At 43.2% G+C, this 262,534-nt stretch overlaps 9 protein-coding genes across 9 annotated transcripts; 7 read left to right on the forward strand and 2 right to left on the reverse strand.

Annotated features, from left to right (window-relative positions):
* Positions 1–1,258: 1,258 nt before the first annotated feature.
* LOC128331001 (vomeronasal type-2 receptor 26-like) lies at positions 1,259–13,255 on the forward strand. The gene is made up of 5 exons (XM_053264368.1): positions 1,259–1,294; positions 2,643–2,963; positions 6,263–6,490; positions 9,705–9,831; positions 12,354–13,255. The coding sequence occupies exons 1-5, from the start codon at positions 1,259–1,261 to the stop codon at positions 13,253–13,255; spliced, it is 1,614 nt and encodes a 537-aa protein (XP_053120343.1).
* Positions 13,256–23,843: 10,588 nt separating this feature from the next.
* On the forward strand, positions 23,844–40,677 carry LOC128331002 (vomeronasal type-2 receptor 26-like). The gene is made up of 5 exons (XM_053264369.1): positions 23,844–24,131; positions 25,903–26,601; positions 29,033–29,260; positions 33,552–33,678; positions 39,776–40,677. The coding sequence occupies exons 1-5, from the start codon at positions 23,844–23,846 to the stop codon at positions 40,675–40,677; spliced, it is 2,244 nt and encodes a 747-aa protein (XP_053120344.1).
* Positions 40,678–51,277: 10,600 nt separating this feature from the next.
* LOC128331003 (vomeronasal type-2 receptor 26-like) lies at positions 51,278–65,229 on the forward strand. Its single transcript, XM_053264370.1, has 5 exons — positions 51,278–51,565; positions 54,211–55,065; positions 58,089–58,316; positions 60,860–60,986; positions 64,280–65,229. Exons 1-5 carry the CDS (start codon positions 51,278–51,280, stop codon positions 65,227–65,229), a joined length of 2,448 nt encoding a protein of 815 aa, XP_053120345.1.
* An 11,797-nt stretch (positions 65,230–77,026) lies between these two features.
* On the forward strand, positions 77,027–93,815 carry LOC128331004 (vomeronasal type-2 receptor 26-like). The gene is made up of 5 exons (XM_053264371.1): positions 77,027–77,314; positions 80,816–81,556; positions 87,664–87,891; positions 89,793–89,919; positions 92,914–93,815. The coding sequence occupies exons 1-5, from the start codon at positions 77,027–77,029 to the stop codon at positions 93,813–93,815; spliced, it is 2,286 nt and encodes a 761-aa protein (XP_053120346.1).
* Positions 93,816–106,988: 13,173 nt separating this feature from the next.
* Positions 106,989–130,531, forward strand: LOC128331005 (vomeronasal type-2 receptor 26-like). The gene is made up of 5 exons (XM_053264372.1): positions 106,989–107,276; positions 109,922–110,767; positions 117,794–118,021; positions 125,117–125,243; positions 129,612–130,531. The coding sequence occupies exons 1-5, from the start codon at positions 106,989–106,991 to the stop codon at positions 130,529–130,531; spliced, it is 2,409 nt and encodes an 802-aa protein (XP_053120347.1).
* A 4,057-nt stretch (positions 130,532–134,588) lies between these two features.
* LOC128331007 (vomeronasal type-2 receptor 26-like) lies at positions 134,589–165,427 on the forward strand. Its single transcript, XM_053264373.1, has 6 exons — positions 134,589–134,628; positions 139,436–139,673; positions 148,396–148,687; positions 157,349–157,576; positions 159,326–159,452; positions 164,526–165,427. Exons 1-6 carry the CDS (start codon positions 134,589–134,591, stop codon positions 165,425–165,427), a joined length of 1,827 nt encoding a protein of 608 aa, XP_053120348.1.
* A 5,583-nt stretch (positions 165,428–171,010) lies between these two features.
* LOC128331008 (vomeronasal type-2 receptor 26-like) lies at positions 171,011–198,989 on the reverse strand. The gene is made up of 7 exons (XM_053264374.1): positions 198,814–198,989; positions 193,793–194,084; positions 191,085–191,933; positions 189,831–190,058; positions 180,217–180,343; positions 176,284–177,242; positions 171,011–171,061 (listed from the first exon to the last, which is right to left on the reverse strand). Exons 1-7 carry the CDS (start codon positions 198,987–198,989, stop codon positions 171,011–171,013), a joined length of 2,682 nt encoding a protein of 893 aa, XP_053120349.1.
* Positions 198,990–206,176: 7,187 nt separating this feature from the next.
* LOC128331009 (vomeronasal type-2 receptor 26-like) lies at positions 206,177–237,712 on the reverse strand. Its single transcript, XM_053264375.1, has 8 exons — positions 237,674–237,712; positions 236,823–236,943; positions 225,625–225,796; positions 223,008–223,299; positions 219,080–219,949; positions 217,085–217,312; positions 215,960–216,086; positions 206,177–207,099 (listed from the first exon to the last, which is right to left on the reverse strand). Exons 1-8 carry the CDS (start codon positions 237,710–237,712, stop codon positions 206,177–206,179), a joined length of 2,772 nt encoding a protein of 923 aa, XP_053120350.1.
* Positions 237,713–242,664: 4,952 nt separating this feature from the next.
* LOC128331010 (vomeronasal type-2 receptor 26-like) lies at positions 242,665–259,350 on the forward strand. The gene is made up of 5 exons (XM_053264376.1): positions 242,665–242,967; positions 243,844–244,704; positions 245,585–245,812; positions 253,081–253,207; positions 258,440–259,350. The coding sequence occupies exons 1-5, from the start codon at positions 242,665–242,667 to the stop codon at positions 259,348–259,350; spliced, it is 2,430 nt and encodes an 809-aa protein (XP_053120351.1).
* The last annotated feature ends 3,184 nt before the right edge of the window (positions 259,351–262,534 follow it).

Here is a 262,534-nt window from a genome sequence, read left to right on the forward strand (position 1 = left end):
TCTTCATAGGGAATAATGAGGATTGCAGCAAATGTACAGCTTCACGTCAGGGGAAAAAGGGTGTCCTCGAGCGGAATGTGGTGAGTGGTAGTTCCCAAGGTGGGTAAGGAAGCTATCAGAATTATTTGAAAGGAATTGGGCAAAGGGCTGGTTTTTAAGTGATTTTTGAAGCTTATGTGTCTTTAAGGTTAGCTTAAGAGAGTGGATTCATGGTTTGTCATTGAACATCTTATATGCTACCAAAGAATCTACACTCAGAACACCTCAGAAACAACAAAACCTAGTACCCCATGGGTTAGCAACAGCAGCCCCATAATTTCACTTGTGCCCCTTGGTGCTCCCCACCTTTCTGCCCCTAAGTGCTCCACAGTAGGGGATAATGGGCTCGTTCGGGTCCCATTATACAATATGAGAAAAATAATTAAAAATATTTCAAATATTCATAAAAAATCATAGGTGTGTCCGATTGCTTCAGAGTTTGGGTGGTTGTTGGCATCCATGGGTGCTCCATAATAGGGAATAATGGACTGGTTCGAGTCCCATTATACCCTATGAGAGAAAAATAAAAATAAATTTCAAAAATTCATTAAAAATTGTACGAGTGTCTGGTTGCTTTGGGGTTTGGGTGATAGGTACCCATGGGTGCCAGATACCAAACTACCCACTTTTGGAGGTTCAAACTGGTTCTAACCAGTTCAAACTGATTTGAATTGAACCACCCCAAGTTTGGTCCTAATTCAAACCTGCAGCTCGAACCTGATGGCTGGTTTGGTTCGAATTCGAACCATCGAACCACCCTGGTTCAAATTCGAACTGGTTTGAGTTTGAACCGGTTTGTACATCCCTAATGTACATACACTTCTGATTATTGATGCATTCTACATAATAATAATGTTTCTGTGAGGGAAAATACATTTCCTACTGCTTCTGCATTTCCCCCAAGCTATTATCCAATTTCTTCTGGAACTCTTCTTCTAGAATAGTGACCAAGAATTACCAGCATATCCTTGCATTAGCGTTTGCAATAAAGGAGATCAATGAAAACCCTCAGCTCTTGCCCAATGTGACCCTGGGCTTCCACATCTATGAAAGCTATTTCAGTCCAAAGTGGGTCTATTATGGCACAATGCATATGTTATCCACACCAAACCATATGTTATCCACACCCATATTGACTTGTCCCCAACTACAAGTGTGACCTCAGGAATAAGCTGTTAGCAGTCATGGGAGGGGAGCGGATGCCCAAACCTACGTCCACATGGCAGCCATCTTGGATATCTATAAGATTCCAGGGGTAAGTTGTATGTGACTTTTGCTTGCGGAAGGCCATTTTGCATGCAAGGTCTGCTAGGTTTGGAGCTGGCATTACAAACCACTATTGCTCTAGACTAATGTGTGATTATCAGGAACATAATTATGCATGTGAGAAGGGCTTTTTGAGGGAGGGGAGTTATTCAAGTATCACTCCCTCTCCCTAGGAATGATCTTCAGATCTCAGAGGATGTCCAAAAGACATAAGGCGTTAATTTAGGGAGGAACTAGCAATATAAATAAATAGTCTGGAATTTAAAATAAATAAATAAATAAACCTTTACTATCATTATTATTTTTTGAATGTTAATGGTTTAAACATAAAAACAAAATGCTAAAAAAATAGTTAATGGTCTGAGAAAAAGGAAACTCGATTTGAATTGCCGATAGGAATGTATATATAAGAGTGGAAAGATAGAAAGTTTTTATAAAACAAATTATTAGGTTAATAATTTGAAACGTTATGATATTAAGGGGGAAAAAGGGGCACAGTCTCTTACACAAAAGAATTTTTAGAGTTAAAATTGTCATTTCAAGATGATTATGGAAGAGTATTGGTGGTAGTAATTAAGGTTGGCAATTCAAAGTATATAGCAGTGGGCATATATCCCTCTATTGAGGCAAAAGTAGAATTTTGTTGAAAATTGGAAAAACAAACAACAGAAATAGATAGGCATCAGACTATATCAATGGGACTTTTTTGGCACTTCTTTTTGTAATGTAGGCTGTAGGGATATAACAGATTTGAGGAAAAACTGTGGGGAAATTACCAAGATGATTGAGCACTATGGTTTATATGATATTTGGTAAATCATACAGATGCGAGGGAGTAGACCTTTTATTTCTTATTTTTATTTTTTAGATAGACATAATTCGTATATGAGAATAGAAGATACGGGCCAATGTAGATGCGTTGATAATAATTAACGTTACATGAACTACGGGGGAGAGAATGTTTAACCTCTAGGCAAGATCTTGATTATTGATAATAACACTTGTTCCAAGGATGAGATGGAAGTCCTTATAGTTTGTGTTTGTGAGTGTTTGTATTATTTGTGTTTGTCTTTGATGTTGTCATAATTCAATAAAAAGTATGTGTAAAAAAAAAAAAGAATCACTCCCTCTCCCCACCATGCCCAGGCTACTGCTTGAGAAGCCTTTAGTGCAGGGACAATGGAGGCTTTTTGTGGACCAAAAGCACTCCTTCTGTCTTCAGAAGCTGCTCTTCATGTGCACGAATGTATTTGAAGTGCTTTGAACAATTATATTAAAATACAATGTAAATGTATTACTATTTCTTTCTTTATTCTCCCTTGTATTTCTCTCTGTAGCTCATCTATGGCTCTGCTCCAGTGTTGAATGACAAGCCCCCAGGTCTTTCTGCTTACCAAATGGCCCCAAGTGAAACCCTTCAGTATGAGGGGATTTACTCCTTACTTCTGCATTTCAGGTGGACATGGATTGGGGTCATTACCGTAGATAACGACTATGGAGAACAATTTGTGCAAACTGTGTCTCCATCATTTTCCCAGCATGGAATCTGTTTTGCCCTCATAGAGAGAATCAAAATATCAAATAAAGCCAGTGAATTTTTTGAGTTGCTGGAACAGGGGGCAAAAATACATGACAAAATCATGGGCAGCAAAGCCAACGTATTAGTGGCCTATGGGGAGTCTTATTTCTTTTCATCTTTGAGATGGTTGCCAATTCTTTCAGAACAAGGAGACAAGATACATGGCACTATGGGAAAAGTGTGGATAATGACAGCCCAGATGGAACTCACTTCATTTGTGTTTCAAAGAGATTGGGAAATACACATGTTCCATGGTGCCCTGTCCTTTACATTCCAATGATCCACCAGGATTTCACCAATTTGTGGAAAGCATAAGTCCTTCCAGCATGACAGAAGATGGATTTATCAGCCACTTCTGGCAAAATGCCTTCAATTGTACATTACCAGATACAGTCATGGGTGAGGTGGAAGGAGATATTTGTGCAGGGGAGGAGAAGCTGAAGAGCCTTCCTGAGACCTTTTTTGAAATGAGAATGACTGCCCACAGCTACGGTATATACAATGCTGTCCATGCTGTGGCCCATGCTTTACATGCCTTTACATGTCATTCTCTAGACTCATACACAATAAATTATTGGGCAGAGAGGAATTGAAGCTTCAGAATCAACATTTGTGGCAGGTAATGAGCTTCATAATTATCTCTGTGAAAACAATGCTCCTGTCTGTTCTTCCTTAGTTTGGAGCCATAAGAATCCTCTTGGAGATAATGGTCTACCTTTGTTTTCTCCCCTGAAGTCCACCACCTAACTCCTCCTCCACCCAAGTCAGTCCCTCAAGCCTCCTCCAGCCAAGTCAGCCTGTAGGGGTGGAGATTCCTGTAGGGGCAGTGAGGATGTGCCCAGGGTGTTCAGGGCTATTTAGAAAGGCCAAGTCAATGATGATGGCAACCTCTGGCAGAGATGGGTAAGATGGATTATTGAGCCCCTCCCCGGAGGATCTTATCCATCTCACCCATCTCTGCCAGAGGCTGCTGTCATCATTGACTTGGCCTTTCTAAATAGCCCTGAACACCCTGGGCACATCCTCACTGCCCCTACAGGAATCCCCACTCCTACAGGCTCTTCTGGTCCCATCAGGCCCACTTTCTCATACTGTGCCCTGATGACCAGGCCCATCCTGGAGCCACACAGAGGCCTGATGCCCCCCAAATGCATGGCTGCCCATTCCTGGGCATCAAGTTCCTCCTTCACCACACTGCTCTTCTCTCTGGGATTGTCAGACTCTGCCACCACCACTGCCGACCCCAAGGGAGTGCCAGGGAAATAATGGGATCCTGCTGCAGCAGGAGAAAGCCCAGTAGGGGTGTGCATGAAGCATTCAATTTAGAACTGGTTCACATTGAAATTGGTTGGTTTGGAAGTTTGATCATGAAATAATCCTGGACTACTTCTGTTTGCAATCTAACTGAACCAAGGCCAGTTCAATGTGAATTGGTTCTACATCGAGGGGGTGTGGGGGAGTCACAAGAAGAGTTCTTAAAGTCTCTAACCCAGCTCAGTGCTCCTCAGTGGTGTAGCTATAATTGAGTGGATGGGTTCAAAGAACACTGGGACTCCAGCTCCAGAGGGCCCCCCAGCTCCCTCCCTCCCTATTTTCTTTATTATCTCCCTCACTTTAAGGGGCCAATGGGAAGAGGGACAAGGATGAACCCCCTCTCCCTTAGCTATGCCCCGGTGCTGCTCCCTGCTGCTCACCACCCCCATCCTCAGCCGAATTTCCAGCCAGATCACTCTTAAAACACAGGTTGCCTGCATGGCAGTGGTTCAGCTCCAGCCTCCGTCATGCATGGAGTCCGGACCGTACCACTCCCACATAGACAACCTATCTTTTGAATAATCTGGCTGGTGATTCAGTGGTGAGAGGTGAGCAGGGAGTGGCGGTGAACCAGGTATGCGATATTAACAATATTTCGCATAGCTACCCCACCCCTTTACTTTTATTTAATTTACAGTTGCTGCCTAAACCAGAGAACTGGTTTGGTTGAACATACTGGATAGGCCATTCAGATCTACCAAACCGGTTTGGCACAATGCAGTTTGGTTCAAATTGATTCATATTCAAACCAAATTGTTTTTTATTTGCACACATCCATATGGTAAGCCCATGGTGCCGTACACCATGATATTTCTTTGACTCCCAACTTCTAGAGATTAGGAGCTAATCTGCTTTAGTCGGGTTTCCTGTTTTAGTCAGGATTTCCTATATTTTCCTCATGGTACTTGCAAGTCATAGAGAGTAGGTTCCCTCACACTCCTCTCACTATCCCACCTCACAGCCATTCATCACATCATTATGCTGTTGCCATTGCAATATATCATCATCATCATCATCATCATCAGTATATAGAGCTATTAAACAACAACAAAAATCCCTTCTTATAGCAGTTTGCATACAGAAGAAATTAGAAGGTGGCACCCTGTTCCAAAATGGTTCACAGGCTGGCTGTTGTAAAAACATACCTCTGCATAAATACTTTGTTCATATGATTCATTACAATCTCATGCATTTAAACACAATTTTTTGTTATCAAATTTTTAATTTTTAATTGTCAAATTGGTTACAAAAATGAAAAAATAGTGTTTCAGATCTAGGTAGAAGATGAAGAAAAATGTATCATGGGAATGATATTGTCTCTTAGTAAAGTAAAAATCACACCCCTTCTATTTTAAGAATATGTCTAACAAGAGTTCAAATATACAGCCTTTATAAGCAGTTACTTTCATGCTTGCTTTAGTTCACCAAAAATGCCTTATATGGCTTCTTTTTAATACCCCCTGCTAACTGCATAAAAGGTACTTTTTAAAGTGCTGGAACACTTATATTTGACAGGGAGAGAGGGCACAATACCATATCTCTCCAGCATACACTTTCCTTCCCTACAGCTTGGTACACCTGCCAAATGAACAGCCTACTCATGTCAAGTTAAAGCTGGGGTGAGAAGGGAAATGGAAGAGGCAGCTAGAACAAAGTGAGGGAGTGAAGAAGGAAGGAAGAGAGAGAGAGAGAGAGAGAGAGAGAGCAGTCACTGGTTCTGCACTTGCCTGTCCTGCCCTCTGCCTCCTGCTTATCCTACTCCCCCACCGCACCGCACCCCACCCTCGCAGCACCGGACACACCTGCAGGGGGTCTGTATTGTTAAGCATAATATTTAAATCAGCCACTAGAATGATTGTAAATTCAACCAACATTTCTCTAAGAGATCTTAATTATTCAAACAGGTACTTCTCATATTTAAAGTGTAACTTTGTCAAAACAGGAATATAAACCAAAGTTAAGCAGGACAGACATTTCTATATATTTTTTTTCCTGTATGATTCAGCTATTGCTGTCTAACTGCAGCTTTTCTGGCAAAGTCTTGCCTTTTCTTTTTCCATCTAGCTCCATCGCTTTCTGAAAGCTGCCTCATTTAACAACAGTGCTGAGGACACCATTTCCTTTGACCAGGATGGGAACTTAGAAGCTGAATTTGATATTATGAACTGGATTTTTTACTCCAACCAATCCTTTCAAAGAGTTAAAGTTGGGAGGATGGATCCCAAGGCTCCTCCAAACCAAGCGCTCACCATCAATGATGCTACTATAACGTGGCACAGCTGGTTTAACCAGGTTGGATCCAAATTTGGATTGGCATGTCTTCCTATTTTCAGTGAATATTGATAAACGTGATTAAAATATTGGGTATTTTTTATATTAAATAGTGCAAAACATATGGATTACAGTAATAAATAAGTCTCTAAATGCTTGTGCCGTCTTCAGGAATAATAAGAAAGTAAACCAATAACTGAAGAGAAAACCTAAGTGTTGTTGGAATACACCAAAGGGTCAACATCCTGCTTCCCACAATGGCTAATCAGTTGCCTCTGGAGCCTTGAAGTCAATAGCCACCTTCTTCATCTGCCCATGGCAACTACTACTACACATGGAAATGTCATATAGCCTTCATGCACTGTGTGGAAAAGTATTTCCTTTGGGCTATCCACAATCTACTGTTGATCAATTTCAATGGTTAACCTCATGTTGGTATAATAAGAGAGGCAGAAAAACATCTCTTTACTCATACGCTCTACACTGTACATAATTTTGTATGACTCTGCCATATATCACTTAAGCTCTATTCAGACATTTCGTTGTAAGTGTATAGCAGTTTCAGTACATATGTGATAACAGGGGCCTGGGGATTCATTTTAAAAGTGAGCTTGAGTACAGGACTCCTCAAAGGGAGGGTACAGAGAGGAACTATACAACCAAACATGCATTGAACTTAATGAGGTGATTCTCACGATCAGTGGAAAGTGGGCTAAGGGAGATTAGCCTGCTGTCCATGGATTGTGGGAATCACTGGGCTCGCAGGCAAGCCCGGTTCCCCCAAACAACTCACCCACTTACCTACCCCTCGCGTTAGCCCAGGTTAGCAGAGCGAGCACTGCGCTAACCCAGGTTTTGTGGTCATGTACTGCCGTGGTGCGATTCCATGCCACAGCAACACATGAGGAGACCCCCAGCCGGGAGGCTGCAAGCAGCCTTCCGGGCTCAGGGGTCTTTCCAGGATGTCCCCCACGCTTACATCCTGGAACTTCTTAAGTCCACGCGGCCCTCGATCCCCTCAGCTCCCGCCGGCTCCATGACAGAGGGCTGCAGCAGTGCTTGTCTGTGGGGAGAGCGGGCTGAGCCCGCTCACCCCGCAAACCTCATTTTGGTGAGTCACACCAATCATGAGACTCGCCTCAATATTATATTATTATTATTATTATTATTATTATTATTATTATTATTATTAATTCGATTTCTATACCGCCCTTCCAAAAATGGCTCAGGGCGGTTTACAAAGAGAGATAACAAACAAATAAGATGGCTCCCTGTCCCCAAAGGGCTCACATTCTAAAAAGAAACATAAGAAACATATGTCGATGACTTTTATATAAACACATTTAGCATACATTGAACACAACATGTAAATAGGGCATCATTTTATCTTTAAAAAGCAGCATTTTTGTTGCAATTTTCTGTACATTTTCCAGGTCTACAATGCTCATTCTGAGATGTGGTGCCAAGAAGTGTCGATGATATTCTGACCAAAAAACACCAGTGTTTTGCTAGTTGTGCTGGTGCTGTGGATGACTAATGCAGTGCTGGTGCTTGTTGGGGGAGGGGGCATTTTAATGATGTCCCCTTCCCATGGAAATGCTCTGTGCTATGTGAAAATATGTCCTGTAGATTTCAGGAGGCATGGATGAAGCCACGGAAAGTGGTTCCTGTGCCTCTTCAGTTAAATGACCTCAGAAATGTCAGTGGTCTTGTTCCTTCTATTGAAATCTGGGTAGAAGGAGTGCCCAGCCAGGGTAGGAGAGCTGGGTGCATTCCTGATGAGGACAAAATGTGTGTTGGTGGTATTGGTCCTACCTAGCTCCTGCCTCCTGAAAAATCAGTTCTTTTAGTGCCTCAGTAGGCTTTTATACAATCATAAACAAAACTTAATGACCACACCTTTTTAAAGCTTAAAAGTTTTATTCCAAGGCTTAAGGCATATAGAATGGCAAATGTGTGGTAAAAGATGCATCAAAATACAAGCATGAGCAAACTATAATATTCCAAAAAGCATAACATGTGTGGCATTTGAAGCTACTATTAAGAGTGATGTGAATAATAGAATCCACCCCAATGTCCCTTTTCTCTACTAAATGGATATAAATCCCTTAACCTATACCCCTAAAGTTAAAGTTATATTGACCTTTCTGGCAGCTTGGGTGTTTTCAGATTTCTCCAAAAGGAATCAGAACAAACTAAGCAAATAATTAGCTACTCAGTGGATACACGAGTATATCAGAATATAAATTGCATGCATGAAGCATATATATGCAGAAGAGAATAAAATGTTTGAAATTTAATAAGAATAATTGTTGTGAAGGAGAGATGGGAAGAGAGAGAAAATAGTTCCTGAGAGAGAAAGTATCTTGGCAAGTCAGAGCCAAGAGGAGGGATATAAAAGAGAAATGTGCAAGAAAGGAAAGGTAGAATATAAGGGAACAAAGGGAGAAAAATCTGCTGCTTTCCTGCTGACTCTACACTTTATACCCCCAAACCAAACTCTCCTTTGTCTTCTTAGGCCCTGATTGGTTTCCACTGGTTACGCCCAAGATTCTCATTGGTTCTTTTGGGTTCCCCCTTTCCATAGATATTAACATTTAACACTCTGTTTTGATTATGGCCACCTGGACCCGCCAATAATCTAATCCTCCAAATTTTGACAGGCCATGCTGATGCTTAATTTTCCAATTCACTGCCTCCTCCCAGCCTGTTGGGCCTCCTTTTTCATCACTCTAGATAAGGTATTGGATGCCATACGCCATCTTGACAAGACACAAATAAAGTGTGTCTTTCAGTCTGCTCCTTACACACATTTCAAGACCTGTGACCCCAAAATCCATCAGTTGCCTTATCTTCAATGATTCTCTGACTAAATGGTATCCTTGCTCAGAGGCCCCATTCCAGTGGCTAGCCTACATTTGGCTATGGATATGGTATACAGCAAAATTATCTTCAGTTGGTTCAGGTTCAGATTCCACTCTCCCTTTAGAGTATGAGCTTTCAGAGTCAAGCATAGTCTAGAGAATAGGGTCTTCATCAGCACCTCCCACACAATCCTTCTCCCCTCCCTCCTCCTACATTGATCTTGGAGTTCACATGGCTGTTAATTGGGAGCATACTAGGCTCCCCTAACCTGGCTGGGCACCTATCCAGATTTTTTATTGTAAGAACCAGTCTACTATTTGAAGCAGAATACTCTCAAGCCTAACAGTCTCTGCTTTCCTTTATGGAATAGGTCCTTCCCCTTTCAGTATGTAATGACAATTGCTATCCTGGTTACAGCAAGAAAATTAAGGATGGAGAGCCATTTTGTTGTTATGCTTGCAATCCGTGCCCAGAAGGGAAGATTTCAAACCAGAAAGGTAAGACTTATAACATATAGTGTCCTCATATAGGCTGGCTGTAACTAAGAGATACCTGTAATCCTGCATAGACCACATTGACCTTTCTTTAGTTTGCAAAACATGACTGAAAGTTTTAACAGGGTGGGAAGAGCTGGAATGAAGCTGCTGAAAGAGATGAGCTAGGAATACCACTCAAAACATCTGATCTCATTTAAGGTAGACGCAATCCCTCCTCAATCTGAAATAAGGTTTGCCCACAATTTTACTTCAACCCAGCTCTTTCTGTGAATCTCTTCTATGAGCACACACACAAAAAGAGTCTTACTTTCAGGTATTGGAAGGATGCAATTTCCTTCTTGGACAACACTGGACTTTAAGAATTATGAGGTGAAGGCTTCAGGAAAGACAGGGACTGTGGGAGTAAACTAATATGCTTTTTGTTAGAGGTTGTACAACCCACCCCCAAAAGAAACAGTAACAAAATGTGCCTTTCAAGTGAACCCATTAAAAATAGAAAATAATCTTTCAAGGTTTTGAAAAGTAGAACCATAAAAGGCCACAAAAGCTGAAATGGTTTCCAGCGGAAAGCAGGAGAGGTCTGTATACTTCTACAGGCTACATGAGTCTGTTTTATTGTTTGTCCTTATTGTATTGCCTAATTTCAGTCAATACATATTACAAATTATTATGATTTGACAGAGGTAAGAGTGGTGTGTGGTTCTGATTCTAATAGTCTAACATATTCAATTGCACTTATTGGTTGTTTGCATCTCCTCACTGTAATTCTCTTGTGTTGGTTATGACCACAAATGTGTATGACTTGAGAGGAAAATAATTGATCAAGTATGATAGAGCCGTTGCCCCCCACACTTGATAAAGAGTGCAAGAAAAATGCTGGACTACTGCACGACAACTGCAGTCATGCATCTTGACTGAAAAAATTAACAACTGAGAGCAACACAACTCCACCCCACCCACCCCCAAGCAGTGCATGCCAAACTTAGATTTGGAGTTGGACTACAGTGTCCTCCCACAAAAACCCATTGATGACAACCCGGGCTCAGAATATCAAATCATATCAATGCTGATCCCTCTTTTTCCCAAGGCAAGTCCTATAGTGGTCAGGGCCTTATCGCCTCCCCAGCCAGTCAGCCTTTGGGGTTTATGGAGCCCCTGAAGCAGTTAGGAGTGCCAATCATAACCCCTGAACAGCAAAGCCTCTAAGGGCCCATGAACTACTCCCCCTTTTCTGAGGTCAAGGCTGATCTCCAGTCAAACCCTTTTACATCTACTCCCAGCCCACAATGCACCTTCCAAGCTGCAACCTATTGTATTAGCTAACTAAGGAATGGAAGGACACACAATGGAATGGTGAAAAACTCTCCAAATGTGGCCAATCTGCTGGGAAGAAGAAGAAAAATCCCTGTATGGTTCCCAAAGAGATGACCAGCAAAGCCCATTCTGCTTGGCTAGGAGGAAGGAGAATCCTGGCTGGGTGAAGAGTCTAGCAGGGAAGAGGAAGGAATGCTGAAAACAACTTACCAAGCTCTGCCACCACCACCACCCCACACACTAGGCTCTGCCAATAGGTGAGCAGCCTCTTGCCTTCTTGAAAGAAGGATGAGGTAGTAACCACCACCAGCAAAAGACAGAGGAGTGGTAGCATTTCTTTCTGATTCAGCAACTATCATTCATTCTTCTTTGTACAATAGGAGGAGCTCCTACAATAGGAGGAGCTTGTAGGGGTGTGTGAGCTGGCTCGGTTAGGGTTAGACATGTTTGGGCCCAGTTCAGCTCAGTGGGTTCGGGCCTGGTTTGAACTGATCTGGCTTGAAGCTACAAGGCTTCAATGCCTCTATGCATTCATGCCTCTATGCATGTGGGGGCCATTTTACTGACCTCCACACAAACTGTGTGGTTATGCAATGGCCTCTGTACATGTATGGAGGTCAGTAAAATGGCCCCCACATGCATAGAGGCATGAACTGGGGCAGAGAAGGCCTGAACCAGGCTGCCACTGGACCAGACTACTCAAGGGGAGGCTGATGGGGGTGGGATGGATCTGCTGCCACCCCCACAACCTTCCCCCACTGCTGCAGCCACAGCTCATAACTGTAAATACATATTTACTGCCCCTGATGCCCCCTCTATACTTAGTAAAGCTCCCCTGCCCCTGTACTGGTAAAGGGGAGAATCTGGCAAATCTGGTTTTATGCACACCCCTAGTGTGTTGTTCCTTCACAAGAGTAAGATACATGGCACAGGCAGAAAAGTTCCTGTTTGTCTACCCACAGACTTCTAGGTACATACTAAAATGCACTTTCAAAACTACCAAGTTCTTAACCACTGTGGATCTTTACACATCAAAAGAGACTTAAGATGTAATGACTGCTAATCCTGCCCATCATCTGCTATCACATTTTCTAGGATCAGCATTTCACAGGATTTTCTATTCAAAATGAGAAAACAGGTTAGCTGTGTAAGAGGGAACATGTACATATTTATGGCATGTCTGTGAGACTGAGATCATTTTTTTCCAGACATGAATGACTGCTTTAAATGCACCGATGAAAAATATCCAAACAAAAAACAGAATGTATGTATTTCCAAGGATATAAGCTTCTTGTCTTATGAAGAGCCTCTGGGGATGAGTTTAGCCTGTTCTGCTCTTTTCTTTTCTGTGGTAGCTGGCATTGTGCTAGGAATTTTTATAAAGCATCACAACACACCCATCGTTAAAGCCAACAACTGGAACCTCACCTATACTCTCCTGATCTCTCTCCTGCTTTGCTTCCTCTGTGCATTGCTCTTCATTGGCCAACCTAAAGAAGTGATGTGTCTTCTCCGACAGACTACCTTTGGCATTATCTTCTCTATGGCTGTTTCTTGTGTGCTGGCAAAAACTATCACTGTGGTTCTGGCTTTCATGGCTACTAAACCAGGATCCAGAATGAGAAAATGGGTAGGGAAAGGACTGACCAACTCCATTGTTCTTTCCTGTTCTCTTATTCAAGTAGGCATTTGTTCAGTGTGGCTGGCAACCTCTCCACCATTTCCAGATGTTGACAAGCATGCAGTGATTGAAGAAATTGTGATTGAGTGCAATGAAGGCTCCATAATTATGTTTTATTGTGCACTGGGCTATATGGGCTTCCTGGCCATGGTAAGCTTCATTATTGCCTTCCTTGCCAGGAAGTTACCAGACAGTTTTAATGAAGCCAAGTTCATTACATTCAGCATGTTGGTATTTTGCAGTGTTTGGCTATCCTTTGTTCCAACCTACTTAAGCACAAAAGGGAAATACATGGTGGCTGTGGAGATCTTCTCTATCATAGCCTCTAGGGCTGGGTTGTTGGGATGCATCTTTTCCCCAAAATGTTACATTATTGTGTTAAAGTCTGAGTTGAACAACAAGGAACTCCTAATGAGAAGGAAATGTTAACTGAGGTCCATGTATTCCCCATTGAGCCTCCAAGACAAGCAAGAGGTGCACTCACCACTGCTGACTCATCCTGACATCCTATGCCCCTCCTTCCCTTGTACACGAAGACAGAGTGCTCCATGGCTATGAAGCACTGTATAATCAGACTGGTGATGCTACTCTCATCATTCTTAATGGGAGTAGCACTGCAAGTGCAATGGTGTGCAGTTTAGCTGGATTGTAAGAGTCCCACTTTCACAAACAGTAGGGTGAAGTGCAGAGTAGCTCAGAAGCAGCAAGTGTCCTTCAGTTGCTGCAAAGAAGGGAAATCTTAGATGAATCCTGATGTACATGTGAATGGCAATAGATTACATCCAGGATTACAGCAGGAAACATTTATGTAAGTAATTATGATGCCTGGATTTATAGTAAAAATTTCCCATGTTGAGGATTCCTATATTTTTAAAGATATATAATATGATATATGCAGATGAAATTGAGAATTATTGTACATAAGAACATAAAAGTTCAAATAAATTAATTAGGCTATGCAACATAATTATGCACATGAGCAGCCCAACCCAAGCTAGGACAGCCCTCACCCTGAATAGAACAATATCGGACCTCTGAAAAGTATAAGCATGCATATGTATTCAGTACTTGGTTTGGGCCCCTTTTGCAGCAATTACTGCCTCAATGCGGCGTGGCATGGATGCTATCAGCCTGTGGCACTGATGAGGTGTTATGGAAGACCAGGATGCTTCATTAGCGGCCTTCAGCTCTTCTGCATTGTTTGGTCTCATGTCTCTCATCCTTCTCTTGGCAATGCCCCATAGACTCTCTATGGGGTCAGGTCAGGCGAGTTTGCTGGCCAGTCAAGCACAGTACACTGTATACTTTTCAGAGGTCCGATATTGTTCTATTCTACAATCCTTATCTTCTTGGTTCCATGCAATATTCTAATTTTCTGGGAATGTGGATTTGGGGTTTTCATGAGCTGTACGCCATGATCATCACAATTATAACAAATTAAGGCTTGACTTATCTTGCTTTGCATGTAATGCGTCTGTCTCATATATCAGTTTCACCTATTAATTTGCATTACTGAAATTAATGGACTTTTGCACGATATTCTAATTTTCTGAGTTTCACCTGTAAATGTGGTTCTAAAACTAGTAGCCAGGCTAACAAACAGCTGCAAATGTTTCAATCTGTTGAGGCCCAGGCTTGATGCATTGGAGAAGGGGCCAGTTGAAGAAGTTGCAGCTGTTGAAACCGCTCAATATAACACCGTGAATTCAGATGTGGGTCCAGCAGAGTTTGAATCTTATCTCCCTTGGGCAGGGCAGTTATCTCAGGTATGGGGGTAATGCCTTTTTGGTCTCCTGGCGTGGGCTTTCCCCCAGCTGCTTGGATGGGTTTTACTTCAACCCCACTAGCAAACAACCTTCTGAGTCTCCAAGGCAAGGCTCTAGTGAAATGCCATCATTGTGGGAGGAACAAAGGAGTTAAAAATCAGTTAAATCAGGATCTTGTACAAGGAGTTCTGACACAAGAGAGGAGAAGATACAATTCTATCCTATCCTCACGGTGATGTTTACTGTTTATTTGTTTATTTTGGCCCAAGGCCAGCATATTAAAAAATGTGATGTGTCCTTGCCATTGGGTGATCCCAATTCCATGCTAGGTATCATTAGGAGGGGGACTGAAAATAAAAATGCTAATATTATAATGCCCTTATACAAAACTATGGTGTGGCCACACCTGGAGTAATGTGTACCATTCTGGTCACCATATCTAAAAAAGAACATTGTAAAACTGGAAAAGGTGCAGAAGAGGGAAACCAAGATGATCAGGGGCCTAGAGCACCTTTCTTATGAGGCAAGGCTACAACACCTGGGGCTATTCAGTTTAGAATAAAGATGACTGCGAGGAGACATGATAGAAGTCTATAAAATCATTCATGGTGTGGAAAAAGTGGATAGAGAGAAATTCTTCTCCCTCTCATATAACACTAGAACCAGAGGTCAACCTATGAAATTGATATCTAGGAAATTTAGGACCAGCAAACGAAGGTACTTTTTCACACAACACATAATCAACTTGTGGAACTCTCTGCCACAAGATGTGGTGACAGTCAACAACATGGATGGCTTTAAGAGGAGTTTGGAGAACTTCATGGAGGAGAGGTCTATCAATGGCTACTAGTCAGAGGGCTATAGGCCAGCTCCAGCCTCAAAGGCAGGATGCCTCTGAGTACCAATTGCAGGGGAGTAATAGCAGGAGAGAAGGCATGCCCGCAACTCCTGCCAGTAGGCTTCCACTGGCAACTGGTGGGCTACTGTGTGAAAAAGTATGCTGGACTAGATGGGCCTTGGGCCTGATCCAGCAGGGCTGTTCTTATGTTCTTACCTTTTAATGTCCATTAAAGAAAAAAAATTGGAAAAATGAGTTTCTGAACATTTTCTCTTTATTATATCGTGAAACAGAACCTCAGGATAAAGATCGGTCTGATCCAAAGGAGTGGAGGGAAATTAAGGTCAAATTAGTAGATCGTAATTGGTTAAATTGGTTGGTGGGCTTCATGGTTTACATAGGTGAAGTGTTACAAAAACAATTGTCACAAGCACCATCAATGATTAAATACTTTGATATAATTTATTGTGCATTTACTGGATTTAGTGGGCCTGCTTGGGTGAGGTACGATGAAATGTTTCACCAGTGCTCAGCCCTGGATCCTTCCCTTCCGTGTGACATTCCCCAGCCTACCTTGTGGCTACAGATTATGACCCTCAATCATTCTGTAATTGGGGAGTAGTCTAATAGTGGGCAGTTGGTTGTGCAGTTTGCACCTAAAAGGTAGTTGTCTCAGGGTTCAGGCCTGGAGCCATGCTGGGAGTTTGGTTTTACGGGATCTTGTTCCCAGCAACAATTCCCTCTTTGTCACAACTGCTCAGTCTGCTGAGGTCCCCATTCCTTTCTTAACTGTCCCCGATGAAAGTGGTGGTGGGGTCAGAAAGACTTACCTGGATCTAGGAGACTCCCTGATCCCCGCCTGCCTAAGGGACCTAGTCCCATAAAATTGTACACCCTTTGGTCTTTACTCCAACATTACCCTAATTCTTGTGATAGATTTTATTTATGGGATAGACTTAAATTTGGTTTTAGGATACCTTATCAGGGTCCTCGTATGGCATTTAAGTCAAAGAATTTGAAATCAATAGTGGGGATGGAACACATTGTGCATGAGAAGATTAATAAGGAGTTGAAGGAAGGGTGGGTTTTGGGCCCCTTTAAGGATCCCCCAATACCTGACCTGAGGGTTTCCCCTTTGGGGGTGATTCCTAAAAAAGCAGCAGGGAATTCCATTTAATACACAGTTCATCATTTCCCACTTGTAGCTTGGTTAATGATGCAGTTCCACCAAACTTATGTTCAGTTCAAGATTCCTCATTTGAATCTGCCATTAATATGGTACGAGCCCAAGGGAAGGGTGCCCTTATGGTATGATGTGACATTAAATCAGCTTTTTGCTTGTTACCTATTAACCCTGATGATTTTGACTTGTGGGTTTTGTGTTTGATGTTACTTACTATGTGGATCACACCCTTCAGATGGCTTGTTTGAGCTCTTGCTTGGCCTTTGAGCATTTTAGTTCCATTTCGGACTGGACCTTGTAGGAACGCAGCCGCATCCATTTAGTTGTGCACTATCAAGATGGTTTCCTTTTTTTCAGGGCCAGAAGCGACCATAACCAACCTATAGACATCTCATGGATACATTTTATGAAATGTCTCGTGAGCTGGAGGTACCCCTTGCCGTCAAAAAAATGGAGGGGTCAGCTACCTGCCTAACTTTTTGGGACATAAAAATTGATACCATAGCACAGTGTTGCCGTTTACCTGTGGACAAGATGGCAGCTTTGGAACAGGTCTTGAAACAATTACTGACATTTTAAAAGATTACACATAAAAATGTGCAGAGCATAATAGGCCATATGAATTTTGCATGTCACATTATAGCTTAAGGCAGAGCCTTTATTAGGTTTCTTTGTGATGCTACTAAAGGAATTATAGCTCCCCATCAACACATTAGGATAAATTGATATATTAAGGAGGATGTTGTTGCCTGGATGGAGTCCCTTTCCAGATTTAATGGTATTTCCCTCTGGTGGTCTACAGTACTGTTGGAGGCAGAGCTACAGGTGCATTCGAATGCTGGTGGTGGTCAGGGATTTGGCATCTATTTTCAGAACAGCTGATGTTTCACAAGATGGCCCTTGTTTTGGGTTGAGAAGAGTGAAACGCGCTACCTGATATTTTTAGATTTTTTCCCAATCATCGCCGCTGCCCACATATGGGTTCTTCAATTTGGGGACCATATGATACAATTTTGGTGCGGCAACCAGGCTACCATGCATGTAAGCCACACAGGGACTTCACGGATACCTCCTATGAGATTGACCCACATAGGGGATACCCACACTTTAGTTCAATTCCTCATTGCAGGTTTGTAATTATTTCATAAAGTGGCCCTAGTTTCTTCCAACTACACGTGGCGAGTCATTATTTGGTTCTGGGTTCACAAATAATGTGTATGTGCTTTGCTGCTCAATAATGTGTGAATTTGTCATTTAGGGCTTGGCAACACTGGGCTACAGTGCTACCAAGCAATCAAGTAGGCAACACACAGACACAAAAACTGCTACACAGAAAATCACAGAAAGAAAGAGGGGAGATGGCAGATATTACAAGGGTGTTTTGAGGTTTGTGTGTGTTTGTGTTTGGAGAGGGAGAGAGTAAGGTATATGGAATATGTTATCTGGGAGTAAGGTATGGGAATAGAAATGCAGACAGACTTACAGCTAATGCTAACGCTAAGGAGGTGCACACAAAAGCACACAGAACAAATGAAACAAAGCAGAAATAAAGAAAGCAATGCACTCTAATGAGTTCTAGTAAGAACTAAACTGGCAGTTCACAAGTTAGCCCACTTGGGCCCCAAATATTCATGTAGCCACCATCTTGAAGCAGGGTGGATGACATGATGACAAACTATGCCACTGAATTGTCCTCATTAGAGATGTGCACATATTCAATTCAAAGGCAAATCTGCAAACTCGAACGTGATGCATTTCATTTTGAGTTGGATTAGATTCAATTGAGATTCAAATTGATTCAATCCACTTTTAATGATTCAGGGGGCTCCAATGTGAGTTGGTGGGTAGGGCCCCATGGGTGTCACCTACCACCCAAATTTCAAGGTGGTGGGGCATTGGGTTGATGTTTAATGAATATTTTGTTTTTGAGTGATTTTGTATATTTCAGCTATAGGAAATAATGGGGATTGGAAGCATCCCTATTACTCCCGTGGGTTGCACCAAGGTAGTCAAAAGTGCGTTGGGCAGTAGGGCACATTGGGTGCTAACTACCTCCCCCACCAACCAGCAAGGCAATTTTTAATTTTTAGCTTCTTTGGTGTTAATTGATATTTTCTCATTATGAAATGCATGATTCTTGGTTGCCATATAGGTTTTTCCTAGGGATTCGTTTTGAGAAAAAGTAAGTTCACACTAAAGAAGCCCCAAACTAAAAAATAACTAAAAACATAAAACAAACTTGCTTGAAGGTTGGGTGGTATCTAGTGGCACCCTATGTTTATGTCAAATCAATTTGAATCAAATCTGGGGAGATTTGATTTTAGCTCGAATTTGGCCAGGGGTGAGTGGGCATATTTGCTTTGAGGTTGAATCAGTTGAATCAACTGGATGTGAGTTGATTCAATTTGACCTTGAAACAATCAGCACATCCCTAGTCCCTTGTCTGGATTCCTAGCTTTCGTTTTGCTCCATAAGTCCACTTGTACAAGGGCTAGAGCTTAGGGTGTTTTTTGTTGTTGTTGTTGTTGTTTTAAGAAAGCTGGTAATCTGGGTGAATGACTAAGGGAACCTCAAATCTCAATTCGAATTGAATCAATTTGAACTAGATAAGATTTGAACTAGAATCTGGCCAGGGATGACCTGGGCAGATTTGTTTTGAGGCAGATTTGTAGCAAATTTGCACCTCTAACATTTATGTGTCTGCCCTCTTGAATCGGGGTGGATGACATGATCACAAACTATGCCACTGAGGTGTCCCTTTGAGTCACTCATGACAACTGTACCAAATTTGGCACAGATCAGTTAAACAGTCCACAAGACTCCCCACATGAGCTTCAAACATTCATATGTCCACCATCTTGATTATGGGTGGGTGATATCATCAGAAGCTACGCCCTAAGTGTCCCTATGTGTACCTACAACTGTACATGATTTGGTTCACATTGATCAAGACATTATAATGTTTATTGGGAGTGGGCGGCAGATACATGGATGGACACATAGATGGAATGCTGGGTGATCTTATAAGCCTACTGGAAAGTAAGGTAAAAAGATCCAAAGATAAAGCTCCTGAATCAACACCTCAAGCTGTTTTAATCACTTCTCACAAAGGTTAGGGAAATTCAGTGGAGCAAAGAGAATAGAGGGATCTGTTTCTCTCCCGTGAAGCAATTGGATTTGGGAGCAAGCATGAGACCATTTAATGAATGCATTGAAACTGCTCGGCTTGGTCTGCCACTCAAGCATCCTTCCCCCACCTTCTCTCCAAAATCTGTCCCAGATCAGGAAAATCACTAGGGCACCTTGTTTCCCTGATCAGAACAAAGGTTTACTTAACTAAACATCAGTCAGGTAAACACAGCTCCTCCCCCACCCACGCCCTCTCAGCCACTTCAAGGTCAGATTGCTATGATTTTCAACTCAGGCCTTCTCTCCATCTCAAAGCAGGCCCAAAGCAGGCCATGGATGATGATCTTGGAATCTGACAAGAATTTCAACGAGAATTCTGACAGAAAGTAAACAGAAAGTAAATTCTGATAATTACAACACAATACAAGTCAATGGAAGTCATGTCGGAATTAATCTGGCAGGAATGTCGGCTATCCCTGATTGCACAGGACTATTGTTCTGTGACTGCACCAGTGCATCCTTGCTCTAGGTGTCAGCCAGCACTTTTGGAGGGAGGTGAGATCAGCAACAATTACTCCTGACAACCCTTCTGCAAGTGTTTCTACAGCAGCCTTTCTGTGGGGGCACAATTTTTGTCCTACCCTGGTTATGCTGTCATGATGCCCTGTGATGGTTGCTTGCTGGTGATCTTCCCATAGGCAATGGGGAGTGGCTGGTGATGTCCTGGGCCTATTTACTCCTCTCTCTCTTTTCCAGCTCCCAAACTTGTGCTGAGCAAAGTACAGGATCTCAGAATCAATACACAGATGCTATTCTGGTGATTCTGTATTTCTAGTATAACTACGCAAAGGGATTGTTTTGTAAGTTCTGAAAAAAAGTTATATTTCCCTCCGGATGGCATCTAATGGGGAAATACTGCTTCTGATAATAAATCACAAGTATATGTCACTCAGCAGTGCCACAGATAACAGTCAACTTGCATCCTCTATTATTATCAAAAGGACTGTAATTAATTGTACTGCCTGTTGACTGCCCTGTGGGATTCCAGAGGCCAATTACAAAACTAATAACAAAGACTGTGGGAAATGGTATAAATATTCCCCTCTGTTTTCCAGAAAAAAGGGTAAGGGATTAGAGAGAAACGGCCTTCCTGAAGATGCATTTCAAATAAGGTAAAGATAAAGTGTGCCGACAAGTCGATTTCGACTCCTAGCGCTCACAGAGCCCTGTGGTTTTCTTTGGTAGAATACAGGAGAGGTTTACCATTGCCTCCTCCTGCACACATTATGAGATGACGCCTTTCAGTATTTTCAAATATCGCTGCTGCCCAATATAGTACCAGCGGGGATTTGAACCAGCAACCTTCTGCTTGTTAGTCAAGCATTTCCCTGCTCTGCAACTTAAGGTGACATATTTCTAATACTGGGTGTTTTATATTCGACTTTGCTCTTTTAGACCCTGTTGAAGACCTTTTTGTTTACTCTGGCCTTTTAAATTCAGGTTTTTCAAATTTGATTCTGATTTTTAACTAATTTTAAAATGAGTTTTTAAGCTGCTTTGTATTGTATTTTCTTTTCACCTTTTTTGGTCTGTTATGATTTGATGTGTTATGTGTTTAATTGTATGTTTTAATCCTCTGTTGTAAACTGCCCAGAGAACAATTTGTTATGGGGCGACTAACAAATTTAATTGGGTTTTATTAGTATCAGTATTAGTGTTAGTATTATTGTTATCATTTTTATTGTTGTTATTTTTATTCCAGGTTCTGATTCTATCAGGAGACAGAAGAAGGTTCTTTCTAATCATGGGAACCCTGATGGCTGTGCTATAGGCACAAAGTGGGGGATGCTTGTTCAGAGCTGAGATATCCATAAAGGATGATGGTATTACTAGTTTTGCTGCTATTGCGCCTGCCTCTCATGGTATGCCAGGCTCACAATGCTAATTGCCTGATTTTGGATTATTATCCAATATATCAGAAGTATCTTCAGCAAGGAGAAATCCTCGTTGGTGCCCTTGTTTACCACACTTTCTTTGCTTCCTTTCCAAAACTGTTCAAGGAACGACCTCTTCCAATATACACTGAACCATATGTGTAAGGAATTCATTTTTGCCTAGGATATCTCTGTTCAAATTATATTCTCTATTTGATGGTAAACAAGCCTGTTAATTTAAAACCAAAGTTAAGGCTATCTCATTTTGGCTCAAGCTCCACAAAGGCAGGAATTTGGAACATAAGGCTGATGTGCAACATGATCAAGAATGATGTTACCAATTGTGGTTTCCTACAGCTTGCCTTCCACATACCTAGACTTTTCTTTGGTCTTTTAGGCCCAAATCAAGATGCATAGAATGGAGTGCCTGGAACCAGCAAAGATGCCTCTTTACGATTGGATGCATGGAAGCCAAGCTGTAAGTGATGACCGTTTGTGGCATTGCACATCATCAATAATGAACACATGCCACATCAGTTCAGGCATCAGCCTTAGGTTCCTGTTTCCTGGCTTTGCTAAGTTCGAACTTAATTCTATATGTAGTTTTATTAGACAAGCCTGAGAGAGTACATTAAGTTGTTTCTTCCCAAATATGAAAGCAACAAATGAGATGCCAAATACACTACATATCTGCATACATTTAGTCTGAAAAGCATAATCAGTCTCCCAAATTAAATCCAGGAAGAGCACATATGATCAGCTCTTATGTAGACTGATTTGATGTATGTGCACCCTGATTTAATGGTCTGATCATATGTGGATTTCCAGTGGCTCCAGTGTTGGACAGGAATCCATGGTCGGCGGGGTAGTCCCCTCCAATTTGCACAGATCAGAGATCAATATAGTTGTTTTGCCACGACCTTCTTCATGTCACCAGTATGTTATCTTGCATGACTGGTAGTCTACAAGTATAAAATAAATTGAGACTCTGATGGGCATGTATAAGCTAGACAAGCCAAGATAAATATAATTGATTTCTAACTAGGATATACATTCCTAAATAATATAAGCAAATGTCTCCTGTCAATTTCCAAGGCCATTTTAAAAAGATCCCTAATCACAATCAATTAATTTTTTACACAGCCATGATTCATATATGTTCCTGCAAATGTACTGTATATGGTAGCTCCTAATATCTCATGTTTATATGCTTTTCCTTAGCTTCAATTTAACGCAAACTCCTTATTAGCTCTTTCAAAATTCTTCTAAGGCTTATCCTTTCCCTCTTTCTCAGATCTCATGTCTTGAGCTGATCTGTCCCCATTTTGGCTTCAGGTGAAATGGTTGAATTCTCTAAATCCTTAGTGGATGAGCGCTTTCCCCAACATTGGCATAGACATGGGGGGCGGGATCCTTCCGACTTGCTTTGTTTTGGAGTCTTGCCCAACCCCATTGTATGCATTTTGAGAATGGCTGTCCATAAAGAGTCATAGAGATATCTCATCCTTAAACTTTGGTCCTGTAAACTTTGTTGCCCTGAGTTGCCATTTCCTTGGGTTTTGTTTTGTTTTTGTTTTTTTGCAGAAAAGCTTTTTTTAAAAACTTATGCCCACCCACTGCTCTCCTGGCAGGACTGGTGGCCTCTTTCTCGCTAGAAATACTTAATCAGATGTCAACTGTTGTCAGCCTCTAGCTCTGAATTTCCTGTAGTGAGAACAAGGTTGGATTAGATGACAAGGTCCTCTTCAGCGCATGCATTGCAATCAGAAGATGTGGAGGGTTCAAACAAATGTGTCTCCTGGTCATTTTCTTCTGTATTTCTTGCTTGGTTTGTGGGGCCCTATCAAAGGAGACCAAGCACTAAGTTTGGAGTGTTCACCACAGCATAAGACTCAGATGCACACTGAAGCTGTCGCATAGAAGCTCCATCCCTGAATGTATTCCTTTTTCAAAGGATAAAGCAAATGTCACATTCGGTAAACTGTTCTAGCCCAAAACATTTATACAAGTGGAATGTTTTGTGAAATGAATTAAGTATTGACACACACAATATGTAAATGCAGAATGCATTGGTTTAATAATGAAACGGATTCACAATCCGGTTGCAATGCTTTTACAAAATGCAGAAGGAGCTTTTGACATTAAATGCAAATCTCATTGTAGGAGAATGACTCAGAACTACCAGCACGTCCTTGCCTTGGAATTTGCTGTCAATGAAATAAATAAAAATCCCCAGATCTTACTCAATGTCACCTTGGGATTCCAGATCTATGATAGCTATATGAATTCTAGGTGGGCCTTTTGCTCTGCAATGCATCTGATTTCCCCCCCAAATTCATTTCTTCCAAACTACAAATGTGACACTCAGGACAATCTAATTGCAATCATCGAAGGACTTGACTCTGAAAATTGCCAGGATATACCAGATGCTTTGAACATCTACAAATTTCCACAGGTAGGATGTGTGCACATGTTGAGTAAAAGCCATTTGAAAGCTATTTAAACATCTCTTTTCTTTGCAGATATGAATTTGTGGCATTGAGTCTAACAATTTTTAAGACAATATTTTTATTTATACAGAATTCAGAACTGATAAACTACTGTAATGATTTTTTCATTCTTTACCCTTGTTCAAAAACATTGGACCTAGGCAGGATAGTGTCCTATATAACTTGCAGCATGCTGCTGATGGGAGAATAATCCTACAGCGCAGATGCAATCCTTAAGATGCTTTTTGCATTTGCTAGTATCATGCATGGGCTTTGCAAACTCAAGTAATCAGCATGAGTGACACACCATCTACTTAGGTAGATTGAGCAGCAATAATTTAAGAATTTCTTTGGTATTTCAAATGTGTTTAATGTTATTCATGACCTTCAATTCACACATCAGCAGCCTTCCAGCCAGTGCTGGGAGATTCTCCATAATGTACAGAACACATGTGGTGTATTATGGCAATTCCCTGCACTGGGATGACACCCCCAAGCCTCCACGCTGCTGGTGGTTGCTGCCTATCATCTGGGCAGTTGATCCACTCACACAGGAAGAGCAGAGGGATTGTCTGCAGGGAGGTAAATGCAAGCAGCCATCCTCCCTCCTCTCCCTCAATCACTTTATCCCTGATTGTGAAAAAAGGCTGAGAGAATGCTCTGCAGGGGCACTAACTTTTCATATACTTTGGAGCAATATTATTGAATTCTTCCCCCATACCGTAATCAAATCATGTATTCTTCTCAGAACAATTCAGTTGTCCATTAAGTACAATCTTGGCATTCTTACAATAATGTCAAGTGATATGACCAGCACTGCTGTAATACATACGTACATCTATTGTAATCGATACGTAGATCTGCTGTAGTAGATATGTATATCTGGTCACATGCTGAATTCCAGTTTTGTTTGCAGCAAATGTGAATACAAAACAGTTATTTTTCATAGTTCCTTCCCCTCCCAAGAGAACAAATAGGGTTATTCTCATGATCAGCTTGACTGTAGGAGAAGCCTCCGACCTTCATTCAGGAACTGGGCATGCTCCTGATTGGCCATCATGAGAATTCCACAAGCAAAGTAGGAGGAGGGGGAAATAATGGTCGGAAAGCTTGGTATGGAGGCAGGCAGTAGCAACAAGCCCAGAATATATACTCACTTCCAGAGTGATGGTGGTGGGAAAGCTTTCCCTGCACTGCCTGCTCAGCTCAGTGATGATTATCTCTCCTTCTTTCAACCTTCTTTTCAGAGTGCCCTCAAGTCCCAAATTAGTGTGGAGGATTTTATGGTCCCCTCGCCACCCCTTCCCTTGCTGCAGAAGTGGGGGCAGAAAACGCTTGGCTTCCTATGGGCAGCAAAGGGCTTAATACTCCCCTGTTCAGTGTGGGTGGGCAGTGAGCAAGCTCACATACCACACAGCAAGCTATGCATCCCACTAGGATACATGCTCACCAACCACACAGCTCCTGAAGGACAGGGGAAACTACAAAACAAAGTAGAACTGTATCGCTGCATGCTCACATGTGCTCATACCCAAACCATGATCTTATTGTAAAAATATTTCTAACAACAGACTCTCATCTATTTAGCTCTTGTACAATTCTGCTCCATTGGAGATGGATAACACTCAAAGCTTTTTCTTCTATCAAATGGTTCCAAATGAAGCTCATCAGTTCAAGGGGATTCTCCAGTTACTTCTTTTCTTTAGGTGGATGTGGGTTGGATTATTAACTTCACAGGGTATCAGTTCAGAATGGATCGAACAAGCTGTGGTTCCAGAATTTGCCAAGAGTGGCATCTGTTTCGCCTTCACAGAAAAAATCTACACTGATGGAATTGGTGATGGTAATATTCACATATGGGCAAGGACCATGTATCACAAAATTATGAGCAGCACAGCCAATGTAATTCTCTTCTTTGGAGATTCTCGTTACATGCTGGTTTTGACTGGGGTGCTTAACTTGGGAATTAGGAAAGATGCAAATGAAAATCCCAAGGGGAAAGTGTGGATTTTTACAGCCCAAACAGAATTAAAATCATATAGCAACATCTGGGAAACACATTTAGAAGACTTCCATGGAGCTATAGGGATTACAGCTCACTCCAAGGAAGTTCCGGGATTCCAAGAATTTATTAGAAGCAAAAGTCCTCTCAGCACTGAAGGAGATTTTTTCATCACAGACTTCTGGGTGTCTGCATTCCATTGTGTTTTCCCAAACTCTAATCTGCATAAGCTTTCTGGAGATAACTGTACTGGTGAGGAGAAACTGGAGGACCTTCCTGAGGAGCTTTTTGAAAAACAGATTACTGGGCACAGCTACAGCATCTACAATGCTGTCCATGCTGTGGCCCATGCTTTACATGCTGCATATTTACACAAATCAAAACATAGAAGAACAATGGAGGGGGGAAGGGAGAGGTCTGAGCAGCCATGGCAGGTAAGAGCCTCATCTTTGGAATAGAGGGTATATTATTAGCCACTCTATGTGTGGGACTGTGAAGCAAGATCTGATTGGGAAGGATAGGGATATGGTTATTGCATGCTCATATCTCTGGTATTCAGAGCAATGTATATGTCTAAAAAACCCAGCTCTGGGCGATGCCACCCTAGTGTAAAAACAAGATCAGCCCATCTGTGTTGAAAACCAAGTCCCTACCAACTTTCCATGCCCTCTGTTTCTTTGCAATGATTCGACTATTCTACCCTTTCTCTTCTGTACTTGGCCAATAACCTTCCTAAGGAAGCACCAAGAAGATCAAAACAGGATCGTCCTGCTGGATCAAGTCAAAGGCCCATCTAGACTATCATTGGGCTTCACCCAGTGGCCAACAAGGTGCTCCTGGAAAAGAGTGACTGCCCCTCCTGTTTCTGTTCCCTGGCGCCTGATTTTCAGAGGCATGCTCCCTCTGTTCCTGATGGAAATATACAGTTAAAAGCTCTAGTAATAATTGATATCCCTATCCTCTAAGACTTTGTCTAATACCATTTTTTAAACTGTCTTGATTGGTGGCCATCACCACATCCAGTGGCCTTGAATTCCATAGTTTAACTACATGTTGTGTAAGCAAGTTGGACAGCATTTATTGTCAATGGATGAGTCTGGGTTCTAATATTATGAGAGAAAGAAATGCTTGTCTCACTCCACTTGGTCCACAACTTACATAATTTTTACCCCTCATTCATGTCGTAAGAATATAACAACATAAGAACAGCCCTGCTGGATCAGGCCCAAGGCCAATCTCATCCAGCAGCTGTTTCACAGGATGACCTTCCTTGCCCACCTTCCACCTAAATAAAAAGGGACAAAACATTGTAGTCCAACTTCATGGTGGAGTCACTCCAACCCCCTGATGCTTTTGGTTGCTCCTTTTCCTGCAATTTCTCTTGTTCTGCAAAACCCTTTTTAAGGTGCTATAACTATTTCAAGTGTGGTCAATGATTTTTTAAAAAAGGTGTCACCATATTTTAGGTCTCTACCGTCCTATCCGATATGCATGTGGTCAGACACTTCTGAAACAAATTCCCTCAAGGTAGCAGGGACCTCATATGGTCATAAGCCCAATTAACCTCCTCTTCCTGGCAGAACTTTACTGGGGGTCTGACATGTGTTTTTGTTCTTTCCACACAGATCCATCCACATTTCATTCCCCTCCCTTCCACTGTACTTTCCCTGCCTCCCCCTACCCTCTTTCTCTCGCCCTCCCTTACATGGGAATCAGTGGGGTCTAGGGACAGGATCCCACTGAGTGGAATCTGCGTGACCGGAGGTGCAATGTCCTCTTGACTCCCTCTAAGGCACTGTCAGCCTGTCACAACTGCACAGCCATATTATTTATCACCCTAAAGGAAAGGTTTTCAATGAAAATGCAAATACTCAGTTGTTGATTCATTTCAGAAAGAATTTGCATAGTGACATTATATAGCAGTTTGTGACTCGCATAATGAAATATGGATGAATGCATTGTCATCAAAGCTTAAATGCCCCCCAGAGACTGGTGTTTTAAATAGATCAATCAATCAATCAGTCATTCAGATTATTCCAAATATTCATTAGTAAGCTCATGCTATGAATATCTAATAACAAACATTACAATTATATATACATTTTAAGCAAAACAGATAATAAAACAAACCAACAATTTTTCTCTTTTTGAATGAAAGAGAGAAAACAAAAAAGAGGGGGGGAAATGTTCTCGGGGTTTTGTTGGTTTGGTTTTTTTTTTAAACCACTTTCTTAGCTTAATATAAAATTGGTGGGGATTAAAAATATAAATGTTTACCTAATGGAGGCAGTATTTTAATATTGCAAGTAGTCTTTTCTCAAATTACTCCTAATAAAAGAAGTATTATTAATAGGCAAATTTATTGACAAATTTGCACTGTTTATTCATCTGGAAGTAGAGTTACAATTGCAATCTCTCTCTTGTTCTCTCTCTCTCTCTCTCTCTCTCTCACACACACACACACACACACACACACACAGACACACATTACAAAAAACAATGGATAAAACTCAGCTCAGGAACTGGCAATTTATAACAATACAATTGAGTTCCAAGACTGTTATTCTCTAATTCCCTTTGCAATCATTCTTTATTGTAAACTTTCTACAGTTTGTAAGATGTCTCATTCCATATGCTTCCCAATGGGAGAGTATTTCCACATTTTCCAAAGCATCAATCAAATTTTTCTGGGTTTCAATAGTTTTGGTAATCTGGAAGAGGCCTGGAACCTACATAAGACAATGGCACATCTCTATGTTTCCTGGTTCGACCTGGGAGTCTCATGTCAGTCAGTGAGTCAGTAAGTCCTATGAACAATTCTACTCCCTATTCTGATCCCTATTCTCTTTTCTTTTTAAAATCTAGCTCCATCGCTTTCTAAAGAAGCTATCATTTAACAACAGTGCTGGGGACACAGTTTCCTTGGATCAGAATGGGGTAATAGAAGCAAGATTTGATGTTATAAACTGGATCACATTTACAAACCAGTCCTTTTTCAGAGTGAAAGTTGGAAGGATGAATCCCCAGGCTCCAACAGAAGAAATCCTCATGATTAATAAAGATGCCGTTGTATGGCACAGGGGCTTTCACCAGGTAGGACTTGAATGCAATTACTATGGAAAGTGTGCTGATATTGAAAAAGAGAGATGTGTTTGATGAGGTTAGGGATGTACACAAAATGGGCTTGCCTGGTTTGGTTTCAATCCAAATCAGATTCTAACTGGACTGGGCATGTTCAGCTCAACTCATATTCTAACCAAACCAAAGTGGCCATAGTCAAATGATGACTTATTGCCGCTGAGGGCTGTAGCAGCCTTATTGGGGTGCTGCAGCGACCGTGAGTGTGTGTGTTTGTGTGGTGACTTCCCCTCCCCTGCCCCCCCAGTCTCTCTAGGTTGGTTCAGCCCATTTCCTGGCTGTTTCAGCCCTCTGTGTGTGCAGTGGCCATTTTTTGGACATTTGTGCAGCACTCACAAAAATTGGATACCGCACTTGCACAGAAGACTGAAATGGCCCTGAACTGGGCTGAACCAGCCTAAGGAGATTCAGAGGGGAGGCTGGCAGGGGAAAGGGAAGCCACAGTAGCTCTCTTGCGTCAGGACCCACCGTGGCCACCACAGCACTTGGTGGTGATAAGTCAAACTTTTATAAAACTAATTTTAACGACAATTAAGTGTTTTCTCTTTGTGCCCAATTTCTCTCTCTTCTCTCACTCCTTTCAAGAGGGGGAAGCAAAGCCCCTCAGCAAAGCTTGGAGTAAGTTATTTAAAAGTCAGTCCATTGATTTCACTGGAACTCTCTTATGAGCAAGCACACACAGGAATCGGAAACAGCAGAGATCCTAGACAAGAAAGGGGGCTATCTTTCCCTTTCTTCCAAGCTTCTCAGCTAAACAATCTGGGGATATGTGCAAAGTAAATATGTATAGGCTTTGGAACAGGGACCCAATGGTAGGAAGCTCAAAAGACATACAGCAAGGAAACCTCAAAAACTATTCACACCTAGTCCCAATAAAATATCATTCTCCAGAGACATGGAGGTTCTACATCACAGCTTAACTGTTTGTGAAAATGGAAGGTTCACTTTACCATGCTGAGCAAACGAATTGCATCTGTATTCCCAGGAAGTTTTGCTCTCGCATAGAACCACCATGTTCAAGGGCAGTCTACACCAGAAGAGTAGTTTGTTGGTGCTGAGTGGGAATGGTTGCAGTTCTGTATACACATTTACAAGGAGTAAGCTCCAGTGAACACAGTGGGCCATGTCTCAACACCAAAAATGAACCGTTAAAAAACTCTGAGAAAATGGAGTTGGGAGGGCAAGAATGGAAAGCTCCGTTTAAGAAGGTAGGTGGGAAATAATATAAATATCCTGAAAGAAAACTTATCACCACCTTACACAGCACATGGACTGTTCTCACAGAATCTGACATTATCCACAGCATGCCACAGGCCAGAGGCTCCATTTGTATAAGAAAAAGAAGAATGCCAGTAAACCCTCCTTTTCCCCTTTGCACAGAATACAGCAAGAAAGAGATAGTTGCTGACATGATGAGGAAAATTCTTCAGAGTAATACTGAAATCGAAATGGCATGTTACCCAATGCCCTACTTCGTCTTTGATTAGTTTTCCTTATTCTGTCAACCTTTAAATGGAAGCCTGTGGCATTTTGGTGCTGGGAGAGCCTCTTGTGCAGTAATGAGAGCGCATAGAGCTAGCTGGGAAGACAGGCACTGCCACTGGAAATTACATCAGGGAAGTGTAGTTCCTCCCTGCACTATATCCCTGTTAGTGGCAGAGAGGTGCATCAGCTTGCAAAGGAATTCATGGAGGTGGTGAGCGACTGGCAGAGAAACTCAATGTGTGGCAAATGGGCTGATGGGAGAGTTTTCACAATGGAGGGAAGTAAGAAGTGGGGTCCCCCAGGGATCTGTACTGGGACCGGTGCTTTTTAATTTATTCATAAATGAGCTAAAAGCAGGGGTAAGCAGCGATGTGGCCAAATTTGCAGATGATACCAAACTCTTCCGGGTAGTGAAATCCAAAAAGTATTCTGAGCAGCTCCAAAAGGATCTCTCCAAACTGGGGGAGTGGGCGACAAAATGGCAAATGCGGTTCAATGTTAGCAAGTGTAAAGTGATGCACATTGGGACGAAAAACCCCAACTTCAAGTATATGCTGATGGGATCTGAGCTGTCGGTGATGGACCAGGAGAGGGATCTTGGGGTCGTGGTGGACAGTTCATTGAAAGTGTCTATTCAATGTGCGGCAGCTGTGAAAAAGGCCAATTCCATGCTAGGGATCATTAGGAAGGGGATTGAAAATAAAACGGCTAACATTATAATGCCCTTATACAAAACTATGGTGCGACCACACTTGGAGTACTGCATACAATTCTGGTCACCACATCTTAAAAAGGACATTGTTGAACTGGAGAAGGTACAGAAGAGGGCAACCAAGATGATCAGGGGCCTAGAGCACCTTTCATACGAGGCAAGACTACAACACCTGGGGCTTTTTAGTTTAGAAAAAAGACGACTGCAGGGAGAAATGATAGAGGTATATAAAATTATGCATGGTGTGGAGAAAGTGGAGAGAGAGAGATTCTTTTCCCTCTCATATAACACTAGAACCAGGGGTCACTCCATGAAATTGATTGCCAGGAGGTCTAGGACCAACAAACGGAAGTACTTTTTCACACAACGCGTGATCCACTTGTGGAACTCTCTGCCACAGGATGTGGTGACGGCCAACAACCTGGATGGCTTTAAGAGGGGTTTGGATAACTTCATGGAGGAGAGGTCTATCAATGGCTACTAGTCAGAGGGCTGTGGGCCACCTCCAGCCTCAAGGGTGTGCCTCTGAGTATCAGTTGCAGGGGAGCAATGGCAGGAGAGAGGGCACGCCCTCAACTCCTGCCTGTGGCTTCCAGCGGCATCTGGTGGGCCACTGTGCGAAACAGGATGCTGGACTAGATGGGCCTTGAGCCTGATCCAGCAGGGCTGTTCTTATGTTCTTATGGGGAAGAAAGAGGTGGTGTCCAGGTCACAGGGGACCTTGGGAAGACACACAAGGCATGAGGGATTGTGTGGTGAATGAAATTTTGAAGGCATTCATCTCCAGTGTAGAATGCAGAGGTTCTACACCAGAGGTCTACTGCCTATGAAGATGGATACTCCACTTTGCCAGCATTTGTAAGTGACATGTTGAATTTCTCTAACTCACAGTGCCTCATCAGACTTTTTTTTTTTAAGCCTTCAAATCCAGTGTTCTAGAAAAGTTTGGTTTAAGATGCCTTACATTTTCACTTGTGCTTCAAGAAAGTTACTGTGCTCATCTTAAAAGAGTTTTACCATAGATTTTCTGATTGTTCTTTTAGGGAAGGAAACATGTCAGCATGTCCTAAGACCAACACACAATGCTTCAAATCTTTTGTTCTGAATTGGCATGAAGTGAAATGTCCTTAAACAGGGACACAAAGTCAGTTAGAGTGCCATCTTATCAACCTTGCCACCACCCTCCATACAGATTGAGGGCCAACCAAACATTTATACTGCTAGAAGCCTGGAGCTAGGAGAAAGATAGCCTTCCTGAAGGAATTATAAGCAAAACTGCTATGCATCTTGAATTTGTACCAGGACATTTACTGTAGTACCAGGCATTTTGGGGAAGAACTGTTCCCCCTAGAGATACGTCAGACAGAAATTGCCTTCTAGAGATACATCAGACAGAAATCCATCAGGTGTATCTGTAGAAAGGTTTGCAGCTGGATTGGGGACCTCTAAATGTGCAGACTCCAGAATTACTATATAGGTGACATTTTGTGGAAGCATTGTGCCTTATAGAGATGCACCAGGCAGAAATTAATCAGGTGAATCCCTAGGAAGTGATTGGTGAAGCTGCACCTGCTGAATGTCTGCCTGGATGCATCCCTCCCCAGCCCTTTGTCCAGCTGAAAAACCCAGGTGAAATGTGGCTGCATGGAGTCTCATTCTTAAAGCCAGCATAATACACCAGAGTGTACAAAGTTGTTTCAACTTATATGCTTAAGAAGTTAAAATGGGTACCTTTTATTTCCAGGCCTTTTGTTAGAGCATGAGTGATAATGTAAAGCATCAACTCTCATCTTAAATTAAAGGTTTGTGAATTGCTCAATAGCATACAAAGAATAAGAAGCCTGCAGCATCACTTATTTTATAAGATACCCTCTAGACAATGGACAACTTTGCTTTAGACTTCTGTCACACAAGTGAAAGTTCCAACGCTACCATTTTCACCTAAGAAAACTGGAACAGATCATTGCCCACCATGCTGTCCCCTCAATGTTAAGGATTCCAAGTCCATTCTTCCAAAGTTAACATAATATTCATTCATTGCTGCATTAGGAACAGCCTGTTTCGCTGTGCAATGAACCCTGCCATCCTGGTTTTAGCAAGAAGAAGAAAGAGGGGGAGCCATTCTGCTGCTATGACTGCATTCCATGTCTACAAGGGAAAATCTCTGACCAAGATGGTGAGACTTGAATTTATAGTAGAATCATTTTCATAATAGCTTGACTTCCATCTGACCATTCTTCATATATACAACAACAAATATGTATATACCACTTTTTAACAAAAGTGTCCAAAGCGGTTTACATAGAGAAGTAATAAACAAACAAATAAGAGGGCTCCCTGTCCCCAAAGGGCTCGCAATGTAAAATGAAACATAAGATAGACGCCAGCAATAGTCACTGGAGGGGTACTGTGCTGGGGGTGGATAGGGCCAGTTGCTCTCCCCCTGCTAAATAAAGAGAACCACTATGTTTTAAAAGGTGCATTTTTGCCTCATTAGCAGCCATCCTTCAGAGATCTTTCACTGATTTTATTGAAGATATATAGTTCAAACTTTCATAGTTTTTATATGAATCCTTGGACAAGAAATATTACAAAATTTGATGAGTAAGTCAGGGATGGTTAACCTTCCTGACTGCTGATTTCGAATTATCTCAGCCATTGCGAGAATTCTTTGAAAACCTTCTGGGTGAGGTTTCGCTATTTCTGAGACTTGTTCTGCAACATGCACATTTTGTGTGTGAAGGTGATGCATTGCACATTCTTGTCCTACTACTTTGTAACCACAATTCAGGGGTGGGGAAGGGAGTACGCTGACTAATCAACTGTGAAATACACCTAGACCTTCCATGTACACAACATCTATCTGGCACATCATACTGAGAAACATATTGTGGAGGTAGTGGTTTCAGATGCAGCATTGATGCTGACCATCACATCAATAAAGAAGCATCTGTGACCACATCGCGACTGCTTCTCCTTCCCAGAAGCAAGTGAACCTAGTTCCTAGTAAGTATTATTTTCAATCAGAATTGATTGAATTGATTACGATAGGAAGAGAACTGGGACTGGAAAAGCTGTCGGGTGTGGAGTGTCTATCTTTTTCTATCTATCTATCTATCTATCTATCTATCTATCTATCTATCTATCTAATAATAATTAATATTCCTAATGTTTTCCCCAGGAATTGTATATAATATTTACTGTGAAACTTCTGCCATAATGAGGTCTCATTGGCTTCAATGGGCAGGACTACTTTACCTGCACCTATTTTATTTATTTATTTTAAAAACTATTCACAAACACACACATGTACTTAAGTACACACAAATGAATGCTGCAAGTTAAATGTGTTAAGCTGGACATCTTCTCCCACACTCTGAAGACCTGTTTCATAGAACTGAGATATTATTCCCCCTGCTAACCCCTGCTAACTGGGCAGAGAGGCACCTTTTACCGTGGTGATTCTCTTTATTTAGCAGGGGGAGAGTAACTGGCCCTATCCACAGCCAGCACAGTACTTCCAGTGACTGTTGCTGGTGTGTGTCTTATGTTTCTTTTTAGAGTGTGAGCCCTTTGGGGACAGGGAACCATCTCATTTTTATTTATTTATTTATTTTGTTATTTCTCTTTGTAAACCACCCTGAGCCATTTTTGGAGGGACGGTATAGAAATTGAATTAATAATAATAATAATAATAATAATAATAATAATAATAATTATTATTATTATTATTATTCATTGCTGGTTGTTAATTTGTATGCCCCGTTCGTTCTATAGAGAGGTAACAGCTGGCTGAAAGGATGCATCAAAGGTAAATGACTCTGTGAGGGGATCCTCCCACCCAGGAGAGAGCAGATGGAGTGCCCTGCCTGAGGAGCACAAAAACGGCAATATCCCAGCTCATTAAAGTTAATGAATTGGTTAGCGAAGACCAGGGAAGAGCATATATAACCAAACAATAAGCATGTATCTTTGTACTTCCAGACACCACATTCTTGAGATAGTAAACAAGCCTAGACCCATCTTCCTCGCATACGTATACTATTGTATAGCTTGCTTTTGCTTATGTCTGGAAGGACCCACGTGATATGACTAAGTGCATCTAGCAAAGGACACTTTTGCATTGCAAGAATCTCCTTACACTCCAGGGAGAGATTGCCCCCCTGGTTGTGTCAGAAACTGCCTCAGGGCATGTTTCAAGGTATAACGAAGCAAGCCAGATGGCTTGGGGATCTCTTTGGATCACACTGTCCTACAGATTCTCATATACCTGAGCTGCCCCTTGCTCTGTAAGTCTCAGAGACTCAGAAGGGGCAGCAGAAGTGGTGTGGCCTACATGCCAGGAAGCATGTCTTTTAATCAGGAGAATAGGTGTTGGTCCACAGGCCAGCCAGGACAAACAAACCCAATGAGGGGATGTGGGGGAGTGAGGGTCAAACTGCTTGTGAGGCTTTGAAAGCAGACTTCAATAAAAAATCCCATTCTCCAAGCCCCAGACTTTAAAAGAATGGGCACTCTGACCACTGGTGCTTCTGAGAGGGGCATTGGAACAGAGAGGATGCTATTGGTCAGGTCCCTCTTATGGGTATGGTCCTTGTCCCAGAATCAGTTGGTGGGAGAGAGTCACTGGCTACAGGGGGCGCAATCACGATTTTAAAGGGTGCCATCTCAATATCACCTGCGGGTGCTTTTTGAAGTATTCTTGCAGCTACTGAGTGTTTCCTTTACCTGTAACTAAAAGCTGAGAAAGCAGTCTGTAGTATTTTGAATAAAATTTAAATTTCTTTTTTTGTTCTTTACTATTTCAATAAGCCTCTTCAATGGATGTTTAACTTTTTTGTTTCTGGTGCAGAACACATCTCAATTTGACCATTCATCAGCTACTAAGTTTTCTCACCACATGTATGCAGCACATGAAGGGTTTTTGTACTTGTCTAATAGGAAGAGAAAGAGAGTCTCCCTGGCCATTCACCCAAGCCGGGGTGGGGGTGGGGAATAAACTCTGTTTAAAATAGGGTGTGGTGGCAGTTAATCAGCTACTGGGGATACAGGAACAACCTTTTTGGGTGAAAGCATGGAGACAGGATGAGTCAGCATTTTTCTTCCCCTCAGGTGGGCTTGCCCTAAGAAAAAAGGCTGGATTAAATTTGCTACAGGTATATAGGTTAAAACCTTTCAGAGGCAGGCGAATGCACATGCAGGTGACTCTGTGTGTGTGTGTGTGTGTGTGTGTGTGTGTGTGTGTGTTTGTGAATGTGTATTATTATTTGTGTAGGAGTAAGAGGAAAGGAATGCTGATATATTTTGATTTCATCATGGTTTTCTTTACAGTTTTTCTTCAACAAAGAACAAAGGGGAGGAGAATGTGTGTGGTGGTGGGGGGCACAGCCAGGGCTCTCCTTCATATCTTGTCCCAGGTCCAGTCAAACCTTGCTACACCCCTGACAAAAGATAAACAGATTTCTCAACATGGAGTCCAGGAGACTGTTGGCCAGTTAAAGAATGTCTTCTTCTGCAACCTTCAACTGCCTTCTTGTTTAGAAATGGATAGTATGTACCCCCTCTCCCTTGAATTTAAATTTGGAACCATCGGTCACTCGCTGTGCCATTTTTCATGACTTTTTTGCGGATAAAATCTCTAAGATTTGGGCTAAGCTGGATTCCACGGTTAGTGCAGAGTCTAATGTGGAGGTGTCCAGCAACTCCTCTCATGGGGTTAGATTGGATCATTTTCAGTTTGTGTCTCCTGAGGAAGTGGACAAACTGCTTCGGGCTGTGCATCCTACAGCCTGTTTTCTTGACCCTTGCCTAACTTGGCCTATCTCATCTGATAATCATATTATCAGAGATGGCCTAGTAAATATTATAATACTTCTTTGAGGGAGGGCAGGATGTGTCCTTGTCTTAAGGAGGCTATTATTAAACTACTTTTGAAAAAAACTACACTGGATCTCTCAGAGTTAGCTAATTACAGACCTGTTTCTAATCTTCCATGGTTGGGCAAGGTGGTTGTGGCGGGTGGTGGTGGCCTCTCAGCTCCAGGCAGTTTTGGATGACGAAGATTATCTAGACTCATTTCAAACTGCCTTTCGTATGGGATATGATGTTGAGGCTGCTTTGGTCAGCCTGATGGATGATCTGGAACTGGCTATCGACAGAGGGCATGTGAGTCTGCTGATCCTTTTGGATCTCTCTGCAGCTTTTGATACCATCGACTATGGTATCATTCTGGATCATCTGGGGGAGGTGAGATTGGGTGGCACTGTTTTACAGTGGTTCTGCTTCTACCTCTCTGGGAGATTCCAAATGGTGTCACTTGGAGACTGCTGTTCCACTAAGTGAGAGCTGAAAAGTGGAGTATCACAAGGCTCCATACTGTCTCCAATGCTCTTTAACATCTACATGAAATGCCTGGGAGAGATCATCAGGAGGTTTGGTACTGGCTGTTATCAATATGCTGATGACAACCAGATCTACGTAGTTCTCCATGCTGACTTCATCAGGAAATGGCATATTTTCCCTTAATGCCTGCCTGGAGACAGTAATGGACTGGATGTGGGATAACAAACTGAGGTTTAATCCAAATAAGACGGAGGCACCTAATGGTGCAGCGGGGAAGCAAGCTGCTACAGAGCAGGAGGCTGTTTGTTTGAATCCCCGCTGGTGTGTTCCCACAACATGGGGAACTCCTATACTGGGCAGCAGCGATATAGGAAGGTGCTGAAAGGCATCATCCTACTGCATGGGAGAAGGTAATGGTAAACCACTCCTGTACACTATCAAGAAAACCACATGCCTCTGTGGTTGCCAGGAGTCAACACCGATTTGATGGCACAACCAACTGACTGTGGGGGGACAGGACATGAGAGATTTAGATTTAAGGTTTAGATCTTCCTGTTCTGAATGGGGTTTCACTCCCTCTGAAGGATCAGGTACATACCTTGGGACTGCTCCTGGACCCAAAGCTCTCCCTGGTTTCTCAGGCTGAGGTGGTGGCCAAGAGTGCCTTTTATCAGCTTTGGCTGATACGTCAGTCATGTCCATTTCTAGAGGCAAATGATGTTAAAACAGTGGTACATATGCTGGTAACCTCCAGCCTTGACAACTGCAATGTGCTCTACATGGGGCTGCCTTTTTATGTAGTCCAGAATTACTTGTTTTAATATTAATTTTATTCTATTGTTTTTATTACATATTTTAATTTGTAATTTAAATTTTTATTTTATTTTGCACACTGCCTAGAGATATAAGTATCAGATGGTATAGAAATATGATAGATAGATAGATAGATAGATAGATAGATAGATAGATAGATAGATAGATAGGCAAGCAAGCAAGCTGGAGGATAGTGAACAAGGCAGAGTCCAATAAGATGATTTCTAATTAATATTTTGGCCAGATACTAACTCTTGCTGCTGTCTGCATGCAGACCAGACATGTAAATTTATCATGGGAGCTCAAAGTGAATGGAACATTCCTTGATCCTAAAGCCAGGGCATGTGAGAGAGGAAAAGGTACCTTATTCAAGGCCATGGTGAAGACAGTGGAGACATAGGTGGAAGCAAAGTGCAGTGGCTGGGCCTTGTAAATCCTCGCCAGATTACAACCATGCCTCAAATCTGAAATGGCGAGTCCCATTATTATGTCATATATTTGACCATATAAATTGCATGGGTAATATATCATCAGGATGGAACCAAAGCATAATTATTCCTTTACATAAAACGAGAGATAATACACTACCTTCTAATTACAGGCCAATTAGCTTGATTGACATAGTAGGGATATAAACCCAGATATGGTGTCTTAGAAAAAGACTGTACATGGTTTAAGTAGAATTGGCTAAAGTACTCAAAATACTATATGATGACTGCATGCTTCCAGTCATAACACACTGCTGAATTGTGGCAGTTTCTTCTCCTGTTTATAGCAGAAATTCTTTTTAAGGCAGAAATGGAAATTCTAGCTTTTGTGGAAAAAATGAAAGTGAGGGCATAAAAGGCTGATGTTTAAAATGCCAGATCATTATGCTTTGTAAAATGTAAGTCTTCCCTGATTTAATCACCAAATGTGATCGCCATTACCATTGCCTACACAGACTGCTGTGTCATTATATTAACATGCAATAGCTTAACTATGAAAAAGACATAGTTTTACGTATGTATGTCAGATCTATTCATTATTGTATTCACTTTGCCAAAACAGCAGATTCTGGAAGTCAAGGACACTGTGGCCCTTTTGCATTACTGAATCTATGATTTGTCTTTTTTCAGACAGGGCTGACTGCTCTCAGTGCAAAGTTGATCATTATCCAAACAAGGCTCAGAATTCATGCATACCCAAAGTTAGAACCTTCTTATCTTACAATGAACCGTTGGGGATGGGTTTAACCGTTGCTGCCCTTTCAATTTTTTTAGTCACTCTTCTTGTGCTCGGGACATTTATTAAGCACCATGATACTCCCATCGTCAAAGCCAATAACCGGAATCTCACTTATACTCTTCTCCTCTCCCTCCTGCTCTGCTTCCTTTGCCCATTGCTTTTTATTGGCCGACCTCAGAAGGTGACATGTCTCCTCCGACAAACCACTTTTGGCATCATCTTCTCAATGGCTGTTTCTTCTGTGTTGGCAAAAACCATCACTGTTGTTCTAGCTTTTGTTGCCACCCAGCCAGGCTCCAGAATAAGGAAGTGGGTGGGGAAAAAACTGGCTAATTCCATTGTTCTTTCCTGCTCCATTGTGCAAGCAGCCATTTGTTTCATCTGGCTGCTAACATCTCCTCCATTCCCTGATGCTGACATGCATTCAGTAACTGGTGAAATTGTACTGCAATGTAATGAGACATCATCTATCATGTTTTACTGTGTCCTGGGCTACATGGGCTTCCTGGCCATTGCCAGCTTCACTGTGGCTTTCTTCTCCAGGAAGTTACCAGACAGCTTCAATGAAGCCAAGTTTATCACTTTCAGCATGTTGGTCTTCTGCAGTGTGTGGCTATCATTTGTTCCAACCTACCTGAGCGCCAAGGGGAGATACGTGGTGGCTGTGGAGATCTTCTCCATTTTAGCTTCCAGTGCTGGGTTGTTGGGCTTCATCTTTATTCCCAAATACTATATTATTGTTCTGAGGCCTGAGCTGAACAAAAGGGAACACCTCATGAGGAAAAACGACTGAAGAAGTATATCCATACATAGATTCCTGCTTCCCAATCCCATTAAGAAAACAAAGCTGGACCTTTTAATGTGGCAATTTTCTTATACTGAGCAATCAATCAATCAATTTTATTATTACAGCCTTAAGCCAGCCAAGAAGAAAAACAATAGGAAAAACATACAGAGGTGCAATAAATATAAAAAAGAATATCAAAACTGTAAAAACAAGCATGAAAATAAAGCTAAAAATACATTATAGAAAACCATGGCATGATGTCTTTCTCATAGCCCCATAAATGAATTTAGCTACTATTTTGGTGACTTCATCATTAGTGTCAGTCAAGCGGTAGTTAAGTTAAAAGGAGTCAGGCCTGCCAGGGAACTGCTCTAAAACTGGAGACAATAATTCTCTCCTAGAATCACAATATAGTGGACAATATAGCACGATGTGAATGACTGTTTCAAGGCTACCCTCTTCACACGAACACAACCCCAAAGCAGTAGGATCTTTAGAAAACCTGCTTAGGAGTATAGCAGAAGGTAATACATTCAACCTGGCCTTAGCAAAGCTGAACTGAATTTAACAAAGTGAAGGGAAGATAAATATCTGGCAGCCTGGTTTCCAGCTGGGAGGGAGACACCAATATATAAGGGGGAACAACATCTATTTCCAAGGGCAACAAGACGTTGATGTTCAATATCCTTTAGGCGCTGAATGACAATGGCCGTCGCCTTTACATAGCCCATGGCGAGAATGTGAGAGGGATAAAGCCCCTGGTGGCGCAGTGGCACACCTGGTGGCGCAGGGATAGAGCCCCTGGTGGCGCAGTGGTAAAACTGCCGCCCTGTATCCAGAAGGTTACAAGTTTGATCCTGACCAGGGGCTCAAGGTTGACTCAGCCTTCCATCCTTCCGAGGTCGGTAAAATGAGTACCCAGAATGTTGGGGGCAATATGCTAAATCATTGTAAACCACTTAGAGAGCCCCAGCTATAAAGTGGTATATAAATGTAAGTGCTATTGCTATAAAGCCCCATGCCCAGCATTTTGTTGGGAACTACAGACAACCATGGATTAGGAAAAGAATCCCTCCACATATATTGAACATAAAGAGAAAACATAAACAACAAAGTTTGAGCCAGCGTGTGAGTGTAGCCTCCCAAGCTAGACAGGAGATCGAGCAAGAACGAGTCTCGCGACAAAGAGTAGCATAAGATACGCATTTAGGGGACTAAGAAAATAGCTCTAAGGAAATGATTCGAACTGGATCGATTCGATGTCTGAACAGACCCCATGAGTCCATATGGAGACACCAGAGCAACTGAGCCGCAATTTTAGCGCAGAACACTCGCAAGGCCATAGGTATAAATTGGGCACCTTTTCTAAAAAAAGAAGCACAAAAAGGCAAATAATGTGTTGCGTGCCAAAGCAATAGCATATAGGTGCTGGGATTTCCAATTTAGATTGGCTTGAAAATAAATCCCAAGATATTGAACTTGGTGACCTGTTCTATACATATCTGATTAATCCTCCAGTTATAGACTTCCCTAGAGCTCGAAAATACCAAAACCTTTGATTTATCGAAATTAATGGAAAGTTTATTTGAGTTACAATAGTGGGGAAATGCTTTGAGAAGTCTCGTTAAACCAAGCCAAGACTGAGATAAGAGCACCATGTCAGCATATAATATTGCCAGTACTTGTGTAGAATTATACTAGCCTTGTGATAGTAGTGATATATAATGTACTTGGCTAACTTGCAAGTTATAAAGCTGTAGGAATATATATTAACAAGAAACAGTGTATTAATGTTTAACATAGAAATAATTGGCTGGACAGCAAGCTCCTAATCTAGAGATAAGAAGCAATGTATCAATTGTACTCGCTCACTTCTGTAACCCAATGAGCCATGTGATCTTGACAAATGGGAATGCTTAGGTAGTACTTACGAATGGTATGTATGGAGGAATGCATGAGTGAGCAACATGAAGAGCGCCCCTAGCCCCCACTCCCTCTCTAACACAGACAATGTTTGGGAAGACGCCAAGGCCCGAAGAATCGGTGAGAACCAGGGAAGACTGCCAGTGACTGCCAGTGACATTGCAAGGGAAGAAAGAGCTGAAGGAGACAGGATGAGTACATCTTGTAATCACAGAGATGAAAGTGGACTGCAAATGTACCAACCAGAACTGGACTGGAAACTTCCCTTTATAAGTCAGGCAGGAAACCAGAAGACCCCTGAGAAGCATTAACATCCCACGTGAGGCCTCTACGCTTCTTCCAACACCCCTTTCAAAGACTGATCACCTTTGGAGTGGGGCTAGGTGAGTATGTGTGTGTGTGTATGTATGAGTTAGAAGCTAGCTTGCTGTTTAATTGGCTATAATAAACATGGATCCTTGATTGAGTAAAACCAGCTGGTGTCTGTGTCCGTTTTCCTGGGGCTACTTTGTTGTTGTTGGTGCAGTGCTAAAAGGACTTAGAGTAAATAAAGGTCCCACACTTGTACGTCTGCCAATTTAGGGGAATGGGCATCCACCTTTCCCAAAACCTGGGCCAGGTCAGTTATAAATAGGTTAAACAATGTAGGCGCCAGCAAGCAACCTTGCCTGACTCTGTGAGTGGTAGCAATATGACCAGTTAGGGCCCCTGAGGGATCATATCTAACTTGAATGGAGGAATTAGCATAGAAACATCTGATTAGAAATAAAAGCCTTTTATCAATGGATGTTTCGCTAAGTTTGGCCCATAACAACTCTCTTGGTATGGAATGAAAAGCGACTCGCAAGTCCATAAATGCGACATAGAGTTTACCTTTAGAGGCAACTGTGTATTTACATGACAGATGGTATAATACCATACAATGATCCAACATCGAGTGACCAGCCCTAAATCCCGCTTGCTCAGGGCCCAAAATATGGTGCTCGGACACCCAACCCTCCAGCTTATACAAAAGATAGTGGGCATAAAGCTTGTCTATCACCAATAGCAAACTAATAGGTCGGTAGTCGGAGGGAGCAGAACAGGAGCCACATTTATAAATTGGGACCACAATGATCTCACTCCAAGAAGAGGGGATAACACCCGTGTTATTAATTGAGGTAAACAAACTGGCTAGGACATGAGCCCACCAATCAAGGTTCCCTAATACTGTTTCAGAAAGAATATGATCACTTTGTTTTTCTTTAAGCATTTAACTAAATTTACTATATCATCTGGGGTGAGAGCGGGCCACAAAGGGAGCCTCTCAGAGGTGAGGGAATCATTGCCTGGTGAAACCGCAACTTCATTAAAAAGAGCATTAAAATGAGCTTCCCAAGCCTGAGCTGGAACCATAGAAACCAAACTGGAGTTAGTAGAACCTGAGATAGTATGCCAAAAGGCACCACTGTCATTATGGGTAGCCTGAATTAATCTCCTCCATATGTTATTCTGTGCCTGGGACTTAGTGGACCTCACACATTTTTTTATAAGCCTTCTTGATAGTAAAGTATTCTGAAGGAAGCTCTTGGTTGGAACCGGCTCTATATTCACTATATATACCTTATATAGTGAATAAATCCCTGCACTTGGGTTATACCGAGCAGAAAGAGAGCAATTGTCCCTATTTAGCCCTGCACAGCATCCCTCCTGTATTTGTTGCCAATGTCTACAGTGCTAGAGCAGCTGCTTTGCTTGCAGAAGGTCTCTGATTCAATCTCTAGCATCTCCAGGTTGAGCAAGAAAAGACTGCTGCCTGAAACCTTGAAGAAGCCACTGTCAGTCATAGTAGAGCGGGGTTTTTTGTTTTTCCATTGGTAAATGAGAAAGAGAGAGTTCCCTGGACATTTACCGAAATCCAGAGAAGGGTGGGGGCAACGCTGTAATAATTTGGGTGTGGTGGCAGAGATTACAAAAGGTTTTTTTTTAAAGTTTCAAAGGAATAGCCTTTGTTGAGCAAACATGGAAGGAATGGATCAGCATTTTTCTTTCCCCACCTCAACCACCTCAAGGACCCCTTCTCAGTAGGACTCATATCACCCCGGAACCCAGTACCCTATCCAGCACCTTCACCCCCAACAGATGCCACCATTCTCATGAGATCCTCAGAAGTTCCTATAATCCCATCAGATGATCAGGTGCACCCTGAAAGCCCAAGACCCCTCCAACCTGCAGGGAATCTCAATTAATCTTGCTCATGCAGTGGCAGAGTAGGGCCTGGAAAGCCCTCTAAAGTTGGCATAGCAACATATGCTGGGCAGCCTGGAACTTAGTTGCGGATGGGCTGCTTTGACAGGGAGTTGCTCTGAGCACCAGCCCAGGCCCAGAAGATTGTACACAGCAGCAACCAAATTCAGCCCAGGCCCAGAAGATTGTACACAGCAGCAACCAAATACTTTGTTGCTGTGCTCCATGGAAGCAGCTGCTAACCTCCAAGTGTAACTCCCCTGTTCTGTGCTGCAAGCCTCTGCCTACTGGGATCCTCCTGCTGCAGACTCAGGCTAACCTGTCATTTGCCTCTCCTGGCGAGTGCTGACCTTGTCTCCCTATACAGATATCTGGCAGCTCACTCAAGGTTAAAGTGCTTGACAGAATCCCATCTTCCAGGCACAACATCTGCCTCTGCAGATTTTTGGTGGCTCAGGATCTCTTGTGGCCTCAAAGACAGAGTTGAGAACTGCCACCAGCTGGGAAATAGTATCCAACTTCAGGTTGCTGAGTGGTCTACTCAACCTAATTTAGCAAACGGTGGTACTTTTTCACGCAACACATAAGCCGCTTGTGGAATTCTCTGCCACAAGATGTGGTGACAGTCATCAACCTTGATGGCTTTCAGAGGGGTTTGGATAACTTCATGGAGGAGAGGTCTATCAATGGCTACTAGTCGGAGGTCTATAGGCCACCTCCAGCCTTAAATGCAGGATGCCTCTGAGTACTAGTTGCAGGTACTCAGGCATGCCCTGAACTCTTACCTGTAGGCTTCCAGCAGCATCTGGTGGGGCACTGTGGGAAACAGATGCTGAACTATATTGGCCTTGGGTCTGATTCAGCAGGGCTGTTTTTATGTTCTTATGTTCTTATCTTGCACCAGGTGCTGCTCTTCCATGCTAGCCTCTACTGTTTCTCCCTTAATGCTTCCCTTAATGCTTTGGTTCCCTTATTGCTTCCTTTATGGCTGCTCAGTCTCAATAAGATCGCAGGTGGCACTGGAGTGGCCGGAGGAGGAAGGCTTCAACCCAGTGGCATTAGTGACAACTGGACTCAGTGCATGAACTGTGTACTGGATGCCAACAAATCCAGCATCACACAGCACCTTCACAATATTGCCCCACCAATTGTTTGTGTTGGGGGGCAATTGTGCTACAATTGTAGTCATGATCACCTTGATCTTGGCATCTGAGGGGACATTGTTGAATAATTCAGCATGCGGGAAAGCCCTTCTGTGCCTGTCCAATGTCAGAAGCAGCAGAAGCAGGAATATCCCCACTTCCCCCAAACAATGGGTGTTATGGGAGAAATAGGCCTGCTCTCCTCCCCAACCACAAGGTAGTAGGTATATTTTATAGGGATTTTTGAGATTTTAGCTTCTTTGGTGTGAACTGACTTTTTCTCATAAAGAATCCATAAGAAGAAATTGTAAAGCTTCCAAGATTTCAAAAAGAACAAGGAATCTGAGAACTCAAATATCACTTGAATTGACCAGATTAGAGTTGAATCAATGCAACCTCTATAACAATCTGCACAGCCCTAGTACCTATGTGTCCCTACAGCTATAGCAAATTTGGTTTAAATTGTTTAGGTAGTTCAGAAGTTCGCCCAATTGCCCCTCAAACGTTTACATGTCCATCATCTTGAATTGGGGTGGATGGCATCATCACAAACTATGCAGTTGAAGTGTCCCTGTGTGTCACTCACTACATCTGTACCAAATTTGGTTCAAATCAGTTAGACCCAACAAAACGTAGCCCACTTGTGAAACCAATATGCACTTGTCCATCATCTCGAATTGGGGTCATTGACAACATCACAAATGTTGCCATTGATGCATCCCTATGTGTTGCTGCAGCTGTAGCAAATTCAGTTTAACAGTTAGGCAGTTCACAAGTTAGACCACTTCTTCCTCAAATGTTGGTGCATGTAACAACTTGAATTGGGATGGATGCCATCATCACAAATCATGCCATTGAGGTGTCCCTATGTGTAGTCACAACTGTACCCAATTTGGTTCATATTGGTCCAGGCCTTGTGGCCAAACTGACAGTAGTGTTGGTTATCAAGGATTGCACAGGCCTATTGCTCTCTCACTGCATCAGTGCATCCTTGCTCTGGGTGTCAGCCACCATCTTTGGAGGGAGGGGAAATCAGCCAAAATTACCACCTCCCCTATCCCTAATGCAAGTCTTTCCATAGCAGCCTTTTTATGGAGGCAAACATTTGTTCCACCCTTGTTATGCTAGCCATTGTTGTGATGTCCTGTGATGGTTGCTTGCTGGTGATCTTTCCATAGGCATTAGTGAGTAGCTGGTGACTTTCTGGCCCTATTTGCTGCTCTTGTTTTCAGCTCCAATCTGTGCTGAGCAAAGTACAGGATCACAGCTACATTACACAGAAGCTACTCTGCTGTTTCTGCATTGTCAGTAAAACTGTACAAAAGGATTGTTTTGTAAGTTCTGGGGGGAAAGTTGTATTTCCCTCAGATTGCATCTAATGGGGAAATAATGCTTCTGACATTAAATCACAAGTATGTGCCACAGAAAATAATCAACTTGCATCCCCTATGATTATCCAAAGGACTATACTTAATTCTGCTTCCTGTTGACTGCCCTGCGGGATTCCAGTGGTCAGTAACAAAATTACTAACAAAGAAATTGGGGAATGGTATAAATAATCCCTTCTGTTGTTCAGGAACAGGGTTAGGGACTGGGGGAAGTGGCACACACAAAGAAGTCTTTCTAAAACTGGGTGTTTTATATTCCAGGTTCTGAGTCTATCAGGAGACACAACAATGTTCATTCTAATCATGGGAACCCTGATGACAATGTTATAGAATCAATTGGTGAATCCTTGTTTACAGCTTCGATTTCTACTCAGGATGATGGTATTATTAGTGTTGCTACTACTGCTACTATCACTCATGGTATGCCAGGCTCACATTGCTAATTGCCCAATTTTGGATTATCACCCAATATATAACAAGTATCTTCAGCCAGGAGAAATCATCATTGGTGCCCTTGTTTACCACACTTTCTTTTCTTCCTTTCCAAAACCGTTCAAGGAACGACCTCTTCCAATATTCTCTGAACCATACCGGTAAAGAATTCACCTTTGCCTTTCATATCTCTGTTCAGATTATATTCTATATTTAATGGTTAAAAGCCTCTTAAATTAAAACCACAGTTAAGGATGTATCATTTTGTCTGAAGCCTCACAAAGCCAGAAATTTGGAACCCAAGGCTGATATGGAACATGATCAGGAATGCTGCTGTGCAATATTGCCACTTGTGCTTACAGCTTGCCTTCTCCACACCTATACCTTTTCTTGGTCTTCAAGGCCCAAATAAAGATACAGAAGGTGGCGTGCCAGGCAGCAGCAAAGATGCCCTGTGTGTTGTCCAAATGGCTGCATAGAGGACAGGATATAAGCTATCATCTGTAGCACTGCACAACATCAGAAGTGAACACTTGAAACATTGGTCCAGGCATCAACTTTATGTTCCAGTTTCCTGGCTTTGTGGAGTCTGAACCTGACCCTAAATGTCCCCTTCCTAGAAAAGCCTGACAGAGTACATCAGTCATTTCCCCCAAGAAAATGGGGAAGTTGGAAGAAATGAATGGCATGGCTAGATAAAATTTGAAGGGTCAATGTTGTTAATTACCACCACTTGTTAACTTGCAGTACCTGTGACAATTTTTCTCAGATCACTTTGTTGTATGGACATGCTGAAGAGCATTAATCAACGCAGTAATTTTCATTGCTCCAGTTCTTGAATCTAGATCCAATGTCCACACTTCCACCATTCCCCTTTCCTTAAGACATCTCTCATATGCACTGATCGACTTTTACCATCTTGACTCTAAGCAACATAGTTGCTCTGAACAAGTTCAAGTGTTATGAGAAGAGTAGAAAGGAGGGACTTCAAAGGGATCGCAAGCCTTATTGGGGATCAAAAGTAAGTGTAGTAAGTCTCCAAAACACTGCTGAAGGGTATGTGAATTGGCGAAACTGGACTATCTGTAAGTAGGACCACTCATGCTATCAAATTAGCCCTGTAGAATGCCTCTAGATTGCTTTGAAACATCCCTTCACTGATCTCTATGACACTGTTCTGTTTATTTCCATCTCTTTTTTCTTTTGCTGTTTTTCATTCTCTTTTCTTGTTGTTCCATTTTTAGCATTTCCTCCAAGATATTTTCTCACATACCACGCTTATCATATTTTAAACCACTCAACCTCCACCTAAGGTTTGCTTTCTGGGTTTTATGAACAATGCAATATCCTCATATAAGTTGGAGGATAGAGATAGTGCCTCCCATCTACATGCCTGTCCCACTTCAGGGATTGAAGGTATAATACTTGATTATTATACCTTCATCTGAATTATAATATTGAGGGTAACTCCACATCTGAAGGTTATTGGATTAGGAATGCACACTTTGAATCCAGGATAAGTTAGTCTGAAAAGCATAATCAGTCTCCCGAATAACACCAAGGAACAGAACACGCAATCAGCTCTTATGTAGACTAATTTGATATATGTACACCCTGATTTAATTGTCTGATCATGTGTGCATATCCAATGGCTCCAATGTTGGACAGCCATCCATGGTAATTGAGGGGGTTATTCATCATCTCATTGTCCCAATTTGCACAGAAGAGAGATCAATATAGAGAGATCAATATGATAAATAAATATAGTTGTTGTCAGGGTTCCACCCCAATGACCCTCTCAGTTCCAGGGAGTTGATTTGATTTTATTGTTCTATGACAGTTTAGACCTCAGATTCAGGGGACTCAATTTTTTTTTTTTAACTTTCCCTCGCTGCCACCATATAAATACTTGTTACCCTGCACTCATTACTCAACACCTTTGGTTATGTTCAGGATATAAAATGAAACAAAACAATGAAAAACAAGAATAAGTTGATTATTTACGGAGTAGAATAAAGATCTCTGCAAAGCAAAGCACACAGACTTCTTTACCAAGCTACTAGGTACCTCAGCTGTTCTGGATAAAATGTAACATATAAGGAAGTGAGATAACTGGGAGAGGTAATTAAACTTGGGCTTGTAAACTTACTGAATTCCGCCAGACCTTCCTGTCTGTTATTAGGAGCTGCCCAGAACCCTGCGGGTTCTCCAGCCTCCACATCTTCACCCTTCAAGTTCCACACAACCACCCTACCCCTGCAAACAAGCTTTCCTTTCAGATCACACCAACTGATCTCTCAACCCTCAACCCAACACTCCTACTCCCACACAACTAAAATCCATCTCTCTCTCCTCTCAGTCTCAATTGCCTTTCTTAAATCCCTCTGCACCTTCTGTGCCTGGTTACTAGGGTAAGCCACACACACTCACTCACCAGCTCCTATATACATTCCACCACATTATCCCACCTCCCGCACCATTCTTGCTTTGCAGTGTCATTCCCTATCAGCATGCCCTGTCTAAGCTGACAACAATTATGGTGGTTACATATAAGTGGTGTTTGATTCTTTACCACTTTATGAAACACAAATCATTACTACATTTTCTTTACACAATTTAAAAAAACCCTTACATTAAACTTTTTGCCATCTTGACAAGCCATCGGCAATTATATTTTGTTTTCCCACATCATCAATGTACCAACATGGAAATTCAGACATGTTTTGTAATTTTAAAAAAAGTCTCTGAAAGGACGCTGGAGACTGAGCTCCTCAGTCCGAATGGCAATACTAAAAATACATATAGTCCATCAGGAGTGGCAAATGCAGTTTTTGGAATAGAGTCCTTCTCCATTTCCTTTTGTCAAAACCCCTTACATAAGTCCAGCATTGTGATGATGTTTGCCGCTCCCAATGTCTCTATCAAGGTGTCTACTCTGGGCATTGGATATGCATCTGGCTGTGTGATCTCATTCAGATGACAATAGTCTACACAAAACCTAACAGTATTGTCAGGCTTGTTGACCAACACAACAGGTGATGCCCATGGACTTAGAGATGGTGTGCATCAGCTCAGTGTGCTGCCATCAAAAGATGTGAAGAGTTCAAATAAATGTGTGACACAGTCATTTTCTTCTGCACTTCTTGCTGGGTTTATGGGGCCCTATCCAAGTAGACAGACCAAACACTTAGGCTGAACTCTTCTCCACAGCATAAGACTCAGAAGAGCACTGGAACTGTGGCACAGAAGCTCCATCCCTAAATGTATTCCTTGTGGAAATATTAAAGCAATGTCACCTTCTGTAAACTGTTCTAGCCCAAAATATGTGTACAAGTAGAATGTCTTCTGAAATGAATTAAGTATTAACACACCAAATACATGTATGCAGAATGTATTGGCATAGTAATGAAAGGGATTCACAATCCAGTTGCGATGCTTTTACAACATGCAGAATTAGCTCTTGACAACAAATGCAAATCTTATTTCAGGGTAATGATGACTCAGAACTACCAGCACATCCTTGCCTTGGAATTTGCTGTCAACGAAATAAATAAGAATCCCCAGATCTTACCCAATGTCACCTTGGGATTCCAGATCTATGACAGCTATATGAATCCAAGGTGGGCCTTTTGCTCTGCAATGCATCTGGTTTCCCCAAAGAATATATTTATTCCAAACTATAAGTGTGAAATGCAGGAAGATCTAATTGCAATCATCGAAGGACTTGACTCAGTAAGCTGCCAGAGGATACCAAATACTTTGAACATCTACAAATTTCCACAGGTAGGATGTGTGCACATGTGGAGTAAACACCATTTACCGGGTCACCCGGTCATGCAGGGTCCCACCGTGCAGGCATGGCGGCCTCCAAAATGGCCACTGTGCCAGGGAATAGGCCCAGAAAGGGCCGAAGACACCCAAACCAGACTAGTTTTAAAGTCCAGAAGGCCGGCAGAGGAGGGATGACCTCCACAGACCCCCACCACCTTGGAGAAGCCCCCCAGAGGGGATAATCTAAAAATATTTTTAAAGGCTCCTCAACCACTCCCCAAATGAAGTGAACTGGAGGGGGAGTTGGGAGGCAGCCAGAACCGTACTGGCCCACTGTGGTTCGAGTTCAGTTCAAACTCAAACCAAAATGGGCCAGGTGGTTTTGTGTACAACGGGGGCTGGGGTTCAGCTTGAGATCAAGTTAAACTGGGCCCAGTTGGACTCAATAGCGAACCAGGTCAACCTCAAACCAGTTCGCATTACCCTACTTAGAAAAGGACTTTACTTTAGAATTGTATACATTGTAATTCAAGTTCAGTTTGGACTCTTGTTTAAAATGTAGTAATACCTGATAGTCTGCCTGATTTTGTGTGTGTAATCCCTACAACAGGATGTGATCATTTTACCACCAGGATGCCTCTGTATAAAATGAGTAAGGATATGGCATTGTCAGAAGTGCATATTTTTTGGGGAAAAGTTCTTATTCAGTGTTTACAACTGTCACAGAGGCCTCAGATATGTCTCCTTAGTGGTGATGGTGAGTTCTATTTCTGTAAAAACAAACAAACAAAAACTTCTGAACCCCCCAAACCTGAACAGAAGTGGAGAGGAGTGGTTCGATGTGCACAAAACTGCACATGCCTGGTCCATTTGAGTCCAATCCAGACTCATACCAAACTGGATCACCCGGTATTGTGCACACCCCTAAGCCATACACAGAGGCTGTTCACATGCACAGCCAAGAGCTGCCTAAGGTAGTGAAGCCCATTTCTGTTTGCAAGTGTGTACTGATGGGTGGTGATCAGCTTCCAGAGGCCACATGGTGGCAAACTCATTTAGGGAGTTGGCTGCTTAGTCAGAGTTAAGGGTGCAAGTGTGCCATTACCGTAGGCTATGTGCTCGCATGTCTGTGCTGTGCATCTCCAAGCAGCACCCACACACCAGCATCCTCCCAGCCCATGCTAGGAAATCCCCATCAAGCACAGTGTACTCACAAGGTGCATTAGGGGAATTCTGAGGACTGATACAATGTCTCCGACCTGTTTGCCAGCAATCATCTGGGCAGACGATCCATCCACCCAGGGAGAGCGGAGGGATTGTCTGCAGGGAGGTAAGTGCAAGCAGCCTTCCTCCCTGCTCTCCCTCGAGCACTTTCTCACTGATTGTGGAAAAGGGCTCAGAGAATGCTCTGCCGAGTCACTAACCTTTCAAATATTTCGGTGCAATATTATTGCTTCCCACCCCCTTCCCTAATCAAATCCTGGATCTATTAAGTTATTCATTCAGTACAAGCTTGGCATTCTCACAATAATGTCAACAATGACCAGCACTGCTGTAATAGATATGTGTATGCATATCCAGATACATGCTGAACTTCAATTTATCTGCAGCAAAAGTATTCACAGAGCAGTTTCTTTTCATACTTCCTTTCCCTCCCAAGAGAACAAACAGGGCTTTTTTCATAATTGGCTTTATGGTTATGGAAGCCTCTGGCACTAATTCAGGCTAATGCCAACTGGAGGAGAGCCCATGTGAGTTCTTATTAGTGTTCTCCTAAATTTATTTATTTAACATATGTTTATACCACCCAAAACTTACGTCTCTTATGTTATTTACATCTAAATAACATCTTTTTTTCCCCTGCACATTTTCACAGGCACTGAAAATGTGGGTAGAGTCAGACATTTGGATGGCACCCAACTACATTGAATATTTTGGTTTTTAGAGGGGTGGCTTACCAATATTTATTCTTTAAATGGAAAATGCTGTGCCTCTGCAAGCAACAGACTGTTGAAGGCAGCACTTGAAGCACGAATGTTGTTCCTTGTAGTCAGATCCTACCTATCACCTTTTAAAATAACAAGAATGAACCAGGAAACCATGGGGTGTGCATTCAGTTGAGTACTAGTGCTTATAAAATGCTTTTGGTATCCAATGAAATATATATAAAAGGAAGAGTTCATCAAAATTAATGCAAATCAAAAATATGAAGAAAGAGCAAAAAAATCTCATATGAAGTAATACAGGATACACTAATACAGTAATACAGGATGTATTAAATAGCAAAATGTCCAGAATAATTCAATGATAATTGTGAACAGTAGGTTACATATAGTAGGTTACATATGAAGCAGGCATCCAAGGAAGGTGTGAGATATTAGGATGCATGGATAACCCTGTCCTACAGCAGCTGTGTGAGTGTGCAGTGTGTGAGTGTGCAGTGAGCAAGCTCATATACCACAGAGGAAGCTGTGCATCCTAAAAGGGAACAAACTCGTTCACTGCACAGTTCTCAAATGTTTCCCACAGAGTTCCCGAAGGACAGGGAAAACTACAGAACAAAGCAGAACTGTATCACTCCGTGCTCACATGTGCTCATGCCCACACCATGATCTTATTGTAAAAATCTTTCTAACCACTGTCTCTCATCTATTTAGCTCTTGTACAATTCTGCCCCATTGAGAATGGATGACACTCAAACTTTTCCCTTCTACCAAATGGTTCCAAATGAAGCTCATCAGTTCAGGGGGATTCAACAGTTACTTCTCGCCTTTAACTGGATGTGGGTTGGATTATTAACTGCAGAGGATATCAGTTTAGAGTGGATCGAACAAGTTGTGGTTCCAGAATTTGCCCAGAATGGCATCTGTTTTGCCTTCACAGAAATAATCTACACTGCAGGAATTGGTGATGGTGCGATCCAGATATGGACAAGAATAATGTATTGCAAAATTATGAGCAGCACAGCCAATGTAATTCTCTTCTTTGGAGATTCTCGTTACATGCTGTTTTTGACTGGGGTGCTAAGCATGGGAATTAGCAAAGATGCAAATGAAAATTCCAAGGGGAAAGTGTGGATTTTTACAGCCCAGACAGAGTTAAAGTCATATGGCAACACACTTTACATGGAGTCACATTTAGAAGGCTTCCATGGTTCTATAGGGACTGCAGCTCACTCCAAGGAATTTACAGGATTCCAAGAATTTATTAGAAGCAAAAGTCCTCTCAGCACTGAAGGAGATTTTTTCATCAGAGACTTCTGGGCATCTGCATTCCATTGTGTTTTCCCAAACTCTGCTCTGCTGAAACTTTCTGGAGATAACTGTACCGGTGAGGAGAAACTGGAGGACCTTCCTGAGGAACTTTTTGAAAAACACATTACAGGGCACAGCTACAGCATCTACAATGCTGTGCATGCTGTGGCCCATGCTTTATATGATACATATTTATTCAAATCAAAACACAGAAGAAGAATGGAGGGGGAAAGGGAGAGGTCTGTGCAGCCATGGCACGTAAGATTCATCTTTGGAATGGTGGATATATTATTAGCCACTCTGGGTGAGGTACTGTAAAGTGACATGTAGGAAGAGCTTCTTGGGAAGGATAGGGATGTGGTTACTGCATGCTCATATCTCTGGCATCCAGAGCAATGTATACACCGAAAAACCCAGCTCTGGGAGATGCCACCCTGGTGGAAATCAAGATCTACCCATCTGTGTAGAAAACCGAGTCCGTATTATCTTTTCATGAACTCAGCATCTTTGCATTTACATTGCATTGACCATTTCACCCCCGCCCTTCTCTTCTGTAAATCATTACAGAACTACAGAACTATTATTATAGAAAAGACCTATATCTAACAGCTGGCTACATGTTGGTCATAGAAAGACCTATAGAAGCATGGTGCTCAGATAGAGAGCTAGAAGCATTCTGGGAAGAAGAAGAAGGAAGTTTCTCCCAAGCTGTTCCTGAGTACACTCTATCAGTAGAAGAGTCATAGAGGCAGAGATAAATAGGAAAGAGGAGACACTAGCAGATTGTATTAGTCATGAAGGGCAAGGGTCTGGAACACATGATGTTGCCCACAACCTGCTCAGGAACCTGTCCACATCCTCAGACTGCACCAAGTGAAAATAATCCAACACAATAGGACCAAATGGTACCTGAGGGATGTCTGCCGGAGCTGCCAAAAACTTAGAGTCCAAATCGGCATGGATGCAAGCAACTTTATCTGCAAAGTAGCATGCCAACTGGTCTCAGCAAGCTATAGATGGTTGTTCTCCCATTATCCAGGGAGATGTGTGGAGCAATGCCTTTGCTACACAAAAAAGCTCCGCGGGCCTGCAGTAAACAGATGCAATAGAGGCAGAGAGAAAACGTTTCTAGACAGGCCCAACCACCAAAGAGTAGTCCCAAAAATGGGCTCCCTCAAAGGACAGGGGAGATACTTTGAATAAGTCTTCCTGGATGAGGCAAGCCCCAAGTGAGAACCCCACTTGCCAGTCTTCACCCTGCCCTCTCTCCACACCTGAAGCAATCATAAACCCCCACCACTGACAACAGCCCAGATGAGATGGCCCCATGGACATCAAACCACTCACAACAATCCTGACTCTAATTTGCAAACAGCCAGCCCCAAGTCTAAAGGCACTCTGGGTGGCTGGTCTTAAATCCCTTCCACAGTGTGCTCTGTCTTAGCCCATGTTGTTAAACTTGCAGGGATTATCCCAATGATATTCCTGATGGTGAGGCCTCAGTCTACCCACCTCAATGCTGAGAGGCACAAGGACAAGAGCCCTTGTGCACTAGCCCTTAGGCTTGCACTAAGAGGCTTGTGCCCCTGTCTCTGAGGGAACTTATATAGATGTTTTTGCCTACAAAGCGGGTCAAGAAAAACAAACACACACTTCACAGACACTGTCTATCTTGAATCACAAAGCATTTAGCTGTGGAAGAGCTAGATCTGTTTGAGTGGATGAGCCAGGATTCTAGTATTATAAGAGAAATCAATAATTCTCTCTCCCCCCACCCCTCCTTGGTCTACAACCTGCATAATTTTTAACCCTCATTCATTTCATAAGAATATAACAACATAAGAACAGCCCTACTGGATTTGGCCAAGGGCCCATCTAGTCCATCAGCATCCTGATTCATTGGATGTCCTTCCTTGACCACCTAAATTAAAAAGGACAAAACATTGTAGTCTTTCATCCTAGTGGAGTCACTCCAACGCCTGATTGTTTTCGTTGCTCCTTTTTCTTTGGTTCCTCTAGTTCTGCTTAAACCTTTTAAGGTGCTATAACTATTTCAAATGATTTTTAAAAGGGACTTACTATATTTTAGGGCTCTACAGTCATGTCCGATATGTGTATTGTCAGACACTTCTGAATAGAATTCCCTCAAGATAGTTGGAATGTCATACACTCAGAAGCCAAATTAACCCCCTCTTCCTGGCACAATTTTATCGCTGTCTGACGTCTTTTTTGGTTCTTTCCCAGTGGACTTGTCCACACCACATTCCCCTCCCTTCCACCACTCTTTCCGTGCCTCCTCCCCACCCTCTTTCCCTCTCCCTCCATTACGTGGGTCTCTGTGGGATCTGGGGACAGGAGGTGAGATGTCCTCTTGACTCCCTCTAAAACATTGACACAACATCACAGCCTTCTAACTTAGTGTCCTAGAGGAAATATTTTGAATTCAAACTGAAATAAACAGTGCTGATTCACTTCAAGAAGAATTTGCATAAGAATATGTATCTATAATTTGCCATTATAGATATCAGCATAGTTGTTTTTGATTGGCATAACAAAATATGGATGAATGCATTGTGATCAAACCTTAAATGCCCCCCCCCCGCCCAAGATGGGTGTTTTAAATCAATCAAACAGAATATTCCAAATGTTTCATAGTAAGCTAATGTTGCAAATGTCTAATAGCAAACAATAGTATTATATGTACACTTTAAGCAAACCAGATAATTACCACTCAGCTGGAATGTGTACATGTGTAGAAATTAGAATGGTAAGCACACATGTTGAGTGCCATGTTGCATACACAAACGGCTGCTGGACACTGGCAGAGGGAAGCTGAGCTGTGAGGACAGGACAGCCTCCCTGTGGAATCTGTCAGCATCTCAGGCTTCCTATAGACTCTGGGGTGACGGTGACAGTGAAGTTCATCTTCCACCTAAATTTTCCACCATCCTTGATATCGTCTTAAAAGCACCATCATTATTTGGCTCTGCTCTGCTCCTATATCTAAGAGGTTTCATCTCCCTTGCATCCCAGTGGGAGAGTTTTTCCATATTTTGCAAAGAATTAATGAAATTGGGGGGTGGGTGGGGGTGGATTGTTTTGGTAGTCTATGTGAAGTCTGGAACCTACCTGCGAACATGGCCTGGGATTCCTCTATCTTTCATTGTTTGGCCTGGGAGTTTCATATCAGTTTCTGAGTCACTCAGTCCTATGAAATATTCCACTCCCTATTGCCCAGTATTATATTTTCTTATGGACTTTTATTTTCTTTTTCAATCTAGCTTCATCACTTTCTGAAGCAGCTGTCATTTAACAATAGTGCTGGGGACACAGTTTCCTTGGATCAGAATGGGGTAATAGTTGCAGGATTTGATGTTATAAACTGGAATGCATTTCCAAACCAGTCTTTCTTCAGAGTGAAAGTTGGAAAGATTGAACCCCAGGCTCCAACAGAAGAAATCCTCACTTTGAATGAGGATGCCCTTGTATGGCCCAGGGGCTTTCACCAGGTAGGATTTGAATTCAGTTACTATGGAAAGTGTCTTGGTATTGAAAAAGAGAGAACTGTTAGATAAGAACATAAGAAAAGCCCTGCTGGATCAGGCCCAAGGCCCATCTAGTCCAGCATCCTGGTCCACCAGATGCCGCTGGAAGTCCACAGGTGGGAGTTGAGGGAATGCCCTCTCTCCTGCTGTTACTCTCCTGCAACTGGTACTCAGAGGCATCCTGCCTTTGAGGCTGGAGGTGGCCTACAGCCCTCCGATTAGTAGCAGTTGATAGACCTCTCCTCCATTGAGTTATCCAAACCCCTCTTAAAGACATCCAGTTTGTTAGCTGTCAACACACCTTGTGGCAGAGAATTCCACAAGTTGATTATGCATTGTGTGAAAAGGTACTTCCATTTGTTGGTCCAATTCCATGGGATGACCCCTGGTTCTAGTGTTATGTGAGAGGAAGAAGAATTGCTCTCTATCCACTTTCTCCACACCGTGCATGATTTTATAGACCTCTATCATTTCTCCCTGCAGTCATCTTTTTTTCTAAACTAAATAGCCCCAGGTGTCGTAGTCTTGCCTCATAAGAAAGGTACTCTAGGCCCCTGATCATCTTGGTTGCTCTTTTCTGCACCTTTTCCAGTTCTACAAAAGTCCTTTTTTAGATGTGGTGACCAGAACTGTATGCAGTATTCCAGGTGTGGCCGCACCATAGTTTTGTATAAAGGCAGTTTTATTTTCAATCCTCTTCCTAATGATCCCTAGCATGGCATTGGCTCTTTTCACAGCTGCCGCACATTTAGTTAACACTTTCAACCAGCTGTCAACTAGATGAGGTTAGGGATGTGCACAAGACTGGTTTGCCCAGTATGGTTCATATTTAAACCGTACCAGGCATGTTTGGTTTTGTCCCCATCTAACGGGGACTTGGCTTGGCTCAAGTTCAAAGCGGTTTTTGCCTGGTCGGACACTTGCAAAAGTTATTAAAATTAATTTTAAAAAGGTGGATGTACCATTGCCGAGGGCTGCGGCAGCTTTGGGGTGTTCTTGGTTCTCTGGCAGCTCCTCCTCCTCCTCCTCCTCCCACCATCCTCCCCTCACGTCAGGGCTGCTTTTTCAGCCATCATGCCTGCTCACAGGGCATAAAATGGCCACAGTGCACATGTAGATGACCACAATTTAAAGGTAAAGGTGGAGCCTGTGGAGACTCCTCCCCACGAACATAGCAGCACCCCACACATGGACACTCACAGAGCTACATGGGGGAAGAAAGAGTGTGGGGTGCAAGTGGATTTTTAAAATGAAGCAAAATGAAGAAGGAGATGTCCAGAGTTACAAAGCGAGACTGGTGGCAAAGGGATTCTTGCAAATATATGGGGAAGATTATGACGTGACATTTGTAAAACACATCTCAGTAAGGACACTCCTAAGAATTGCAGCAGCAAATAAAATGCAAGTGGATCACATAGATGTGAAAACTACATTTCTCCATGGAGACATCAAAGAAGATATTTCTATGGAGCAGCCTCCAGGATTTGTAGAACCTGGTAAAGAAAAACTTGTAGGTAAGCTGCAGAAAAGTATTTATGGATTAAAGCAGGCTGCAAGATCCTGGAATCTCAAATTAAACCAGTTGCTAGTCAATGAGGGATTTATCCAAGGAAAGGCTGACCCCAGGGGCGGAGCCACCATTGGGCAAAAGGGTTCAAAGAACCCGGGCCGCCCACCAATCAGGGGCCGCAAGCGTGGCCCCATACACGCCCCCCCGCATCTGATGTCAGACACGGGGGCATTATTTTGGTTCATAACAGTCTGTGTGGGCCTGAAATCGGCCACGCTGTGTGGCCGGAGTGACTCTTCCTAACTAGGCAGGGACTCAGAGCTGATCATGAGCATAACTATAATAGGGCAAGGGGAGACAGTTGTCTGTGGGCCCACTGCCTTGGGGGGGCCCCAGAGGCAAGTCACATGATTGACTCCCCCAGGTTTGATGATCCCAGTGATTCCGAGGCGACACGTCTAAGGATCTAGCCTTCTCGAGTGAATATAAAATCTCCCCCCTGCTATTCCATTTGCGAAGCGCACACACAATGCCTTTCTTTGGATGTAGAGAGAGCTACTTTCAGTTTTTCAGTGAGCTGCCGCCGCCTCACAAAAAGCTTTTTGGAGGGTTAAGTAGGCTCCCCCCCCCCGCCCCCAGTAAGTTCGACCCCCTCCCTTCCAACGAATGAGAATGGACAGAGGTAACTAGAAAAAAAAATCAAGGAAGCCTACAGAATTGGGCATTCAGATATAACAGTAGGGAAAACTCTGCCCCATACAACTCCAGTTCTGCATTACATGCGAATGTGGCCATTGTATAATGAACTGGGATAATCCTCAAGGCAATGTACAATAGTCCTTCAGACCTTTATCACACAGGTGCAAGTTCCAAAGTCACCCATTGTACTTAAGAAAACTGGAACACATCATTGCCTATCATGATGTCACCAAAATGTTAAGGATTCCAAGTCCATTCTTCCAAAAATTAACATATTATTCTTTCATTGCTGCATTAGCTACAGCCTGTTTCTTTGTGTAATGATCCCTGCCATCCTGGTTTTAGCAAGAGGAAGAAAGAGGAGAAGCCATTCTGCTGCTATGATTGCATTCCATGTCCAGAAGGGAAAATCTCTGACAAAGATGGTGAGAGTTATTTGAAGCATTTTCAGAATAGCTTGAGTTAAAACTGAACATTCTTCATACACACAATGAACTTCTTCAGGGGATCTTTCTCCTTCTACGTTGCATATATTAAAAAGTGGTTTATATTCTCATAGTTTTTGTATAAAAACCATGGACAAGAAATATTACAAAACATACTGACTAAGCCACAGATAGGAAACTACCCCTACAACCGATTTGATTTATCTCAGTGATTGTGAGATGAATCCGAAAACTCTAAGAGAAATGTTCAGATATTTCTGAGAACTGTTCTGCAGCCTGTATTCTTAGAGCATGCATGCAGCTTTTGTAGAAGTGATTCACATTCTTGTCCTGCTAATTGGTAAATGCAGTGCAGGGTTGGGGGAAGGGAGTACTTTTACCAGTCAACTGTGCAACACATCTGTACCTTCCATGTATATCATGATGCTTTGCACAACAACAGTTTGGCATTCCATGTTGAGAAACAAATTGAGGTGGCACTAGTTTCAAATTCAGCAGTGATTCTGACAATCTCACCTGTAAAGAAGCATCTGTGGCCACATCATGTCTATTTCCCCTCCCAAGGAGCAAACGATCTTGATTCATGGTAAGTTTTGTTTTTAGTCTGGATGAGTCAATTTGATTTCTAGAGAGAGAGAGAGAGAGCTGTGACTGGAAAGTTGTCTGGGGACTGGAGATTTTTTTTTAACCAAAGTGGCCCCCAGGGCATCTTCTAAGACACTCTAAGATATTTTGCTTTTGTTGGCTTGTTTGTTTTTACATGTATCTCCTGCTTTTGTGTCAATAAGCCCAGAGAGATGTACATGGATATCTTTATCCATGGATATCTTTATCCATGGAGATATATATACATATATATATACACACACACACACACACATACACACATACATACTGCACATATATGGCTAGTTAGGTTCTAGTAGTATTAAATCAAAATGCAAATATATTTGGATTTTTTAAAATCACAGCTCCTTTTAAAAAGTCCTCTAGTGTATTTACACTAGTTGTGCAGTGTCCGGTGATTAAGAGGCAAGGCAAGCTTACCTTTCCTCTAGAAATGCTCTGTGTGTAACTGTGTCCCTGAGGGTTGCATGAGCCTTAGGGGTATATTTTTTGTCACATGCCCTGTGCTTCCAAGAGACGGAGAGATTAGCATTATTTATACCTCCACGTAAGTCCCCACATGGCAATAGTTGGGAAGCTTTCTGCAGTATGGGCTGATGCATCATTAGCCAGTATGTGATCTGACTCTTGAGGGAGGGAAAGATGTGTGAAGTATCATACATCAAGAGTGTACAGTAATGGCCACAGAGGAATGGCTTCTTTTCCTCCTGGGACCATGTCATGGCATTAACATCTAACTCTCCCACCTTTTTCCTCATATGATTGGACATCACCCTGTCTTGTCACAAATACATTTTACGTGGAACATATCAAACTGTGACTGGAAAACTTACAAGATTAAGCCCTATTTTGTTTGGGTCTGAAGGCTGTAATATGCTTGAGGTCCAGAGAGGTTCTGAGGTAATTGAGACAGTGTCTCCTTATTGTGTCACTTTTCATGGCTTGAATGTAGGTCTTCATACACTCTGCCAAGATAGGATCTCCAGGTGTTTCTGGTTTCTTTTCCCTCTGGTCTGGCCCTTCAACATCAGCCAGCGACATAGCTATAATTGAACAAGCGGGAGGTGGGTGGCATCTCCCTGGGTCCTGAGAGAGGAGAAACTGTTGGTTGGATAACCGCTTCATCTTCACCGGTGATGCTGTGCATATATAATGTGATTGGAGTAGGCATATAGTTTAAAATGCTTCGGAGTCAGGGGGATGCACACGCAAGTGTTTGTGTAAATGTTTGTAGGGAGTATGAATCATTATTTGCATAGGAGTGAAAGAAAGGTAATGCTGAGAATGTTTTCTTTTTCACCATGTTTTTCTTGCAGTTTCCTTGCAGCAAAGACCAAGGAGGGGGAGGAAAAGGTAGTGGTGAGGGTGTGTGTGCACACAGGCAGGGACCCTCCTTTAGTCCTTGTCCCAGTGCCCACTCAAATCAGGACCAACTCAACCCCTGACATAAGCGAAATTTATTTCTGAACATGGAATCCAGGAGACTGTTGGCCAGTTAAATAAATGCTTTTTTAACAACCTTCAACTGCCTTCTTGTCTAGAAATGGATAATCAGGCTGGAGGACAGTGAACAAGAAAGAGTCCAATAAGATTATTTATAATTAATATTCTCCAGTATTTTCTTCAGAGATTGGAGCATGATGCTGATGCTGACAGAGAATGGTGCTTTGCATGCAGATCAGTCATGTAATCTGTCACAGGACCTTTTACTTGGGCGGGCGTGGAGGCAGGCTCCTATCTGCCTCCCTGCAGATAACTGAAGGAGGCAAGTAAAGTTGGCAATAGTGCACCCACATGCACAGCTGAATGGGGATTGTCACTGTGCAGCCAAGAGGAGGAAAGCATGATCCAGGTCATCCAAGGACCCCGAATGCAGAATGCATGCAGCAGAGTATAGGAGCTGCTTTACGTATAAACCAGGCTAATCATTCCTCCCGGCTTGCTGCTGGAAATGGCAGGGGGGAGCCCTATTACCCAGGAAGATTGTTCACACAATTGCCTACTGAGGTAAAATGAACCACAGATATCTCAGTAAAACCCTGGGTACAAAAGGAGGGGTATGCTCAACTGGAGCATCCAGGAGCCCTCCACCCCCAGTGATCTGGCCTACACATGCTGCCTGAGGTAACCCAGGTATCTTGTTTCATGAGATCAGCCCTATGGTGTCTTTGACAATGACTGGACAGAGTTAAAGTGGAATGTTAAAGTCAAAATACTCCATGATGATTGCATGATTCTGCTCATATCAGGCTGCTGTGTGAATGCAGTTTCTTTAAAATACAAAACTCATTTATATTGCAGATTCTTGCTTTTGCAGAGAAAATTGTAGATTCTTACTTTCGGAAGAAAAAAATGAAAGGGAGAACATAACATGGGCTGATGTTTCTGATGACAGACCCTTATCCTTTGTCAAATGTAATACATACCTGAATTAATCATCAAATGTGAAAATTTTAACATTGCCTACAGAGAGTGCTGCATTATGACATTAACATTTAATGGCTTAACTAGGTAAAAGAAATTGGTTAAAGTACATATTTCAGGTTTATTCATTATTGAATTTTCTTTTCCAAAGTAGCAGATTCTGGAATTTTGGGACAATGTGGCCCTTTTGCATTATTGAATCAACGATCTGTCTTTTTCAGACATGGCTGACTGCTCTCAGTGCAAAGATGATCATTATCCCAACAAGGCTCAAAATTCATGCATACCCAAAGTTAGAACCTTCTTATCTTACAGTGAACCGTTGGGGATGGGTTTAGCCATTGGTGGACTTTCATTTTCTTCTATCACTCTTGTTGTGCTTGTGACATTTATTAAGCACCATAATACTCCCATCGTTAAAGCCAATAATCGGACTCTCACTTATATTCTTCTGTTCTCCCTCCTGCTCTGCTTCCTTTGCCCGTTGTTTTTTATTGGCCAGCCTCAGAAGGTGACATGTCTCCTCCAGCAAATGACGTTTGGCATCATCTTTTCAATGGCAGTTTCTTCTGTGTTGGCAAAAACCATCACTGCTGTTTTAGCTTTTGTTGCCACCCAGCCAGGCTCCAGAATAAGGAAGTGGGTGGGGAAAAGATTGGCCAGTTCCATTGTCATTTCCTGCTCCATTGTGCAAGCAGCTATTTGTTTGTTCTGGCTTCTAACATCCCCTCCATTCCCTGATGCTGACATGCATTCAGTAACTGGTGAAATTGTACTACAATGCAATGAGACATCATCTAGCATGTTTTACTGTGTCCTGAGCTACATGGGCTTCCTGGCAATTGCCAGTTTCACTGTGGCTTTCTTCTCCAGGAAGTTACCTGACAGCTTCAATGAAGCCAAGCTGATTACTTTCAGCATGTTGGTCTTCTGCAGTGTGTGGTTGTCATTTGTTCCTACCTACTTGAGTGTCAAGGGGAAATACATGGTGGCTGTGGAGATCTTCTCCATTTTGGCCTCCAGTGCTGGGTTGTTGGGCTTTATCTTTTACCCCAAATGCTATATTATTGTTCTGAGGCCTGAGCTGAACAATAGGGAGCACCTCATGAGGAAAAACTACGGAAGAAGTATCTCTGTACCTAGATTCCAGCTCCCCAACCCTGTTAACTAAACAAAGCATGAACTATTGAAGTAGCAATTTTCTTATATTTCTCAAATGGAGAGCAACTGCCCCTGTTTATCCCCAGCACAGCATCCCTGAAAGACTTGTTGCCAATGTCTACAGCTCTAGAACATCCCTTGCATGTCCAGCTTGAGCAAGAAAAGACTCCTGCTTGGAACCTGGAGAAACCGCTGCCAGTCATAGTAGACAATACTGAGAGAGATGGAGCAATGGACTGACTCAATATAGGGTAGCTTCCCGTATTCATGTTTTACAGCCATAGAACTTGCTCCCTCCTAAGTTTGATAAATTGTAGGAGAAATCAGTCTATTCTATGGAGTTGGCCTGCTCCAGATCCATGTAGATGAATATGTATATTCATGTTTAGAGCACAACTGTGAAAATTAAATGCTATTATTTGTATATCTTAAAAATAAAAATAAATTATTTCTGAAGCCTGCTATTAATTCCACTAGGTTTAAACCTATAAAACAAAATAAAAGTAGGGAATGATGTTTCAATTTTAAAAATGAAGTGGTGCCTATTTCCACAGAAGTAAATTTAAATATACACTGATGAGCATTACTGCAAATAGCTCATTGCTTCAAATAGTTCATATTAACTGCCATGAGTACTATATCTACACTTAGGTATTTGACTCTAGGTTGCGGAGGTAGTCTAGATAATTTTGGTTATTGAGCATGCCCAGTATGGCTGCATTAATACAAAATGCAAAAAACAGAGGTAAACGGGGCAAAGGTTGGGACTCTGTTCAGTCTGAGTGCGTGGAATAGTGGTTTTCCAGCAAAATGAACAGTGTTTATCCTAGCTAAACTCCAATTTCAACCAAAGTGAATTTTGCCACTGTAACCTGTGGTTTTGCAGCAGCAGTGGCGTATCAGGGGGAAACGGCGCCCAGGGCACCCCCCGCCACCCCCTCGGCCCCCACATACCTGGCGGCGGTGTGGTGCCCCCCAGGCGGCAGATCGCCGGCGGTGGCAAAGATTCGGCGGCGATTCGGCAGCGGGCGGGCAGCGGTGATTTGGCGGTGGCGGGCCAGGCGGTGGCGGGTCGCCCACGGCGTTGGTGATGGCCTGTACTAGTAGTGGGCCGAGCGGCGGCGCAGCGGATCGCCCGCCGAGGACTAGTGCAGAGCGGTGCCGAGCCTGCCTTCTGGCCCAGTGCTGCTTCCCAACTGCGCAGGCGCAGTTTATTTATTTTTATATCTATTATTGATTCAATTGTGAAGCTATGTGATTCACAGCTTGAAAAAGCAACCTCTAGTCCACGGTGACCTCCGGTTTCAAGTTGCGTGCAACGGCCTATGTATTTCTGTTTGGATAGCTGCAGCCCTACAAAATGGAAATAGACAGAGGCCTGTGTGCTTGTTAACCAATTCATCAAACAACACTGTTTGGGGGGAAAAATATGTGCACATTCCACAAAATCTTCATTTTGTTTACAGAAATATTTCCCTGAGGACAGCACAGCATGTTCCAAGGCAACCAGGCAATGTTTGTCCTTTTCTTGTTGTCATGCAGTGAAATGCAGTAAAACATAGCACACAGTGTCAGGAAGGGTTCCAACCTAGCCTTTTCCCACTCAGACAGATGGTGAAAAAAGCCTTTGCATTGTCAGCAGCCTGAAGGTAAGGAGGAAAAAGGCCCTCAGGAGGAATTCTTTTTGAATCTATTGTCTTGAATTCGTACCTAGGCATTTTCTGTAGTATATAGCATAACATAAAACATAAAAATGATTGGAATTGGACTTAGGTCCCTTTGATGATGATGGATAGTCAGATAGGGTCATATTTCCAATCAGAAATTCTGACTTGAATTAGAAAATTTCTGATAGAGGTAAATAAGAAATTAAAAAATATATATATCAATTAATTTGGAATGGCTAGGCAGAAAGTTCTGAAATTTCACACACTCATAGTCCAGAACTTTGTGTGTCCAATTAGAAATAAATAAGTTCACCTGTTGATTTTAAATGAATTTTTGAAAAATTCATAGAGTGTGCTCTAAAGTGCTTCTATCATGGCAAAAGGTTGAAAAACCAGCAGGAACTGAAGCCCTCACTCTGGCCATTTCCCAGGTCTCATTTGGAGGAAACTGCCCCTTGGCTTCATATAAAAAGGAATAGTACCTCCTTTTTATTGCACCCCATGTTCTGATTCTGGAATGGCTGGCATAAAATTCACAAAACTCACATGAAGGCAGCACTAGAAGTTCAGGGTGTGCACAAAATCAGTTTGCCCAGTTCAGTTTGAGTCCCGACCAGACTCAAACCGAATCAGGCATGTTCAGTTTTGGCACCCCAAACTAGAAAGCCGGCTCAGCTTGAGTTTGAGCCAATTCGGGGGTTCTACATTTTTAAAAAAATTGCAGGAATCTGTCAGGAGCCTCCCTCATCTCAAGCTTAAATCCAAGTCGAGCAAGGGCCAGGGCCAGGTTGAGCAAGTCAGATCTTGAGCCAGTTCCAGGTTGAGCAAAGTCCAGGCAGAGGAGACTGACTGTACGGACATGGTAGGGAAAGATCCCCTTTCACAAGTATAGTGTATCATGAGGAGAGAAAGTTTAGTGTCTGTGTCAGGATATCAGCCATGAAATATAGTGCAATGCATGTGCCAGTCCCTGTGTAGAAGGCACAGGACAGCCATCTTGCTAGAGATTTAGTGGCTTGTATAAAGCATTCTCTCTCCCTCTCCTCCCTCCTTGAACTCCTTGTTTTGGTTAGTGATATAAGTATCGGCATCACTATCCGTGTTCGGTGTGAGAATGTTGCTCATTATACTGTCTCTGAGCACCTGTGTTTGCCATGCTTTGCTCATGCATGTCTGTTCACCATTAACTATAAAAGTCAGCCCCTTTAGAGTACTAATCTCCCTGGTGGACTATCATGCAGGTGCCTCAGACTTCCACCAAGAGCCACATCCCCTAATGCAACAGGATCCCCTGTAACGTGTGTTTTAAGGGATATAAGCCTTTTACTCCTTTATCGTCCTCTGATTAAAATGACATCTATTCACCTTGCACTGTTGGTGACTAAACATTAGTAAAGTAAACACAGTTCCTACACATCTTCCCCTCTTAACCACTCCAAAAACAGTCAGATTGCTATGATTTTCACTTTTGGGATCTAACTCAAAACAGGCCCAAAGCAGGCCCTGGATGCTGTTCTCTGATTCTGACAAAAAATTCCCACAGAAAGTAAACAGAAAGTAAATTCTGATAATTCTGACACAATGTAAGTCATGTCCGAATTAATCTGGCAATAAGGCTGGTTATATCTGATGGCATAGGTCTATTGCTCTCTCACTGCATTGGTGCATCCTTGCACTGGGTGTCAGCCACCACTTTTGAAAATTACTCCCTACCATCCCTTCTGCATGTATTTCCACAGAAGTCTTTTTGTGGGGGCACAATTATTGTCCCACCCTTGCTATGAACACACCAGCCATTGTCATGATGCCCTGTGGTGGTTACTTGGTTGTCATGATACCCTGGTGATCTTCCCATAGGCATTGCAGAGTGGCTGGTGACGTTCTGGTCCTATTTACTGCAATTTATTTCAGCTCCTAATCTTCTGCTGAGCAAAGTGCATGATCTCAGTGATCTTAGGCCCCTCCTAAAAAGCCCTCATTGAACCTAGATGACCTGAATAACATTCGACCAGTTTCTAACCTCCCGTTCTTGGTCAAGGTGTTGGAGAGTGAGGTGGCCTCTCAGCTCCAGGCTGCCCTGGATGAATCTAATTACTTAGATTCTTTCCAGTCTGGCTTCCAACCTGATTATGGGATGGAAACTGCCTTGATCACCCTGGTGGATGACCTATGCTGGAAGACAGACAGAAGGAGTGTGACTCTGTTGATTCTCCTGGACCTCTCAGCAACTTTCAATACCATCATCCATGGTATCCTTCTGGGACCTCTCTCCAGGTTGGGACTTGGGGGGCATGGTTATTCGGTTGCTCCACGCTTACCCTGAGGGTCGTACTCAGAAGGTCGTGCTGGGGGATACCTGCTACACCCCCTGGCCTTTGGCCTATGGGATGCCACAGGGATCTATTCTGCCCTCTATGCTGTTTAATGCCATGAATCAGACCAAGTTCACCCCCCTAGCCAGACCTTGGCTCAGTTCTTTGTGTGGCAGCCATGTATATTTCAGATTCGATAGTGGAAAGGAGAAACAGATGTTTATATTTCAATGGGTTTTATTAAGACAATTTGGTTACATAGGCACAAATGCCAGTCACGTAAAGCAAGCAAAATCACCATCCTCTTATTTGTCGTGTGGTCTAATCACTCAACTAATGTCTTTGTGTGTATTTGCAGTAATTACTCTGAATAATACTTCAGGCTGAAGTGGCGTGGAGGAAGGGAGGGGAGAAGAGTGGATTCCGGGGTGGTGGGGGGAATGGCAGAGTGCCAATTAGTAGGAAGAGCTGGGACAGAGGCACGACTTGTTTTTGAAGAGTCATATTACCAGGACTCAAAGTGGCCACTGGCTGTGGGTGGTGCTGGAGTTCATGGCTAGCAATCGGAGCATTAAGCACGTATTCAAACAAGGAGGGTGAGGCTATTCAATGTCGACTGAAGTCACCCTAATCTCTCACCCCACAGTAGAGATCACCAGTGATTTCTTGTACATCTCAGGAGGAAACCTTTGCACTGGCTCTGCAGCTTTGACAACATGCCGGCCTCATCAAGCAGGACACAGCAAGGGTAGGAAGGGAGAATGCATAGGTCAAGCAAATGATTATGATTATGATGTTCAAGGGGGCTCCCCACTTTATGCCTTTTATAGCTCTCTGTTCCGGGCCTCATATCTCAGGGAGACACCACCATCTTTCTTGTGTCTCCAGGAAGTGTCAACAACTGCCCATCACAAGAACTCTCTCATGCCAGTTAAGGCTTGAGGATCCAGGACTGAGGGTCGTATCGGACACTGTTTACAGCTATTAAATGGAACTGTATCTTTTCCAATGTACTCAAAATTAGGGATGTGCAAACAGGTGCAATGTCAAACGTGTTCGGGAGCAAACCTGTTCGGTTTGATGGTTCGGGTTTGAACTGAACAATCCCCTGTTCGGTCTGACCCCAGACCAAACAACCCCTGACTGTTCGGGGGTTCATGGACCATATATATATATATATATATATATATATATATATATATATATATATATATAAAAACACCTCACCCCCATTGGGGGAGTTGTTGTAGGCAGCGGGGGCGGTTCACGGAGGTTCCCTCTCCCTCCCCACCGGCCACCCTCACAACCTCTTTGGGCTGTTCAGGCCTTCCCCCTCCAGTGTGGTGGCCATTTTGGAGGCTGCCGCACCTGTGTAATTTGCCTCTGCATGGCCTGGGTCATGCAGAGGAAAATTGCAGGCACGGTGGCCTCCAAAATGGCCACCAAGCCAGAGGGGGGAAGCCTGAACGGGCCGAAGAGCTGGCTGAACAGGCCAGTTTGGGGTGTAAGGGAGGCCGGAGGGGGGGAACCTCCGTGCCCCCCACCACCTCCAACTACTTCCAACTTCCCTGAAGGGGATAAGGTAAAAAAAAAAAGTTCACAAACCTCCCCAGACTGGTCCAAACAGGGGGGGTTCGAGGTGGTGCCAGACTGAACTGGTTCAGTCCTGTTCAAGTCAGGTCCAGACTCGAACTGAACTGGGCCAGCCAGTTCCATGCACACTCCTACTCAAAATATTCCTGTCTCCCTGATGGTGACAGTTTTGTGGTCAACTGTCTAAGAGGACTTGAGCCCCCTTTTTGGTCCCAGGAAAGCATTAGTCAGATAAGATGCTGTCATAAATATTTTGGCTAGGCTGACCCAAAATGATTTACAATCCCTTCAGCTCTACTTCTGTGAGTCAAAAATAAAGTCTGGAGATAAGAATAGCATCCTAGCTGCACGAACGAAAGCGAAAAATGATCACAAAGAAAAGTAGCAAAAACAAAATAAAGCCCCTTGAACTAAACTAGGTACCCCCCTCTACGATAACTGAGCAATAACTGAAAACAACGGAACAAGGAATGAACAGAACAAGGACAGACTGAAACATGAAAGGTTGAATAATTCTTAAGTATGGACACTGTCTGCGATAAGCAACGTTGCTGACAGTGCTGACTTAGAAACCGTGTCGGCTTGATATAGGGCTCGAGATAACCAGCAGCCAATCAGGCTTTCCTGACTCAGCATTTCTATTGCCTTTCCTGTGAGATCTTGCACCTGCATGTCTCCCTCTGAGCCTTTCTCTTGATACATCTTCTTAACACAGGTGAAATTCTAGCTTCCTCCTGATCAGTCCCCTCAGCCCTAATCTTTGCCAGCTGTTCAGATTCCTCTGTCTACTGCCTTTCCCACACAGCTCCAGAGTCTGTTCTCGCAGCCAAATCCTGCTGCTGTGCCTCTGAGCCTGTACTCCCACCCAAGTCCTCCCGCTCATCCTCTGACTCTTCTGACTTAGAGGTCTGGGCCATGACAGATGCAAGGAAATCAATTTCAGACTCTATGGGGCTATTCTTACAATCACAAAAATCGGGCTAAGAAAATCCTAGCCCGATTTTTGTTATCATAAGAACCACTGGACTCGCAGCCCAGCCCAGTGGTTCTGGAGCGGCTAAACCACTCTTGAAGCCCAGGCTATCTACTCATGAGTAGCCGCGATGTGGGTCCACACCGCAGCTACTCGTGGGTAGACCCCCGGCCGGGAGGCTTAAAAGCAGCCTCCCAGCTCGGGGGTCTCCCCAGTATGCCCTGCGTGCTCGCGCAGGGCATACTGGGGCTTCCGGGGGCCATGCAGCCCCTGAGCTCCCAAGCCCCTGCTGGCTTCATCTCAGAGTCAGCAATCGTGTGGGCAGCTGATCTGGCCACCCAGGGCCCCCTCCCTGCTCGTGAGCAGGGAGAGCAGGCTTAGCCCACTCTTCCCGCTCACTTCCCCAAACCGGGTCTCACGGATCGTCCGCTTCCGAGCTAGATTCAAGGTGCTGGTCTTGACCTTTAAAGCTCTACATGGCTTGGGGCAAGGGTATCTTTCTGACCGCATTTGCCCATATGAACCTGCAAAGACCTTCCACTCATCATCTCAGACCCTGCTCATGGCCCCGCTATTGACAGAGGTCCAGTTGGCGGAGACTAGAAACAGGGCTTTTTCAGTTGTGGCCCCTCAGCTCTGGAATGCCCTCCCTGTAGAGCTTTGCCATGCTCCCTTCTTCAGTGTTTAAAAAACCCCAACTAAAAACACATTTTTAAAAAGAGGCTTTTTAATGTTTCACCAATTGCTTATAGCTGGTATGTTCTTCTTCTTCTTCTTCTTCTTTTTACAATTTTTAGTTTTTTAAAAATAACTTTTAATTTGAAATTTTAAAATCTGCAATTCAGATTGTTGTTTTTAACTTGGATTTTTGACTTGTTTAGCTTAATTTGGTTAGTTTTATTAGTCTGATTTTACATTGTAACTATTTTATAAATGTTGTGAACCACCCCGAGCAGTAGTGTACTGGAGGGGCAGAGTATAAATATTTTAAATAAATAAGTAATAATGAACAAATAATAAGCTACACTGATGTTTCTGCACTGCAAGTATAAATACACAATAAGATAGTTTTGTAAGTTCTGGGGGGAAAGTTATATTACCTCCCAGATTGCATCTAATGGGGAAATAATGCTTCTGATAATAAATCACATGTCACTCAGCAAGGCCAGAGAGAGTAGTCAACTTGCATCCCCTATAATGATCAAAAGGACTGTAATTAATTGTACTGCTTGTTGACTGCCCTGTGGGATTCCAGTGGCCAATAACAAAACTATTATCAAAGATTGTGGGAAATGGTGAAAATATCCCCCTCTGTTTTTTTCAGAAACAAGTTTAGGGATTAGGGAGAACAGGCACTCACGCAGATGTCTTTCTAATACTGGGTGTTTTCTATTCCATGCTTTGAGTCTATCAGGAGACACAACGATGCTCATTCTAATCATGGGAACCCTGATTACAGTGCTATAAATAGAAAGTGGGAAATCTTTCTTCAGAGCTTAGATTTGTACTCAGGATGATGGTATTACTAGTGTTGCTCCTACTGCTACTGCCTCACATGGTATGCCAGGCTCACATTGATAATTGTCAGATTTTGGATTATCAGCCTATATATCACAAGTATCTTCAGCCAGGAGAGCTCTTCATTGGTGCCCTTGTTTATCACACTTTCTTTTCCTCCACAGCGAGACAGTTTAAGGAACGGCCTCTTCCAATATACACTGAACCATACCTGTAAGGAATTCATATTTGCCTGGCATATCTCTGTTCAGATTATATTCTATATGTGATGGTTTAAAAAGCCTGCTAATTTAAAACCAGAGTTAAGGCTATCTCGTTTTGGCTCAATCTCCACAAAGACAGGAAAGGGAATCGAAGGCTGATGTGCAATGCGATCAGGAATGAGGTTGTGCAATGCCACAAATTGTGCTTGCTTATAGCTTTCTCTCCCCATACCTATGTGTGGCCCAAATGGGTGCATGGAGGGCAAGCTGTAGGGTTGTGCGTTTTGTGTTTTTTTCTGTTTTGTTTTTGGCCTGAATCCGAAACACCCCAATTTTGTTCTTTGTTCGAAATTGCAAAATCTGAATCTGAAACGTTTTAGATTTTAAAAAATGCCTCCAGGGAAAAACTAGTGGGTGCGGGTGGTAGTGCCCAATGGGTGGAAACCACCCAAATTTCAGAGGAATTGGACAAAGGGCTGATCTTTGGTGAATTTTTGAAGTATAGAATTTTTCCCATAGGGAATAATGGAGGTTTCAACAAAAGTATACTTCATGTTGGGGGGAAAGGGGTGGTCCAGAGCAGAGTGGGTGGGTGGTAGTGCCCAGTGGGGGCAAAGAAACTGCCAGAATTATTTCAACAGATTTGGGCAGAGGGCTGATTTTTAAAGATTTAATGGAGCTTACACATCTTTCAAGTTCTTCCCCATAGGGAATGATGGAGGTTTCAGCAGCCCCATAACTGCACTTGTGGGGCACAGGGGTGGCCCAGAGTGAGTGGTGGTGTAGAGCACATAGAGTGCCAACTACGCCCAAGGCTTGCTAACCCATGGGGTACTGGGTTCTGTTGTTTCTGAGATGTTTTGAGTGTAGATTTAGATTCTCTGGTAGCATGTGAGAGTGGATTCATGGCTTCTCATTGAAAATCTCATATGCTACCAGAGAATCTACACTCAGAACACCTCAGAAACAACAGAACCCAGCACCCCATGGGTTAGCAACCCATGGGGGTGGTTGGCACCCTATGTGCACTATACCACCACTCGCTCCCAGCCACCCCTGTGCCCCCCAGGTGGAGTTATGGGTCTGCTGAAACCTCCATTATTCCTTAGCGTGGGGAAAACTTTAAAGAAGCGTAAACTTCAACAATTTCTAAGAAATCAGCCCTTTGCCCTATTCCTTTGGAATCTGGGTTGTGGCAGGCACCCCTTGGGGCACTGCCACCCAACCCACTGTTTTGCCGCTCAGGTCCCCTTTCTGCCCTGAATCTGCCCCAAAGACCTGTCAACTTCCAAAATTCTTTAAAAATCAGCCCTTTTCCCAATTCCTTTGTAATCTGGGTGGCAGCAGGCACCCATTGGGGCACTACCACCTGAACCACTCTTCTGCCCCCAAAGCCCCCTTTCTGCCCTGAATCCACCCCAAATAACATCAACATCACACATCACACATCAACAACAGCAGAGCTTTGAGGAAAATTAGGCAGATTTCCAAAGGTCATGCACATCCACATCCCCACCCCCCGCCCAAAATGCAATTGATCTACACACAACAGAACAGAACAGAACATACTTTATTTCGGTCATTGACCAGAAACATTATCACACACAACAGAACGTAATTTGCATAAAATATAACAAAACTTAGCCACTGTGTTGGTGTATTTATGATTAAAATTTGACAATAAAATTTTTAAGAGTGACTCATCTGGATAACCAGGAAACATCACAAGATACGGCAAGATAAGTGTTGATCGATCATTCTTGTAGAGGTCACAATGTAAAATAACATGTTCAGTAGTCTCAATATTGACTGAACTGCAAGGGCAAAGTCGGGATGCGTAAGGAACCCTGTTGTGTGTGATCTACACACAACAGTGTGAAACAACAGCAATGGAATGCACACTTCTCCACTGGCCAGTGAGGGTAAATGCACACTGCCCCACTAGCCAATGAGGGTAAAATTTACCCTTAAATTTGCTTAAAAGGAATAAGGAGGCAATTGCCAGCAGATCAGCCCATGCTTTTGCTGGCCAATCTGCAGGCTGGAAGGGCTGGAAATTCAAACAGATGTCAAAACTCAAAATCGAGATTGAAGGAGAAAGACTTTTTGCGATTGCAAAATGGAGTTCCGGAACAGCCGAAACAACGAAACATTTTGTATCCGAAACAGGGACGTTTTGTTTTGGCTACAAAATTTTCTGTTTTGAGCATTGGGTGTTTTGTTTTGGCTACAAAACAGACGAAAAGGCCTGTTTTGTGCACAAAACCTTTTGTATCCGAAATGAAACGCATATCCCTAGCAAGCTGTAAGTGATTACAATTTGTGGCATTACACAGCATCAGTAGTGAACACATGATACATCTGCTCAGACATCAGCCTTTGGTTCCAGTTTCCTAACTTTGCAGAGTTTGAGCTTGAGTCTATATGCAGTTTTCCTAGACAAGTATGCCAGAGTACATCAATAATTTCCTCCAAACTATGAAAGAAACAAATGATATGCCTAGATATACTAGATATCTACACACACCCCTATCCTAGATACACTTTGATCCAAGAAGGGTCAATATGTTAATTTTCACCATTTTTTAATTAGCTGTACTTTTGGTAATTTTTATCAGATTACTTTGTTTATGAACATGTTGAAGTGCATTAGTGAACATAGTAGTTCTTATTGCTTGAGCTCTCTAAGCTATATTACTGGATTCAGTAATCCAGAAACCTTCTTTTTAAAATGAGAGTTAAGATGCTTTACATTTTTGCTCATGCCCTAAAAAGAATGTAAATTGCAAGTTAAGGTGCCCATCTTAACTTCCATGCCATATAAGCTGAGAAGACTTTGGGCAAAGCATGGGTGCATGGAGTTTCATCTTTACAGCCATCATGATATACCAGACTGTACAAAGTCTGTATAGCTTATATTGCACAGAAGTTAGGATGGTTACCTTAACTTGCAATTTACATTCTTTTTAGAGCAGGATTGAAAATGTAAAGCATCTTAATTCTCATCTTAAACTGAAAATTTTTAGATTACTGAATCCAAGAGGGACATATGATTAGAAACTATGGGGAAGAGGTTATCCATCCTGGTTAAGTGGAGTCTTCCTATTCTTATGCAGTATACTTGTTATGTAAAACCTCTGTGTTCAAAGGCAGTCTGCCACCACCTTAAATGCCACCACAAGGTGCCAGTCATCTTGCTAAATGGAAAAAGAGTTTGGACTGTGCACCACAGGATAGAACTCATAAATTCACAGGAGCTTTGGCATTCACTATTCAAGATGCATGCATCCCTAAATGCATTCCTTGTTGAAATATTAACGCAAATGTCATATTCTGTAAACTGTTCAAGGCCAACACATTTACAAGGTGTAATGTCTTGTGGAAAAAAATAAGTATTGACATAAAATATCTATATGTAGATGCAGATCTGTATGCAGATTGTACTGGATTAATAATGAAAGGGATTCACTGCCCAGTTGCGATTCTTTTACAAAATACAGAATGAACTTTTGAGAATAAATGCAAATCTTATTGCAGGGTAATGACTCAGAACTACCAGCACATCCTTGCCTTGGAATTTGCTGTCAAAGAAATAAATAAGAACCCCCAGATCTTACCCAATGTCACCTTGGGATTCCAGATCTATGACAGCTATATGAATCCTAGATGGACATTCCACTCTGCAATGGATCTGATTTCTCCAAAAACTAGATTTCTTCCAAACTATAAGTGTGAAACCCAGGACAATCTAATTGCCATCATTGAAGGACTTGACTCTGCAAGCTGTCAAGGGATAACAGATGCTCTGAACATCTACAAACTTCCACAGGTAGGATTTGTGCACATGTGGAGTAAACACCATTGACAAGCCACCTAAACACCCTTTTGCTTTCCAGTAGTGATGTGCATGGTCCGGAGCAGTCCGGACCAGCACCAAAGAGGAGCCTATCTTTTAGGGCGGGGAGGGCTTGTTTACCCCTCCCGCGCCTCTTTGCCCCCGCCAGTGGCCGTAATCTACTGTAAAATTGGGGCGCTGGAAACCAGCCGCCCCAGCCGCCGCCACTTCCGCCCCCCCCGCGAGCAAATTAGAGGGAAAAAAGGCTACTGCCTACAAGGAAGGGTAGACCGGGCCTCCAGCAAAAGCTCTAGTGGATAAAGAGCTCTAGCACGCGTGCGCACGCGCCCAAGGCCCCAGTTGGGCCGGAGGCTTCGATAAGAGAGGAGCTCTGTTCGCGAGCTCCTCTCTAAATTCTTCTAACTTGGTGAGCACTCGTGGGGGGGTGGCGGGTGGCGGGTGGGGGGGCGGCAGGGCGGCAGTAGCCCTTCCTTGTAGGCAGTAGCCTTTTTTTCCTCTAATTTGCTCGCGGGGGGGCGGCGGAAGCGGCAGCGGCTGGGGCGGCTGGTTTCCAGCGCCCCAATTTTACAGTAGATTACGGCCACTGGCGGGGGCAAAGAGGTGCGGGAGGGGTAAACAAGCCCCCCCTGCCCTTAAAGCAATACCCCCCCACCCGGACCCGGACCAACCAGGGCAGAACCGGTCCGGCAGTTCGGCCATTCTATAGAATGGCCGCCGGACCGGTTCGGACACACGCCTACTTTCCAGACGTGTATTTGTGGTGTTGAGTTTTAAGATTTTTATGTAATAAGACAAGACTTGTTATATTCTGTGAAATAATTCCAGGCTAAATTCATTGATGTTGAAAAACATTTGAGCCAGGATAGTGTCCTATATACCATTTAGTGCCATGCTGATGGGAGAGGCATCCCACAGCACAGATGCAATGCTTAGGATGCTTGTTGCATTTGCTAGCAGCATGCATGGGCTTTGCAAACTCATTGAACCTGTGTGAGTGCCCCACCCTTCAGTCAGTGAAGTGCTGTGCCTTATGCAAGCCAGTACTGCAGCAGCTTGAGCAGCAATAGTTTGAAGAATTATTTTGATATTCCATATGTGCTTAATGTTATTCATGTCCTTCAATTCCTGTAAAGTTCAGAATAATGATAAATCTCTACATTGTTGGATGAGAGCAGAAGTGTCTTGTTCCCTTCTGGACCCCCTACTACTTAGACATATATTTAGGAAGCAGTCAAATGACTCAAATTAAGATGAATAAACTTTAGGATTGTACTAGAGAGGAGAGCTGGTCTTGTGGTAGCAAGCTTGACTTGTCCCCTTAGCTAAGCAGGTTCCACCCTGGTTGCATATGAAAGGGAGACTAGAAGTGTGAGCACTATAAGATATTCCCCTCAAGGGATGGAGCCGCTCTGGGAAGAGCAGAAGGTTCCAAGTTCCGTCCCTGGCTTCTCCAAGATAGGGCTGAGAGAGATTCCTGCCTGCAACCTTGGAGAAGCCGCTGCCAGTCTGTGAAGACAATACTGAGCTAGATAGACCAATGGTCTGACTCAGTATATGGCAGTTTCCTATGTTCCTATGTACCAGCTATAAGCAATTGGTGAAACATTAAAAAGCCTCTTTTAAAAGATGTGTTTTTAGTTGGGGTTTTTTAAACACTGGAGCATGGCAAAGCTCTACAGGGAGGGCATTCCAGAGCTGAGGGGCCACAACTGAAAAAGCCCTGTTTCTAGTCTCCGCCAACTGGACCTCTCTTTGCAGCACCCCACAAGTGGCTTTAGGGTTTTTCTCCATAGGGAAGAATGAAGGTTTCAGCAGCACCATAACTGCACTTGGGGGGTGCTGGGGTGGCCCAGAGCGAGGGTGCCAACCACCTCCATGGGTTGCTAACCCATGGGGTACTGGGTTTTGTTGTTTCTGAAGTGTTCTGAGTGTAGATTCTTTGGTAGCATATTAGATTTTCAATGACAAACCATGGATCCACTCTCATCTCCTAACCTTAAAGACACATAAACTTCAAAAATCACTTAAAAATCAGCCCTTTGCCCAATTCCTTTCAAATAATTCTGATAGCTACCTGGCCCCCGTGGGCACTACCAGCCACCACACTCTGCTCTTGGACACCCCTTTCCCCCTGACGTGAAGCTATACATTTGCTGACACCTCCATGTTTCTTTATGGAGAAAAACCATAAAGTCCCATAAACTTCAAAAATCACTTAAAAATCAGCCCTTTGCCCCATTCCTTTCAAATAATTCTGATAGCTTCCTTGCCCACCTTGGGAACTACCACCCACCACACTCCACTCTAGGACACCCCTTTCTCCCCGACGTGAAGCTATACATTTGCTGCAATCCTCATTATTCTCTATGAGGAATTCCAAAATAATTTTAAAATTCACCAATAATCAGAGGAGTGTCTGATTGCCTTGGAACTTTGTGGATAGTAGGCACCCCTAGTTGTCTACCACCCACCCCACTTTTGTGCCCCTATGTGCTCCACAATAGGGGATATGGGCTGGTTTGTGTCCCATTATACCCTATGAGAAAAATAATTAAAAATATTTCAAATATTCATAAAAAATCATAGGGGTGTCCAATTGCTTCGGGGTTTGCATGGTTGTTGGCACACATGGGTGCTACACAATAAGGAATAATGGGCTGGTTCGAGTCCCATTATACCCTATGAGAATTTTTTTTTTCAAACATTCATTAAAAATCGTACGAGTGTCCGATTGCTTTGGGGTTTGGGTGGCCGGTACCCCTAGGTGCCAGCTACCACCCTACCAATTTTTGGATGTCTGAACTGGTTCAAACCAGTTCAAACCGGTTCAAAACATTTCAAATTCAAACCGAACCGGGGGAGTTTCAAGCAAAACCAAAACTGAACCACCCCCTCCTGGTTCAAACCTGGTTCGAATTCGAACTGAACCAGGCAAACCGGTTTTGTGCACATCCCTAGCTCCAAGTTCCTTCCCTGGCTTCTCCAAGATAGGGCTGAGAGAGATTCCTGCCTGCAACCTTGGAGAAGCCGCTGCCAGTCTGTGTAGACAATACTGAGTGAGATGGACCTATGGTCTGACTCAGGATATGGCAGCTTCCTATGTTCCTATGTCCTTCAGGAGCTGTGTGGGTGCACAATGAGCAAGTTAATATACCACACAGACAACTGTGCATCCTAGAGGGATATATGCTTACTTACACACTGAACAGTACTCACCCACACACCCATGCAGCTCCTGAAAGACAAAGGAAATTACAGAGCAATGCAATGTATCACTGACTGCTCACATGTGTTCATGCAGACACATCATCTTATTTTGAAAATCTTTCTAACAACTGTCTCTCATCTGTTTAGCTCCTGTACAATTCTGCCCCATTGATGATGGATAACACACAAAGCTTTTTCTTCTACCAAATGATTCCAAATGAAGCTCATCAGTTCAGGGGGATTATCCAATTATTTCTCTTTTTTAAGTGGACATGGGTTGGATTATTAACTGCAGGGGGTATCAATTCAGAATGGATCACGCAAGCTGTGGTTGCAGAATTTGCCCAGAGTGGCATCTGTTTTGCCCTCACAGAAATAATCTACACTGTAGGAATGGCTGATGAACATGGTGGAGTTCAGATATGGGCACCCAGACTGTATCATAATATTATTAAAAGCACAGCTAATGTATTTCTCTTCTTTGGAGATTCTCGTTTCATGATTATTTTGGTCTGGTTACTAGGCACAGGAATTACGAGAGAGGCAAAAGAAAATCCCAAGGGGAACGTGTGGGTTTTTACAGCTCAGACAGAATTAAAATCATATGGCAACAAACTGGGCTGGGATAGACATTTAGAAGACTTCCATGGAGCTATAGGGATTGCAGCTCACTCCCACGAACTTCCAGGATTCCAAGAGTTGATTCAAAGCAAAAGTCCTCTCAGCACTAAAGGAGATTTTTTCATCAGAGACTTCTGGGCATCTGCATTCCATTGTGTATTCCCAAACTCTGTGCTGTATAATCTTTCTGGAGATAACTGTACCGGTGAGGAAAAACTGGAGGACCTTCCTGAGGAGCTTTTTGAAAAACAGATTACTGGGCACAGCTACAGCATCTACAATGCAGTCTATGCTGTGGCCCATGCTTTACATGCTGCATATTTATACAAATCAAAACACAGAAGAACGATGGAAGGGAAAAGGGAGAGGTCTGAGCAGCCATGGCAGGTAAGAGCCTGATATTTGCAATGGTGGGTCAGTGGCGTTCTTAGGAACAGACCTCCGGTCCAAGGTCTGGTCCTCCCCTGGGTGAGGGAGGCTCAGATGTTCCCTGGATCATGACCCTCCAGCCTCCATGATGGCACAGTGGCCTGCACTGCACCACCACAACCAGCGGGTGGCCATGTACTCATCTGGTGGGGAGGGCTCCAAATCCCCCACCCCAGATATGCTGTGTTGGCATATCTGGGTTGTTGGCACCAGCCCATGCTGGTGTTGGCACCAGCCCGCGCTGCTTCACCCAGGCAGGGAGGGAGGACCTGTAAATGTCCCCCAGCCCCCATGGCAGTAGCACTGGCCTGCACTGCACCACACAGCTAGCGTGCAGCCATATGCATGCATGGGCCTGTCCATGTGTTTGTGCCCAGCAAAATCAGCAAGCTCCACTGTGGGCCCCCATCAGCCCGCCTGCTCTATCTCTCTTCTTTGCTGGGCCATGTGCTCTCCTGGCAAGGCAAGACCCACTGCAGCTGCCACCTGCCCGCCCACAATCTCTCTTCAACAGGGGTGGGGTGAGAGGTGGACGGCAGCCACCTCACCTTTCTCTGTGTGTATGTTTGTGTGCATGTTTTGTTTTTAACACTTCTTTTAAAATGCTTAATAAAATTGCTTGTGCAGCAGCTGCAAACCACTTCGGCGGCCCATCTGCCAACCTAAACCCCTCTTCTGCAGGGGTATGCCTCCTTCACAGCTGAGCTGCTATGCTCCCACCCCAGCCTACACAGAGTCACCGCGAGAGAGAGCGTGTGATGCCAAGTGGCTGAGCAAGGCAAGTGATGAAAGGGCTGTAAGAGCTGAGTGCTGCTCCCTGTTACTGGTCCGTGCACACTGCTCTTGGCCTCTGCTCGGCCTCCCCCGTGTTTTTGTTCTTCCGGCGGCTCTAATTTAGTTTGCTTTGGCAGTGCTCTCTGAACCTGCTGCTTTTGAAGCTTTGGGCAAATCTACCACCAATGCTTCCCCGACTCACTACATTTGCAGGACAACAATAGTCCATGTGCATGCACAGCCATGGAGGATAGGGCTGTCTGGGACTACTAGCGTCTATAGCTGTATATTTCCATCAGGATCAGAGGGAGCACAACCCTGAACATCAGGGGCTAGGGAACAGAAACAGGAGGGGTATTAGCCCTCTTTTCCATGCTTCCAGTCTTCTCAGGTGCACTGTGTTGGCCACTGTGTGAAGCCCTATGATAGACTAGATGGGTCTTTGACCTGATCCAGGAGGACTCTTTTGATCTTCTCGGTGCATTGGTGCTTCCTTATGAAGGTTGTTTGCCATGGCATACAGAAGAGAAAGGGGTTGATGCTCAAAGCCATTTACAGCAAAGAAGCTGACTGCATGAAAAGGTCTTGGTTTTATATGCAGATCGGAGGATCTTCTTTTTCCACTAGAGTTGGATCTGATAAGCATAGTGTCAGAAACTTGTGAAATGGAATCATTCAGGATAGTAGGGACCTCTGATAGGTGGAACCAGAATTAACCCGTCATCATCATGGAGTTTTATGGGGGTCCAACATTTTTGCTGTAGCTCCCCTCACAGGCTTGTCAATGCCACATTCCCTTCCCTTCCACCACACTTTCCCTGCCTTCCTCCACCTTTTTCCTTCCTTAAGTGGGACTGTGGGATTAGTGATGTGCAAACAAGTTCGAAACCAAACCAGTTCAAAGTCTAACTGATTTGGTTCAAAGGCTCAGGGCAGAGCAGGAACCACCCCTGGTTAGGCTCAACCCTGAACCGGACCCCTGCTGGCCCATCCGGGGGGGGTGGGTTCCACAAATGAATGTTTCTAATTTTTATTTTTAAACGTACTCCCTCTGGGGGATTCTCTGAGGCAGTGTATGTGTTGGGGAGGGGGGGTCTGCGGACGTTCCCCTTCCCCCAGCCAGCCTTCCTGCCTTCAAAAATGACCCCATTTGGCCATTCTTTGGCCCGTTCAGGCCTTTCCCTCACCAGTGTTGTGGCCATTTTGGAGGCTGCCATGCCAGAGCAATGGGGCATGACCCTGTGTATTGCACAGGCACGGTGGCCTCCGAGATGGCCATTGCACAGGGGAAAGGCCTGAATGGGCTGAAAAGCAGCTGGATGGGGATATTTTTGAAGGTGGGAAGGCCAGCAGGGGGAGTGGGAACTTCTGCGGACCCCCGCTGTCTTGGAGAAACCCCCTGGGGATGGTCAGTTAATTTTTTTAAAAAAATCATTTGCGGACCCCCTCCCCCAGACTGAGTGGGTGCCGGACCACACTTGTCTGGTCTGGTTTGGGTCTGTGCACACCCCTTTGTGGGATCTGGGGACAGGAAGCACGATATCCTCTGACTCCCTATGAAGCACTGTTGGACTGACACAACTGCACACCTTTATTATATAGTATCATAAAGGGAATGTTGCTTGCTTTATTTATTTGCGGTCAGTGACCAAAAGAGAAATGTACAGTCATTAATAACTCAAAATCAAAAATGGCAGTGGTTTGTTTTTTTAAAGAATACCCTCATGGGTTTAAGACTCTTATTTTAAAAGCCACATAACAGTACTTAGCAACTGTTCTGGAGATTACTGAATCTTCATTGGCTAATAAGTACTTTAAAAGAAGATCCCCGGTTTTCCCCTTCAAATTATTTAGCAAGGGATGGATTAATTGCTGCCTTGCATCCTGGTAAAGTGGAAACTTTAATAAAATATGGGCCATTGACTCGATCTCCTGGCCACAAGGACATATGCACTTTTCATAGGGCAATTTGTTATACTTCCCGTATAAAAGCGCTGAAGAGAAGGTGTTAAACCTCACCCTAGAGAAAGCCCATCTATTATTGCATTGAGTAATCGTAAACAAGTAGGTAGCTGAGCTTAAGTCTGTCTTTAACTGTACAGATTTGTAAAATTGAGGTAAAATAGCCCTCTCGTTTTGTATTTCTATATCGACCAGTCTTTGCTGCACCAATTTGCGAGCTGTAGTCGCACCAGCCTCCAACAGTAAAGCGGGAGATAATCCGCAGCAGGAAAGCTTGTGCATTATTTCCTTGCACCAGGATGCTTGTGGCTCTGCTGCCAGTAGTTTGGGGATTAATCCTGTTGGGGAAAGATGCAGTTTTATCCAATAGTTGATTGATAACATCCAAGCCTTGGACTCCAGTTTGAGAATGCCCGCCTCTGAGCGGATCACCGCGTTGGACACACAGTTGGGGGCGCCAAATAGCTTCGTCAAGAAACCCGTTTGGATTTTTTCTAGTTTGCCAAATTTTGCATGCATCCCCAATTGGACTCCATAAAAGTATTTGGGGAACCACCTTGATTTTGTAAAGTTTTATTGCTGCCGGGATATAATTCCCCCCCTTAGACCAGAAAAATCTCATTATTGCTGCACTATTGCACTTAGCCACTTCGGCCAATGAACTAATGTGCGCATTCTTGAAGCCATTAGACTTGAAGGTCATCCCTAAATATTTAAATTGTTTGACCTGGTCTATTTTGTGACCATCGATTGACCAATTATAACTTCGATTACCCTTACCAAAACGAACTATTTTCATTTTAGTATAATTTATTACTATCTGTTCTTCTTTACAAAAACCAACCAACACATCCAAGGCTTTCTTCAAGCCTATTCTACTCTGAGACAGAATCACTGCGTCATCAGCGTACATTAGGATTGGTATGCGTCTATCTGATAGTTTGGGCACATGAATATCTGTTTGTTGTAGATGCTGGATTAAATTGTTCACATAAAAGTTAAATAAAAATGGCACTAAAATGCAGCCCTGTCTGACTCCCTTATTTATTGAAATCTTATTTGAGAGATGACAAGCAGGGCTGAGGCGGACGCAGAGAGTTGAGTTTTCATGAAGCCTATATAATAGTAGTAGTAATCTCCTGTCAATTGACGTGTTAAGTAATTTAGGCCAAAGGATACCTCTTGAGATGGAATCAAACGCCATCTGGAAATCAATGAAAGCTGCATATAATGGGGTTTTCTTGGTACAAGCGTATTTTTCTATTAAATATTGAAGAACAATACAGTGGTCCATCACTGATCTCCCAGGTCTAAAACCTGAGAATGTTTTGAATGGGGGGGGGGGAATCAAAGAATCATTTTTTGACTCACTTCAGCATAAATTTGCATAGCGGCATTATTGATGTCATAGGATGAGAAGCTGCCTTGTACTGAGTCAGAAGATGGTTCCCTGTGCACAAAGGGCTCACAATCAAAACAGAAACATAAGATGGAAACCAGCAACAGTCACTGCAAGTACTGTGCTAGGGGTGGATAAGGCGAGCTTTTATCTCGCTGCTAAATAAAGAGAATCACCACATTCAAAAGGTGCCTCTTTGCCTAGTTAGCAGGGGAAACTAGTTTTCTAGAGCATTATGTCAGCCTCTGCTGCCCACTTCAGCTCAAAAATAAAAATAAAAATGCAGAACTCTCTGTCCAGGGACTGCAAAGTTTGTAAGGATCCAACAGGTTCGTATGGGTTCTCTGAGCGTCATTATTTGTTTTAATCAATATGGTGTCATCAGTGAAAAAAATATGCCCCCAATGTAGAACTATTGAAAATGCTGAAACGTCCATTAAAGCTAATTGGTTGAACCCTTTCTGGGGCTCAGATACACTCACACAGGAGTGATTCAGATTACAGCCACTGGACCAGCTGACCTACACCAGATATGGAGCAAGTGTCTTGCATGCCATCTACACACACACACACACACACACACACACACACACACACACACCAATTATTATCATCATTATTACCATCATCATCATCATTATATTTATATTTATATTATTATTATTATTATTATTATTATTATTATTATTATTATTATTATACTATTTACAAACAGTCTACCAGATGTTATTGACTGGATTTGGCACTTTAATTATCGGGCCTTTTCCAAGGGTTTAAGATAACTAAAAATAAATAAATAAAAGATATTGTCATAGTATTTATGCTGTTCTAAGTTGTGTGGCCTTCTGTAGTTGATGTGTTGTAATTTTATTGATGCCCCAGGTGTTGAGATGGTGTTCAAGTTCTTTTGGTACTGTACCAAGGACACAAATAACTATTGCTGCCCTTGTTTTCTATTGTTTTCTTTTTCCAAAGCTGCTCAGTTTTAATCTGAAGGTCCCTGTATTTTTATTTTCTCCCATTGTTTTTCATCAACTTATCTATCCCCTGGGATCGCAATATGAATGATCAGAACTGGGTTCTTCTCGATGATTGTCAAATCAGGTGTATTGTGTACTAAATGCCTATCAATTTTTATTCAAAAATCCCAAAGGATTTTTGCCTCTCCCGCTTGATGTCCTCCCTTGATGTCCATACCGGCTGGCTGGCCAGCTCTTCAGCCCATTCAGGCCTTCCCCCTCCAGCACAGCGGCCATTTTGGAGGTCATCACACCTGTGCAATTGGCCTCTGCATGGCCTGGATCGGACGACAGGTATGGACATCAAGGGAGGCCTGCAGGTGGTGGGGGAATCTCTGGGGAATACCCCCCCCCCAACAGCTCCCCCGGAGGGAGTAAGTAATTTAAATTTTTTTTGTTTAAAAAAATTCATTTATTTATTTAAAAGTGTCCGCGAACCCCACAAACAGTCAGGGAGTGTTCAGTCCAGGGTTGGACCGAACAGGGGATGGTTCAGTTTGACTCCAAATGGTTGAAACAAACTGGTTCGACCTCAAAAACGTTCGACGTAGAAACCTGTTTGCACATCCCTAACATGTACAGTATGTGTATGTACATACACACAAACATATACACACACTAGTAAAGGGCTTGCACTTTGTAAAACTTGTGCTGGTGACTGCAGTTCTGAGGTGTGGTGGGGGCAGAGCAAAATAAGAATTTTGTAAGATTAATTCTGTAGGAATTAATGGGGTTTGGATTGTTTTTGTAGTCTGGGTGAGGACTGGAACCTACCTGCAAAAATGGCACATCTGTGTCTTTCGTGAACGTTCATGTCAATCAGTGAGTCAGTCAGTCCTATGAATGATTCAACTACCTATTGGCCAGTTGTTCCTTCTTGTTAAGGACTTTTATTTTCTTTTTCAATCTAGGTTAATCACTTCCTGAAGCAGCTATCATTTAACAACAGTGCTGGGGACACAGTTTCCTTTGATCAGCATGGGGTAATCATAACTGAATTTGATGTTATCAACTGGATGGTATTTCCAAACCAGTCTTTCTTCAGAGTGAAAGTTGGAAGGATGGATCCCCAAGCTCCAAAAGAAGAAATCCTCACCATTAACAGGGATGCCCTTGTATGGCCCAGGGGCTTTCACCAGGTAGGACTAGAATGCAGTTACTTTGGAATGTGTCCTGGTACTGGAAAAGGGACACGTGTTAGATGAAGTCATGTTCTGTGCCAAGATCCATGGGTAGGTTTATAGCTTTGAACCCTCGTACCTATTTATATTATATTATTTTTATTTTTTCATTGTATTTTTATACCACGCTATATAATATGGAATTTCACAATTTAACAACAACAAAAAAACGAATACCAAAAATTCTGTAAAAATACATTACAATAATAAACCTTTAAAACATCATGAACAGAATGCATGATAATACAGATGAGCTTTCAAAAGTTTTTTAATCTTCATGTGGAGTCATGATATTTTACAGATGATTAGTGGGGTACTGGTCTTAGGAGAGGAGAGCTGGTCTTGTGGTAGCAAGCATGACTTTGTTCCTTAGCTAAGTAGGGTCTGCCCTGGATGTGTTTGAATGGGAGACTACATGTGAGCACTGTAAGATATTCCCTTAGGGGATGGAGCTGCTCTGGGAAGAGCATCTAGGTTCCAAGTTCCCTCTCTGGTATCTCCAAGTTAGGGCTGAGAGAGATTCCTGCCTGCAACCTTGGAGAAGCTGCTGAAAGTCTAGGTACTGGTAGACAATACTGAGCTAGATGGACCAATGGTCTGACTCAGTATATGGCAGCTTCCTATGTTCCTAACTTCCTACTCCTATTGGATACATAGGATGCCCCCCCTCCACATCCCAAGCATGGTGCCCTGTGTGACTGCATGACTAACTGAGAATGTGAGCTATTAGCAAAGAAAACTCCACTTTAATTCAAAGCCCACACTAATTAGGATCCATAATTCAACATCTCAGTTCTTAGCATTTCAGCCATGAGGACACACTGTGACTGACCTAAATATAACCTGGGAGGTGATCAAGTACATCCTACAGGCCAGTCACTGACAATCATCACATCTTTTGCTTCATTTCTTGTCTTCTGTCCTGGTCACAGACTTCCTAAGTACACACAATACCAACATTTTCTGTCAATCCAAGCCAAATTTAGATGATGGCGCTTCCCTTTGTAAATGTGGTTGTCTAGCCTCCCTTCTCAATACAGACTGAGGGTCAAGGAAAGCTTTGTACTGTTAGAAGACCAGAGCTAGCAGAAAGAAAGGCTTCCTGGAATTATATGTGTAATTGCTAAACGATTTGCATTTCTGCCAGGACATTTACTATAGCACATAGCATTTGGTTGAAGAACTGTGCCTTCTAGAGATATATCAGACAGAAATCCATTCAGTATTTCTGTAGAAGAGATTGTGCCAAGTCTGGTGACCTGTTGATTTTATGGCTCAAGAGTTACTATATAGGTGACATATTGGGGAAGAACTGTTCCTTATAGAGATGCATCAGGTAGAAATTAGTCAGTGACATCTCTAGGAAGTGATTGGGGAAGCTTCGCCTGTTGAAAGTCTGGCTGGATTCATCCCTCCCTAGCCCTATTTTCATCTTAAAGACAAAGGCGAAATGTGGGTGCATGGGGTCTAATTCGGAAAGACAGCATAATATAAGAGACTGTACAAAATTGTTACAGCTTATATGGTTAAGAAGTTAAAATGGGCACCTTAATGTACCATTTCCATGGTTTTTAGTGCAGAAGTAAAATTGTAAAGTATCTTAACTCTCATCTTAAACTAAAGGTTTGTGGATTACTGAATAGCATACTATGAAAAAGAAGTCTGCAGCATCACCTGTTGTATAAGAAATCCTCACGACAATGGACAACTTTGCTTTAGACTTTTACCACACAGGTAAACATTCCAAAGCCATCGATTGCTCATTAGAAAAATGAAACATATCATTGCCTACTATGCTGTCCCCTAAATATTCCAAGACCATACTTCCAAAGATTACTATTCTTTCATTGCTCAATTAGGCACAGCCTGTTTCTTGGTGTAATGACCCCTGCCATACTGGTTTTAGCAAGAGGAAGAAAGAGGGGGCAGAATTCTGCTGCTATGATTGCATTCCATGTCCGGAGGGCAAAATATCTGCTCAAGATGGTGAGAGTTGCATTTACAGTAGATGCGTTTTGAAAATAGCTTGAGTTCCATCTGAACATACTTCTAGGGTGTGTGATCTGGCTCCAGTCAAACTGAGGTTCTAATTGAACTGGACCAGTTTGGCAGTCCATGTTTGAACTGGACTGTCCCCCCAACCCAAGGGGTGTGCTGGTCTGATTTCGAACTGGCTCAGCTCTTGTTCAAAAAACCCATTTGCGGGCCAGTATGGCAAATTTGTAAAGGGGAATCCTTGAGGAACCCTCTTTACAAGTAAAGGTGGCATCCCTAACCTTTGAGCTAAAGGCACACGTGCGTGAGTGGGGAAAGGAAGCGGGGTCCGTACCTCTAGAGGAGGAGATGGCAGAGGTGGAGAAGAAGCAGGGGAGGCCCCCACTGGCCTCCCGAATGGTAGCCCGGGCTGAATGTGACCTGGTTAATGGCACACACGGACGCCATTTTCATTATCGCCGCACATGCGTGCGGGCCATGTGTCACCACATTATTTGCATGGTGATGCAAATGGCTTGTGTGATGAATGGATGTCACCAATATTGCCTCTGTGTGTGTGTACATGCCCAAACTGGGCTGCAGCCGATATGGGCTGTCATTCAGGAAGCTGTCGGGGGGTTGTAGGAGCCCCCTCCTCTGCCCCCCTACCTCCTATGCTTCTCTGCTGCATCTGCTGCCTCTGATGTGGCCTCCTCTAAAGATATGGAGGCCGCTTTCTTTCTCCAAGCCTGTTCCTGCCCCATGCCTTTAGCTTGAAGATTAAGCATCAACTCTGGGTGCATTGAGCCTCATTTGTAAAGGAGCTTAATTCTCATTTTAAACCAAAGGTTTTTGGTTTACTGAAATTCCAGGTATTTTAAAAAGGAAAACCTGATGAGATGCTATGGAGAAGAGCTTAAACAAATCACAAGGTAGAACTTCCTGCTGTTGAACACAAAAAGCTTTATAAAACCTTCACCTAAGATAAAGTCACACTCCCCACCCACCCTGCCTGGGGGAAAAAGCAAGTAAATGAAATTAGTGGATTCAATAATCATGACTGAGTGATCTCACCTCATGATTATTCAGCAGTGAATAAAGACACAACAAGCAGCAGGTAATTTGTGTTCACTTTAACTCTGTACTTCATTTCCCCTCTTTTTCTTACCAAAACAAACAAACAAACAAAAACCCACCACCCCACAAAGAAGCAACAATGATAATTAAAGAAGAACTAATGCCTTAACAATTGTGTCCAAAACTTCCAGAAATTTCCCATAAACCTCACATTTCTCCTGCTTGATTTAATTTCATTCAGGAAGGTGTTATCAGTAAAATAGTGTAAAAACTGTACACAAGTGACATAGCCATTTCCATACACACACGCAAGCATACAAACAGGCACACACACAGGCACACACACAGAGGCACAGGCAAACACATGCACAGACACAAACACAAAAACAAACATACAAGCACACACACAAAGGCACATACACATACGCAATACAATACAATTATGCAATGCACAAGCACACAGACATGCAAACATACACACCTGACCCATTCTGGCATGCTTCTTGCCCCAGCTCCTGGCCTTGGCAAACTGGCATTCCCTGCCAGCTACCACAGCACCAGTTCTGGTGACCGGGGTGAGTTGTGGTTTGGGGTACACCTCATGGGAGTAGAGCTGGTCTTGTGGTAGCAAGCATGGCTTGTCCCTGTAGCTAAGCACGGTCTGCCCTGGTTGCATATGAATGGGAGACTATACGTGTGAGCACTACAAGATATTCCCCTTAGGGGATGGAGCCACTCTGGGAAGAGCATCTAGGTTCCAAGTTCCCTCTCTGGCTTCTCCAAGATAGGGCCGAGAGAGATTCTTTTCTGCAGCCTTGGAGAAGCCACTGTCAGTCTGTGTAGACAATACTGAGCTAGATGGACCAATGGTCTGACTCAGTATATTGCAGCTTCCTATGTTCCTTTGTTCCTATGGCCTCTGCACATGTTTGAAGTCTTGCAGGGAATGCCAGCTTTCTGGAGCTGGGGCGAAGTGTTGGCTGGAAGGAGTGAGGGGCCCACACAGAAAGAAGCAGAGAGCAGGAGCGGTGATAGTGGGTGGTGGTTGAGCTCCAGGAGCAGGGGAGTTGGAAGAGCAGACTGGTGAGGGCAAGGAGGCCACAGTTACACTGGTCCAGTGCTGGAGCACGGTCCTGCAGCCCTGAAGAGATTGATTGGCCATTGGAGCAGCATTGGGGCAGCTGGAGGGGAAGAGAGGTGAGTCAACTGTCCTATTTATTATGGGCAGAGCACTGGGCAAGCACTACTGCACAGAAACCTTTAGCACTAAAGATGTATCTTTATGCCTATTAAAACCAAGCTTGGGGGATCAATAGAAAAATCACAATCAATTGGGTCCCAAGGGGTTATTCAAAAGGCACTTTCCTGGATGTAGTCTAAGGGCTGAAACTATGCAAATTGTCTACAAAATCATTTAAATAGCACGTTCTCAGTAATAAAAAAAAATGATATGGTGTCACAAAGATTGTACAGAGTTTAAGTGGAATTTGCTGGAGTCCCCGAAATATTCTGTGATGATTGCATGCTTGTGTTCATGGCCCCCATTTCTTCTCCTGTATGGTTCCAGTTTCTTCTCCTTTAAAATGCAGAAGTGCTTTATAAAGCAGAAGTGGGAATTCTTGTTTTGGGGGAAAAATGATAGCATGAACACAAAATAGACTGATGTTTCAAATGGCATACCCTTATCGTTTGTAAAATGTAACTGTTCCCTGAAGTAGTCATCAAATGTGATCATCATTATCATGTTCCACGTAGACTGCTGGATCATGACATTAATATTAGATAGCTTAACTATGTAGAAGCCATGGTTTTAAGTACATGTTTCACGTTTATTCATTATTGTATTCACTTTGCCAAAATAGCAGATTCTGAAAGTCAAGAACGATGTGGCCCTTTTGTATTACTGAATCTATGATTTATCTTTTCCAGACATGGCTGACTGCTCTCAGTGTGAAGATGATCATTATCCAAATAAGGGTCGGGATTCATGCATTCCCAAAGTTGTAACCTTCTTATCTTACAATGAACCTTTGGGGATGGGTTTAACGGTTGCTGCCCTTTCATTTATTTTAGTCACTATTCTTGTGCTTGGGACATTTATTAAGCACCACGACACTCCCATCGTCAAAGCCAATAACTGGAATCTCACTTATACTCTTCTCCTCTCCCTCCTGCTCTGCTTCCTTTGCCCATTGCTTTTTATTGGCCGACCTCAGAAGGTGACATGTCTCCTCCGACAAACCACATTTGGTATCATCTTCTCCATGGCTGTTTCTTCTGTGTTGGCAAAAACCATCACCGTTTTTCTAGCTTTTGTTGCCACCCAGCCAGGCTCCAGAATAAGGAAGTGGGTGGGGAAAAAACTGGCTAATTCCATTGTTCTTTCCTGCTCCATTGTGCAAGCAGCCATTTGTTTCTTCTGGCTTCTAACATCTCCTCCATTCCCTGATGCTGACATGCATTCAGTAACTGGTGAAATTGTACTGCAATGTAATGAGACATCATCTATCATGTTTTACTGTGTCCTGGGCTACATGGGCTTCCTGGCCATTGCCAGCTTCACTGTGGCTTTCTTCTCCAGGAAGTTACCTGACAGCTTCAATGAAGCCAAGTTGATCACTTTCAGCATGTTGGTCTTCTGCAGTGTATGGTTGTCATTTGTTCCAACCTACTTGAGCGCCAAGGGGAAATTCACAGTGGCTGTGGAGATCTTCTCCATCTTGGCCTCCAGTGCTGGGTTGTTGGGATTCATCTTTTTCCCCAAATGCTATATTATTGTTCTGAGGCCTGAGCTGAACAATAAGGAACACCTCATCAGGAAAAATGTCTGAAGATATTTTTCTCTTTGTAGATTCCAGCTTCCCAACCCTGTTAACTAAAGAAAGAAAGACCTTAAGAAGTGGCAATGTACTTACATTTATCAGATGGAGAGCAACTGCCCCTATTTAGCCCCAGCACAGCATCCCTCCTGTGTTTGTTGCCAATGTCTACAGTGTTAGAACATCTGCTTTGTGTGCAGAAGGTCTCTGGCTCAATCCCTGGTATCTCCAGTATGAGCAAGAAAAGACTCCTGCCTGAAGCCTTGGAGAACCTGCAGTAGTTTGCATAAAGAAGCTCACTCAGTTGGCAATTTGAAATATCTCAGCTCTGGCAAGTTTATCTTGAGGAACACTAACTGCTTTATCAAAGAAAGATGCAGAAAGCTGTGATGGGAAGTTACCACATCACCTCCATACTGAAATCCTCTCACTGGGAGTGGACAGGAAAGGTGTTCCTGGGCAAGCACAGTTCTTGGCTGCTGGGGGGACATGGCTGAACAATTAAGCATGGTGTATGGCCCTCCTGAACCTGTCCCCCAGATGTTCAGCCTTAGCAGTGTCAGTGCCAGAAGCTGCAAGATTGGGAATAACCCCATTTCACCCTCAACAGTGTTGGAGCACAGGATCTTTGTGCCTGCCTCATTTTGAATGAAGCATTAGGCTAATGAGGCTACCTGATTGGTTGGAGGGGCATAGGGAGGTGGGGCTAGTGTGCTCTTTCTGATGACCCGTCCTCTATTACCCCTCAGTCCTGCTCTGGCAAGCAACCAGGTCAAACGTCCGTTGGCTGCTCCTGGTCTTGTATAAGTGGAGGGCAGAGTGGGCTCCTCCACAGTTCTTCAGAGCAGTGGAGGGCTTCGTGGGACATCCCACGTGTGCAGTGTCTTAGTCATCAGCAGTTCTTGAAGGAGGAGGATGCTGCAGCAGGTTTGGCCCACAGGTTTGGTGGCGGCGGAGGCGATTCCTTCAATTTTGAGCCTACAGGTCGGAATAGGGCTGGGTTCGGGGGCCTGGGCACTCACACACACCCCCAACTCTCTCTGAGGCCCTCCCATGGGTTTATGCATGTGCTTCCCCCCAATAGTACAGTAACTCAGTGGGGAAGAGAGCTTCCTGTTGGGTCAGGGGCTGTGAGTCAATTCCCTGCTGTGGGTACTGGTTCCTTTCCCCCCATTATGTGCAGCCTATATGCAGTCTGGATGGTGGGCCTTCCCCCCATTTTGATGGTGGGCCTCCCATCTACTTATTTGCTCTGGGGCAAATAGTTGGGGATGACCTTGTGCTTAATAGATACCACTCCTGGGGCAGGCTGAGGGAGACTTAAAGGTGGCCTGGAGATATTAGTCTCCACTACCCTGTGTTCAACATCACCATTCACTCCACTTAAACAAACTGCTATGGCTATTCTAATTCACCTGGGGCCCGGCTTACTTATGATAATTGATACATACCTCCTGACACAGTACTGAAAACCCAAAATCAGCTCTGCATGGGCTAAATTCGAAGATTATATTGATGACCTTTTTCTGGTCGTCATCCTGATGCACTGGTGGTGTTGGAGGTTGACTTCAATGCCAGGCTGGGGATTGATGACCACACCCTATTCTCCCAACACCAGCTTCTACCTCCATGCTTGGAGTCCAAGCACTCCCCCCCCCCGCACCTCTCTAAGGACCAGAGTTCAAATTACATGGCCTCATGGCCTCTGCCTAGAAACATTGATTGCCAGGCTCAACCTCCATATATTAAATGGCTCTTTCGCAGAAGACCATCCAGGAGAATCTACTTATTAATTGGTTACAAAGCAATTACCATTGATTACTTCAGTATTTCTGGAAACCTGTAACCCTTTGCTGAGAATTTTAAGGTACTACCTCACCTTGACAGTGATCATTTCCTGATCTGTCTTCAATTATTGTTTCTTTCCCAGCAGATCCAGTTGGAGGTATACACACACACACACACACACACACACACACACACACACACACACACACTTAGCTGCAGGACAACCCAGGTGTCATGCCAAATGGTCCCTCCAGTTAGATCAAACGATAAATGAGATGCTTGCCAAGGAACCTAGCTGAGTGTGGTTGTCCACTTGCCAAGTGTGGTTGTCCACTCTTAACCTCTGGCTTAAATTATCCCTAAACCCTTGGGGTCCGGCCCCTCTGACTCTAAAGGACAATTTTCAATCTTCCTGAAAAAGGGCTGTGTGCACTAAATTGTTGCTCCTGCCACCACCACCACACTGCCTACATGCTATATACCATGACCAGGAGAAAACAGTAATCAAATAGAGGATAATGGACACTGAATGCCAGGCTGACCTAGGCAGGGTTCCAACGTTCCTGTCCTCGGAAAGTCAGAAATACTCTGCCTGTCACAGCTTGAAATCCCAAGCCACAGAAGGGCTTTTACCCTTACCCATTGTCATGCCCTCCCCTCTGATGTATTGGAAGGCAAATACAGAAAGATCCCAGTTGCGGAGGTAGAAACCACTGAAAATATACTCCTGTTTTGCCCCTTTTACAAAGATATTCGGGCCAAGCCTGTATTTCTGCTACTTTGTAAGTACCCTGGCCACTCAAACAATGTCTATACCCAGTTCCTGCTTTAGGATGACGACCCGGTCATCACATATACCACGGCCAAGTTCTGCATTGCATATGTAGGATCTGCTGGGCTGTGACTGCCGGGCCATACCCTTGCATCAGCTCTGCATAGCTTTAAACTGATGACTATTTTATCTTTTTTAGTTACCCTATTTAAATGTTTTATTTTCTATACTCAATTTTAGCCACCACTTATTGCATTTTATATAGCTTATACTTTATATGCCTATAAATTTTTAATTAAAAAATTAAACAGGTGATTTAATCTCACAGCTACCCCCTTTTCTAAGGGTAGCAGCTTTACAGTAATATAATATAGCTTTATAGTATTAGAGTAGTAATTTTATAGTAATACTAGCCGACCTCACACAGATCATCTGTGCACTATTTGGGTAACCGCCTCCCACGCTGGCATGCTCAACTTTCTGGCTGGCCCGGCATCCGGGGGGGGCATGGCCCACTGCTGCCCGGTTTGCCCCCCTGCCTCCGGTGTCCTCCTCCACTTGCTCCCCCCAGTGCTCTTCAGGAGCCCGCCACCGCGACTGGGCCTGAAACTGCCGCCACCTTGCCACCTCTCCACTGGAGCCAAACACATTGCCTCCCTGTTGCGCCTCCCTGCCTGTTCCCTCCTGCAGCCACCTAACTCCTTGGAGTGGCCGGGCCCTCCGCTGCCGCCACCGCCTCGCCGCTGCTACAATTTTCCCCAGCAGCAGCCAACGGCCTCGTGTGAGCCTCTGCCGCCCTGCCAATCCGGAGAACCTCCACCGCCCAGCCAGTCCGCTGGGTTGCCAGGACGAATCCCCATGAGCACGTCTATGAGGATTAATATAATAGATAGTTTTAGGGTTCCATAATTTGTTTTTAAAATTGTGAATCATGCTCTACTGTTCTATCTTATGCTGGTCTTGGAATAAAATAAAGATGATTGATTGATAATTAATTATCTTTACTCAACAAGCTATGCACTATGCTATCTTTGAGAGAAAGAGAAGGTGGGGAACGCTTAGAACCTCTTCATCAAAAATGATATAGGGAGGACAATTGGTCTTGCCTTTAAGCAGCATCCACCCTGCTTGCAAATGAATAGGAGACTACGAAGCTATTCACATGAATGGGCAAAAATGGGCTAAAGAAGCCCAGCCTAGTTTTGTCTATGCATGTGTACTGCTAGGATCCAGCTGGATCCTGGCAGCACCTCAGTGGCAAACCCACCTCCAGAGCCAACCTTCTATATGAGGTTAGTAGAGCAAGTGTTCTCCTAACACTACTTTAAAAAAAAAATGTCTGCAAGTCCTATCCCTTGCAAATAGGGCTGGCAGACTGCATGGCTCCCAGACAGTTTGGGGGATTTCATTGGGGCCGGATGGAAGACGCTACCCTGTCAACGTAGTTGTTCTATAAAAGTAAGCCATGGGGACAGGCACCCCAGCAACAGCTCTCCCGGTCTTGGTGACTGATGCCAAGAACATGTCAAAGTATGCCATATGCCAGCCCATGTTCCCAATTTAACACACCCATCTTTGTTTTTGCCCAGAAAGGCAACCCCACTCCCTTTGGGTAACTGAAAATTGGGGCTCGCCTCTCCCACAATTCTCCACAGCTCCCCTGGGGTTGCTCAAAATTGGGGGCACCTTCTCTCACAGTTCCCCGCAGCGGCAGATCAGCATATGGTGTGGAATGAGGGGGAAATGCCTTTTCTGAAAGCTGCTTTGTAATTACTTTGTTCTCATGGAATGGGAAAGTGTCTTTGCAAAAAGAGTGAGACAGAACTCAGGTTTGCACTGGTCAAGAAATGGTTAATAGAGTTTGCAAGTGTTGAATGGAAAATTCCTTGCTGAGTTACTTATCTGCCAAGGACAGACAGGGTGGGGGAAGAGGGTACGGGTGTTGCAAACTTCATTAGCATAGGCATCGAATGATCGGCTTATTCCAAACTGCCCTGCTTCTTAGAATGTGAAAGAATCTTCTCTTAATTTGCTTATCTGTCTGCTGAAGAACCGAAACTTAGGGCAAAGTCCAGCCTCAAGGCAAACACATGTGTAAATGTAATGAATTAATTGGTCCCTCGGGCTGAATGGGGGACGCCCAGCTGTGTAACAATGCCAAGGTATAAAACCCCAAGGCACTGGGTATTTGGCGCGTCTTTCCTGGTAGGCCACGAGGCACAGGAAAGAGCCACCAGCGCTGGTTTTGGTTCAATAAATGGTGACTATTGCTTCCTTCAATCATCCTTGTCTGTCTGGTTTGTGGTAACTGGGGTCTCCCAGGTAACAATGGCACAATGCCAATCCGAACCTGGGAATTGTGAATGAGAGTAAAGATTCAGCCCTGGTCTTGGTGTTTCCTCAGTCTGCACACATGGCTATGCCTGGATACATGGTGCATCAAAATCTCCTTTGGGTGCACAGAAGGCTTCCCTAGAGAGGAGTAAGTCACTGTGCAAGAATTCTAATATTAACCAGAGAGAGAGGCACCACTTTTTTTTTGAGCATGCAGTTCAATGAAAAACTGAAGGTTTTAACAACCCAATGTAGATTGGAACTCTCATGAGAATGCTAGTCAACTGGAGACAAGCTGCCCTGGGGAGAGGAGGGCAGTTTGGTCTCCATGGACTGATTTACTGAGATAAGCCCTCTCAAGAGCATCCTTGATCACAGCAGGCCAGATCCCAGGGTGCTTTGCCCTCCCTCATATACATATCCCCTCCTAAAAAAATCAGTGTGTTCCCTCCCCTTTCCTGAGCAACAGGAAAATAGTGCAAGATACCCCCCCCCCCAAAAAAAAATTGTGGTCGTGCAAGATAGTTTTATTTCAGGGCTTGTACGGGGGTGGCAGTTAACATAACATAAGAACAGCCCTGCTGGATCAGGCCCAAGGCTCATCTAGTCCAGCATTCTGTTTCACACAGTGGCCCACCAGATGCCAATGGAAGCCTACAGGCAGGAGCTGAGGGCATGCCCTCTTTCCTGCTGTTACTCCCCTGAAACTGGTACTCAAAGGCATTCTGCCTTTGAGGCTGGAGGTGGCCTATAGCCCTCCGACTAGTATCCAATGATAGACCTCTCCTCCATGAAGTTCTCCAAACCCCTCTTGAAGCCATCCAGGTTGTTGGCTGTCACTACATCTTGTGGCAGAGAATTTTACAAGTTAATTATGTGTTGTGTGAAAAAGTACCTCAATTTGCTGGTCCTAAATTTCCTGGCAATTAATTTCATGAGATGACGCCTGGTTCTAGTGTTATGTGAGAAGGAGAAAAATTTCTCTGTCTACTTTCTCCACACCATGCATGATTTTATGGACCTCTATCATGTCTCCCTGCAGTCGTGTTTTTTTCTAAACTAAATAGTCCCAGGTTTTGCAGCCTTGCCTCATAAGAATGGTGCTCTAGTCCCCTGATAATCCTGGTTGCCCTCTTCTGCACATTTACCAGTTCTACAATGTCCTTTTTTAGATGTGAATTGTACACAGTACTCCAGGTGTAGCCGCACCATAGTTTTGTATAAGGGCATTATAATATTAGTAGTTTGATTTTCAATCCCCTTCCTAATGATTCCTAGCATAGAATTGGCCTTTTTCACAGCTGCCACACATTGAGTCAACACTTTCAATGAGCTGTCCACCATGACGCCAAGATCCCTCTCCTGGTCAGTCACCGACAGTTCAGATCCCATCAACATATACTTGAAGTTGGGGTTTTCATTCCAATGTGCATCACTTTCCAACACTGAAACACATTTGCCATTTTGTCACCCACTCACTCAATTTGGAGAGATCCTTTTGGATCTCCTCATAATCCATTTTGGATTTCACTACCCGAAAGAGTTTGGTATCATCTGCAAATTTGGCCACCTCGCTGCTTAACCCTACTACTTCTAAATCATTTATGAATAAATTAAAAGACACCGGTCCCAATACAGATCCCTGGGAGACCCCAGTTCTTACTTTCTCTCCATTGTGAAAACTCTCCATTTATACCTACCCTCTGTTTCTTGTCCATTAACCAGTTAGCAATCCATGCATGTACTTGTGCCCTTATCCCATGGCTGCTAAGTTTCTCAGGAGCCTTTGATGAGGAACTTTGTCTAAAGATTTTTGGATGTCCAGGTATACTATGTCAACCAGATCACCTTGATCCACACACTTATTGACACTCTCAAAGAACTCCAAAAGATTGGTGAGGCAAGGTTTACCTTTGCAGAAGCCATGCTGGTTTTCTCCCTGCAGGGCCTGTTCTTCTCTGTGCTTTACAATTTTATGCTTGAGGATGCTTTCTATCAATTTGCCTGGAACGGATGTACAGCTAACTGGCCTGTAATTTTCTGGACCGCCCCTGGATCACTTTTTGAAAATTGGTGTTACATTTTCTACTTTCCAGTCCTCCAGTGCAGAGCCTGATCACAGGGATAAGTTATATATTTTAGCAAGCAGGTTGGCAATTTCACATTTGAGTTCTTTGAGGACTCTTGGATGGATGCCATCCAGCCCTGGCAATTTGCTAGTTTTCACTTCCAGACAGCATCTCTTGATACTTCTATTTGACTCAGTTCTTTAGCCTCCATCCCTGAAAAGCCTGGTTCAGAAACAATTATATGCTCAATATCCTCTGCCGTGAAGACAGACACAAAGAACTCATTTAGCTTCTCTGCAACTTCCATATCCTCCTTAATAATTCCTTTCACTCCCTCATTGTCTAATGGTCCAACCGCCTCCCTGACAGGTTTCCTGCTTTTTATGTATTTAAAGAATTTTTCGTTATTCCCCTTGATGCTTTTAGCTAAATGTTCCTCAAACTCTCTTTCCGGCTCCCTTATTGTCACATTGCATTTCTTTTGCCAGAGTTTGTGTTCCTTTCTGTTCTCTTCATTTGGACAGGCCTTCCAATTTTGGAAGGAAGTCTTCTTCCCATTTATGGCTTCCTTAACTTTACCTGTTAGCCATGATGGCATCCTCCTGGACTTAGTGGTACCTTCCTCCTTTTGGGTATACAATCTAACTAGGTTTCTAGTATTGTGGTTTTGCGTAAACTCCATGCATTCTGAAGAGAAGTTTGTATGACATTTGATTAACTAGATACTTTCCAGTTCCTGTCAGCTATCCCCCAGGCATCATTTTAAAAGCTGCTCTGCAACCTTTTTGATTTTAAGTGCCAGCAGTCTTGTTCCATCTTGGTTCAAGTGCAGCCCATCTCTTTTTTTACAGGCCTATCAGAATAAATTTGGCTTCCAGGACCACCCAACTACATTTCCCCACATCGTTGGTGCTGACATGCACCATGACAGCTGTCTCCTCCCCAGCACTGCCTAACAGTCTTTCTAGACGCTGCTTGATGTCTCCAAACTTCGCACCAGGCAGTCAAGTTACCATGCGGTCAATACGCAGGTCACAAACCCATCTCTCTATACCTCTAATGATCAAATTGCCCACTACAAGGAGGCCCCCACCACCAGAGGAGTATCCCCTGTGCAAGAGCATATGGGCTCCCACAGAAAGGTTCCCTTCTAAAGGAGCATTTCCCTCTTCCTTAGACCAATGTCCTCCTTCCTCGAGACCTTCATTCTCCCTGACAGCAGAGGAGCTATCAGCCCTGCAGTGGGATGCCTCTACCACGTCCCTGAAGGTCTCATCTGCATGCCTCTGTCTCTCTGAGCTTCTCCAGATCTGCCACCTTGGTCTCGAGGGAATGAACATCTTCCCTGAGAACCAGGAACTCCTTGCACTGAGCACACACCCATGACTCCTGCCAATGGAGCAAATAGTCATACATGTGACACTCTATGCAATACACTGGGAAGTGTCCCCTCCTCTGCTGACTTTCTGTCTTCATAACTGGTTTTGTTGGCTGTTTACAGTATTTAGATATAGTTTATTGGCAGGATAGGTCTCAGCTGTATTGGTCAGCTATTTAACTGTCAAAACAGCCTTTCTCAAGCCTTTCTCAGGAGTTTGCTAGCCCTGGCAAATAAGAAACAGACAGACTAGGACTTATCCATTAAGAAGAAACCAGCCCCTCAAAATCTCCCCTCTACCTGTTAGTTAGTTTGAAGGGGGTGAAGGCTAGAGGTTATTCTGTTTAGAAAAGCTTGCTCACCTCCTGAAGCTGCTTCTGCTCTTCCCAAAGTAGGCTTCAAATTGAGACACAGGATGTGGCTCAAAGGAATGTGGGGCCTCTCACAGACCTAGCTGATTTCACCCCCTCTAGGCAGGGACGAACAAAAACTGGATAACACAGGAGTTTTCTAGCCCCGGCAAATGCTAGCCTTGGCAAATAAAAAACACACAGACTAGGACTTATCCCTTAAAGAGAAATCAGCCCCTCAAAATCTCCCCCCCCCCTTTTAGTTAGTTTGAAAGTGGGAAAGGCTAGATGTTGAGGGTATTCTCACGATCAGTGGAAAGTGGGATAAGGGAGCTTAGCCCGCTTCCCACGGATCGTGGGAACCACCAGGCTTGCAGGCAAGCCCAGTTTCCCCAAAGTGGGTCACCCGCTTAAGTCCCCCTCCCCTTAGCTCAGGTTAGCGGAACGAGTGTTCCACTAACCCAGGTTTTTTGGTCATGTATTGCTGCAGTGCAGCTCCGTGCCATGGCAACACATGATGAGACCCCAGGCCGGGAGGCTGCAAGGAGCCTCCTGGGCTCGGGAGTCTCTCCAGCATGCCCTGTGCACTTGCACAGGGCATTGCGGAACTTTTGGGGGCTGTGTGGCCCCCCGTTCCCCACAGCCCCCTCCCATTCCGTGACAGAGCCTGCAGTTGTGTGGGTAGCCGATCCAGCCACCCAGGGCTGCCTTCTGCTCATTTGCAGGGAGAGCAAGCTCAGCCCGCTCTCCTCGCTAACCCCTTAACAGTGAGTCTCACTTATTGTGAGACTCACCTCATTGTTCTGTTTAGAAAAGCTTGCTCACCTCCTGAAGCGGCTTCTGCTCTTCCCAGCATAGGCATCAAACTGTTCAAACCGTTCAATTACTGTCAGATGAAAGGCTTGCATGGCATTCCACTGAGAAGGGTGTAAATGCCTTTTCCCTACCACAGGTAGGTGGACCTTTCTGAAAAGTCATGATCATGCTTGGCACGCCCCCTCCAAGATCATGGCCAATGGATGCCATGCTAGTGACATGTGGATGCTTGCCCAAAGTCTAGTGACTATTTTGACACTTTTAAAAAGTTTCAGCCTGTGCTGGGTTCCCAGGCTGCCCTAAATGCATCTCACTGCCTTTACAAGCAGGGAAGGGCAAATGCAGTGCTAGCTATAATTTACTTGCAAATGGGGCATGCGGCCCCATTTGCAAATGAGCCCATGCCCCCTTTGTGGCTGAAATAAAGCACAGGGGTGTGACTGGGGCATCAGGAGTGACCATGGGGCATGATGGTCCCAACTTATTTGAATGCGTTTGCGTAATGGCTGCTACGCCCCTGCTGTTGAACACTCCAGGCATTGTTGTCATGATGCCCTGTGATGTTTGCTTGCTGGTGATCTTCCCATAGGCATTGTGGAGTGGCTGGTTACTTTCTGGGCATATTTACTGCAATTTCCTCCAGCTCCTGTTTGTGTTGTCCAAAGTATAGGATCTCAGCTACATTACACAGAAGTTTCTGCATTGCCAGCCTAACTGTACAAAAGGATTGTTTTGTAAGTTCTGGTAAAAAGTTCTATTCCCCTCTCCCCCCGGATTGCAGCAAATGGGGAAATAATGCTTGTGAGAATAAATAACAATTATGTCACTCAGTAGAGCCAGAGAGAATAGTCAACTTGAATCCCCTATAATGATCCAAAGAACTGTAATTAATTGTGCTGCATGTTGACTGTCCTGTGGGATTCCAATGGTCAATAATAAAACAATTAACAAAGACTGATATATACAGATTTAGGAATTAGGAAGAAGTAGGACTTAAACAGATGTCTTTCTAAAATGGGGTGTTTATATTCCATGCTTTGCAGTCTATCAGCAGACACAGCAATGTTCATTCTGATCATGGGAACCCTGATGACAGTGCTATAGCTATAAAGCAGGATATCTTTCTTCATAGCTTAGATTTCTACTCAGGATGATGGTATTATTAGTGTTGCTGCTACTGCTATTGCCTCACATGGTATGCCAGGCTCACATTGCTAATTGTCAGATGTTGGACTATCATCCTATATATCTTCAACCTGGAGATCTCCTCATTGGTGCCCTTGTTTACCATGCTTTCTTTGTCTCCACAGGAAATGGGTTCAAGAAACCTCCTCTTCCAATATACACTGGACTGTACCTGTAAGGCAGTCATTTTTGCCTACCATAACACTGTAAAGGTTATATTTAGTATTTGATGTTTGGGTTGAGGGAGCCAGTTAATTTATAACCATTCATCAATCAATATATCCTTTTAGAATGCCTCTAGAATTATTTGAAAGATTCCTTCACTGCTTTCTATGACATTGCCCTGTTAATTTATGTCCATCTCTTTTATCTTATCTTGTTACTTTTCATTCTTTCCTCTTCCTAATCATCATCCACTCCAACATGTCTTTTCTTATACTATGCTTCTCATATTTTAGACCAATTAACACCCCACCCCCTTAAGATTTGCCTTTTGATCCTGATTGAACAATGCAATACCCTCACATATGTTGGGAGAGAGAGATTGTGCTTCCCATGCTGCATCTCCATGCCTGTTGCACTTTCAGTGACGCCAGATATACATTGGTATATCTGGGGTCTATAATATTGGATTAGGCATGTACATTTTGAATCCAGGATATGTTAGTCTGAAAACTATCCACAGTATCCCAAAGAACGTTCAGGAACTGAACATACAATCAGTTCCTGTATGGACTGATTTAATGTATGTGCAACATATACATTGCGTAACCACTGGCTCCAATGCTGGATAGAAATCCATGGTGATTGATTGTCATCATCTCATAGCCCAAATTTTCATAGAAGAGAGGTCAATATAGTTGTCTTCATTTTACCTTATTTGTGTGACCAATATGTTATCGTTCACGGCTATATAAAATAAATTCTGACTCAGATACGTATGTATAAGACAAAAACAAAAATAACTATTCTCAATTTTTAACCAGGATACACATTTCTAATTGTATCTTGTCATTTCCGAAGTGCTTTTTAAAAAATTCCCTCATGACTACAAACAAATTCATTCTTTACACAACCATGACCCGTATTCTTTCTTGCAAATGCCCTATACATGATAGCTCCTCATATCACATGTTTATAAGCTATTCCTTATAATATAATTCCAATTTAATTCATTGAGGAGATTCTCATGATCAGCAAAAAGCAGGCTAAGGGAGCCTAAACCGCTTTTTGCTGATTGTCTGCTGCCATGGGAGCTGTGCGGCTCCCAACAGCAAACCTTCCTAATCCCCCCTCCAGTTAGCTGAGGTTAGCGGAGCAAGCACTCCACTAACCCTGTCTTTTTGATCGTGTGTTGCCACAGCGCAGCTCCGCACCATGGCATCACATGAGAAGACCCCCACCGGGAAGCTGAAACAAGCCTCTCAGCCCTGGGGATCTCTCTGGGATGCCCCATGCACTTGCGCGGGGCATTCTGGAACTTCCAGGGGCTGCGTGGCCCCCACTGACTCCATCACAGAGCCAGCAGTTGTGTGCATGGCCAATCTGCCTGCCCTGGGCTGCCTGGGGATCGTCTGCAGGGAGAGCGGGCTAAGTCTGATCTCCACGTAAACCCTCTGAAGGCGGGTCTCACCAATCATGAGACTAGCCTCATTTTTTTTTAGCTCTTTTCAAATGCTTCTATGGCTTCTCCTTTACCTCTTTCCCAGTTCTCATCCCTTGAGCTGATCTCTCCCTGTTTTGGCTTCAGATCAGATGGGTGCATTGTCTAAATCTTTCAGGGGATAAGAGCTTCCCCTAACATTGATGGAGAGATTGAAAAATAAGTCCTCCTGACTTCCTTTGTTTTGGAGTCTTGCCCAAACTGGTTGTGCGCATTTTGAGAATGTTTGTTCATGAAGAGTCATATGAGAGAAATCTGATCCTTAAATCTTGTTGCCCTGAGTGCCACAGTTGCCATTTCCATGTTATTTGCAGTGGGGGGAGGGATGAAGTTATTCAAACCCAGTGCTCTCCAAGCAGGTCTGGTGGGCTCTTCCTCAATTGGGATGTTAATGGTCCCCTTCAGCTCAGTGTGCTGCCATCACAAGATGTGGAGAGTTCCAATAAACCTGTGTTTTGGACATTGTTTTCTGTCTTCCTTGGTTGGTTTTGGGGGCCCTATCAAAGTAGACCAAGGAGTAAGGTTGGACTGTGCACCACAGGATAAGACTCAGAAGTGCACAGGATCTCTGACATTCATTACAGAAGATCCATCACTAAATGTATGCCTTGTTGAAATATTAAAGTAAATGTCACATTCAGTAAATCATTCTAGCCCAACACATTTACCAGGTAGAATGTCTTGTGAAAAGAATTAAACATTGACTCACCAAGTACGTATGTGCAGATTGTAATGGATTAGTAAAGAAAAGGATTCACTGTACAATTGTGATGCTTTTACAATATGCAGAATCAGCCATTGACAGTAAATGCAAATCTTATTTCAGGGTAATGCCTCAGAACTACCAGCACATCCTTGCCTTGGAATTTGCTGTCAAAGAAATAAATAAGAATCCTCAGGTCCTACCCAATGTCACCTTGGGATTCCAGATCTATGATAGCTATATGAATCCTAGATGGGCCTTTCACTCTGCAATGCATCTGGTTTCCCCAAAGAATATATTTCTTCCAAACTACAAGTGTGAAACACAGGAATATCTAATTGCAATCATCGAAGGACTTGACTCAGCAACCTGCCAGAGGATACCAGATGCACTGAACATCTACAAATTTCCACAGGTAGGATGTATGCACATGTGTTGGAAACACCATATACAAGCTATTTAAACATCCCTTTTCATTCCAGATGTAAATTTGTGGGTTGAGTCCAGTGATTTTTTTTTTTTTGTAATTCGACAAGCCTTTTTGTTTTCAGTGAAGAGCAAATATAGAACTGATAAACAATTGTTATGACTTGTTCATATTTTATCCATGATGAAAAAACATTTGACCCAGACAGGATAGTGGTCTATATAATACGCAAGTGTGCTGCTGATGGGAGAAGAATCCTACAGCGCAGATGCAATCCTTATGTTGCTTTTTGCAGCATGCATGTGCTTTGAAAACTCATTGAATCAGCATAAGTGTCACCTCCATTCCATCAGCAAACTTCTTGCCTTATGTAAGCAGGCACTAGAATAGCCTGAGCAGCAGTAATCAGAAGAATTGTTTTGGCTTTTCAGATGTGATTGTTATTCATGTCGTCGAAATCCCATAGAGTTCAGACTAAGGATACATCCATACATTGTTAGATGAGTGTAAAAGTGGCTCATTTCCTACTGGACCCCTTACTATTCAGATATATGTTTAGGAAGCAGCCAAACCACTCAAATTAAGATGAATAAATTTTAGGATTGAATTAATTGTAATTGAAGTTCAGTTTGGACTCTGTTTTTAAAATGGAGTAATATCTGAAGGTCTGCACTGATTATGTGTGGGATACAGGGGTGCACTTAAGAAATTTTGGAGCATTTACCTAAAAGCTTTGGGAGCCCCCCTTGCTGGAGCCCCTGCCCCTACAAGCTAAGCATAATTGCCTATTATTATTCCACATTTTCTTTCCCCCTCTGTCTCTAAAGCACCAGGAACAGATCATAATCACACTCGGCTGCCCAGCACAGTGCAGGTCAGCAGTGACCACATCACCCAAGTCAGACTAAAGAGGATTTGGAAGCCCCCAGGGCATGTTTAGCACCAGGGCGGTTTACAATTAAAATCATTTAAAACATCAAATCAATTAACAATTAAAATCATTTAAAACATTAAAAACATTTTAAAACCAGTATTAAAAATATTAAAACTATAAATCTAATTAAAAGCTTGGGTGAATAAATGTGTCTTCAGCGCCTTTTAAAAATTTGCCAGAGATGTGGAGGCTCTTATTTCAATAGGGAGCACATTCCAAAGTCCAGGGGCAGCAACAGAGAAGGTCCATTTCCTATGCTGATGAAACCCAAATCTTTTTCTGCATGTCAAAGTCATCAGGAGAAGGCATAATTTCTCTAAATGCCTGCCTGGAGGTGGTGATGGGCTGGAAAAGAGATAAACTGAGACTGAATCCGGATAAGATGGAGATATTTATTGTGTGGGGTCAGAACTCAGGAGATGCTTTTGATCTGCCTGTTCTGGATGGGCTCACACTTCCCCAGAAGGAACAGGTATGCTGTCTGGGGGTGCTTCTGGACACAACTTTCTCCCTTGTGTCCCAGGTTGAGGCAATAGCCAGAGGTGCCTTCTATCAGCTTTGGCTGATATGCCAGCTTGCATCTCTTTCTTGAGATAAATGACCTCAGAACAGTAGTACATCTGCTGGACATGTCCAGACTTGACTACTGCAATGTGCTCTGTGTGGGGCTGCCTTTGTATGTAGTCTGGAAACTGCAGTTGGTCCAGAAAATGGCAGCAAGGAGGGTCTCTGGATTATCTCACAGAGACCATATCACCCCCATCTTAAAAGATCTACGCTTGTTGCAGATAAGTTTCTGGGCAAAATACAAGGTCTTGGTTACAACCTATAAAGCCCTAAACAGCTTGGACCCTGGGTATTTAAGATAACTTCTTCCCTATGAACCATACCACCCACTGTTATCATCAGGAGATGTTTGTCTGCAGTTGCCACCTCCTCATCTGGTGGCTATTCGGGGATCGGCCTTCTCCATTGCTGCCCAGAGGATTTGGAACATGATCCCTGCTGAAATAAGAGCCTCCCTATTTCTTATACCTTTTTAAAAGGCAGTCAAGAGTGATTTGTTTATCCAGGCTTTTAATTAGATACTGTTTTAATAGTTTGATGGTTTTTAATGGTTTTAATGTTTTATATTTTAAATTGTTGTAATTTTTGAAACTTTTTTCTTGTTTATTGTTTTGTTGTAAAGCACCCAGAGACTTACATTTTGAGTTGTATAGAAATACGTTAAATAAATAATAAAAATATAAATGGAAGATTTCATTAAACTAATATAATGTAAAACATGCAGGAACTTGAAAGAGCAGAAAATAAATCTCTCATGAAGCAATACAAGGTGTACCCAGAATAATTCAGTAATGATTGGGAACCACACACAGACAGTTCAGTGAAGCAGGGATCCAAGATAGGAGTAAGATCACTGGCTGATTCAACACTTAGGATGCAAGGAGCTTCCCCTGCCCTTCAGGAACTACTGTATGTGGATGTGCAGTAAACAAGGTCACATGCCACACAACAAGCTTTGCATCCTAGAGGGATACAAGCTCACTCTCTGCATTGTACTCCCCTGCCCAGCTACGCAGCTCCTGAAGGACAGGGGAAACAACAGAGCAAATAAATGTGTCATTGAATGCTCACCTGTACTCATACACATACCATGATCTTTTTTTGAAAAACTTTCTGCCTCTCATCTATTTAGCTATTGTACAATTCTTCACCATTGATGACAGATAATACTCAAAGCTCTTCCTTCTACCAAATGGTTCCAAATGAAGCTCATCAGTTCAAGGGGATTCTCCAATTACTTCTCTTTTTTAGGTGGATGTGGGTTGGATTATTAACTGCAGAGGGTATCAGTTCAAAATGGATCACGCAATTTGTGGTTCCAGAATTTGCCCGGAGGGGCATTTGTTTTGCCCTCACAGAAAGAATCTACAATATAGGAATGGATAGTAAACATGGTGGGGTTCAGATATGGGCACCAGCACTATATCATAAAATTATGAGCAGCACAGCCTATGTAATTCTCTTGTTCGGAGATTATCGTACGATAATCATTTTGAACTTGTTGCTAACCATGGAAATTAGCAAAATCACAAAACAAAATCCCAAAGGTAAAGTGTGGATTTTTACAGCCCAGACAGAGTTAAAATGGCCAATGGAATTGGCCATAGAAGACTTCCATGGAGCTTTAGGGATTGCAGCTCACTCGAAGGAACTTCCAGGATTCCAAGAATTTATTCAAAGCAAAAGTCCTATCAGCACTGAAGGAGATTTTTTCATCAGAGACTTCTGGGCATCTGCATTCCATTGTGTTTTCCCAAACTCTGCTCTGCATAATCTTTCTGGAGATAACTGTACTGGTGAGGAGAAACTGGAGGACCTTCCTGAGGAGCGTTTTGCAAAACATATTATGGGGCACAGCTACAGTATCTTCAATGCTGTCTATGCTGTGGCCCATGCTTTGCATGCTATGTATTCATACACATCAAAACACAGAAGAATCATGGAGGGGGGAAAGGAGTGGTCTGAGCAACCATGGCAGGTAAGAGCTTCATTCTTAATACCTATGCACAAAACTGGCTTGGCCTGTTCAGTTTGAATTAGAAGCAGCTTTGAACCAGGGTGGGTAGGATTCGTTTTGCTTGACCCCGCCTCCCCAGTTTGGTTCAAATTTGAACCAGTTCTAAAAGGTTCTACATAGAGTATAATGGGGACACAAACTGGCCCATTACTCCCTGTGTAGAGCACCTAGGGGCACAAAACCAGGTGGGTGGTAGGCACCCAGGGTTGCCAAGCACCCACCAAACCCCAAAGCAATCAGACCCTTTTGTGATATATTTAATGAATTTTGGAAGATTTTTTCCAATTTTTGCATTTCTCCCATAGGGAATAATGGGGGTTTGAGGCAGCCCCATTTCCCACCTTTGCGAGTGGGGGGGGGCCTGGGGTCACGGTGGGTTGTACGTTGGTGCATCTTTAAGATTTATCTCCATAGGGAATAATGGAGGCTTCTGAGGTGTTCTGAGTGTAGATTATCTGGTAGCATATGAGGTTTTCAATGACAAACCATGAATACACTCTCATTTGCTACCAGAGAATCTATACTCAGAACACCTCAGAAACAACAAAACCCAGTACCCCATGGGTTAGCAACCTCTGTGCACTACACCACCACTTGCTCTGGGCTACCCCAGCACCCCCAAGTGCAGTTATGGGGCTGCTGAAACCTCCATGATTCCCCATGGAGAAAACCTTAAAGACGTAAATTTCAAGAAATCACACCAAAAAAAATCAGCCCTTTGCCCGATTCCCTTGAACTAATTCTGGTAGCTTCCTTGCCCCCATTGGGCACCATCACCTACCACACTCCACTCTGGGCCACCCCTCCCCCCACCGACGTGAAGCGATACATTTGCTGGAATCCCAATTATTCCCTATGGGAGGAATAATGAAATAAAAAACACTCAAATTCACAAATAAAAAATCCACAAATAATCGCAGGAGTCTCCAATTGCTTTGCCATTTGGTAGGTGGTAGGCACCCTTGGGTGCCTACCACCCAGCCCAGTTTTTTGCCCCTAGGTACTCCACATAGGCAATGATGGGCAATAATTCAAAAATTCATTAAAAATAATAGGAGTTTGATTGCTTCAGGGTTTGGGTGGTAGTTGGCAATCATGGGTGCCTACCACCCAACCCAGTTTTGTAGGCTCAAACTGATTCAAATCAAACCAGGCTCAGTTTGGTTTGAATTCAAACCAGCAGTTCAAACCCAATGCCTGTTTGGTTCGAATTCTAACCTTCAAACTGAACTGGTTTGAATTTGAACCAATTTGCACATCTCTACCACACAGAGGCGTAACTATAGGGGGGCAGGGGGGCACGTGCCCCGGGCGCCATCTTTTCTGGTCACATGGGGGGCGCCGACATGACAAAAAAAAATTTAAATTTTTTTAAATTTTTTGTTAATACAAATGTTTCCTGCTCAGTGCAGCAGCGCTGCAGCAGTCAAGGGAGTGCGTCGGCAGCCCATCCCCCACGAGCGGTCCCTTCCACACCGCCCACACCCCCCCCATTGCTTTGCTGGCGCCTGGCGGCCAGTCAGTGGCCTGGCTTGGCGGCGGCGGCGGGCGCTTGTGAGGAAAAACCTAAGTATAATGTAGTTTGTTGTGGAGCGGGGGGGGGGGGCGCGGGGGGCGCCATTTCAGTGCTTGCCCCGGGCGCCATTTTCCCTAGTTACGCCTCTGCTACCACATGCAGCTTCCATTTGGTGGGAAAATTTGGTGGGTTTTTGAACCATTAACCTTGAGACGTGTTTGCATCAGAGTGTTGTATCCAGGACACACAAGAGATAGGGTCCACAAAGTCCTTTATTGTAAGCAGTCGCTAAGTTAATACATCCATCAGAAGTTGAGCAAGCAGTCTGTCAAGCCGAAACAAGACGGCTCTCTCATCGCTCTCTTTTATACATTAGATACACTGAACCCTTTCAGCTGGTTCTCATACTCAACCCCTTGAAGGAGCAGTACTTTAAAGTCACATCACCACATTTCTCCCCTCTTTATTAAAATTCACACACAGTTTTTACATTATATAATCCTTAATCCATACTGGTAAGCATCTTGCACGAACTGACTGCCTTTCAGCTCCCCCTTCCTCTTGATCCTGCTCATTTTCCCTTTGAATTCTTTGAACCTCTTCTCTGTATCGAAATTAAGCCACTGAATCATAATTGTTGGGTGCTGTTTGTGAAATACCACCCTCCTCCTCACTCACAGGAGCCAAATGGGAAGTATTCCACACTCTCCCATCCAACAACTGATAGGTAATCCTTTCAACGATTTTATGAGGAGATGTAAATCTACTCTTCCCTTTTGCTCTAATTCCTGGTTTCTTGACCTGCACATATGAACCACATTTAAATTCTCATGCCTTAGCCCTCTGCCCCTGCCCCCAAGACTGATCTAAATATACTCTGGACTCCTCTTTTTTCTTTTCCACTCTTCTCCTCGTATCCTGCTCTGAATAAGTTTCTGGCCTTGATTTTACTAACCCGGCCACATTCAATTTAGTCCACATCTCTCTCCCATGCAACAATTCTGCAGGTGATTTCTGTGTTATTGCATTATGTGTAGCTCTATATACCTGCAAGAATCCCATAGTGAATGCTTTCCATGCTTTGCTTTCTAGTCTAGTCTAGTCTAGTTTATAAACTATCTTTTAAGGTTCTATTGAACCTTTCAATTTCCCCATTTGCTTGGGGGTAATATACAGGTGTTCTATGTATGATATTACAGTCTGCTAGAAATGTTTCAAATTCCCAAGAGATAAACTGAGTCCCATTATCAGAGACTCTCTCTTTAGGATTGCCTTCCCTATTGAAAATACTGGTGAGAAATTTTACGACGACAGCAGAAGCAGCTTGTGATGCAAATGCTGCTTCAGGCCATTTGCTATAATAATCAATTAAAGTAATGGCATATTGGCAATCCACAGAAGCCCCATCCAAAGGGCCTACTATATCAATGGCTACCTTTCCCCAAGCAGCAGCTGGAAGTGGCACTGGCTCTAATGGTATAGGCCTTGTTACTGCCATCTTATCATGTGACTGGCAAGTAGTGCATGATTCTATTGCTGCTTCCACTTGAGAATCCACTCTTGACCACCAATATAAATCCCGCAATCTTTGTTTAGTTCTCACTACTCCTTCATGAGTATCATGTGCCAACTCTATAAACATTTGCTGAAATTCTTCTGGCAAAAGCAGCTGGCATGCCCTGCCCCAGCACATATTCATTCTGCACTGAAAGTTCCTCTCAAATCCTATAATAAGGCAGCAACACAGGCTCGATCTTCCTCTTATCCTTAGGCCACTTGCCCATCATATATTCCCACAATCTCTGCTGAACTGGACACATCCTGCATGCAGTCCAAAATTGTTCTTGTGTCACTGCCATAAGTACATTAGAGATAACTGTGACTACTTTCTCATCACCCCTATCAACCATCACTTCTGAAGCTGGTACAGGCAATTGGGACAAACAATCAGCTGTAACATTATGTCTTCCTGCTCTATATTCCGTGGTGATTCTTTTAATATAATGTGGTGATTCTCTTTGTTTAGCAGGGGGAGAATAACTGGCCCTATCCACCCCAGCACAATACCTCCAGTGACTGTTGCTGGTGTCTATCTTGTGTTTATTTTTCAATTGTGAGCCTGTTGGGGACAGGAAGCCATCTTATTTATTATTTCTCTGTGTAAACCACCCTGAGCAATTTTTGGAAGGGCAGAATAGAAATCGAATAATAAATAAATAAATAAATAAATAAATAAATAAATAAATAAATAAATGCAATTTTGCAGGCCACCAAGCAAGGCAACCACCTGCTCATCCCACAGGTAACTTACCCCGCAGGTAAGTTCTCCATTTTTCAATAGCCCACACACATGCAAGTGCTTCCTTTTCAACAGTTGAATATTTCGTTTCTGCATCAGTAAGTGTTCTTGATGCAAATGCAACAGTTTTCTCAACATTCCCTTCATGTACCTTTGTAAGTATAGCACCCAGCCCATAATCAGAGGTATCTGTTGTTACAATTATAAGTAACACCAGATCAAACAAAATCAATGCAGGGCTATCAACAATTAACCTCTTAACATTCTCAAAACTTGTCTGTGCTGCTACTGTCCAATTTCAACTTGCAGTTTCCCTTAATAACTCTTGAAGATAGTGGATATATAAGTACAGTTTCCCTTAATAACTTTCAGAGTGGATATATTGTCTCTGGCAGTATAGACACAGCTGATCCTGTATCCAACATTAAATCTGTATTTTTTGATATTCCCACAGTTGTAAACAAAACATTAACACTGCACATAATTTTCTCTGCTAAACAAGCAGGACAAAGGTTATTCGCATTCAAGATGGACACATCTGGAACTGAAACTACTTGTAGCTGCTGACTATACTGATTACTACAGTATACTTTAACAAAATGTCCAATATTTTTACATTGTTTACATTGAACCATCCTAGCAGGACATCCGTTATTTGCCAGATGCTCCATGACCCACAGCAAAAGCAAGCTTTCTGTCCTTCTTGGTTTTGTTGCACCAGTCTGTTACGCTTTCCTTCACTCTTTCCACATGACTTTGTTATATGGCTCTTATCTGTAGAATCTACAGCACATACTCCATTTCCTTTATCCAAGTTCAGGGTTTTAGCATCTGCCACAGCTGTCTGCAATCATGTTGCAATCACTATAGTTTTCCCCAAGGTCAAATCTATCTCTAGCAGCAAACGTTCTCGAATACATAGCACAGATGTTTTCTCAATCAGTTGGTCTCTAATTTTTTCATCTGCCATTACTCCAAAATGACAGGAGCCCACCAAATCTCTTAAAGCAGTAATATATTGTAGTATAGAGTCTCCACTTCTCTGTTCTCACTGCCAAAATTTATAGTGAGCAGCTACTGCATTTACTCTTGGCACAAAAAAGAGCTTTAAAGCTGAAAGTGCAGTCTCATATTTATCATCTGCAAATGACAAGGTATAAAATATACATTGATCTTTTGATCCCAAGCAGTGGAGGAGTAAAGCACCTTTTCTTGCTTCAGGGATCTCTTTGTCCCTTATTGCCGATAAATAATTCCTTTATTGTAAGCAGTCACTTAAGATAATACACCCATCAGGAGCTGAACAAGCAATCATTCAAGCCAAAACAAGACTGCTCTCTCATTGCTTTCTGCTCTCTTTTATACATTAGTTAAACTGATCCCTTTCAGCTGATTCTAATACTCAGCTTCTTAAAGGGACAGTAATTTAAAATCACAACACCACACAGAGTAAAAACCCCTTTCCTGAGTTAAAAATCCACTCAGAAGCAGGTAAGATAAAAGAATCAAAAAGAGAAAAACTTTATTCAAAATACTATAGACTGCTTCAGTCTGAGGCTTTCCCAGCTTTTAATTACAGGAAACAGAAAAACTCAGTACTTGCAAGAATACTTCGAAAGCACTCTGGCTGGTTTTTGGAGTGCCACACTTTAAAATCATGGTTACCCAGTTGCATGGATAATTTAAAAAGCACCCCCAGTTGCAAGGAACCTTTAAAAGCCCCTTTACAGGGTACAGAGTCTTCTACAATACCCTAGTGGAAAGGAAAGGGCAGAGGCTCTATTTCTCTTAGTATGCTACAATACAAAATGATAAACAAGTTGTGAGGAGGATTTGCAATAGCATGAAATCAAAGAAATCTGACACAGGCTACCTAACACACAGTTCCCTGGCTGAACCTTTCCCCAAAGCCAGAGCCCTGGCTTTTTTTCCTGAACTCACCAAATCCATGGTGGCGACTTCAAGCTTCTTGCAATCCTGTCTGTCAAAGATTTGCAGATGTCCTTCTACTGAGAGAACTCTTCAGGCTAGCTTTTGACCATGAGACAGCAAAAGCTCCATTGCTGTTCTTCACTAAGCCTTCTGCCCATCCTCTCTCATCTCCTGCCTGTCTGCTTCTGAGAACAAAGACCCCCTTCACTTCCTGCCACCAGGCCCTCTAGGTCCCACTCACTGTGTGCTGAATGGCTGATCCCCAGAGGTCACTGCCTGACAGACAGGACAGGGCTCACTTCCGGTTCACTCTTTAGGGTAAGGGAGGGGCGAATTGCTACAAATGTATACTTCTTAAAACCCAGCTCTGGGAGATGTCACCCTAGTGGAAAAACAAGATCAGCAGAAAACGAAGTCCCTAACACAAGGAGGCCATCCCAACCCTAACCACTCAGAAGGCATATGCACATGTGTGTGTTGTGGCCATTTGAGCGGTCAGCGAAGCAGAGTGCCATGCTGTTTACTCAAATGGCTGCTGGACTGGACATCTGCAATGGGGAGCTGAGCAGTGATAGCAGGGCAGCCTCCCTCTGGAACGCGTCTACTTCCCAGGCTTCCTATAGAACTGGGGTGCCAGTGGCAGTGACATTCAAAATTTTATGCCTGCATTTTTCATCTTTCTTGCCCTCTCAGAACCATCATCATTATATGCTCTACTCTATGACTTGACTAGCAAGCCAGAGGCTGCCTGTTCGAATCCCGCTGGTATGTTTCCCGGATAATGGAAAACACCTATATTGAGCAGCAGTGATATAGGAAGATGCTGAAAGGCATCATCTCATACTGCACAGGAGATGGCAATGGTAAACCCCCTGTATTCTACCAAAGACAACCACAGGCCTCTGTGGTTGCCAGGAGTCGATACCGACTTGAAGGCACACTTTACCTTTACTCTTTTACTATATCTTAGAGGTCTCCTTCCGGCTTCCACATGCTTTCCAGTGGGAGAGATTTTTCCCATTTAAAAAAGAATTAATAAAGTTCTTCTGGTGTTTGGATTGTTTTGGTAGACTGGTCAGATCTGGAACTTAGATATGAAAATGGCACGCTTCTATCTTTCATGGTTTGGCCTAAGAGTTTCATGTCAGTCATCGAATCAGTCAGTCCTTTCAATGATTCAGCTCCCTATTGCCCAGTTGTATCTTTTTGTTAAAGATTTTTTTTCCCTTTTTCAATCCAGCTCCATCACTTTCTGAAGCAGCTATTGATTAACAACAGTGCTGGGGACACAGTTTCCTTTGACCAGAATGGGGTAATTGTAACTGGATTTGATGTTATAAACTGGATTGTATTTCCAAACCATTCTTTCTTCAGAGTGAAAGCTGGAAGGATGGATCTCCAGGCTCCAACAGAAGAAATCCTCACCATTAATGAGGATGCCCTTGTATGGCCCAGGGGCTTTCACCAGGTAGGACTTGAATGAAGTTACTTTGGAAAGTGTCTTGGTACTGAAAAAGAGACAAGTGTTAGATGAAGTCCTATTCAGTGGATGGGTAGGTTTTTAGCTTCGAACCTCAGTGACAAACAACTGGCATTTCTCCCCTCTTATTTGTTTGTTTGCATTTATCATATTAAAAATCCCTATATAAGATATCACAGCAGTATACCATTTAACAACAACTAAACCAAAAATCATGTTAAAAACACATTAAATTACCATAAATAGAAATTTTAAAAAATCATAAACTAAATGTGTGATAAAACAAGAGTGTGTTTTCAAAAGTTGTTTAACCCTCATATGAAGTCTATCTATCTATCTATCTATCTATCTATCTATCTATCTATCTATCTATCTATCTATATAATGACTTCATATATATATATATATATATAAAACACACAAGTAGAACTTCCTAATCCCCAATAGTACTATTGGATACATTGGATGCCCCCCCCCAAATTTTTCAGGACACATAACCCACAATTCTTTAACATTTCCCTCCAAGTGAGTTCCACACTGACGCCCAGATTCCAAGAATCTTGCCCTGTGTGACTGCATGACTAACAGAGAATGAGAGGTATTTGCGAAGAAAAATGAAGATTTCAAACACTGCACTGATTAGGATCCATACTTCAACATCTTAGTTCTTGAATTTCAATTGAAAGGACATGCTGTGACCAACCTGAAGTGCATTCACCCACAATCACCACATCCTTTGGTTTTTTGTCACCTGACCTGGGCAATAGCTTCCTGGGTACACAATATATCAATTGTTTGTCTTCTGTCCAACCAAGCCAAATACAGATCACTAGTGGGCCCGGGCACAGATCATCTGTTCCTCTAGTTGGGCCCAGCCGTCCCCGCCACATGCTTCCACCATCTCACCCCGGGGGGGGGGGAGAGCCAGGCTGTCCCGCTGCCACAGCCTCCCTCCACCTCACTGTATTCTTCCTGGGGGCAGCGGGGCTTCACCCATCACCCGTCGTCCTCCCGCCGCCCATTGTCCTCTCACCTGCCGCCCCAACCACCTCCTGGTGCGCACCACCCCAACCGCTTCCTGGTGCACGCTCCTCCCTCCCAGCCCACCATTGGTCATGGCTGCATTGGGGGCGGAGCTTGCCACATCCCCACACATGCCCTCTACAGGAATTAATTATATAGATAATGGTTCTCTTTGTGAATGTGGTTGCATCTCTGGGAGTCTTCTTTCTTTTCTTCATGCATGCAAAAATAAAATAAAAAAATCCAACTCACACTGGCAGGACCAGAACAGCTTTTCTGAGAGCCTACACTGAAGGGCTCTCAGACATGTGGTGTCACCAGACCACTGACTCACCACTGGCAGTGCATGCATGTATGGTGTGAGTGTGTGTATGAGTGTGTGTGCTCAGAGGAAGGATGCAAAGCAATGCATACAACATTTTAAAAACATTAACAATTTACAATATATACAGTCTGGCTCCTAATGTGTGTGCTCCACCATGTCCCCGAGGGCTGCTGGGCAGGGTCACCAGTTGGCCAGTATCATTGGCAGGGCTAGTGGGGTGTATACAAGTGTGACACGTGCTTTTGCTAGGGTGATGGTGGGGTTAGCAGCTCTGAAGTGGTGTTGCTTGCATGTGGGTGAGGGTGACCATGCGTCACTCACTCACCCTCCATTTCCAGCTTGGGGTAGCCCAGCAGTGGGACGTTCACCTTAAGGAAAACCAGTTGCTCCACCAAGGTAGCATCCAGGCATGAGTGATAGGGTGTGACCACATCCCTGGCCATGAAGAACACCGTCTCACTCTGGACACTGGTCAGTGGGCACAAGAGGGGGCATCCTGCAACCACCACCAAGTCCAGCCAGACTTGGTGATACAATACACAGAACTCGGTGTGATCCATCTCTGGGACTTCCTCCACTGGCTCCTGCAGGTACTGCAGAATGCTCTGCTCAACACCACTACAGGGCCTGGTCAGCAGAGCCTCCCACACCCCTGGCAAGGTATGAAGGCTCCCCAGCTTGAAGCAGTGGGTGGAACTAATGGGTGGAACTGCTGGTTGTGTTGGTGCACCTGCCAGGGATCCCGTGTTGCTGGACTGGGAAGAGGAGGGGGAAGAGTGTTGGCCTGCACTACTGCTGGAAGTGGAATATGCACTTGAAGTAGGTGCACCAGCTACCTCCTCCTGATTATTGAGCCACCTCTGATCTTCCTCTCTAACTCGCTAATCAGGAGGCCCCTCCATCCCAGCAGGTTGTCTGTGCAGACAGCATTGCCCTTCATAGTTTGGTCCCAAAGACAAGTCAAAACATGCTCCTCTCTGTCACCCAACTTCTTGATGAGCCTCTCCACTAACCCAGTCTCAGCTGACCAGCCAGGACTCAACAGTTCTTAGTGGTCAGTGAAGTCTGGAGTTCACCCATCAGCTTCTAGAAGAGAACTGGCAGGCAAGGCCTGGCTCAGAGGTTTTGTCTCAGCAAACAATCTTTTTTATTGCAAACAAGAAGGGCTCGAGCACCAAGACCATCTTGCACATGAGCTACCACTCTATATTGGAGAGGTCACGCATGTTCAAGGCTCAAATTTGAGCCAGGTCATGGATGGTTGCATCTTGCTCCATCATTTCAAAAGCGTCAATACTTTTTCTATCTTGCTTCTCCAAAGTCTAGCTTTCGCATCCATATTGTGTCACAGGAAAAACCATTGTACAAATGATTCTAATCTTTGTAGGTATAGACACGTCACAGTATCTATATATCCTTTCCAATGCCTTCATTGCAAACCTACCAAGTGCTAGTCTGTGGCATATTTCTTGACTGTTGGATCCTTTACTGTTGATGGTCTATCCTAAAAGGCAGAAGCTATCCACCACTTCAATGTCTTCATTATCAATTCTGAGGCTGGTTGCTGTACCAGTTGTCATTAGTTTAGTCTTCTTTACATTTAGTCGTAGTCCCCCCTTTTTTTGCTGTGCTCCTTGATTTTTATTACTAGAGCTTGCAGATCATAAGCATTCTCAGCTATCAGAGTGGTGTTGTCAGCGTAGTGCAGGTTATAGATGTTTCTTCCTCCAACTTTAAAACCACGCTCATCTTCCAATCCATCAACTTGCTATAGCACTGATTGAGATGGTGAGGGACTGTGCAGAGGAAACCCATATGGGGCAAATGGGCTTTTGAGGAAGGAAGAGGTGTTGATGAGTTAACAGGGGACCTTGTGAAGATACACAAGGTAGCAGGGAAGGGTTGGTGAATGAACTTAAGAAAACATCTATATGTGATGTAGAATGTAGATGTTCTATACCAGAGGTATATTACCTATGAAGACAGATACTCACTTTACCAGCATTTGTAAGTGGCATGTTAAACTTCTCTTCCTCACAGTGCCTAAGCAGATTTGCTTTTTAAAAATATCCTGCAGTTTAAGTAATCAAAAAAACTTTGGTTTAAGACAAGATGCGTTATGTTTTAAGATAGTTCTTTGGGGGGGGGTGAGGGAATGTGTCAGCTTGTTCTAAGACCAATGGACAATGCTCCCCATCTTTTGTTCTGAATTGGCATGAAGCGAAATGTCCTTAAACAGAGGGCACAAAGTCAAAAAGAGTTCCATCCTATCAATCTTGCCTCCTTCCTCTATACAGATTGAGGCCCAAGCAAGCCTTTACACAGCTAGCGGCTGGTAGATAGTGTTATGATCAGTCAGGATGATCTTTTCCCCTAAAGAGTGAACCAGAAGTGAACCCTGTCCTGTCCCTCAGGAAGTGACCTCTAGGGATCAGCCACTCTGAACATGGTGACTGGGACCTAGGAGGCCTTGAGGCAGGAAGTGAAGGGGTTCTTTATTCTCTCAGTTGGAGACAGGCAGGAGATGAGGGAGGGCAGGCAGAAGCCTTAGTGGAGAGCAATGGAGTTTGTGCCTCATGGCAAAAACTAGCCTGAAGAACTCTTTCATGGAAGGACATCTGCAGATCCTTGGGAGACTGTATTGCAGGAAGCGTAAATTCTCTCCTGGAGTTTGGGCTGTGTTTCAAGGGGGAAGGAATCCAGGGCTTCTGAAGGGTTTAGTGAGGGAACAGTTTGTTAGCTCACTCATATTAGATTTCATTCTTTTTATGCTACTTCAAATCCTTACAACTGGTTTATTGTGTTTTTATCTGTAATGTAACAAGCTAAGAGCAATGCTAGCCTGAGACCTTTCTTCCAACTAGGGCTCTGTCGAGGTCTCTGTAGCTTGTAAAGGTGCTTTTAGAGGTTCCTTGAAATTGGGGGTGCTCCTTGAATTATCTTAGCAACTGGGTAACCATGATTTTAAAGTGTACCACACCCACTATCAACTGGAATGCTTTCTGAAATATTCTTGCAAGTACTGAGTGTCTCTGTTAACTGAAGCTGCTAGAGCCTCAGACTGAAGCAGGCTGTAGCCTTTTGAATAAAGTGTTCTCTTTTTATTCTTTGTAATTTCACCTGCCTCTAAGTGGACTTTTAACTCAGGAAAAGGGGTTTTACTCTGGTGCAAACATGTCTCAAGGTAAATTGTTTATCAACCTACCAAGTTTGCTTTTCATGTGTAGACTGTATGTGGAAGGTTTTTGTATTTTTTTCCATTGTAAAAAAGGAAGACAGTCTCCCTGAGCACTCACCCAAATCCAGGGAGGAGTTAAACTCTGTAATTAGGGTGTGGTGGCAGCGATTACAAAATAATAATTAAGTTTTAAAGGAACAGGAACAGTTTCAGTTTCAAAGGAACAGACTTTGTTGAGCAAACATGGAGGGAATGAATCATCATTTTTCTTTCCCCCACATGGACTTGCTCTGAGACAAAGGCTGGGCTTAAATCCACCATTTGCCAGTCGCTATTCGCTATGGGTAGGATGAGGGAAAGCCTCCCTGAGGGAATCATATGTGAAACTGCTATACGTCTTGAATTTTTGCCAGGACATTTACTAAGGTACATATCATTTTGGGGAAGAACTGTGCCTTCTAGAAATATGTCAGACAATTTCTGTAGAAGAGATTGTGGCAAGACTGGGGACCTGTTGAGTTACTCTATAGGTGTCATAGCTCAGACCTCTGACTCAGAAGAGTCAGAGGAGGAACAGGAGGACTCGGTTGGGAGTGCAGGCTCAGAGGCACAGCAACAGGATTTGGCAAGGAGAACAGACTATGGAGCTGAGGAATCGGGACAGCTGCCAGACATGAGAGCTGAGGAGGCTGATCAGGAGAAGGCGGGGATTTTGCCTGTCTTGAGAAGATGTCTCAAGTGAAAGGCTCAGTGGGAGACACACAGGCGCAGGATATCACAGGAGAGAAAGTAGAAGTGCTGACTCAGGAAAGCCTGATTGGCTGCCAGTTATCTTGAGCCCTATATTAAGCAGTCTGTTAGTTGCACAGATTGCTGTTAGTAACTTTTGCTTACTGCAGACTGTGTTCCTATTTAGAATTCCTCAACCTTCCGAGTTCTAGTTTGTCCTTGTTCTGTTCTTTCCTGCTCTGTTGTTTCTTGTTCCATTAATTCCTTGTTCTGGTGTCCTTTGTTCTATTCATTCCTTGCTCTGTTGTTTTCTTTTCAGTTATTACTCAGTTATCGTAGAGGGGGGTACCTCGTTCAGTTCAGGGGACTTTATTTGTTTAACTACTATTTTTCTTTGTGAGTCTTTCATTTTCCTTCATGCAGCTTTGCTGCTACTTTCTGCTTAACTCACAGGGGGAGAGCTGAAGGGGTTGTAAATCCTGTTGGGTTAGCTGAGCTAACAGATTTATGACAATAGGTGACATATTGAGGAAGCACTGTGCCTTATAGAGATGCACCTGGAGGCTTTACACACTGGGCTTTTATTTTGAATCCACTCCAGATTGGAGTTTGACAACCCACCTATTAGCTGGATTTATCCCAAAGTCCCTGTGGGCTATCAGGGACCAGGACAGACAGGACTTTGTTCTTCACCGAATTGAGGCTGTGCATTCTGGCTTAGCCCAAAGTATTACTGGCTTTAAAAAATCCTCTGGTTTTAGAGGCTTTTGGGGGAGAGATGGGGCTTCTGTTATGCCCCACAGTTTCTCTTTTATGTGTGGGGTGGTCATGCAAGTAAATAATCATTTTTCAAAACTCAATGAAGGGGAGTTTGACTGCTGTTTGGGGTATGGTCTGCTCTAAGTGATTTGCAATTGCAAGCACTGCTGGGGGAGCCCTTTTTGTCTGAGCTGATTCCATTAGGGGTGTATGTGTGGGGGGGACAGAAGGTGATGAAGGCAGTCACTCATGAAGCATCCTGCTCATCATGCCGTCCTTCTACTCTTAGCTGTCAAACTAAAAAAAAAGCCACTCTCTTGCCTCTTCCTCTGAGTTGTGATTTGTGATTGGTTTGAGGAAAACCCCAGAGCAAGTAGGTGGGAATGAACAGGAAAAAGATCTGCCAGGGAATGTGGGGAGGAGCTGACAGCTATGCAAGCTGTCAATTTAATCCCCCAAATTAAACTTCTTGCAAATCTGCTGTGAAGCAGATTTGCTCTTCAGATACCCCGTGGCATGAAGCCATGTGTGAATAACTCCCTGGCATATATTAATGGGGGTCAACTCTATGACGTATCTAGGGAAGCTGAATCTGTTGAATGTCTGCCTGGATGCATTTCTCCCCAGCTCTGTGTTGAGCTGAGAGACTAAAGTGAAATGTGGGTGCATGGGGCCTCATTCCTAAAGCAATATACCAGACTGTACAAAGTCTTTACAGCTTATATGGTTAGGAATTTAAAATGGGCACCTTTGTGTGACATTCCCATGCTTTTTAGAGCACATGAAAATGTAAAGCATCTTAACTCACACCTTAACCAAAGGTTTGTGGATTACTGAATAGCATACAATGAATAAGAAGCCTGCAACATCACTTTTTGTATAAGAAATTCTCTAAATGATGGACAACTTTGAATTAGACATTTATCACACAGGTGAAAGTTCCAAAGCAATCGATTGTACATAAGAAAACTGGAACCTTCCATTGCCTTCCATGCTGTCCACTAAATGGTAAAGATTCCAAAGCCATTCTTAGAAAGATTAACATACTATTTTGTCATTGCTGGATTAGGCACAGCCTGTTTCTTTGTGTAATGACCCCTGCCACCCTGGTTTTAGCAAGAGGAAGAAAGAGGAGAAGCCATTCTGCTGCTATGACTGCATTCCATGTCCAGAAGGGGAAATATCTTACCAAAATGGTGAGAGCTGCATTTATAGTAGAATCATTTTCGAAATAGATTTAGTTCCATCTGAACATTCTTTATATACATACTCAAATTCTTCATGGGATCTTTCTCCTGTTATATTGAAGGTATGAACATGTGGTTTATACATTTACTAGCTGATCTGGTGCAGAGCATCTGTGCCCCTAATTCCCCCTGTCTCTCCTCCCCATCATCATTCCCCCCTTCCTTCAGACCCAGTCTGTTCTCTCCCCCCGACCTTCAGATCCAGTCCATTTTTCACCTCCCAGTCAGCTTTCCGTTGCTGGCTGCCGCTTTTCCTCCCTGGCTGCTGGCTGCTGGCTGCCGCCACCATTTTCTCCACCATCCCTGTCGCTATCCAGGCAACTGCTCATGAATTCTCACAAGAGCTGCCATGCATGAGATTAGCGATGGGGACACCTTTCTCTCTGTAAACCGCCCTGAGCCATTTTTGGAAGGGCGGTATAGAAATTGAATAAATAATTAATAATAACAATAACAATAACAACAATAATAATAATCAGGCCGACCAAGGCAAACTCAACCCCATAGCCAGCTCTAAAGCCAGTTTGAAATGGGTCTAGATAATCAGTTTTCTCCAAGACTGCCTGGAGTTGGTTTGCCACCACCCTCTCAATCACCTTGTCCAACCAAGGGAGATTGGAGATGGTTGGGAGTCCCTGCTGCAGCTGCAGCAGGCACACTCACGGGGGGGGGGGATCCCAGTAATGCACTGCACATGTGAGGGGTGGGATGGGGCACTGCATGGCAGTGCTTCCCTGCACCCAATCCCTGGAGCAGGCGGGCAAGCTGCTGGGGAAGCCACAGCTGGTCTGGGAAGACAATCTGCCCGGCCAGGGACTCCCAACCAATCATCTGTGGGGAAGGTAGGCTTAACCCTCCTTCTCCGTAGATAGCCCAGAGCTGTTCTTACTGATCATGAGAAGAGCGCCACTGTGTCAGTTATGACTTGCATGTAGGTCTTCATACACTCTTCCAATATATGCTCTTCAGGAGTTTTTGATTTTCTCTAGACTGGCATTTGAACGTAAGCCAGGGGCATAGCTATGATTGGACAAGGAGGGGGAAATGTCCCTGGGCACCTGGAGGGGGAGATCCCTGGCTGGATAACAGCTTGCCCTTCACTGTTGATTCTGTGTGTATGTGAGGTGATTGAACTAGGTATATAAGTTAAAATGTTTCTGAGCCAGGGGAATACACACAGAAGTGTGTGTGTGTGTGTGTGTGTGTGTGTGTGTGTGTGTGTGTGTGTGCACACGTGTGTGTTAATGTTCGCGCTTGTAGGAAGTGTGCATTATTTGTGAAAAAGTAAGAGAAAGGTAATGACGAGAATATTCTGCTTTTCATCATGGTTTTTTAAAACAATTTTTTTTGCAGCAAAGACCAAGTGGAGGGAGAAAAAGAAGGTGTTGGATGGTGCACAGGCACAACTTAAACCTTGCTACACCACTGACTTCATCTAAATATATTTCTGAACATGGAATCCAGACAAGATGGAGGTGTTGTTGATAGGCAGTCTGCCTTACTGAGAAGGTGGTGTTTAACAAGAGAGCTTTTCTCACAATCAGTGAGAAGAGCTCGTGGGCGGCTCTGGGGAAGGTGGGTTCAGCCTACCTTCCCTGCAGATGATCTCCCCTGAGGCCCTGGGCAGGTGGATTGCCCACCAAGACGAGCAGATTCTCCTGCTGCAGCTCCCTGGGTTGGGGTGCCAGGTCATGCCCCTGCACGTCATTCAACCCCTGGAGCCCCAATAATGCACTGCACGAGTGCATGGCACATTATTAGGACCCCACCCCCCAAGTGTGCCAGCCATGGCTGCAAGCCGCTGCAGATGACAGACAATTGGAAAAATGAGGTCAAGGGAACGCTTGCCTTAACCTCATTCAAAAGGGAGCCTTCACAGGTGGGTTTGCCTCCATGTAGTCACCGGGGTCAGGCCTGATCCCGGTGGTTCACACATCCATGCTCTCTTAGCCCAGTTTTGCATGCTCGTGTTATTAACAGCCTCAATGAAGGTTCAACAACCTTCAATTGCCTTCGTGTCTAGAAATAGATAAGTAGGCTGGTGTACAGTGAACAAGACAGAGTCCAATAAGATGATTTCTGATTAATATTCTCCAGTGTTTTCTTTGCAGATAGAAACATGGCCAGATGCTTACTCAGGCTGGTGCTTTGCATGCAGTGTCAACACCATAGGGCTGAAGAGGATGTGTTTTGACAAGCATTGCTGAAATAAAAAGAAACACATTCGCCAACTGGCAGGAGATTAAAAGAAAATGTCGCATGCAAAGCACCAGCCTGTGTGAGCACTATAGACTATTCTTGTCTTCCCATAACCTCACTAGATAAAATGATTGAGGCAAGTCTCATGATCGGTGAGACCCGCCATAAGGGGGTTTGTAGGGTGAGTGAGCTTAGCCTGCTATCCCTACAGACAATTACCGGAGCAGCCCTGGGCGGCCGGATCAGCCACCCACATGACTGCCATCTCTGTCACGGAGCCGGTGGGGGCTGCGGGGATCGGGGGCGTGCAGGGCATGCTGGAGATACCCCATGAGCTCAGGAGGCTGCTTGCAGCCTCCCAACGGGGGTCTCCTCGTGTTTTGCCACAGTGCGGAGCCACAGCACTGAGCTGCAGCATGGCAATACACAATCAGAAAACCCGGATTAGCAGAGCACTCACTCTGCTAACCTGGGCAAAGGGGAGGGGTATTTAAGTGGGTCACCCACTTTGGGGAAACGGGGCTCACCTGTGAGCCCAGTGGTTCCCATGGTCCCTGTAAAGTGGGCTAAGCTCCCTTAGCCCATTTTCCACTGATCGTGAGAATTGCCTCACTGACTTTTCCATAATACCATATGGAGACAGTGACCACCAAATTTTATTCAGTTAAACCTATCCCAGAAAAATCAATCAGACATTTTAAGTCAGTAAATGACAAAGAGGTCAAAAGACCTTTTGGGGATGATCAAGTGTCTAGCACGGTTTCTTCTGTTCTATCTTCTGATACTTGTTTGGAGCAAAGAGACCAATTGATGAGATCTAACTGATCTAACTGATTCCTGATCAATCCTAAGTAGTTTTCAAACTTTAATGGAGACAGTTAGGCCAGTCTTATAATCATAGGGGGAAATGATATAACTAAGAAGAGCCAGTTGTGGTTTGAAAATGATTCCTGAAATAAAAAGAAACACATTCACCAACTGACAAGAAGATTAAGGGCAAATTTTACACCATAAAATTTAGGAGGATTTTTTAAATCTAAAAAAGAGTACAAACTACTTATGATTTAAAATGCTACATTCCAAAGTCAGCTCTGGGAAGATTTAACACTGGCTATGGAACAAAAAAAGATCAAGTAAGATTATGGGAAATAGTATATTATGGTATGAGAATTAATTATATCAACAATGTCCCAAATGTTCCAAAACATAAGTGGATGTCTTACGTCCACTCTGTTTTTAATGCAAATTCCCGTGATACAAATGTAGTTGGATTCTTCCTTAAATTAGAACATTGGGACAAATGGCCACCAGTTCAAAAAACTGAAATTGCTTATATTTTATCTTCACTACCAAAGGGAAAGGTGCCTGGAGAAGATGGTAGTGTTGGTGAGGTTTTCAATGAGAATCTGAATTGGTAGGTCCCATGGTTATGTCATATATGTGACCAAATAAATTGCCCAGGTAATATATCATCAGGATGGAACCAAAGCACTATTATTTCCATATATAAAAAATGAGATAAAAGCCAACATTCTAATTACAGGACAATTTGGTTGATAGATATAATAGCAAAATAGATTCAAAGTATTTGCTCCATGGCATCTCAGCACAGATATGGTGTTTTTGACAAAGATTGCACAAGGTTGAAGTCAAGGTTGCTGGAGTCCCCAAAGACTCTGTGATGATTGCATGCTTCTGTTCATGGTTCCGGTTTCTTCTCCTGTATGGTTCCAGTTTCTTCTCCATTACAATGCAGAACTGCTTGATAATGTAGAAGTGGATTGTCTTGCTTGTAGGGGTGGGGGGATGAAAAGGTGAACATAAAATGGGCTGATGTTTCAGATGGCAGACCTTTATCCTTTGTAAAATGTAATTCTTCCCTGAATTAATCATTCAATGTGATCATCATTATAATAGCCCACAAAAAGTGTTGCATCATGACTTAAACATCAAATAGCTTAACTATGTAAAAGCCATAGTTTAAAGTACGTATTTCAGGTTTATAAATTATTGTATTCACCTTGCAAATATAAATAAATAAATAAAAATAGCAGATGCTGGAAGCCAAGGACAATGCGGCACTTTTGCATTACTGAATCTATTATTTGTCTTTTTCAGACATGGCCGACTGCTCTCAGTGTGAAGATGATCATTATCCAAACCAGGACCAGAATTCATGCATTCCCAAAGTTGTAACCTTCTTATCTTACAATGAACCTTTGGGGATAGGTTTAGCCATTGGTGCACTTTCCTTTTTTTTAGCCACTGTCCTTGTGTTTGGAACGTTTATTAAGCACCACAACACTCCGATTGTCAAAGCCAATAACCGGAATCTCACTTATACTCTTCTCCTATCCCTCTTGCTCTGCTTCCTTTGCCCATTGCTTTTTATTGACCGACCTCACAAGATAACATGTCTTCTTCGCCAGCCCACTTTTGGCATCATCTTCTCCATGGCTGTTTCTTCTGTGTTGGCAAAAACCATCATGGTTCTTTTAGCTTTTGTTGCCACCAGGCCAGGCTCCAGAATAAGGAAGTGGGTGGGGGAAAAACTGGCCAGTTCTATTGTTATTTCCTGCTCCATTGGGCAAGCAGCTATTTGTCTCTTCTGGCTGCTAACATCTCCTCCATTCCCTGATGCTGACATGCATTCAGTAACTGGTGAAATTGTATTGCAATGTAATGAGACATCACCTATCATGTTTTACTGTGTCCTGGGCTACATGGGCTTCCTGGCCATTGCCAGCTTCACTGTGGCTTTCTTCTCCAGGAAGTTACCGGACAGTTTCAACGAAGCCAAGTTTATCACCTTCAGCATGTTGGTCTTCTTCAGTGTATGGCTGTCATTTGTTCCAAGCTACCTGAGCACCAAGGGGAAATATGTGGTGGCTGTGGAGATCTTCTCCATTTTGGCCTCCAGTGCTGGGTTGGGTTTCATCTTTTTCCCCAAATGCTATATTATTGTTCTGAGGCCTGATTTGAACAATAAGGATCACCTCATGAGGAAAAACTGCCGGAGAAGTGAAGTCTTCCGCTAAGCAGAATTCTCAAACCTCAGAACTTCTAAGCTCTTTCCATTTTAAATAATTTAATTGTGAATGGCCTAGCATCTGAAGCTGCTTAAAGGAAAATAGCCATGGATGTGGATCATCAGTTTTTCTTTGAATTTGCTTTTGAAACTTGTTGGCAACAGATCCCCAAGCTTCTTTCACAACTCAGAATGTTTTCAGGTTTTGGTGTACAAGCATTCTATGAAAACTGTTGGTTAAAACAATCTCCATGGCACTCACATGACTCTTATGTTTCATCAACATAGAACCTTTTTTCTCAGACTTAGTTCATTTTTTCTGGGCTAATTATGAGGATTAGCCATGGTCAGTTGCAGGAACTAGGCTATTCTTGGTATAGTTTGATGGTTTGGATTCCTTATACAAAGACTCATAAATAAGGAGATGATAGAAACTTTGGATTGGGTTAAATGAGATAACTGATTTTATTAATAATTTATCAGATCTGCAGAAATCAATTTTCCTGTTAGGTACACAACTATGTTTACCCCATTGGGTGTTAATATAGTTGCTTTCTATTCACGACAAGCCAATCACATTTGTGTTGGCATGGAGAACAAGGTCTAGTGTGTTTCTGGTCCTTATTATCATAATGTTGTGGCCTGAAAAGCAGGTCTGTGTTGCAGGTAACTATTTATAAAGTAGAGTATTTCAGGAACAAACTCACCCCCATTACAGCAGAAGTTAACAGGGTCTCAGTGGCAACAGCTTTTAAATGAGATTCATGTAGGGTTAAATGAATCAACTTTATTCAGTAGTACATGATGATAGGAAAAGAAATATATCTAACTGCTGGCTACATGTTGGTCACAGAGAGACCTATAGAAACATGGTGCTCAGAGAAAGAGCTAGAAGCATTCTGAGCAGGAGAAGGAAGTGGGGGCACCACTCCAAGGAAGTTCCTGAGTTTCCTAGAGGTGAGATCATCAGGAGCTTTGGTGCTGGATGTTATCAGTATGCTGATGACACCCAAATCTACTTCTCCTATTCATATTCAGGAAATGGCACTCATTCTCTAAATGCCTGCCTACAGGCAGTAATGGGCTGGATAAGGGAGAACAAATTGAAGCTGAATCCAAGCAAGACAGAGGTTCTCCTTGTGGGGGCTCAGAATCTGAGGGGTGTGTTAGATCTTCCTGTGCTGGATGGGGTTACACTCCCCCAGAAGGAGCAGGTGCGCAGCTTGGGAGTACTCCTGGACCCAGGCCTCACCCTGGTATCTCAAGTGGAGACCATGGCCAGGAGTGCTTTCTATCAGCTTCAGCTGATTCAACATCTGCGCCCATTCCTTGAAGGGGATGAACTCAAAACAGTGGTGCATCAGCTGGTAACCTCTCGGCTTGACTATTGCAATGCGCTCTACGTGGGACTGCCTTTGTACATAGTCCAGAAACTTCAGAATGTGGCAGCCAGATTGGTCTCTGGGGCAACCTGGAGAGACCATATTTTACCTGTTTTGAAACAGTTACACTGGCTGCCAATATGTTTCTGGACAAAATACAAAGTGCTGGTTTTTACCTTTAAAACCCTGAATGGCTTGGGTCTGCGTTATGTTAGCGCCTTCTTCTACATGATCCCCACCGCACATTAAGGTCATCTGAGGAGGTCCGTCTCCAGTTGCCAATGGTTCATTTGGTGGTGACTCAGAGGCGGGCCTTCTCTGTAGCTGCTTCTGGGCTGTAGAATGCACTCCCAGCAGACATCCACAGTCTCAATTCTTCATTGAACTTCAGGAGAGCCCTTAAAACTTATCGTTTTGGCCTGGCCTTCCAGGGTTTTTAATTAGTTTTAATTGTTTTAATGCTCTAACCTGGTTTTCAGGGTTTTTTTAAAAAAAATTGTTCTGATTGTTTAATTGTTTTTAATGATGTTTTAATTGTTAATTGATGTTTTATATTGTTTATATTTCTGTTTTAAATGTTGATTTTGATGATTTGTTTTAATTGTTAACTGCCCTGAGCTGCTTTGGAAGGGCGGTATAAAAATCGAATGAATGAATGAATGAATAAAATAGAGGCAGGGATCAGCAGGAATGAGAAAGTGACCCTAACTGAACGCGTTCTACTCCCAATGCCCCTAGTGATCATTAGAGTTTCTGGTGCAAAAGGTCAATGCCATCTGGAGATGGATCTCCAACATGTTTGAGAACCCTCATAAGATCATAAAAAAGGTATGATGGATTGGACAAAAGGCCAACATCCCATTTCGCAGAGTGGCCAACCGGGTGCCTCATCTGGGAAGGCCACAGCTAGTGATGAAGGCATGTCCCTTCTCTCACCTTGCTCTTCTGCTAACTAATGGTTACATAGACTTATTATCTATGGATATACCTGGTCTGCAGGAATTTCTCCACTTCCCTTTCCAAGTTATCCAAGGTAGTGGACATTACCACATCTTGTGGCAGTCAGTTCAATCTACTATTCATTCATTCATTCATTCATTCATTCAGTGACATTATGTTCATTAAGTTCATAATGAAACCCATTCAAAATAGCTCACCAATTCAGTATATCTACAAACTCCATGTCAAAACAGCTACTTCTCAACTTTGGGCTGCAGAGTCATCAAAGGAGATTTAAATGCCAGATCATTGCCCTGTACCCCAAGAAGACACGAGACACTAAGTATAGAATTAATAAGGGCCACAATTTTTATTCAAAACTTCAGAAGAACTTAATTAACGAGCAGGGATTGGTTCTGCACACCCGCAGTGTGGTATGTGAAGGCATGCCCACAAGGGGCATGTCTACCTAGGGACTAGGGCGACTGCACCAGAGCTCCAGGCAGCCCCAATGCTCTAGAGCAGGAGCTGCCCATCTTAGGTGGCCTACTGCCAGGCCTCTGTCCTAGCCTCACCCCTCCCCCAGTAGCTGCCAAGCCATTCTGAGTGGTTCAGCCAGACAGAATAGATTAGTCTAGGCCAGACCTCACTGAGCTGCCAAGCCTCTAGTGAGTTGGCCTGTCTGATCTATAGCCAAACGCTTACCTCCAGGTGCTCACCAATTTCTGATGTTATCCCCAAACCGCACTGTGCCTGCCACGGCAGGGGTTAGCCTAGCTTAACACCCCGAACCTCCCACCAACCACACAGAACAGTTGCCAATCACTGCTGTAAGTCTTTCAAAAACAATGCTATCCCCGCAGGAGACAGGTGAACTCCGTCCCCCCTAAACAATTCAGGGGCCGTAAAATTGATGTCAGAATGAATAATATAACCTCCCCCCTGATTGGAATAAAAGCACACCATATGGGCATTGATTTTACGCCGAGCCCTCTCAAATTTTCCAGGGTTCCTGGCACCCCGCCAGGCATAAAGCATCACTGTTGTTTTAGCTTTTGTTGCCACCAGGCCAGGCTCCAGAATAAGGAAGTGGGCGGGGAAAAGCCTAACCAATTCCATTGTCCTTTCCTGCTCCATTGTGCAAGCAGCAATTTGTTTCTTCTGTCTGCTAACGTCTCCTCCATTCCCTGATGCTGACATGCATTCAGTAACTGGTGAAATTGTACTGCAATGTAATGAGACATCATCTATCATGTTGTACTGTGTCCTGGGCTACATGGGCTTCCTGGCCATTGCCAGCTTCACTGTGGCTTTCTTCTCCAGGAAGTTACCAGACAGCTTCAATGAAGCCATATTTATCACTTTCAGCATGTTCTTTTTCTGCAGTGTATGGATGTCATTTGTTCCAACCTATCTGAGTGCCAAGGGGAAATACATGGTGGCTGTGGAGATTTTCTCCATCTTGACCTCCAGTGCTGCATTGTTGGGCTTCATCTTTTCCCCCAAATGCTATATTATTGTTCTGAGGCCTGAGCTGAACAATAAGGAGCACCTAATGAGGAAAAAACAACAGAAGAAGTGAAGTGTTCCACTAAGTATCATTCTTCTACCATCCCTCAAACCTTCTAAACGCTTTCCATTTTAAATATTTCATTGTGAATGGCCTTGCATCAGAAGCTGCTTAAATAGCCATGGATAGCTATTAGTCCTAGTCCATTTTTGCTGGGCTAACTATGAGGGTTAGCCATGGTCACCTGCAGGAAGAAAAGGAATTATAAATTTGATGGTAAATAGGGTATTCTTGGTATATTTTCATGGTGTAGGTTCCTTGTATACAGATTCAGAAATATGGAGGAAATACTGCTTAACCCATTTGAACCAAATTTGCCACAGCTTCAGGGACACATAGGGATGCCGAAATGGCATGGAATGAGATGATGTCATCCATTCCAATTCAAGATGGTGGCCATGTTTACATCTGAGGTGCAAGCAGGCTAATTTGTGGACTGCCTAACCGATTTAAACCAAATTACGTGCAGTGGCAGTGAGTGACACACAGCGAAACTTCAACAGCATAGTTTGTGGTGATGTAATCCACATCAATTCAAGATGGCAGATGCATACACTTTGGAGGCACAAGTGGGCTAACTTGTGAACCACTTAACAGATTTGAACCAAATTTGCTACAGCTGTAGGGACACATATGGACACATCAACAGCGTAGATTATGACAATGTAATCCAACCCAGTTCAAAATGGCACACATGTAAACTTTTGAGGCACAAGTGTACTAACTTCTGGACTGTGTAACCATTAGAACCAAATTTGCTACAGCTGTATGGACAAATAGTCATATGCTAATGGGGTAGTTTGTGGTGATGTCATCCACTCCGATCCAAGATGGTGGACGTGTGAACTTTTGATGTGCAAGTGAACTAACTTGAGGACTGTCTAACCGATTTTAACCAAATTTGATACAGTTGTAATGAGTGACACACAGGGACACCTCAGTGGTGTAGTTTGTAGTGATGTAATCCATCCCAATCCAAGATGGTGGATGCATGAACGTTTGAGGTGTGAGAGATCTCACTTGTAGATCTTGATTTGAAAGAAGTTTAGTCCAGTTGTAGAGACAGTGAAAGGAAAGTCAGCTGATTAGTTCTTACTAGAACAATTTGTATTGATACTTGACTGGATCTGCCTAAATCAGATTTTTCCTGTTAGCCATGCAACTCCAATTGCAACACTGGGTATTCATATAATTTCTATTCTATTAATAAAATATAATAGTTGCTTTCTATTCATTACAAGCCAATCACATTTGTGTTGGCAAGATTAACAAGACCTAGTGTGTTTCCGGTCCTTATTATTATCCCATTGTAGCCTGAAAACCAGGTCTGTTGGAGACACCTCATAAGAAGATTAAAAAGAGGCATGATAGATCAGAAAAAAGGCCAGCATCCCATTTCCCTGAGTGGCCAACCAGGTACCTCCTCTGGAAAGGCCACTCTCCCTGCACACAAGCAGTCAGCTAGCCCTGGACAGCCAGATCAGCCAGCCACACGATTACCGGCTTCATCATGGAACTGGTAGGGGTGGTGGGGATCAAGGGCCTCCTGGCCCCCAGAAGTCCCAGAAGTGCATGGGGCATTCTGGGGAGCCCTCCAATGTCAAGAGGTTTGTTGTAGCTTCCTGGTCAGGGTTCTCCGTGTGAGTCACCACGGTGTGGAGCCATGCTGTGGTAGCACAAAATAGAATAAGCAGGGTTAGCGGACTGCTCACTCCACTAACCTCATTTGAGTGGAGGAGCATTTAGAAGGGCTTGCCACCGGGAGCCACATGGCTCCCATTGCAGGCACACAACCAGCTGAAATCAGGATGGCCACTCTTAGCCTGGTTTTGGCTGGTCGTAGGAGCAGCCTCACTATGTCCCAAATCCGCAGCCTAATTATCTCCTTAACTTTTAAGATTCCTGAGTAGACCAACATGGAGATACTTAGCCCATAACTTCTCAAATCCCTCTTTCTTGAAAAAAAAATTTCCCCCACTCCCCAAGCCTGGATTGCATCTATTGGGAAAGTAATACTTTGTTTCAAGAATAACATGTTTATGTTGTACAGCAATGCCATTGAGAAAACTCAGCTTTGCATCCCATATAATTGTAAAAATAGCTGTAGTTACTTCGGCTGCTTGCTGACTGCCTTGTGTGGTTTCAAAAGCCAATAACAAAACTAATAACCAAGTACGTGAAATATGTTATAAATATTCCCTTGTATTTTTCAAAAACAAGGCTAGGAACTAAGAACTGTTGGAAATCACCCAGACTAACTGTGCTTCTTATCTTGCCATTTTATACTTCAAGCTTTGACTCTATCAGCAGAAAAAGCATCGTCCATTCAAGTCAAGTTGTTCTAATCATGGAGACTCTGTTAATAGTGCTGTAGATGCAAACGGGGAAATCTTTATTTCAGAAGTCAGAATGGTAATAGTAGTAGTGTTTCTGCTACTGTTGCTGCCTCACCTAGTATGTCAGACTCATGTTGCCAAATGTCAGCTTATAGATCACAATCCTATTTATCACAAGTATCGTCAGCCAGGAGATCTCCTCATTGGTGGCCTTGTTTCCTTCACTTACTTTTCGTTTAGTGCTGAACGCTTTTTTCAACCACCTCCTCCAGTACAAACTGAAGAATTCCTGTAAGTTCATTATTTTCCTAGCACATCTCTGCTCAGATCCTATTCTACCGGGTTGTGCATTTTGGCTTTTTTCAGTTTTGTGTTTGGCCTGAATCCAAAACACCCCCATTTTCTTCTTAGTTTGAAACCAGCCAATTCGGAACACCCCAATTTTGTTCTTTGTTCAAAATTGCAAAATCAGAATCTGAAATGTTTTGGATTTTTAAAAAATGGCCCTGGGACAAAACTAATGGGTGAGGGTGTTAGCACCCAATGGGTGGAAGCTACCACCCATTTCAGAGGAATTGGGCAAAGGGCTGATTTTTGGTGAATTTTGAAGTTTAGGATATTTCCCATAGGTAATAATGGAGGTTTCAGCAAAAGTATAGCTTCACATTGGGGGGAAAGTGGGTAGCACAGAGCAGAATAGGGTGGGTGGTAGTGCCCAGTGGGGGCAAGGAAGCTGCCAGAATTATTTCAAAGCAATTGGGCAGAGGGCTGATTTTTAGATTTAATGGAGTTTACACGTCTAAGTTTCTTCAACATAGGGAGTGATGGACGTTTCAGCAGCCCCATAACTGTACTTGGGGGGCACCAGCGTGTCCCAGAGTGAGTGGTGGTGTAGAGCACATAGGGTGCCAACCAGACCCATGGATTGCTAACCCATGGGGTACTGGGTTCTGTTGTTTCTGAGATGTTTTGAGTGTAGATTCTCTGGTAGCATATGAGAGTGGATTCATGATTTGTCATTGAAGATCTCATATGCTACCAGAGAATTTACAGGCTGGGCTCAGGCTGGCAACAAGGCAGGCATAGGAAATGGCATGGCATCTCTTAAGGGGGTGAAAAAAATTCTACTGGAACAAAAAAGCAATGCAGCAGATAAATCCATTCCCAGGCTGGCATGCAGTAGCCATAGCAGTCTGGCAGGCTGGGCTCAGGCTGGCAACAAGGCAGGCAGGCATAGGCAATGGTATGGCATCATCATGGCGACTTGAGGCATGCCATGCAATGCATACTAGTTTTCTCTCTCTCTCTCTCTCTCTCTCTCTCTCTCTCTCTCTCTCTCTCTTTTCAATGAGGCAGAAAGGCAGAATGGCGAATGAGTAACTAACTTGTTGAATGAATTGAAAACCCCTCCTTGAACTCCCCCCTACCCTTGCCCCTTCTTCGACCCTTCCCCTGGCCAATGTGGGGTCAGTAAAGAGTGGCAAGAGGCAAAAGAGCCAATGGGGAGCAAGGAGGGAATCTTCAGCAGATCAGCCCATGCTTTAGGTCACCGATCAGAAGGCTGGAAGGGCAGGAAATTCAAAGAGATATCAAGCACAAAATGGAGACTGACTCAGAGATCGCCACAAAATGGAGGTCCAAAACAACTACACATTTTGTAGCCAAAACAGGGACATTTTGTTTTGTGTACAAAACTTATGGATTTGGAAAATGGGTGTTTTGTTTTGTCTACAAAACACCCGAAACAGCCCATTTTGAATACAAAACATTTTGTACCTGAAACATCTTGCACATCCCTACTATTCTATAGGAGGTCAATATCATGGACAGGTTGAACTCCTTGAGTTAATTACAGAAGCATTCGATTCCAGTAATCATTAGTTTTGATTGCTGGAATTCTTTAAGCTAGTTCCTAACTCAGCACTTTCTCCATCCCCTTTTCCTAGAAGATTTCTCAAGGGAACCAGATGCAAGTATAGACCATCACCACCTAAGCAATGTCCTCTTTGAAAACATAAATGTCATGAGAAGTGTATGGAGGGGAGGCTTCACAGGGATCTCAAGCTTTAGGTTGGACCAGAAGCATATGTCCTAGGAGCTACAGCTCCAAACCTGGTCCTTATTAGTTTGTGCAACAGGAAGTATGAATAGGAGAAACAAGAGTATCAATCAACAGGACCATCTATTATATATAAACAGTCATTTAGAATGCTTTCAAACATTATGCAATTCATTACAGTGACATTCCTCTGTTTATTTCCATCTCTGTTTTCTTGCTACGTTGGCTAACCGCTATTCTCTCTTCATGCCGTCCCAACTCCATGGCGACTAGATATAATCTGTGGTTATGATATCTGAATAGGAGTGTACACCTCGAATCGAATAAAAGTTGTCCATAATGGAACAATAAGGAAGTCAGATAAATCCAGGAAACAAACATTGCTTTGCTTTGATGTGTTTACACCTTGCTTTATGCCCATATGTAGATGTTCTATGTCTCCAGAGTAAATTAGGAAGAAACTCATACTGTCTCAGTTCCAATATACATAGAAGAAAGACCAGTAGAGTTATTTTCTCCTGGCTGCTAACATCTCCTCCATTTCCAGATGTTGACACACATTCAGTAACTGGTGAAATCATATTGCAATGTAATGAAACATCATCTATCATGTTTTACTGTGTCCTAGGTTACATGGGCTTCCTGGCCACTGCCAGTTTCACTGTGGCTTTCTTCTCCAGGAAGTTACCGGACAGTTTCAATGAATCCAAGTTTATCACTTTCAGCATGCTGGTCTTCTGCAGTGTGTGGTTGTCATTTGTTCCAACCTACCTGAGTGCCAAGGGGAAATATGTGGTGGCTGTGGAGATCTTCTCCATATTGGCCTCCAGTGCTGGGTTGTTGGGCTTTATCTTTTTCCCCAAATGGTATGTTATTGTTCTGAGGCCTGAGTTGAACAATAAGGATCATCTCATGAAGAAAAACTACTGAAGAAGAAAGTTTAGCCCGCTTTCTACGGACGGGTGGAGCCACCGGGCTTGCAGGCAATCCTGGTGCTTCCAAGGTGGCTAGCCTGCCTAAGTACCCCTCCTCTAAGACGAGGTTAATGGAACGAGTGCTATTTAGGAGAGGATTCAATTGGAAATGCACTGAATGGACATCACTGTTAGCTTCATTTGTCTTACTCCATGAAAATTGTGCATTGAAACATTGTTTAAAGTCAGAGGTACTTCGCCTGTCATGCAGCTGTTAGCTTGCTAACACTAGGGATGTGCACAAAACCGGTTCGCCCGATTCAGTTCAGATTCTAACCGGGTTTGAACCGGGAGGGGGTGGTTCAGTTTTGCTTTTGTTCGAACCACCCCCTGGTTCAGTTTGGATTTGAACAGGATCGAACCGATTCGAACCAGTTTGGACCAGTTTGGACACCCAAAAATTGGTAGGAAGGTAGCTGGCACTCAGGGTTACCTGTCACCCAAACCCCAAAGCAATCAGACACTTGTATGAGTTTTTATGAGTTTTTGAAAATTATTTTTATTTTTTCTGATAGGAAATAATTGGACTAGTACCAGGCCATTATTCCTTATTTTGGAGCACACATGGGTGCCAACAACCATGCAAACCTTGAAGCAATCAGACACCCCTATGATTTTTTATGAATATTTGAAATATTTTTAATTATTTTTCTCATAGACTATAATGGTACCAGAACCACTCCATATCCCCTATTGTGGAGCACCTAGGGGCACAAAGGTGGGGTGGGTTGTAGAAAGACAGGGGTGCCTACCATCCAAAAACTCCCAATGCAATTGGACACTCCTCTGATTATTGGTGAATTGTTAAATTATTTTTGAATTCCTCATAGAGAATAATTAGGATTGCAGCAAATGTATAGCTTCACGTCGGGGGGAAAGGGGTGTCGTAGAGTGGCGTGTGGTGGCTGGTAGTTCCTAGGGTGGGCAAGGAAGCTATCAGAATTATTTGAAAGGAATTGGGCAAAGGGGTGATTTTAAAGTGATTTTTGAAGTTTACGTGTCTTTAAGGTTTTTCTCCATAAAGAAGCATAGAGGTGTCAGCAAATGTATAGCTTCACTTCAGGGGCAAAGGGGTGGCCTAGAGCAGTGTGGGGTTGGTGGTAGTGCCAGGTAGGGGCAAGGAAGCTACCTGAATTTTTTCAAAGGATTTGGGCAGAGGGCTGATTTTTGGTGAATTGTTGAAGTTTATGCGTCTTTAAGGTTTTTCCTCATAAGGTATATGGAGCTTTCAGCAGCCCCATAAGAGTACTTGGGGGGTGCTGGGGTGGCCCAGAGCAACTGGTGGTGTAGTGTACATAGGGTGCCAACCACTCCCATGGGTTTCTAACCCATGGGGTACAGGGTTTTGTTTGAGTGTGGATTCTATGATAGCAGATTAGAGTGGATTCATGGTGTCTCATTGAAAATCTCATTTGCTAACATAGAATCCACACTCAGAATACCTCAGAAACAACAGAACAACATCAGCCCTCTGCCCAAATCCTTTGAAAAAATTCAGGTAGCTTCCTTGCCCCTACCTGGCACTACCACCAACCCCACACTGCTCTAGGCCACCCCTTTGCCCCCGACGTGAAGCTATACATTTGCTGACACCTCCATGCTTCTTTATGGAGAAAAACCTTAAAGATGCGTAAACTTCAAAAATCACTTAAAAATCACCCCTTTGCCCAAATCCTTTCAAATAATTCTGATAGCTTCCTTGCCCACCCTAGGAACTACCAGCCACCACACTCTACGCTACGACACCCCTTTCCCCCCGAAGACGTGAAGCTATACATTTGCTGCAATCCTAATTATTCTCTAGGAGGAATTCAAAAATACTTTAACAATTCACCAATAATCAGAGGAGTGTCCAATTGCCTTGGGAGTTTTTGGGTGGTAAGCACCCCTGTCTGTCTACCACCCACCCCGCCTTTGTGCCCTTAGGTGCTCCACAATAGGGGATATGGACTGGTTTGTGTCCCATTATACTCTATGAGAAAAATAATTAAAAATATTTCAAATATTCATTAAATATCGTAGGATTGTCCTATTGCTTCAGGGTTTGGGTGGTTGTTGGCACCCATGCATGATACACAATAAGCTATAATGTCCTGGTTCAAGTCCCATTATATCCTATGAGAAAAAAATAAAAATTATTTTGAAAAACTTATAAAATATCATACAAGTGTCTGATTGCTTTGGGGTTTGGGTGACAGGTAACCCTGGGTGCCAGCTACCATCCTACCAAAATTTGGGTGTCTGAACTGGTTCAAACTGGTTCAAACCAGTTTGAATCGAACCACCCCCGGTTCAGTTCGAATTCGAACCTGCAGCCCAAACCTGATGGCTGGTTCGGTTTGAATTCGAACCTCTGAACCACCCTGGTTTGGATTCAAACCAGTTCGGATTCGAACTGATTCGCACATCCCTAGCTAACACCCTATCTTCCTCCCAATGCACTGAAAGGTGGAATGAGCCATTCACCTCTCAGACTGAGTCAGACCTTGGCACAACACTAGAGGCATTGAGAGTAGTGACAGTCAGTTGCTGTCTCCTTCTCTTTCCTGGTTATCTCTGCTCCGCTGACCTCTCTATTTATAGAGTGTACTCAGGAACTTCCTGGGAGTGACTTCCTCCTTCTCCTTCTTCCCAGAATGCTCTTTCTGAGCACCATGCTTCTGTAGGTGTGTCTCTGACTAACGTGTAGTTAGCAGTTTGATATACATATTTTCCTATCATCATGTACTTCTGAATAAAGTAGATTAGTTTAACCTTACATGAATCTCCATGCTTGTCATTTACAAGCTGTTGTTCCGGAGACTTGTTAACTGCTTCTGTAATGAGAGTGGGTTTGCTCCTCAAATACTTTGCTGTATAAGTAATTACCTGCAAATCAACAGACCTGCTTTTCATGCTGCAACATTATGATAATAAGGGTGAGAAACACAGTAGGAAGCGATTCTCATGATCCCCCAAAAGCGGGCTAAGGGAGCCTCATCCGCTTTTAGGCGATTGTGTGCTGCAACATTTCTATCATCTCCTTATTTCTGAATCTGTGTACAAGGAGCCCACTACTTCAAACTATACATAGATTTCCTTATTTAATACCATAGTTGGGGGGAAAAGAGTTGTACATTCTTTCAATTGACCATTGCTAACCCTCATAATTAGCTCAGTGAGGATGGACGAAGACTAAGCGAAAATAATTTCTTGGACTGTGAAACATGAGTTTCATGTGAGCACCATGGAGATTGCTCTGATGAAACCAACAGTTTTCATAAAGTGCCTGTACACCAAATCCTGCAAACATACTGAAGCTCTTCTAATGATCTGTGAGAAGAGCTTCTTCCAGGTCTGCAGAGAGAGCAGGCTTAGCCTGCTCCTCCCTCCCACAGATGAGCAGCTGATCACATGATTGCCAGCTCCGTCATGGAGCCTGTGGAGGATGCAGGGATTGGGGGCCACACGACCCCCGGAAGTCCTAGGATGCCCCGTGCGAGTGTGTGGAGCAACCTGGAGAGATAAATCAGTAATGAGTTTTTGAAAAAAAAAATTTTTTTTTTCCTCATAGGGTATAATGGGACTCGAACCAGCCCATTATCCCCTATTGTGGAGCACCTAGGGACACAAAAGCAAATGATAGTTTGCCATTGTTTGTCATTGAAAATCTCATATGCTACCAGAGAAACTACACTTAGAACACCTCAGAAACAACAAAACCCTTTACCCCATGAATTAGCAACCCATGGCACCCTCTGTGCACTACACCATCACTAGCTCTGGGGGCCCCCAGCACCTGCAAGTGCAGTTATGGGGCTGCTGAAACCTCCATTCTTCCCTATGGATAAAAACCGTAAAGACCTTAAAAACCTTAAAACCTTCAAAAACCACTTCAAAATCAGCTTGTTGCCCAATTCCTTTCAAATAATTCTTGCAGCTTCCTTGCCCGTCTTGGGACCTACCACCCACCACACTCCACTCTAGGCCATCCCTTTCTCCCTGACCTGAAGCTATACATTTACTGGAATCCTCATTATTCTATACGAGGAATTAAAAAATAATTTTAAAAATTCACCAATAATTGTAGTGTCCGTTTGCCTTGGGGTTTAGTGGGTTGTAGGCACCCCTGGGTGCCTACCACCCACCCCACTTTTGTGCCCCTAGGTGCTCCACAATAGGGGATAATGGGCTGGTTCGAGTCCCATTATATCCTATGAGAAAAATAATTAAAAATATTTCAATTTTTCATAAAATTTCATAGAAGTGTCCAATTGCTTCAGGGTTTGGGTGGCAGTTGTCACCCTTGGGTGCTCCACAATAGAGAATAATGGGCTGGTTCAAGTCCCATTATACCCTATGCAGAAAAAAATTCAAATATTCATAACAAATCATACAAGTGTCCGATTGCTTTGGGGATTGGATAGTAGGCACCCATGGGTGCCAGCTACAACCTCAACCACTTTTGGAGGTTCAAAACAGTTTGAATTCAAACTGAACCAGGCGGGGTTGAACAAAACCAAAACTGAAACTCCCCCTCCTGGTTCTAACCCAGTTCAAATTCGAACCGAACTGGGCAAACCAGTTTTGTGCACATCCCTTACTGTAACAGCTCCATGTCAGTGTGCTGCTGTTGTATGGATCTCTCTAGATCACACAAGTAGATTGTGTTCTACCACCCCTGGTCCACATGGGGGCATTGTCAGCATGCTACCCTATGACTATTGCATGCTTTTGGTGTTTACCATAGGGGGTGACTGGTGCAGCTGGATCTTATTGGGACTATTTTCTGTAGTTCTTTCTGACTCCAGTCTCATGTTAGGGAATTAGAGGATCCCAGCTACACTACAAGCATATTACATCAATGTAGCAGCATTGTCAGTTTAACTGCACGAGTATTCATTTCTAAGTTCTTGATAAAAGGTTATTTCTCCCCACTCCCCAAGCCCGGATTGCATCTATTGGGAAAATAATACTTTGGTTCAAGAATAACATGTATATGTTGTTCAGCAGTGCCACCGAGAATACTCAACTTTGCATCCCATATAATTGCCAAAATTATAATTGTCACAACAGCTATAATTACTTCTGCTGCTTGTTGACTGCCTTGTGGAATGTCAGTGGCCAATAACAAAACTAATAACCAATTCAGTGAAATATGTTATAAATATTTCCCAGTATTTTTCAAAAACAGGACTAGCATCTAGGGACTTTCAGAAATCACCCAGATGAACTGTATTTCTTATCTTGCCATTTTATACTCCAAGCTTTGACTCTATCAGCAGACAAAACATCGTCTATTCAAGTCAGGTTGTTCTAATCATGGAGATTCTGCTAATAGTGCTTTAGATGCAAACGGGGAAATCTTTGTTCAGAGATCAGACGTACTCAGAATGGTAATTGTAGTAGTGTTTCTTCTACTGCTGCTGCCTTGCATGGTATGTCAGGCTCATGTTGCCAAATGTCAGCTTGTAGATCACAATCCTATTTATCACAAGTATCTTCAGCCAGGAGATCTTCTCATTGGTGGCCTTGTTTCCTACACTTTCTTCATGTTTGGTGAAGAACACTTTTTTCAATCACCTCCTCCAGTACAAACTGAAAAGTTTCTGTAAGTTCAATATTTCCTAGCATATCTCTGCTCAGATTCTGTTCTATAGGAGGTCGGTTTTATGTTCAGGTTGAACTCCATTAATTAGTTAATGCATTAGTTTTGATTGCTGGACTACTTTACGCTGGTTCCTAAACCAGTACTTTCTCCATCCCCTTTACCTAGGAGATTTTTCAAGGGAACCAGATGCAAGTATGGACAACCACCATCCTGACGCTAAGCAATGTGCTCTTTGAAAACATGAATGTCATGAGAAGTGTATGGAGGGGAGGCTTCACAGGGATCTCAAGCTTTAGGTAGGACCAGAAGCATATGTCCTAGGAGCTACAGCTCCAATCCTGGTCCTCATTAGTTTGTGCCACAGGCAGTATGAATAGGAGTAACAGGCGTATTAATCAAAAGGATCAGTTATCCTATAAAAGCAGCCATTTAGACTACACTTAAAGTGTTTTAAAACATTATGCCATTTAGTACGATTAAGGAAAGGAAAGGTAGTCCCTTCGAGTCAGTGATCACAGAGCCATTTTTCTTGCTGCATTTGGCTAACACCTGTTCTCTTTTCATACGTGTCCCAACTGCACGGCAACCAGATATAATATGTAGCTATTATATTTGAATAGGCATGCACACCTTGAATCTAATATAAACTGATCTTCATGGAATGATCAGTATCCTAGAAAAATCCAGAAACCAAAAATAAAATTCTCTCCCAGGTTACCGATTTGATGTTTGTGCTCCCTGTTTTTCCTTTATGCCCATATGAAGATGTTCTGTGCCTCCAGAGTAAATGGGGAAGAAACTCATACTCTCTCAGTTCCAATATGCATAGAAGAATGACCAGTGCAATTATTTTATGTAAATTGATTCATATGAAACACGTTGGTTTTTTTAATGACTGGTTGTCTACACATAAAAAATAAAATTCTTATAGTGAAAGTACGTGAAAAACAGAAAACAAAACAATACTATATTTTTAACCAAGGTACAAATGTCTAAATCATGTAATCATTATTTAGAAATCATTATTATTCTAAAAAATGTAATCATCTTGTCATTATTGAAATGCCCCATCTTCTATAAATAAATCCACTCATTTCACAATTACCCCATTCTCTCTTTTTTCTTTCAAATGTACATGATTTGTCACCCGTCTCACATGTTTTAAAACATTTCTTTAGTTTTAACTGAATGTAAACTCGATTTCTGAAGCTCTTTGCAAACTCTATTTCCCCTTTACTTCTTCTTCAGGTATCATCCTTGGATTTGATCTGTCTATGTTTTAGTGTCAGTTATCAAATGGGTGCACTGTGGATGAGAGCCTCCCCCAACCTTCATGTAGACATTGGAAAATAAACCATTCTCACTTGTTTGCCTTCAATGTCCTGCATAACCCTGTTGTAGTTATAATGCCTGCATAAAAGGGTTGTAGGGATGTGTGAATTGATTTGGAGACAATTGATTTGTACCCAAATCTAGCTGATTCGGGTGATTCGGAGACAAAACTAATCACCCCTGTGGTCCATTGGCTAGATTCGGGTAAAAATCGAATCGCGGCTGATTCGATTCGAATCGCTTCTTGTTTCGGATCTGTCCTATTAATTTCCCCAGATTCCCAGCTTTCATTATTTTAAAAAAAGCTAAGCTCTAGCCCTTATAGAAGTGGAGTTATGGAGCAAAATGTGTGGTCACTATTTTTCAAGTGTTTGGATTCTTTGGTGTATAATAACATTCACTCAATGAATCCTTATGAGGATTCATTACACACCTTCATTTCTTCTATTCATTTTGACTGTCTTTTAGACAGTGCCAATTGTCAACTGCCAACTACACCCCACTCCCACCCACAAGGCACTGAGGTACTACTCAGTTTACGTTAAGTGCCTAATTGGTGGAGGCTACCACCCATATTGCAGAGGGACTGGGCAAAGGCAGTGAGGAAATTAAATCTGGGGAAATTAATAGGACAGATCCAAAACCCGAATCGATTCGATTCGGATCAGCCACGATTCGGATCCAAATCAAATTTGGGGTGATTCGGATGGGTCAGATTCGGATCCAAATCGAATCAGGGCTGTTTCGATTTGGTTACAAATTGAAACACAGAAAATTCGAATTGCACTCCCCTAAAGGGTTTTTCATCACGAGTTATAATATTAAAATATGGTTCTTAAAGTTTGATGCCCTGAGCACCATTGTTCCAGTCCACTTGTTCTTTGCATAATACAATTCCATTTTCAGACCTGACAGTTTTCTAGTTCAAAAATTGCCATCCAGCTGAGATTGTGTCCTAGCAGAGTGGTTGGGCTTTCCCTCACTGCAGATGTTGAAGCAGAGGCAGAACAGTCCCTGGATTTCCTTTCCATATGTCTGAGATTTTGATTCCTCTCTAATGAACTCAAATGAGTAAATGGAGTGCTCTGCTGGAGAGGCAAATTGCTCTTCAGTTTTAATTTTACAGTATAAACTTGAATGTAGCTGCCACCCATTTGGAGAAATCAAAGAAACTTGTGTTTTCAGCTTTTTCTTCTACTATTTTAACTGATTTTTAAATGCAGTGAACAAAGACCAAGGACTATTGTTGGATCTTGCAGCACAGGATAAGAATCACTAGGGCATAAAATAATATAAGTACAGGTTGTGCATTTTTTTCTGTAAACGTGTAAAATAGCAGTATCTAATATGGCAATAATCAATGCAAAATAATTAATTTGCTTCAAATTAAGAACATGAGAATCACCTTCAGCTCATGTGCAAGTCCTGGTCCCATGGATGGGCCGTTAGTTGAAGAACATCCCTCCCTAAATGTGTGCTTTGTTAAACTCAGCTTTCTGAAAGCTGTTAGAGCATTGTCCATTTATGTGGTCTGAACATTATCTGAAAAGAACCTTAAATTAAAGTCTGACTCACAAAATACATATAGGCAGCTTGCTCTAGATGAATAATGAAAGAGATGCACAAGCCAGTGGCAATTATTTCATGAAATGCAGAATAAGCTTTTCAAACTAAACACGAATCTCATTGTAGGGTAATGACTCAGAATTACCAGCATATCCTTGCCTTGGCATTTGCTATCAAAGAAATAAATGACAATCCCCAGATTTTACCCAACATCACCTTGGGATTCCACATCTATGATGGCTCTATGAATGTAAGGTCAACCTTTCGAGCCACAATGGAACTGATGTCCTCAGAGAACCGTTTTGTCCCCAACTACAAGTGTAACGTCCGGGACACTCTCATTGCAATCATTGAAGGACTTGAATCAGATACATCCCAGCAGATAACAAATATGTTTGGCTTCTACAGATTTCCACAGGTAAAATATATGTGTGTGTGGAACACACACATTTGCAATTCATCTGCAAGTTATTCCAATGTCTATTTTCTTTCCAGATGCAGATTTGCAGTGTGGGGTCAGAGATACTTAGGAATTGTAGATGATGGGACAGGTCTCACATTTTCTTTGAAAAACAAATCCAAGAAAGAATTGTTATAGTTTAGAATGTAAGAACATAAGAATAGCCTACTGGTTCAGGCCCAAGGCCCATCCAGTTCAGAATCCCATTTCACAAGTGGCCCACTAGTAGAGATGTTCATGAAACTATTCAGCGTTCTATTCAAGGAACACCAAACAGGTTCATAACCCCCACATTCGAAATGGTTCAAACATGGGGGCAAGGTGGCTTTAAGGCACGGGAGGGTGCTCTTACCTCCCCAACTGCATGCTCCCTACATATTGCTCCTTAGGTAATAGCATATGATTTATATAACGTACTGCCTGATGTGTTTCCTGAAACATAACCACAGATGGACATTTCTCCCTAATTAGTTCATATACCAGTTTTCTTTTCAAGTGAGTGTTCATACCGTTTACATTATATGAAACCACTGTTAGGAGCTCAGATTTATCTTTATCAATCCACATCAAGGCTCCCTCTCATTATATATTTAAAATAAGAGCTCCTCTCCAGTGATCTCAGTTGCTGTTCATATTCCAATACATAACTTTTTCCATCTTCCATATTGCAAAACACAGTAACTACAGATGCCATATCAAATTGTTCCACCATTAAGTAATAAGCAACTTGCTCCTCCTTGCCCAGGTCCCCTCCCTAACCCAAACCCTTCCTCCCCCAATATCTTAAATCCCCCCATCTAAGGACTAAGCCATTTCGGAAGGGCAATATAAAAATCGAATTCATACCGACCTACCTACCTACCTACCTACATATGAAGGGACATATACACTCTTTAAAGATAATCTTCTCCACACTTTAGCTGCTGTCCCTTTGTTTAGTATTGGAAGACCCAATTCTAAACCATCTGTCTGTAACCACCATCCTCCATACAGAATGGTTAATGCCCACAGGTGAAATACTCCTCTGCTGATTAACATTATGTTCATTATTCCATCCTCCCCTCCCTCTTAGCATTATCTTTGTATCTATTAGAAATATATGTGAATTTAACTCTAACTTTAATAAAACCTTCAAAATTTAAATACACAACAAATGTCTTATTTCTTTTCACTTTGCAAACATTTCTGGGATCTTCCTTTCCTTCATTTTAAATGCTTCCTTGTTCCTCATAGGTCTCAATTCTCTGTGCAAAGCATCTTATCTTTCTTTATTTCTGTCTTTAGCTTTGTCTATGACTTTGGTTATTATCTCAGCCCCTTCTCCAATGGATTTCTCCTGCCCCGTTCCTGTTATTGAATCACATATTTGCTAAGCCTCTAAACTGGAGGATGCTTTATACGACTTTCCTTGATAAAAGATTAACAAAACGCATGGGAACATCCAGTGATAAGAAACACCTTTGTCCCTCAGCCATTCCATAGTTTACCAATATGTCTTTCTCAGAACTATGATTTCAGTAGTGATGTCTTGGTATACAGAAATTTAATTATCTTTATACTGTAAATTATCAATCTTCATTAACGCCTGTTGTACTTGTTGTTTCAAGCTGTGTGATTCAAACACAGCTATTATATCCCTTGGAGGGGCTGAAGCTTTAGGTCAAGCATGAAGCACTCTATAAGCTCTTAAAATTGCGACATCTGGTATTTCCACATCTGGAATAACCGCATTGAGCCAACTTGTTAAAAACAGCTTAATTTTGCCATTATGCTGCTCTTCAACAAAACCCCTGAATCTTACATTCTGTCTCCATACACGTGCCTGAAGATCAAGCAATTGCACTTTATTTTGTTCCACAGCTATTTTCAGAGATTTGATCTCAGCCTTATTCATATTTACTGCCAGATCCATTTTATTTGTATTGTCCAAGATACAGAGGCGGGTCTCACGATCTGTGAGACCCGCTTTTGCTGTAACTGCGGGGAGAGCGGGCTAAGCCCACTCTCTGCTCAGATGATTGGGCAGGGAGCCCAGGGTGGCCAGATCATCCACCCACATGATTGCCAGTTCCGTGATGGAGCCGGCGGGGGCTGGGGAGCTCAGTGTCCTCACGGCCCCTGGAAGCCCCACTATGCCTCGCAGGGCATACTGGGGAAACCCCCGGAGCCAGGAGGCAGCTTTTCGTCTCCTCTCCAGGGGTCTGCTTGCGAGTAGCCATGGTGTGGTGCCGCACTGCAGCTACACACGAGCAGATAGCCCGGGATTGTGGAGCGCTTGCTCTGCAAACCCGGGCTAAGGGCAGGGGTTCTTGAGTGGGTTACCTGCTCTAGAACCACCGGGATCAAAACCGAGCCTGGTGGTTCTGACGATCGACAAAAATGGGCCTAGGCTTTCCTAGCCCTATTTCTGCAATCATCAAAATAGTCCCAGAGTTTACCTTCTCCTGTAACATCTTCAATTGCTCTTGCATCCCTCTATTCTCCTCTCTCATTTCCTCTCTTAAAAATTTATGAAGGGCCAAAAGCTGAGTTAACATTTTTTCTAAAGTAAAGTTCCCTTCCGCTAGTTCCACATCTCCAAGTTAATTGCATATACAGCATTATATATACTTATGAAACAGTTGCTATGCATTCTTCCTTATAGTAGAACCTTAGAATAATCATCATTGTGACATATATACTTTTTATTTCTAACAACTGCATCCAATTTATTTAGTTTTTGTATGGCTCTTCTGCAGTGATGATGGATAATACTCAAGTCTTTTCCTTCTACCAAGTGGTCCCACATGAAGCCCACCAATACAGGGGGATTCTCCAATTACTTCTCCATTTTAAGTGGATATGGATTGGATTATTCACTGCAGTGGGTGTCAGTTCAGAATGGATTAAGCAGGTTGTGGTTTCAGAATTTTCCCAAAGTGGTATCTGTTTTGCCTTCATAGAAATCATCTACGATATAGATAATGATTATGCTACAAGTCATGGAATTGCAAAATGGATACAAACACAATTTCAGAGAATAATGACCAGCACAGCAAAGGTGTTTATCTACTTTGGAGATACTCATTCCATGATGACTTTCAGCTATTTGCTAAGCATGACAGAAATGAACCACACAACACAAAATCTTGAAGGTAAAGTGTGGATTTTTACAGCCCAGACAGAGTTAAAATCATATGCCAACAAAAAGAACAGGGCAAGACCCATACAAGTCTTCCATGGGGCTTTGGGCATTGAACCTCATTCCAATGAACTTCAAGGATTCCAACAATTTGTTCAAAGCAGGAATCCTACCAGCACCAAAGAAGATTTTTTTATCAGAGACTTCTGGGCCTGTGCATTTCGTTGTGCATTCCCAAACTCTCTCCTGGAAAATGCGGTTGCAAATAATTGCACTGGTGAGGAGAAAATAGAGGACCTTCCTGAGGAGAGTCTTGAAAAACACATTAATGGCCTGAGCTATAGCATCTACAATGCTGTGTATGCTGTGGCCTATGCTTTACATGCTATGTTTTCATATGAATCAAAAGGCAGAGAAATGATAGAGGAAAAAAGATGTAAGTTTCAGAAGCAGCAGCCATGGCAGGTAATGGGCTAATCTGGGATGATTAACATATTGCCTTTCACAGTGTGAGAGGTAGTATGATGTCATAACAGGCACGTTACTTCTTTCCTCTCCATTCTGGTGGTCCGTCCCATGAGTTGTCTGGGGCCTGTCATTCTCATATCTCAACCTACTGAACCTTGGGCCAGGCTTCATTTTCCTTGAAAAAGGATTTCAGCTGATGCAAGACTTTCCTCTGTGACCTGTCCTTCTCATGAGCTAGCCTCGGTGGACATGAACTCCCAAAAGGAGATGGGGACCCCCATTCCCCACCCTTTCTTGGTGAAAAATAGAACTTGGCTGCTCTGGAATCAGAGGGTCTGCCTTCTAGACCCTGCAAGAAGTACCCCTACACAAACCATTTGCATGTGTCGTGTGAGCAGTGGGCTGCAGAGCAGTCCCTTCCAGTCATTCAAAACCTGCCCAGTGTTGTGGCGTATGCAGTTCTGGAGGCATGACAATTCCTGGGTGTAGAGAGCCCCATATTGCAGCCATCTCAGGATGGCTGCATCACCCATTGGGGGCAGAAGCTGGGGTACACATCTCCATGTTGGAGGGTGTTTTGACAATAGCTTGGTGGCGTTCACTGAGAGCAGAAAAGCACTTGCCCAAGTGCCCATCCCTGCACCTTTCCTTCATGGAGCATCCTCCCTTGTTGCCCTTACTCTGCCATGCTTGTGAGAAAGATCACCATGGGGTTATGGGCTGAAGTTGCAGCATGAATCAAGATGACCAGCTTGTACAACTTGAGTACCAACCTCTACATTTTGCATTCGTGCCCTACAGATGGTTCTTCTCATGAGGAAGACTATGGGAACAAATCTTCCCACCCAGGAAAGGATCTGGATCCCTGGTCCCCACTCTTACATTGTGAAAAACAGAACTTGGCTGCTCCAGCTTCCGTGATTGGGTCTACCTTTCAGATCCTGCCAATAGCACCCACACTCAGACCATTTTCATGGATGGTGTGGGCAGTGGACTGCAGAGAGGATCCTTCCAGTCCTTTGAAACTTCCTGGTCATGCCAGTTTTGCAGCCTATGTAGTTCTGGAGGCATGATTATGCCCAGGTGTACAGAGCCCCATGTTGGGCTGTAAAGAGGACCCTTCCAGCCATTCAGAATTCCTGGGCAAGGGCTGTCATTGTGGTGTATGTAGATCAGCCACTGTGGGGAACCCTGAGTGAGGGGAGCTGGCATTTTCAGCAATCCCTGCCACACTGTGTGGGTGTAGTGGGAAGAGAAATTCATGCATATGTGCTGCATGGTGACATGACTGCCAAGTGAGTGCTTGTAATCCTGCTGTCCAGCCACTGAAACCGGGGAAGGTGTTGCTGGGGTACCCTTCCCAGGGTTTATGGGGACATACTATCCCAGCTTAGTGGCTGCAGACCTCCAGCCTGTATGTGTGCCTCCATGGGGTGTCACGCTCATGAGAGAGCAGTCCTGTTCTGTAATGGCAGGGCAATGTCTAGGTGCAATACAGGAGAATTCTGATCCTGGATGAGTCTTCTCTTGAGGAAGACATAGGGAGCAAAAAAAAACCCACACACCCCCAGGAAAGGGCTGGGCCTTCTTCTGTGAACAATAGAATTTGGCTGCTCCAGCTTGCCAGCTTGGCTCTGCCTTTTGGCTTTCTCCTCCTGCTGCCATGATGGGGTGCCCTGCTTGTGCTTCCACTTGGGGTGTTTGTGCTTTTGTACACCAATGACTGGGCCACCTTAAGTGGCACAGTGGGGAGATGCTTGACTAACAAGCAGAATGTTGCCACTTCAAATCCCCACTGGTAGGTTTCCCAGACTATGGAAAACACCTATATCGGGCAGCAGCAATATAGGAAGATGCTGAAAGGTATCATCTCATACTGCATGGGAGATGACAATGGTAAACCCCTCCTGTATTCTACCAAAGACAACCACAGGGCTCTATGGTTGCCAGGAGTTGGAATTGACTTGACAACACACTTTACCTTACCTGCCATAGACAAGCCACCTAATGGTTGAGCGGGGAAATGACTTGAATAGCAAGGCAGAGGTTGCCAGTTTGAATCCCCGCTGGTATGTTTTCCAGACTATGATGCTGAAAGGCATCATCTCATACTGCGTAGGAGGTGGCAATGGTAAACCCCACCTGTATTCTACCAAAAACAACCATGGAACTCTGTGGTTGCCAGGAGTCGGAATCAACTTGATGGCACACTTTACCTTAGCTTTACACCAATGACTGCTGCCCCCAAGCAGCTGAGCGACAAGCTGGCCAGTCCGGGTTGGAGCATGTTGGCATCCCTGTAGCCTGGCAACTCCACAGCTGCACAGCTGACAGGACGGACATGGCTGGTTTTCCGAGCAACTGCCAGTGAGAAGAGCTGAAAGCATGGAGCAGCTGTGTCCTCGGGTGGGTCTGCTGCCCCCTCTATGATTTCAGTTAGGAAATGGATGCTTAACTGCAGTTAGGGCGGAGTCTGCCCTCGGGCACAACATTTTGTGGCAAAACCACAGTTGTCCGCAGAGAACCTTAGCGAAAACCTCAGGTCCCTAGTGGAGTTTGTCAGGGAGAACTGAAGTAACTTTAGACCCTTAACAGAGTTTTTGCACATTCAAGATACTACAGTTACATACTCTGGCAGCTTTAACTGCAGTTAAAGTGTATGCGTGAACCAGGCCTTAGAACTATACCAAATGAAGGGCAGAGCACGAGTCACAAACTTATTAATTGCCACCCCTAATATAGGTTCCTTAGAGGAGGAAATATTTCAGTATGTTGTGAGGCAACCAGGAAATGCTCCACATCTTGTTCTGTATTGACATGCAGTGAAATGTCCTTAAAAATGTGCACAAAGTCAGGAAGAATTTCATCCCAGAAACCTTGCCTCCCTCTCCAGTCAGACCCCTGCTAATTGAGCAAAGAGGCACCTTTTCAAGTGGCGATTCTCTTATAAATTCAGTAATCCCAAACCCTTCAGTTTAAGAGGAGAGTTAAAATGCAGTACATTTTCACTTGTGCTCTAAAAAGAACAGAAATTGCAAGTTAAGGTTCTCATCTTAACTTCCATGCCATATAAGCTGTAAATATTTTATAGAGTTTGGTATATGATGATGGCTTTAGAAATGAGGCTTCATGCACCCACACTTTGCCTTGATCAGAGATGTATCCAGCACAAATTCATCAAGGTCATCTCTAGGAAGTGATTTTGGAAGCTGCACCTGTTGAAGGTCTGCCTGGATGCAGTCCTCCCCAGTCAAATGTCCAACTGAAAGACCAAGACAGTGTGCCCTAGTAGCAGCACATAATCAGAACCTCTGTTTGTTCTGCAAACCCAAGCAACCCTTGAATAAGCCAGGTGAGGTAGCCATTGCTGAAATCAGGAGCTGCAAGCACTGGCACTCCTCCAAAGACCTAGCAGGCTTTCCCAGAATGATTTGCATTATCATTAGACTGGAAAGCCTCATGACATCAGCAGCTGCCTTCTGACTGACCAAAAGGAGCAGCAGGTGGTTTCACCAACTCTGCTGAAATGGCTCCAGAAACAGGATCATAGAGTGTGTTTTGCAGAGTAGCATATTCATGACAGCAGTCTTTATAGCCACACCTCTCAATTGTTTCCAAGCTACTGGGTAGATGAGGTAAGTGGATCCTTACAACTAGAAAACCAAAGGAGGAGAGTCATCGTCTCCTCCTACCTGGGTTGAGAACAAGGTACAAAAGCAGTACTACTCTGCTTTGAGCAACCTGGATGGGAAGTTTTATTGTGAGTTCAAACCATCATGCAAACCAGGGTAGAATGCCTCCTACCTTGATTTTGATGAGTGTGTGAACAGGACTATTGAATAGCACGTGTGTACACATCCCCCCATCGTGTACCATTTGAATCCCAATATGATCATGGTTGTTGCTGCTGCTATTAATTGTAGAAAATATTTCAACAAAAATGTTTTGTTTTTCTATGATGTGGTTTACATAGAAAAAATAACAGAGTAAGAAAATGAGGCTTTTCACACAACCATGTGAAAGCAGGCTAATGCAGCCCAGCCAGCTTTTGCATGGTCGTAAGAACCACTGGGTTCATGGATGAGCCCGGTGGTTCTCCCGGTGGTTCTCCAGTGGCTAGCCTACCTAAAAATCCCTCCCCCTAAATGAGGTTAACAAAGTGAGCACTCCATTAACTTTGTTGTTTTAGTCATGTGTCAGCCAAGGCTACCTGCTGCGCCTGACGCACTTGGGGTGGGGGATATTTCTGTTAAACATTTCCATTGGGACATCAACTGTATTGGACATTTATCTGAGATTTCTGCTAGGGATGTGCAAACCGGTCCAATTCAAACCTTGCTTCAACTCGATCTTGGGCAGTACCACTTCGGGGGGTGAAAGGGGAGTCAGGGATACTTAACTGTAGGATAATCAGCAGTGGCAATGGCAGGGTCAGCATCAGCGCTGCCCCACCACTGCCTAGCCCAGAGTAGCCCTGGTCAAACAGGGCCACTGCTGGCCTGGGTGACTCTGGGGGAAGACACCAGGGTCGGTGCGAGCCACCACCACCCCTGCCACTACCTCTCCACCACCGCCGATCATCCTCCAGTTAAGTGCCCTGCCCCCTCTAGCCCTAGGGAAGCCCCCCACCTCTTTACTGGTAAGGTGGAAGCCTCACTGGATTCCCCTTTACTAGGAGACCCCCAAATGGGTCCACATACCAGTTTGAACTTGCCCAGCAGTTGAACCAGACTGGTTTACGTTTGGATCTGGAACCAAACCATACCAGCAAATCTGGTTCCATGCACACCCCTAACTTCTGCATATGAGAAGGAATGAGTTAAAAGTACTCAGTAGTGTGAGTGAGTCTCCATTTTGCTCTTACGTCTATAAATATCTGTAGGATATCATGACATCATTTTATAATTTTGTCACTTTTCAACTGTGTCTGTGTGCACATGTGTGCACGTGTGAGCGCACACATGTGTGTTACAGATTCAGCATCCTATTGTCCTATTTGTTGTATCATTTTGTTATCTTTTGCAATCTAGCTCCACCGCTTCCTGAAGCGTGTGTCATTCAACAACAGTGCTGGGGATAAGATTTCCTTTGACCAGAATGGAATATTAGTAGCAGGTCTGGATGTTATAAACTGGGTTGCATTTCTAAACCAGTCCTTCTTCAGAGTGAAAGTTGGAAGGATGAATCCTCGGGCTCCAGAAGATGAAATCCTCACCATTAATGAGGATGTCATTGTATGGAACAGGGGCTTTCACCAGGTAAGACTTGGATAGAGGCAACTTGGAAAGAATCCTGATATTGAAAAGGTGTGGAATGTTAGGTGAGATCCCATCCAGTGATAGGCTATCTCTCTCTTTATTTCTGTCAGCGACCATCATGATCAGTGATAGGAGATATGGATAGGTTTTTCACTCCATACCTCAGTGACAGGCAACTAGTTCTCTTTTTCTTATGTAATATCTTTGCACTCTTGGGCTGTACTCTTTCTATCATATCTAGCTTATTACTGAAGACCTTAGCACTAGAGGTTCAAAAATCACATTGCTTTTGTAACATAAATGAAGATTTTCAGAGGTTTTGATATGCACAAAAAAATCCTCCAGAACATGAAATCATTCTTATTTGGCAAGTTTGGCATCTAATGACTCTTTAGCCAACATGTGTATTCAACATTAAACTCTTCTCAGTCCAATAGGGTATACTTTGTATTAAATGGCCAACATCCTGACTAAGGAAGCGCTTATGAAATGAGCAGATTTGCACTTGCCCCAGCACCCAAGAAGACACGAGACACAGAGTAATGATTTAAACAAGGGCCACAATTTTATTTAACTTCTTATTAACTCTTAACGAGCAGGAATTGGCTCACCACCCCATCCAGTGTGGTATCACAAGGCACGCGGCAGCAGGGCGTGCCTGGCCTATGGCATAGGGCGACACACCTTGGCTCAAGGCAGCCCCATTGCTCTCGAGCAGGGGCTGCCCGTCCTAGCTGGCCTAATGCCAGGCCTCAGCCATAGCAGCACCCACTGGTAGCCATTCAGCGATTCCGGGGAGCTTAGCCTGACCAAGTAGATCATCAAGAGCAGAGCTCCCTGAGCCGAGCAGCCTCTAGAGATTTGCCCTGTCTGACCTGTAGCCAAATGCTTACCTGAAGGTGCTCACCCGTATCAAATGTTATTCTGGACCGCACTCAATCTGCCCAATTGTGAGCAGCAAGATTAAGTCCTAACTATCTAACTAGTGTCAGTACAGTCCAGAGCAGGCGAAAAAGGATGCGCACCAAGAGCCAAACAGGTGAACGCCCCCCAAATTCCTGCCCAGCCCCAAATGGTGACAAGCAGAAACCTAGACTGTACTTTAGGGAGGGAGGGTAGGTGCCTGAACAGAGCGATCTGAGGCCGATAGAGCCAGAGCAGCCCAGAACAGCTGGAGCTCCGCCCCTACACGAGCCGGGTGGCCAATCAGGGCCCCCGAAGCCTCATGCTTCTTTCTAGGGGACGAAGGGAAATCGGCCGCACCACCCAGTCGGGCAGTGAGCAGACTGATAGTGCAAAAAGGTGGCATGGTTTCCCCAAGATCTGGGGATTTGCAAAATTCTGCTATTGTACTATAGCATGGTTTCACAAAAACCCAAATGAGCATTCTTCAGACTGCACAACAATCCAATCCAATGTTTTTCCTAATATGATATTCAACACATGTTCTATCTATGTACAAACGTTAAGGTCAGTACACTTACATTTGTACAGTACCCATGTACAATTGTTCACATTACGTTCAACGCATGTACACCAGTACACTTCCTATCCATACCCTGCATTTCAGGCGGCATGTAACCATGTTCACTTTAAAGCTGAATGTATGTATAGTCATTCATATTAAAATATGTGCATGTGTACAAGCTTCTGTATGTATGAATACAGCTATGCTCTCCCTTGACACTTAAGAATTTCTAATACCATTCTTCTAAATGTAAACACATTGTCTTTTCATTGATGGATTAGGCACAGCCTGTTTCCTTGTGCAATGACCCCTGTCATCCTGGCTTTAGCAAGATGAAGAAGGAGCAGGAGCAATTCTGCTGCTATGATTGCATTCCATGTCCAGGAGGGAAGATATCTGATCAAAATGGTGAGAGTTGTATTTGTAGCATACAGCATTTGTTAACAACTTGAGTTCAATCTGAGCACTATATGTATACACACTGGAGTTATTAGGGGATATGTTCATAGGACTAAATCCCTTGTGGTTAGGGAGGGCTGAGGGGAAGGCAGGAATATACCTGCCTTCCACCACATGAGCATATGGGTATTAGTGCACTGCTGTGCCATGCACCAACACAACTGTGCTCTTGGCATAGGGGTAGCTGCAGATCACAGCCCCTATCACAGAAACTATCAGGAGTGCCAAGGTAAGAAGAGGCTTTCCCCCTTTAATCTTGGTTTAGAGTTGGTTTCTAGGGTGTGCTACCCCTGCTTTGGAGCAGTGGGGTGGGAGTGGGATGCGAGGCTCCACATGAGCCTCGCAACCCAGGTTTTCCCACTCCTTCCCCACTGCAGCTGGTCATGAGAATGACCTTCTTGAGTTATTTAGTTGGGTCTGGTTGGAAATTCTGATTTAGAATGGAAATACTGCATGCAGATAAATGTGAAACAAAAAAATCATAACTGTGGAATATCTGGTGAGAAATCTCACATGGCAGGGAAAGGTAGGGCTTGAGGATTAGGCTGACTGAGCCAGAAGAAGGCACAAGGCATTTTAACAGGATATTTCACTGGGACACTTAACTTAAACAGGCACCTTTAAATCATGCAAAGAATGATTCTTATTTGAGAATATATAGCATTTAATATTTACCTAAGAATGTCTAGAATTCTTAATATATTTTTTTAAACCAGTCCCACTGAGCATACATTCCTGGTAGAATGAAACAGCATCTCATTCTTATGGGGTCCTGGAAGCTTTTTGTTTTCACTTTTAACTAGTTATCTAACTAGTTCAGAAGTTCTCAAACCTGATTCTTCAGATTTTGTTGGCCTTTGACTATTGTGAGAGGGATGATGGGAGATGTAGTCAAGAACATCAACATTTTAATATATATTTTGATTGCTGTTTCCCCAACACCATTTTCAGAAATTGTATAATTGTCCCCTCATGATTTTGAACCTAGTCCCAATGAGTTTAATGAAGCGTAATCACTTGTAAGTCTATAGAATGGCAAGCTCAGTTATCAAAATGCTGCTACTTGAAAAAGCATGTATACTCTAGCCCAGTATCCTCTTTCTCCAAGGGATGCTTCTAGAAAGCCCCAAAGAAGTGTAGCAGGGAACTCACAGAAACAATTCCCACTCAGCACCAACAAACTACTATTCTGGTGTAGATTGCCACTGAACATGGAGGTGCTATATAACAGCCAAACTGTTTGTCAATATGGAGGCTCATTTCAAGTATGGTCAAGTAAGTTTCCATATTTACTGCCAGTTTGGTTCTGATGTAGAACTGTCATGTTCAAGAACAATCTACACCACAATGTCCATTCCATAGGACATAGGTGGGAATGGTTTTTAAAGTTTCCTTGCTGCACTTATTTGGAGCTTCCTATCATCGGATCCTTGGTCCCAATCCTAGAGGTATTTACTCAGAAGTAACCTCTAAAGAATTAAATGCCCCCTGTATGTTGTGATCTTGAAGGCTGATCTTGAAGGAAGGAAGAGGAGACAAGAAGTTTGTATTTCTCTTTAAAGAAGATATGTATCAATTAGGGAAATTAAATTAAATCAAATTACCAGGAAATGAAAGAGAAAGGAGAAGCAAAGTTTGTTAGGGCTGGTAATTTCCCAGGGTTTGTTTTCTGGCTGGCTGGAAGTGTTTGTGGGTTTGTCAGAGGAGCCTGAGTGAGGGATTCATTCCAGGTGAGTGACATTCCAGCTCGTGGCAGGAGTTACATTCCTGAGGAGAGTCATTTTGCCTGCTGATCTTGAAAGACACAGACCAGAGGAGCTTTGCTCCCAGCAGCTTTGCAAACTTTGGGACACTGTTATTCCTGGATATAAACTCTGCAGAAGGGACAGGGAGGGGAGGATTGGGGGAGGAGTAGCACTGTATATCAAAAAAAGATTTAGGTTCCAACAAGCTAGAAAACCTAATTGGATCGGAGTCCTCCACAGAATCATTATGGGTAACATTACGAGGACTGAAAGGAAATGTGTTACTAGGTACGTGCTATTGCCCTCCGGATCAAAGCTCTGAGAGTGACGTGGAGTTGGAGAAACCGATAAGAGAGGCTTCAAAGAAAGACAGGGCAGTAATAATGGGTGACTTCAACTACCCATGCATAGACTGTCTCAATTCACATTCAGGTAATGACAGAGAGACCAAATTTCTAGACATGCTAAATGACTGTGCCTTAGTACAATTAGTCGCGGAACCAAGCAGAGGGATGGCGACTTTGGACTTAATTCTGAGTGGTGCCCAGGACCTGGTGCGAGATATCAGAGTTGCAGAACCATTGGGGAACAGTGACCATAGTGTGATCCAATTCATCATAAATGTAAATGGAGAATTGTCAAGAAAGTCCAACATAGATGCATTGGACTTCAGAAGAGGAAACTTCTCCAAAATGAGGGGATTTTTTAAAAAGGAAATTGAAAGGGAAAGACAGGAGGGTCAAATCACTCCAGAAAGCATGAAATGGATTTAAAACCACAATACTAGAAGCTCAGTTGGAATGTAGACCAAGAATGAGGAAAGGTACCGCTGAGTTCAGGAGGACACCTGTGTCATTTTCTGAAGCAAGACTTCTTCCTTTTTATAGCTTCTCTGACTCTACTTGTTAGCAAGTAGAGTCAGAGAAGCTATAAAAAGGAAGAAGTCTTGCTTCAGAAAATGGAAGTCCTGCCTAGATAATAATAACAGAAAAGAACATAAGTTCTGGAAAAGGAAATGCAAGGAGACAATAAGGGATGCAAAAGGAGAGTTTGAAGAGCATATAGCTAGAAGTGTCAAGGGAAATAACAAAAACTTCTTTAAATACATCAGAAGTAGAAAACCTGCCAGGGAGGGAGGCAGTTGGCCCCTTTGATGATGAAGGTGTGAAAGGAATTATTAAGGAGGATAAGGAGATTGCAGAGAAACTGAATGAGTTCTTTGCATCTGTCTTCATGGTAGAGGATACTGACCGTATACCCTCTCTGGAACTGAGTTTATCAGCTTTAGTGGCAAAAGAACTGGGCCAACTTGAGGTGACAAGGGAAGGTGTTCTAAACTGTCTTGAAAAACTAAAAATTAACAAATCACCATGACCAGATGGCATCCACACAAGAGTTCTGAAGGAACTCAAATGTGAAATTGCTGGTCTCCTAGCAAAAATTATTAACTTGCCCCAACAACCAGGCTCTGAACCAGAGGACAGGAAAGTAGCCAATATAACTCTGATTTTCAAAAAGGGATCCAGAGTAAATCTGGGAAATTACAGGCCAGTCATCTTAACTTCAGTGCCTGGTAAATTGATGGAAAGCATACTTAAGGACAAAATTGTTAAACATAAAAGAAAAGGCCTTGCTGAGGGAGAACCAGTATGGCTTCTTGAAATGAAACTCCCAAACCAAACCATGAAAGAAAGGAACATGCCATATTTTTAGGTAGGATCCAGATCTTGCCCCGATCACCAAAATAATCCAATACCCTGGAAAAATTATTGCTTTTCCAGAAAAATATAAAAAAACCTCTTCCTTTGGAAAGCATGGGGAATGAGATCTTATGGGGCTAGGAAACGTCTAGAGCAGGGCTGCACAACTCAAATAAGCCAGTGGGCCGGAACCACCCATGACTTGGTGTGGGGAGGCAAGGTGTATGTTCAGCACTTTAATTATAACATTAACACTTGTTTTACATTAACATTACATTTACATTAACCCAGATTTTCCTCTTACCTTGTATCCACACAATGATTGTGTCTGAAAAATACTGTCCTATGTGTCATCCATATGCCCAGAATAATCTAGAGCAAGTCATCAAGAATAAAAAATCTACAGTAGCTCAGTATTGTATCCAATGACTGACCGTGAGGCTATTCTCACGATCACCCAAAAGCGAGTTACGGGAGCCTAGTCTGCTTTCGGGCGATTCGGGGAAGAGAGCTGGTCTTGTGGTAGCAAGCATGACTTGTCCCCTTAAGCTAAGCAGGATCCACCCTGGTTGCATACAAAAGGGAGTCTAGAATTGTGAGCACTGTAAGATATTCCCCTTAGGGGATGGAGCCGCTCTGGGAAGAGCATCTAGGCTCCAAGTTCCTTCCCTGGCATCTCCAAGATAGGGCTGAGAGAGATTCCTGCCTGCAACCTTGGAGAAGCCGCTGCCAGTCTGTGTAGACAATGCTGAGCGAGATGGACCTATGGTCTGACTCAGTATATGGCAACTTCCTATGTTCCTATGTGTGCTGCAGTGGGACCTGCGTGGCTCCTGGCAGCAAACCTCCCAAAGTACCCCTCCCCTTAGATGAGGTTAACGGAGCAAGCACTCCATTAACCTCATCTTTTTGATTGTGTGTCGCCATGGTGCACAGCGACACATGAGTAGACTACTGACTGGAAAGCTTAAAACAGCCTCCCAGGCTCAGGGGTCTCTCCAGGATGGAGCCAGCAGCCGTGTGGATGGCCGATCTGACAATCCAGGGCTCCCTTTTGATCTTCTGCTCTCCCCACAGAACTCCTTTCGTCGGCTCACACTGCTCATGTGACTCGCCTCAGTGACTTTTTAAGGTTTGAGATGCTCTACCACTAAGCTACAGCCCCATCCATTAGGGGGAATATCCTGTAGTAGAAAGTGCATGCATGTAGTCCAAATATAGACCAAGTCAAAATATAAAACAAGGTGAATCCTGCTTAGCAAAGGTGATATATCATGCATGCTACCACAAGACCAGATCTACACCCCAAAATATTATATGATTTTTGCATTAATGTATTTCTGCCCTTAATTTATTATAAATTGTGAATTTCATCATTATTACCCATATAGAGTACAACGTAATGACATTAACATCTAATTGATTAAATACTTAAGAGGAATAATTGAAGAGTGTGTTCATCTTATTCAGGATTATTGATTATTGTATTCACTTTGCCACAATAGTGTTTTGTGGAAGTGAATGACAATTTAACCCTATTGCATTATGTTACTGAATCTATAATATTTCTTTTTCAGACATGGCTGACTGTTTTCCATGCAAAGAAGGTGATTATCCAAATAAGGCCCAGAATTCATGCATTCCCAAAGTTGTAAGCTTCTTATCTTACAATGAACCTTTGGGGATGGGTTTAGCCACTGGTTCACTTTCATTTTCTTTAGTCACTGTTCTGGTGCTTGGAACATTTATTAAGCACCATGACACTCCCATCGTCAAAGCCAATAACCGGAATCTCACTTATACTCTTCTCCTCTCCCTCCTGCTCTGCTTCCTTTGTCCTTTGCTATTCATTGGTCAGCCTCAGAAGGTGACATGTCTCCTCCGACAAACCACATTTGGTATCATCTTCTCCATGGCTGTCTCTTCTGTGTTGGCAAAAACCATTACTGTTGTTCTAGCTTTTGTTGCCACCAAGCCAGGCTCCAGAATAAGGAAGTGGGTGGGGAAAAGACTGGCCAATGCCATTGTTCTTTCCTGCTCAATTATGCAAGGAACTATTTGTTTAATCTGGCTGCTAACATCTCCTCCATTCCCTGATGCTGACATGCATTCAGTAACTGGTGAGATAGTACTGCAATGTAATGAGACATCATCTATCATGTTTTACTGTGTCCTGGGCTACATGGGCTTCCTGGCCATTGCCAGCTTCACTGTGGCTTTCTTCTCCAGGAAGTTACCGGACAGTTTCAACGAAGCCAAGTTTATCACTTTCAGCATGCTGGTCTTCTGCAGTGTGTGGTTGTCATTTGTTCCAACCTTCCTGAGTGCCAAGGGGAAATATGTGGTGGCTGTGGAGATCTTCTCCATTTTGGCCTCCAGTGCTGGGTTATTGGGCTTCATCTTTCCCCCCAAATGTTATATTATTGTTCTGAAGCCTGAGCTGAACAATAAGGAACACCTCATGAGGAAAAACTACTGAAGAAGTATCTCTGTATGTAGATTCCAGCTCCCCAACCTTGTTAACTAAACAAAGAAGGGCCTATTACAGTGGCAGTTTTCTTATATGTAGCAGATGGAGAGAAGCTATATTTATTTAGCCCCAGCACAACATCCCTCTCATGGTTGTTGCTGAATGCCAGTGTCTACAGTGTTATAGCATTTGGTTTACTTGCAGAAGGTCTTAGGTTCATCCCTGGCATCTCCAGGTTGGGCCTGAAACCTTTGAGAAGCCTCAGCCAGTCGTAGTCGATAATACTGATATAGATGAAGCTATGGTCAGACTCAATATTAGGCAGCTTCCCGTGTTCATGTTTAACAGCCACAGAACATGCTTCATCCTATAACTGTAATATAGTGGGAGAAATCCACCTATCCCATGGAGTTAACCTGCTCTATATCGAAGCAGATCAAGAAGTATATTTGTGTTTAGAGCCTATCTCTGGAAATGAACCACACTTACTTGTGTGTTAAAATAAGAATAAATTATTACTTAAGCCTGCTAATAATTCCACTAGGTTTAAAAATACGAAACAACATATAACGTATCTCCATATTCTTCCCATTTTATGTGGTGCATATTTTCATATATTTATCCTTTAATATACAGAGATGAACATCAACACACACAGCTCATTGCTCTGAACAGTTCACATTCTGCAGTGTAGAAATGTTTAATTCTTTGGTTAGCCTGACTGAAGACTACACATATGTTTTCCAGGCTCACATCCTCCATGCACATATCAAGGAGCAGGGGTGACTCCCTAAAGGAATCAGTAAACTAGCTTCCCTCAAGGCTTTCCTCATAGCCCAGTCCAGCACGAGGAGGGGTACACAGATCTGCTCATCTCCCCTCTCCATGGAGGCCATTTTTCTTTTCATAACTCTGACCCTGAGGGCTGCACAGTATGCTCTAAACCAGGCTGCTCAACTTTGGCCCTCCATCTGTGTTTGGACTACAGCTCCCTGCATCCCCATCCACTGTGACCAATAGTCAGGGATGAGGGGAGTTGTAGTCCAACATCTGCAGGAGGGCTGAAGTTAAGCAGCCCTGCTCTAAGGCAACCAGGCAATGCTCCTCCTTTTGTGGTCATCATGCAGTAAAATGCAGTTAAATTTAACACACGATGAGGCTATTCACACAATGGGGCCAAATCGGGCTAGTGGAGGCTAGCCCAATTTTGCCCCATCGTGTGAACCACCGGGCTCGGCTGCGAGCCCAGTGGTTCCTAGGTGGGTAACCCGCCTAAGTACCCCTCCCCTTAGCCCAGGTTTGCGGAGTGAGTGCTCTGCAAAACCAGGCTATCTGGTTGTGAGTAGCTGCAGCGCAGCTCCATGCCGCGGCTACCCGTGAGTAGACTCCCAGAGGGGAGGCGAAAAGCCGCCTCCCGGCTCCAGGGGTCTCCCCAGTATGCCCTGCGCACTTGCTCAGGGCATACTGGGGCTTTGGGGCCACGCATCCCTCGAGCTCCCCAGCCCCTGCCCGCTCCATCACAGAGGCTGCAATCATGTGAGTGGCCAATCCGGCTGCCCAGGGCTCCCTCCACGCTCACCACCCCAAACCAGGTCTCATGGATTGAGAGACACGGCTCAATGTTCAGGAAGAGACCCAGCCTGGCAATCTTTCCTCCCTCTTCCATTCAGACTGAAGGACAAGAATGACCTTGCATTGCCAGCAGCCTGAATGTTGGGAGGAGAAGGACCCCTATGGAGGAATGATCTATGAGAGCCATGTGTCCTCACTTTGTGCCTGGATATTTTGTACAGTTTACAGCATTGGGGGCGTGAAATACCCCAAATACCTCTGTACCTTGCAGAGAAAAATAGGAAGCAATTGAATTCAGGTTGGGGACCTATTACATTTCTGACTGGACATCTTCCCCATTGCACTGGTGCAGTTACTTAGGAAGCTCTGTTAGACTGCATTTTTACCACTGCTCTTTTACCAGTGCATCCTTGCTCTGTGTGTCAGCTGTGTTGTTAGTGAAGAATAAGATAAATGAGGCAGAGGTAGAAACTCCTTTATGTCTGCATTCGTGCAACAGCAGTTTTGAACGGAATCAACCTGCCGTTTGCCAGACTCCAATCTGAACCTTCAGTTTGCAGTTAGGTTCACAACCAAGACCTGAGGTTTGGCTGCCTATGTGTTAGGTCCAAATGCAGACACCACCATAACTGTGGTTTCATGCCATTTTGGGAACCACATTAATAGAGAGGGCAGTCCAGATCCACAGAGGGATGCAGCATCTCTACGCTGGGCCAAAGCTCCATGCTCCCATCCTCCTCCTTTTTCTTTCCCATTAGCTAACTCTGAGGGATCCAATGCACATTTCTTCAAATAAGGTCTAATAAACGCCTCCTTAAGACAAGGAGGCATCCTGCCCTACCCCAGAGAAGCATTTATGATATTTACCAGACCTTCTTTAATCATATGATTACCAGATTAAATAAACCAGGTTAGGCAAGGCTCAAGAGAGCAGGTGGTGGAGTATACAGTCTGAAGCAGTTTGTCCACATCCTCATAAGTAACAGACCGAAAGTGATCCAATTCAATCCCACAATAGAATCTGCATTAAGTGTGGAGTCTAGTTCAGCACGAATAAAAGATATTTTATCTTCAAAAAAGTTGTTAAACACATCACTGCGAGTAACAGATGGATCCAAGTTCAAATTCAAGGCAGAGGGGGTACGAACTAGTGCCCTTACAACACTAGACAACTCAGCTGGATGTGAACTTGCAGAAACAATGTGGGCAGAGAATAATCCCTTCATTGCTGTCCACACTGCCAGAGCATAGATTCCTAAATGAGCTCTGTGTTGTAAACTGTCAGATTTGTGCCGAGTCTTCCTCCACTTGCACTCTAGTCATCTACCTCGCCGCTTCGACTACCACAGTCCATCCGAATACCATGGGGCTGACTTTAAAGCAGGTTGGAGAGGATGCTTAGGAGCGATTGTGTCTACTGCTCTAGTAAGTTCATTATTCCATATTTGCACCAGAGAATCAACAGAATCACTAGCAGAGCAAGCTTGAAACCCTTCCAAGGTTTCTTGGAATCCTATTGGATCCAAAAACCTTCTCGGGCGGACCAACCTAATGGGTCCTTCACCCATGCCGAGGTGGGTTATGGCTGCAAGTCCTTCTTTAACCAGATGGTGATCTGTCCATGACAGTGGGGAGATAACAGGGCTCCCCACCAACAGAACACTATCCTAATCAGAGCAGAAGACCAAGTTGAGCGTGTGACCTGTCTCATGCATCAGTCCAGAAACGACTTGGGAAAGGCCCATAGTCATCATGGCAGCTATGAACTCTTGAGCTGCCTCTGACAACCTGGTCCCAAAATGGACATTGAGGTCCCCCACCAACAACAACTTGGTCCACTCCAATGCCAGCTCAGCAACCAGGTCTGTCAGCTCAGATAGGGACTCTATTGGGCAATGGGGTGATCGGTATACCAACAGAAGTCCCAATCTATCCTTGGTCCCTAGACTTAGGGACACACATTCAATATAGGCCAACTCCTTGACAGTGATTCTGGTAAGGGAGATAGTATTCTTATAGACCACAGCCACCCCACCTCCCCACCTAGATCCTCTCACCTGCTCAGGGGTGTATCTAGGGTGAGGCGAGCAGGGCACGTGCCCCGGGTGCCACTTGAAGGGGGGTTCCATTTTCTTAATTTTTTTTTTAAATGGCCGCTGAAAACAAAATGGCCACTGCGCATGCTCAAATGGCCTCTGTGAGGCCCTATGCCATGCCAGGCCTCGCAGAGGCCATTTGAGCATGCATGGCAGTATTCATTTGCTCTTACTTTGCTTCTTGTGATAAATGAGTTTGATGTAATATCTTAATAATATGGCTATTAATGGTGAGTTTGTATTTGAATCTGTGTGAAATCCTTAGTATTAAGGCCCACTGGGAGTTTCTTGCTCTCTTTCTCTCATTTTAACTGTCTTTCTGAAATACTAGAATATATTCCAAGCAGTGACACAGTTTACTCTGCATATCTTTTAATTATTTTCAGAGTATCTGGGGAAAGTCAAATTCTCCATTTATTTTTAAAACTTATGTAATAGTGATGCTCCAATGCAGAGTAGAGAATTTCACAGGCATTTCTGTTTAGTTTTCCAAGTACACCTCCACATAGTATTTGGGTATTTCATGAGCCCCAGCATACTGAAATTTGTAGTTTTCCGGCATTTTTTGGTCTGACTACGTCCACTGCTAAATAGTTTTTGAAATATTAAAAGATTAATGAGCTTGACTTGTATTTTTGAGCTGATATTATGATAAAGTTATCTGAAAGATGGATGTCAGATGTTTGGACGGGGGGTGCAATTTCAGTGCTTGCCCTAGGTGCTATTTTCCCTAGAGACACCTCTGCACCTACTCCACTGTGGAGCAACCCATTGGGAGGAGCTGGGACCAAACCAGGCCACTAGCCTCTCCCGACCAGGTTTCCATAATGCACACCAGATCGGCACCTTCATCCAAGATCAAATCATGGATGATCTCAAGCTTATTTTGAACTGACCTAGCATTACAAAGCAATAAGGCAAGGTTCTGTGTGTTGAAGGCACTGCCCTCCAAGGCCAAAGAGGTAGTAGGCCTGATTGAGGGGGGTACCGTGATTGAGTTACTAAATTCCCTTCTCCGATTATGACCTGATGATCTGTCAGTGCCAAATCTTGGCCGATTCCCCACCACTACTGGAATAACCGCAGCTGAGAGAGACACCCCAAACCTCAGAACTGAGGTGTGAATTCTCATTCTATCATAGCTAATGAGATTTTTTTCAGTTAAACAACTCTCATGACCCCACTTTCACTTTTTCAGGTAGCTTCCTTGCCCGATGAAGTGTGCCTAACTTCAGCTTAGAGTTAGACAACCATATCCTTCCCCCCAAACCTTGTGTGCGAAACACACTGGCCCAGACCATCAAATCAGTCTGCTGCTGATTCCTGCCTCTCTAAGGCTCCTTTCCTACTGTTTTGGGGCTCCACAAATCTCAAAGACTGAGCAGCTTGGGGGAGAGGATGAAGTCCTATGTACAGTTTCATTTTATTTAAAATGTAAAGAGAAGGATAAAGTTGATATTGATTATATTCATGTATTATGGAATCAGGATCTTGAATATACCATTATGGTTGATAAATGGTTAACAGCATTAAAGATAATGAAACGAGCATATATAGATCTCAAATTGAGACTTGTTCAGCAAAAACTTTTATTTTGCTCTTACTGGACTCCCCAGAGGATGTTCAAGAAGGGCTGGGTTCAGACTGCAATTTGCTGGAGATGTAATATTTATGAGGGAACATTGTCACATATGGTTTGGTCATGCCCAATTATTGCATCTTTTGGGGATGAAGTCCATAAAATTGTACATAAGACATTGCAATTATCATTGATTTTTAAAGATAGATATGTTCTCCTGGGATATATTTCCAGGATATGGAATTTAACACTCTATCAACAACTATGGATTCTTCGCACTTGAGGACTGGCCAAAAATATCATAATTCAACATTGGAAAAGCAGATTTACTCTGGAACTGCAACTTTAGATTACCAAAATGTTTTCTTTATCTACATTTGAACTGATTTTTTCCCACTGTTTAGGAAAAGAACAAGAGTTTCAAGCTATATGGTCAAAATTTAATGAATTGTATGTGCTTTAGAAGGTAAATACACACACACACACACACACACACACACACACACACACACACACACATATATATATATATATATATATATATATATATATATATATATATATATATGCATTGTTTGTTTGTTTTCCCTCTCTTACTTCTTTTTCTTTTCTTTTCTTTTTTTCCATTCAAAGTTTTATATGAAAGTGTTTCAATCTTAGGAGTATCTTAAACTGTAATATTTGTTCTTCAAAATAAATGACAATGACAATGACAATAACACACTGATGAAGTGTGGCACTTAAAAATAAATTGCAGTGAAATACGTGACCAAGTCCATTTGCTGATGCAGGCACTTTTTGGTGTTTAATTCCACAGTGGACTACTCAGTAGGGATGTGCACAAATATTTTTTTTAAAAAATTGATTTGTGCAAAAAAAAAAAACACCCCTGATTTGTTTTGTCTCAAAATCTACCCCCTCCAAATCACCCCAGATTCAATTTGCTTTGATTCAATTTGGATTCAGATTGATTTGAACCACTTAGCAAGGTCATAGGGACACCAAATTTGGGTGGTCGGTAGGTCTCCATAGGTGCCACCTACCACCCAAATTTCAAGGCAGTGGGACACTTGGCTGATATTTAATGATTTTTTAAAATTTTCTACTAATTTTGAAGATTTCTGCCACAGGAAACAATGGGGATTAGAAATTGCCATATCCTAACCCTAACACAGATCCCCAGCTTTCATTTCTTAAAAAGCTAAGCTCTAGCCCTTGTAGAAGTGGAGTTATGGAGCAAAATGTGCTGTCATTTTTCAAGAGTTTGGATTCTTTGGTGTATAATAACTTTTCCTCATAATGAATCCCTGTGAGGATTCATTGCACACTTTCATTTCTTCTGTTCATTTTGACTGTCACTGGACAGTACCAAATATCAACTCCCATTGCCAACTACACTCCCCCTCCACAACTGCTAGGCAGTGGGGTACTCATTTTAATTTTTAGGAATATTGAAATGTTTAGATTCTTTGGTGTCTAATAACTTTTCCTCATATTGAATCCCTATGAGGCTTCCTTATATGCCTTCATTTCTTCTGTTCATTTTTACTATCATTGGACAGTGCCAACTGTCAAATGCCATGTGTCAACTACACACACACACACACACACACACACACACACACACACGTACTCAGTTTATTTCAAAGGTATTATTGAAGTGTTTAGATTCTTTGGTGTCTTCATTACACACCTTCATTTCTTCTGTTCATTTTGACCCCACTGCTTTGCAGGTGTGTGTTGGGGGTGGGGGGATTAATGGCATCCCATGTTTCAATTACCCTGTAACCCACAAGCCACTGGGTACTCATTTTATATTGTAGGATTTTTTGAGGTATAATGAATCCTCATAGGGATTCATTATGAGGAAAGGTTATTAGACACCAAAGAGCCTAAACACTTAAAAATCCTAGAACATAAACTGAGTAGTACCCCAATGCCTTGCGGATGGGAGTGTAGTGTAGTTGGCACATGACAGTTGACAGTCGGCCCTGTCGAAAAACAGTCAAAATGTATAGAAGAAATGAAGGTGTGTAATAAATCTTCATAGGGATTCTTTAAGAGAAAGTGTTTGGACCAAAGAATCTGAACACTTGAGAAATAGTGACCACACATTTTGCTCCATAACTCCACTTATAGAAGGGCTAGAGCTTAGCTTTTTTTTTTTTTTAAAATGAAATCTGGAAATCTGGTTCGAATCTAATCAGGTATGACTTGATTTAGACCAGAATCTAGCCAATGGACCACAGGGGTGATTTATTTTTTCTCCAAATCACCCGAATCAGCTCGATTTGGATACAAATCGATTTGTACTCGAATCAATTTGCACATCCCTACTACTCAGTTACCGGTGCACCATAAAATGAAGAAGACAAGGGACAGTAAGTGGCTTGCACATTAGTTAGCATCTTCATTTGTTAAATCAGACCTACCCAAGTGCAGGTACTACCATGGTGAAGGCCGGAAAATACTGTTCCTGTAGAATCCTTGCTCGGCTGATGGATTTGGAATCAGTGAGGAAGCTGTGGCTGACTAACAAAGTACTGGTGCTACATGAGAAGCACCATTGCTGCTGCTTCTGAGGGCCAGACTAATGCATTGCCGGCATATGTAGGGCGGGGTGAAGTTCAAAGAGCTCCCCTTCCCCAGAGGTGGCCTGTGGCCCCTGAAAATATTCCTGAGTGCTGTATAGACTTCAGGGACTTCTTTGGGGGTGGAATAGAGTACTTTAAAGGAAAGGAGAGGTCATTGAAACTCATCCACCCACATAAGCACTGACATCCGCTCATCTTGAAAGAATGGGTGCTGTGTTGCACAACTCCATGCATAGAGCGCTTACTACCAAGCACTGCTGCCCAGTGACACAGTTACATCACAGGTATTCACATGCATGCTAGGGTGTGGGCAGTGCTCAAGCTTTCTGCTTCCCAATAATTCAGCCGTTCTTGGAATAGATTCATTAGCCCCCATTGTCTTGAAACTTCTGAAAGGATAAGATGTATGTCTTCTACAAGGAGAATGATATGTTCAGACTTTATTTTGAGCATCAACCAGCAGGAAGAAAATACACAAATATCTGTTTATATAATCATGATAGCAGTTTGAGGAGAGAGATATGCTAATATTCATATGTGTGCCAGAAAACCTCTGAGTTTTCTTTTTAGAACAAGGCATTAGAGAAGTTTTTTGTTGGTGTGTCTGAGGAAGCTCTGAGAAAGGAATGTGGAGCTTTCACATGAAGGACAAAGACATGCCCAGGCATTACTTGCTTGTTCCTATCCCAGAAAACAGACCTGGGATTCATGCTGCTCTACTCCCTCCTTGCCAGGGCTAAATGATAAGAAACACATGCAATGGGAAGAGGATTCTAGAGCTGTAATTGGATAGAGGCCTAGGAGGGATGTGGCCACAGCAGTAAGGAGCTTCTCATGGCATGTGATGTGACACTCTCCCTACTCAATATGGAGGCCTCTGTGAGAGAAGCCAGTAGGGATGTGCAAAAAATTATGGGCACAGAACGATCTGTGCCCGAAATGAACAATTTCGGGTGATTCAGGGCCGAACCGAATCACCCCCAATGTCCACCAATATTTTTCAGGTACGAGCCGAATCACCCGAATTTCGGGCATGAAAAATTCAGGTGATTCGGTTCACGGTTGATTTTTGGTGATTTTTTAAAGTTTTAGTGACTTTGGGGCAGTTCGGGGGCATAGCATGGGATCTGGGAAAAAGTAGTGGGGTGGTGTGGTAGTGCCTAATGGGTGCAGGCTACCACCCCAATTTCAGGGGGATTGGGAAAAGGGCTGATTTTTGGTAAATTTCTGAAAATTTCATGTCTTTGGGGCAGATTGGGGCATATTGGGGCAGAAAGTGGGGCCTGGGGCAGAATATTGGGGTGGGGTGGTAGTGCCTAATGGGTGGAGGCTACCACCCCAATTTCAGGGGGTTTGGACACAGGGCTGATTTTTTGAGAATTTTTCAAGTTTTAGTGACTTTGGGGCAGTTTGGGGGCAGAAAGTGGATCTGCCCCAAAATAGTGGTCTGGAGTGGTAGTGCCTAATGGGTGGAGGCTACCACCCCAATTTCAGGGGGATTGGGCAGAGGGCTGATTTTTTGAGAATTTTTGAAGTTTGGGTGTCTTTGGGGCAGATTGGGGGCAGAAAGTGGATCTGCCCCAAAGGAGTGGGGTGGGCTGGTAGATAGTGCCTAATGGGTGGAGGCTAACACCCATCCCCAATTTAAGAGTGATTGGGCAGAGGGGTGAATTTTGATGAATTTATTTGTATGAGGTTTGTCTTCATAAGGTGAAGTGTGCTAAATTGATTACTTCCTCATATTATTCATAGTAAAGGAAAGTGTGAAAAAGTGAAAGTGGGGTCATGAGAGTTGTTTAATTGAAAAATAGCTCATTTGCTATGATAGAATGAGAAGTCACACCTCAGAAAAAGCTTCTGAGGTGTGAATTCTCATTCTATCATAGCAAATGAGCTATTTTTCAATTAAACAACTCTCATAACCCCACTTTCACTTTTTCACACTTTCCTTTACTATGAATAATATGAGGAAGTAATCAATTTAGCACACTTCGCCTTACGAAGACAAACCTCATACAAATAAATTCACCATAATTCACCCCCTGCCCAATCACTCTTAAATTGAGGATGGGTGGTAGCCTCCACCCATTAGGCACTACCACCCCACCCCACTATTTTGGAGCAGATCCACTTTCTGCCCCCAAACTGCCCCAAAGTCACTAAAACTTGAAAAATTCTCAAAAAATCAGCCCTTTGTCCAAACCCCCTGAAATTGGGGTGGTAGCCTCCACCCATCAGGCACTACCACCCCACCCCACTATTCTGCCTCAGGCCCCACTTTCTGCCCCAATATGCCCCAATCTGCCCCAAAGACATGAAATTTTCAGAAATTTACCAAAAATCAGCCCTTTGCCCAATCCCCCTGAAATTGGGGTGGTAGCCTGCACCCATTAGGCACTACCATCCCACCCCACTCCTTTTGCCCAGATCCCATGGTATGCCCCCGAACTGCCCCAAAGTCACTAAAACTTTAAAAATTCACCAAAAATCAGGATTTTGCCCAATCCCCCTGAAATTGGGGTGGTAGACTCTACCCATTGGGCACTACCACCGCACCCCAAAATTTTGTCCCTGGGCCCCTTTTTACCCCCTGAATCGATTCAGATTCAGATTAAATCCAAATCCAAACCGAATCAAGGGTGATTCGGGTGACCCAGATTCGGGCACAAAACAGAACAGGGGTGATTCGGTTCGGGTCCGAGCCGAATCACCCCAAATCCCGAATTGCACACCCCTAGAAGCCAGTGTGCTGGCCAGGGAATGGGGAGGCTTGCATGCCGGGGAGGGGGAAGAATCCCACCCACCACCACCACAACACCCATAAATGGGAAATGGCCACGGGCGTGGTGGTGCGGGAGTGCATGAGTGTGGGGTGTTTGGGCCCTTGTGGGCCCCTTGACCCTCCGGACCCAGGGACATTTGCACCCCCTCATCCAATAGATGCGAGGCCCATGATTTTAAGTGAAGCAAGGGAAAAGGCAGCACCAGCAGGAAAAGTATCAGGGGAAAATTAGTGAGTTCTACCTTGAGACACTCATGGGCTGCAGTCTGTAGAAAAGGTAACAGACACTTTTTTTTTTTAAAGTCCATTCTTCTCATTAGATGTTCCTTGTTGTTCAGTTCAGGCCTCAAAACCATAATATAACATTGTGGAGAAAATATGCAAGCCAGCAAGCCAGCACTGGAGGCTAAGATAGAGAAGATCTCCACAGCTACCATGTATTTCCCTTTTGTGCTCAGATAGGTTGGAACAAAGGAGAGCCACACACTGCAAAAGACCAACATGCTGAAAGTGATGAACTTGGCTTCATTGAAGCTGTCAGGCAGCTTCCTGGAAAGGAATGCAAGAATGAAACAGATAATTGCAAGGAAGCATGTATAGCCCAAGACACAATAAAACATTACCACAGACCCTTCATTACATTCGAGTACAATTTTGTCAATCACGGAGTGCTTATCAGCATCTGGAAATGGAGGAGAAGTTGCCAGCCAGCCAGTACAAATACCAACTTGAAGAAGGGAACAGGATAGAACCATGGAACTGGCCAGTCTTTTGCCCACCCATTTCCTCATCCTGGATCCTGGCTTAGTGGCCATGAAAGCCAGAACAACTGTGATGGTTTTTGCCAGCACACAAGAAACAGCTACTGAGAAGATGATGCCAAAAGCAGGTTGTCGGAGGAGACAGGTCACCTTCCCTGGTTGACCAATGAAGAGCAATGCAGACAGGAAGCAGAGCAGGAGGGAGGTGAGGAGAGTGTAGGTGAGGCTCCGGTTGTTGGCTTTGACAATGGGAGTGTTGTGGTGCTTCATAAAGATTCCTAGAACCAGAGCTGTGATTAAAGACAAGAAAATAGCCATAAAGGCTGAGCCAAGCCCCAGACGTTCTTCATAAGATAAAAAGATAACTCCTTTGGGAATACATGAATCCTGATTTTTGTTTGGATAGTTTTCATCTGTGCATTTGTAACAGTCATTTAGATCTGTAAAAAACAAGATATCATCTCAATCTCCTATATTCTGTAAGTCTCACCAACATACATTACCTTTGCCTCTTACAGATATAAAAGAGAGAATTGCTTTGTGATCCAAATGCACACCAGGTACTTATCTCCCCAACAATGATCTCCCCAACACTGGATCACTCTCTATACATCTAGAATAAAATTCAAAAGTTAGTGTAGGGCAAAAGGCGCATGCCAGTAGGATGGCAATAGGCTTAGTCAGACACATAGTTGTCATATTATCTATGAAATGCTGTGTTGAAAAGGCAGCTATGACATCTTTGTTAAATTCCCTGGAATTAGCAGCTCCTGCATTTCCAGGAGTCTTATATTTCTTAGAGCTACAGGGTAGTGATATCATCTGCACAGTATGAAATAACTTAGGATTCGTGTTAACAGCATAAGAAACAGAGCAAAATAAAGTGTGGGGGAGATTAACCATCATCTTTTATTACAGTCACTGATCAGAGATAATATACCACAGAAGATTAATCACAAATTCCATACATATCAAATAATATGCTACCATAGTTAGTACATAGTTGGAGGTTTAGCCAAGGAGGACGATCTACATATATTACAGTTCAAAAATACATTTCAAATTACAACTTATCCACATCTATCTGAGTACACTTATTTAATCCATTAACGTTCTCAGCCTAACCTACTTCACAGCGTTGTTGTGAGGAGAAACCTAAGTATGTAGTACACCGCTCTGGGCTCCTTGGAGGAAGAGTGGGATATAGAATCAAATAAATAAGTGAGTAAGTAAGTGTTACCTTCAAACCAACCATTACATTGAACAAGAAGTCACCTCGTGGCAAATTCTATTTGCAAGAAGGCAGAACTTGGCTACATTGGTCGAAATCCTTTCATTCTGGTCAGACAATAAGTAACTTAAGTAAAAGTGTGTGTCCGTGTGTGTGTGTGGGTGTGTGTGTGTCGGGGAGAGATTACTAAACCCACAAAGAAAGAGACTGGAAATTGAGCTTCAAGGTGCCTGCTCAGACAATCAATTAAATAAGCAATACTGGTGGCTGGAAAAGTGAGGAAGAAAGGAATACAGTAGGAAATGCTTCTTGATCTATTGCCAGTGAGTCAACAGTTGCACTCCTGGTTTGTTTGCACAAAAGTTGCACAAGAAGAATTGTGTATAGCTTTCCATTATTCCCTTCAACATGTATGGACTGAGGAAGAGGTTTCCACAACCTGGAGGCATGCCACTGATTGTAGTAGTAGGCCCTGTTGGACCAGCAGAATGCTAGTCTGGAATGCAAGCTCCCAAATTAGTGAAATTATCTGGTGCAACATCCCAGGTTCCTTGAACCTGTTCACTCAATCATAAACAAAAACTATGCCACTGAGGTGTCCCAACCACAAATGTCCCAACCACAAATGTCAGACACAACAGTTAAGAATGTGTTCTTTCCTCTTATAAGCCTCTTATCCATCCCATCCCTCCTGAAAATGCCCATTGAGTTTTAAATACTAAAGAAAAACAATGCATCCATGATACTTGGAATTGCCTTGAGACATTAGTATGAGGCAGTAGGGATGTGCAAACCGGTTTGAATTTGAACCGGTTAGGTTCCACAGTTCAAATTTGAACTGAACTAGGCATTGGGTTTGACCTGCCAGTTTGAATTCTAAGCGAACTGAGCCTGGTTTGTTTCAAACTGGTTCAAACTGGTTTGAACCTCCAAAACTGAGCTGAGTGGTAGGCATCCATGGGTGACAACTACCACCCAAACCCCAAAGCAATTGGACACTCTGATGATTTTAATATTATTATTATTATTATTATTATTATTATTATTATTATTATTATTATTATTATTTAAAAATAATATTATTATAGTGCCCCCAAGACAATCAGACACTTCTCTGATTATTGGTGAATTTTTCAAATTTTTCAAAATTTCCCATAGGGAATAATGGAAATTTGAGGCAGCCCCAACCCCCCCTTTGGGGGGTGCCAAGGCACCCCACAGTGGGTCTGGGGGAATGGCAGGATTGGCCTCAACCCCCCAGGCACCCCCGACAGGAATTATTGTTATTTATTTATGCATTTTTAAAGAATTAATTTTTTGCTGCATAGACACGCATTGGCTCCATAGGAAATAACAGAGTGCCTTTTCATCTACTGACCTTTATTGCTTACTGCTCTGAACTGAGTTCGGGTCACAGCAATTAAGCTATTAAGGTGAAAGGGAACACAACGTTCTTTCTGAATGGAAAGGTTGAAGCAATGGTTTCCTGTGGGGTCAATTCATGTCTATGGAGCCAAAAATTAATTCTTTAAAAATTAATGGTTAATCAACAATAAATCCTATCAACATTGGGCTGCCTTGGGAGGATAGAGGATGGATCCCTATGGGAGGAATAAAAAATGATTTCCCCCCCCAAATATTCACAAATAATCGCAGGAGTCTCCGATTGCTTTTCTGTTCAGTGGGTGGTAGGCACCCCTGGATACCTGCCACCCACCCCAGCTTTTTTTGCCCCTAGGTACTCCACATAGGGAATAATAGGCAATAATAAAGAATTTCAAAAATTCTTTAAATATCGTAGGAGTGTCTGATTGCTTTGGGGTTTGGGTGGTAGTTGGCCCCCATGGGTGCCTATCACCTAACCCAGTTTTTTTTTTTTTTTTTTGGCTTAAACCAGTTCAAAACAGCTTGAACCCATTTTGAATTCCAACTGAACCAAACGAGGGTTCGAGCAAAACCAAAACCTAACCCCCACACCCCGTTTTGAACCTGGTTGAATTGGTTGAATTTGAACCAAAGCAGGCAAACCGCTTTTGTGCACATCTCTATGAGGAAGTATATAAATGTAACAAACAAACAAACAAACAAACAAACAAACAAACGTATCCATAATTTTCTATATACATTCATTCCCCTTGGTTAACACAAACATGACTGAAATAGTTGTATGATATATTTCTTACCCATCTGGTTTGAAATCTTCCCTTCTGGACATGGGATGCAATCATAGCAGCAAAATGGCTCCCCCTCCTTCACTCTCTTGCTAAAGCCAGGATGGCAACTCTCAGTACACAGTGAAAAAGGTTGTGTCTAATGGGGGGGGGGAGAGAATGATAACATTGAGAATAATGAGTTTTGAATCCTCAAGTTTCTGGGGCATGTACCCATAATAGTTGGTTGAGGGTTTCTCAATGCCTACTAAAGGCTGGGATATAATTTGTAATCTCACATTTTTTATGAATGAAATAGCATTTGGAATGTGCAGAAGGTGATCCCACCAGCTAAATGGAGGGGAACATACATGTGTGTAATGCAAGGCTGCACAATTTTGGCCCTCCTGCTGTTGTTGGACCAGAACTACCATCAACCCTAGCCCTAGTGGTCAATAGGCAGGGGTGATGGGAGTTGTAATCCAACATCTGTAGGAGGACCACAGTTGTGCAGCCTTGATGTAATTAAACAGCATCTGGAAGTTTGGAGTGGGACCCAAAGAGAAAGGTAAAGAGGAAACAGAATGAGTTGGAAGCTTGTTCAATCTAAGTGAATACCTAAAGGGCAGAAATAGCTGGGAATTAACTGCAAGAGGTTGGGAAAGTAAGGACTTTCTGTTGGGATGTGATGTAGGATGGTGGATGTGATGCTTTAGAAGTTTGTGTGCTATTTGTCTTCAATTATGCTCTCTTTGTGTGCATTTAAACATGTTGGTTGCCAAACATGTCCTTCAGGGACATTTTTTGGTGGCACAAAGGGCTACCTGGTGAAAGGAAGATCTTTAAAAAACTACAGCCTACAGTGTGTACCAGTGCTGTGCCAAATTGTACCTCAAACATTCATGCATCTGCCATCTTGAATCATGGTGGATGACCTCATCATAAACACTGAGCTATCCTTATGTGTCCCTACAGCTGTATCAAATTTGGTTCAAATCAGTTAGGTGGTTTACAAGTCAGCCCACTTGTGGTTCAAAGGTTTATGCATCTGCCATCTTCAATTGGGGTCAGGAGCAGAGCCAGCCAAATGGCAACCTGTGTTAAGCCCCATCATGTGCTCGGGGGCGTGGCTCAGGCTCATAATCTTGAGCGAGCGCTCCCCATTTCATTTCAGGCAGCACTTGCTGCCTGAACACATTTATTTCCCTTCCTCTCCCTTCAGCGGGTGACATCATGTGCAACGGGAGCTCCAGAAGCCCGTTCATTGGTGGCCCAGGTTCTTTTAACCTGTTTGCTCAATGATGACTCCGCCCTAGATTGTGGTGGATGACATAATCAAAAACTATGCCATTGAGGTGTCCCTATATGTCCCTACAACTGTAATCAATTTGATTCATATTGGTCCAGGCATTGTGAAGTTGACTGGGGGGCACACACACAAACACATAGTCACATGGACCCACAGATGGAATATCAGGTGATCGCATAAGCCTACTGCAAAGGAGAGGACAAGACCATTCAGTGGTGTCCTCGGTAAGAGTCCATGTGTGTGCTGCCTGCTCCTTCTGCTGTAAACTGCCTGCTCCTTGCTTCCCCTGTGGGATTGTGGCCAAAAGGAAGAGAAAAGACAAAAGACTTGGTTCAAATAAGCAAATAAAGTTTGCTTAAGTGAAAAAAGTGAAAGTGGAGTCATGAGAGTTCTTTAATTGAAAAAAATTTCATTTGCTATCATTGAATGAGAATTCACACCTCAGAAGTTTTTCTGAAGGGATGTTATTCCCTTATTTTCTGAGGTGTGAATTCTCATTCAATGATAGCAAATGAGATTTTTTTCAATTAAAGAACTCTCATGACCCCACTTTCAGTTTTTCACACTCGCATTTACTATGAATATGATGAATGAATCAATCTACCACAAAGCACTTTGTGAAGAAAAACCTCAGAAAATCAACAAAATCCAGCCCTCTGGCCAATCACCCTGAGACTGGGGACGGGTGATAGTCTCCACCCATTAGGCACTATCTACCAGCCCACCCCACTCTTTGGGGGCAGATCCACTTTCTGCCCCCAATCTGCCCCAAAGACACCAAAACTTCAAAAATTCAAAAAAAAATCATCCCTCTGCCCAATCCCCCTAAAATTGGGGTGTTAGCTGCCACCCATTAGGCACTACTACTCCACCCCACCCTTTTGGGGCAGATACACTTTCTGCCCCCAAACTGCCCCAAAGACACAAAAACTTCAAAAATTCCCCCAAAAATCACCCCTTTGTCCAATCCCCCTTAAATTGGGGTGGAAGCCTCCACCCATTAGGCACTACCACCGCACCCCACTCTTCTGCCCCAGGCCCCAAAATCGGCCATGAGCCAAATCACCTGAATTTTTCGGCCCTGAAATTCGGGTGATTCGACTCGGCCCCGAAAAATATCGGGAGACATCAGGGGTGATTCGGTTCAGCCCCGAATCACCCGAAATTGCTCATTTCAGGCACAGATTGATCTGTGCCCAAAATTTTTTGCACATCCCTAAAATCAACTTTTCCTTCCAGGAATAACATACCGATGTGAGATCAAGGCAGAAAATAGCAGAGAGCACTATAATGCTTCAATGAAAATAACATAAGAAAATGAGTGGAGAATCATTTAATGGACAGAGAGTTTTGAGAGAGAGAGAGAGAGAGAGAGAGAGAGAGAGAGAGAGAGAGAGAGAGAGAGAGATGGATTTGTCCAGAGGATATTCAGAAGCAGAAGTAGTAGTATGAATGAATAAATGAATGAATGCATGAATAGCTGTATTATGACCATTGATTAGAAGTGCATACAAACAAATAATACTACATTCAGATAAGAATTCAGTCATACAGAGTACACCAACATAGTAGCATCTTGTAGTGGAATCTAGGAAGCAGAGCTAGAAGTTAGCTGCTGGCAGATCTTAACAGCAGCTGCAAAAAATCTGGCAGCATTGTGGGTGATAAAAGGCTCCCTATCTGCAAGAAGGCGTATAGCATAAGCAGTTCAGCTGGGAAAATGTGATAGCAGGGGAGAAATAAGATTATGCTATCATTGTAAAATATGTAAAATGTAAAAAAAAAAATTATTATAAAAAGAGCAAAACAACAGCACATGGTAGACAGATTTGGTTTCACCTGAGCCACAAGAACAAATTCGACTGGCCAAAGGAATGTTCAAAAACCTTCCAGATAAAACTACTGAAGTTATCCTGGTCTGAGAAACACCCTGTGATGGCACGTTAGAGAAAGTGACAGTAGGTAGCTAACAGGTTCCAAGCTAAAGTCACCAAGGCCACCTCTTATGGTCTCTGAAATGGAGCTTAAATCATTCTGGTGTTCAATGTCCTTGGTGATTTTTCTCCTTGGCTTGATTGCGATCTAATAATGACAAATATTCAGTAGAAAAGCCAAGTGATGACAATCTGCCCAATAGTGCTTGTCTCCAGGTGGATTGAAACCTATCGGCCAGCACAAGGGGTATTAGCCCCAGAGGGGAGGAATGGATCTTGAGACAATAATTGAGGATTAAAATCTATGCTTTTGTTTCCACCCTCTGTAGGCCCATTTCCAACCTCAATGCTGAGTTGGAAATACATCGAGGGGCCTTAAATACTGCTCTAATAAACTTAGAACTGTCTCCCATGTCCTATAATCAGATTAAGTGTCCAGTTGTGAGCCATATAAGAGTTGAGATGATGATTCAGCAGCAAGTAGCTTTAACGCTGCAGGGATAACCTCTCTACCTTTGCAGTGAAAGAATCTTAATGTTGCTGATGCACTCCTTTGTGCCTGTTGGGCAACATTGTCCATGTGGGCCTTCCATGATCCATTGGCTTGAAAAACCACACCCAAATATTTAAAAGTATTGACCTGCTCTATACAATGACCTTCTATCTAATAATTAAGTCTCTTGGGCCTCTTGGCAAAGACCATCACTTTGGATATCTGGAAATTAATTACCAGCTGATTGTCCTTGGAATAATTAGCGAGGAGACTAAGCACCCTCCTAAGGCCCGCTGGAGTTCGTGAGAGGATGGCATCATCATCTGCATACAGCAAGATTGAGATAGCTATTCCCCCAATAGTTGGGGGATGTAGCACTGGATCAGAGAAATGTTGGCTAAGCTATTTAGGTAAAAATTGAACAGGGAGGGAGTCAAAATGCACCCTTGTTTAACTCCTTTGCTGGTAGTTATTAGATGTGAAAGTGAACCTTGAAGGCTACATCTCACTCTCAAACTAGTGTTCTCGTAAAGTTTCTGAATGAGAAAAAGTTATCAATATTAGTTTCCCTGAGTTTTTCCCAGAGGCTTATCCTTGAGGTTGAATCAAAGGCTGCTTTAAAATCTACAAAGGCCACATACAAGGAGGACTTGAGTTTGTTGCTGTATTTCTCAATCAGATGGTATAATATCAGGGCATGTTTGAGCACCCCCTTCTAAAACCAGCCTGTTTATTGCCACCAAATACCTTCATTTTCCATCCAGTCTTGTAACTTCCAATCTAAATGCCTGGAATAAAGCTTACTCGCAACACTCATCAGGCTAATTGGGCAATAATTGGCAGGATCACATCTGTCCCCTTTTTAAACATGAGCACTATTATGGCTATGCCCCAGTCTTCAAGTATATACCAAGCTTCAGAGGCGTAACTAGGGAAAACGGCGCCCAGGGCAAGCACTGAAATTGCGCCCCCCCCTCTGAAATTGCGCCCCGCCGGTGGCGAGCCCTGAACACTCCAGCCATCGCCGCCGACCTCCCCCCGCCCCGCCCCCCGCTGCCCTTCGCTGGTGGTGTGGGTGATCCACGGGTGGGGTGGGTGAGCAAGGGCCAGGGGTCCTCCTTCCACCCTGCAGCAGCGGGCGGCGGCTACCCAGCCAGCCAAATGCCTGGCAAGGCAAAAACTTTGAGCAAGCAGCGGCATGCAAAGCCCTCTCGCTGCCACCCCTCGCTAGAATCTTTCCAGCAAACTGGAGTCTGCACGATGAGAAACTTCCCGCCTAAGGCTGTGCTCGCCACCAGCCATCCCCACTCCCCCCCACCCATCTCATCTCCTGAGCTAAAAGTCTTAACAACAACAACAACAACAACAACAACAATGCAGTCACTTGATTAAAGAGAACTGTCTATTCGCCTACTTACAAAAAGCCAAGTCTTGGATGTCAAGATTAAAGCAAAGTTAGGCCATTTTCAAAAGCAATTAAAATCGTTTCCAATATCTCCACATTTATAAAATGAATGTAACCTATTATGGCTAGAATATGGATTTGATTTGTTTTAAATTATTCTCTGTTTCTCTCTCATATTTACATTATACACATTTATGATGCGCACAGAACCAAGTTCTACACATGTTCACTTGGAAGCAAGTTGCACTGAATTCAACATAACCCCTTTCCCTCTACGTGTGTACTAGCTTGAAGCCTTAAGAAACCCCTATGCTCTGCAAGGAATCCTCTCCAACAGGAAGGATGTTTTCACAAATGACACCAAGAACACCTTTTATTTAGAATATGCTACTTGTCAATATTTAGGCAGGGCAGGGCACACCAGGCAGTCATTTTCAGAGTCTCTTATACTGTGAGAGATCCTGCCTCTTACTTTGCCTCTCATCTTTAAAAAATAAAACCACAGAGCCTCCCAAAATACGCAACAGGCAACCTCCCCCAGCCTTCCTTTCAATAAAACACGTGCTAAGGGCAACACAGCATTTCCTTGTGTAGAGGGGGGAAGGAAATCAAAGCAGCACACCTTGAGTCCACTCTACAAGCGGGCTAACTTCCACCAGAGCAGCATCAAAAGAGTTTGCTTCCCCTGAAGAGCTGTCTCGTCATCATCCTTGGAGGTTTGCCGCTCACACTCCACGTAAACGCAGCCCACTCCCCACCTGAGTGCTCTCCGGGTACACATTCAGTTTGAGACTTCTTTGAAGAAAACAGTCCCAAGAGCACTGCAGCCAAATACGCCCCTCCATTCCGTCTCTTCCCGCCCCGCCTTTGTGTGTGTTTGCCTGCCGCCACCCCCCCGCCCCACCCGCATCCGACTCACAGCAAGCCCTTCAGCCCTGCAACGGCGGCGCTTACCCCCAAGAGACGCTGTAGCACAACAAGTCCCTTCCGAATGACAGCCAAGCCGGGGCTCCCTTTGGCGTCACTGGGCGTGTGAGGCTGCGTGTGGGAGTGGTGTGGGGAGGTATGCATTATCCATTCCTGAGCAGGACCGGCCGGCGGCTGCTTGCTTGCCTGCCTGCGCGTCCGCCCGCCCTGCTTGTTTGGCGTGGACAGGGCATAACTATGAACTGCACAGGCACGCCTTAGTTGGTAAGCGACGCCGGGCCAGACGGCAGGCCTCGGCATCACTCTGCTGCTGCACTCGGTGGGTGGGTGGTGCCAGGACCAGGGGAGGGGGGAGGGGGACTGCTCTGAAAAAAAAATCGAAAAAAATTTTTTTTGGCAAAGGCTGGGGATAGGCGGGGGCACTTTTTGGCGCCCCCTGCCAAGTGGCGCCTGGGGCACGTGCCCCCCTGCCGCCCCATCGTTACGCCCCTGCCAAGCTTGATCTATACATGTAAAGAGAGCTGCCAACACAGGAGCCCACCAATCTGCATTAAGCTTAATCATTTCAGGAAAGATGCAATCACAGCCCAAGGCCTTGCCTGCTTTTAAGGAATCAATAAGCTTCTTGACTTCAGCTACTGAAACAATTGGCCATTCTGGGAATGGGTCATTTTTTAAATCTAATGGGACTAGTTCCTCCTCATAGAGGGCTCTAACAGGTATTGCCCATTCTCCATAGGGACCTGTCTGGTCAAATGGGAGAGGTAATGTTCTGAGAAGCCAGCTGTAATACACCAAAAGAGAGGGGAAGTTGTAGGCATTCTTCCTTTTTCTCATCCTCTTCTTCCTATACCACATTTCAACAAAACAAGTTTTCAAAGCAGTTTACATTGAAAAACAAGTTGTTCTAGTAAGAACTAATCTGTCTACTCGCCTTTCACTATCTCTACAACTGGACTAAATTTGCTCCAAATCTGTTAGGCAGTTCACAGGTTAGCCCACTTGCTCCTCAAATGTTCACGTGTTTGCCATCTTGAGATGTGGTGGATGACATCATTACAATCTTAACCTTTGAGGTCCCCCTACACCTGTACCAAATTTGGTCCAAATTGGTTCCCACTTGCACCTTCAATATTCATGAGTCTGCCATCTTGGATCAGGGTGGGTGACATCATCACAAACTACACCATTGAGCTTTCCCTATCTGTCCCTACACCTGTGGCAAATTTGATTCAAATTGGTTAGGCAGTTCGCAAGTTAGTCCTCACATGCCTTAAATGTTCACATATCCACCATCTTGAATTGGCTTGGATGACATCATCACAAACTATGCCACTGAGGTGTCCATGTGTGTAATTCACTACAACTGTACCACATTGGTTCAAATCGGTTAGAATGTCCACAGGTTAGCTTACTTGTGCCCCAAATGTTCATACATCTGCCATCTCGAATTAGAATGGATGGCATCATCACAAACTATGCCATTGAGGTGTCCCTATGTGTCCCTATAACTGTACCCTGTTTGGTTCATATTGATCTAGGCATTGCGAATTTGATGGGATACGATAGTTACTGGTGGTACACAATGATATTAATGTGCTGCTAAGTTGGCCATGCACAGAAGGGGAAAAGAATGTATCTTTTTGATGGTCCATGATTGCTGGAAGTGTGTTGGAGCATTGGGATTAATGCATCTTTTGGAATGAATTCTTTGCATGATTGATAAGACTTCTGCTTATATACTCTATATACACCCATAATCGGGGCTCTCTCATCTCATGATAGACAGCCAGCATGTCATGATTAATAAAGCTTTGAATCTGATGGAACAGTGTGGCCTCTCCTCACTAAAGAAGCTCTAGGAATAAGTTTTCTCTGACATTGCCCTGTAGGATTGTAGTCCAGGATCCTGCCTATCCCAGGATCCTTCATCGGTGTGGTAGTGGTGGATGGGTATATTTAATTTGGCTTCTGTTTTAAATACCGGGTGAATTTAGTTTTAAAGTGTCTGGGATTGTCTCGAGATGCAGAGATAGGGTCATACCTACTGATTATGGGCAGCTATTCCAGTGGTGGTGGGGAAGAGAAGTAAGAAAGGAAGGTCAGCAGGCTGCTGCAGGGGAAGGGAAATCAGAAACCTAATTCTGGTTACCCCTTTTGGCTGTCCTGCCAGTTCTTTGACTTTGGGGAGCAGTGTCAACCAACCACAGAGCCTCATCTTGCTCCTTTGTAATGCCTTGTAGGTCCAGAATAAGCCTTAAAAAAGCCATGATCTGATTCTAGATGAAGGGCCTGACGTAGTATGTATCCCAGAGACTTGGTTCTGGGAGGCCTGTCTGGTCCCAGCTTCTCCCTCCATGGTACTCTGTTGAGGAGCAGGTAAGGGGACATGGTCGGGGAGGTGGATTGGCTGTGGTCTATAACAACTCCCTTAAAAGGATCCCTGACCATAGTAACTATCTGCTCATACTTTGTTTGTTTGTTTGTTTGTTTGTTTGTTTGTTTGTTTGTTTGATATACTGAGGAACTCCAAAGGCTCTAGGCAGTTCACACAAATAAATACAACAAAAATAGAACAAAAAGGCTGTTCAAAACCTTTGCTCCAGAGGGGTGAAAATAGTAGCGGCCTTGCCTTCTGCACCTTAAGTTTAAAAGGGACTGTCCCTCTTAACTTTCGTTCTAGGTCTGAGAGTGGCCCTGGTGCTTCTGGGAATGATTGTCTTCTCTGAGGCTGCAGCCGTGGCAGCTTTGATAATTCATTATGTGTTTCACAATTTTATGAACTCGATTATGAAATAGTGGACTTATATTTATTTTGCATTTTTCGGCTAGTCTTTATTAGACAGAGATAAGCATAGAACAAATGTTTTAATTGATTTCAAATTTGCATCAAATTCCAAAAATACATTTTGAATTTGAATTGAATTTGAATCTGGTCCAAAAATTGGATTCAATTTTGAATTGATTCAATTCAGATTTGAATCAATTTGACCCTGTTTTGGCACCTTTCAAACCAATCAGGTTGCCTGATTTTTAAAAATAACATCTCTCAAGTTGAATTTGAATAGATTCAAGCCAAATTCTGAAATTTCAACTTGAATTCAAATAGAATGGCCTTTTAAAGGGGTGATTCAATATCAATTTGAATCACTGGAATCACCCAGATTCAAGTCATATCAATTCAAATTCAAAACAATTTGCACATCCCTCTTTAAAGAAATAATGAGAGGAGGAGAAAAGAGGTGAGCTGCAGGTCACCTGTGGGAGCCCAGAAAGGGCTAGAAGAGACATCTCTGTTGGGGAAGAGGAGGATCAGGGTGATAAGCTACCTCCTTCCCTGCCATAATTGATCCATGGGGTGAAGAGAAAGAAACCCCAACATCAGTGAAGTTTCCAATATTTATTATTACCAATTATGAAATACTATTAACTGTAGTTATGGAAGTCTTGTCATTATTTTATAAAACATTTTAAAGGGAATATTTAAATCAGCTGAACACTATCCAATGAAATTAACTTGTCTCATCCATACTAAGATTTCCTGTTCATTTAAACTAGATTTCCCCAATTTGGGGTTACCTGGTTAAACCAGCCGTGCCATGTTATGGTATCATCATTGATGTTGAACACTTGATCTGGAGCAGCCTGAGGATCCATCTGTCCAACTTTCACTCTATGAAAAGACTGATTTTTGAAAACAATCCAGTTGGTAATATCCAATCCAGCTGCTATCTCTCCATTCTGGTTAAAGGAAACAGTGTCCCCTGCACTGCTGTTGAATGCAACACCTCTCAGGAAATGATGCAGCTACATTAAAGAGTAAAAGGCAAGCATTTTTAAAAGACTGCCACTGGAGCTTTCAAACACTTATCTACTAGCATCTATAGTATTACATCCTGATCAGTGATGTCACGGGCTTGAAACACACTATTTCGACAGTGCAGGAGAGCTGGAGCACCTCACAGTTCTCAAGAGTTGCTGGGCCAAACAGACAGGCCCAGTGGTCACTACTTCTTCTGCTACCGCTTGCCGCGGCGGAGGGGACACCTGCTCGGTTCACCCCACCCCCTGACCGCCACTCAGCTGTGCACATGGTGGCTGAGATTGTGGGGGGATTGGAGGTCTGGTGTGCTGGGTGTGGGGTGGTGGCAGGAGGCCTCACAAAGCAGGCTTTAAGGGGGACTTACAGTGGAGGGGGCATGCAGTGTTACAGTCTGGGCATCAACATTACCAAGTGTGCCACTGAGCAGAGCAACAGCAGCAAAGAGTTGAAGCTTGGGGGTGCAAAAGAAAAACAAACAGCACAGCACCCAGTTATTAAAGCCATTGCAGGCTGGCTACAAGGAATAAGAAAAAATGCATAAAGTGGGGGGGGGGGGAATTAAAGCAGCACCCAGTTAAAGACACTGGGACTTCTGGTACAGTTAAAAACAATAGGTGGTGATGGGGAATCAGCACAGCACCCAAGCTATTAAACTCACTGGGGGCTGGATAAAAGTGAGATGAAGAAAAAATCTAAAGAAGGGGGGGAAATCATTTTGAGCTCAAATAACTTGAAAAGGTGCATTTTGAGCTCAAATTGATTTGATTTGAATCATTTTGCAAATCTAAACTTGAGGGTGTTCTGCCATTAATTATTATTAATAAAATATTTGTAAATTACTAATTATATATTATAATGCTAGTTAGATAAATAATAACATCAAATTATTAAAAATATGAATACTAATAAGTTTTAACAGCAGAAGTAGCAATATTTTGATAACATGTTTCAACAAAAAGCAGTTTACAAAGACTAACAACAACAACAACAACAATAATAATAATAATAACCTGCCACCCCTGTTGGTTCTTTAATTCCAGTCTCTCTCTGTTCACAGCTGCTCTGTGTTTATGCCTAGATGAATACATGGCATGTAAAGCATGGGCTACAGCATAGGCAGCATTGTAGATGCTGTAGCTGTGGCCAGACATCCTCCTTTCAAAAAATTCCCCAGGAAGGCTCTCCAGCTTCTCCTCACCAGTGCAAATATTCCCATCTACATCACCTGGATCTGAATTAAGGAACTCACACTCAAATACTTGCTTCCAGAAGTCACGTATAAAACCATCTCCTCTGATGCTCAAAGGGTTTTTCTTCTCAAGAAATTGGTGAAATCCTGGCAGCTCACTGGAGTGAATTGTAAAGGTTAATGAACCATGGAATATTTCTGTATCCCAGTTCCTTTGGAATATAAAAGCAGTGTGCTCCACCTGGGTTGTTGCTATATACACTTTACCTTTTGGTGTTGCAGCTCCTCTTAATAAGGGCATCCATCTAAAAAAGGCCACAGCATAAGATTCTCCATAGGCAACCAACACATTGGCATTGCTCTTCATGATTCTATCACATATTGCTGATGCATCTTGCAGGCTGACAAAAATATCCATTGTAAAACTTATTGTGGGGAGTCTTTCTATGAAGGCAAAACAAATGCCACGCTGGGAAAACATTGGAACCACTGTTTGTACAAATCTTTCTCCATTGTCGTTATCCATATAAACAACCCCAATCCACGTCCAGTGGAAATGCAGAAGTAAAGAGAGAATTCCCTCATTCTGAAGGGCTTCCTTTGAGACCATCTGGTAGAAGGGAAGTCCTGGGGTTTTGTCATTCATCACTGGAGCAGCACCATAGATGAGCTAAGAAGGGATGTAATGGGGAGAGGGAAACAAAAAAGCAATGTAGGATTCTTGTAGTACTTTCATATGTTGATGACACAGTTGTCCCAGGGCTGTGGAATGCACTTCCTGCTGAGATTGGGGCTGCTCCACCCTGTTGGCTTTTAGGAAACAACTAAAGACACATCTTTTCAGCCAAGCCTTTTAGTTAGTTGGTTTGTTATTATGGGTATTTTAATTTGATCTTTTATGTATTCTAACTGTTTGAAATTCTTGGTTTGTTTTATGCTGTAAACCACCTAGAGACTTGGGCAGTGGGCATTATACAAATCTGCAGAAGGGAGGGAGGAAGGGAGAGAAAGAAAGAAAGAAAGAAAGAAAGAAAGAAAGAAAGAAAGAAAGAAAGAAAGAAAGATAGATAGATGTCGGAAATAAATAAATATATAAATTGGTAGGCTCTTGGGAGGTCTTCTAATCCTATTCCCTCCTCAGTGTAAGAAATGTCTTCAGTATCCTTGACAAATGGCCATCCAGCCTATCACCCTGTTCTGCTGCCACACAGCTCCCAAAGTTTGGACACTCCTCCTAGTAGCTAGCCTAAATTTGCTTTCTTGTAACATCAAACTATTGGGTTGTCAAGGATTCAGTCCAGGGTAGTCTTTATGAGGCAAGGCTACAGTATCTGGGACTACGGGGAAATATGATAGAGGTGTATAAAATTATAGATGGAGTTGAGAGAGTGGACAGAGAGGAAATTTTCCTCCCTCTCTCACAGCTCTTGAACTGGCGGTTGTCCCATGAAGCTGATAGCCACGGAATTTAGGACCCACAAAAGGAAGTACTTTTTCACACAGCACATAATTAATCTAGCTTGGAGTCTTTAAAGGGGGTTAGACAAATTTATGGAGGGCAGGTCTATCAATAGCTACTAGTTTGTTGTCTTAAGACCACCTCCAGCCCCAGTGGAAAAATGCCTCTAAATACCAGTTTGCATGGGAGCAAACTTCTTATGTCCTTATGATGTTGTTAGTAGCCCAGATGCTTAGGGAGAACAGATATGCCTTAAAGGGGCAATACTTTTCCACTGGAATTGGTGAAGCTCTGCCACACAGAACCAGTGCAATAGAAAGTGGCCAGCATGAGATTTGCCAAGTACCCAATGTAGGGAAGACAGAAGAGGAGCCTGGCAGCCCCTGGGCAGCAATGGCCCCTGGCTACTCGCACCCCCATCTCCCTTGGAGCTATGACCCTGCCCACAAATCCCAACATTACATGGTTACTTTTCCCCAGACAAAGTAGTTCTCCTCCCTCTGCTAAATATAAATGAGTCACCACTTAAAGTGGTGCCACGTTTGCCCAAATAGTTGGGGCTTTTGAGGCTCGTTCTGTTTACTTCCGCTGCTCCCAATACTATCATAAGAACATAAGGACAGCCCTGTTGGATCAGGCTCAAGGCCCATCTAGTCCAGCATCTTGTTTCACACAGTGGCCCAGCAGATGCCTCCAAGAAGCCCACAGGCAGGGGGTGAGGGCTTGCCTCGACTCCTGCTGTTGATCTACTGCAACTGGTATTTAGCAGCATCTTGATTCTGAGACTGGAGGTGGCCTATATCCACCAGACCAGAAGCCATTGGTTGACCTTTCCTCCATGACTTTGTCTAAGCCCCTTTTAAAGCCATCCAAGCGAGTGGACATCGCCACATTGTGTGGCAGAAAATTCCATATGTTAATTATGCACTGTGTGAAGAAGTACTTCTTTTTGTCAGGCCTGTGTTCTACCCACAAAATATGTGTTTTAAGTGATATACAAAAGTGTGAAAAAGTCTTTAAAGAGCATAGTCCTACAAGGCGGCTGGGAGTGAGAGATGCGCACATCTTACCTGAGGAATCTTGTAAATATCCAAGATAGTTGCCACATTAAGGGAAATGGGGGAGTCTAGTCCCCCAATAACTGCTATCAGGTTATTCTGGAGGTCACAGTTGTAGTTGGGGACAAACCGCTCCAGTGTGGATGAAAGCAAAATTGTTGCATGATAGGTTGACTTGTCATTGAAATAGCTGTCATAGATGTGGAAACCCAAAGTGACATTGGGTAAGAGCTGAGAGTTTTCATTGATTTCCTTTACTGCAAACTCCAAGGCCACAATGTGCTGGTTATTCTTTGGCACAACACTAGAATGAGATTAATGAAAGTATATTTGTGAAACCACCTCCTCAATTTTCTAAACGATATTCATTATTATTTACTTATACAATTTACAAACTAAGTGAATGTGTGCATGTACAAAAGATCCTGGGCATAGTGTAGATCCAATACATTTTCTAAATAACATTACATTACTTTGCATATAGGCATTCATAGCAATAGCAATAGCACTTACATTTATATACCGCTCTATAGCTGGAGCTCTCTAAGCGGTTTACAATGATTTAGCATATTGCCCCCCAACATTTGGGTACTCATTTTACCGACCTCAGAAGGATGGAAGGCTGAGTCAACCTTGAGCCCCTGGACAGGATCGAACTTGTAACCTTCTGGTTACAGGGCGGCAGTTTTACCACTGCGTCTCCAGGGGCATTCATGTTGAGAATTCAGTCTCTCTAGGTTTATAGGATAGATCTGGATTTAGAGTGCATTAAAAATAAGCATTTTTCAAAATTACCAGATACTTCTATTTAGACCTGCATATATCAATGGGACAACTTTACTTTTACTTTTATATGTTCATATCAGTTAAATCCTCCCTGCCAGAAAGCATGATGCAGGAAAAAGAATAAGGAACCATGCTGGATGAAAGGCACACAATTTTATTGAAAGGAATTAATGAGTTCAGAATGGATAACTCCATCACCATGCAGTGTGCCTTAACCTAGGCTGGGAGTTAGACAACCATATCCTTTCCCGAAACCTTGTGGGCAATACAGCTTGGCCCAGAGCATCAAATCTGTCTGCTGCTGATTCCCACCTTCTCTCATCCTTCCCCAAAGGGGTAAGGGTCCTTTTGTGGACTGCACGCTCTCCCTCAAGATGCTCAGTCTTTGAGCTCCAAAATGGCATCAGTCTGGTATGAGTGTCAATCCTAGCCTCTTAAAGGTGCAATGCCTCTAAGAACTGATTGACTTCTCCCCCTCTTCTAAACCAGCCCAAGGGTGATCACTAATCAAACCCTGCTATATCTATCCCCAACCTGAATTGCAGCTTCCCAGAATGGACCAGGAAAAGAAACCTTTTCCACTGTAACAGTTAGCGAGGCTATTCCCACGATCAGGAGAAATCGGGCTAGGGGAGCTTAACTCAATTTCTCCTGACTGTGAGAACCACCGGGCTTGCAGACAAGCCCAGTGGCCTCCAGGCGGTTAACCTGCCAAAGTAACTCTCCCCTTAAACCGGGTTTGCGGAGCGAGCACAAACCTGGTTTTAAAAATCATGAGTAGCTGCGCCGCAGCTCCACGCCGCGGCTACTCATGAGCAGACCCCCAGCAGGAGGCTGAAAAGCAGCCTCCCGGCTCGGGGGTCTCCCCATTATGCCCTGCATGCTTGCAGGGCATACTGGAGCTTCCGGGGGTCGTGCGGCCCACGAACTCCCGAGCCCCTTCCAGCTGCATCACAGAGCCGGCAGTCGTGTAGGTGGTGGGCCCTGCTCGTCTATGGGGAAAGCAGGCTTAGCCCACTCTCGCTGCTTACCTTTCCAAACCGGGTCTCACTGATCATGAGACCCGGCTCAGCCTCTCCTTTCTTCAGTGTCTGGGCCCCTGATCATCTTAAAGCAGTCTTCAGTGCCATCCTTTATTATGAGCCAGAAGAAGCAGAGCTGAGAAGCGTCTCAGTCTGACCATTACAATTAAACAGGCAATCTGAGCTGTGGGCGGTGGAGGGAGGTTGTGGCTTTCTTTGAACCCTGCAACCCTATTTAAATAAAAATAGCCAAGGGTGGCACCTCCCATGCCCAGCTGGGAAGCAAACTGGCATATCTCAAATTTACCTCCTCACATACTCCTGTGCTTTGTTTCTGCTGGCACAGTGCTTCTGGGATTGGGAGAGCTGCCCAGGCAGGCAGCATGTCTTTGTCTCTACTCTGGCCCTGATCCCGACTCCCTCCATTTTCAGTGCATACTGTGAAGGATTACAGTGCATACTGTAAAACATGGCACAGCACAGATCAAGATGCCAAAGAAAATCTGCCTGCACCCAGAGTCCATGGGAGAAATTAGTGAGGAGGAACCCTTGAAAGAAGGATTTCTTAAACTTGGGTCCCAGGCTTGAGAACCACTGCTTAAAAAACCTCTTCACAAATAATACTATCATCAATTCACCTACTATTTCTTTACTATTTGATAAACCCAGTCCAAGAATGTCTCATTATTAAATTCTGTCTGTTCTCTCTATCAAATGGTGATTGGAGTTTCTTGGGGGCAGGGGCTGTGCCATTCAGCATCTTTACAATGCTTAGCACACTCTTGTGATCAATATGTTTTCAAGATCCATCCAAACAGAAATGATCTACATGGGAAGTGTTCTGCATTTTCTGTGCAGCACCTGAGCACCAAGCTGGAAGCTCATCTACATAGGATTTTCATGTAACACAGAACCCCAGTTGAATGGCCCAGCGGTTGCGTGGATGTTATGTCTGAATTTGTGCATTTGGGGTTTGGTGCGGTGATGGAACCTAATGTTCAGCTTTGAAGCTCTGAACCTTCAGTTGTAATGACCCATGGATCCGGCCAGCCTGCAGTCTGTCTGAATTGGTAACTGCAGACTATGTCCCCAAGAAGCGGAGTAAAGGAAGGAAGCTGCTCCATCAACTCTGGTTTGATTGGCTGTATGGACTGTCCTTAATGGAAGAAGGAAGCCCACACTTCCAGTTCCTCCTCCTCTCTGAAGTGTCATTGACTGTAGAGATCAAGCTCTCTGTTATGTCCAAATTGGGACTGGAGAGCAGAGACCCGTGGTTCTGTGCCCCCCTTTCCCCAGGGTTATGCGGGTCCTGCAGTTATGTACGAATATGGTCACTAAGTGTTCTAATAGTGATTGTAGTTCCTTAGGGGCAGAGACTATGTCATTTAGAATCTCTACATTGCCTAGCACACTCTTGTGATCAATATGTTTTCAATTTCCATCTGAATATTAGTGATCTATATGGGAACTGTTCTGCATTTTCTGTACACCACTAAGCTTGAGCACCAATATGGGCTCAAAGGAGGTATTACATGTTGGCAAGGATTTCTCAGGGTTGAATTCTGTGGACTTCACTGTCCACTCATCCACACACACCCTATCTCTAAGAAGCAGCTCCTGAGCACAGTAATGTGAAACATACGGACATTTTCTTCAACAAAGATGCACCCTCACTTTGTCCCCTCTGTGTTCCCCACCACCACATTTAAAAAGGACAAAGGGTCAGGGGTTCTCAAATGTGGGTCTCCAGATGTGGGCCTGGCCATTGTGGCTGGGAATGATGGGACTTGTAGTCCAACATCAGGGGTTTTCATTTGAGAACCCCCTGATTTAAAGACTAACATTGTTTTCAGCATGAGATTTCACAAACATAAATAAATCAGTTTTCAGGCACTACAAGACTCTTTGATATGTTTCCAGATACCCTCTGGAAGTTGGGTGAGAGTTCCTGTTGAAGGATAATAAAGAGAGCAGTCACTAGCAGTATAGGGGGCACCTGCTGCTTTCTAGATGTGCTGGATGATTTGCCAACTTGCAGTTTGTCTGGACATAATAACAATTCTTTTTATACAGGACTTGTTCAAAAGTTCAAAGCACTGGGAGAGCCAGCTCAGAATAGTGAATACACTGACTGGACTGGAGAAAGTGGCAACTCTTACATTTAGCAGGGAGAGAGCAATTGGCCAAGTTCAGCTCCAGGACAGCATTCTGCCAGTGGCTGTTGCGGAGACCTACTTTGTGTTTCTTTTTCTATTGTGAGCCCTTCTGGGACAGGGAACCATTTATTTTACTATCATTTCTTTTTCTGTGTAAATCCTTTGAGAACTTGTGTTGAAAGCTATGAATGTTCATAAGAAGCATTACTAGTTCTGTATTTAAATAGTGTGGGGGGGGCAGAATTAAGGTAACAGCAATCCACTTCATAGGCATATCCCACTCTAGGGACTAACAGAAGGACTGGTGGGGGGAAGGTTAAGTTGGGGTACTAGGCTAGCAAGAAAAGTTGTACCACATATTCCCTATCTTGTCTGTCATTTGAAACCTTTAAGCTCAAACATCCACTTTTCTGCCTTTTCACAGATTCCCTTGCTGCTTTTGTCAAACAATATTGTGTTCTACCAAGAACTTTGCAAATAGTGGTTTGGGTATCACAGTAATTAATCCTGCTGTAGCCTCCCTGTTGGCTCCTGTCCTGTGAAGGGCTTCCTGGGGGCTTTCCTACCTGCTTGTCACAACAAATATATTTTGCTATATAGGAGTTGTAGTTCAAATGTAAACGTTAGAGCTGCCTTGGGCCATATTTGAGAAGAAGCCTTTTCTGATATGGTAATGGTTACATGGGAACGCTTCCAGAGGTACTGCCAGCAGGCTTGGTAGACTGATTATGATAGGTTCATCAGGGCTCTTACCAAACAAAACAAACAAATGTTTTAAGAATGAGAGATGCCAGCAAAATTCTCCTGAGATGAGTTGGGAAATAATTTGGTTAAAGCTTGCTTCATAGAAAGGTGAATGTTCCAGGCCCCCATGTTCATCCCTGACTTGGCTTACAATGCAAGCATTGCTGGTGCCTTTGATCTGTATTAAATTAATGGAGCTCTGTGGCCCCTCCAAGCTGTAGAGCATGTTGATTGTGCCAAAACCAATCCATTTTTCTGATGCTGCAGCATTTAGGATTGTGATGGACAAAAACCAAAAACAAAATAGTAATTATTAAATCCTTACCCAAGAGCTAACTGCATTGGTGCTGGAGGATCTTCACTGAAGTCATTTGATAAGGAGAGAATGAAGGCATGAGAAACCACGGCGCCAATGATGAGATCTCCCTGTTGATGATACTCATGAAGTGGAGGGTGTGGATGATAGACTCTGCATTTTACTATGTGAGCCTTGCATATCATGTCTGAATGTGGTGAGAGGAACAGCACCAGTGATGCAACCATTCTGAATACAAATGTTTTCTTTTCCCACAGATCCATTTTTTTATACCTTGTGCACGGTAATTAGACTTTATGTAACACTGGCCTAGCTTGACTTCTCATTAAGACCACGGATAGGCCTGAAACCAGGAATCTAAAAATAAAAAATATCAGTGAAAAGCTTGTTGGCTCCTTGAGGGCTGGATAGGGATAGTTGCTCTCCTCCTGTTAAACATAACAGAACCAACAATTTAATGATACATCTTTGCCCAGTTAGCAAGGATTTTACTTTTTTAACTTATCGAATTCATCAACAAAGTACAGCAGTTCTATTTATGTACAAAGCACAATGGGCTAAGAATAGCATCAATATTTTCCTCTATTTAAAGAGCACTGTTATTTTGTATATAGGTTTTCATGTTCAGAATACAGCACTATGTATATCTTGTTGGAAAGATCCAGATTTAGTGTGCATTAAAATAACTGTATTATTCAAAATTACAAAATTACTGTATTATTCAAAAGTATACAGACATACACATATGTCCATGTCAGTAAAATGCCTTTTCTACACTATCTATTCAATATTTTCTTTAAAAAACAAACAAAACCAACTCTCGATTTAAGACCAAAGTTAGGACTTTGCCATTTTGTTTCCGAAGTCTGAGGCCTTAACACACATGCCATGTGATCAGTAATAATGTTGTGCAATGTTACAAACTTTACTTGCTCACAACTTGCCCTCTATGCACTTCTTGCCCTCTTGGTATTTGAGGCCCAAATCAAGATGGATCGCCAAAGATATCCCATGTTTTCCATTTGCAACCATAGAAGGCAAGGTCTAAGTGGTGACACTGCACTAAGGATGTGCTCGAAACATTTCAGAGGCCATTATAGAAGCCTCCAAAATGTTTCGTCCACCAGGGCCATTTCAAATTTCAGAGATGGTGGGGGTGCTCCCTTAAGGGCAGAGGAGGGTGCGCTCACAATTCCACCACATTTCCCCACTGGCGCTCCATTGTATCAAAGCTCCTCGGGGTGGCAGTGTACCTCCCTGTTGCCCTGTTGCCATCCTCGGACGGAAGTGGCCAGAAGTACTGAGAGCAAGTGCACCCGCCGTGTGCATGCACATTCATGGCAGGCCAATAATCAGAAGAGTGTTCGATTGCCTTGGGGATTGGTAGGTGGTAGGCACCCCTGAGTTCCCACCACCCACTCCACATTTGTGCCCCTACGTGCTCCACAATAGGGGATAATGGGCTTTTTGAGTCCCATTATACCCTATGAGAAAAATAATTACAAATATTTCAAATATTCATAAAATATTGTAGGAGTGTCTAATTGCTTCGGGGTTTGGGTGGTTGTTGGCACTCATGGGTGCTCCACAATAGGGAATAATGGGCTGGTTCGAGTCCCATTATGCCCTATGAGAAAAATAAAATAAAATTCAAAAATTCATAAAATATCGTACACGTGTCCGATTGCTTTAGGGGTTGGGTGGTAGGTACCCATGGGTGCCAACTACCACCACACCCACTTTTGGAGGTTTGAACCAAACCAGGGGAGTTTCAAGCAAAACCAAAACCAAACTTCCACCTCCCAGTTCGAATCTGGTTCAAATTTGAACCGAACCAGGCAAACTGGTTTTGTGCACATCCCTACCTCTGACCAACAGGACTTAAGAATCAGTGTACTGGATCAGACCAATCCAGCCTTCTTTCTCTCACACATGCTACTAGGGAACCCACAAGCAGGAAATGATAGCATACTCTTCACCCACATGTGCTTCCCTGCAGTGATTATTCAGAAGCACAGCACATACAGCAGACATGACTAGTAGCTATTGGTAGATTTCTCCTCCATGAATTCTCTCATGCACCAAAAACAATTGAAAGTGTAAGTCCATAAACTTCCTTGACATGTAAGCCGCATACACTTGTTAGTTTCACAAATTGTGCTCAAATTCCACTTACTCTATAGGAATCTAGACTTTATCTCAGTCTTGCATCCCCAATTCCCTTTCCCTGCAGCTGGGGTTGGGAGGGGGAAACACCATAGTTGTAGTCTGTAGTATGTCATACATTAGTACGACATTTATTAAAACTTCTTATTACATTATGTCTCACCACTTTTGGGTGGAAAGTCAGTCAAGGTGTAGAGATTGTTTTATGATAGCGAGCGTGCATGGTCCTCTCTGTTAAACAGAGTTTGCTTTGGTTTGCATTTCAGTGGGTTTGAGCACAGTCTGCTATAAGATATTCCCCTTAGGGAACGGGGATGTAGCTCAGTGGTAGAGCATCTGCTTGCATGCAAAAGGACTCATGTTCAGTCCCTGGCATATCCAGGTAGGGCTGGGAAAGACTGCCTGAAACCTTGGAGATCTGGTGCCAGTCACTATAGACAGTACTGAGCTAGATGGACCAATGTTCTGACTCAGTATAAAGGACCATCCTATGTTCCCATATGCTTACAGTATGAACAGTATTCTGACCACCAACATTTTGTATAGTGTTTCTTACATTGCATAGCATTTAACCAAAAGCAAAACCATCAATGCAGTCATCAGAACACCAAACCACTTGTTCAACTTGTTAAGCAACTTATTCTGAAGATTTGATTTAATTCATTTTAAGAAGCACTAAAATGTTGAAAAGATCAGGTTGTCTTTTTAAAAAAAGCTTCTCCATGGTTTTTCAAGCATCAGCATGGATCAGCCCAGCAAGCAGACCTGGGAAAATTCACAGAGTGGGGTTTTGTTTTGTTTTTTGGTGCAGGGTATGCCAGAACCACACATCTACAAAATTTGGTTCAAGATGGACACCATACTTCCACCACCCCCGCCCCGCTAGGAAACCGCGGAGTTGCTTAACTTTCTGAGATGCATGAACATAAATGGCAGTCAAAAAGAGACCCATAACAAATTAACAATGTTAAGCAAGAATATGTTGAATGGGCTTCTGGCCACACCTCACTGCTGTGTGTTTTCCCCTGTGCTACAAATCCTCCATCTGCTCAAATTACTGAATGTGTTACTGAATCTGTGAGTGGCTGCTAATGAACAAAATCGGATGAAAAGGCAAAAAAAGGGGGGAGATCACCTTTGAAAAAACCTATGTGTGTGGAAAAGTCACAAAATAAAATATGGCTATAAATTTCCGAAGAAGAAGAAGAAGAAGAAGAAGAAGAAGAAGAAGAAGAAGAAGAAGAAGAAGAAGAAGAAGAAGAAGAAGAAAAGACTAATTAACACACAGGTTTGATCATAAATACAGGACTAATCCCTAGCTTTCTCTGTATGATTTCTGCCTCACCTCAGGATAAATTTCTCAATTCCCATCTGCTCTAAGTCTTATAACCCTTGCTGTGCCTTTCACCTATCAACCTTACCCACATCGCTACTAACTTAGGCTATTCCTCCCTCTTCAAAATAGCCACATTCACAGAAGACACTTCACTACGCCCAGTTTCCTTACCTTTACTGCTCCTCCAAACAGTTGACGAAGAGGACCCAAACCAAAATGACTGCTGAAAGACCAAAAACAAACTAGTTTTCTGATACTGCAGCCTCTAGGGCTGACTACTTTGGTGATTAAAAAAGGAAATAAAAAAAATCACAATTATTAACTCCTTAACCTATTGGCATTAGCGATGGAGGTTCTTCAGTGAACTCAATTGAAAAGGAGATGATGAAAGCTTTTGACTGATGATATTCATGCTGTGAATGGTGTGGATTTTCTATTACAGAATTACCAATATCAGCATTGTATACCTTCTGTGGAAGCAGTAGAATGAGCAGCACTGCTAATACCATCATCCTGAATACAAATATTCCCTCTGGACACCACTTACAATATTTCCATATTCATCACTGCAATAACACTGAGCTTGCCTGAATCCACATTCAGTACACTGACAGGCTTGAACTCTGGAATCTAAAGATGCAAAATATCACATCAGATTGGTGACTCCTTTTATGTACTTAGCCCTACCCTTAATTCTAACTGCTACAGTGTATATTTATCCCATTCTTGACAGGCCATAATATTCAGTTTGTAAAATAACGCTAACTCCACAGGGGTTTGTGAGAAGCAGCAAAATTAATCATAGCTCTTTTTATAATTAAAGGAGAGTAAAATACCAGTTCAAAATTATGCAATGAGTAAATATGTTTGTCTTTTCTGACTTCCTTCACTAAGTTTTATAGAAAAAATTCTAGGCCTGTGTTCTTGAGGGAAAGTTAGATCAAATTGGACACAAACCAATTTGACATTCAGATAGTGGCATTTAGTGTGATGACTCTTCTCTGACAGTCAGATTTTGTAAGATTTTAATCAGAAATATCAAAGTTTTGGTGGATTTCTCATAGGGTTCAATGAGAAATATTTAAAAAGTTAGCAACTCCAGAATGGTGGGGCAGAAAGTTATCAAATGCCACATGGTGGTAGTACATAGCTATAGCATTCAGTGTATCAAATTTGAAGGAAATTGGTGCACTGGGAGAATATATATATATATATATATATATATATATATATATATATACCCCCAATGACTTTAGTAAATGCCCCTTAAACAATAAATGCTCTCCAATCAATAAATGATGTCAATAGACAAAAGGCTTTCCCCAACCTAATCAATAGATGCTCTCTAAACACTCCGCCAAGAATCAATATACTCTCCCCTGAATCAATGTTCCCTTTAAAACTCCACCCCACCCCCAAATGTAGCCCTAATAGAGGCTCAGATATCACACGGGCCCAGAAAGGCCCCGGGTGGCTCAGTCCCTCAGCACGCTGATCGTCTCCCTGGCCCCTGTGCTGAAGAAGGCTGGTGCCCTGCTCCCCTGATAATGCCGAAGAAGTCTGGCTCCCTGTCCCCCTGATTCCCAGGCAGCCTGGAAGTGCTGGTCCCAGTTCCTCTCACTCGTGATCGACCTGCTCAAGTGGCCGATCACTGAGCAACCGACCAGTGCTCCTTCCTCTTGCCCAGCTGCTGAGGGACTGATGGTGGATGCCAGGCAAGTTCCTCCCGCTCCCTCTCCTGATTGGCTGGCCCTGGCCATGTGGAGGGGGCCAAGATGGTGGCCGCTGTGCCTGCTTCAGCAGCAGGAGACACATCCCCACCACGCCCCACCTCACTGCACGTGCCCGGGGGTGGGGAGAAGCAGAATTGCAGGTCTGCATGGTTACTTTCCCCCAAGACAGGTGTTCTCCCTTTGCCAAATATAAGAAAGCCATCACTTTAAAAGGTTTCTCTTTGACCAATTGTCAGGGGCTTCTGAAGGTCCACACACAACCAACAGAAAATATTCCTGACCCACATAGAACTGGATGAATTAAGAGCATAAGGAGTAAAAATTACATTCATCAAATATTCATCATTATCTATCTATCTATCTATCTATCTATCTATCTATCTATCTATCTATGCAAATAAATAATGGTCCACCAAGTATCCACCCACATCAATGACAATAGGTGTTCTTATACTCTAACAGAAATTTAAATCATAGCTATAAAGTAATGATAGGAATCATAGGTAATGAGCTACTCTTGCTCTTTAATATTGAAATTTATATTGCAGGCTTATAATCATACATATCTCACAATGTCCAAAATATTTCAATATCCACACATTGTCTTGGCTTTACTTCTAGATTTTCAGTGTGTGTTAGACATGTCAACATACTGTCTTCCTCAGTGACTTTTCTAAGTAACATTTAATTCATACAAAAAGCAAAGATACTATTCCAATTTCCCTTTTGGGCAAACAAGATAGAAATTCTCTATGAATAGTAACTGTAAGCCTCTTACTAATGTAGTATAGGGATGTGCAAAACGTTTCGAGCACAGATCGATCTGTGCCCGAAACGAGCAATTTCGGGTGATTCGGGGCCGAACCAAATCACCCCTGATGCCCCCCAATATTTTCTGTTCCCAAGCCGAATCACCCCTGATTCGTGCCCGAAAAATTCGGGTGATTCGGGATGACGTCTCTTTGAATTTCCCGCGTTTTTTCCTCCATTGATTTGAATGAAAAAAGGTCTGATGTGACATCAGCTCAAATTTCAGGTCCCAGGGCCAAAATAGTGGGGTGGGGTAGTAGTGCCCAATGGGTGGAGGCTACCACCCCAATTGCAGGGGAATTGGGCAAAGGGCTGATTTTTGGAGAATTTTTGAAGTTTTAGTGTCTTTGGGGCAGATCGGGGGTATAGCTTGGGATCTGGGCAAAAAGAGTGGGGTGGAGTGGTAGTGCCTAATGGGTGGAGGCTACCACCCCAATTTCAGAGTGATTGGGCAGAGGGCTGATTTTGGGGGAATTGTTGAATTTTTCACATCTTTAAGGTCTTTCTCCATAAAGCACCATGGAGGTGTCAGCAAATGTATAGCTTCACGTCGGGGGCAAAGGGGTGGCCTAGAGCATTGTGGGGTTGGTGGTAGTGCCAGGTAGGGGCAAGGAAGCTACCTGAATTTTTTCCAAAGGATTTGGACAGAGGGCTGATTTTGGGGGAATTGTTAAATTTTACGCGTCTTTAAGGTTTTTACTCATAGGGTATAATAATGGAGCTTTCAGCAGCCCCATAAGTGCACTTGGGGTGTGCTGGGGTGGCCCAGAGCAAGTGGTGGTGTAGTGCACATAGGGTGCCAACCACCCCCATGGGTTTCTAACCCATGGGGTACAGGTTCTCTTGTTTCTGAGGTATTGAGTGTGGATTCTATGATAGCAAATTAGAGTGGATTCATGGTGTCTCATTGAAAATCTCATTTGCTCATCATGTGGGTTGTGAGAGCACAGATTGTGCACCCAGATGCTCTGCTGCTGCCCCAGCAGCATGGAGGTGCAGAAGCGGAGATGCATCATTCCAGCCCCCGGAAATCCCTATAAGCACAGTGCCAGTGCATGGTGCATTGGGGAGATCCCCCAAGCGATAGTCAGGTGCCCATCAGTGTTTCAGCACCAGATGAAAACAGTTAGTGTTGACACATGGACAGGTAAATGGGGTTAAGGTAACACTCACTCAACCTCATTAAAGAGCTGGTTCCCTCAAAGGCAGCCAAGACCGGGCATAGCTGCCCTATCCTGGTCCTGCTTGCTACCGAGAACAACCCTACAATGAATATATTTCAAATGGGAAGCGTTTGGATGATTTGAGGGATGGTTGGAGAATTCTATTAAGTAGAACACTTCACTTCTTCAATAGTTTTTCTCATGAGGTGCTCCTTATTGTTCAGCTCAGGCCTCAGAACAATAATATAGCATTTGGGGGAAAAGAGGAAGCCCAACAACCCAGCACTGGAAGCCAAAATTGAGAAGATCTCCACAGCCACCATATATTTCCCCTTGGAGCTCAGATAGGTTGGAACAAATGACAACCACACACTGCAGAAGACCAACATGCTGAAAGTGATAAATTTGGCTTCATTGAAGCTGTTGGGTAACTTCCTGGAGAAAAAAGCCACAATGGAGCTGGCAATGGCCAGGAAGCCCATGTAGCCCAGGACAGAGTAAAACATGATGGATGATCCCTCATTGCACTGCAGTACAATTTCATCCATTCCTGAATGCATGTCAAGATCAGTGAATGGGGGACATGTTAGCAGCCAGAGGACACAAATGGCTGCTTGCATAATGGAACAGGATAGGACAATGGAATTGGCCAGTCTCTTCCCCACCCACTTCCTTAATCTGGAGTCCGGATTGATAGCAACAAAAGCTAAAACAACCATGATGGTTTTTGCCAACACAGAAGAAACTGCCATTGAGAAGATGATGCCAAAGGCAGTTTGTCGGAGGAGACAAGTCACCTTGTGAGGTCGGCCAATGAATAGCAATGGGCAAAGGAAACAGAGCAGGAGGGAAAGGAGAAGAGTATAAGTGAGATTCCGGTTGTTGGCTTTCACAACGGGAGTGTCGTGGTGCTTGATAAATGTTCCAAGCACAAGAACAGTGACTAAAGAAAATGAAAGTGAACCAGTGGCTAAACCCATCCCCAATGGTTCACTGTAAGATAAGAAAATTACAAGTTTGGGAATGCATGAATTCTGATCCTTGTTTGGATATTGATCATCTTTGCACCGATAGCAGTCAGCCATGTCTGAGAGAGAGAAAAATATAGATTCAGTAATATAACACAAAAGAGTCACATTGTCATTGACTTTCAGAATCTGCTATTTAGGCAAAATGAATACAATAATAAATAATCCTTTATCAAATAATACATTTTATAGGTTATGGCACATCATCTAAAATGTTAGCCCATTTTGTATTCTTGCTTTCATACTGTTTCCTTTTCCAAAATGCAAACTTTTCCAGGGACAACACACTTAGCCAAGGGCTCTGTACTTATTAAGGGCAAGGAGCTGCCTCAACATAGTAGACAGAAGTTAACAGAATAGTGTACTCATCACACAGTCTCAAGTGCAGGTAAGTAATTTTGGACCCTGGACCTAACAAACTTATGGGAGCGGGGGCTGCAAAATAAGCAAAATAATAGATATACAGGTGAAACTCAAAAAATTAGAATATCGTGCAAAAGTTCATTAATTTCAGTAATGCCCCTGGTGGCGCAGTAATGCCCCTGGTGGAGCCCCTGGTGGCGCAGTGGTAAAACTGCCACCCTGTAACCAGAAGGTTGCAAGTTCGATCCTGACCAAGGGCTCAAGGTTGACTCAGCCTTCCATCCTTCCGAGGTCGGTAAAATGAGTACCCAGAATGTTGGGGGTAATATGCTAAATCATTGTAAACCGCTTAGAGAGCTTCCAGCTATAGAGCGGTATACAGTGGTCCCTCTACTTACGAAATTAATCCGTTCCGAATGCACATTTGTAAGTCGAAAAATTCGTAAGTCGAAAAGCGGTTTCCCATAGGAATGCATTGGGAACGGATTAATGCGTTCCGGAGCCTAGAAAAAAGACCCAGACCCCCAGTAAGGCTTGCAAACTGCACAGGAACATTTCTTTTCAAGAATAAACAGGCAGTAAACAGGCAGGCAAGTCAAGGAAACCGCATGTAAAATTTGTAAGTCGAGGAAACCCCATCTAAAAATTTGTAAGTCGAGGAAACCCCATCTAAAAATTTGTAAGTCGAAAAAACCGCATCTAAAACCGGATCTAAAACTGCCATTTGTAACTCGAAAAATACTTATGTCGAGTAGTTTGTAAGTCGAGGGACCACTGTATAAATGTAAGTATATAAATGTAAGTGCTAATGCAAATTAAAAGGTGAAACTGATATATGAGACAGACGCATTACATGCAAAGCGAGATAAGTCAAGCCTTAATTTGTTATAATTGTGATGATCATGGCGTACAGCTCATGAAAACCCCAAATCCACAATCCCAGAAAATTAGAATATTACATGAAACCAATAAAACAAGGATTGTAAATAGAACAATATCGGACCTCTGAAAAGTATAAGCATGCATATGTATTCAGTACTTGGTTTGGGCCCCTTTTGCAGCAATTACTGCCTCAATGCGGTGTGGCATGGATGCTATCAGCCTGTGGCACTGCTGAGGTGTTATGGAAGACCAGGATGCTTCAATAGCGGCCTTCAGCTCTTCTGCATTGTTTGGTCTCATGTCTCTCATCCTTCTCTTGGCAATGCCCCATAGATTCTCTATGGGGTTCAGGTCAGGCGAGTTTGCTGGCCAATCAAGCACAGTAATCCCATGGTCATTGAACCAGGTTTTGGTACTTTTGGCAGTGTGGGCAGGTGCCAAGTCCTGCTGGAAAATGAAGTCAGCATCGCCATACAGCTCATCTGCGGAAGGAAGCATGAAGTGCTCCAAAATCTCCTGATAGACGGCTGCGTTGACCCTGGACTTAATGAAGCACAGTGGACCAACACCAGAAGATGACATGGCTCCCCAAATCAACACAGACTGTGGAAACTTCACACTGGACTTCAAGCATCTTCCATTGTGTGCCTCTCCATTCTTCCTCCAGACTCTGGGTCCTTGGTTTCCAAATGAGATGCAAAAGTTGCTCTCATCAGAAAAGAGGACTTTGGACCACTGAGCAACAGACCAGTTCTTTTTTTCTTGAGCCCAGGTAAGACGCTTCTGACATTGTTTGTTGTTCAGGAGCGGCTTGACAAGAGGAATACGACATTTGAAACCCATGTCCAGGATCCGTCTGTGTGTGGTGGCTCTTGATGCACTAACTCCAGCCTCAGTCCACTCCTTGTGAAAGTCCCCAACACTTTTGAATGGCCTTTTCCTGACAATCCTCTCCAGGCTATGGTCATCCCTGCTGCTTGTGCACCTTTTTCTTCCACACTTGACTTTTCCCTTCCACATAACTTTCTATTAATGTGCTTTGATACAGCACTTTGGGAACATCCAACTTCTTTTGCAATTACCTTTTGAGGCTTTCCCTCCTTATGGAGGGTGTCAATGATGGTTTTCTGCACAACTGTCAAGTCAGCAGTCTTTCCCATGATTGTGATTCCTAATGAACCAGACTGAGGGACCATTTAAAGGCTCAGGAACCCTTTGCAGGTGTTATGGATTGATTAGCTGATTGGAGTGGGACACCTGGAGCCTACTGTTGAACCTTTCACAATATTCTAATTTTCTGGGATTGTGGATTTGGGGTTCTCATGAGCTGTACGCCATGATCATCACAATTATAACAAATTAAGGCTTGACTTATCTCGCTTTGCATGTAATGCGTCTATCTCATATATCAGTTTCACCTTTTAATTTGCATTACTGAAATTAATGAACTTTTGCACGATATTCTAATTTTTTGAGTTTCACCTGTATTTCATCACATACTCACAGGTCTGGGCCAGACTGCATTGTATGTGTGCGATGGGGAGGACTACACAATTCCCAAACAATCCATACATCTTCTCGATTGTTCACCACAAACCCACACATCTGGACCAAATGGTATTTGCAAAAAAAGAAGAAGAAGTCTATGCAAGCCCCAATTGATTCACACAGCTTTTTGACCACTCACAAACTAACTGGGACTCAACACATGTGACCATTAACAAACTAACTGGGACAACACATGTCATTTGCTCCACAGTTCAAACACAAAACCAACTTGTACATATGTCATAAGTGGGAAAAATTAAAACCACAGCACATGACCCTTGCTTCAAAGTTATCATGCAGATCTTTTGGATCACAATACAACTGGAGCATAGTGCTGTTTAAAGAAATGAGTTTCCCCCCCAGATGTGACAGTTAGTTGCAGTTTCACAGGCTAAGAAGTACTCTATGGATAGAAATAACTTTTGGCAGCATTGTTACAGTAGGGGAAATCATTAAAAATCATAGGACTGACTCATTAACTTGAACTAAAAATACACAGAGTCCTGCCATCTTGGACTACATGTGTGCTCAGTTTCAGAACTCTAAGCCCAGCCATTCTGGAAATGCCAAGGGTTGGGTAACACTGTTCCCTCTAAAAGAGATTTCCAGATGTTGTTCACTACAACTCCCAGCATCCCAAGCTCAATGGCCTTTGGCTGGGGATTTTGGGAGTTGTAGTCAATAACATCTGGGAATCCCTGTTAGAGGGATCACTGCTGGGCGGGGGGGGGGGCATGGTGCACTTTAATGAATGCAAAGGGCAGATTCATTCACATGGCATTGGAATGATAGTCAGCAGAGAGGAGGGCCTTCAGTTCCACATGTTTTTGTATTTTCCTGTCATGAAACAAGCCACTTATAGGACTTTGACTTTTTGAAGTTTTTTCAACATTCAAAACATCATTAAAAACCAGTGATTTAACCCATCCACTTCAATATCAATACACAGAGTCCTGATAAAGATTTCTACATCTGAGCCCAATTTCAGAGCTCTTGGACAAGCCATCCCAGAAATATAAATGGGGTGAAAAGGTGGGGTGATATTTTCCCATTTTATGAAGGCAGTGGGTGGATTCCACCACATGCAGGTGGAATGATAGAATGTAATTTGACCTACAGCTGTGCCAAATTTCAGAACTCTAGGCCAAGACACTCCAGAAATATAAAAGGGTCCCTCTTTCCCCTTTGTAAAAATATGGGGCCCTCTAGTAGAGTGGGCACACAGAGCTGATCCCCTGGTCCATTCCTAATGGCACCCCTGTACAGAGTATTTTGGGTGGAGAGCTGGTCTTGCAGTAGCAAGGATGAATTGCTCCCTTTAGCTTAGCAGGGGATGAGTGACTACATATGTGCAGTGTGTGCTGCAGGTTATTCCCGTTGGGGGCTGGGGTTGTAGCTCAATGGCAGAGCATCTGCTTTGCATGCAGCTGGTTTCAGGTTCTATCCCTGGCATCACTAGGTAGGACTGAGAAAGACCCTTAGCTCAAAACATAAAATATCACTGTGAGTCAGTGTAGGCAACCAAGATGATCAGGAGCCTAGAGCACCTGAGGATACAACACCTGGGGCTTTTTGGTTGAGAAAAAAGATGACTGTGGCGAGACATGATAGAGGTGTATAAAATCACGCATGGTGTGGAGAAAGTGGATAGAGAGAATTTTTTCTCCTTCTCACATAACACTAGAACCAGGGGTCATCCCAAGAAATTGACTGTCAGGAAATTTAGGACAACCAAACAGAAGTACTTTTTCACACAACACATAATCAACTTGTGGAATTCTCTGCAAAAGATGTGGCTACAGCCAACAACCTGGATAACTTTAAGAGGGATTTGGATAACTACATGGAGGAGATGTCTATCAGTGGCTACTAGGGGTGTGCAATTCGGGATTTCAGGTGATTCGGCTCGGACCCGAACTGAATCACCCCTGTTCTGTTTTGTGCCCGAATCTGGGTCACCCGAATCACCCTTGATTCGGTTTGGATTTGGATTTAACCCGAATCCGAATCCGAATCGATTCGGGGGGGTAAAAAGGGGCCCAGGGGCAAAATTTTGGGGTGGGGGGGTAGTGCCCAATGGGTAGAGTCAACCACCCCAATTTCAGGGGGATTGGGCAAAATCCTGATTTTTTGTGAATTTTTAAAGTTTTAGTGACTTTGGGGCAGTTCGGGGGCATAGCATGGGATCTGGGCAAAAGGAGTGGGGTGGGGTGGTAGTGCCTAATGGGTGCAGGCTACCACCCCAATTTCAGGGGGATTGGGCAAAGGGCTGATTTTTGGCAAATTTCTGAAAATTTCATGTCTTTGGGGCAGATTGGGGCATATTGGGGCAGAAAGTGGGGCCTGAGGCAGAATAGTGGGGTGGGGTGGTAGTGCCTAATGGGTGGAGGCTACCACCCCAATTTCAGGGGGTTTGGACAAAGGGCTGATTTTTTGAGAATGTTTGAAGTTTTAGTGACTTTGGGGCAGTTTGGGGGCAGAAAGTGGATCTGCCCCAAAAGAGTGGGGTGGGGTGGTAGTGCCTAATGGGTGGAGGCTACCACCCCAATTTCAGGGGGATTGGGCAGAGGGCTGATTTTTTGAGAATTTTTGAAGTTTGGGTGTCTTTGGGGCAGATTGGGGGCAGAAAGTGGATCTGCCCCAAAGGAGTGGGGTGGGCTGGTAGATAGTGCCTAATGGGTGGAGGCTACCACCCATCCCCAATTTAAGAGTGATTGGGCAGAGGGCTGAATTATGGTGAATTTATTTGTATGAGGTTTGTCTTCATAAGGTGAAGTGTGCTAAACTGATTACTTCCTCATATTATTCATAGTAAAGGAAAGTGTGAAAAAGTGAAAGTGGGGTCATGAGAGTTGTTTAATTGAAAAATATCTCATTTGCTATGATAGAATGAGAATTCACACCTCAGAAAAGATGGGCCTTGGGCCTGACCCAGCAGGGCTGTTCTTCTGTTCTTATATACTGAGCAACTATAGGTCGATCAAAGGTCTAACTCAGTATAAGGTAGATTCCTATGAGACTCCAGTGAGTTCCACTTGAACCCAGTTCAATCTGTCAAGGACACAGTGAGGCTATTCACACAATGGGATGTAATCGGGCTAGCTTCCCAGCTTGGGGGTCTCTCCAGTATGCCCTGTGCGCTCATGCAGGGCATACTGGAGCTTCCGGGGGCTGTGCGGCCCCCGATCCTCCCAGCCCTGGCTGGCTCCATCACAGAGCCAGCAGTTGTGTGGGTGGGCAATCTAGCCGCCCAGGCAGGGCTTCCCAATCATCTGCGTGGAGAGCGGGCTTAGTCCACTCTCCCCACAAACCCAAAGTGGGTCTCACTATCTGCAGTTAGACCCTGTTCAGTTTGCTCATTATTTTCCATCCTGCTCTTCCATTTCTAGAGAGGCAGGCAGCTGAAAGTGGTTGGGGGAGACATTTTTTACTTGGCCAACAGTCTGCTGGACTCAATCTTCACTGAGAAGTGGAGCTATCTACAGAACAGCAACAACAACAATTGAGGGATGTGCCAAAATGCGATTTGGCTCCCGAATCACCTGCACAATCCCTTTAAAAACTAGGGCTTCCACAGTCCCTCTGACAAAGAGAAGGTCCATTCCTCCTCCTCCTCCTTCTCCACCCACTGCCATATTTCTCGCATATGCGAGGGCAGCATGCACATGGGCACTGCACATGATGCCACCATGCACATGGCCTCAGCATCGTACTGACCAGCATCTAACACAATCACATACTTAAAAGGCTATAGATATGTAGTGGCTAAGGTATATTATTAGTTCCTATATTAAACCTCCTATATTAAACCCCATGAACCTGAATATATTTACAAATAAAAGTCAAATAAGGCAATTGTAGATTACCAAAATGTTTGGTTTTTTAAAATTATAAATTACATATTGGTGGTTTTTGAATTGGCATGTGTTTATTTTCTGTTTCTCTTAAAATACTACTTGTGTTTGGGGCTTAGAAAAATTCCATTCACTCTTTTTTAGATCAATACAATTTGTTTAAAAAAGAAAAAAAATCACATGGGACTGGTAGACACAGTACAATTTGTTGTGTTTTAAGCATTTTAAACACTGCTTAAAAAGCTTTTACAAAACTTAATTAAAGATCACATACATAAAAATGGAAATGTTTGAACAAAACATCCAAAACCCCTCACAATTAGGAACACAAGCAAACTGGTCCCATTCTTCTCTCTGGGATGGTTTGTCAACCTCACACAAATCACATCAAAGGAAACAGCTCATGCAGTTAGCAGAAAGTGGAGGCCCATTGATAAATGAAACACATATCCTTAAATGCTTGTAGGTAGGAGCTAGGCCAAACCTATTGTGTGAACCAACCAATGCTGCAGCATTTCATTTAGAACTATACAATGTACAAAGTTTTTTATAACCTTGTAATGAAAAGGAGTTCACTAATAAGTTGCAGTATTCAATCACTAATGTTGCACTATTTGCTTAAGAATATACATATAATTTTAAAATTCTTTTCCATTTTTACAAAAAAACATTCTTTTTTGCAATTTTTAAAAAAATTCATACAAAAGCATTCTTTGGCCATGACCTATTTTACAAAAATAACTTTTCCCCTAGAAAATTCCTAAACAAACTTCTTTTTAATTTTATTTTTAAAACCTAGTAAAATGGCTTGCACTATGCAAACCTTCAGCTGGCGATGGTTCCATGGGGATGGCAGCCAGTAGCTCCTGCAATGCTGTTGGAAGCCCAAGAGGCCAATGGAAGCTGCCTCTCCCTCATCACTCAGCTGCCCTCCACAGATGTTTAGTGGCCATTTGAGTAGTCAGCATGATAGTCAAATACCATGCTGTGTACTCAAATGACCACTGAACAGTGACATCCGCACACAATCCCATCAGCCTTCCAGGCTTCCCACACGATCATGGGTTCCACTGAAAGCAACTTTTTTGCATGTATTTTCTCCCACCCTCACCATCCCCTGGAACTATTTTTATTGATTTGCTGATTTAAGCCCAGCCTTTATCTCAAGGCAAGCTCACGTGGGAGAAAGAAAAATGCTGCACCATTCCCTCCATGTTTGCTCAACAAAGGCTGTTCCTTTAAAACATAACAGTTCCTTGGTAGTTATATTGCTGCCACCACACCCTAATTATTACAGTTTGCCCCCCCTCGGATTTGGGTGAATATCCAGGGAACTCCCCCTCCTCCTTTACCAATGGAAAAATATAGAAAACCTTCCATGTGCAGCCTACATGTGAAGAAAAACTTGGAAGTGTGAGTTGCTGAGCAATCAAACCTGAGAAGCGTTTGCAGCACTGTAAAAACCCCTTTTTCCTGAGTTAAAAATCCACTAAGAGGCAGGTAAAAATACAAAGAACAAAAAGAGAAAAACTTTATTCAAAATATTACAGACTGCTTCAGTCCGAGGCTCTCTCAGCTTTAAGCTACAGGTAAAAGGAACACTCACCAACTACAAGAATACTTCAAAAAGCACCCTCAGATGATATTGGGGTGGCACACTTTAAAAATCGCAGTTACTCAGTTGCATAGAACATAAATGCAAGAAAATACAAAAAGCTCCCTAGAGAGTTTACAGAGACTTTTACAATGTCCTTGTTGGAAAAGGGCATTGGCTCAGTTTGCCTTGATTTGTTATGTGCTAGCCTTGTGAGAGGCTAGCACATAACAAATGTGCTAGCCTTGTGAGAGATTTCATTGTTTGGTGACTAGATATTCCAGCATTATTAATTTTTGAATGTTTTCCATTATCTCAATGGGGTATTTCCAATTTAAGACAGTATTTCCAATCTCACCCAACTAAATGACCAAACTAAATAACTCAATGTGTTCCTAACCAGATTCTGAATTTTTTTTATGATGAATCGTATCTTATTGTATCTGACACTTTGGGGAGGGGGTTCACAGGCCAAATTTGTAATATTTATTGGCCAGCGCATTTGTTTCATGCACATACACACACACATTCACTCCTAAGGAAGTACAACCACATTTTTAATATTGTCAATAAAAAAGAAAAAAGTTCCCCCAGTAACTTCAATGTGTATATGTATTATGCTCAGATTAAATATACAAGTTGTTTAAAAATGTTGTATGCTAGAAATACAATTCTCACCATTTTGATCAGATATCTTCCTTTCAGGACATGGAATGCAATCATAGCAGCAGAACGGCTGGCCGTCCTTCTTCCTTTTACTATAACCAGGTTGGCAGTGGTCATTGCACAAGGAAACAGGCTGTGCCTAATCCATCAATGAAAAGAAACTGTGTTAAACCCCCTGGACTGGGCCCAGTGCTCCAGCACAGCCTGGTTCTGCCTCTGCACATTCGCCACCACTATTAAGAGTTAGGGCTCTTGGATCCGCTGCCCCTAGTTCTTTTTAGCCAGGCAAGATTTCCCCCTGTGATTGTAAAGGGAATCCTCACCAGATTCCCCTTTACAGGCATGTCCCTTGAACTAAATCAATCTGATTCTGAATCAGACTGGCGCAGTTCGACCCTTGGATCAACTTGACCCAGATCCCAGTCTGGTGGTGGTCTGGTTCGAATTCGGCTCAACTTGAAAGCAAACTTTTGAATCGGTTCTGTGCACACCCCTAGCAAAGTGCACTAAGTCTGCAGCTTGCATTCCAGTCTAATGTAGCACTCCCATAAACATGCTTCTGCTTGCACAACTGTTGCACAATCTGGGGTACTAGCATGTGTTTTAAGGGGATTTTTCTACAAGAACGTTATGGTGCAACAGCGCCATTTTGCAAATACCCAACAACCGAAACCATGCAATCTTTTTGTACTAGCACAACTTTGTTCATTACAGAAGTGCTTCATTAGTCAGTATTTCAGTCACTTACTAGAAGCTACATCTCAATGACCTGGCAACAATTTAATGTTCAATACATGTGCTGGAGAATGAGCAATTTAATGACAAGCTTGTCAAATCAAAATTTCTACTTTTTTTTCTTTTTGCATGTCAGAACCTCTGATAATCTTCATTTACAATGCAGACACAATGTGATTTATGAACCTCTAGTGCTAGTCTCTTCAGTAGTAAGCTAGACATGATACAAAGATTATAGCCAGAGAGGACAAAGGCAATACATAAGAAAAAGAGAACTAGAGGTCTGTCACTGAGGTACTGAGTGAGAAACGTATTCATATCTCCTATCACTGGATGGGATCTCACCTAACTTGCTTTTTCAGTATCAACATTCTTTTCAAGTTGCCTTTATACAAGTCTTACCTGGTGAAAGCCCCTATTCCATACAATGACATTGTCATCAATGGTGAGGATTTCATCTGCTGGAGCCTGAGGATCCATGCTTCCTACTTTCACTCTGAAGAAGGATTGGTTTGGAAATGCAATCCAGTTCATAATATCAAAGTCTGCTACTAATATCCCATTCTGGTCAAAGGAAATCTTGTCCCCAGCACTGTTATTAAACGACACATGCTTTAGAAAGTGGTGGAGCTAGAATGCAAAGGAAAAGCAAAATGTATCACTCACTACAATTGTACCATATTTGATTAAAATCAGATAGGTGATCCACAAGTTAGTCCACTTGTGCCTCAAACTTTCAGGCTTCCAACACCTTAAGAACATAAGAACAGCCTTGTTGCATCTGACCCAAGGTTGATCTAGTCCAGCATCCTGTTTCACACAGTGGCCCACAAGATGCCTCTGAGAAGCCCATATGCAAGAGGTGAGGCATGTTCTCCCTCCCTCCCTCCCTCCCTCTCTCTCTCTCTCGGTTGCTCCCCTGCAACTCTTATTTAGAGGCAACTTGCTTCTGAGACTAGAGGTGGTCTATAGCCAGCAGACTAGTAGCCATCCATGGATAGACATCCATGAATTTGTCTCAGCCATCCAGGCTAGTGGCCATCACCACAATCTGTGGCACAAAATTCCAAAGTTTATCTAAGCACTGTCTGAAAATACAGTACTGCACATGTACACAGTACTCCAAATGTGGCTACACCATAGATTTCTCTAAGGCCATTATAATATTAGCTTTTTTATTTTCTATCCCCTTCCTAATTTTCCCAAGCATGGAATTTGCCTTTTTCATAGCTGCCACACACTCAGTTGACACTTTCAATGAGATGTCCACTGTGACTCCAAGATCTCTCTCCTGGCCAGTCACTGACAGCTCAGACCTCAACAGTGTGTGTGTGAAGTATGCCCCCGCCCAATATGCATCACTTTAAACTTGCTTACTTTGATCCACGTTTGCCATTTTGTCACCCACTCACCCAGTTTGGATTTCACTAGCCTAAATAGTTTGTCTTCTGCAAATCTGACCACTTCACTGCTTACCCCAACTTCTAGATCATTTATGAACAAGTGAAAGAGAACTGGTCACAGTGCTGAACCCTGGGGGACCCCAGTTTTTCCATTCCTTCACTGTGAAATTGTTCATTTATTCCTATCCTTTGTTTCCTGTCCTTCAACCAGTTACCAGTCTGCACACAAACCTGTCCCCTTATCTCATGACTGCTAAGTTTAGTCAAGAACATTTTCTGGGGTACTATGAGAAATTATTTTTGAAAGTTCAAGAATCTTATGTCAACCAGGTCACCTTAATCCACATGCCTGTTGACACTCTGAACTAATTCCAAAAGTCTAGTGAAGCAATACTTTCCCTTGCAGAAGCCATGCTGAACAATATCAGACCTCTGAAAAGTATACAGTGTACTGTGCTTGATTGGCCAGCAAACTCTCCTGACCTGACCCTATAGAGAATCTATGGGGCATTGCCAAGAGAAGGATGAGAGACATGAGACCAAACAATGCAGAAGAGCTGAAGGCCGCTAATGAAGCATCCTGGTCTTCCATAATACCTCATCAGTGCCACAGGCTGATAGCATCCATGCCACGTCGCATTGAGGCAGTAATTGCTGCAAAAGGGTCCCAAACCTAGTACTGAATACATATGCATGCTTATACTTTTCAGAGGTCCGATATTGTTCTATTCTACAATCCTTGTCTTCTTGGTTCCATGTAATATTCTAATTTTCTGGGATTGTGGATTTGGGGTTTTCATGAGCTGTACACCATGATAATCACAATTATAACAAATTAAGGCTTGACTTATCTCGCTTTGCATGTAATGCGTCTGTCTCATATATCAGTTTCACCTTTTAATTTGCATTACTGAAATTAATGAACTTTTGCATGATATTCTAATTTTTCGAGTTTCACCTGTAATATAAGCACCATCCCAGATTAGCCGATTACCTGCCATGGCTCCTGGTTCTGTAGCTTCCATCTTTTTTCCTCTACAGTTTCTCTGTGTTTGGAGTCATATGAATACATGGCATGTAAAGCATAGGCCACAGCATACACGGCATTGTAGATGCTATAGCTCAGGCCATTAATGTGTTTTTCAAGACTCTCTTCAGGAAGGTCCTCTATTCTCTCCTCACCAGTGCAGTTATTTGCAATCACATTTTCCAGGAGAGAATTTGGGAATGCACAACGAAATGCACAGGCCCAGAAGTCTCTGATAAAAAAATCTTCTTTGGTGCTGGTAGGATTCCTGCTTTGAACAAATTGTTGAAATCCTTGAAGTTCATTGGAGTGAGGTGCAATGCCCAAAGCCCCATGGAAGACTTGTATGGGTCTCTTCCTGTTCCTTTTGTTGGCATATGATTTTAACTCTGTCTGGGCTGTAAAGATCCACACTTTACCTTCAAGATTTTGTGTTGTATGTGTTGTTTCTGTCATGCTTAGCATCCAACTGAAAGTCATCATGGAACGCGTATCTCCAAAGAAGAGAAATACATTGGCTGTGCTTTTCATTATTCCCTTAAGCTGTGTTTGTGACCATTTCTCAATTCCATGACTTACACCATAGGCCTTAGCTATATCGTAGATTATTTCTATGAAGGCAAAACAGATACCACTCTGGGAAAATTCTGGAACCACAACCTGATTAATCCATTCTGAATTGACACCCCAGGAAGTGAATAATCCAATCCATATCCACTTAAAATGGAGAAGTAAATGGAGAATCCCCCTGTACTGGTGGGTTTCATGTGGGACCACTTGGTAGAAGGAAAAGCTTTGGGTGTTATCCATCATCACTGCAGAAGAGCCATACAAAAGCTAAATAAATTGGATGCAGTTGTTAGAAACAAAAATTCTAAGTATCTCTTTCTAAGATACTGCAGTATATATGAGGATCTCAATGCTGATTCTAATGCTCCACTACAGTTTCAGAAGTATATACAATACTATATATGAAATTCACTGCTTCTTTTGTTTCAGCATTAACTATCCACATTACAGAGGGTATTAGATTGTCGAAGTAACAATACATTTCCCTATCCCAGATACAGAATTTTGATGGTTAAAAGCAAAACACACACACCAAAAAAACACACCAGAAAACCTGCTGCATTAAGACAAGAATGAAGGCTCAGTCTCCCCAAAGGCAGGATACTGGAACCTATGACCAATGCCTTAACACAGGATTCCCAGCCTGTGGTCATTCAGTAAACTGTCTTGGGATTATGGTAGTTGTAGTTCAGAAACATCTTGAGTACCACAGGTTGGGAACCCCTGCCTTAACAGACGTGCCACAAGATCAATCAATATCTTTATTATAGTCTCTGATTAGTACAGAAAAAGAAATATAGAACCACAGCAAAAATGATCAGAAGTTTTATAGTAAAAAAACCCCAACAAGTTTAAAGCAAATTAAACAGTTCATTATGACCTCTAGGTGATTTTACTGGCTATCAAACAAAACTTAGCCACATTATAGGATATTATGTCATTCTGTTCAGCTAAAAGGCAATTAAGATTTTAAAAAATCAGTACTCCCAGGATGGCAACCTATATAAGCTGTTGAGGCAATTCTCACGATCCATAAGGGGGGTTGCGCAGATAATCGGAAGGCAGCCCTGGGCAGCAGTCATGTGGCCGGCCACTTGGGGCCACTGCTGAAGTGTGTGTAGAGGGGTTGTTCAGCTGAGAATCCCTTGCAGGAGTTTAAAGGATTTTAATAGAGTGCATAGGTGCATCCACCAGTGACATCAGGGCAGGTGCATTCTTGCCACAAGCCTGATGTTATTGCATGTGCAAATCAATGTTCATCTTCCCTAAGAAAATTGTTGTGAGGGTTAACTTTTTCCCAAGTGTATAGCTGGGAGATGCATTCCTGAGCAAGGAGCTGACCTGAGTAGACACTATGAGACACAAGAAGCTAGACATATCTGTAGAGATGTAACCACATTCACAAAGGGAAATACTGTCATCTGTGTTTTTCTTGGATGTGCAGAAGACATTGGTAAAGTAATGTGTGTGCCCAGGAAGTGTGTGCCTGGGACATCTGACAATAAATTAAGCAAGATATGTGTTGATTGTGGGTGACAGGCCAGTAGAATTCACTTCACCTGTTCCCTGATTGCCTTTATGTCAGTCACAGTGTGTGTTCTGAGCTGAAATGCTGAAAATGAAGATGGTGAAGTATGCTTTCTTATTAGTATGGGATCGATAGATTGCTCACTTACTCAGTGAGTCTTGCAGTCACACAGGGCTCCGTGCTTGGGATGTGGGGGGTCAGCACCATACTCCACTGGAGTGAAATGTTAAAATATTATGGGTTCTGTAGCCTGAAAAAAATGTGGGGGGGGGGCCTCCAATGTAACTATTTGTAGTAGGAAGTTCTACTCATGTGTTAAAAAAAATGACTCTACATGAGAGTTAAAGGAAAAGATTAATAAACCATTCCACTAAACTTCAAAATGTTCTGTGTTTTGTGCCCCTCCCCAAATCACTGCCTATACCAGGCCTGCTCAACTTAGGCCCTCCAGCTGTTTTTGGACTAAACTCCCTTAATCCCCAGCCACAGTGGCCAATAGCCAGGGATTATGGGAGTTGTAGAACAACATCTGCAGGAGAGCCAAAGTTGAGCAGCCCTGGCCTATACCCACATTTTACTGCCTGACCCCGTGCAAGTGTTCAGCAAACATTTAGTATAACACTAAGGAGAACACACTCATTCTCTGGGGGACAGTATTTAAATTGCTTGCTCTGTGGATATTTTTGGAAGATTAGCCATCACACTGTCTTCCTGATCAAATCATTTTTGCATTTCAGTTGTACTTCATACAGTATCTTTGCTTTGTCACATTAATTTCAAATGCCATGACCACCAGCACTGCCCCAATGCAAACATGTATGTGTTTATATACATGCTGAATTCCCATCTTGTCAGCATTTTTTCCTACCACAAGCAGCAGCTGGGTACAACTGCTGAGCAGGTCCAACCTCTCCCAGACAGCTGCTGCTGCTTCCACATAATCATTCCTCTCACCTCCAATATTGGTTTTAAATTGCAGATAAATTGGCAAATGAGAGCATGCTTAGCTCCTGATTTAAGGTAGGGTCCTTCTCCTATCCTAATCCTGTTCATGTGAACAAGCCTAGTTACTAGATGTGTGCAGCAGCCACCATGGATTCTTCCCATTATACATAGCCTAAATACACAGGGAAGAATGAAACAGATATAGAATGTAACCATTTAATTTAGTAACTCATATATATTCTGAGTGGTGTGGGGTCCAGCATGGAAGGAGAGACTCCTATTCTTGTCTAACAATATATGAATAGGGCTGCCATATGGAAAGGGAGACTGATCTCCTGCATCTTTGACAGATACACAGAGGAGGGAATTTCAACAGCTGCAGCTTTTCCTCCCACGGCATGAAAAATGGCACCTGCTGAAATTTATTCTACTGTATTTCTCTTAACAGTACCCCTGTCTTTTTCACATGGCAGCCCTATGTATTAATTTAGCCTTAGAACCGGAATTGAAAGACAGGAATAACATTAATCCCATCTGAAATACCAAAATAATTATTGACCTGCTTGTGGCTTGAGCAACTATCAACATACTACCCTATGTCAGATTGACGACTTCCAACATGGGTAAAGTTAAGGACCGGAAATATTTTCCCCAATATGAAAGAACTGTAACAGTTGTTTCCTCAATCTGGATTTGATTTTCACTGGAAAAGTAAGTTCTTTCTCATCATCTACAGTTCCTACGTTTCTCTGCCCCCACACTGAAAGCCACGTCAGGATGCAGGACATTGGAATAACTTGCAAATAACATTGGAATAACTTGCAAATAGTTCCCCACACAGATATATTTTACCTGTGGAAATCTGTAGATGTTGAACATTTTTGGTATCTGGTGGGATGTATCAGATTCAAGTCCTTCAATGATTGCAATGAGAGTGTCCTGGATGTTACATTTGTAATTTGGGACAAAATGGTTCTTTGAGGACATCAGTTCCATTGTGGCTCGAAAGGTTGACCGTACATTCATAGAGCCATCATAGATGTGGAATCCCAAGGTGATGTTGGGTAAAATCTGCGGATTGTCATTTATTTCTTTGATAGCAAATTCCAAGGCAAGGATATGCTGGTAATTCTGAGTCATTACCCTACAATGAGATTTGCGTTTAGTTTGAAAAGTTTATTCTGCATTTCATAAAATGATTTTCACTGGCTTTTGCATCCCTTTCATTATTCATCTACAACTACAACTACAACATCACCACCAAATGTTTATATACCGCTTTTCAACAAAAGTTTCCAAAGCAGTTTACACAGATAAATAATAAATAAATAACATGAAATGGATTCCTGACCCCAAAGGGCTCACAATTTAAAAAGAAATGTTATAGACACCAGGAACAGTCACTGGAGGTACTGTACAGGGGGTGGATAGGGCCAGTTACACTCCCCCCACTAAATAAAGAGAATCACCATCCTTAAAAGGTGCCTCTTTGCCCAGTTAGCAGGAGGAGAGTAACTGGAGAAATTATCCTTATAGATCATGCTGTCTATAAGGATTTTGTGAGTCTTAAAAATGTATTATTGGTGGTACTGCCAGCACTAGCAAGCTCCTGTGAGCAGCGGCGCCCCGCCCGGTTTCCCAAGTGGTAGCTGCCACGGCTACAGCAGTCATCTGGCCTCAGCACCATTCTGACCATGCGAATGGCCTCCATGTATGCACAGAGGCCATGTGAGAGCCAGAGCCCTGGCAGTTACCACATGGGATTCCAGTCTGGGTGCTGTTGCTTGTGACAGATTGCTGATGCTGGCTGTATCACTGGTAATAACTTTTAAAAGTACCTTTCACTGCTGCCCCAGTTCTGGCCTCACCGGCCGCCACTAGATCCAAGGTCCAACACTAGTCTTTGGTCTATGTTCATCACACTCAGAAAACAGTGAAAACTGTAGAAGGAAGTGCTGATAACACAAGTTTATTTGATTTCTCCAAATGGGTGGCAGCTACATTCGAGTTTATACTTGACGATAAAAACTGAAGAGCATTTTGCCTCTCCAGCAGAGAACACCAATGCCATGTATTCATATGAGTTAGTAGAACTCAAGACTCAAAGAATCACAGACATATGGAAAGGAAATCCAGAGGTAGAATATCCCCCAACAACACCTACAGTGGGGGAAAGCCCGCTCACCCCGCGGACACATAATCTCAGTGGATGGCCATTTTCAAGCTAGAAAATTGTCAGGTCTAAAAATGGGATTGTACTATGCAAAGAGCAAGTGGATTGGAACACTGTCCCTCAGGGCAGTGAACATTAAGGACCACATTTTGATATTATTACTTGTGATGAACAACCCTTTTTTGCAGGCATTATAACTACAACAGGGTTGTGCAAGACACTGAAAGCAAGAGAGAATGGTTTATTTTTCAATTTTTACATGAAGGTGGGAGGGAAGCTCTCATCCATAATGCACCCATTTGATAACCGACACTAAAAAATGGGCATATTAAGTCCAGGGATGATACCTGAAGATGAATTAAAGGAGAAGCCTCAAGGGAATTTGGAAAGAGCTTCAGAAATAGGTTTAGATTAACTTAAAACTAATGCTTTGTAGCATGACAACCAGTCATACAAAAAGAAAGCTGTCATATGAATAAAATTACATAAAATAACTTAACTAATCTTTCTTTTATGCATATTAGAATTGAGTGAGTATGTGTTTCCTCTTCATTTATGAATATGATGAATATTTATATACCACTTTTCAACAGAAGTTCCCAATGTGGTTTACATACATATGGGTCTCATATGACCCATTTCAGACCATTTTTGGACCATTCTGGGCCTATCTGTGCTGGCAGCAGCCATTTTGGAGGCCATGTAGATGGCCAGTGTGCATGCACAGCGGACTCGGAAAATGCCCTCCCACACAGCTGCACGCAGCTGCACCCCGTAAAGCCCTGCGATAGTGGAAAGCCCACCCTTTTCTTTATTTTTAAAATTTAAAAAAACAGCCCAGAGGTTTGGCTCGACCTCAAGCTGAACTGGGCCAGGTTCAGCTTGAGGGTGAGCCCTGGAGCCTGGCCAGTTCAGGAACAAGCTGGCTGAGCCTCGAGCTGGCTCCCACATCCCTACATACTTGCTGCACAAACTCATAAAGTCCAGGTTTGGAGCTGTAATTCCTAAAACACATGCTTCTGGTCCAACCTAAACTTTGAGATCCCTCTGAGGTCACCCCTCTCTACACTTCTCATGACACTAACATTTTGAAAGAGGACATTGCTTAGGGTCAGGATGGTGATGGTCCATACTTTCATCTGGTTCCCTTAGTAAATATTTTAGAGCTGATTTAGGAATGAATAATAGGAAAGAATCAAAACGAGTGCAATAAGTAACGGAGTTCTACCTGTCCATAAAACTGACTACCTATAAAATAGAATCTGAGCAGAAATATGCTAGGAAACATTAACTTACAGAAACTCTTCAGCTTGTACTGGAGGAGGTGGTTTATTAAAGCATTCTATAGTATACAAAAAGCAAGTATAGGAAACAAGGCCACCAATTAGGAGATCTCCTGGCTGAAGATACTTGTGATAAATAGGATTGTGATCCACAAGCTGACATTTAGCAACGTGAGCCTGAAAAACTATATGAGGTTTCAGCAGTAGCAGAAACATTACTACTAACACCATTCTGAGTATAAGTCTGACCGCTGAACAAAGATTTCCTAATTTGCATCTACAGCACTATTTTCAGAGTCTGCGTGATTAGAACAACCTGACTTGAATTGACGTTGTTGTGTCTGGTGATAGATCCAAAATGTGGAGTATAAAATGGCAAAAGAAGAAGTACAGTTAGTCTGGGTGATTTCCAACAGTTCTTAATTGCTAACCCTGTTTTTGGAAAATACAGGGGAATAAGTATAACATAGTTCACTGACTTTGTTCTTAGTTTTGTTATTGGCCACTGAAATTCCACAAGGCAGTCAACAAGCATTAATTATAGCCATCTTGGCAATTATCTGGGTTGCAAAGCTGAGTATTCTCTGTGGCATTCCTGAGCAACATATACCTGTTATTCTTGAACCAAAGTATTATTTTCCCAGCAAATCCCCACTAGACTGGGGAGTGGGAAGAAATACTTTTTATCCAATACTATTGTGCAGTTAAACTGATGATGTAGCTAAACTGATGAAACATGCTTGAAGTTTTGCTGGGATCCTGTATTTGCCTAACATGAGATTGGAATTTAATGACATTGGAAGTTTCTAGTCCCAGTAAGATGCAACCCCACCAGCCACCTCCCTATTGTGAACACCACCAGCATGCAACAGTCATAGGGTAGCATGCTGACAATGCCCCCATGTGGAACAGGGGTGGTAGTACCCAATCTACTGATGTGGTAAAAACATCCATAGAGCAGCACACTGACATGGAGCTATTCCAATGACACTATCATACTGATGTAGACACACACACACACCCCAATATCACCATACTATCATGGAACCATCCCTGTGACATCAACATATTGGCTGACTAACAAAGCACGTCTGGTTCAAGACCTGCAGGCATGCAGCAGGAGTGCACAGGCAACTCCTCCAGTCCTCTAGCATGCACACTGTTTCATCGGAGCCTAACACTTCCGGTCACTGTCCATACTCTAGGAGTGCTCTGAAAGATATGAAACACATGACTGACCCCTCATCATTATGTTTCCAGTCTTCTGGAGTCACCCAATGTATTTGTTCTGCAAGATCTCATGGCCTTTGTTATTATTACCTGTACCTCATAGCTCTGAGGATTCATCATTTGGACCACAGCTTCCCCTACATAAATTTTAAAGGCTGGCTCAATGCATTTCATAGGAACATAGGAAGGAACATAGGAAGCTGCCATATACTGAGTCAGACCATAGGTCCATCTCGCTCAGTATTGTGAACACAGACTGGCAGCGGCTTCTCCAAGGTTGCAGGTAGGAATCTCTCTCAGCCCTGTCTTGGAGATGCCAGGGAAGGAACTTGGAGCCAACCTTTGGCTAGAAAAATTAAGAACTGGATGTAATGCTTGACCAAACTCATTGGTTTATCTAAGACTATTCCAGGAGAGATCGGGCAATGGCTATTGAGGAGAGGAGACAAAGGGAAAAGCACTGAATGGACATCACTGTTGGGTTCATATGTCTTGGCCCATGAAAGTTGTACATTGATACATTTTTTAAGGTCACAGGTACTTTGCCTGCCATCCAGCTGTTAGTCAGCTTGCAACCACCTTATCTTCTTCCCAATCCATTGAAAAATGGACGGAGCCAGTCACCATGAAGATTAAGTCAGACTTTGCCTCATCAACTGAAATTGATCCTGACTCACATCCTCTATGGCCTTTACATCACATGGGCAGTGACATTCAGAATAAGGAATCTTACCATATAAAATTACTGAGGACAATACATCAAAGCGGGCCAGTGCAAAAGCTCTATGCTACTTAGGGGTAATAAGAGCTTGGCAATAATCAGCTGGATTAGTACTAAAGGCAAATCTCCATATTTTGAGTTGTTTGGGGGCTGTCCTCATCTCCTGTTGCCATTCCAAATTTAATATTCTTTACAGCCTTTTTTGCTTGTTCACAGCCCATTGATCACAGCTCTTCAGGAGAAAAACTTTAAAGAACAAGCTTTTCTTTAACATCTGACTTCCACTGTGACTGGAAGCTGTCTTCAAGTATCAGTGGAGCCAGCCCCATCATATAGAATACCACCTTCAACCAGTAGTTTCTGATCACTCTTCCTGGGTGTAACAATGGGTGAATGGACAAGGCAAGTCCAGATTGTCATGAAAATAGAGTGCATAGATGTGAGAAGGGAAAATCTGCATGGACGGAGGGTCCAATAATCCAATCTGTACTTTTAATGGGAGCACCTTGAGGTCCTTATCACTAACTCAACCTCTTTTGTGAGCGGGGAGAGTTAGCGTATCTCAACATAGGGAGGGCGTGCAGTTGTTATCCTTTCCATATTGCTTGTTAGTATACAAATCTAGGGGAGACTGGCCCACTGTCAACTAAGTGATGTGCTACAAATGGAGAGTTCACGATGCTGTGAGACTCCTGAGCATGACAAGAGTGACATCTCCAAGCCTGGAGACTCAAACACAAGCGGGCGAGGGGGCATTTCTGGGAGACTGCAGAAAAGCATTGTGAGTAATATTGTTGGCACCAACGATGTTAGGAAACTCTACAGAAAGGACAGGAGGGGGTGAGGAGTTGCATTGTATATCAAAGAAGGTATAGATTTCAACCAGCTAGATAACCTAGGTGGACTGGAATCCTCCACAGAATGGGTAACATTCTGGGTAACCATACGAGGACTAAAAAGGAAATGTGTTGCTAGGAGTGTGATATCTCCCTCTGGATCAAAACACTGAGAGTGACCTGGAGCTGGAGAAGAAAACAGTGATGCATCAAAGAGAGCCAGCGTAGAATTAATGGGTGACTTTAACTACTCATACATAATAGGTAAAGGAAATGTCACTGACGCAGGGGAGAGGGCACCTTTAAGGCACGGGGAGGGTGCTCTTTCCTCCCCTGCTACACTTCCCCATCTGGCACTGCTTGAAAAACTACTGGCACAGGGTGGCTCTATACCTTCTTGTCACCTTGGTCAGCATGAAACCGGAAGTGGCAGGCGCGCAGGCCCCTGACACACACATGTGCATGCACACCACTTCCGGTTTTATGCTGAATGGGGTGGCAAAAGGGTATACAGCCACCCCACACTAGCAGATTTTCAAGCAGTGCCAAAGGGGGAAGTGAGGCGGGGGAGATTCCCCTACCTCCCGGGTGTGCATGGAACTGATTCAATGCACACCTCTACTAATAGTTCCCCTCATAGCTTCTGGATAATCCACCCTCCCTCAGCTCCCTTGCCACATCCCATGCTATTACTGAAGGTCCTCTAAGACTGGGCAATAGTTTGTCAATGGATTCAGGCAACTTCATGAGGAATGAAGGATGGGGAAGGTTCCTTGTGCTGGTGTGCATTGCACCAGAGGTACAAATAAGGATGTCGTCTATCAAGAAATAAGTGGGCTTACTTCTGAGAAAATATGCAAAGGATCAAAACCACCAAAACCACTCCAGCAAACAGTGGGATTATTTTTCTTCCCTTCCCTCCCCTGCAGCAAAACATGGAAGAACTGACTAAAGGATAAGCCCTTTGGCCCACATTTAGCACAGTATAAAGGCTTTGTTTTTGCAAGAGTCGGAAGCATCCCTGTGGGGAAGGTTTCTTGTGCAGCCCAGCCCCACATCATGCAGGAAGTGATGTTCATGTCTCTCTTCACATTTCGACACTTGCATAATTATGTCCCTGAGGCCTGCATGACCCTCACTGGCATGTTCCTGGAATCAGAAAGGTTTTTTGCAGCAAAGGGAGCAAAACAAAAACCACTCTCCCTTATTATTACTCTTGGAGGAAACTGATTATCTAGACCCATTTCAAACTGGCTTTCGGGCACTCTATGGGGTGGAGACTGCCTTGGTCAAATGATTGATGGATGATCTCCAATTTCAGAACTGACAGAAGTGTGACTCTGTTGGTCCTTTTGGACCTCTCGGCTGCTTTTGATACTATCGACCATAGTATCCTCCTGGAACATCTGAGAGCGTTGGGCGTGGGAGGCACTGTTTTACAGTGGTTCTGCTCCTACCTCTCGGACAGATTCCAGATGATGTCAATTGGAGACTGTTGCTCTTCGAAATCTGAGCTTAAGTGTGGTGTCCCTCAAGGCTCCATCCTTTCTCCAATGCTCTTTAACATCTACATGAAACCTCTGGGAGAGGTCATCACCAGGGGATTTTGAGCAGCGTGTTATCAGTATGCTGATGACACCCAGATCTACTTCTTCATGTCAACTTCTCCAGGAGAAGGGGTAACTTCCCTAAATGCTTGCCTGGAAGCAGTAATGGGCTGGATGAGGGAGAATAAACTGAGACTGAATCCAGATAAGACAGAGGTACTTATTGTAGGAGGGCAGAATTCCAGAGATGATTTTGATCTCCTTGTTCTAGATGGGGTCACACTTCCCCAAAAGGAACAGGTTCACAGTCTATGAGTACTTCTGGATCCACACCTCTCCCTGGTATCTCAAGTTGAGGCAGTGGCCAGAGGGGCTTTCTATCACCTTTGGCTGATAACTAGGATTTTGTATTTTGCCTGGAAGCCATCAACTCTTATCAACGAAGGAGTGATGTGGTCTCTCCGAGATGACCCAGAGACCCACCTGGTTGCTACATTCTGTACCAACTGAAGCTTCTGGATTACGTACAAAGGCAGCCCCACATAGAGCGCATTGCAGAAGTCAAGTCTGGAAGTTACCAACATAAGTACCACTAACATAAGAACATAAGCCCTAAATGGCTTAGGCCCTGGGTATCTAAGAGAACGTCTTCTTCATTATGAGCCTCACCGCCCATTGAGGTCGTCCGGAGATATCTGTCTCCATTCCATTTTACATGTCCACTCATGCTTTATAAAGCATGGAAATTTCAAATTAATGTGCCCATATAGTCTGTATAGACTTATAAACTGTAAGGACTTTGTACAGTCTTGCATATTTAGCTGGCTCTAAAATTGAGGCTCCATGCACCCACACTTTGCCTTGTCCATTCAGTTGAACATTGGGCTAGGGAGGGATGCATCCAGGCAGAAATTCAACAGGTGAGGCTTCCCCAATCAGTTCCTAGAGATGCCCCTGCTAAATTTCTGCCTGATGCATCTCTAAAAGGCACGTGCTTAAAGTTAGCGCTTCGTTAACCATACACGCAGGCTAATGGACATCATTGCTTCAGACCTGTGTCACACAGGCAACATACATGCTCATTAGGCACCTCTCTGGACTGCATTAAATACAAATGTATGTGAGTTCAGTTCAGAGGTTTGTGGAGAGGAATTATTGTTGTTGTGTGTATTTTGAATAAATACAAATTCCACTCATTCCATTGAGAGATAGTACTTAAGACATGACCAGCATGTGCTCTCCAGAAATGCCACAGAGAATGAACAACTCCCCTATTATTACCGAAAGGTCTTTAATTACTTATGCTGCTGGCTACATTCCCCATGAAATCCCAGTGGCCATTAGCAAAACTCATAACAAGGATTGTGAAGGATGGTATAAACATACTCCTGTCTTTTTCAAAACCAGGGACAAATACTAGGGTGAGACAAGGCTCCATCAGAGCGATTTCTTAATCCTTCATAGTTTACACTGCACTACAGGCTTCAAGCCTATCAGTGAACTGGGTGGCCATTCAAGTAATGCTATTATAATCATGCAGCTTGTCATGATAAAGGAAGAGAGATAATCCTGGAAATCTGGATTTGTATTCTGGATGGGGATATTAATGGGCTTGCAAGTGGTGTTGCTCTCTCACATGGTTTGCACAGGTCATGTTGTGAAATGTGGTGTCCAGGATCCATCACCTACTCTTCACAAATATCACCAGCAAGGAGATCGTATCATTGGTGGCATTGCTTCACATGCATTGCTTCTCTCTGGTCTACATGCCTTCAACTGTCCACCATCCAAGGCAGTACCTGAGGACATTGTGTAAGGAATTGGTGTTAGTTTGTTTGTTGTTGTTGTTTTAAACAGTAATGTAATGTGACTAAATTTTCTAGCAGGTCAGTTATATGTCAGTCTTTGGCTAATGTCAGTCTTTTGCTCCAGCTCCAGCTGCAGCAATGCATGTAGTGACTTCACTTGCTAGAGCTTGAGTCAGAGCTAAATTCTTCACCCATTCCCTTTCCATGGATATTTCTCAAACACCTTCAGCATCCTGACCCCAACTCAGCAATATAATTTAACTTGAACACAGCTTATCAGAACGATGCCTTAGGAGTTGCATCCTCAAAAGAGAGGAACATAGGAAGCTGCCTTATACACAATCAGACCATTGATCCACCTCACTCAGTATTTACTACATGGACTGGCAGCAGCTCACCAAGGTTACAGGTAGAAAACTCTTCCCTTTTTTTGCTTTAAATTTTTATTGATTTTAACAATATCTTGAACATCTCATTACATAAACAAAAATTTGACTTCCAGCTCACCAATCAGCGCGAATCACTAACTATACAATTAACCCTTGCTATAATAATTCAAAACATATATCCTATATCTTACCAAACTCGATTTTAGTCTACTCAACCTGCTAATGTTACTAAATTTCAAGCCCTGTTGAAAAATCAATATTAGGAAAATAGTTCTTTAGGTACAGTAAGAATGATTTCCAATCTTCTTTAAAACCTTCCAAATTTTGATCTCTTATCAGTACTGTAAGTTTTGCCATCTCCGCATATTCCAAAATTTTTATCAGCCAATCTTCTTTTGTGGGCAGTTCGTTGTCCTTCCATTTCTGTGCATATACTATTCTGGCCGCCGTGGTTGCATATATGAAGAATGTTAAATTTCTTGTGGAAAACTCTCCTTGCATTATTCCCAACAGGAAAGATTCTGGGCTCTTAGGAAATGTCATTTAAAAAAATTTTTTTAACTCGTTATATATCATGTCCCAAAAGGCCTTTGCCTTCCTACAAGACCACCACATATGAAAAAAAGTTCCTCCACAATGTCCACATTTCCAACATTTGTTTAAAACATTTTTATACATCATTGCCAGCTTTTTAGGAGTCAAATACCACCTGTCTATCATCTTATAATAATTTTCTTTTAAAGTGTAACATGCAGTGAACTTTAAATCAGTTTTCCATAATTTTTCCCAAGCTGCCATATCTATATTATGACCCACATCTTGAGCCCATTTTATCATAGTCGTTTTAACCACTTCATCTCTTGTCTCTTCCAAAAGCAACAGCCTATACATCTTAGATACTAATTTTTCATCATTCTCACATAGCTCCTTCTCAAATCTCGACATTTGATCCTCAAATCCAAGTTTGGAATCCTTCTTAAAAACTTCATTTAACTGATGGTACTGAAACCAATTACTGACCAGATTTTGAACTTCAATTAGATTTTTTAACTTACAGCCCTTTTCTTGAAAACATAACAAATCCCTATAGGTACCCCATTGCGGTTGCATATTTATCTCTTTACGTACTAAAGCTTCAATCGGGGATAACCATAACGGAGTTTTAGGTTCCAGCCATTTTTTATATTTTACCCACACTCTCATTAGACTCCTTCTTACATAGTGATTCAGAAAAACTGTATGTATTTTACTTTTGTCATACCACAAATATGAATGCCATCCGAACCTTCTATCAAATCCTTCCAAATCAAGTATTCTAGGATTTCTTAATGTTATCCATTCTTTTAACCACGTCAAACAAACAGCATCAAAATACAACCTTAAGTCTGGCAGGGTAAGACCACCTCTTTCTTTAGCATCTGTTAAATTTTTAAAGTTAATTCTTGGTCTTTTACCCTGCCAAACAAATTTAGTTATGTCCTTTTGCCATTGCTTAAAACAAGTTAAAGTATTAATTATAGGAATAGTCCGAAAAAGAAACCGCATTTTAGGTAAAACATTCATTTTCACAACTGAAATTCTTCCCATTTAAGATAAGTTCATTCTAGACCATCTTTGCAAGTCGATTTTTACTGTATTCCATATTTTAATATAGTTATTTGAAAACAACAAAGAGTTATTATTTGTCAACCAGATGCCAAAATATTTGATTTTTTCCTCCGCTTTCAGTTCACTTATTTCAAAAAGTCTGTCCTTAGATCTCTGATCCATATTTTTTGTCAACACCTTTGTTTTAATCTTATTTATATAAAACCCAGCTAGTTGGCCAAATTGTTGTATTTTTTCCAAGAGTCTTCCGATCTTCTCTAATGGATTTTCTAAAAAAAACACTACATCATCCGCAAAGGCTCTTAGTTTGTATTCTTGTTTCCCAATTTTTGGGCCTTGTAATTGAACATCTTCTCTAATATTTCTAGAGAGCACTTCCAATACTAATATAAAAAGTAATGGGGAAAGTGGACATCCTTGTCTAGTTCCTTTCTGTATTTTGCAATTGTCTGATAATTCCCCATTTACAATAATTTTAGCATATTGCTCTGAATAAATTGTCTTAATAGCCCTAATAAAATTATTACCAACTCCCATTGCATCAAATAATCTCCCCCCATATGATCAGAAAGTACAATGTAATATGTATAAACATGTACCGACATACACTTTTCCTTTCATGGATGGAGCCATCACTCAGTGGAAGAGCATCATACAGTAGGTCCCAGGTTCACTCTCTGGCATGTTCAGAAAGGACTGGAAGAGTTTTCTACCAATTTGATGAGATTAGGAGATTAGTAGTCCTTTTTGAACATGCCAGAGAGTGAACCTGGGACCTACTGTATGATGCTCGTCCACTGAGTGATGGCTTCATCCATTCATTGACATATCATAGAGCACTATACTGTAGTCTCCCATCCAAATACAAACCATGGTGAACTCTGCTTAGCACAGGGGGCAAGTCATGCTCCCTACCACAAGACCAGCTCTCTTCCCAGGCTTATTCTGCTGCAAGCAAAAATGAAAGGAAAAGTGTATGTCGGTACATGTTTATACATATTACATTGTACTTTCTGATCATATGGGGGGATGGGGAAAGTTTTGTATTTAGGCAAATGAGAAGCCTCTTACTTTAGTGCATCCGGTTTTAAAAATGCATTATACTGACCTACCACTATCAGGTTTCATAGGATGAATATAAATCTGCACATTAAGTTTGATTTTCATAGCCTTGTGGAATGGGATTAAGAATTGCATTTTATCATACAGTATGCAAGTAGTGTAAGCCACCTAATGGCACAGAGGGGAAATGACTTGCTAAGCAAGCATGAGGTTTCCAGTTTGAATTCCTGCTGGTATCTTTCTCAGACTATGGGAAACACCTATATTGGGAAATAGCAATATAGGAAAGTGCTGAAATTCATCATCTCATACTGCATGGGAGGAGGCAATGGTAAACCCCTCCTGTATTCTCTCAAAAGAAAACCACAGAGTTTTGTGGTCTCCGGGAGTCGACATCGACTCAGCAGCACACTTTACCTTTATGCAAGTAGTGTAATGAGTATAAGTGCTGTATACTGTATGCTTATAAAATGCAATTCTTATAAGCATAGAAATTGAATATTAATAGAAATCAAAATAATAATAATTATTATTATTATTATTATTACTAGTCCAACTAGAAGAGGTAATCTAGTCCAACTAGAAGAGGTTGTTCTCGTCCAACTAGAAGAGGTTATCTAGTCCAACTAGAAGAAGTTATTTAAAAAGACTGTACCAAATTTGGAAAGAGAAGCATCCAGATATAGAAATAACAGAACAAAAGCTAGCAGACCAGAGAAGATTCATAATAAGAAATAAAGTATTCACAGGAGTTGAGCTGGAAGAACTGCAAAGAGCAACACAGGCTCAAGATATGGAAGAAGAATGACCACCAACTGAAGCAGTTGCTCAGGCGCAGGTGGAGGAGGTGTTGGAAATAGAGGATGCCACTGTTGCTGAACTGTTTCAAAATCAAAACCAGGCAACCTCCCCTTTGCCTTCACCTCAAAAACCCAAATGCCATTTAACAGAAAAGCAACAAGAACTAAAACAAAAAATAACTGAGCACATGAAGCAAACAACCACCAGGGTTTGACTTCTAGCTCTAAAAACAGTTGCCAAAAAAACAACTTGCTCAGGCATTAAAAGATGTCAGTGCTGCACTTGCAGAAATAACAACCAATAATTTGCAAGAAACAAACCAACTAATGTATAGTGCAGCAACAATAACAACACAAGAGCTCGGATATAAGATCAGTGGACCTGTTAAAAAAAGGAAGTAGTAAATCATCTAAATGGAAGATTAGATTAGAAAACAAAATCTCCAGGCTTAGATCAGATGCTAGTAAATTGAAAGATATGAAAGACAAGAAGCTGAAGAATGAAAACACCAAACAGTATCTGATCCAAAAATACCGCCTAGATTCAAGGAAAATTAGAGAAGTGCTGGGAATAATAAAGCAGCAAATAACATAGTTATCAGGGTTTCCCCACCCCCACCCCAACTACTTAAGTGATTTGCTTTCTTGGAGGTGGGGGGGAGATGGGAGAGAGAGAGAGAGAGAGAGAGAGAGAGAGAGAAGGAAATATAGCTAATGGCCCTTAAATCAAGACAAATGTTTGGTCTCCCAAGGTCATTCCTAGAAGATTATTAGAGTCAGCCGACAACAAGGAAGAGAGAAAGAGAGATATTTTCCATTTAATTGTGAAGTTATTTTACTGCTAACGACACTGTGACTGAAAAGTTGTTGCTTGAAATCTGCAGTTGTTGCTTGAAAGCTCCACCACTTGCTCCAAAGCAACCAATTGCCATTCCAGTTTCCAACCTTTCCAGTCCCCATCCCTTGCGCTACTTGTGCTAGCCTTTCATATTCATCCAGATATATCTAAGTTATGGCTGGGGGAGGCCTGATTGCCATTACATCTGATAATGCGTTGTTGGGTCCCCCCATTAATCAAATGCCTTTCTTTTAAGTCGATCAACCTGGCAGGGGGAGGAACCATTTGATTCTGATGGGGATGGAGCTGTGAATCAGAGCTAGTTTTATAAGTTAGCGAGCCACAGAAACAGGGTTCACTAGTGCTCCTTACGTGCAGCATAGAGGGCAATCTTATCATTCTCCTTGTGCTTCAAGAGGTTTTCTGCGTAGTTCAGGCGGCTCCCTTTAAACCACTCTGGAATATCTGCAATGCCCTTAGACGGGTCAATCACCTGGTGAAACAAGGCTGGACAACCTTAAAGAATACTGGAAGACAGAAGCTGCACATCACAAGTAATCCAGAGGGGACAGTTTTTCTTTCACACACGCGCACGCAGACACGCCACCCAAGTTTTGTGACAATGCATGTTAAAAACCCAGTGAAATGCGTTCAACATGAGCTCCAACTTCGAATGTCACCAAGGCAATCAGAAAGGGCCCTCTCCTCCTATAGCCACCTAACTGCTTGTTTTTCGACTCAGCTAGGGCCAGGAGCCAAGACAAGGATGTGGTCCAAAGCAGGCAAAGTCAACGCTGGGGAAAAGCAGGTTATGGCCTGAGGGGCAGGGACAGAGGCAAGGTTGTAGATTCCACCAAAAGCTGAGTTCTGGAGAAGCAGGTCAGGATACCGGGGCCGGAGGCAGGGGTGTAGTCGATAAAAGATAAAATTATCCACAATGTTTGGATTGGTTCCAAACATTCAGAGTCAGAACTCTGCCCAGCCTCTGATTTCAGTCCAATTGTATTAATAATTCTGGACATGAGTGGGCTGAAGACCTCTGCCACAAAGAGGCACTGTGACACCAAGGTATCACCAGTGTCCTCCCCTCCAAACCATTCCCCATCATCCTTGTCTAACGGAGTCTCTGGGTCCAGATCAAATCATCTTCCCCTCCCCACCACACTGAGCATATGTGGAATCCCTGGGCCCCCACACATCAGCACCAGGAAGAAGCACTCTACCTGCACACCTTCAAAGGCCCGGTGCAGCCTGTACCACATAGGCAGAGTCTTGGTTTAGGATGAGGGGTCCCATTCAACCCACAGGCTGCCCTCCCCACCACCCCCAAGGGGGACCTCATAGTGTTCTCTGCTACACCCTCCCAAAGCGCTCATCGTCCCACATGTCTCTTACTGGGGAATCCCATCTCCTTTCCATCCCCATATAACACAGCTAAGATGGCCACTGCCCTCTTTGCCTCTCTAAAATGGTACATTTAGGTGTGTTCCTTGCAACACCCCAGACTCTCCACGCCCTTCTTATGTAGAACCAAGCAGGTACCACCCCACCCACTTTTGGAGGTTCAAAATGGTTCAAAACAGATTTGAACCGAACCGGGGGGGGGGGTTTCAAGAAAAACCAAAACCGAACCAACCCCTCCTGGTTCGAACCTGGTTCGAATTCGAACCGACCTGGGCAAACTGGTTTTGTGCACATTCAGAGCCAGACAAAATGAACCAAAATGTTTAGAAACAACTGGTGTCAGCAAAAACATTCAGATATTTATTTAAAAAGCAATGAGCATGTTGGAATACACAGTTAATCAATGGCAAGACACTTGGACAGGTTAGCATTAGAAGAGGTATTTTCCAAAGGGATTCACTATCCCCTCTGTTGTTTGCAATCACCATGACTCCACTTTTACAAATACTAAACAAAACAGGCCTTGGATACCAAACATCTAAAACAGCAAGTCAAATCAACCATCTGCTGTACATGGACAATCTGAAGTTGTATGGAAAGTCCCAGTCAGAAATCGAATCACTGCTAAACACTGTCCATATATTCCGTAGCAATATAGCAATGGAGTTTGGATTAGACAAGTGTGCTGCATTAATAATGAAAAGAGGGAAAATTAGAAAAACAGAAGGAATAGAACTGCCCAATGAAAGCAAGATCAAGAACCTGGAAGAGAAAGAACATTACAAATACTTGGGCATTCTCCAGGCTGATAACATCGCACACACTGAAGTTAAAAGAAAAATGGGAAGTGAATACATCAGGAGAGTTAGAAAAATCCTAAAGTCCAAACTCAATGGCGGGAACACAATACAATTCATAAACACCTGGGCTATACCTGTTATCAGATACACTGCAAGAATAATAGACTGGACCCAGGCAGAGCTAGAGACGCTAGATCGTAAGACCAGGAAAATCATGACCATCAATCATGCTCTGCACCCCCGCAGTGATGTAGGTAGGCTATACCTCCCTCGCAGCTCAGGTGGAAGAGGAATGCTGCAAGTCCATCAAACAGTAGAGGAGGAGGAAAGAGGCCTTGCAGAATATACAAAGGACAGTAAAGAAGATGCACTTCAAATGGTCAATAATGAGAAACTATTCAACACCAATGAAACAAAGCAGGACTACAAGAAATAACAAATCAAGAACCAAGCAGAAAAATGGAGAAATAAGCCACTGCATGGTCAATATTTGCACAATATAAGTGGAAAATCAGACATCACCAAAACCTGGCAATGGCTTGAGAATGGCAACCTGAAGAAAGAAACAGAGGGTTTAATACTGGCTGCACAAGAACAGGCACTAAGAACAAATGCAATAAGAGCAAAAGTAGAAAATTCAACAACAAACAGCAAGTGCCGCCTTTGTAAAGAAGCAGATGAAACAGTGGACCACCTAATCAGCTGTTGTAAGAAGATCGCCCAGACTGACTACAAACAAAGTCATGACAAGGTAGCAGGGATGATACACTGGAACATCTGCAAAAAATACAAGCTACCTGTAGCCAAACATTGGTGGGACCATCAAATTGAAAAAGTTGAAGAAAATGAAGATGTAAAAATATTATGGGACTTCCGACTACAAACAGACAAACATCTGCCACACAATACACCAGATATAACTGTAGTCGAGAAGAAAGAAAAACAAGTTAAAATAATCGACATAGCAATACCAGGTGATAGCAGAATAGAAGAAAAAGAAATAGAAAAAAATCACCAAATACAAAGCTCTACAAATTGAAATTGAAAGGCTGTGGCAGAAAAAGACCAAAATAATCCCAGCGGTAATTGGTGCCCTGGGTGCAGTTCCAAAAGACCTTGAAGAGCACCTCAACACCATAGGGGCCACAGAAATCACCATCAGCCAGTTACAAAAAGCAGCTTTACTGGGAACAGCCTATATTTCGCGACGATATTTATAATGACCAACAGTATTGATGATAAAATTCAGCCATCCCAGGTCCTTGGGAAGGACTCGATGTCTGGATAAAACAAACCTGTCAATAACACCTTCTTGACTGTGTAAAAAAGAAATAATAATAATGTCCATTGAATAATAATTCAATACTCCTTGTACAGTAGCAGCCATTGGGAAGTTATGAAGAATTGTACCTGAACCCCATGCACCCTATTACAGCTTTATTTAACTAGGTAAAATCCCCTGCTAACTGAGCAAAGAGGCACCCTTTAAAGTGGCAATTCACTCATATTTAGTAGAGGGTGAGAACTTATCCTTTCCACACTCAGCACAGCATCCCTCCAGTAGCTGCTGCTGGTATCTGCCTTTTTAGATTGTGAGTGCTTTGGGGACTGGGAGTCATCTTGAGTTATTACTGTTTTTCTATTTAAACCACTTTGATAGCTTGTGTCAAACAGTGTTATAAAAATAGTAGTAGTAGTAAAATTAAGTTATTAGTCTTAAATTGTAAATTAAGTTCAGTTAATTTGAGTTCATTCAAAAGTTCCATAGTTTTATTTTCAGCCAGTTATAAGTTAAGTTAAAAGTAAATACACCAGTTAATTTTTTTAATGTGTTAAAAATGTGGGACATCCATAATTTTTTTCATTTTCAGGTGCAATTAGTAGGTCCCCTACCCATGAGCCCATAGAAGCTCACTAATTAACTCTGAACTCAACCTGCCATACCTGAAATCACTGTTCTGCTTTTCATACACATTTCAGAAGAATTAAAAAATACTGAGGTGGTACTCATGTTGTTTTTGAAATTGTCCCTTAACTATCTGAAGTAATAAAGAAAATAACACAAGTGGGGGATTGAGGATTAGGCTGACTGGGCCAGAAGAAGACATACGGTGAGAAGGCATATGGTTTCTCATAAAGAAACTTTTTGATATTGCAAAGAGGTTCTTTTAACATACATTGTAAAAACACATTTATTGCCTACATGGCACGAAAGCAGCGGGAGGTGAGGTGGGGGGCATTTTGCCCAGCCATTGGGGAAGGTGGGACACATCCAGACACCCCTCTGCTCTGCCTGGGTGCATATCCTTTGGGAGACACACTTTGGGCTGCCTTATTAGACAAGCCTCAACTGATCCTCAGCAGCCTTCCTGGCAGATCGGCCCCCACTGCCCACCCTTGACTTAGTGACGGAAAGCCAATCACTTTCATGAGGCCAAATAGGGATTTTTTAAATCCCACTTTTTTTTTTTTTGGCCTTAGTGGGGATTCCCCCCCCCCACTTCTCAATAAATTTATTAAGGGCATTTAGGGATGTGGTTGCTTATAGTAGGTTAGTCTCTGTTACATGGGCAGGGGAGTGTGGGCTGGGGTAGGCAGTTTTGGCTAATAGTGTGCAACCGGAGGCACCATTAAGGTGAAGGGGAAACACTATGGAACAGCCTCCCGGTGTTCTGCAGCTTGGGGTGGCTGTGAATAGAGCCCTTGGGGTGTAGCTTGGCTCACTCATTCAATGTTTCGTGGTGTTATGGGTGGTGATTCATTCATGGTTTAGAGGGAGCCGGAAGTTTTAGGACTGCTGGCAACCTGCTGACCCAGTTATTTCACCATTTCACCATAACCCCTGCTAACTTGGCAAAGAGGCACCTTTTAATGTGGTGGTTCTCTTTATTTAGCAGGGAGAAAGTAACTGGCCCTATCCACCCCCAGCACAGTACCTCCAGTGACTGTTGCTGGTGTCTATCTTATGTTTCTTTTTAGATTGTGAGCCTTTTGGTGATAGGGTTCCAACTTATTTTGTTATTTCTCCGTGTAAACCACCTTGAGCCATTTTTGGAAGGGCGGTATAGAAATTGAATGAATGAATGAATGAATGAATGAATGAATTTAGTGGCTCTCCATAGGATGTGTTTGGCACAAAGGGAGGAGATGCCTGCACTCCAAGTTAATATGTGCTTGCTCCGTTGCATTCCTCTAAGCAGTTAATAAAGTGTGGCCTTAGTTAAACAATTTGTATTTGTATCTTCTCTTCCTTAAAAACAAACAAACAAACAAACAAACAAACAAACTTATATTTATACCACACAAAACTTACATCTCTGGGCGGTTTACAACAACAACAACAAATGAGAGAAAAAAATTAAAACATTAGTTAAAATAAATGACAGCGAGAAGTTAAAACATTACAAGTTGAATTTTTTAAATTTAAACATTTTAAAAAATGTTTCAAAATAATGTTGAAACTATTAAAACAGTATTTAATTAAAAGCTTGGGTGAACGGGCACGTATTTAAATATTTTTTTAAAAAATTGTCAGAGATGGAGTGGCTCTTATTTCAGGACGGAGTGCATTCCAAAACAGAGAAGGCCTGTCCCTGAGCAGCCACCAGATGAGCTGGTGGCAACTGCAGCCGGACCTCTCCTGATGAGGGGTCTGGGTGCAAAATTCAACGAAAGCATATTGTGATACATGTTGACTATAAAAATGATTATTATCTAAGGAAATGAGTGGCTTTGCTGATTTATGGAAATCTCAGTATCATATAGATATTAATACTTATATTATAAGATTGCTTACAATCATATGTGTTATGTGTTTATGATGATGGGATTTAGTATGTATGTTTTAAATTTCATGTATTTGCAGTTTACTTTAAAAATATGCCAAAGAAAGCTAACACCAGAAAAATTTAAATAATCTGGTTAAAAATATCTTAAATAATCGAGTTTAAAAGTCTATGCTTTCTCCAAGTTCTTAAATTCATAACTAGTAAACTAACTAGGCAATTATCATGTTTTTCAGAGTTGTGAGTAAGAATTACCAGCACATCCTGGCCTTGGTATTTGCTGTAAAGGAAATCAATAAGAATCCCAAGATTTTACCAAATTTCACCCTGGGATTCCATATCTATGACAGCTATTATGATGTCAAATGGACCTGTTATACCACAATGCAACTTATTTCCATGGGAAATAGATTTGTTCCTAATTACAGCTGTGACATCCAGGACAATCTAGTTGCAGTCATTGGGGGACCTTCCTCTAAAATCTCCCTTGAGGTGGCAAATGTTCTAGACATCTACAAGATTCCACAAGTATGTTGCGTGTGTAAGTGTGGAGCATGAACACTGACAAATGTTTTACATAGTCTTTTTCTTTACAGATGAAATTATCAGGCTCAGAAATAAAGATAGATGCATTACTGAATTTCATGTAAATAGGTGAACCATAACCTTTGGATGAAAGTCAAATCCAGACAATGGAAACACTACTGATGAGTTATGTATGTATACCTGAGAAAATTAAGTCTTACTGTTACTTTATCAGCATTGCTATCCACTAAGGGAAGGTGCGGTGTTTGAAGCAGGAAATACATCAAAGGAAGCCTGGGAACCATAGAGAGAGGGGAGTGATGGTCTTGCATCTATGAAAGGAAGGTACAATAGCATTCTGAACATGTGATTGGAAGAAAACACTTTACCCACATTGGTCTGTTCATCTGCCCCTGCTCTCAAGTGCTCACATGTACATGAGCACACACACATATTGTGTACAGTGGCAGAGCCAGGGGAACAGCGGCCTGTGTTCTACCCCACTGGCAGCCTCAACGCATATGTGCTGCACACATCAGTGATCCTCTATATGTGCATGATGTTATGTACACATGGGCATGGCCCAATCACTAGAGGGCTTGCCTGATGCCTCCTTCTCAGGAGGGAGAAGAAGCAAAATAAATGTAGCCAGCCTGCAAACACTGAGAGGAAATGCACTCCGGAGAGCTCAGGTGTGGCCGTCCAGTGATCAGGCCACACCCACCACATATGTGTGATGTCATGCATAAGGCGGGCTAGCATGTCTGTTCCTGAGGGATGACAGGTTATTTGAACCCTACCGCTCAATTGAGGCTCCGCCCCTAGTTGCTTTGTATATTTAAAAATCTGTCTATTCCTCCCTTTCAAATCTGTGTTTAGCTCTTGTATGGATTTGGTCCAATGAGGATTGCAAACACTCAACTACTTCCTTTCTATCGAATGGTTCCAGATGAAGCCCATCAATACATGGGAATTCTTCAGTTACTTCGACACTTCAACTGGACATGGGTTGGATTTGTTGCTGACAATAATGCAAATGGAGAAAGGTTTCTGCAGAGAATGCTTCCAGTATTTTCTGAGAATGGCATATGTCTTGCATTGTCAAAAATATACCCCAGGATGAGTTTTGATAATGACTTTGAAGAGCAAAAGGAATGGTTATTTAAAATATATGATATGGTCATGACCAGCACAGCAACTGCATTGATCTTCTATGGAGACTGCAATTCCATGGTATCATTGAGATATTTCCTGTTTTTGCCAGAAATGGAAGACACAACAAAAAAGCCAAAAAGTAAAGTGTGGATTCTGACAGCCCAGATGGAATTCACATCTACTGTATTCCATAGAAGTTGGGACATACAAGTAATCCATGGCTCTATATCCCTTGCCATTCATTCTAATGACCTATTAGGATTCCACCAATTTATTCAAAGCAGGAACCCTTCCAAAGCAAAAGAAGATGGTTTCATCAGGGATTTCTGGGAGCAGGCATTTGGTTGTTTGTTCCCAGATTCAGATCTGGGCAACATAGATGGTGATATCTGCACCGGAGAAGAGAGGCTGGAAGATCTCCCCGGTGCTTATTTTGAAATGAGCATGACTGGCTACAGCTACAATGTCTACAATGCAGTCTATGCTGTGGCCCATGCTCTGCATGCAATGCACTCATCCAGGTCAAAAAGCAGAGCAATGATGCAAGAAGAAGGAAGGAGTCGTGAGAACCCACCTGCATGGCAGGTACTGTTCTCATTATGTGGCTTGTGTTTATATTTTTTTAGCAGGGCGAGAGCAACTGTTGCTATCCATTTTCCCAGAGCTATTGCTGGTATCTGTTTGTGTTTCTTTTTAGATGATGAACCTTTTCGGACAGGGAAATGTCCATCCATTTCTTTTGGTACTGTAGTGATGCACTTGGTGAACATTTTGAATTGAAGAGTGTTATGTTGATTTTGGCTTACATGATGGCTGTTGCCAACTCATAAAACCGCTCCAGAGCTTTCAGGAACAGGTGGCTGCAGAAGCAGTGACAGCAGTTTCATTTTTCATTTTTGCATATTAGTTCACAAATAGGTTGCACTGCTTGTTCAACCACCCATTCTTAACAGCGTTGGAGCTGCCTTACAAGTCTGCAGAGCCATAGCGCTGCGGGCCATGTCAGCCACCATAAATAATCATATGTCATGTGAATAGAACCTCACACATCAGCCACTTTTTTCAAATAGAAAAGACTTGTAATAGGTCCATTAAACCACACATATTCAGAGCCTCATATGAGACACAAGTGAAATATATGCTGCAATGGGAATAAGTCACCCATTTAAAAATCAATAATGAACGTCTTCAGTGCATGATCACTCACTAACACAAAATACCTGCCACCTTACAATGTGCCAATATGCTTGTATTTGTGCAGTAATACATTCTTTAAGGAGATCATCAAGCTGAGAATTCTGAAGCAATTCAACATGAACTCCAAAAGTGGGAGAATGTTGGCCTTGCTTCTATTATTTGGGGTGGGTTTGTATGTCACTGGGAAAGATTCAGTTATGTTTAGTTTCAGTCTGCTCTCTGTTTGCATCTTTCTTGCTAAGCGCTTCTCTTTTCCTCTTCAATACAGATCCACCACTTTTTGAGATGGGTCTCCTTTAACAACAGTGCTGGGGAGGAGGTTTCCTTTGACTTAAATAGAGAATTAATGACAGGATTTGATGTTATAAATTGGGTCACATTCCCTAACCAATCCTTCATCAGAGTGAAAGTTGGAAGGATGAATCCTCAGGCTCCTCCAGAGCAAGCACTCTCTGTTAATGAAGACACGATTGTATGGCATAGCTGGTTTAACCAGGTAGGATATGCAGGTATTGCCATAAATCTCACAATATTGAATCAGAACGAAGTCATTGACAACTTATCACAGGGTCTGTAGGACAAAACCCTTTGCATGCATTAAAGGCTACAGTGCATAAAGGCAGCCAAATATCGATAGAGGTCCTTTTTGCTTGTGCATAAGACAAAATGGTGGGTTAATCTGATAATTAGAAGAGCTGATCCATTAGTTAGTGCTGGAATACTATCCATTCATAACTGGGAGGAAATCTCATTGAACTCCATCTCAGTCAGACCTGAATAGGAATTCTCTGTAAATTTATTGTATTCTCTTCCTCCAAGAAGCCCATAGTGCTCTACTTGGTTATGCTTACCCTCACAATAATCCTGTAAGTTAGGCTGAGAATGAAGTGAATGGCACATAGTCACCCAGAGTGCGATTCATGGGTGAATTGGGATTTGAACTTGAGGCTCCCCAATCCTAGTACAGCACTCTAACAACTATACCATGCTTGCATCTTCACAGATATCTTTCATTCAGGAGGGAACAGCACAGTGCTTTGACAAAGGGAGCTTTGTCAAAAGTGGGATGTATTTATTCATGTATAGAGTTAGGTGTTTATTTGGTAGGCAAAACAGTCAATCTCCCATGTATGCATGGGGTGGCTTGTTTGCCTCACCCCATCTTCTGAATGGAGGACAAGCAAAAGGGGAAATTCCATTGGTTGAGGGATCCGAGTGGGAGGGTTTTCAAGTCATTGAGGCTTGTGTCTGCCTGGATTCTCATTCAGTAAAGCTCTCCACACGAGCAGTGTGGTGAACTGTAAGGGGTTTGGTGTGGAGACCAGGCTGGACCTGCTCTCCCCACACACAAGCATTCCACTCTCCCTGGGGGGGCTGGATCAGCCTCCAAAATAATTACCAGCTCCATCACTGAGCTGGTTGGAGCAGCTGGGATCGGGGGCCGCTCAGCCCCTGGAAGTTTCAGAATGCCCCAAGCGAGTGCCTGGAGCATTCTGGGGATGCCCCCCAACAGCAGAAGGCTAATTTTAGCCTTCCAGTCAGGGGTCGCCTTATGAGTCGCCACAGCATGGAGCCATGCTGTGGTAACTCATGATCACATAACTGGGTCTGCTAGCCTTGTTTTAGGGGAGGGATACTTTAGAGGCCTGGCTTCTGGGATCTGTGCAGCTCCCACTGCAGCACACAAACACCCCAAACCAGGCTTGGGGGTGGATGGCACCCTCTTTGCACTAGACCACCACTCACTCTGGGCCACCCCAGCACCCCACAAGTGGCTTTAAGGTTTTTCTCCATAGGGAAGAATGGAGGTTTCAGCAGCCCCATAACTGCACTTGGGGGGGTGCTGGGGTGGCCCAGAGTGAGGGTGCCAACCACCTCCATGGGTTGCTAACCCATGGGGTACTGGGTTTTGTTGTTTCTGAAGTGTTCTGAGTGTAGATTCTTTGGTAGCATATAAGATTTTCAATGACAAACCATGAATCCACTCTCATCTGCTAACCTTAAAGACACATAAACTTCAAAAATCATTTAAAAATCAACCCTTTGCCCAAGTCCTTTCAAATAATTCTGATAGCTACCTGGCCCCCCTTGGGCACTACCACCCACCACACTCTGCTCTTGGACACCCCTTTCCTCCCAACGTGAAGCTATTCATTTGCTGACACCTCCATGCTTCTTTATGGAGAAAAACCTTAAAGTCGTGCAAACTTCAAAAATCACTTAAAAATCAGCCCTTAGCCCAATTCCTTTCAAATAATTCTGATAGCTTCCTTGACCACCTTGGGAACTACCACCCACCACACTCCACTCTAGGACACCCCTTTCTCCTCGACGTGAAGCTATACATTTGCTGCAATCCTCATTATTCTCTATGAGGAATTCCAACATAATTTTAAAATTCTCCAATAATCAGAGGAGTGTCTGATTGCCTTGGAACTTTGTGGATAGTAGGCACCCCTGGTTGTCTACCACCCACCCCACTTTTATGCCCCTAGGTGCTCCACAATAGGGGATATGGGCTGGTTTGGGTCCCATTATACCCGATGAGAAAAATAATTAAAAATATTTCAAATATTCATAAAAAATCATAGGGGTGTCCAATTGCTTTGGGTTTTGCATGGTTGTTGGCACTCATGGGTGCTCCACAATAGGGAATAATGGGCTGGTTCGAGTCCCAATATACTCTATGAGAAAAAAATAAAATTAATTTTCAAAAATTCATTTAAAAAATCGTACGAGTGTCCGATTGCTTTGGGGTTTGGGTGGAAGGTACCCCTGGGTGCCAGCTACCATCCTACAAATTTTTGGATGTCCGAACTGGTTCTAACCAGTTCAAAATGGTTCAAATTCGAACCGAACCAGGGCGAGGTTCGAGCAAAACCAAAACCAAACCACCCCCTCCTGGTTCTAACCTGGTTCGAATTCGAACTGAACCGGGCAAACCAGTTTTGTGCACATCCCTAACGACCACCCAACCCACTCTTCTGCCTCTGAAGCCCTCTTTCTGCCCCAAATCTGCCCCAATGATGCACAAACTTCATTAATTCCTTAAAAAAATATCAGCCCTTTGCCCAATTCCTTTGTAATCTGGGTGGTGGCAGGAACCCTTTGGGGCAGTACCACCCAACCCATTCTTCTACCCCTGAAGACCACTTTCTGCTCCAAATTGGCCCCAAAGAACAATAACAGTGCACAGTCATCAACAACAACAACAACAGACGTTTTGCAATGAACCAGGTTTCCAAAGCAAGCATGATATCACAGATGCAGCAAACTAGGGCCAACAACAGCATCAAATGTGCCCTGCCCTCCCTCCCCCAAGCATTTTTCATCCACAAGCAACAGAGACACAGCAACATCTGTGGCACCTGGCCATAAAAGCAGGTTGAGTAAGGATGCAAAACAATGCTGCCTACAGAAGTTGAAAGAGTGACGACAATTACAACAACAGCAGCAGCACACATTTTTTTGACATTTCTGCAATGGATCGGAGCCTGTGGCATGAGCACAACCTTTTGTAGATGCAAACAATCTTTGAATAGAAAATGATGCTACAACTCACAATATGACCCAACCATCATTACAAACCAGTCTGCACAGTCACAGAGAGAGAAGTGAACATGTCCTTTGCCCACCCATGAGGTCCCTCAAAACATAGGCATAACAACAAGCCAAGGCATTTGGGATTGCAATGCATATTACTGCTAGACTTGCGGGGGAGGGCAAAAACAATAGTATAAGTATACATGTGCATGTGTGCTGTGCGAAAGGGTTAGTGTGGGTTTAGGGGTTAAAATTGGCCATCACCTCAGAATGAGATGTGCTCTCTAAGTCTACATGAGAAAGACATTTGTGAGGGCACCAGCAGCAAGCTCATCCTTGGCTAGGCTGTTTCTTTCTGTGGGGGAGGTAGGTGGGTGCATGTGAGTATGTGCTGCTGCCGCTGCTTCAGTCACAGTTCTGAATCCATGGTTGGAAAAAAGCAAAGCAATGTCTCAGACAACAAACATTAAAGAGGCAAATGGAAGCAACAAGCCACATTATTACAAAACAGAAATGCATTAACAACAACAAACAACGCATCAATCATCAGCACCACAGCATTAATATTATCACATTTACATTCATCTTTTTTATTCCGATAGCCATTCAAAATAGTCAATGAAAGCAATTCTTTCTTTCACATTGAAGGGAACAAGCAAGCAAACCCTCTGTGACCATGTGCTCCCCTAGATTCCTATTCTCTTCACACCTGATTAGTTTGACCAGGAGGTTCCTCCACCTGCCATTCATCCTTGGGTTTCAGATGCATGCCAGGACATTCCATGCAGATGCACCCAAAGGTGTCTTGAGCCACCGCACTACCCCAGTCCTCAACCGACCGGCCAGGGCAATTGTGTCTCCAGTGGTCAGAGTGGTCTGGAGATTACCCATGGCCTTCTCAAGGAGAAGAGCAACAGGCACAACCTTGCTCAGCATGGCAGCCTCAGTACACAAGCTGTTCATGGCAGAGTAGAACGGCTTGAGTACTGAGACCAGCTCAGAAATGAGCTGCCAGTACGCATGGGCCAGGGTGCACACATCCAAACAACCATGCCTTGCCAGGCTGTGGATGGCTCCCTCTTGCTCACGCTTGTGCTGGAGCAAGAGAAAGGTGGAATTCCACAGGGTAGGAACATCCTGGGGGATCAGGCAAGCCCAGCTCAATCTGCTTGGCCTTGAGCAGGTGCCTTGTCATTTCGCTCCACTGGAAGTGGCCAGCAATCTTGCTGCACTGCTCCACAAGAGCGGCCATGGAAGTAGCAAGTTCTGGGGCAGGAACTAAACCCAACATCTGCTGCCACCAAATCATCCGACCTGTGGTCTGTGTCTATTGCCTCCACATGAAGCACTGCCCAAGAAGGCTTGCCTGCATGGGAGGAGATGGATACAGCTCCAGCAGAGCCAGATGTCCCCTTACCCTCATGCCCCCACCAGTAGTCTGTCAGGGACATGAAGGCAGCGTGCAGCCTGCTGCAGCTCGTCCAGAGAGCCGCAGTGAAAAGCACACTGGTGCTGGGCCCAGCTGCATGCAACCTGGCCAACACAGCCTCTCTGCATGCATGGTACAGGGAGGGAACCACCCTCCTACTGAAGATAGTCCATGAGGGGATTTTGTACTCTGGGGTGAGCAGCTGGAGCAGTCGGCGGAAGCGGACATTCTCCACAATGTTAAAAGGATGGTCATCCAAAGCGATCATCTTCCCTATGGCCAGGGTTACGAGGTATTGCTTCAGGTGATCAGACTGCTTCCCCAGAGGCTGCACCCACTGCCCAGTCAGCTTTTCCTGCCTAGGAGCACTTTCTGCCACTAGTTGAGGCACTTGGTCTAGAGCCACTGCCCGCAGAGGTCTCCAGACCCAGGTGTCGCTGGCACAGGTGCACCAACAGACCCGAGGTGCTGAAGTGCTTAGAGTCCTTGCCTCTGCTCACAAGCACCTTACAGTAGGTACGAGATGGCTGGGATCAAGCGAGATGGCTGGGATCACCAGGGCAAAGCTCAAAGTGATCCCAGACCACACTGCTGAACTCTCCTGCGACATGTGGCCACTTGCATGGTGGTGCTTTTTCTGGTCCCTTCTGGGGCATGCCACTACCACTGCCCTCAGAGTTGGCCTGGGAAATCCCAGGGACAGGAAACACAGGGGCTTCCTCCTGGACCTCCTCAGAGCCAACCTTGGGGCCTCCACCCCCCACAGGGAGTGGATCTGGCTGGACTAGCAGCCAGATGTACCTGTACCACCTCCACATCTGCCACATGAAGAACTTCTTCCCTGGCAGGGCAGGCACTCCCGCCTAACTGCTGCCCACCCACACACCCTGGTGTAGGGCCAGGTAGACTAGAGAAGTCCAGCCTGCACACCAAATCAGGGCCCGGGGTGACATGGGGACTGAGCCCCTTTTGCCACCTCCAACCAAGACCAGCAGTGGGGGGAAGCCTCCCCTACCTCTTCTGCCCCTCCCAGCCATCTCTTTTGGAGCTTCTTTTAAAAACCCTGACTTATTTTAAAAAAAAAACTTTTTTGAAAAGGAGTGGGGTGGGGTGAGTGTCTCAGGGCAGGGAGCACTCAGCTGGGAGAAGGGCCAAGAACAGGAGCTCAGCTGACTTCAGCAGAGCAGAGTGTGCCCAGACACACACCCAGTGCCAATGGGTTGTGGTGCTGCTGCTTCAGTGCTGCTTCTTTTTAAGGCTGCAGTTGTGTGGTGCACAGTGGAATGCACTCTACTTACTCAGCAGGAAGAAGTTAAGAAAAACCAGAGAAAAACAAAACAAAAATTCTAACAATTCTAACAATTCTAAAAATTCTCTTTTCTAACAATTCTCTCTTTCTTAAAAAAAAAATGCAGGAGAGAATGGTGCAGGTAGTAGGCTGGCAGCAAGGCAGAAAAACATTTTTTTAAAAAAAGGAATTCTCCTCCTTCTCTCCTAATCCTTTTTTTTCTCAAAAAAAAGGGGGGGGGGAAGGCAGGAGAAAAGGCAGGCTGGTAGTGAGGCTGAGCAATGGCATAAATGCTGAACAATAGCAGCAAATTGCAATGCTGAGCAAAATGGAGGCAATGGTGGATGATGGTATGCAAGCAATCAGGCAAGCAATCAGGCAATGGAGGTATCTTCTCCCACGCACAAGGCAGCAGAAAGGAAGAAATGGTGCTTGAAGCCCCAATAAATACCTTGGTGCAAAAACCCTTTGAAAATCCCCCCCCCCCCCGCTGTTGTTCTTTGCCCAACCACTGGCCAATGAATGGAAGATTTAACCCTTAAGATTCCTTACAAGTAATTAGGAGGCAATTGTCTGCAGATCATCCCCTGCTTTCGCTGGCCAATCTTCAGGCTGGAAGGGCGGAAAATTCAAACTGACGTCAAAAACACAAAATGGTGGCTGAAGAAGAAAGACTATTAGCAAGCGCAATATGGAGGTCTGAAACAACAACACTTTTGTAGCTGAAAAAAGGATGATTTGTTTTGTATACAAAACTTTTGGACTTGACCATCGGGTGTTTCGTTTTGGCTACAAAACACCCCAAACAGCCTGTTTTGGGTACAAAACATTTTGCACATCCCTTTTGCCAACCTTAAAGGCAGCAGGACTTGGCAGTGGGGAGGTGATTCTTCCTGCAGATGCTCTGAACTTTTATATTGGCTGGTGTGGCCCTCAGAGATACATGTTGGAGTGACACAGAGGGCTTGGGAAATCATCAAAAATGGCCTCTTCCCACTTGCACTGGTTCAGTAGGTCTGGAAGTGTTGTTCCTCTGACGCTCTTTCTGCACTGGTGCTGCACTGGTACTTCCTTGCCCATCATGTCAACCAGCCTTCATGATAATAATGTTTAATTTGTTCACACAGGATCGGACATTAAAGCTAACTATCTCTATTAAGTAAACAAGCCTTCTTGAAGACATTGGGTATTTGCACAGATTTTGACCTGCAGGAGTAACATGACACTTCCTTGTGTGTCAGACTCTAAATCACCTGAAAGCCAGATTCACAGCGGCCACAATTCACTCCACCCCACACATTAAACATTTTATGCCATCCAATATGTAAGAAATAAGGCAAAGCTTAAAACTGCTTCAGATTTTTTCAGATGATAGCTAATCTTCAACTATGCTGCATATCAGGCTTCAGCAAATGATAACAGATATATGCAGGTTTTCTATCTAACCTTTAATATTTCAATTATTCTGAATGTTTCTATTTTCCTTCTTGCAATGATGGATTAGGCACAGCCCCTTTCTGTCTGTAATGACAACTGCCTTCCTGGTTATAGAAAGAAAATGAAGGAAGGGGAGCCATTTTGCTGCTATGATTGCATTTCATGTCCAGAAGGGAAGATATCCAGCCTGAATGGTGAGAATTATAAGCCTTATTCACAGCAACACACATAATGGGCCAGTTGTACTATACTTTACTAGACCACACAATCAGAAAGGGGACACTTCTAGAACATGCCTATCATGATGTTATCTGTGGATCTTCCAGTGCCCTCCAGCCATGTCCTTTTAGTGTGTGTGTGAGGGGGGGGGAAGGGTGCTCATCATCCAAACGACAACTGTAAGCATGATCCACATATTTGTTTATTCTTCCCCTACATTTGTTGACTGGGTATCAATGTTTTCATTGTGTGATGTTCTTAGTGGTCAAGGCAATGTCACAAGAGGCTTTGAAGAAAGCAGAGAGAGAGAGAGAGAGATCACACTTTGTGCATTACTTCATGATTTGGACCCATAAACATTCCAAAAACTGGGAATCGTTAACCTGGGATATCAATCTGTTTTAAAACTAAATCTAACTGCTGAAATTCTCTATGACATCAAAAATGAGCAAAGTGAGCGGTGCGAGCACAAAACCTATTTACTATTCTATTATTGGTAGTGGACTGATGCTTCTACAGTTTCTTCCATTCAGCTGATCAAATGGACATCTATTTGCTAAAGAGTTTCCAATGTGTTTGCTTACCCAAACTCAGTTAAGAATTGCTGCTTCCTGCCACTTCATGCAATCGTGGGGGGCCGGGTTGTGCTTTTGGCCCCTTAAGGTAAGCACGGAGGCCGCCATGTTTAAAAGCCACCATGTGATACAGGCCAGCCAATAAGGAACCTGGAGTGGAATTTTAAAGAAGCCGGATCCAGCACCCATTCTCAATTTTCCTAGACACATCAGTTGCTTGAACTGAGCAGGCAGTAAGCAGGTTTGCACTTGTGATCTTTTGCTTCGTGTCCATTTAAGAATAAATTATATAATTACCTTTTGTACTGTGGCTTTCTACTCTTCTCTGGTTCATTGCTTGCTTTTGCAGTTAAACAAGTTATGAATAGTTGAGCACTTCAGCGCTCATTCCAATTTATTCCCTTCCTCAAAATTTGATGAGTAATTGATTTTAGTAGTTTTCTACTGCAAGCGGCTGCATAAGCGGCTGTCTGTCTTGCCTCTTGGTCAGTCCCTGAGGCAAAGGCAGCAGGATGATCACTGCACATGAACTGGCTACATCTAAGAAGATGGTTGTGGCACCTTAAGTATTTTGTCATGTTACCCTGCCCCCATTTTCTTCACCCTCTTTACTCTTACAAAATATCTGGCTAGTACAGAAAACTTTCCCGTCTATAGAGTAACTTTGTTAAGGTTAATTTACTTTCTTCTAGACAAGTGTTTTACAGTTTTCCCTTACAAGTAGTACTTTGGGAGTGATTTTAGGGGTAGTGGGGACTCATCATCCTGCTCTGAAATTGACTCAGTTTAGCCGTAGCATTTAAATTCATGGCAATAAGATTGCAGCCTGGGTCAGGCTCCTCTGGATCTTTAGATCTTGATAAAGTGTACCCTTCCCCACATTTTTGGGCCCTGTAGGTATTCTCAGGATGTGTTATCCCATCCAAATACTTCCTGTGTTGGCAATGACAGCCCTACCTTTAGTTTGTAGTGGCTGCTCGTTTGTTCTTCCATCATGTGTACCTTTAACAGCTGAATGAGGGGCAGCCATTCAACAAGCACATCTTTCTTCAGCATATCTCTCTGCTGGCTTCATCTCATTTTGCACCCAGAGATGCAGGAAAACTCCCAAACATCAAGCTACTCTGCTGCCTTTCTGTATGTATGTATGTATGTATGTATGTATGTCTATCCCCCCCCACACACACACACACTCAGCAGCACCATCCCCAGCATTCTGGGGATTCAAATGACTGTTGCTTCAAAATTGGGCAAGTTGTATAACTCTATGCTTTAGAGTTCCCCAGCAGTGTATGATTGGGTGTTACTTGCTATTGCCTTGAAGTACCAAATTCCTTTAATTTTAATCACTGGTCTTGAGCTAATTGCTTGGCTCTCAGTGTCAGTGTTTTCTTCTCATAAATAATAAGTATTATTTATTTTATGTATTTATTTAACATATTTTTATACTGCCCAAAACTTACATCTCTGGGTGGTTTACAACAAAAATAAAAACAGAAAAAGTAAAACATCAGTTAAAAAATGTTTAAAAAACATTACAACAATTTTAAATTTTTAAAATAATATTTTAAAACAGCATTAAAACCATTAAAACAATATTAATTAAAAGTCTGGGTGAACAGATGCGCCTTTAAAGACTTTTTAAAGCTACCAGAGATGGGGAGGCTCTAATTTCACTAGGAAGCACATTCCAAAACCTCGAGGTAGTGGCGGTGAAGGCCTGTCCCTGAGTAGCCACCAGACTAGTCAGTGGCAACTGCAGACGGACTTCTCCTGATGATCTCAATGAGAGGTGGGGTTCATGATAAAGCAGACGTTCTCTTAAATACCCAGGGCCAAAACCAGTTAGGGCCTTATAGGTTATAACCAACACCTTGTATTTTGCCCAGAAACATATCGGGAGCTAGTGTAGCTCCTTCAATAAAGGAGTAATATGGTCTCTCTGAGATGACCCAGAGACCAACCTGGCTGCTGCATTCTGGACCAACAGTAGTTTCCGGACTACAGAGTGCATTGTAGTAATCGAGTCTGGAGGTTACCAGTAGATGTACCACTGTTTCATTCATCTCAAGAAATGGATGCAGCTGGCATATCAGCCGAAGCTGATAGAAGGCACTTCTGGCCACTGCCTCAACCTGGGACACAAGGGAAAGGCTTGGATCCAGAAGCACCCCTAGACTGTGTACTTGTTCCTTCCAAGGAAGTATGACCCCATCCAGAACAAGCAGATCAAAATCTTCTCCCGAGTTTTGACCACACACAATTAGTACCTCCATCTTATCTGGATTCAGTCTCAGTTTGTTATCCCTCATCCAGCTCATCACCGACTCCAGGCAGGCATTTAGGGAGGTTATGCCTGCTCCTGATGATGCTGACATGGAGAAATAGATTTGGTTTTCCTCAGCATACTGATAGATGTATTTCTCGATTTTGGTTAAAATTGAGTTTTGGACAGGTGGGTTTAGCCTCTTTGGCTATGAATGATGGTTTTAATTCGAGCTGGAAACGAGCTGTGTTGAGCAAATTTTCCTCTTTTGGCCTCTCCATAGAGGATTTGCATACTGTAGGAATTGAACAAGCCAGGAAGTTAGTTAAGCAACGTGTCCTGGATATAGAAGTCCAACAAGAAGGTGCATGGCTCAAGCAGGGTTTATACTTAGGGAGTCAAGCTATTAATCTTAAACCAGCTAAATATTTTGATGTGGTGCTTGTCCCTAAATTTAGACGAGCCCTCACTTTAGCATGTTTAAATGTTCTTCCTACAGCAGTATTGGATGGCAGGTTCAAGGGAGTTCCGCTATTTTTACGTCTTTGCCCATGTGGCAAAGGGGTTATAGAATCCACCTCGCACGTTATTCTTTATTGTGATTTTTATAGGGAACCCGTTTAAGACTTTTATCTCCTATGTTAGACAATTTGCCTGGCCGGTCTGATGAATTTTATTTAAATTATCTTCTAATTAATGAGGACACTGATATTATTTCTGTTATGGCCAAGTTTTGTTATATTATTTGTAAAATACATACTAGTTTATTGTAAATGTTTGCTCGTCAATGACCAAATAAACTTATAACTAACTAACTGATAGCACCCTGCACCAAATCTCCTGATCATCTCTCCCAGCAGTTTCATGTAGATATTAAACAACATGGATGGGAGAAGTCAGACTAAACTGAGTTTGCCCGACTTTTGTGGCTGATGAATGTGGTTTAGTTTAAATGTATTAACCATTGTTTGACTGGAGGGCAGTTTCAGGCAAGCCAGCAAGCCAAGGAACAATCCTTGCAGGCTACTCGGGGGCAGGCTGTCACCCAGCACTCAGCGTTTTGCGGCCTGGGTGAGTGGGGCCGAATGACCTCCTCTCAGCTGTTGAGAGGTCCAGATTCATTCTGGGTGGAATAACCTACCTGTCACCAGGGATTGGGCAGTCCTCCTTGTGAGTCTGGCCCTTTGTTGGGATAACCACATTTTGAATTGTCATGCCTCATTTCAGGATGAATGTTATCTGAATTAATAAAGTGGAGCTAGTTCATCCAACTTGTCTTGTCTTGGAATCATTGAGGCACTTCACAAGACACATGTGCAACCCCTGACAGGGTTCTGCAGGGAGAGTGGGCTTCGCCCACTGTTACCACAGATGAGAAGCTGCTCATAGGTGGGTGTGTGGATCGGCCACCCACACAGCTGCCGGTTCTGTCACGCAGCCGGCGGGGGCTGTGTGGCCCTCAGAAGTTACAGCATGTCCCATGTGGGCACAAGGGTCATTCTGGAGAGAACCTCGAGTCCAGGAGGCTGGCTGCAACCTCCTGGTTGGGGGGTCTTCTCGTGTGTCACCGCAGGCTGTGGTGACACGAGGAAAGGAATCAGGTTAACGGAGTGCTCATTTAAGGGGAGGGTGACCTGGGCAGGCTAGCCACCTTGGGAGCACCAGGCTCACCCCTGAGCCCGGTGGTTCCCACGATTGACAGAAAGCGAGATAAGCTTGCTTAGCATTCTGTAACATGCTGCGCATTCTGTAACATCCTCGTCATTTTGTAACATGCTAAGGTCGTTCACAAAAGCAAAAATTGAGTTCTACCCAGGTTTGGGAGCTGTGTGTGCTCCCAATTTCCAGATGTGTTGGTGCAAACAACAAGGTAGGAGAAGGGAGAAGTGATTGTGAGAAGTGAGTACCCAGAATGTTGGGGGGCAATATGCTAAATCATTGTAAACCGCTTAGAGAGCTCCGGCTATAGAGCGGTATATAAATGTAAGTGCTATTGCTATTGCTATTGTATGGAAACAATTGTATTGAAGCAAGGCAGGAGGAAAAGCAACCCAGGATTTCCTCTAACCTTGTTTCCAAACAATCACTTCTCACCTGCTACTAATCACCTGCCTACTACCGAGTTATTTGCGCACACAAAAACAAAAATTGGGAGCACACGCAGCCTCCCAACCTGGGTAGAACTCTGTTTTGGCATGTGTGAATGAACTCAATTTTTGATTTTGTGAATAACCTCATTGTGTGAACCTGGCAAATATTTCTGAAGTTGATTTATTATTTTACTCACTTTCACAGAGAAATCAATGCCTACAAAAACTACGGTATGGCAGGTTTCTGTGACTGATACCAAAACCTTTCCTTTTCAGATATGGAGGAGTGTTTTACATGCCCAGAGGATCGTTATCCAAACAAAGACAAGAATGAATGCATTGCCAAGGTTGTCACTTTCTTGTCTTATGTGGAACCTTTAGGGATTGGGCTAAGTATTACTGCTATTTCATTGATTGTGATCACAGTTCTGGTGTTAGGAACATTCATGAAGCACCACAACACTCCCATAGTCAAAGCCAACAACCGGAACCTCACCTACATGCTCCTTGTCTCCCTCCTACTCTGCTTCCTTTCTGCGTTGTTATTCATTGGCCAACCTCAAAAAATTACATGTCTCTTCCGACAGTCAGCCTTTGGCATCACCTTCTCAGTAGCTGTCTCTTCCATTTTGGCCAAAACCATCACGGTGGTTCTAGCCTTCATGGCCACTAAGCCAGGATCCAGGATGCGGATCTGGATGGGGAAAAGAGTAGCCAACCTCATTGTTGTTTGCTGCTCTTTGATTCAAGCAGGGATATGTGCTGTGTGGCTGGCCACCTCTCCCCCATTCCCAGATGCCAACATTCATTCAATGACTAAAGAAATTTTCTTGGAATGTAATGAGGCATCGCCCACCATGTTTTACTGTGTACTAGGCTACATGGGTTTCCTGGCCATTACCAGCCTCTCTGTGGCTTTCTTTGCCAGGAAGCTGCCTGACACTTTCAATGAAGCCAAGCTGATCACGTTCAGCATGTTGGTCTTTTGCAGTGTTTGGCTATCTTTTGTTCCAACCTACTTGAGCACCACTGGGAAATACATGGTAGCTGTGGAGATCTTCTCTATCTTAGCATCCACTGCTGGCTTATTGCATCTTATCTTCCTCCCCAAATGCTACATTATTGTTCTGAGGCCTCAGCTGAACAACAGGGAACAGCTAATAAGGATAAATCTTAGGAAAAGTTAAGTGTCCCCCATAGTAGCTCTCCCCTATAGCTTCTTGAGCTTTCCTTGAGTTATTGGGTAAATTCTGTCTCAGATTAACTAAATGTTGTGTAAGTATGTAAAACACTGTACTCTCACTTATGCCCTTCCAGAACATTGTTATCTGTACTTTACACAGTATAGCCAAAAGTATGGTCATTCGCCAGCTATGTTATTTCAGCTATTAATAAAAATATGGCAAAGGGTAGAAGATCATCCACAAATGTATAGCCCATGTTAAGCCAACTGGAAGGAAAACCACACTTGGTGAGGCATTGTATAGTTATGTGCTCCCTAGTTTGGGCAGAAAACCAAACCCTCCCATCTGCAAGATGGGATAGCACTTCCTTCTCTAGATGAGTTTATGCTCCCCCAGAACAAACAGGTTCATAACTTGGGTGTGCACTTCGACCCAGGTCTCACCCTCAAGTTGAAGCTGTGGCCAGGAGCACTTCTTACCAGCTGCATCTGATTTAACAACTCTGCCTGTTTCTTGATGACAATGACCTGAAAACAGTGTCGCACGAGCTGGTAACAACCAGATTGGACTAATTTAAGTTAGTTCAAATTGCGGAAGCCAGACTGGTCTCTGGGGGTACCCCACATTATGCCTGTTCTTAAACAGTTTCACTGGCTGCTCATATGTTTCTAGGCAAAGTAGCAAAGAAACAAGGGCTGGTTATTACCATTAAATTCCTGAATGACTTAGGTCTGAGTTACCTGAGGAAGTGCCTTTTTCTACAAGATACCTACTGCTCATTGAGATTATCAGGAGGTGTCCATCTTTGGGTGCCACCAGTTCAACTGGTGGTGACCTGGGATAAGGCCTTCTTTGTTGTCAGCCCTAAGTTGTGGAACATGCTCCCCATGTATAAAAGAGGATGGGCTTCTTTGGAGGTCTTCAAGAGAGCCTTTAAAACCCACACTATTAGCCAGGCTTTAAATGATATCTAGTTTTAATGTCAAGTTCTAATTGTAATTTTATTATGCTTTTAATTGGTTTTATTTTAATTGTTATGTATTTCTTAATTTAGTATAAACCACCAGAGCTAGCCACTTTAAGAAGCGAAGTATATAAATCAAATCAAATCAAATCAACTACATACATACATTCAAAAAATCCTGATCTTGCAGAATGAGGGTAATAAAAAGCAGCACCCCCAACATGTCATTTTCATTATTGAGGCTTAGTGGATGTATCACTTTTGTCACAATGTACTAGTAACATTAGAAGTTTGGGAACTTTCTGAGCAATTTCCTCCATACACATTGTGTTTAATTGTAAGAGGGGGTCTTCAAGTCCTTGAATTTGTACAACATTTCCCCATTCAATAAAGCACTTATATAACTTATTAAAACTTTGAAAACATTGATTTGAACAAAAACAGTGGACCAATCTGCTTCAGTGACATCACACATGATGCTATCCCAATATCCTCCTAGTATGAAAAACATGAGAACACTCAGTCAAGCCATTCCTTGAGTTGTTATTTTTTAAATTCTCCCATTGATCTTTGCTGGAAATCCCACCAAAGTCAGATATTTCTGAGTAAAATCGTATGTGTTCTGTCAGTTAAACTGTGTGAGAGTGGCATCGTGCCAAATCTGATGTTCTTGCTGTCAGATGGGGAAACAGATCTAACTTTTTCTTTAATGCACAGGTAGAAATAAAATAGTTAAAAGATACTAACGTATGAGGGATGCAGCCCCTAAGGCTGATGCAGTGGGGAAGCAGCTGCCTAGAGTGCAAGAGGCTGTTAATTTGAATGCCCACCAGTGTTCTTCCCTGACTGTACCTAGTAAATAAATATATATTCATAGTCACCTATATCAGGCAGCAGCAATATAGGAAGGTGCTGAAATAGGCATCATCTCATATTGCGTGGGAGGAGACAATGGTAAAGCACTCCTGTATTCTACCAAGAAAATCACATGGATATTGTTGTGAACGGTCATAACCCATCATAACCAGAGGTACCAACTCAGAAGTATGGTGAAATATATGGGCCTGGGTGACTCCATGTTATATCAAGAAATGAAATAATATCTGAACTCTGACATACTGTTCCTTGCTCTGTGACGAGCAGGAAGCAACCTGGCATTGTGTTGTTAAAATGGATATGCAAGAAACACACAAAGGCTTTGGCCTGAGCATTCATATGCTAAATTGCAACTGGCTACCAAGTGTCTGTGAAAGGGGCCAGGGGGCTGATTCCCCTCCTTTCTTGCTACAAGAAGTCAGTGTTAAATCCTTGTCAGTAATTAACTGTATTGTCTCCATGGAAGTTCAACATAGCCAAATGGATACAGAGATAATGCTTGTAGACTTTAATTCTCACCTCACTAATGCTACAAGTCTCACACACGTAAGTTCCTCTAAATATTATCTTGTTTTCAATTACAAGCAAAACACTGGATAAAGGTACATAATGGAATGACTGACACCAAATGAGACCAATTCCACAATTCCATTACTAACTCTGAATTTTAACGCCTTCTGGGGACCAGACTGCCAAGATGTAATTTGCAGCATCTTAGATACAGATTTCCCCACCCCTCCCTTCCTGACCGCACACAGTTTACAGAAGATGAAATCCAAAGATATCTCTGGACTAGCTGATATCCTGAACAATTAAGATTTTGTTCAGAAGGTGGCAGGAAGTTAACACCTTTTTGGACATCCAGGAAAAGAGGAGATTTTGAATAGATTCTATTCAAGGATCAAAGAGAAAATCACTATAAGAATGAGGCTTTTTGAGACAGAGAGTTAGCATTCTTGTGCCTACAACAAGATCTGCTCACACACTTTCCCAGAGTTTGGTGCCCAGCCGCGGGGCTAAGCAGGAACTCTGCCCATGCTCAGAGGCTATGACTCTCACTGCACAGTGAGAAGTCAAGGCTCCCCAGCCATGGAGCTCTCAGCTATGATCTGAAGCAACTGCACAACTCCTGTCTCCGCCAGCGCCTCACCCCTTCAGCTGAAGTGATCCGTCTCTCTCCAGCCTCTGATCCTGGTAATTATGCTGCTCCATTACAAGCCTTGGGAATTCCCTCCATCCTTTCCCGGCTCCCTTCTCCTTCCCCACCCTTCTTCCCTTCTACTAACCTCCCCAAAACCATGCCAGCCCACAGCCTTCACACACACCCTTTTCCCTTTTCTGCCTGTA

Source organism: Hemicordylus capensis, chromosome 6 (assembly GCF_027244095.1).
Source record: "Hemicordylus capensis ecotype Gifberg chromosome 6, rHemCap1.1.pri, whole genome shotgun sequence".
Lineage (NCBI taxonomy): Eukaryota > Metazoa > Chordata > Lepidosauria > Squamata > Cordylidae > Hemicordylus > Hemicordylus capensis.

Coding starts and splice junctions, on each gene's coding strand:
- LOC128331010 (XM_053264376.1), top strand. CDS start 242,665: ATGTTTTTCAGAGTTGTGAGTAAGAATTACCAGCACATCCTGGCCTTG. Junction 245,813..253,080: donor GGCATAGCTGGTTTAACCAG/GTAGGATATGCA, acceptor ATGATGGATTAG/GCACAGCCCCTTTCTGTCTG. Junction 253,208..258,439: donor GAAGATATCCAGCCTGAATG/GTGAGAATTATA, acceptor TTTCCTTTTCAG/ATATGGAGGAGTGTTTTACA.
- LOC128331004 (XM_053264371.1), top strand. CDS start 77,027: ATGACTCAGAACTACCAGCACATCCTTGCCTTGGAATTTGCTGTCAAA. Junction 81,557..87,663: donor GGTCTGAGCAGCCATGGCAG/GTAAGAGCCTGA, acceptor TTTTCAATCTAG/GTTAATCACTTCCTGAAGCA. Junction 89,920..92,913: donor CAAAATATCTGCTCAAGATG/GTGAGAGTTGCA, acceptor TATCTTTTCCAG/ACATGGCTGACTGCTCTCAG.
- LOC128331009 (XM_053264375.1), bottom strand. CDS start 237,712: ATGTGGTACAGGCTGCACCGGGCCTTTGAAGGTGTGCAG. Junction 236,944..237,673: donor GGGCCTTTGAAGGTGTGCAG/GTAGAGTGCTTC, acceptor TTGTTTCACCAG/GTGATTGACCCGTCTAAGGG. Junction 207,100..215,959: donor GAAGATATCTGATCAAAATG/GTGAGAATTGTA, acceptor TCTCTCTCTCAG/ACATGGCTGACTGCTATCGG.
- LOC128331002 (XM_053264369.1), top strand. CDS start 23,844: ATGACTCAGAACTACCAGCACGTCCTTGCCTTGGAATTTGCTGTCAAT. Junction 26,602..29,032: donor GGTCTGAGCAGCCATGGCAG/GTAAGAGCCTCA, acceptor TTTAAAATCTAG/CTCCATCGCTTTCTAAAGAA. Junction 33,679..39,775: donor GAAAATCTCTGACCAAGATG/GTGAGACTTGAA, acceptor GTCTTTTTTCAG/ACAGGGCTGACTGCTCTCAG.
- LOC128331008 (XM_053264374.1), bottom strand. CDS start 198,989: ATGATATGCAAGGCTCACATAGTAAAATGCAGAGTCTATCATCCACAC. Junction 194,085..198,813: donor CCAATGCAGTTAGCTCTTGG/GTAAGGATTTAA, acceptor ATCTCATTCTAG/TGTTGTGCCAAAGAATAACC. Junction 180,344..189,830: donor GGCACGGCTGGTTTAACCAG/GTAACCCCAAAT, acceptor CCCCCCCATTAG/ACACAACCTTTTTCACTGTG.
- LOC128331003 (XM_053264370.1), top strand. CDS start 51,278: ATGACTCAGAACTACCAGCACATCCTTGCCTTGGAATTTGCTGTCAAC. Junction 51,566..54,210: donor ACATCTACAAATTTCCACAG/GTAGGATGTGTG, acceptor TCATCTATTTAG/CTCTTGTACAATTCTGCCCC. Junction 58,317..60,859: donor GGCCCAGGGGCTTTCACCAG/GTAGGATTTGAA, acceptor TTGCTGCATTAG/CTACAGCCTGTTTCTTTGTG.
- LOC128331005 (XM_053264372.1), top strand. CDS start 106,989: ATGCCTCAGAACTACCAGCACATCCTTGCCTTGGAATTTGCTGTCAAA. Junction 118,022..125,116: donor GGCCCAGGGGCTTTCACCAG/GTAGGACTTGAA, acceptor TTGCTGGATTAG/GCACAGCCTGTTTCTTTGTG. Junction 125,244..129,611: donor GGAAATATCTTACCAAAATG/GTGAGAGCTGCA, acceptor TGTCTTTTTCAG/ACATGGCCGACTGCTCTCAG.
- LOC128331001 (XM_053264368.1), top strand. CDS start 1,259: ATGGCAGCCATCTTGGATATCTATAAGATTCCAGGG. Junction 1,295..2,642: donor ATATCTATAAGATTCCAGGG/GTAAGTTGTATG, acceptor TTCTCTCTGTAG/CTCATCTATGGCTCTGCTCC. Junction 2,964..6,262: donor TCATGGGCAGCAAAGCCAAC/GTATTAGTGGCC, acceptor TTTTCCATCTAG/CTCCATCGCTTTCTGAAAGC.
- LOC128331007 (XM_053264373.1), top strand. CDS start 134,589: ATGGTCACCTGCAGGAAGAAAAGGAATTATAAATTTGATG. Junction 148,688..157,348: donor GCTTCTACAGATTTCCACAG/GTAAAATATATG, acceptor TTTGCAATCTAG/CTCCACCGCTTCCTGAAGCG. Junction 157,577..159,325: donor GGAACAGGGGCTTTCACCAG/GTAAGACTTGGA, acceptor TTGATGGATTAG/GCACAGCCTGTTTCCTTGTG.